Source organism: Crocodylus siamensis, chromosome 4 (genome assembly GCF_052110815.1).
Source record: "Crocodylus siamensis isolate JL-2025a chromosome 4, ASM5211081v1, whole genome shotgun sequence".
Lineage (NCBI taxonomy): Eukaryota > Metazoa > Chordata > Crocodylia > Crocodylidae > Crocodylus > Crocodylus siamensis.
In genome coordinates this window covers 127,929,330-128,217,687 of record NC_143398.1, presented here as the reverse complement: position 1 = coordinate 128,217,687, position 288,358 = coordinate 127,929,330, and the positions used below count along the sequence as shown (strand labels likewise).

General features: G+C 45.0%; 2 protein-coding genes across 8 annotated transcripts; both read right to left on the bottom strand.

Annotated features, from left to right (window-relative positions):
* Positions 1–113,573: 113,573 nt before the first annotated feature.
* Positions 113,574–156,003, bottom strand: PARVG (parvin gamma). Of its 4 annotated transcripts, XM_090043775.1 has the most exons (14): positions 155,440–155,929; positions 153,530–153,595; positions 145,747–145,842; positions 145,168–145,232; positions 140,787–140,889; positions 136,598–136,738; positions 136,127–136,242; positions 135,206–135,261; positions 134,230–134,252; positions 130,837–130,898; positions 130,671–130,739; positions 128,294–128,395; positions 121,522–121,594; positions 113,574–113,904 (listed from the first exon to the last, which is right to left on the bottom strand). In XM_090043775.1, the coding sequence occupies exons 3-14, from the start codon at positions 145,823–145,825 to the stop codon at positions 113,819–113,821; spliced, it is 975 nt and encodes a 324-aa protein (XP_089899901.1). In that variant the 5' UTR covers positions 145,826–145,842; positions 153,530–153,595; positions 155,440–155,929; the 3' UTR covers positions 113,574–113,818. The 4 variants fall into 4 exon arrangements, with proteins under 4 accessions (XP_089899901.1, XP_089899902.1, XP_089899900.1 ...); XM_090043776.1 differs by lacking the exons at positions 153,530–153,595; positions 155,440–155,929 and adding an exon at positions 155,972–156,003; XM_090043774.1 differs by lacking the exon at positions 153,530–153,595 and having other exon boundaries at positions 155,440–155,928.
* An 11,538-nt stretch (positions 156,004–167,541) lies between these two features.
* Positions 167,542–283,144, bottom strand: PARVB (parvin beta). Of its 4 annotated transcripts, none has more exons than XM_090043770.1 (14): positions 282,925–283,144; positions 244,566–244,655; positions 240,038–240,108; positions 218,352–218,454; positions 213,400–213,540; positions 212,485–212,600; positions 207,877–207,935; positions 204,824–204,843; positions 202,580–202,641; positions 200,447–200,515; positions 196,003–196,104; positions 190,332–190,418; positions 184,881–184,953; positions 167,542–172,879 (listed from the first exon to the last, which is right to left on the bottom strand). In XM_090043770.1, exons 1-14 carry the CDS (start codon positions 283,034–283,036, stop codon positions 172,803–172,805), a joined length of 1,182 nt encoding a protein of 393 aa, XP_089899896.1. In that variant the 5' UTR covers positions 283,037–283,144; the 3' UTR covers positions 167,542–172,802. The 4 variants fall into 4 exon arrangements, with proteins under 4 accessions (XP_089899896.1, XP_089899899.1, XP_089899897.1 ...); XM_090043773.1 differs by lacking the exon at positions 282,925–283,144 and adding an exon at positions 282,688–282,918; XM_090043771.1 differs by lacking the exon at positions 282,925–283,144 and adding an exon at positions 252,331–252,380.
* Between the last annotated feature and the right edge of the window lie 5,214 nt (positions 283,145–288,358).

Genomic DNA, 288,358 nt, shown 5'->3' with positions numbered 1-288,358 from the left:
TGCTCTACTTTAGAGCACCTTCATCTATTACCTCATTTGACCAGGGTTAATTTTTGGCATGATTGGCCCTTTAAAGGCAGTCTGCAGTCATGCATGTGTGCTACAGCACAGCCATAGAGCACTTTCAGGGGCCTAATTGCACAAAAAATGTTAATTCTGTAAGCCCCCTGAAAGCATACTTCAGAAATGATTAGTGATGGCTTCTTGTTTCTTATACCTCAAGGTATAGCCATCTCTAATCACCTCTGCCCTCTCAGTAACAGCAGATCTTTGTGTTTTGTATTTCAGGTTGCAGACTCACTAGGATAGGGATTGCTTTTTCTTATGAGTTATATTTAAAAAAAGAAAAAGCTGATAACCTAACTTCTTCCATTGATGCACATGTAGAGGTGACCAGATTCTCAGAGTGCCTAGCTTCTACTTAAGTACCTTGGGGACAAGGACAGCTCTGTCAGATACAGTTGCTGCTCCATTGTCTCTGTCTCTGTACTGGTTTTTCTCTGATAAGTAGGGTGACTTGGCCTTCTAGTCAAACTGGAAGAAATCCAAGGAAGGAGACATATTCTTCATTCATTCATTCTTCCCTTTCTGGTAGATGTAAGAATTGCATAAAATACAAATCTGTTGGTTTCTGTGGCTCAGTCCAAAGAGAGCAAACTGTGAAGTGAAAGAGGGCAGCTGCCTCCCAGCACTCCACCACCTTTGTGAAAAAAGCTAATCCATGTTGTACTTCCCACTCCTGCGTATGCTGCTTTCTAAATATTGTATCTTCATTTTAGCCTTCAACTTTTTCACTTGGAATCTCAGTAAAAATTCTTTTTTCCCCCTCTGAGAGTGTATTCTCTGCAAACCAAACCTCTCTGGTAATTGGTCAGAATTGGCCTTAGCTGAGCCTTGACTGGTTCCCTCTAATTTGATCTGAACACTTTATTTTGCTGCCTGCAGTTTGTACACCTCATCACTGCACCTGAAGTAGCCGGATGTTCACACAGCAGGTTCTCATATTTTCAAGGGGAGTTGTAGGGTTTTGAGTGCTTCCAAAAATCTAGCCAACACAATAGATCCACAATATTGCTTGTGGCTTCTGGGCACTGATGTAATACTGCTAATCAAATCAAAACACAAAATGCTACCACTCTTCTCCTAAGTTGATATGAGGCAGGCATTCTAGGCACAGGGGTGTCTTATGTAGGAAGCCTCATTTCCTGATATATTCATAAGAGAATAGAGTATACTAGAAACAGAAAAAAAACTTAACAGTTGGTAGAAATGTTCTTGAGGAGAGTTGGTGTAAAACCAGGTGAATGAAAAAAACCCAAAGTCACTTTTCCTGGAGGGCCAAAGGGAGGGAAAACATGTTAAAGAGAACAAATATTTCTTACTGCCTTACTATCAGTCAGTCAGCATTTTTGAGGTTTGTCTAAATGCTACGAGCTCTCATATTTTGTCACAAGTCTCATGACACTGGTGCATTCCCTAATGCATCAGCTCCTGGAGTCCTCTGAATGAACCTCAGCTTCCTTTTTCTTATAATGTTCTAGCACTCCAGACTGCAGAGAAAAATGTGACCCAATCAGGAACAGAAATTGAGATGGAATTCAGGAGTTCTGACTCCTGATCATCATGTTTAACAAGCTAAAACAAGTTAGTTTGCAAAAGTTCATTTACTTTTTGCATGTGTGAAAAAAGCAAAGCTATACCAACATAATGCTGCTATTTTCATTTGTGAAGATAACAGCAGATGGTTCATCATAAGCACACATAAATGAAACATAATTCATACAATATTTCAGTTAAGTCTATGGCTCTGACTGCACCACTTGTTAGCATCAGGCATAACATTGTCCAGGAAAATACTGAAAAATAACTTCAGTTATGGCCAAGATCATGAACTTGGCTTTGAATGAAAGTCTTAAAGACAGTGTCATTGTGGAGTGACAAATACATTTATGAGTGTGACTTTCTAATGAACTGGATGTGACAGAAGATCACTGGGTGAAATGACTTTGTACTCTTGGACCAAAAATAGAAAGCAGAAAAAAAAAGTAGTGCTATGGATGCTGTCAAGCAGAGGGATACAATTCTACAGAGAAAGTAACAGCTGTCACGAGTAAAGCAGTGCTGGCTACAACGGGAAGACAAATACTGCATGCAGTTATCTTGCCAAGGAGAGTACAGATGTCAGGAAAGAGATTGCACCTGGCTTATTTTTGGAATTATTATTTTGACCAATACACCTTAGAATCAAAAGGACACATTTTATGAACAGAGGTCAGACACCATCATTACAATTTAAACAGTGATATGAAGGTGTGCTACTGGTGTTATGCTGTGGGCTATACTCTCAGCTGGTGATTTATGGGGAACTTTCTAAGCCTGTTAGAGATAAATAATAATTCTTTGTGCTATTGGAAACTTGGTGGCTTCATTCTGCAGTTAGCCTTAAATATCAGACCTTAAAAGTGAACAACTAGCCCATAAGGCTTGGCAATGAACACTTTCCTCTTCAGGATATTAACCTGTGGGTGAGATGTGATTGACCTTAAGAAACTGATGACTGCATCCAGAAAAGCAGTAAACCTATGTTACAAAAAATATTCCTAAACTACTTCATACCACCTTTCTACCATGTAATATTGTTTGTTATGATCTTGTCACATTTCACTAGCCAAACAGGGTTGGACTTGAAAGGGAGACTGCCAATGAATCTCCAAATACTAGAAAAATATGAGTGGGGATGAATGAGTATATCTTTTGTTCCCTCTGTGTCAGCAATAAACCAATCTGCCAAGGAAAATAGGATTGGAATTTGAACTTGTCCAACTTGTATGACAGCCTATTATTCAGATCTGGATTAATGTCAAAATTAACACTTTTAGGATGAGAAACAGGTTTTTAGCTCTTGCAGGCTGAAAAATATTAGATTCTAAAAATGTTGCTCTGGTTACCATCATACTTTCCTCAACTCTTCTGCTGAATTGGATGTGATTATAGCAAATGCTAATTTAAGAATTCCTAAACAAAAAAAATAATGCTTTACACCCTGTGAAAGCAAATGTAAACTCAGTTTTCAAACTGTGAACAGGATTAATCTCCAACTCTAGCATCCCTGGCAATGCCAGATGCTAAAATCAGGTAGGTCGCGTACAAGTGACACAAAGCTGTTTATAGTTGACAGACCAGTACAAATGCTTTTTGTCAACTTTTCCAAGTACCGGTCTTGGATCAATGATTATAAAGACAAAAAAAATCCCTGTGGTCATAAAAGACACCATTGCTTGTGGTGCTGCTTTTGAAATGAAACAAAAAATCAAGATCCTGACTACTTGCTGTCATTAAAGATTCTATGGTAAATCTACATAAGAAGAGTTGTGCCCAGAATCCTGAGAAACTCCTAACTTGGATACAGCAGAACACTCTACTTTCAACAGTGAGATTTCTTGCTTCTCCTTGTGAAAATGAGAGCTTACAACTTAATTGGGGGTATGCAGAGCTGCAACAAAAAAGCTGAGTGGTCCATCATTATTTCAGCAACCGCCTGCAGACCATTTGGATTGCAAACCACCTGAATACAAATGGGTTCTACTGTCATTCCATTTTGTTCTGCCCAGCTAAAAGTATCTTGCATGCTTTTAATCACAGAAGATATTCTTCATCTCCTGCCCTAAATTTGATGTGGGATTCTTGTGAATTGCCACATCATGCCTATTTAATACTGGATGAAAAGACTGGTTTTTACAGTTTGCTCAAATGTTAAGAATTTGTGGAAGAAATTCAGTCTAAAGAAAGTCTAAGGTGGTTACAGAGTCAGTTAAACTCCAAGTTTTGATAAGTGAAGGGCAAGAGTTGAAGGACATATTCTTCAAAGATTGATTAAATCTGTACCTTAAAATTATGACAAGTATCATTATTTTTTTACAAATGAAATTGTTCACCAGCCCTCCACAAGACTTACATGCACACATTGTACAGGCAAACTTTACAAGCACAAATTTAGAGATTGTGTACTGCTCAGGTTATTTTAAAAGTGTGCCCCTACAACCCTGGATGTGCATTGTTTCTGTAGCACTATAAAGTACAGTGTCTTATAGAGCTACAAAACCAGAATGCTATATGGGGCATGCACAGGTGTTCTATATGAGTGTAGAAGAATGGGGGGACCTGAGAGGGGAAGTTCCTTACTTGCCTCCTGTTCCTCAGCCCCCCAAGAGCCAAGCTTTCTTGCTGACATCAGGACAAACAGCTGTGATGGCTGGAGTGGGGGTGAGCAAGAAGACCCCAACACCATACAGTGAAGACATCCTGGGATAAGGACATTTTTCTTACCTGTTGCCCCCAGGTTAGGGGACAAACAGCCCCAGGAGTGCAGGGATGGGCAGCAGAGATGCTCCAAATTATGTAGTGACTGGCACAACCATGGTCCAGCACCTTAAAGAATTCCACAGGCAAACAGGACTCTCTAGAGAAAGAGACCCTAATTGGGAACACCAGGGTTGGGGGATGGCAGCTTGAGTGACACAGATCCTGGGAAAAGGGAACACCTGACCCTTGTTCACCCCAGGTGATTTGTATTAACACAGAAAAGGCAAGCAGCAGCAAAGAAGCAGAAGCCATCACTGATAGGCTAGGAGCATCCGGCAGATACCCTAAAGAGATGCCGGAAGTAGTATAGAGAGGGAGTCAGTCACAGAGGGTGAGGGGCAGTATACCTGTCCATATTTCTTTGTCCTTGTGGGGAACGGATTTATAAGAATTGCTGGTAGCTGTCTGGGGAGATATGGTGCCTCACTTCTGGCTATGAAGCTCTAACAGTGGGAGTCAGAATACAGACTGGAAGGTACTGGGACTATCGCCCTAGCTGTAAAATCATAACAGCAGGATCCAATAACTGTGTCATTTTGGAGGCCTGGGGTTGAGGTATAGGGGACAGAGGAGCCTTTGTTATAGGTCTGACATCTTATCAGAGGCCATAGAGGACTATTTGTCCAAGAAAGAGGTGCCCTAACAAAGGACCCTTCCTCTTCCTATGGGATAGAATTCAACTGAGTGGTGACATTGCTATATTCACCTCTATAAGTCTGGGTGGGGGAGAGCTGGGAATGAGAGGTGTGGCTTCCCTGCTCCACCAAACAGCTGATTGAATACTGATCAGTTCTTTGGTCGAGTGGGGTAGCAGTGGCTCTGTAACAGTGGCACCAACTAACCCCTTGTGTGCTATCAGGGAGCTAGCAACTCTCCTTCCCTTCCCCTTGGAGAGGAGGAGGGACTACAAAGAATTTTGGGATGCTGAGAGTTTGAGAGAACCCCCTGTAGGGCTATATTCAAATGTCCACATGTTACATATAATGCTACAAATCATAGAGCTACAGAGAAGCTCCTGTTTGAAACTTTTTTGTAATGGATCTGCTATTTTTGCAGCAGATCCACCATCTCTCTACTACTATAAAAAGGCTGAATGAATAGTCTTTCTGGACTTTAGGAAGGCCTTTGACATTGTCTCTCACCCCATTCTCATTAAAAAATTAGGCGACTGTGGTGTCGATGCCTACACAGTCAGATGGATGACAAATTGGCTGGAGGGTCGCACCCAGAAAGTGGTGGTGGACAGGTCATTTTCGACCTGAAGGGATGTGGGCAGTGTGGTTCCCCAGGGCTTGGTCCTTGGGCCCGCACTGTTCAACATCTTCATCAGCGACGTGGACAAGGGGGTGGAAAGTACCTTGTTCAAATTCACAGATGACACTAAGATGTGGTGAGAATTGGGCGTGCTAGAGGAGAGGGACAGGTTGCAACTAGATCTGGACAGGTTACAGGGATGGGCAGATGAGAACAGGATGGGTTTCAACACTGACAAATGCAAGGTATTGCACCTGGGGAGGAAGAACCAGCAGCATACCTACAGGCTGGGGAACTCCCTTCTCATCAGCACAGAGGCAGAAAAGGATCTTGGAGTCATTATTGATTCCAGGATGAACATGGGCCGCCAATGTGAGCACATGGTCAGGAAAGCTAACCTCACCTTGTCATGCATCCACAGATGCATCACAAGCAGGTCCAAAGAGGTGATCCTCCCCCTCTATGCGACACTGGTAAGGCCACAATTGGAGTACCACACTTCAGGAGGGATCTGGCCAGCATCAAGATGGTCCAGAGGAAAGCCACTCACGTGATCAGGGGGCAGCAAGGCAGGCCCTACAAGGGGAGTCTACGGGACCTGAACCTGTTCAGCCTCCACAAGAGAAGGCTGAGAGAGGATCTGGTGGTCTGTAATAGCTGAGAGTAACGTCTGTGTGGTAAGGTGCTTGGTGAATCCTCTGTGATGTTTAGACCAGGTGTTTCCTTTTGTTTGTTTGTGGTTTGAAAAATGTATTATAGCTGAAGGGTTTAGTTTAAAGTTTAAAAAAACCGGTTAAAGCCAGCTTTGTCAGTGATGTGCAGATGAAATTAATCATATAAGGAAAACACGAAGGCTTGTACTGCTATTGGTTAGTCATATAAGGAAAGTTCATGGTGTAAGATTGTGAGTGGCTGTGAGCCAACAGCATAGCTCAGAAGTTATAAATTTGCCAGCACATCTGGGAATCAGCAGAAGGAACATGCAGCATGGTAAAGGAAGCTATCATTGTAAAGAGAAGCTGCTGACCTGGATTCGGTGAGCAAGTGGATCTCAAGGAGCCCAAGGACTGAATATCAGGGTCCTTCCCAGTACGCCTTCAACAGGACAGATTGGGGATGCCTGACTTCACTGATTTTTGAGATGCTTGTCATATACCAGGCATCAGAGGGGACTGCCGATAAGTTGCTGACTCAGAATTTTAGTGTCTGTCATTGTTGTCTTGTTATACTAGGTGTACTTGCATGTTTGTTAAGTCAATAAACCTTTCTTACCTTTTTACTCCTGACCGCTCTCTCAATCCTGAACCCTCCCGCTGGCAGCTGGGACATAAATTGGTATCATGAACAGGATTGAGAGATTTTGGTCCGGAGAAAAACGTCAGAATGGAGGGAGTTGGGTGGGCTCCGTTGGTGGCTTTGCTTAAGGAAGTAACAGGGACAGAGAATCCCGGGTGGGATAGGGATAGGTTGAGGCCTGCCTGGAGTGACCCGGGAACCATATCTGATCAGGGTTCACCGCTCCCACCCAAGGTAAACCCAAGAAGGGGTGCCTGTCGTGGCTGCTGGCCACATGCCTGCAGTTAGGGTCCAAAGAGAATGGCCAGCTCCGGGAAGAGGTCACCCAATTGAGTAAAGAGCTGGAGGATGTAAAGGATTCCAACAGTGTGGTGTGTGAGGCTGCACGAGCTGCCCAGAGTTGCTTGGAGACATTAGAACAAAGAGAAGGGAAGGTAACGATTGCATGTGTGGCTGCTTCCCTTCAGAGGAAGCTGCAGTTGGCACAGGCTGTGGAGCCCCCGCTTCAAGAAGGTGCGACAGTGCTTGTATGGTAAGAAACCAGAAGTAGAGCTCTGGGAAGATGACAGGGAGGTGACGGATGATGGGGAGGAGATTGATGATGGGCCTTGTGCTAAACTGCCTTCATATGTCCCCGCCTAGAGGGAGGAGTTTGGCCAAGCATTTCCAGTAATAGTGACTTGCTCAGGGCCGTAAGGGGGAAACCGCCGAACAGAGCTACGCTCCTTTAACCGTGTGGAGATTCAAGATATACAGGAGCAGCATAAGTCCAAGCCAGGGGAGCCAGTGATAGACTGGTTTGTTCAAATGGATAGTGAAGGGACCTCAGCAATATCAGTGAGCCATGCTGAGGTGGCCCAACTTGTCCTGCACCCCAAACTCCAGTTCAATCAATTTGCAGGAGCCGGTGAAAATGTTACTTTGTTTTCTGCTGTGCTACAGGTGACCGCCACCAGTTATGGTAATATGGAAGAAGAGCTTAACCCTGCCCCTCAGGTGTGGGACAATTTAGAGGAGGCTGTCTGCTGTTTGTATCAGTTAACACTGACTGACATAATTCGTGTAGGAGCTTAGACTCACACATTAGATGAAGAAGTTGTAACAGCACCAAAGTGGAGGAGGTTCTGCTGGCAAGCACCAAATGGAGTGTACCTCAGCCCTGTTGGCCTTGGAGCCAGAGGCAGTGAACAACCCAGTAAGAGATGCTATCCAGCGATTAATGTAGCTTCTGCCCATTTTGCAGAAGCCAGGGCTTTCCAAACCAATGAGAACCACCAAGGCCATGGTGGTGGCCTCAGGGAAGGACAAACCCCCTGATCCCCCCAAATTGTTGGAAAAAACTGGGGAAGGCTGGCCCAAGACTCCATGAATAAAGATGTGGAAAAACTTGTTGGCTGCCAGTTTCACTAAGGTACAAATCAATGGACTGACCACCGATGTCCTGCAAGGGCTGTGGGCTAAACACTGTAGTAAAGGGGCAAGCCCAAAAATGGAAACTTCTGTGCTGCCAGCAGTGTCATCAGGGGCTTTTCTGCCCTCAGGGTGGAACTGTCGACATTTTCCCAGGCATATGTGGGGACGCCACCACTTATCTCCTCTAATCACATGGCCTATGAAGTCTGGCTGGCCCAACTCCCAAGGGAAGACGCCACCATGGGGGTGGTAGTGGGCCAGGGATTGGCATCTGAAGTTAATATTGGGTTCTTAATTCAGATACCCATACAGATCCAATTAGGTAAGAGCAAGAAGTCAATCAATATGCTATTAGACATGGGTGCCCAGATTTACATTTTAGATTCTGTGGACTGGAAGGGGGAGAAAGGAACCCCTTATCAGGTAATTGGAGTCGGAGGCACTAGATGACCAGGGCATCTGGTTCAAGTGACCTTTGCGTTACCTAATGGCTCTAAGGTAATGGCGGCAGCAGTAATACTTAAAGGGGGACCAAGCTTACTGGGACTAGATGTACTACGAGGACAGTGGTCTGCCCTTGAGCAAGAGAATTGGCAGTTTGGGTGTGCAGTGCCTCACCAGGAACCAGAAGAAATGGCTATAATGACTGTAACTCGATGTAGCATGACCCCATTAATTCGGCCTCCCATGAAAGGAGTACAATGGCCCCAGTATTGAACTAAGCTTGAGGCCACACAATCTATCCAGTGTATTATAAGCCAGCAGTTGGAAGACGGAACTATTATCTGAACCCACTCTGCTTATAACAATCCAGTGTGGCCACTGCGTAAGCCAAACAGGGGGTAGTAGCTGACTATTGACTTTTGAGCTTTAAATGCTAATACCAACCCCCTGACAGCTGCCATCCCTTCTCTACCAGCCTTAACAGAAGACAGTGTTATGGGCCCACGTGGATGGGATCCGTTAATATTAAGGACATGTTTTTTGCTATCCCCATCCATGAAAGCCATTGGCCTGTATTTGCTTTCACGTGGATAGGGCAGCAGTATACCTACACCGTGTTGCCCCAAGGGTGGATACACAGCCCCACCCTGGTTCGTGGGGTTCTAGCTACAGTAGGTTCATGAGGTCCAAAAAGAGTACCCCAAAGTACTCATGTGGCAGTATACAGATGATATCATGGTGGGCAGTCAAGACCAAGAGGCTGCCATGAAGGCCTTTGAATCATTAAAGGAGAGGGTGTGTGCTTTCAGATTCATGTTGTCTGATCAGAAAGTCCAAGAGGTAGGACCCCAGTGTGAATATCCAGGGATAGAATGGCAGAATGGGGGGCCCACAATACCAACTGAAGGGCTGTGGAGTATAGTGGAGACCCCAGCTCCCACTAATGTGAAGGAACTGCAAGCCCAATTGGCAGCAGTCAACTTTTGACGTATGCACGTTCCTGAGTTTAGTGTATTAGCTCGTCCCTCGTACAACCTGTGTAAGAAGAAGAATGAAAGGGGATGGCCATTTTTCACTTGATTCATTATTTCTAGTGTAAAAACACAAGTAGGAAAATAAAAACAAGCTTTTAAATATTGTCATGAACACAAATAAATGAAAAACACAAATACAATTTGCTTTTCAATTCAACTTTAAAAAAATCCAGGAGCTCATGAAGAACTATATTATACATTGTTGTGATCTCACCCTACAGTTCTCAATCCCCCACTCTGTCCTTCATCCTATTTGTAATATGTAAGGGCTACTTGCTATGTAAATTGGTAATGCTTCGGTGTCTTTCACAGAAATTTGGTAATATATATCAGTAGAAAAGTTAGTCCTTACTAATGCCATCATTAATAAAAAAAAGAAAAAAGAAAAAAAAGTAAGGAAAATCCAACTTACCTACATATATGCACACATCCATACACAGATCCACATTTATTGACAAAAAGTCAGAACAGCATTTCAACAGTTTTCTATCAAGAAATATATATACACAAATATACATGCATATATATTTCCAATAAACATATACACATATACGTATTATATGTGTATGTATAATTCTTTAAGTCTAAATCCAAATATCTTATTTGTAGGACAAATACTAGTACAATAAAGAACTAGTAGTCTTCCTTGCCATCTTAGAGAACTCCCTGTCATCCTATGAAACAATCCCACAAAAGAGCTACCACTGGGATTAACATTTGTGAGCAAAATGACAAATATGATTAATTACTAATTAATTAATTATCAATTGATTGCAACCACTGAAATCACAAAACACTGATCTATTTATTTATGTGAATAAAGACCAGAGCTATCAAAAAGTACCGATGAAATAGACAGCACTTGTACCAATGAAGCAGACAGGCGCACGGTGAATTGCCAGTAAGTTGCAATTACCAAACTGAGGTCAGTTAAAGAAAAAAGCCTAAATTTACACAAGTATTGAAAATATCCGATTTTATATTCAGTAAATAGGAATAAAAATACTCTGTTCCTTCCCCAAAATAATCTCAGTACCTCATTAGGCCCCTACTAGTGCATACATACTCCTGTTCAATAGTGTACACTTTTACCTATGCTGGAACTTACGTTATGCTTCTGAGCTGAGGCTTAGAGTAGTTATATCTGGGTTAGAAAGAGTTAGACTGTTGACTTGTGGACAACATAAATGGACCATTGACTTGCAGTCACTAGTGAGGCACAGGGGCCTAGTATACAGGGTTCAAAAAGAGAGTAAGCATGGGAGCCATGGGCACATGATACACAAGGCAAGGTAACAGAAATCACTGGCACTAAGAGTTAGGCTTGGGGAAAGCAGGAAAATAAAAAAATACAGTGAAATCTTCTGAGCAGACCATCTCAATTCTGACTGTCTGGTTACAGGGAAAAAAATAATAAAAATGGATCTAATTGAATTAAATCAAATTCTGAGAGAGTTTTCTGCAACTGCTAGAATTAGCTTGACAGACTTTCACTACCCCGCTAACCTAATGGGAGTTAATCTATGCATCACTCCAGTTTCTAAATACTACTTCATACCATAAGTAATCAAAGTTTATTTTTTATTGGAGAATAATTTGGCTAATAAGTGTATTGAAAACAGTCTAGGGTTGAATAGAATACATGCGCACTTCCTATGACCAGCAGCCCTTTCTATGGGAGATATCCCTGCACAGAGGGTCCTATCCTATCCTTGCAAAGCCAGCGGACCAAGGCACTTAAGGGGACACTTAAGGGAGCTCACCCCTGCCCCAGCCCTGGCACAATCTGTGGGCAAGGCAAAAGCCCCCAAGGGCACACTTGCCTGCCTGTACACTAATGCCAGGAGCCTGGGCAACAAGCAAGACGAGCTCGTCCTCCTGCTCAGTGCAAAGAAATATGATGTCATTGGGATAACGGAGACCTGGTGGGACTCCACCCATCACTGGACCACGGGTATAGAGGGCTATACCCTATACAGGAAGGATCGTGTTGACAAAAGGGGCGGGGGTGTAGCTCTCTATGTGAAGGAAAGCTACATGTCCCTGCAAGTTGATGTTGGCGACCGGCATGGACAGCTAGAGACCCTCTGGGTAAAAATTCGTGGGGAATTCGGCACAGGGGACACAACGGTGGGAGTCTACTACAGACCTCCCACTCAAAGTCCCGAGCTTGACCAGGAGTTTGCCCGGGAACTGACTGAGGCCGCTTGCTCCAGGACCTTGGTTGTCATGGGTGACTTCAATTACCCAGACATCTCATGGGAAGATCACTCAGCTAAATCTGAGCGGGCGCAAAGCTTTCTCTCGTGCGTGGATGACCTCTACCTGACTCAAGAAGTCTATGGGACAACGAGAGGCAAAGCGCTGCTTGACCTGGTACTGGCTACGGGGGACGACCTAATCAGCGACCTAGTAATTGATGGGAAGTTGGGTGACAGCGACCACGAGCTGATCACCTTCACCATCTGCCATAAAGCTGGCAAGTCAGTCAGCAACACAGAAGTCCTTGACTTCAGAAAAGCCGACTTTGACAAGCTCAAGAGGCTAGTCGGTCAGGCCCACAGGGACCATGACCCCAGGGAGATGGGAGTTCAAGAAGAGTGGTTGCTTCTCAAGGAAGCGATCCTCAGTGCACAAGCTAAATCTATTCCAACACGGAGGAAAGGCAGCAAGAAGGCACAGCAGCCCTCCTGGCTCTCCAGAGACCTAGCGGACCTACTGTGGCTAAAAAGGAAAGCCTACAAAGGATGGAGGACGGGATTCACCTCCAAGGAGGATTACTCCGCGCTGGTCCGGTCCTGCAGGGAGCAAAACAGGAAAGCCAAGGCTGCAACTGAACTCCAACTAGCTTCAGGCATCAAGGACAACAAAAAGTCCTTTTTCAGATATGTGGGGAGCCGGAGGAAAAGCAAGGGCAATGTTGGACCCCTGCTAAACCAGATGGGGCAACTGACAACTGACGCCCAGGAAAAAGCCAACCTATTAAATAGGTACTTTGCGTCAGTCTTTCATCAGTCACACGGGATGCCCATGCCTGCTATGGGACAGGGAAATCTGGGTGAGGGGGATCCCCTACCCTCCATCAATGCTGACCTCGTGAAGGAACACCTTGAGAAGCTGGATACCTTCAAGTCAGCTGGCCCTGACAACCTGCACCCCAGGGTACTCAAGGAGCTGGCGAGCATCATAGCCCAGCCCCTGGCATGGATCTTTGAAAACTCCTGGCACTCTGGTGTAGTGCCCGAAGACTGGAAGAAGGCCAATGTGGTGCCGATCTTCAAGAAAGGGAGGAGAGTGGATCCGGCTAACTACAGGCCCATTAGCCTGACTTCTATCCTGGGGAAGATCTTAGAAAAGTTTATTAAGGAGGCCATCCTTGAGGGACTGGCCCAGGCTAACATTCTAAGGGACAGCCAGCATGGGTTTGTTGCGGGTAGGTCTTGTTTGACCAATCTCATTTCCTTCTATGACCAGGTGACCTATCACCTGGACAAGGGAGAAGACATTGATGTCATATATCTTGACTTCAAAAAAGCTTTTGATCTGGTATCCCATGATCACCTCTTGGCCAAACTGCCCAGTTGTGGCTTTGGCTCCACCACGATCCGCTGGCTGGGAAATTGGCTTTGTGGTCGGACCCAGAGGGTTGTGATTGTTGGCAGTCACTCATCATGGTGCCCAGTGACCAGTGGGGTCCCTCAAGGCTCTGTCCTGGGACCCATACTGTTCAACATATTCATTAACGATGTGGACATTGGAGTCAGGAGTGGACTGGCCAAGTTCGCCGATGACACCAAACTTTGGGGCAAAGCATCCACGCCAGAAGATAGGCGGGTGATCCAGGCTGACCTGGACAAGCTCAGCAAATGGGCAGACGAGAACCTCATGGTGTTTAACACCGAAAAATACAAGGTTCTCCACCTTGGGAGGAAAAACCTGCAGCACCCTTATAGGCTCGGCAGTGCTACGTTGGTTAGCACTACAGAAGAAAAAGACTTGGGGGTCATCATTGACCACAAGATGAACATGAGCCTGCAATGCGATGCTGCGGCTAGTAAAGCGACCAAAATGCTGGCGTGCATCCATAGATGCTTCTCGAGCAAATCCCGGGACGTCATTCTCCCCTTGTACTCGACCTTGGTGAGGCCGCAGCTGGAGTACTGCGTCCAGTTTTGGGCTCCACAATTCAAAAAGGATGTGGAGAAGCTTGAGAGAGTCCAGAGGAGAGCCACGCGCATGATCAGAGGTCACGAAAACAGATCTTACGATGACAGGCTGAGAGCCACGGGACTCTTTAGCCTGGAAAAGCGCAGGCTCAGGGGTGATCTGATGGCCACCTATAAGTTTATCAGGGGTGACCACCAGGATCTGGGGGAACTTTTGTTCACCAGAGCGCCCCAAGGGATGACGAGGTCAAACGGTCACAAACTCCTGCAAGACCGTTTCAGGCTGGACATAAGGAAAAATTTCTTTACTGTCCGAGCCCCCAAGGTCTGGAACAGTCTGCCAGCGGAGGTGGTTCAAGCACCTACATTGAACACCTTCAAGAGTAAATTGGATGCTTATCTTTCTGGGATCCTATGTCCCCAGCTGACTTCCTGCCCTTTGGGGGCAGGGGGCTGGACTCGATGATCTCCCGAGGTCCCTTCCAGCCCTAATGTCTATGAAATCTATGAAATCTATCCACAGGCAGATCTCTAAAGCCACTGGCACACATTATATTTGCTGCATATTATATTACAAATCGTAACATGCCAGACATTAAAACATGTTATTCCTGGATAAAAATCTCTGGAAGTTGCTCACTGAAACAGCAACTTTTTTGGCATGGAAGTATCTCACGATATATATAATCTATGGTCAGCTGGGATGTTACAATTTGCCACACAAGACTCATATGTAATGTGTAACAGATGTAATATATGCCAGGGGCCTTAGAATACAAATTGACCGATAACTCTGGAAGAGAATTTCTTCAACTCTGTAAGAACAGTTTCCTGCAATGCAACAAATTTAAACTTTTAGAAGAGCTCCAAGAATGGCTTTCCAACTTCAACAAGGTATACTAATGTCTCTGTAAATATAAGACTCTAAAGTGTTTGTAATCTAAAAGTCCAAGTTAGACTGTATTGTTAGAAAGAGTCATATCCATGCAACCCCTATGGCATTTTTTGAACTGCTACATTTTAGGTTATTCTACTCCTCCCACACAAAAATATGTAATTAGCCATGCTAGTCTGAAGTCAAATAAAAGGCAGGTAGCTTTGTAGACAAAGTGCAAATCTATTGTACCTTCCCATAAAAATACACAGTAAATATACAGAATCATATACAAAAAAATATTCTTCAGAGTTTCAAAGAAAATGTTCTTTACTAGGCACCAATGTTGTTATGAAGCACTCAGATCTTCACTCTTATATAAAAATATTGCTCTGTTTAATCTGCAGCTATTGTTTTGTGCAATATACTGTCACAATAACCATCATTTTGTTTTAATATTTACTATGCTAGGCAATAACATAAATCACAATCCAAATCAGAACAATAATTCTGAAATGAACCATTTCCATAATTTCTCTAAGAAAATTAAGAGAAAAATTGACGTAACCTTACAAAATATTAGGTTCTCATTAAATCAGCTACCTCAGTCAGAAACTTGATCTGTTAGAAACTTGTTACATGGCTCTGTTAAACAGCAGTATAAAAAGGTAACTGGATTTTCTGATGCCAGATTTTCAGGTGAGGTAAGTTTTCAGAGTTCTGCTGACTTCATGGAAGGGTTGTGGTCATTTCATCCTACACATATTTACTGGCAAAAATTAAAACAGCCTATTCACAGCTTTCTATCATAGCATACTGATTCAAAACTGAGAAAAATAAAATATTTCTGCCATCAAAATGAAGCAGATACTTACAGTAACTCAACAGAAGAGAAAAGGAAACTCCTACTAGATTAAAACTTAATCAAATTATGCAACTGCCATATATGCACACATTTATCAGAGAAGTTTTTGTTACTTGAAATTCATTCTAATTAATAAAAACACATACGGCTCCTAGAGACCGCATCTTCTATATGATGACATACTATCCAACCTCATCACTGTGCTCTCTATGCCAAGACTTATCAGGACTGGATTGCTTTAAAATGTGCTGAAGATTTCTTAGGGTGATATTCTTGGTCAGTTCTCTCTGATCAGAGGAAGCCAGGCACAACATAGTAAAAAACAGCAGCAGGGTGAAGAGGGTAAGAGAAATTGTTACTGGTAGCAGTCATCCTGGCTGCTTACAGACATAAAAAACCCAAAAAGGTGCTTTACTTAAAATTCTGCGCCAAACCCAATGCAAGCCCAAAAGAGGCAATGCGTTATTTAGACCCAGATCACCCAATGTTTGTATAGATCAGGTTCTTTAAAGCGGGGAAAGAGAGGTTTGGCACTTTTAACTAATAGCTGATTGAATCAGCTATTAGATAAACATGCCAAAAAGCCCTACTGAAGCACCCAATCTGTACAGTCACTGCTAAGCCAGGTTGAACTAATGTGCTGCTTCTTCCAGTAAAGTGTTTTTTGGTTTTTTGTGTTTTTTTACATTTCTGTAAGCAGCCACAATTAGTAAAAAAAAAAGAAGCTGATTACTGGGAGATCAAGGCTTACCAAAGGAGAGGATGGTCATTTTCATCTTTCTTGTGTAGAAAGAATTCAGGAGTTCAGTAAAATGTTATGTGCCATAAACCCTGTATCAATTTAATCCTTGGTTCACAGGCTAGGGACAGACATTCAAAAGCCTGAATTGATTCAATCTTTGCATGTTAGTCTAACCTGGCAAGGTTAAATCAGTTTTGTAACTGGACAGACATCCCAGAAATGCAAGCACATGAGATTCTTTCTTCTAATTCAAACCTTTAAACAGTCCCACAGCTAACATGAGGTATTAGAAGTATTTCAGCTGTAGCTCTTACCATTTTAGGAACATGCATTTTTAGGCATAGGTTTCATACAGAGAACTAATTGTCCACACAGAGAACTTTTATGTTTGCCTCTGCATGACTGCATTTGTAAAACTGCATTTTGCAGCATCTACTTCAAAAACACCTAGACTGCCAGCCAGAGAAATACAGGTAAAAGATAAAAAAATCACTTAAGAGCACTGCTCTTAGCTGTGTTACTGCCTTCTACATTTGTGAGCAATGTCTCTGTCTATGCCCCAATTTATCCCTTGTGTCCAATGAAGTAAAAATATTCAACCTTCCTTTAGGTTCCACCATGAAAAGTCTACATAAGAGCCTAGTTTAATCTCATGATTTAAATCAACACTGATGCAACAGTTCTGGCAGCTATGCTTTGGCAGCCTATTTCAGTGTACATTGTGTTGAAATGGCTGGTACATCCTGGCTGGTACATATCACTATTGTAAGAGTATTCACGCCTTGGAGATTTACAAACAGAAATGCTGTTCACAGAGGCACAGGTTTATGGGGGTGGTACATTTTATTGAACCAACTGTATAGCTGGAAAGGACATAGACAAGCTTTTGGGAACCACTGTTCCTTCCTCAGGTCTCTATTTTATACAGCTCTAAGGCCTGAGGAAAACTATAATGGTACCTGAAAGTTCGCCTTTGTCCCTCCCAGCTATACAGTTGGTCCAATAAAAGGCACCACCCACAAAAATCTTCACTGTCATATTTCCTGTACAATCACATCTACAACATCACCCCAACACTATACTAGTCAAATGTATTTGAAATGGCAAACATTTCAGCCCATGGATTAGTTCATAAACTAGTAATATATGCATGGAATGTTCTCTGTCTTTTGCAATTCATGCTATATAACTGCTCTTTTAAGTCACTGGCTATTACTTTGTGCCCAAACTCATAAAGAGCTTTCAAAAATGGCTGACTAAGCACTTCCCATGTGAATACTTTTGGCACTACTCATTTGCATAAATATTTCCGTATGAATATATTTGCATGCAAGCATGAGCCACGGTTACCTTTCTGCCAACTTTCTGGAAAACAAAATTCTACTTGCACAAATGAGTAGCAGAAGTTGTTACCCCACATGAGTAGCAGAAGTTATGAATGCTGCAGAAGCAAATTGATGCAAACGAGCCTCATGAATACATTTTGCAGGTTTTGTTCTCTCCTAGAGCCAATCTCTATGCTCTGCCCCTTATCAGGATACCATGCAAGACAAGTGGTGCACAGAAAGTGTAGTTAGTCCTAGGAGAGGGATGAGAAATGCCTCCAGCAAGCCTCCAGGAATCATGAAAGGCATGGACATTCTCAAATAGAGCAATGAGTTACTCTGCTGTCATCTGTGTCATTTGGGGAAAACAGGAAAATTTAGCTTTTGTGAAAGAAGTAGCAGATCAAGTTCCAAAGCCAATGGCTTATTCCACCTCTACACTTGGAATTATATTATGATCAAAAAATATTTTTTATTAACTCCACTTATAACAATGGCAACTTAAGCATTTTAGAAGTTAAAATAGAAGTTAGGGACAGTTGAAACTAAAATGGGAAAGGAATGCAGTGAGACAAATTCTTTACAAACAGTTTTCCTTCTGTGACCATTGTAGGGAGGACTTGTATGATGTGCTATTTTATACCTAAAGCTCTTTAAACAATACAGTAAGCTTTTCTCTCCTTTGCCTCACCTTCCCTTTCAGCTACAGCACCCGTCTACAAATTATTTCCCTGGTATTCTGAACATTCATTTAATCAAAGTGGATTCTGTCCTACCCTATGATGATAAAAAGAATTAAAGTACATTGAGCTTTATGAAGGCAGAAAAGCAGCTCATTAAAGATTAAACCCTGCTTGCTACCCATCACGCTGTTTTCAAGGGAATTTCGGTGATGTTAGACCTTGGGGATGTTCCTCCCAAAATGCACAGAATGTCACTTTTTAGTCTTTTGTCAACACCTGTTATCTCTTATCAATTTAGGGAGAGATGGAAAGATGCTCCCAGTATTTGGGATAGGACTCTGGAGAGCCATCTTCAAAATAACTGCTCTTTTAAGGTACCTTACAAATCTTCCCCTATAATGTCTCTTTCCTTCAGTTCTCCACCTGTAAAATAGGGTTCATGACACTGTCTTACTTCACAAGAATGTTGGGAAAAACTAACCCACAAGATTTGTGAAATGTTTGCAGTGAATCTGAGAATGTAGAATGGTTAGTCATGTCATTACATCAGAGAAGATAGGGATTAACATCACAGAAATCAGCACAATTTGCACCTTTGTTAGCCCACTCAGCACTGAAGTCAAAATGTAAATCAGGATGGAAACTGAACTGGCCTCTCACCCCTTCAAACAGAAAGAATCTACTAAAGAAATTTGCCTTGCCACTGCTCAAGCTATTGTTGCCATTGCATAAAAATGACTTCAATCTGCAGAATGCTTTTCATTACAATAGGACAGAGACCCCCAACCATGATCAGGTGTCCACTATGCTAGGGCATAGTTTCTGCCATAAACAACATGACATATACAAAGATAAAAAAGGTTGTAGAAGTGGATCTTACTATTGTCTATCTGAAAATGAGGCCCAAAGAGATCATTTGCTCACAGTCACCACGATAGTCTTTGGCAGAGAAAGGAAAAGAGACCAGGTCTCCCAAGTGCCTTTCTTCTCAGAAGCATCATTCATCATCACTAAATTCACAAAAGAACATTTAAAAAATTGGAGGGGAAATATACTGAAATGTACAGTATATACTACTCTTGTATGCAGTCACATGTAACTGCATGCGCTTGTTGTTTGTAGGAAAAACCTAGCCTGTCAGAACTGCCTCAGTTAACCCACATTTTTATCCCACTTGCTGGAAGCTAGCATAGTAAAAGTGAGGAAGAATGGCACATTTTTATACCATAACCATGGATTGGTTGATGCTTGATATAATTTCTTAATGTGTTTTTTTAAGAGAAAGCTTCTGAAAACTACTGTCAGCCATTAGTTGAAAAGTGGCACTTATACAATGTACTCAGTTCTTCACAGACATCTTCAGATACCATTAACTGACATCAGTACAACTCTTGTTTATATCCATTTGGGGCCTATGATTGTATAGTGTAAATGGCAGGTGAAAAAACTAGAAAGAGCATAAATAAAAGTAAGAAGAAAAGTGAAGGGTATGAATAGGTTGTCAAGGAGCTCTTAAATCCTACAAATAAAAGTGTTTTGGATCATCTAATCTATCTTCATGCCAGTACAGAACATTCTCAGTTGTATGTTTATTAGAACTCAGTCCAGATTCATTTTACAGGTGATGGTGCTTCTATCAATCATTCTCAATGGGTTTTCATACCCCCGAAAAAAAGGTCTCATATTAAGAACCTGTTCTCCTGATGTTATATTGAATACTATTTGATTTTTCTGTTTTTCAGAATCATTTAGACAATCGTTTATACCCCATTTATACCATGTCTTTATCTTTTGTGACACTCAGAAAGATCATACATCTTTTCAGCTCACTAAGGGCCTTTGTAGAGTGTCTGTAATCTGCAGATTTAGATCCTGCTGATTTTAATTTTCCCCACTGTTTTTCAAGTTAGCCAGATGGAACCATTTCCTGGTGGTAAGGCAGTTCACATACAGGCGAAAGCTTTCAGTTTCACTTACAATTATATATTACAAAATATTCTATCTATCATCTCAAGTTTTCAGAGAAGCCAAAAGTTCTTACTGAAAGGCAATGGGAAAGCACTGAAAGTGCTGCCTATATATGTGCTCAGGGATAGGGGAGGGTGGGAGAGCAGCATTTGAATTGGAGCAGTTCCCAGAGAGCCGCTCTAATTAAAACACTTCAGTATCATGTGTATTAAGCCTCCATGTATTTAAAAATGGCCACAGGATGCTTTAACTAATGCTCATTCAATAAGCTTTAGTTAAAGTGCCCCAATGGACATTTTTAAATCTGTAGGGGCTTATACGCATGATATTGTGGCAATGTTAGGACATTCTATTTAGAACACGGAGCAGACTCTATTAATTGGGTCTGCTCCAATTCATTCTTATTAGAACACATTGGAATATGTGTATAGGCAACCTGGTTGCCAAACCATTAAAAATCCAGGCATATTGCATGGAAAGCAGCTATTAATCTGGCTAATGCAGTTACTGAAAAGATATTCATATTTTATGCTTCTAAATTATACTAAAAATGGGGGGAAAGAGGGATATTGACGAAGAGAGATCTGACTAGAAGGCAGCTTCCTTACCCTGCATTTAAAGTAAGCAGTGTAAGGAGGCAACTCTATTCTTCTCTGCAACACAGCTGATATGTCTGGATTTGAAAGCAACTAAGAAGCAGTGTTCCTAGCCTAATTAGATTTGCAATGAATAGCTACTCAATACCAAAAGAGGCCTTTATTTGGAAAGACTTGGAATTTTTAATAAGGCACATTTTGCAAAGATGAAGAGTGTTCCAGAAAAGTTCTTATAAAAGATACAAGAAAATTAAAAGATTTCGAAGACGCGTAATAAGGTGTTGTATCTGCCATTTGCTGTTCCCCTGCTAACTGTGAGACAGCTAGAATTGGAAGTAGAACATTGCCAGTTTGGTAGAACAAGGAAATGTGAAAGTAATTGACAAAAAGAGAAAAAAAATCCCTAAGAGAGGAACAAAATGCAGGGGACTGGTAGGAGGTAGATGGGTGCTCTTTAAAGAAAAGCTCACATGAAAGCAATATAGCTAAAGCTGAAGCAAAGAATGGAATGAAGATTGCACTGCACACAAAGAAAGATAATAAGATGATATTTCCAGTACATAAGATGAAATGGCCAAATAAAAGAGTCAGAGGTAGCAGAGGCAAATCAATGAGAGCAGAGGCAGTGATAACAGAAAATGTAAAAGAATTCCTTGGCTCAGTGGTCACAAGAGAAAAGGGGAGACTGATGCCTAGGTATAGAAGTGTGTAATTCAAGAATGGATAGGTGGAACTAGGACAAAGTAGAACTAGTGACAAAGAAGTCAGAATTACTAAATGTACCAAGCTTTTTAAACTTCACCACAAATTCTGACAGAAACTGAGGTGCAGATATGTCCAGCTAGAAAATAACCTGAGAATACCTGTGAAAATTTATTTCACGCAGATTTAACTAAGATCTGGAAACTAGGGCTGTGTGAAACTTAGGCAGCCATTTCATTTGGGAGGTGTTTCAGTCTGTTTTGGCATTAAATCCAAAACACAGAATCCAAAACAAAATCTCCGAAACCAAATAAAACCATCCAAAATGTTTTGGAAAATTTTGGAGTTTCAGAGCGAGGCTTGCAGGGAAACAGAAACTAAGAGGGAGGGGAAGAAGGGGGGGAAGGACTGCTCTGATCTGTAGCTGACCAGTGTCTGCGATCTGTCCCTGAGGTCCCTTCCAATCCCAGTGCTCTGGAAGAGGGACGGCAGCCCTCTGTCATCCCGCGCACAGATCCGGGGGCCTGTGTCCCCTGGGAGGAGTCTGGCACAACCCCACAGGCCTCCTGGGGGGTGGGGCAGGCACCTGGATCTGCATGCGGGATAACAGCATGTTGCCACTGCCAGCTGGGTCCAGTAGCAGCACCCAAGTCTGCTCAGCACAGCCTGCACAAAATGCTGGAAAGAACCCAGTGCTGGTGCTGGCCCTGGCCCCAGCTGGCGGCAGCTGCCTGCTGTCATCCTGCACACAGATCCAAGGGCCTGTTCCCCCCTGAAGGAGTCTGACACAACCCTGCAGCCCTCCTGTGGGGCACATGCCCCCAGATCTGTGTGCAGGATGACAGCTTGCTGCTGCCAAGTGATATGAGTTTTTCTTTGAACAGTTTGAGGTGCAGTTTCACAGAAACCCCTGCACCTATCTTCTTAAAACTTGGCAAACTTCATGCCCTCAGAAGGGGCTACCATTCCTGCAATTTTCATCTGATTCAGGTATGAAATGGCAAAGTTATAGGCAGTGATTCCCCATTATAGCCTATGGCCGAATCTGCACTGAAACTCTGAAACCGATTCAGCCAAATCAAAGCAGAACAGTGATCTGAAATGAATTGCTGTCCCTCTGAAATGGCCAAATCCAAAACTGAATCAAAACATAACTGTTTCACACAGCCCTACTGGAAAATATTAAAGAACTCAAATCCTGGAAGGTTAACTCCAGCAACAACAAAAACATTAATTAGAAAAATAAATATACGTAACTAGAAAACTTCAGCTTGAATAAAGATATATTGAATAGATTTACCACAGAAGAAAAAAACATGTCACAATAAATCAAATAATGTTGCTGAGAACAAAACACAGTGATAACTACAGAGAACTTCTGAGGCCATGTAGTTTAATGATTAGGGCACTGGGATGGAAAATAGGGGACCTGGGAAATGTTCTGTTTGGCCACTGACCTGCTGTATGAACCTAGGCAGATAAGTCCACTTAACTGAGTTTCCATATGACTCCCACCTCCTTCCCCCAACCCCTTGCTCTTTGATTTGTGTAATTTAGTAACTCTAAGATCTCCAAGGAAAGGGCTTAGATGTTGAGAGCTTACTGCTGAATTGAACCAAAAAACCCACCAATAAAATGTAAAGGTTAGCAAAAATAAAATACATGATTTAGTAGGTAAAGAAATGTCCTGGAAATGTTGGTTGATGAGTGGTACCCAGAAGTGTGTTACAAAAAGTACACTGTGGAAAAATACTTCAGGGGAAAAAAACATCTGATAAGCCAACAAGGACTAGATGCTACCATAACATACACTGTGCAAACAATCAGTTCAGCATACAAGAAAATGGGAATCAAATTCATAATGGGCAAATTAGGAGGACTTGTAAATGTGAATGTTGTAATGTACAGGATAGTAAGTATGAATAGTCACTGTTCTAGACTGGATAGAATAGTCTAGGCCTTCTCTAGTGTGTGTGATAACAGATGCTAATAAAAAATATGAAGGAAGCAACTTGCCAAATGAATCTAAACCTCTCCTTGTTCCTGAATTGTCCACAGGGCATTATCTGCTTGTTTCTATTTATTTGTTCTTCAAAATTAATTCCTTAAATAATTCTTGTCCAGCAGAGGGTATATGAGCAATTAATAACAAGTATTTTAAATTAGGGGGTTATTGGGTCATTTTAATTGGATACAAATATGTTGTTGCATGTCTTCCCTAATTGGGTGAGAATGGCCCTTAGAATGAGGCTCTCACAGTCTGTAAATAGTCATCAATATGTAACCAGGGCGGTACACCAAGAGGTACCCCTTCTCCAGTTGAAGGGATCAAAGCAGGTGCACAAGCGTTGTGGGAGGTGTAGGGAATCTCCTCCCCTATAGAGCAGAGCCAGACCACCAACGGGGACTTAACCATATACCTTTTAATACTGGGAACATAACAGGCATAAATCAGAGGGTATAGTGGACACTACAACGCCCCAAGGAGGCAGGATTCAACAAACGTTAGATACTTACAATCATTGACAAAAACAGGGTTAACAGAATATAAAACACAAACAGCAGAACAAACAATACAGGTTGGTGAAATATACAAAGGGCACAAAATGCAAAAATGTCAAATGAGAAGGAAACATAGGGCCTTGGTACCTGGAGGGGGGAAAAAACACAATGGCCCCTTTCCACTACAAGAAGTTTTGTTTTTTGTTAGCTCACTCACCCCAAGTCACATGGTAGGTAGGAATGCTGCCACACAGCCACTGGTAACATAGCACTAGCCTGCTAGGAGTCTTGACTTTCCCAGAGCCCCAGCCTTGTGTTGAGCTGCCTGACTTCTGATTGGAGGAGCTGGAAGCAGAGCTGGGAACTTCTCAGGTCGCTGCTCAGATCCTTGCTGGAGCGGGGGAGCTTCTCCTGCTGGCTGCACCTCTCCTTGGGGATCCTGGAGCCCAGCGGGGAGCCTCTCCTACCAGCTGCACACCACGCTGCTGAGGGTCCCACTGCTGCCTGCAGGTCCTGCTCTTTCAGGCTCTTCTGGGGCACTGCTCCTGCCCCACTGGCCCAGCTCTGTGAAGCTCCTTCCTTGTTGTCCCACACTGGTCTCCCCTGAGTCAGCTGCACTGCCCCTTTTATCCCCCTCCAGGTGACCCAAGGGGCCAATCAGGACACAGAGGGGTGAGTCTCTGGGGCCTGATTGGTGAGGAAAAGGAATCCCGAGTCCTCCAATCATCTTTTACCTCTTCAAAACCCCTGGGCCAGCTAGCCCATCACAAATATTTGTTTAAAAATTGTTGTTTCTATTATCATTCCTGCCAGTAATCTATGGCCCAGATATGCATGGAAAATGAACACGAAATATTTTATAAACATGACAAAACAATATTTCCTTAAATAGGTTGAGTTTTAACTGAATATTGTATCCTGCTCGCTAAAAAATGAGAAAAAGGACAAACATTTTATATGTCTACACGGTGGACTGCAATTCTGTGTGGAGACATATAAGCTAGCTTTAAACAAGTTTGCTTGGAGCCCACAAGCAATATAGCCATAGCAGCACAAAGCTCAACACAGGTTAATATACCCTGCTAAGAAGCTGATGTGGAGCTCTGTACTGCTGTGGCTACACTGGTTTTGGTATATTTCAAGCTCAAAATGTCAGCATTTGAAAACATTTCCACCGGTGCTGGCTTGCAGTGTTTGTTCAGTATTAATATGAACTGAAGCAAAAGAATAAACATCTACTGTACAATTAGCAATCAGATCCTAAAATATAAATCAAGAGGCAGAACAAAGGATTAGCATAGATTCAAGAAAAGCAAAACGCAAACTCTTTTTGAAAGAGCGTTTAAGAGCAGAAAAGAAATACTGGAATGTAAAAAAAAAAAAAAAAAGGTTATTAAACACAATAAGTACACTTTTCTGACCCTGCAAAAAAAATAACTAAAATGCTGCAAGGTTTAAAGCACTTATGCAATAGAGGTGGACCAACTGCATTGCAAAGCGGTAACACAAGCACAGTGTGGTACTAACTGCTCTCTCTCAAACCTGAACAGCCTGACTGAAAATTTTCCATCTAAAATGATTGTCCACAGAAAACTAAATCTTTAACTCAACACTATTTTAAGAGGAAAAAAACCCAAAGAAATAGAATATACCAAAAAACATCCTATTTCAGCACAAATTTGATTTTTTTTTTTAATTCTGCTAGATTGTCTCATTGGAATTATGATTTGGCTAGAACTCCTATTCTTCTCTATGAGTGAAATTCCCTGCCTAGACTACTTACCCCAACACCAAGAAGGTACCGCCAAGTAGTACATTTTAAGGGGTATATATGTTGACCAAGGAGCCGAGCGCATAGAAGAGACACCACCCAAGCTACAAATAAGATATGAGATATCCATAAGATATTTTAGCAGCATTTCTAAATGAATCCATTTCAGGTTGTGGCTGAATTACTTTTTAAAAACAAAGTATTAAGGAAGCGGTGGAAAAGCAATCAGTGAGATTTAGTGACTCCAAATCTTAGCTGCACAAAATATACAGACAATCCTAGACCTGTCTCTTTCAGATTAACAAGGCTAACTACCTCTCTGGGTGCATCTACATGCATACTTTACTGCAAAGTTGATTACAGGCAGTCCTCTACTTACAACATTTTGAATTACAACATTTTGTACCTACAATGTTTATAAAATTGACACCATTTCAACTTTCTGACGTCAGTTTCAACTTTAAAATGCTTGATCTGATGCCACACCACCCCAGTGAACAAGTTCACTGCATCACATATCCCCCTGGAGAACATTTGTTCAAACTTCCTTGGACACTTTAAGAATGCAGATCAGACTCCAGAAAAACCTGCAGAAAAGACTCCTGAGAAGACTGTAGCCAAGAACCCTTCAAAAACCTTTCAACAAGTCCAGCAAAGTCACCTCAAAGAAGTCCTTCCAAATCAATATGATTGCTATTTACAATATAAATACATTAATGTAGCTATATTATTCATCTGTAATTGAATAAGTACAAAATTCTGGGTTATTTTTGGTGAAAATAGGGTATCAGGCCTTGGTTCAGGAACCAATTCCCCATTTATAACATTGTTTCCTATGGGAAAAGTCGGTTCCAAGTTACATTTTGACTTGAGATGCGGTTGCCAGGAACCAATTGTGTCTAAGTTTGAGGACTGCCTGTAATTAGCTCCACAGTAAAGCCCTATGACGAAATGTCCATATGTGTGCTGGTACTGGGGCACAGAAAATTAATTAAGAATTAATTTTGCTGAGAGCCAGAGCCCTGGCTCCTGCCGGCCCCTCTGCTACCCAAAACCACCACCAGAAGCCCAGAGCTAACCGCTAAGTTTGTGACACTACTTTCTGCTGCAGTGCAGGCTCCTGCTTGTGCGGTTTGCATCAGGACACATTGTCCTGCTGCTTCATGTGCTGCAGGGGGACTCGTTGGGACCAGCAGGCAGCCCCGACACTGAGGCACTCTGTGACCCAGCCAGCTGGGGAGTGGCATGTAGAGAGGGACCTGGAAGCCTAGGGCTGCCTGCTCTCCAGTCCAGTCTCTTCATCTGTCCTGACATATGGCACTGGTGTACTTTACACGGCTTTTTTTTCCAGGGATTTGCTTGGGGGTTTTTTGCTACTGGGAAATCATGCACAGTTTAATATCCAACTTGTGCAGTTTTCAGTGCCTCAGAGAGTTTTGTGGTTCCACAAACCACACGCGCCTGCACATCTGCATGTGGCCTGCATCCTTGAAGAAGATTAAGATATTATAACATGCTGAAGAGATAAGAGCTACATGACTTCATGGGCTTGTGTTGAATATAAGAAGCTGGAGACATGAACTAAAGAAAGTGTTAGGCCTTAAAAGATTTTAAGTAGGATATATTTTTGCAAAGAGGTAACATCTTCTGTAAGTAGGCTTTGGAAAGCCAATTCCTAGGGCAAAGGCAAAGAGGGCATGCAACTTCTGAACTAAGTACCTGAAGTAACTAAACCTTGCTAAAGTCAAAGCATATCACATCCACTGGTTTCCTTGCAGCCACAGAGCCAGTCATTTCATCATAGGGCATTTGTACCTGCCATGGGGGTTTAATTCAGTTTAATTCTCCTTAAATTGAACTGGGGGGGGGTCTTTAAAAACAGTTTCAATTTAGGGTGAAGTAAGCCCCCGTCGCGTGTACTCAAGGGTTAGGCCCGACCCTTACCTGCCACTCTAGTGGTGTGGAGGGTGAGCTGCCAGTGGGCCAAGTAATCCCTGAGCTGTGAGGGGAGGTGGGCTGGTGCTTTTCTCCATGGCAGCAGTGGCACCCCCCAGGTGGCACCCACCCACAAGCACCTGGCCTAAGCGGTCCCGGAGGGCACCACAGCTGTGGAGGGAAGCCTCAGGCCCCTGTGCAGCTCAGGCAGTCAGGCAGGATCCAGGGAGAAAAAAAAAATAAAATCAGGTTGAATGTCCCCCCCCCCCCCCCCCCCCCCCATCAATGAAGCCTGCCTGCACAGGCTACCACCAGGCTGCCTGCACAGCCCCTGAGAAGCACAGGGCCTGGTGTGTCCCTCTGCAGCAAACTAAAACACCTCAGAGAAATTTTATTCTGCTGCATCCCAAAGTCATTTAACATGAATTACGCCACCAACATATGCAAACAGCCCACCATCAAAGTGTATTATGCCATCAATGTGCAAACAATTGCACCATTAAAGTGATGCAAAAGGGCAATAAGCTGCTTTAAAGGCCAATTTTGTGGCATGTACAAATGACAATCATGATTTGCCCTTGGTGAATCCATGATGACTGTTCCTGAACATTTTCTTCTCCTCTAAGTGCTTACAGATGAATGCCTTGAGGACCTGCTCCATTATTTTTCAAGGTCCTGAGGTGAGACTGACTGATCTGTAGTTCCATGGATTCTCGTTCTTCCCTTTATTAAAGATGGGCAGTATATTTGCCCTTTTCCAGTTGTCTGGGACCTCCCCTGATTGCCATGCATTTTCAAGGTTAATGGCCAGCAGCTGTGTAATCACATTAGCCAATTCCCTCAGCACTCTTGTTGGCTACAAAGAACTAGCTCACAGGGTCATAATACATTCTAGTTTATTGGATGGGATGTGAAGTTACCAATAAAATCATAAATGCAAACTTTGAGTTATGGGTGTTACTGGTCACCTTAACTCATACACACACACACACACACACGCACTCACTCATTCAAACCCATGTCATTTAAACCCATGTAGTATAGTGTATAGTAGCTGCTGTAGGGATTGTGAGAGCACTGGTATTGGTATATCTATCTATCCAAGGCCCTGGAGTGTGCTGTTAATGGTCAGCTTCCTTCAAGATGACATCTTCTCCAGAAGGGGGTCACCTGATTGTCCTTCTGTCTCAGTAGGTCAGGTGCTGGATGAAAGGGTGCCACCGAGGGTCATGCTTCACTGCTTTTTATCCCTTTCTGGCAGACTTGTGTGATCCCCCAGCATCATCTTGGCTGCCCAATCTAGAGATCGCTGTCCCATGTGGGTTTTGAGTAGTACATGAAAGCTTTTAGTCACAAGGGTCTTTGCCTGCTGGAGTCCACCCTTGACTTATTGATTTAATGGCTGTATTGTCATGGGTTACAGGAATAGTCAATAGGGAGGGTGCTCAGTTCCAGGAATCAGTTCCTTGGCTTCATTAGCTTAAAAAGGCTTGCAGAGAGGAGTTTTATAATGGTAAATTCCTCTGGCTAGGCTATTGCCAATTAACAGCCAGAGGTACTTGGTTTGTCATTCATACTCGCATTCATTCAAGGGACTGCCCAATATAGAAAATTTTATCACTTTACAAGTATAATTTTAATGCAGTTTTTAACAGTCCAGTGTGTAACTTCATTCTACAGGGAGTACATTCCTTAAGGGTTTAGAAGTATAAAATATATTATACAAAATGCCATGGTAAAGACGAGACAGATGAAATATAAAAATGCACTGTGAGAAATATATAAAAAAGCAATGCGAGATAGTGAGGATCAAAGGTTACTGGGGACAGTAAGTGAGTTATTAGCACCAGGATATAATTACAGTCTTTGAAGTGGATATTTTAGTTCCTTTGTTTTCTTTGGTGAAACTAAGCTTAATTGATATGTACATGTACTTTCTAGGTGTCTCCTACAGAAAGCCACTTCAGCTTTCCAGCTTGCTCTGAGCCTTACCACACCCATGCAATGAGTGTGCTAGGTCTCTGCCAATACTTAGAAGGAAAAAGAAATGCATAAAATGGTGGTGGGGGGGGTGCAGACAAGAAGGGGCTTCTGTTATATCAATGTCCAGAAGGGTAATGCACAAAGGGGGCTTTCTGCTACACCGTCAGGTTCATTGCATCTGGCCCATGGACTTGGACACATCCAGTTTTTTTAAATAGTTTCTAACTTCTTTCACCACTGAGGGCAGCTTACCTTTTCCCCAAACTATGCTGCCCGCTGCAACAGTCTGTGATCTGACCTTGTCTGTGAAAGCCAAGGTAAAGAAGGCATTGAGTACTTCAGCCTTTTCCTCATCTTCTCTCACTGTGTTGCCTCCCCCATTCAGTAAGGAACCTACACTTTCCCTTACCCTCTTGTAGAAACCCTTCTTGTAACCCTTCACATCCCTTGCTAGCTACAACTCCAGTTGAGTTTGACCTTCCTGATTTCACCCCTGGAAGCCCAAACAATATTCTTATACTCCTCCCTAGTCATCTGTCAAAGCTTCCACTTCTTGTAAGCTTCCTTTTTTTATTATTAATCTCACTGAAGAGCTCTCGGCTAAGCCAAGCTGGTCACCTGCTGTATTTGCTAGTCTTCCAAAGCATTAGGATGGTTTGTTCCTGTGCCCTCACTATACATGCAGGAAGTAAAAGAAGTTTGCCCTTTAAGTACACAAAAATTATGGGAAAGGGTTATTATATTTTACACATGAAAAACATCAAGGATCTGAAAGATTCAGTGTCACATGCTCCAGCTGGTTTGAAATTTTATAAATTTTCAATACATTTTTTCATTGAAGATTTGATTTTAATTGAAAAAATATTTTGAAAAATCCAGCTCAAACTTCAGGGTTCTCCTGCCAGACATAGATCAATATCACAAAGGAAATTATTGGCAGAGCCAAGTAGTGGGTCTGTAGTTCCTGAAACCCAGTTTTAATCTCAAGATCATCTTCCCTCCATTCTTGCAAAACCCATTTATTTGAATTTTCAGATTACCTAATTAAAAATCTCAAGATTAGACCTTTACATTGTAAAAAAATGGCATGCTATGATAAATTATTGAAATAAAGAATACATTACTATTAATTAGATTTCTATAACAGCTAACCTGAATTTTTGTCCTTCATCTTAAACCATCATAGATTCCCTACAATTTGCTAATTTCACTCAGGTTCATAATCCAATCTTTTGGCCCTAATTCAGCAAAGTAATTACATTGTGTTTAAATGCATCCCTCTTCCAAAGGCAGACAATGTTCTTTGGGTGAATCCGATATCTTGTATTAGACCAACTTAAGTAGTTGGAAAAAAAAAATTTAAGCAAGTTTTCCGGTTCAAAAACCCTTCGTCAGGCTGAGGAAGTTACAGCAGTTGGTATGTGGTCTTCCTGGATGGAATGAAAAGTAAAGAAGCAACACAGCTACAACCTACATCCCTCTTCCAAAAGGATTTTAGTATATACCTAACTTCAGCCTTGAGCGTAAGTCTCACTGAAATCAATTTTACTTCAGAGTGTACATAGAATTATATGCATGCTTAAATTATTTGTTTGAATCAGGATCTTAGATTATAAATACATTCTTAGCTAAACTATTATTTACTTATATTGGTGGAACATGTGAACACACCTGCAGTTAAAGTTGTAGTTCCTTGTCTTTACTGAAAATACTTTCCAAGATATATCCTATGATCTTCTTTGCCTTTTTCATGGCTACGTTGTATCATGGCTTTTAGCCACCCTAGCATCAACTTTTACACCCAAAGTTTTCCCCTCTCCAGGTGTTTTCACCTGATGAGTTCCCAGCAGATATGTCTGTTATTAGGCCCCAAGTTCCTGACCTTCTATTTTGTACTGCCAATTTCCTCCCATTTCAGCTGGACTTGTTGGGGTCATGGAGTTTTCCCTGCATGATATTCTGATCTGTATGAGCAGCTTTACACATGCTCGAGGGTGGAGACGGGGGCACTTTAATTAGAGCGGCTCCAAGAGCCGCTCTAATTAAAGCATCCACAGTGTCACATGCAGCATTCCTTCTAAGTTGCACGGCAATGTAGTCACACTCATGCCACACTGCGAGACATGCCTGCATGGCTGCGCACACCGCATAGCTTGCAGGGTACGCCGGTCACATGTATTCAGTGTATTCAGTGTCCCCATGCTTCAAAATGATGGCAGATGCACTTTAACAAAAGCTTGCTTGACAACCATGTTGAAGCATTGCGACACTGAATGCACACATGCTGCTGTTGAAGCCAATTAGCAGACATCCAGCACATGTATGGGTGCCCTCTCTGTATTAATGGTGCCTCACAGCTTTGTACACACCTATTTTTGCATTAGCCTCACTAACAAAAACATTAATTATGATTAGTCCCAAGACCAACGCTTGGGAGATTCCATCAGCAACTTCTGGCCAATTCTTCCCCTTTCAAGACAACCTACTGTCATCTCACCATTAGTTCTGGCATTTCTTAGGTAAGGAACTTACCAAGACTGCCTGAGGAACCTGAATTTAGCCTGCTTGTGTGCAAGCTATGTACTGTGATGCAGTCCACATGCTGTTTTTTCCACAGGACCCTGCTGAACATTGCACAAGGGATTGGTTTCATTCCGTGATTTTCCTGACTCAGAGCCATGACTTCAACAGGCAATTCATCTTCAGCACAGTTAACTGCCTTTTATTGTAGCCCAACTCCTTTCTCTGTCTACGCTTTAATGCATGTTCAGGTTTCAGGCATTTAAATTATTCAGAGGCCCTTGCACACTTCACTGTTTATGTACCCATATCTCACCCAGGGATTTACTCATCATATTCCACCTGTATACCAAAGAATATCATCAACTGCTTATTCACCCATTGTGATAATCACAGGGGGAGATTATTTATATGAACCAGTCACCCACTCAGATGATTAACTCCAATTAACTAATTATCTGATTTCTTCATTCCTAAACCACCTGTTTCCAGGGAAGATGTTAATCCCTGTAGCATCCTTAGCTGAGAAACAACCATATGCTATATCCCAACTAGCTAATATTATCATACTTTATAAAGACATTGCTTTTGTCTCTCCAAATACATGAAGCCTATAGAGCTCACTTTTTAAAAAAAACAACGTTACAAGAAAAGTTAAGAGGGGCCACCTGTTTCCTCACAAGACAGGACTTCCACTAATGGTACAATGAGATGGTATGACCTGTTTTCTGGACACTACTGGAGCCCCTCCATGCTGGCTTCTCCATATAAGCTCCCAATTCAGCCCACAGGTATAAGGCATACTTGATATGCTGACTCTTGTGCCAAAGACAGAACAGGAAATCTCAAGTCTCATCACAACTAGAGGTCTTTTGAGATGGTAAGCTTAAGATGCATAAGTTTCTTTAGCCAATGGCATCCAACCAGTGATGCAATCAGCACCATATACAGCCACCTTTGATTCCCCAACCAGAATTACCTGAATTTTTGGCTGGATTGCATGTGGATGACCTTTAACACCAGTCTATAGGAAAACTCACACTCACAGCACTGGAGCCACAGCCAGATGCCTTAACCACTCTGTTACTGCATTCCCTTGAATATTGCACTAATACCCCAAATGTCTTGGGCACTGTACATCCATCCTGAACTGCACACTCTCTTACAAACTAAAGCCTGCTCTGTTACTAAAAGCAGAGCATTGTTCTCACTGAATCGCACTGATAGGATCAGGGCATAATAGTACATAGAGCAAGGCTGGCAAAAGGAATACAAATCATGAGTAAAGTGATCAAAGAGATGATAAATACATTGTGTTTGCTTTTTCCACTGTTTATACCATATACATACTCCCCAACTATTCTCAGAAGACATTTTTTTGTTGTTGTCAGTTTATCATCGTACCATGCAGAAACAAAAACTTCTGCTGGCTGAGATCTGATAAAGAAGGCTTCAGAGATCTTTTTCCTATCTTTCCAGCTAGATCAGACAGATGAACAAATGGAAAAGATCAACAATGTTAAGAGGTCAAGTTTTTAGGCAAGGTCTGAGTTGGGAAAAGCATATATTTCATCTGCCAGGTGTGGGCCACATTTAAACCTGATCTTTTTTAAAGAAAAGAAAACCACTATAGAGATCATTTAGTCATCATCAAAACCATCTTTTCCAAACTATGCATTTAAAAACAACATCTGTTTCAACCTTATTTTTTGTACTTTCCTTTCTTTTCACTGACTTTTCTCTTTCAGCAGAAACAGCTCATGCTTTCAGTAGATATGACTTCAAAAGTACAGTAGATCACTGAGAGAGGCAAATATATTAGAAGAGTATTTGAAGGTCAACAAGCACTGTGGTCTTTTTAAAACACTTATTTCAGAATGCTTCACTTAAAAGTAGTGTAGTTCTATGCTGTGTGTTACAATAAATTAGTGCCATCAGAATGGAGACAACTGCCCCATGTAATCCCTGTCTTTCTGCTAAGTATAGTAAAATAGATCAAGCATAGTTCTTTTGGGACATCCTTATAAACCATTTTTTTAAGTTATATTGAAAAATAGTAGATAATTCATGCTTCTGTATACAGAAAGAATCATTTTGTAGCCTGAGGCTGTCAAGAGGCCATATACTAACTCTAGGCTCCAGGGGATTCATTTTACTGGGTCATAGGGAAAGGATCAGGTTGTAAGGTATTTGTATTGTTTTTCAAAAAGGAAGCATGTTTGGGATTATCTTAATACACATTTGTCGCTTGTAAGTGTTATAAGGCTTTGGCCCCTTTGAGGTTGGTGCCTTGTCCCCAAGTGACGGCAGGGTGAGATCAGGTTTCGATGCCACCTAGATGGTTCAGGTGCTGCTCCTTCTTACCTGACACATCTTTGATGTTTGTTGTTGGGGAGGCAGTTCCCTGTAGGTGGCCTGAGGGGGTTTTGACCCTGGGCTTTATTTGTGGGGCTCCAACTTCCCCTTTACCCCATCCTTACCACATCCATGGCCTGGGCAGATGCTGCTCACCTCAGTTCTTTCCCTGGATAATCTTGCCTCATCCACACTGCCCGCCTCAAAGTGGTTGGATCTTCCTGGCCATCAGTCTTTCCGGGTCCGTCCCTCATCTCTGGGTTGGCCCCTGGGCAACTGAACCTGCCCCATCCGGAGCTAACTGTAACTGAGGAAAACTTAACTGAAAAATGGCCAGCGCCGGCCAATGGGCTCCAGAGATTCCATCTCCCTGGGTCTTTGGTCACTTGGGGGACTCATCTATCCCTTCTATCCTAGTAGGCGTGGGGACAGGCAGCCACCCTGTGCCCAGCCTCTGCCAGCTCACCCAGTGTGACCTCCCTGGGGCCCAGCTGACCTGTGGTTGAGCTGTCCTGGTCCCACCAGCCAGCATCATTTACTTCGCCCCTCCCGGGGCTCTGTGATCCCCTGCACTCTGCTCACTGCGGGGCTGTCCAGGAGTGCCTGCAGTCCTGTGGGGCCATCTCCTGCCACAGCATCTGAGCTCCCAGTTGCAGCCCCACTGTTTCCCTGCGGCATCCCATGAGGCTGGTGCTCCCCAGTGGGGCTCCCTCACCCCCATCAGTTCCCAGGGCTTATGCTGTCTGCCTTACCCATCTGGGACCTCTGGCAAGCACCCGGCCCTTCCTTCGGTGCTTGGGACTCAAGATTTCTAGCTCCTAGCTGGCATTCCTCTCCCTGCACCCCAGCAGTGACACAGCTGGATCTCTGGCTCCCTTTTCACCAGCCCACACTTCTCAGGAGCCAGGCCCCACTGTTCACCAATTCACAGGCTCAGGCAGCTTCAGAACTGCCGAACCTATGTTGGCATTTCCTCCCAGCTGCTGTTCATCTTGGCTCCTATGGTGAGTATCAGGGTATGTCGGGCGAGGGTTTGGGATGCGTTGAGGGAGCTTTTGCCTCCCTTCTCACAGCATACACAAAAATTAGCAAATGGTTAAACAATAATGCATACATCATTGTATAAATGGTTTTGTCCTCATCAAAAGTAAATACAATCTGTTATAGTTAAGAGAAGATAGGGTTAACAAAGTTTAACATCATAGATATACCCTCTGAAAATGCACATTAATTGGACTGAAATCTAATCTCACAGGTCTGGATGGTGAACCCCTCATAATGGCAAGCAGTTACTCAGACAAGTAGTTCCATTGACTTCAGTATTGATGTCATAGACAACACGTAGTGGAGGTCTTGTGGGGACATGTCCCCCCCTGAAGTTGGCCCTTGCCAGCCGGGGAGTGGGGAATACCAGCTGGTGCCCCCCCTGAGAAGTGCCAGCGGCACTGCTGGTTTGCTGCCAGCACTTCTGGGGTTGGTGATCAGCCACTGGGGGACTTTCCCTCCCCCCACTTGGCGATCAACCACTGGTGCCCCCCCAGAGCCAGGAGGCACCAGTCGCCCATGACTGATATCATTCAATCAATCACCCTAATGTTGAGACAAGAAGTCAACTGAATTGAATAGAATTTCCTGAAGAATCAGAGAATTTGACAGCCAAAACCTAAACAGTTTGCACTAAGAATGTGTGAACTGTCTTACAGCTTAGTAGCAGAGGTGCCTCCCTGGTATCAAGACATTCCTCCTGCTAAATGTTAAGTGCCTGATACAAAACATGAAGGTGCTATTAACTAAACTTCTACCAATGAGGTCAAGAACTTAACAAGACACAGACCCCAGACAAAAAAGGGAAGATTTGGGGTAACTTGCACTGTTACTGCCTGTATTGTCCCTGTTCTGTGAGGAAACAGAACATTTCCATTTCAATACCTATCAATAAAGCACATCTCCTCAAGAAGAAATTGTTTTTAAAGATAATTTTAAAGACATTTCCTTTAGACAGATTCCTTTGCTGAGCAGTTTTATTGCATTAATGCTGGTACATTCATTTTAACAGAGCAACACAAGTGAATTATTCATAAAAACAATATATAATCCTAAAACAGCACCCTCATTAGCCAAAAGCTCTACCCCTCTAACACACAGGTTTGCATACAAATATAAGAACTAAGGACTTATTCATGCCAGGTGCTCAGAGGCAGCAATTGACACTGAAGTCAAGGGGAGGTCAATGCAATTCACAAGACTGGGCCTTGTGCCTCAGATCCGTAAATATATTTAGGCACATAACACCTATTTATCCATTTGAATCTCACTGGGGGCATCTACATGAGTCACTTACTGCAAAGTTGCCTAATTTGCAATGCAGTGAAGTGCCACTGTCTATGTGTGCAGAGCTATTAGACTGGAGTAAACTAATTAACTCAGCAGTAGGTTAGAACTGCCTGACACAAGTACTATCCTACAGCAAAGTTATTTACTCCACCACAGTGCACATGTAGATAGTGACTGGCGATGGCTGTGGCCCAAGGGTGCTACAGTGCAGGGCTGCCTGCTAGCTAGCCCTGCACTGTAGCACCTTTGTGTCCCAGCCAGTCCCTCTGCAGCACAATGAGCCAGGTCAGACCTAAGTCCCCAGGGTTCCCTGCCAGCAGGGGGTGCACAGCCCCTGCTTAATGTGCTGTGGTCCTGGACAAACACATAAATGCTGCATCTGGGAGTAACCTGTGCTGTAGTTTATTTAGGCACATTAATTGCACATGTAGATGCACCCACTGAATTTAAAAGAGGGTAGTTGCCTAGATACCTTGTATATTCACAGCCTATTTTACTGACTGCATATTGGTTCTTTTATTCCTAGTCTTAATCTAAGATTTGGTAAAGTTCTGATTAGACAAACACTGTATAAAAGTGACTGCACTAACTGTCCTCTGTATCAAATTCTAATACTTTGAACAAAGTAGTTCTAACTGCTCTATAATTATTTTAAATTATATGTTATGTAATGTTATTTACTTTTTAAATAAATAATGCATATGCTTTATGGTTACTGATGTTTCCCTGCATCTAATAAATGCATGAAAGCATTTCTAAAACTTTTACCAGCAATTTTGAAAGATCACTTAAGAACCAAAGTGAACTTCAAATAGCAGTGATTTTTGCACAGGAAGAGCACAAAGTTTTAAAAGGGTCTAGCTAATGACCCAGAAAAAAACTCTGCACTCTAAGGAAAGTAAAATAACACAAGATTTCTCCCTTGATATCAAATATGAGACTAGGAACTTTTCCATAAAAGTATAGTAAGAAATAGTGTGCCTTCAAACTGCCACTTTCATTATTGAATGGCTCTAACGATGTAGGTTGGTTTAGGGCCACAGTTACAAGCAACACATACAAGTTTATGCATATGGAAACCTGAGTTGGGGCATCAGATTCATATAAGAAAGAAACGTCCTTGATTTTCTCTGAAATTTTTGTTGATACCTCCAGTTAGAAAGACAATGTGGTGGGGGGGTTTCCTTCCTTCTTGGGAAATAGACTATTTTCTTTCTGTAAGACAGTCAGTAGCTGGGGGGGGGGGGTTTACGAGGTTAAATCAAAGGAGGTTCACACATCTTTTTACTGTCAATCAAATCATCAAAAAAAGTCTCCCTACACTTTCCTCCTCTATCTCCTCTCACTCTCCAACACATACATTTTCCACCAGCAGTCTTGACTTCTGAATTAAGGGGCTTGCTCCTAAAGAATCAAAGCCACTTCAGAGAGCTCTAATCTCTAATCCAAAACTCCCTAAGTGGCCCTGTAGCCCAAATAATTACCCACCGCTGCACTAAACCAGGGGTGGGCAAAATGGCAGATCCATCTGGCAGCTGGATTCCATTTTCCAGCAGCCCCTGCCCAAGTCTCTATGGCATGTTTCCATGGAAACCCCAGGAGCAGCAGCAGTGACAGCACAGGTCCAGGTTTCCATGGAGATTGTCCCCAAAAGCACTGGCAGAGCATGCAACTGGGCAGAGAGTTGCTCCAGTGGCAGGATGGGATCTTGCAGTGGTGACAGCATGGTCTGGAACCAGGGCAGAACCGTGATCTGCTCTCTGCACATCCCTGCCTGAGGCGTGCGTGCAGCGGATTGCAGTTCTGCTCTAGCTCCAGACCACACTGTCACTACTACAGGATCCCAGCCCTAGAACAGCTCCCTGCTCCGCCACACACCCTGCCAGTGCTGCTGGGGCCGGTCCCCATGGAAACCCTGGCCCCATGCTGTCGGTGCCACTGCACCTGGGGTCTCCATGGAAACCAGCTGCAGCAATACAGGCAGGGGCTGCTGGGAAATGGAGTCTGCCAGGAGCCCAGTCTGTTCCCAGGGCCAGCCTTTGCCCACCACTACACTAAACTCACCTCACAAGGACAGGTCCATATTCATAGATCGTTCTGCCTCCCATGTTCTCCTTCCCTTGAGATGATTAGCAGATTATCAGTTGCCACAACAGTATATGGAAAATAGGCACACATTTAAGTAGGCTGGCCATACATTCAAGCTATTTTCACTTCTAATTGTGAATTGTAATGAAGGCCTTTGCAGTAGCATTGAACTATGGTTTAAAAGAATACAATTCCCATTGATTCATTCTGAGCTATTTTTTGGAAGAGATCATTCTGAGCATGTCTTCTCACCAACTAACTGACCTTACAGTTTGGTCTATAAAGTGCTCTAGGCATACTATTATTTCTGCTTGATGAACTCCAATACATACCTGTCTTAACTTATCTTGGTCAGCAAAGTCACAGTTGTAAGTACCAAATGGCAATATTATGTGTTTGAAACAGAAAGGTACCGCAAAACTCTGCAGCCTTGTCAACCTGCTAAAAGAGGTGGGGAGGAAGAGTAATGCAATGCTAATATTGTTTGTCAAGGAAAAGTTGATGGTCCTTTTTGGCAGCCAGGTGTTTCCCAGTTTGTATTTGTGTACTCAATTGTTCCAGCCTGAGTGCAGTCCTTTGTGCTCATCGTCATAGAACGTCATTTGATTTCAGGCCATTTATTCCACTCATTTTGAACCCTAATCCTGTCTTCCAAAATGTTTGATACCTCACCCAGCTTGGAGTATGCATTCAATTCCATCTTCAAGTAGTAATGAAGATGTTGAAGTCTAGGAGAATCCCACTTGACGTCTCCTTCTAGATAGATCTCAATTCAACCTGTTGAAGCATCCATCTTACAGTGGTTTAATTTAGGCTGCATTCCCTTAGCATGCTTAAGAGAATGTCATGGGACACAGCTAAAAGCCTTGCTGAAGTTAAGGTATATCATTTCCATTTGTCTCCCTGCAAGCCTATCACAGAGAACTCAAATTGGTTAAATATGACTTGTCCTTGGCAAATCTATTGGCTATTCCCTGTCAGATTATTATCCCTTAGTTGCTTAAATATAGATTTCTTGATAATATAGTCCAATACCTTTCCAGGTGTTCAGGTTAGATCGACAAGTTTATAATTCCTGTTCCCTTTTTTTAAAAGAGATGGGCAATATATTTGCCCTTTTCCAGTCTTCTTGGACCTCAGATAATCTCCATGAGTTCTCAAAGATAACAGCCAAGGGCTCTGCAATTACCACCACCACATTTCCAAGCTCCATGGGCCAGATGACATGGCCCTGCACAAGGGATCTCACCAGCATGGGGCTGAGGCTACAGTCTCTATATGTGCAGGAGCAAGACCCTATCCAAGATGCACCAGACTGAGCCTGAACCTCTTGTAAATAAGGTGGATCTGGCTCATGGATCTACTTCACACCTAGTCATCTGGTCCCTGGGGCCAAAAGGTTTGGCACTGCTGTTCTAGAATGAATCTCATCCAGGCTTTGTGATTTAAAACATCCAGCTTAAGTGATCATTAACCTGCTCTCTCCCTAGCCTGGGCTTTTCCATTATCCTTGCTGCCAACAGATGTGTTTGCTATTTGACCTATTTTTGTGAAGAGTGAAGCAAAAAAGTCATTAAACACTTCCACCTTCTGACTAGTAAAAATAATAATCCTTTTCTAAATTTTCCTTCTCACTCAATAAGGAACATACACTTTCTTTGTCTCCATCTTACTTCTAAAATATTTAGAGAATGTTTTTTATTGCCTCTCACATGCCTTGCCTACTGCATCTCAATGTATACCTCAGCCTTCCTAATTTTTTCTCTGCTTGACTGTGTGATTATTTTATATATGGAGATATTCACCCTTCAGAGGGCTGAAACCCAGCCACATGTGGTTAGTAGCTAATAGCTTACCTGGCTGGAAGGCTAAGAGCCAGCTGCAAACTATGAAAATAGTAAATAGGGGGTCAAGCTACAAACAGGGTTTAAAAGCTCCAGGAGGAAAGGGCAAGGAAGACAGCTGCTCTGTTAATAGTAATAGTAATACTAATAGTAATACAAAGCCTGTCTCAACTCTCTCAAGAGACCACAAGTAAGTTTGGGGTTTGTTAGTTTATTTGTTCACAGTTTACACATTTGCTTGATTTGTTGTTCTTCTTTTACTGTGGGTACAAGGCTGTCCCATGTAAAATAAACTGTCTTGAAACTCTGAACATGATGCTGACTAGGGATGTGCAAAGTGGGCACTATTTGATTCAAATTCAGAGTCGGCCCAAATCGGGGACGGTGATTTGATTCATTGATTCAGATCACTGTCCCTGATTCAATTGAGCTGAATCTGAATCTGTATGTCCTTGCTGGTAAATTCAGAAGTGGACCAGAAATACTTCTGGTCCACTTCCGGGTCCAGCAGGGAGCATTCTGGGCACCCCGCCCCCACACCCCACTCACTTGGCAATCAGCTGCGGGGAGACCCTGTATACCCCCCGTGGCCCTGGAGGCATCAGTCGCCAAGCTAAGTGAGGCATGGGTCGGGGGGGCCTGGTGCACTTCTGAGTAGACCCAGAAGTGGACCAGAAGTGGTTCTAGTCCACTTCCGGGTCTGCTGCCAAGTGCACTGTGTGGCCCCCCTATGCTTCTGTGGGACACTCCATGCGCCCCAGCATTGCAGCTTTCACGAGCCACCTGCTACCTAGAGGTATGTATAAAAAACATTTAAAGCTGTGTCTACATCCAAATCACAGAATCTTTCCAAATCTCTCTGAATCAATTTGGAGAGTTACAATTTGATTCAGAGAAATTAAAGTGTCCTCTGATTCAATTCAGATTCAGAGACTCGGCCACTGAATCAGACCAAATCTCTGCCAAATCAAATCAAGGACCAAAACTTTCTACAGCCCTAATGCTGACTAGCCTTAATAAAGAAGATGGGTGAGTGACCTACTTACAACCTACATAGTAATATGGACCAATCTTCCCCTTTCTGTGAGATTCTATTTTGAATTTTGAGTCATTGACAAGTTTATTCTTTCACTCGTGTTTTTCTCCAGTGTATTTTCCTATCATTCTTTTCCATCAGGAGTGCCTGCCCCTCTGACCATATTATTTCCTCTTTAAGGTGCAGCCAGCTATCATGGACTCTTTTTTCCACCATCAGTTTGACTCCCATGAGACCATACCCACCAGTTCCCTGAGCTTTTTAAACCTGCTTTTCTGCAATGTTATTCTGCTGCTTTCCTTTCTTCCTTTCCTTAGGATCAGTTTATGATCCTTCTCATTTCATCATGGTCATACACAGCCTCACAAAAATAATTAATAAAAATCAGATTACATCCATAAATGATCCTTTATGAATTATAAGAACATATCTAGTTCCCATACAAGATAACAGATATACCTCCATTGGTTTCACAGGGAACTGGTCTGGGGAGCATTATTCAGCAAAAGTTAATATACCATTTCAGCAAAGAAGTATCTCCAGTGTCCATCACCATTTTCTATTTGATTTCTCTAGTAGGCCACCTCGCTTTCCTGGTTTGTGCTCTATCCAGGTACAGAACCTCTGGAACCAGTATGCATTAACGGGCCTCTTGGAATATCGGCTATTTTCTATACAGGAATTTATAATTGCCTTTTAAAGGCTAGGGACAGAAGTTACACATAAACCAGTTTAAGTGATCAAAAATTGGTTTATCCCTGTAACAAAACAGAAGTTTCATAAACATGGCCACTGAGTGAGTGCTTCTCCCCCCCCAGCAGATCTGCAGGTCAAGGTAGAAGTTAAAAACCCACCCTGAACATACTCAGGCCTGGCTACATCCCCTCACTCAGCTTAGTTTCCCTCCAGCGAAGGGCTTGCTCTAGCACCCCCTGGCTTCTGGCTGAGCCACTGCAGGCACGTGCCTATATTTCTGGAGTCAAAAGTAAATGTCCGTCATTGCAAATTGGTTCAATCTACACAGGTTAAAGTACTCTGCAAATATTGGATCAATTCAGGCTCTGGCTTTTTGAACATCTGTCCCTAGCCAAGGACTAGCCATTTCTTCAGATGCTGAACATTGTCTCTTCCTTTTCATGAGATATCTAGCTTTGGCCAAGTAGTTTGGTTCTGCTCTATTAAGCACATTTTTGAAAGGTTATTTAAAGAGAGCTGCACAGTTGACTCCACCTATGCATTTTATCATCCAAATAAGTATACACACTCCCATCACCATCAAGGGCTGTTTGCTCTTTCTTCTTACCCAATAAATGTGATTTGCATGTTAATCATTTTGACTGAAGGTAACACTATGAAGCCCTCTCAATCGTCTTTTGAAGATGATCTAATTCTTAAAATTAATTCTACCCTATATCCAATATGAATTATGTATAGATTTAAACAAATGTGTCACTTGGCTCCCTCCTTAGCTGAGCTGGTTGCACACAGCTCTTGGGAGTAACTATTAGCAAAAACTTACTTTTTTTTATTAGTGCAAGCAGATATTACTCTGAAAACACAAAAGGAACAGATTAGTTGAGTGACACAATGTCAAATTTCCAATTCACTTTTTAGAGCTTTTTAAAACTATTACCCTGATGCCAGTTTAAACTTGAAGACACAGCAGAAACCAGATCATATAAGAACTGAAATATACTTCTCCTGGCTTGCAGCCAGTTGTTGCCTTTTTCAGATTAATAGGCAATATGTTAATGTTTAGCTGTCCAAATGCAAGGAAGGAGGGGAAACTGAAAAGGAAACAAATTAGCAATTTGTCCAGCAAACTGTGCTTCAAGGGATTAAGAAGAATTTTGCATGCTGTAAATTTAATTTGGGTTTTTGGGGGGGTTTTTTGCAGATAACTTCAAGACTTTGTACTCTTCATTCCACAATTCATAAGAACATAAAAGATGCTTACATCTTCAGTCCTCATCCCAACCCTATACGTCCTACTGTAAATGACAATTGTAGCAAGATCTGTCCCCACTTAGAAAATGGCTTAAGTGGGATCAGAAACTGAGTTTTAAAACACGCTGACTAAGGACCTTGTTTCATAGATTTCATAGACATTGGGGCTGGAAGGGACCTCACAAGATTTTCAACTCCAGCCCCCTACCCCAGAAGCAGGAAGTCATAGGATCCCAGCAAAATAAGCATCCAAATTTCTCTTGAAGGCGTTCAATGTAAGTGCTTGAACCACCTCTGGTGGCAGTCTATTCCAGACCTTGGGGGCTCAGACAGTAAAGAAATTCTTCCTTATGTCCAGCCTGAAATGGTAATGGAGGAATTTATCACCATTTGACTTTGGCATCCCTTGGGGTGCGCTGGTGAACAGGTGTTCCCCCAGATCCTGGTGATCACCCCTTATTAACCTCTAGGCAGCTACCAGATCACCCCTGACCCTACGATTTTCCAGCTGAAGAGTCTCATCCTAAGGCCTGTTTTCCTGACCTCTGATTATGCACATGGCTCTCCTCTGGACACTCTGAAGTTTCTCCATATCCTTTTTGAATTGTGGACCCCAAAACTGGATGCAGTACTTCAGCTACAGCCTCTCCAAGGTCAAGTACAATAGGAGAATGACGTCCTGGGATTTGCCTGATAAGCATCTATGGATGCAAACCATTGTTTTGCTCACTTTACTAGCCACAGAATCACATTGCAGGCTCATGTTCATCTTGTGGTCAATCATGACCCCCAAGTCCCTTTCGTCCATAGTACTAGCCACCGTAGCACTGCCAAGCCTACAAGGATGCTGCAGGTTTTTCTTCCCAAGGTGGAGAACCTTGCATTTTTCAGTGTTAAACACCATCAGGTTCTTGTGTACCCATTTCCTAAGCCTGTCAAGGTCAGCCTGGATCACCCTCCTGTCTTCAGGTGTGGATGCTTTACCCCAAAGTTTGGTGTCATCAGCAAACTTGGCCAGTCCGCTTCTGACACCAATGTGCACATCATTAATGAAGATGTTGAATAGTATAGGCCCAAGGACAGAGCCTTGAGGGACCCCACTAATCACAGCACACCACAACAATTGACTTCCCTTAACCACCACCTTCCAGGTCTGACCACAGAGCCAATTCCCTGGCCAGTGGATCGTGGTGAAGCCGAGGCCACAGACGGCCAGTTTTGCCAAGAGGTGATCATGGGCTACCAGATTGAAGGCTTTTTTAAAGTCAAGATATATGACATCAATCTCTTCCCCCTTGTTCAGGTGATAGGTCACCTGGTTGTAAAAAGAAATGAGATCGGTCAAGCATGACCTACCTGCAACACACCCATGCTGGTTGTCCCTTGTGGTGTTGCCATCGGTGAGTCTATTAAGAATGGCCTCTTTGATAATCTTTTATAAGACCTTTCCCCAGGATAGAGGTTAGGCTGATGGGCCTGTAGTTTGCAGGATCCACTTTCCTCCCTTTCTTGAAGATAGGCACCAGTCATCGGGCACTTCACCAGAGCACCAGGAGTTCTCAAAGATCTGTGCCAAGGGCTGGGCTATGACGCTAGCCAGCTCCTTGAGTACCTTGGGATGTAAAGTTTCATGGCCAGCTGACTTGAAGGTATCCAGCCTCTCTAGGTGTTCCTTCACAAGGTCAGCATTGATGGAGGGTAAGGAATCTCCCTCACCCAGGCCTTCCCAACCTGTAATGGTCAAGGACGTCCCTTGGGACTGGTGAGAGACCAACAAAAAGTACCCATTTAGCAAGTTGGCTTTTTCCTGGGTGTCAGTTGTCAGTTGTCCCATCTGGTACAGCAGGCATCCAATGTTACCCTTGCTTTTCCTCCGGCTACCCACATATCTAAAAAAGGACTTTTTATTGTCTTTGATATTTGTAGCTAGTTGGAGTTCAGTTACAGCCTTGGGTTTCCTGATTCACTCCCTGCAGGTCTGAACCAGTGCAGAATATTCCTCCTTGGAGGTGGATCCAGTCCTCCATCCTTTGTAGGTCTTTCTTTTTAGATGCAGGAGGTCTGCTAGTTCTCTGCAGAGCCAAGGGGGCTGCTGCGCCCTTTTGCTGCCTTTCTTTCAAGACAGGATAGCCTTTGCTTGTGCATCCAGGATCATGCCCTTGAGGAACAACCACTCATCCACAACTCCCCTCCCCTTCTGGTCGTGGTCCCTTAGGGCCTCACTGATAAGCCTCCTGAGCTTGTCAAAGTCAGCTTTCCTGAAGTAAAGGACTTCTGTATTGCTGACTGACTCGCCAGCTTTACAGGGGGTGGTGAAGGTGATCAGCGCATCACCCAGCTTCCCTTCAATTGTTAGGTTGCTGATTAGGTTGCCAGTATTAGGTCAAGCAGCGCTTTACCTCTCGTAGGCCTGTAGGCTTCTTGAGTCAGATAGAGCTCATATATACATGAGAAAGCTTTGTGACCATTTGGATTTGGCTGAGTGCTCTTCCCATGAGATGTCTGGGTAGTTGAAGTCTCCCATGACAATCATGCACCAGGACCATGTGGCCTCAGCCAATTCCCTGGTGAACTCCTGGTCAAGCTCTTGATTCTGGGTAGGAGATCTGTAGTAGACTCCCACCATTGTGTTCCCTGTGCCACATTCCCCATGGATTTTAACCCAGAGGGTCTCCAGTCGTCCACCCTGAGTGCCAATATCAGCTTGCATGGACGCGTAGCTTTCCTTGACATAGAGAGCTACACCCCCACCCCTTTTATCCACTTGATCCCTCCTGTACAGGGTATATCCATCTATAGCAGTGGCCCAGTCATGGGTGGAGGCCCACCAGGTCTCCGTTATCCCTATGACATCATAATTATTTGTGTTAAGCAGGAGGACAAGTTCCTCCTGTTTATTCCCCAAGCTCCTGGCATTTGTTTACAGGCATGCAAGTGTCCCGCCTTGCCTACAGATCATTCCAGGGCTGGAGCAGGGGTGGGCTCCCTTACGTGCCTTGGCCTGCTGGCTTTGCAAGCACTGCTCAGCAGGCCAGCAGTGGCACTTGTCTCCTCCCATCCCCCAACAGGCTTAGTTTAAAGCCCAGTGGAGCAGGTCAGCCAGTCTGGCTGAGAAGAGCCTCCTCCCCAGCAGAGAGAGGTGAAGGCCATCTCTTTCCAGCAGCTCACTGCCTCTCTCACCAAAGAGCGGACTGTGGTCATGGAAGCCAAAGCCTTCACAATGACACCAGTGCTACAGTCTTTGGTTTACTACCTTGATCCTCCTTTCCCTCCTCAGACCATAACCTAAAACTGGGAGGATTGAGGAAAACACCACCTGTGCCCCCAACACCTTAAGCCCCACTCCCAAATCCCTGTAGCATTTCATGACCTGGCTGGGATTGCTCCGAGCCATGTCATATGTGCCCACATGGATAAGGAGCATAGGATAGGGGTCAGTGGGCTGGAGGAGTTTAGGGATCCAATCTGCAATGTCTTGGATAAGGGCTGCCAGGAAGAAGCAGACTTCCCAGGCTAAGGGATCAGAGCGGCACATTGCCCCCTCAATCCCCCTCAGGATGGAGTCTCCCATGACAAACACTTTCAATTTTGTCTTCGGAAGAGTGGGGGTGGTAGCTACAGTTGAGCCTGTGTTGTCTACAGGAGCTGGAAGCTTAGCAGGCTCTGCTGGGGCTGCAAGAGGTTCATAACTGTTGCAAAGCTCCAGTGGGGCAGGGACCTTGGTGTGGCAGGCCTAGGGGTTCTTCACCATAGAATCATAGAAGTAGGGTGGGAAGGGACCTTGTAGATCTTCAAGTCCGACCCCCTGCCTGGGCAGGAGAAAAGACTGGACTCAAATGAGTCCAGCCAGGTAAGCATCAAGCCTCTTCTTAAAGATCCCCAGGGTAGGAGCCAGCACCACTTCCCTAGGAAGTTGGTTCCAGCTCCTAGCCACCCTAACTGTGAAGTAGTTCTTGTGGATGTCTAATCTAAATCTACTCTCTAATAATTTGTGTCCATTGTTCCTTGTCATGCCAGGGGGCGCTAGGGGAAACAGTGTCTCCCCTAAATCCTTCTGGTCCCCCCTAGTGAGTTTATAGACAGTCACCAGGTCCCCCCTCAGCCTTCTCTTGGGAAGGCTGAACAGGTTTAGATCCCGCAGTCTTTCAATGTAGGGTCTGCCCTGTAGTCCCCGGAGCATGCGGGTGGCCCTCCTCTGGACCCTTTCAATGTTGTCCACATCCCTCCTGAAATGGGGCACACAGAACTGGATGCAGTACTCCAGCTGTGGCCTGACCAGCATCGCATAGAGGGGGAGGATCACTTCCCTGGCCCTACTTGAGATGCGCCTGTGGATGCATGACAAGGTCCGGTTAGCCCTGCCAACCGTGACCTCGCATTGTCGGCCTATGTTCAACTTAGAGTCAATAATGACTCCAAGATCCCTTTCTGCCTCCGTGCTCTCAGAAAGGGAGTTTCCCATTCTATATGTGTGCTGGTTTCTACTGCCTAAGTGCAGCATCCTGCACTTGTCAGTATTGAAATGCATCCTGTTTATGTCAGCCCACTCCTGTAACCTATCCAGGTCTTGTTGCAGTCTTTCCCTTCCTACTAGTGTGCTCACCTCACCCCAAATTTTGGTATCATCAGTGGATTTTAAAAGGTTGCATTTCACCCCATCGTCCAAATCGCTGATGAAGAAATGGAACAGCGTAGGCCCCAGGACCGAGCCCTGGGGGACTCTGCTGCCCACTTCCCCCCAGGTCGAATATGACCTGTCCACCACCACCCTCTGAGTATGACCCTTCAGCCAATCTGCGATCCATCTGACTGTTTAGGCATCAATGCCACAGTCATCTAGTTTTTTAATGAGGTTGGGGTGGGAGACTGTGTCAAAGGCCTTACTAAAGTCTAGAAAGACTACGTCCATGGCGACACCTGCATCCATTGCCTTTGTGACCTGATCATAAAAGGCAGTCAGGTTGGTCTGACACGAACTGCCCCTAATGAAACCATGCTGGTTGTCCTTGAGCATCATCCCTGAAGCTGGCCCATCACAGATGTGCTCCTTGAGGATCTTCTCAAAGAGTTTCCCAAGGATAGAGGTAGGACTGACGGGCCTATAGTTGTCCGGGTCCTCTCTCTTCCCTTCTTTGAAGATGGGGACCATGTTAGCTATCTTCCAGTCATCTGGCACCTGGCCCGAGCACCACGAGCGCTCGTAAAGCCATGCCAAGGGCCCTGCAATAACCACAGCTAGCTCCCTCACCTTGGTCCAACCCCTTGGTTAGACAGATTAAGAGGTTCCCGAGTCCTCCATTGTCCTGGAAGGTGAACTTGGTCTACCCTCTGCCTCCAGGGGGTGAAGGGCCTGGCGGTAGGAGTCTATCTCCCACTCACCATCCCTGATGGCACACAGTCTCTGGACTGTGGCCTGGAGCTCCTCTAGCTGGCACGCCTTGTTATTCCTTACATGGGGAGCCACATAAATGTTTGTGGGTGTTAGTGCTAGCTTGAGTCTGGAGCAGTCACACATTCAGGCTGGCAGGGGCCAGAAGGACTGAAAGGAAAAAATCACCCCACCCATTCCAGGCTTTCCCCCTGCCCCCCACTTCCAAGGCTCCCCCCACACCCCTTAGGGTTTCCTCCCTGCCCTCCCCCATCCCCAGGGCTCCCCCATACTCCCTCCACCCCTGAGACTCCCACCTACATTCCCTCCACTTACTTATGGCTGCCTATGCTGTCTGTCCCACGGGAGCAGGCAGGGAAGAGTTAAACTGCATGCCTGATTTCTGCAGCCACCAAGCTGCTGCTCTTCTTTAGCCTGAGCCCACTCAGACAGCAGCAGTATCCGTGATGGTAGCAGGCAGATTAACCCTTTCCTGCCTGTTCCCCAGGACAGACAGTGCAGGCAGCCACAAGTGGGGAGTCTGGGGATGGGGGGGAGGGGGAGAGCAGTTTGCCTGTTCCAAGCCTGCAGGAGAGGGGAGTGGGTGGGGTGTTTACACTATGGTGTAGTCTAGAGTAGCCACTCTAGGCTCCACCTTAGATTAACATAAACTGGATGACACAGATCAGAGATAATCCTGCCCTGACATGGCATAATTTTGAGCCATATTAACAAGTGCTTAAAACTAGTTTCAGGTGTTAATTAGTGGGCAATCCTGAGGTTAAGAGCTCCAGGAGCTGCCCAGCATTACTGGGTAACAATGCCCTAACATTTTAACTAACAATTTAAACAGGGTTCTGATCAATCTGGCTACTACCTTTTCAAAGGCAGTTTGTCCTGTCTTGACTCCGTGCAAATTTCCATTTTAGATTGTGTTAATTGCAATTGCTCAGTAATGTTGTTTCAAATGCAAATCTATTTTTTGAGCGTAGGCACAAACCTAGAATACTTTTTTTTTAAACTACAAAATGGCTAAAATGCCATATGAGATCATGGGTATAAGGCATGGGTCTACTATAGCTTACTTTATTTTAAGTTCTAGAAGCAACACTTCCTGTGGTGACTGGCAGGCTTGCTTCATTCTTCATTAGGTCTTTAAAAACATTCTATTAAATAACTCTAACTGTCCCCAAAACATTAGTGTTAATATTGGACTAAATTCACCCATTTTACAACCCGTTGATTTCAATGGAGCTAAAAGCAGGGATTTATTTTGTCCAGGCAGGAATTGAAAAAAAAAATGCATGCTCTCTCACGGTCACAAAAATTGCATTTTTCCCAGGTAGACATTCCAAAAATCTAAGGTTTTGGGTTTTTTTTTAAATAATTGTGTTTCTAGCTTTTTCCATTGCAAAAGTAGCCTCCCAATGTATTTCGGCACACTGCTGTCTTTTAACTTAATGTTGGCAGAAAACCTGTCTCTAGACTACCAGATATAGCAGGAAATACCTCTTCCTCTTCTTTGTCTCAATGGAATGTTAACTTCACAATTAGGGCCATTTGAAAAATTTACATCAAAATCCCTCTAATGCTAAGTGAAGCACATTTTAAACTGTTGTTTTAATGATTCAGTTATGACATTCTCAATCACCATTCTCATATGACACAACATGTCTTGACATTGCTCATCTTTAACTGGTCAAAAATTATGAGTCAGGATTCCTAAAAATCACGGGGTTATTAAAAGCAATCATTTGGGGTTCTTTGGTAGGTCTTCTAGTGTTTGAACCTTTAGACTTTAGACCAAATACATAAGGACTAGAAATGTGCTACTACTTTTAAGTTAAAGCCAAGGTTCTCATGCAATCAATTGCCTGACTCTAGAGCTAGGGCTGGATATTAAGGGGAAACAGCAAATATTGCAAAACGAGTGATAAAATTGTGGGAGTTGGCAATATTTTTATAAGAAAGAACAAGAATAATACTGAGACTAAAAAACAAGTTGATTCTGATTGGAAAATATGGGTAAACATAAAAATAAAATGATATATTTAAGTTAGATCATGGAGCTCAGTATAGCAGTACACTTTGCTTTCAGTTTTGTAATTCTAGTCTATGCCAGGTCAAGCTAGGAGCATTACCTATTAAGGTTACTTGATTATTCAAAAATGCTACAGTGATGAAAGGAGGCATGTATCTACAGTATCACTTATTTCATATGTTTATATAAAACACTAATCCAAAGACAGCTAATCCAATTTATTTACAAAAACTAGCAGGGTAAAAAATCAAAATCTGCTATTAAATATGCAATTGAGTAATACCATACTCTTCCATATTCCCATTAAAACACATAATACAGTCCACAGAATAAGGGTGGTGTTACAGGTTACCTTTAAACCATTCTAAAGGTACTTAAAATGGGAGCATCCACACACTAAAGGATAGAAACTGTGCTAAGTATCGTAAAGCCACTTCAGACATCTTCGAGCTGTTCTAAGTGGCTCAAGCTAGGGGACTGTTAGGCTGCTCCATAGAGATGAAGCAATCAATCTATAGTCATCCAGCAAATCAGGATGCACAGCTCCCAACCCTTTTACCCCTGACAAACTTTCCACTCTCCCAAGCTGAACTGGCCAGGTGGTAGTAGTGGCCTCAAGTCAATTCCCCCACCTGCTCCCAGTGGGTAGTATCTGGGCAGCTCTTCCCTTGCCAGGAGAATTTATGGGGGTTTTGCTCCCTCTGTCTTGGATTCATGTGGGGGAGGAGTATGGGAGCATTGAGCATCACAAGAGTATGGAGCCTGGGTAGGCATGCTTCCCCTAGGATCCACACTGTCTCTGCAATTAACCCTTGGTGACTCCAAACTGAAATTGGAACCACTAGTGGTGAGAACATGGATCCAGGGAGGCATGTTTCCCCAGGCTCTATGCTCTCACTGAAGTTAACCCCTGCTGCTGTGCTCTCAGGGGAGAGACTGAGTCCTGGCTCCTGGCTATGCCCCTGTTCACCAAGCCATAGTTGTCAGATCAGCGACACCATTAAACCTTAACCTGTGGCTGCTCTGAAACTCTTCTTTCTCATCTATCCAGGAGAATTTTGGGGAAGGGACTGCCTAACATTCCACAAGTTTAGAATTATTAAAGGTAACCTGTAATAGCACCCTACTACCTACTACCTGAACATACCCACATTTCTGAATATAACAATGGGAAAAATCTGGACCTTAATTTTTTAGATACTGACTGTAGGCTTTGCATCTGCATTACAGCTAAAGAAGTGTCACAACAAAATCAGTGACAAACTGTGCAAAGAATATTGTCATGTAGTCACAGAAGGGAAAAAGGGAGAATACAGCCAGAACGCTAGGAGTACTTTCAGGTGTATTCCAAAGTAAACAAATTCTGGTAGCTAAATACTAGAAATGGACTTTATCCATTCTAATGGACAAAGAATTAAGTTGTATTTATTCATACCCCAAGCAAAATCCCCCGATAAAAATCCATTTAACCTAAGCAAGAATTAAAAACTAAAAATGATAATACGTAAAAAGGACAAAAAATATTGAAAGGGTAAAAGAAACTACAAACAAGATTAATTTTGTAACTCTAACTGAAAAGACAAACAACATAGATATGTGTTAATCCTTATGATTGAAATGAACATGTATATCGTGAATATTATCTGAGGGAAATTACTGAAGAAGTGGCAGCTGAGTTCACAGAAACAAAAACAAACATTCTCAGTATTAGATACAGGACATTCATTCTGGTATGTAAATCAATTGAGTCAATTTCTAATTTAATATTTAACACCCTGTTTGAACATTATAAATGTAAGTGCATGGTGGCACGAGGGGATGACAGTGGCAGATGAAAGTAAAAATTATTTCTAATAAACATTGCTAATTTGCCCATGATTAATCTTCAGGCCTCATAATTCAAATACACAAACCCATAATTCTCCTTTCATGTTCCAGCACAGATTAAATATCATAACAGTGTACTGGGGTTGCACTACAGTAATCCTTCTTTATGATAGGTAGAGTTAAAAGCACCACTTATTACCTGATGTTTCACATAATAAGACCATTTTCAGCTACTTACAATTTTATCATACTTTAACCATTTGGACTGAAATTTCCTATGCCAGATGCCTGCCATAGGTTGAAGGATTTTTTTTAATCATAGGCAAAATAATTTACCTGCTTCCAAGAAGAGAGGTATAAAAATGTTTCTTAATGTTAAAAAAAGCAATCTTTTCTTTGGAAAGCTATAGCAATCTTGTGCCTTGGAACAAGGACGTGAAATATGACTGAGTCTTTCTGTCGGGAATACACGTTTTGCTGTCATCTTGAAAATTATCTTATAATATGAAACACCAGGTAACCTAACTAATAGTTCAAATGACAATTTTTTTAAGCCTTTGAAAAAAATGTGCAATTTGCCCATGCTCAGGAGAGACTATACCAGGAAAATTTCCAATGAGTTCATTCTCCCAGAGCCCCTCAAAGTGATTAGTGCTGATCATTCACCACCTTGTCAAGTCAACATAGAACCACCCAGCTTTCATGTCTGACTGTTCACCATCTCCACTCAACTCAGGGCTACAGGGTTGAAGTTGGACTTGCCTTATTATGGTTTCTCCAGTGTTAGGTACAGCTGGACAAGAGAACTACCCATAAGACCCTATGCTCTCAATGGTGGTACATCCCACTGGCGTCCAAGCTCCATGAAAGATGGAAGCCCTCTGAGTCAGATACAGGTAGGATGCAAACAAAACTAAGCCACTGTGTGTAAGTACCAGGGGAACAGATTGGGACCAAGAGGCCTGTGGAAGAGATTGGGAATGGAAGCTGGTAGGGGACAGAGATAGGGATTGGCTGGGCAAAGAGACTATGCTGAGGAGTCAGGGAAAAGACATATGGCCAGTGGTGGGGAAAATGAGACTGGATGAGGAACATGGTAGGTACACAAACTGGAAGCGCAAGGAAATTTGGACAAAGAACCAATAGTGGGGGAAGACCATAGAGAGAGAGCGCACAAGTATGACAAGGAACCTGGCTGAAGAGAGAAGACAGAACCTAGCTAGCAAAAGTAATCTGCACAAAAAGCTGGGGGACACAGAGTTTGAAAGATAATTCTGGGAAGGAAGACTGAAAATGGGAGCCAACACAGACAGGGAATGAGGGGGGAGCAAATAGCTGAGTGGAGAACAGGACTAGGAGTAAGGAAAACAAGGAACTGGGCAGGAAGTCTAGAGGGAAAAACTAGAAGTCACTAGGATAAGAAGTGGAACTGGGATCAAAAGCCTGAGAAGTGGAAACTAGGACTGTTTGAGTGAGGAGAATGGAACAGGAATAAGAAGCCAACAGTGGCATAGAAACAGGTTGGAGGGGATACAATAGAAGGACTCAAGCTTTGGCGTGAATGGACAGAAGAGCCAGCATACACACTCAGGTATGTGTCTTCCAGATCCTGCAAAAGAATCCTAAAAACCTGAGTCTGTGAACCTCCCTGGGTAAATGCCTCCTCCCTATCTAGTTCTGGTTCACATGGAAAATTATACCCTACTAATGCTGTCATTTATTCTGTTAGCTAAAGGGACAAACAGCTTTATTGTTATCTACAGGCCTTCGGCTTTAATGATGACCAGGAATCCTGGTTTTCTGTTTAAAAATTACAAATTCTCTGATTAAAACCCCCAAGATCTGTGTTTTCCCATAATTAAAATGAAAATATATGTAGGTACCTGTTGGACACAATTTTTTTGGTAGATTTACAATTGTAAAGCAGTTTGGAAGCCTACCAGTGCCTCAATCGCTATAATAAAATAAATTATAACTACCTATTAATTTTGGGGGGTTGATTTAATTTTTCTCCTTAAAAAGAGAAAATTCAATATTTTTTTCCTGAACACGAGAAAATCTGTGTTTTTCCACAGTGAACAGAAAACCTGGATCCCAGCTGATGATCCATCTGGGTATCAGTTTAATGTCATGTGGTGGGAATTCTGTTTTTCAGTTTCCTTTAAAAAAAAGCCTAGGAAATTACACATGTACACTAACTGCATAAAAATACATTAAGGTTGCAATGTGAAACACTCAAAAATTAGGAGATATATTGATCAAGCTAGACTAGACATGTTCAACTTGTGGTTAAATCATAGGTCACAGAGCCAGAAATTCTACAACAGTGCAAGCAGTGGTGGTATTAAATCCCTAGCAGCCAGATCAGCTGTCTTGGCAGGGCCAGCTCACTGCAGCTGGCACCACTGCTGCTCACCTTGCCATAGCATTTCCTGACTGAGGACCAAGCAGGGGTGGGTGCTACCAGCACATGGAGGGTAACACTGCTGCTGTTCACCCCTCCACCAGAAGTGTGTTGTCTGGCCTGTCAGAAGTCCCATGGTCCAAATCTGGCCCACCAAATTAAATGAGTTGGACAGCCCTGAGCTAGACTGTGGAATCTGAATTCAACCCAGCTGTGTATGTGCATATGACGCTGCTTTAATATTACACTATCACTTAGTAGTCTTTTTCATAGAAACCCTTATTTCTTTCACTGTATAAAACATTTTGCACACCTAATGAATAATTATTCAATAGCTTGCTGTTCACTGTGTTCCCCCATGCCTTCCTTACTACACATTATTCACTCATCTAAAGACATTTTCTCCTAGTTTTTTTTGTGGTGATATTCATTACAGTACCACAAACACTGAAGTGTTTGTTTTCACAATAGCCCATGTGATACCTTGTAGATACAGCAATATGTTCAAAACTTAGCTTGCACCATGAGCGGATCTAGGATTTTGAAAAGGGTGGTGCAGACAGCATGGTGTATCATCATACAACATCATTTTTCTCCACGTAAAAAGACACTGGAAGCTTTACTAGGATGCTAGGGGTCTAGGCCTATATTATTCAATTTATGATAAAAGCAAAAGTAAGTACCACTTCATTGGAATACATATTAATTTGCGATATCATATATTATGTATCAAAAATCACAAAAAATAGGCAAAAGTAATCAAAAGATGTTGTTTCTTTTGTCCTGTTTTAATTAGAATTAAATGTATCTCTCTTTTAGATTCACAAAACAAAATCTAGCCTTAAGCATTGTGACAGTGTATCCAATGCTTCACTGAAAGTTATTTCCACACCTGAGTTTATGTTTTTAGCTAGAGTTAAAAACAATCTTCAGGGCTGTGAAATAGGAGCTGCATTAAGAGGAACAGCTAACAGAACTGCAAAAGAAAGGATAGTTTGATTAATAGGACATCAAGACCAGTGAAGAAGGGAAGAGGGTTATTAACACCTGTGGAATGAAGAGTTTAGAAGGAATCAGGTAGATTATAATAGTGGTAGTAAATTTAGTTGGGCTTCCAGCTCCTAACTTGACTAAGAAAACAGACAGAGACCAGAGGTGCTGATACTGCTTATTTTAGTTTAATGTTCTGAGATAAGGAATCCTGCATGCATTGTTTTGGCTTGATATATTACCCTGTGTACGGATGTTAAGTTTATTTTTCTGTCTGAGAAACCAGAAACTGATAACTATTTCTATAAGCATGTTTCACTCGTCTTTAAGTAAACAGCCTGTATGTCTGTGTGTGTGTAAGATCAGTGATTTACTGTACAAGGTCGTATTTTTTTTCTCTTTCTCTGTCTTAAGTATATAAATATGCTTGTAATCTTAGAGAATCTGAGAAATCCTTTGAAACAGACAAGTGGGTGATTCCCCTGGCTGTATGGAATTCTCCATACAGCATAGTGATCACAGCATAGCCCTAAATAAAGAAAAGCTGGTTCTGTCAGTTCTGATTCAACCACAACATGAAGTTTGATTTCTTCCACATAATGTACAATGAAGTCAAGTGACTGACCCCCTCGTTGCTGCGTGAATAGAAATGCTGCTGCCACTGCCAGGCAGCTGGTTTTAAATGGTGGGTAGACCAGGAATCAAAGGAGGATGTGACTGCACCACTGCACCTTCCCTGGATCCACCCCTGGTTTTCACTGACTTCAACACTTCTGCAAATCAAATCCCAGGGTGTAAAGGCAGGCATCAAGAAAATAAGGAATACACAGTTAGTAACCACTGATTTTTAAAAAAAAACTGATTTAAGCAACTCATGTAGCATCACTTAGTAACAGGGGTGAGTGATTAAGGAGACTTTTTTTTCTTATTTTGTAGCCAATCCAAAAAGAAAATCAAGAAAAAATAGTTTGGATCGAACTGATACTGATTTTTTTTTTTAAATCTGTACTGAAAGAAAAAGAAAGAAAAAATGTTTCTCATCAGCCTTAAACATTTCACCAAACAAACTGAAATGTTTAATTTCAATTTGGCTCATGTAAAAAGTCTTTTCCTTTTCACTTTCATGTTTTTAACTTAGTTAATTTTTAAACAAAACATGCCACTTCAAAATGAAAAGTTGAGAAGTTTCATTCTTAAAACATCAAAACACAACATTGCAGCACCTCTGAAGTGAAATATCTCATTTAAAAATATTGAAATGAACTGCTTTGACATTTTCTAAATTCTTCTCCCAGTTCTTTTCAGCTAAATTTGTTTGCTGAATTTGCCCTGATTCCATAAATCCATTAACCTTTCTGAAAATCCATTTCCAGCAAATTTAGTCTTCATTCCGGCCCCTCCCCCCTCCAAAAAAAATCACCCAGCTCCCAAACAGGGAATGCAAGACACATGTATGAATACAATCCAGTTCTCCAGAACAGAATTGAAGTATCTTTGTTCTAAGACTGATGTTTTGCTGAATCCCCTGCCTTATTCACTCCACCCTTTCTAACTTCTAACTAACAGGGGGTGTGTATAAAGCCTCTTTCAATACAGCACCACATCAGAGGAGAAAAAAATTATGAAAGATTGTATCATAATGCACATAAAGGAGGCAAATCAAAATTGCATATGCAGTCTTAATTGTGGTATTCCCTAACTTCAAGCAGAGAGGCAGAGTTAGCCATGTTAGTCTGAAATCATGAGGAAGGTAGGGTAGATTTTACACCTTATAAACTATCCAAAGGAAGGTGCAAGTTTACCCTGCCTTCTACTATCCCCTAACTTGGCAACCTTAAGAATGGTCTTTAAACAGGGGGTTGTTTGTTGGTGGGTGCATCTACACAAGTTGCTTACTGCGCATTAGCCTAATAACATGGCGCAGTAGCCTGTCATGGCAAAAACCATGCTAATAGCCTACTGCACAGTGTTATTAGGTTAACGCACAGTAAACATCACTAAATAACCATTTGCCAGTGCTACTGTGCAGTAACTCTAGGTACTGTGCATTTAGTTAGCACTTCATTATAGAAGTACTAAACTAAATGTGCAGTAGGAGTGTGCAAAGCAGGCCCTATTCAATTCAGGTTCAGCCCAAATCAGGAACAGTGATTAAATTTGGTGATTTAGATCACTGTCCCTGATTCCATTTGGCTGAATCCGAATCTGAAGATTCAACGCTGATTTGGAGAATCAGTGATTCAGACATAGACACAGCTTTAAAAGTTTTTTCTACATACCTTGAGGTAGCACACATGGCTCATGATCACTGCAATGCTGGGGCACATGGCGCATCCCATGGGAGTTGGGGGGGGCCCACATGCTCAGTGGTGAACCTGGATGTGGACTGGAAGTACTTCTGGTTCACTTCCGGGTCTGCCTGAGAGCATACAGAGGGGCCCCCCTGCCTCCCTGGCTCAGCAATTGGTCACAGGGGGATGCCGGGTACTCTCTCCAGACCCAGAAGACACCAAGTGCTGAGCTGGGAGGGTATGGGGAGCCTCTCCTGCACCCTCCCTGGTAGACCCAGAAGTGAACTGGAAGTGCTTCTGGTCCACTTCTGAGTCTGCTGCCAAGCACGCTGGGGAGCCCCCCATGCTTCTGTGGGACATTCCATGCGCCCAAGCATCACAGCAATTACAAGCCCCTGCTACCTAGAGGCATCTATAAAAAACATTTAAAACTGTCTCTATGTCTGAATCTCCAAATCTTTCCAAATCTTTCTGAATCAGTTCGGAGGGTTCTGATTTATTTCAGAGAGATTAAAGGGTCCTCGATTTGATTCAGAGATTCAGACACCAAATCAGGCTGAATCTCCACTGAATCAAATCAGGGACTGAAGCTTCACACAGCCCTAATGAACAGTATCTAAGGCACATTAATGAATGTGTGTGGAGGAAACTTAGCGGAGGTGGGAGAAAGCCAGCAGGACACCACTCTGGCAGCCGGCAACAGTGAAAGTGAAATGAAGATCAAAAGGAAAACCCACAGTGGAGCCAGGAGGAGCTGGGAACAGCTCCTGCATCTGTTTGGGCATACTTTGTAAAAGCGTGCAGGGATGATTGGCTGGATGGCCACCCAGCACCAGAATAAAAGGCCCAGCAGGAAGGAAGCCAGGGGGACCAGAAGTAGTGTCCCCAACTGACCCGGAGAGGCCAGAGAACACAGAGGATCCTGTGGAGGAGGAAACGTGGTGGCACCCCAGAGGGGCAAGCACGGAAGGCAAGTTGGGCCAGCAAGGGCCCAAAGAGTTGCTTACAAGGCTGGTGTGGGTGGATACCAACAACAGCAGTGACTGGGACACCAGTGGAGATGACGGAGCTGGAACCTGGACAACAGGTACTAAACCTGGGGAAAGAATGATGCAACAACAAGGGGTTCTGAGGCCCAGGCAGTGTCAGGCACCACGTGAACTAGGAGACACTGAAGGGTGGCAGTAGACGCTCTGTGCAAGTACCACCTGTAGCCCACAGCTGCAGCCCCTAAGTAACCAAGAGTCCGTGAGTGCCAGAACACCAGTCCCGATGGACATCACAGTTGGCATTAGGCAGGGTTTCATAGATTTCATAGATTTCATAGATAGATTTCATAGATTTCATAGACATTAGAGCTGGAAGAGACCTCGGGAGATCATTGAGTCCAGCCCCCTGCCCAAAGGGCAGGAAGTCAGCTGGGGTCATAGGATCCCAGCAAGATAAGCATCCAATTTACTCTTGAAGGTGTTCAATGTAGGTGCTTGAACCACCTCCGCTGGCAGACTGTTCCAGACCTTGGGGGCTCGGACAGTAAAGAAATTCTTCCTTATGTCCAGCCTGAAACGGTCTTGCAGGAGTTTGTCACCGTTCGACCTCATCATCCCTTGGGGCGCTCTGGTGAACAGATGTTCCCCCAGATCCTGGTGGTCACCCCTGATAAACTTATAGGTGGCCATCAGATCACCCCTGAGCCTGCGCTTTTCCAGGCTAAAGAGTCCCGTGGCTCTCAGCCTGTCATCGTAAGATCTGTTTTCGTGACCTCTGATCATGCGCGTGGCTCTCCTCTGGACTCTCTCAAGCTTCTCCACATCCTTTTTGAATTGTGGAGCCCAAAACTGGATGCAGTACTCCAGCTGTGGCCTCACCAAGGCCGAGTACAAGGGGAGAATGACGTCCCGGGATTTGCTCGAGAAGCATCTATGGATGCACGCCAGCATTTTGGTCGCTTTACTAGCTGCAGCATCGCACTGGAGGCTCATGTTCATCTTGTGGTCAATGATGACCCCCAAGTCTTTTTCTTCTGTAGTGCTAACCAAAGTAGCTCTGCCAAGCCTATAAGGGTGCTGCAGGTTTTTCCTCCCAAGGTGGAGAACCTTGCATTTTTCGGTGTTAAACTCCATGAGGTTCTCATCTGCCCATTTGCTGAGCTTGTCCAGGTCAGCCTGGATCACGCGCCTGTCCTCTGGCGTGGATGCTTTGCCCCAAAGTTTGGTGTCATCGGCGAACTTGGCCAGTCCACTCCCAACTCCAATGTCCACATCGTTAATGAAGATGTTGAACAGTATGGGTCCCAGGACAGAGCCTTGAGGGACCCCACTGGTCACAGGGCAGTGACTGCCATCAATCACAACCCTCTGGGTCCGACCACGAAGCCAATTTCCCAGCCAGTGGTTCATGGTGGAGCCAAGGCCACAACTGGGCAATTTGGCCAAGAGGTGATCATGGGATACCAGATCAAAAGCTTTTCTGAAGTCAAGATATATAACATCAATCTCTTCTCCCTTGTCCAGGTGATAGGTCACCTGGTCATAGAAGGAAATGAGATTGGTCAAACAAGACCTACCCGCAACAAACCCGTGCTGGCTGTCCCTTAGAATGTTAGTCTGGGCCAATCCCTCAAGGTTGGCCTCCTTAATAAACTTTTCTAAGATCTTCCCCAGGATAGAAGTCAGGCTAATGGGCCTGTAGTTAGCCGGATCCACTCTCCTCCCTTTCTTGAAGATCGGCACCACATTGGCCTTCTTCCAGTCTTCGGGCACTACACCAGAGCGCCAGGAGTTTTCAAAGATCCGTGCCAGGGGCTGGGCTATGACGTTCGCCAGCTCCTTGAGTACCCTGGGGTGCAGGTTGTCAGGGCCGGCTGACTTGAAGGTATCCAGCTTCTCAAGGTGTTCCTTCACGAGGTCAGCATTGATGGAGGGTAGGGGATTCCCCTCACCCAGATTTCCCTGTCCCATAGCAGGCATGGGCATCCCATGTGACTGATGAAAGACTGACGCAAAGTACCTATTTAATAGGTTGGCTTTTTCCTGGGCGTCAGTTGTCAGTTGCCCCATCTGGTTTAGCAGGGGTCCAACATTGCCCTTGCTTTTCCTCCGGCTCCCCACATATCTGAAAAAGGACTTTTTGTTGTCCTTGATGCTTGAAGCTAGTTGGAGTTCAGTTGCAGCCTTGGCTTTCCTGGTTTGCTCCCTGCAGGACCGGACCAGCGCGGAGTAATCCTCCTTGGAGGTGAATCCCGTCCTCCATCCTTTGTAGGCTTTCCTTTTTAGCTACAGTAGGTCTGCTCATCTCTGGAGAGCCAGGAGGGCTGCTGTGCCTTCTTGCTGCCTTTCCTCCATGTTGGAATAGATTTAGCTTGTGCACTGAGGATCGCTTCCTTGAGAAGCAACCACTCTTCTTGAACTCCCATCTCCCTGGGGTCATGGTCCCTGTGGGCCTGACCGACTAGCCTCTTGAGCTTATCAAAGTCGGCTTTTCTGAAGTCAAGGACTTCTGTGTTGCTAACTGACTTGCCAGCTTTACGGCGGATGGTGAAGGTGATCAGCTCATGGTCGCTGTCACCCAACTTCCCATCTACCACTAGGTCGCCGATTAGGTCGTCCCCCGTAGCCAGTACCAGGTCAAGCAGCGCTTTGCCTCTCGTTGGCCCATAGACTTCTTGAGTCAGGTAGAGGTCATCCACGCACGAGAGAAAGCTTTGCGCCCGCTCAGATTTAGCTGAGTGATCTTCCCACGAGATGTCCGGGTAATTGAAGTCACCCATGACAACCAAGGTCCTGGAGCAAGCGGCTTCAGTCAGTTCCCGGGCAAAGTCCTGGTCAAGCTCGGGACTTTGAGTGGGAGGTCTGTAGTAGACTCCCACCATTGTGTCCCCTTTGCCGAATTCCCCACGAATTTTTACCCAGAGGGTCTCTAGCTGTCCATGCCGGTCGCCAACATCAGCTTGCAGGGACTTGTAGCTTTCCTTCACATAGAGAGCTACACCCCCGCCCCTTTTGTCAACACAATCCCTCCTGTATAGGGTATAGCCCTCTATACCCGTGGTCCAGTGATGGGTGGAGTCCCACCAGGTCTCCGTTATCCCAATGACATCATATTTCTTTGCACTGAGCAGGAGGACGAGCTCGTCCTGCTTGTTGCCCAGGCTCCTGGCATTAGTGTACAGGCAGGCAAGTGTGCCCTTGGGGGCTCTTGCCTTGCCCACAGATTGTGCCAGGGCTGGGGCAGGGGTGAGCTCCCTTAAGTGCCCCCTTAAGTGGCTTCGTCCGCTGGCTTTGCAAGGGCCGTTCAGTGGGCAGCAGGGGCAATAGTCCCCCATCCCCCATCGGGCTTAGTTTAAAGCCCGGTGGAGCAGGTCAGCCAGCCTGGCTGAGAAGAGCCTCCTCCCCAGGGGAGAGAGGTGGAGGCCATCTCTTCCCAGCAGCTCGCTGCCTCTCTCTCTCCAAAGAGCGGGCTGTGGTCATGGAAGCCAAAGCCTTCCCGATAACACCAGCGCCGCAGTCTTTGGTTCACTGCGTGGATCCTCCTCTCCCTCCTCAGCCCATAGCCCGAGACTGGGAGGATCGACGAAAACACCACCTGAGCTCCCAGACTCCTAAGCCCCACTCCCAACTCCCTGTAGCGCCTCATGACCTGGCTGGGGGTGCTCCGAGCCGTGTCATTGGTGCCCACATGAATAAGGAGCATGGGGTAGTGGTCTGTGGGCCGGAGGAGCTGCGGGATCCTCTCCGCAATGTCTTGGATGCGGGCCCCCAGGAAGCAGAAGACTTCCCGGGCTAAGGGGTCGGGGCGGCAGATTGCCCCCTCAGTCCCACGCAGGATGGAGTCTCCCACAACAAACACCTTACGCTTTGTCTTGGGGAGAGCGGGGCCAGTAGCTGCGGTCGAGCCTGGGTTGCCTGCGGGAGCTGGCAACTGCGTGGGCTCTGCTGGGGCTGCAAGAGGTGCAAACCTGTTGCTAAGCTCCGGCGGGGCAGGGGCCTTGGTGCAGCGGGCCTTGGGGCCCTTGACCACCTTGGTCCATGCCCCTGACTGGGCAGAGCTGGAGGTCCCAGAGTCCTCCTTAGTCACGGAGGGAGACGGAGCTCTCCCCTGCGGCTCCTGGGGGAGAAGGGAGTGGCAGTAGGAGTCTATCTCCTGCTCACAGTCCCTGATGGCACGCAGTCTCTGGACTGTGGCCTGGAGCTCCTCCAGCTGGCACACCAGAGACCCCAGTAGGGAGCAGACCCCGCAAGGGGAGGTGGCCATGCTCCCAGGCCCCAGAGCCTGAAAAAGGGACAGGCAGCCCCCGAAGCCAAGAGCCAGGGGCTCCGTCTGTGTGGAGCCCGGAACCATGGGCTCCGTCTGGGCGTCCGTCTCTGAGGTGCCCAGTGGAGGGGCCTCAGAGCCCGAGGGGACCCTCCTAGTGTGGCGCGTGCCCATCCGTGTCATGCCTCTGATAGGCTGACTACGGCTGGGGCTGGCTATGGCTGGGGGGGGGTCGCAGGCAGGGTCTTGTGCCCTCCCGCGCCCTCTCATGCGCGAACTCTGCGCTAACTCAAGTGCCTGTTTATGCAGCCTGTTCGCGTGGCTCCGGTCGCCTGGCTCCCTGGGGGGCTGGTCCAAGTAGGGGCCTGGGCGGGGGCTTGACCCGGCCCGGCACCAGGCAGCAGCCTCCTCCCAGCAAGCAAGGAGTTAACCCCTTCCCAGCACGAGCCCGCTTACCTCCGGCTGTGCTGGGGGTCGGCAGGGGGCTCGGCGGCTGCTGAGGGGGTGTCTGGGGGGCTTCAGGGGAGTGGGGGCACAGCGGGCTTCACCCGCACGTCTCTCACCACTCCAGAGCCTACCTGAGTGTGTGGTTTGTTTTTTTTCCCCCCCTGTTTGGTGGGCCCTTTTAAACTATGCGCATGCACCGTGGGCCTTCCATCGGGGAACGCTGGCTTCTCAGGCCAGGGGGACCCTGCCCGGGATTTGGGGGGGCCCTGCCCTACAGGAGGGGGACTCGTGAGTATCCCCTCCTTCACTCCTCTTTCCCTGGGGGGCTGCGCCAAGTAGGGGCCTGGGCGGGGGCTTGACCCGGCCCGGCACCAGGCAGCGGCCTCCTCCCAGCAAGTGAGGAGTTAACCCCTTCCCACCACAAGCCCGCTTACCTCCAGCTGTGCTGGGGGTCGGCAGGGGGCTCGGTGGCTGCTGGGGGGGTGTCTGGGGGGCTTCAGGGGAGTGGGGGTGCAGCGGGCTTCACCCGCGCGTCTCTCACCGCTCCAGAGCCTACCTGAGTGTGTAGGGGTGTAGGGGTGTAGGGGAGGTGGAGCCCTGAGGAGTAATAGCCGTGAGGATAACCAAGGGGGAGTACCAGGAGAGAGGGGACCAGACATCATCCTCCCACTAGAAAACCAATCACCATCAAAGACATGGCAGACAAGACCTCTGACGAGCTGACCCAAGGCTGCTCCCAGTAGCCTGGCAGTGCAGCCCAGAAAGTGACAGCAAGGTTTGAAAGAAACCCAGATGCGTGACACTCAGGAAGAGAGGCACAGAAGGTTACAGCTTGGTGCATTGGCTAGGAATGATGGAGCCAGGGAAACCCTGGAGGCTAATATGATTATGGAGGTGAACTTAAACCCCCAGATCGAGTTGTTAGGCCAGACATTGCATGCAGTATCAAAACTGCTTGAGGTCCAGCAGCAACAAGCCATTCAACAACAGGAATGTATGCGCCAAAACTGAGCCGCTTTCTGAATGCATTTTATGATGTTAGAGGATGACATAGAGGCCTACGTTGAATCATTTGAGATGACAGCAATCCAGGCCAGGCTGGACTGGTTGCAATGAGCTAGCCAGCTCAGGTCCCTAGTAGTGGGCAAGGCACAAGCCACTTATAGGGCCTTGCCATGGGAAGAGGCTTACGACTACGAAAAACTCAAGGCGGCTATATTACAACAGTTGGAACTCACCCCAGACCACTAGCACAGGCTGTTCTGGGCCCAAAAGAGCAAGGAAGACCACAGGCCCCAAAACTTGATGCAGTTATTGAAAGATCTCTTAGATAAATGGATGCCACCAGGAAAGGTCAATCGAGCGGCCCTAGCTGACCCGATCCTACTGGAACAATTTGTGAAGGACCTGGATGAGGACACCCAGCTATGGGTGTGCCAGCACCTTCCTCAGATGGCCACTGAAGCCTTAAGGGTTGCAGAGACTTTTGCTGCCTCAGAAGGGGAACCACTGTGGGAAAAGAGTTACAGAAATATGGGGGCAACTCCTAAGAGGGAAGATGAGCCCAGACAGGGGCCTGTACACTATAGCAGGTGAGGAATTATAAGTTACCAGTGTGGTAAGATGGGGTACATATCTTGGGAATGTGCCTTAGGGGCCCCAGAGAAGTGGAGACCCACCAGAGAGGCGATGGGGTTGAAGGAGCACCATAAGACCCATGAACCTGTCAAGGAAATGGACTGTAGCTTCGGGCGTGGCCAAGAGGTAGAGGGATGAAACCACCCGATGGTGACAGCATGGGTGGCAGGCAAGCCACTATGGGCTATGCTGGACATGGGCTGTGGACGTGTGGCTCGCCAGTCACAAGGGCAGATTATGCATCTGTCTGGCCCCACAATTGGATGGGCAGATTATTGTGGGGCGGGAATGGCCACCCCTCTATGAAGTATCAGAAAAAGTGCATATGGAAGAACTAAGACAGGGAAGATGGCCCCGAAGGGAAGGTTGGATAGCGGAAGAGGATTCCGATTTATCCAACGAGGAAGAGTGGGTTAGCCTCAGGACAAGTGCCGAGGACATGCACTTACATACGGCCCAAGAGGACAGTGAACTACAGAGGATCCGGGAGACGGAGGTGGCCTAGGTGGAAGAAGAGACCACATGGCCTGGGAGGGACGTAAGTGACACTTGTTTTTGGATACAACAGGGTTTGTTATACCAGGTGACAAAATGCCCAGTCTGGGGGGAGTGGACTCAACAGCTAGTAGTCCCTAGGAGACTCCATGAGAAGGTATGGAGGTTGGCACATGCCAGCCTGATGGGTGGCCATCTCAGGGCAGACAAGACAGTTACCAGAGTGAGGCAGTGGTTTTTCTGGCCAGGGATGAGGGATAAGATTATGCAGCGCTGTAAGGCCTGCCTGGAGTGTCAGAACGTCCAGGAGAGACACCCCTCCGGTCACTGTTGCAACCGATGCCCCTCATTGAGGTACCCTTCAATCAGATAGCACTAGATGTGGTGGGGCCTTTAACCAAGAGTAGTGCCAGGCAACAATATATATTAGTCATCATTGACTATGCTACACACTACCTAGATGCTATACCACTGCGATCAGTGATAGGCCCCCGGATTGTGGAAGAATTATTAAAATGGGTGTCACAGGTGGGAGTTCCAAGAAAGATAATCATGGACCAGGGGACAAACTTTATGTCTTGGGTCATCTGGACCATGTGTCAGCTGTTGAAGATACGGCAACTCCATACCTCGGTCTACCACCCCACAGACCAATGGGCTGGTAGAACACCTAAATGGCACTATTAAACACCTATTTTGGTGATGTGCCCAGGATGAACCGAGGAGGTGGGATTTCATCCTAATACACCTCTTCTTCACACTGAGGGATGCCCCACAGGCATCCATGCAGCTGTCCCCATTGGAGTTGATATACAGCCACAAGCTCTGGGGGCTGTTGCAAGGGGTAAGAGAGGAATGAGAAAGCGTGGGATGGCCCAAAGTTGGGTTACATTGCTACCAACAGGAAATGCTAGAGCGGTTAATGAAAGTGAGGCAGCTGGCCCAGGAACATTTGGCCAAGGCCCAGCTGAAGCAGCAATGTGGGTACGACAAAGGGGCCCATGCATGAGACTTCTGTGTTGGGGATAAGGTCCTCATACTGCTTCCCACTACCACCAACAAGTTGCTGACGTGGTGGCAAGGCCCATTCAAAATTGTGCAGCAGGCTGGCCCAATAGACCATGAAGTCCATTGCCCCAGACATAGAAAAGAACAGCAAATTTACCATGTCAACTTATTGAGGGCATAGCAAAAGCCAGAAGGCTGGCTGCTGAACCCAGAAGACGCCCAGGAGGACCTAGGGCCCGAGGCAGAAGAGCTACCAGAAGGGCCAGAACCAGGCAGTCAACCAATGTACAGATCAGAACTCAATGCCCAACAGCGAGACCAGTTGGGAAGGATGGTGGCGAAGTTCCATGGAGTATTCGCTGAGAGGCCTAGCTGAGCCCAAGGGATACAACACAAGATACATACACTGAAGGAGGTCATCATACAAGAAAGGTGGAGGCCTATCCCCATCACTGGCAAGAGAAGGTCCGGAAGAAACTATGAAAGATGCTGACCCAAGGGGATCATCATGCCATTGTGTAGTTCCTGGTGCAGTTCAATGGTAATAGTGCCAAAGAGTGACGGTACGCTCCGACTATGCATTGATTTTCAGAAGGTTAATGAGGTTGCCAACTTCGATGCTTTCCCCATGCCACATGTAGAAGAATTCCTAGAGCGGATAGGGCAGGCTTGATACGTCTCCACTGTTGACATGGCAAAGGATTACTGGCAAATCCCTGTGGCAGGAAGAGACCAGACAAAGACAGCCTTCAGCACCCCTTGGGGGCTGTTTGAGTTCACATGGATGCCCCTTCAGCCTACACGGGGCTGCTGCAACCCTTCAATGGATGATGGACTTCATCCTAGCCTCACACATGATCTATGCAACTGCATACATTGATGAAATAGTAATTTATTTGCAGACATGGGAACAGTACTTATGCCATGTAGGAGCGATGCTGCAAGAAATACCCCAGGTAGGCCTGACAGTTAACCCAAAATAATGTGCCTTTGGGATACAAGAGACAAATTACTTGGGATTTAGAGTAGGGCAAGGTAAGATACACCCTCTTGCTAGTAAGATAGATACAATAAAAAGATACCCGCCTCCACAGACAAAGTGACAGATGCGGGCTTTCCTAGGACTAGCTAACTATTTTAGGCGATTCATTCCCCACTTTGTGGAGAAAACCATAGCACTAACAGAGGCTATAAGGGGCTATAAGGTACAGGGCCCTATAAAGTGGATACCTGAGATGGAGAAAGGGTTTGAAGATGTCAAAAAAGATTTGTGTAGTGAGGTAGTCATCATAACACCCAACTTCTCAAAAACTTTCATTCTACAGACTGACACCTCCAAGACAGCCATAGAGGCAGTGCTTTGCCAGGAAAAAGGGGGGGTAGATCACCTGATCGCCTATGCTAGCTAAAAGTTAAATGGTGCGGAAATAAGGTGTTCCACCATTGAAAGGGAGTACCTAGCCATAAAGTGGGCAGTGAACTATTTTAGATATTACTTAATGGGATGAGAGTTCAACCTGGTTACTGATCATGCACCCCTACAATGGCTGAGTAAGTTTAATCATGACAATGCCCGGATAACCCAATGGGCATTGTCACTACAGCCATTTAAGTTCAAAGTAAGATATCGACCAGGGTCAGCTAATCACGTTGCTAATTTTCTACTGAGGTGCATTGAAAGGAAAGGAATGGACGATGAAATGCCCCAAGGCAACTTAAATAGTGGGGTGTGTGGAGGAAACTTACCGGAGGCAGGAGAAAGGCAGCAGGATGCTGCTTCAGCAGCCAGCAACAGTGAAATTGAAATGAAGATCAAAAGGAAAACCTGCAGCGGAGCTGGGAGGAGCCAGAAATGGCTCCTGCGTCTGTTTGAGCATGCTTTGTAAAAGCGTGCTAGGAGTGATTGGTCAGGTGGCCACCCAGTGCCAGGATAAAAGGCCTGGCAGGAAGGAAGGGGGGGGACCGGAAGTAGTGTCCCCAGCCAACCCAGAGAGGCCAGAGAGTGCAGCGGATCCTGCAGAGGAGGAAATGTGGTGGTGCCCCAGAAGGGGAAGCACAGAAGGCAAATCAGGCCAGTGAGGGCCCAAGAAGCCGCTTACAAGCCCGGCATGGGCGGAGACCAGCAACAGCAGCGACAAACATGGATGCCAGACAACAGGTACCAAACCCAGGGAGAGAACGACGGAACGAGGGGTCCCAAGGCCCGAGCAGAGTCAGGCACCATGTGAACTGGGAGACGCCAAAGTGCAGCGGGAGACGCTCTGTGCAAGTACCACCTGTAGCCCACAGCTGCAGCCCCTAAGTAACCAAGAGTTAGTGAGGGCCAAAAACCGGCCCCAATGGACATCACAGCTGGCATTAGGCGGGGTGTAGGGGAGGTGAGCCCTGAGGAGTAATAGCCATGAGGACAACCAAGGGGGAGTACCAGGGGAGACGGGACCAGACACCATCCTCCCGCTAGAAAACCAATCACCATCAAAGACATGGCAGGAGAGACCCCTGGGGAGCTGACCCAAAGCCGCTCCCAGTAGCCTGGCCGTGCAACACAGAAGGCAACGGCGAGGTTTGAAAGAAATCCAGGCATGTGACACTTGTGGGGAGAGGCACAGAAGGTTACAATGTGTAGATGCCCCCTGTGAGTATGTCATTTCTTCTAGGGTTTTTTTTAATACTACTGTCATTGCCTTCTGATTGTGAATAATGTCTATCGTGTCTGCTTACCAGACATGACAGATTTTACAAAAAATCTGTTACAAAATATTTTACAAAAAATCTGGGCAGAATAGGATGCAGGACAAGGACAAGTGCAAGGTGCTGCACCGAGGGAGAAGGAATCACCAGCACGCTTGCAGACTGGGGGAAGACCTTCTCAGCCGCACAGCAGTGGAAAGGAATCTCAGAGTCATTGTTGACACCAAGATGAATGTGAGTCGTCAATGTGATGAAGCAATCAGTAAACCTAACTGCACTTTATCATGCATTAGCAGGTGCATGACATACAGGTCCGGGGAGGTGATACTTCCCCTCTATGACAAAAATATTACTTTGGTGAACTTTTTCACAGAAAAAAATACCAAGTACTAAATGACTAAATAACAGGGGTTATTGTGCAGTAGCACTGCTGCATGGCTTTAGATGATGCTGACTGCAGTAGCTCATTACTACTGTGCAGTAGCATCATATCACACTTCATGCTATGTGATGCTACTGCAAAATAGTAATGAGCTACTGTGCAGTCAGTGTCTCATGTAGACATGGCCAGTGAAAGCATCAAGTAAGCCCTCACAGTTCTAGTTGCTTTATACCTTATTGCCAATGAAGCTTTTCTTTCTTTTTTTTTAAAGAATGGATATAGTAATTGAAATTTTCATATTTTTGTTTTCTAAAACTAGAAGTGACCATTTTGGGGCCTGCTCCCCCCTTTTTTTTCAAAAAGGTCCCTTATGATTCAAACTTATATTTCCAGATACAGTCAATTTTAGCTTGTTAATTTACTATTGAATCGCAATATTTCCTAAGTGAGACATTTCTCCCATTTTTAACGCCTTTAGGATATTTGTGGTAACATTTCCCATGTAACTTTGAATAACTTTCTAGACATGTATTTTCCATCACTAAAACTTCTCAACTGGTTGACAAGTGATGGTAACACATGGGGGATACTTAATTTCTTTCCTGCTGTGTGAAATCTTTAGCACCCCCTCAGTGTACCACCAGCTGGTAAGCTCAGGGGTCATTTCTTCCCTATGTTATACAACCACACAACTCTCAGGAGCATCAGTAGGTGTTACATATGAATATTAATAGAATAACTTGCAGCTTCTTCAGATCTACAACAAGCTCCTGTTGACCTTCCCTATCAACTTATTTCATTTATTCCTGTTGGATAATGTAGATGTAATTTAGTATTTGCTGTTATTCTTCATTGTCAGGATATTCCTGAGCTATGAATTTGGTATTGTCTTCTTGTGCAGAAAGGTCACTGAACTAAGCAAGAACTAAGCAGGAAGGAGGCAACCAAAGGTTTAATAAGTCAAATGGAAGGAAATTCAGAGAAGGGCAGCAAAAATTATTGAAGTGCCTAGAGGAACTGATAGATGAGAAAAGATTAATAGAGTTAAATATATTAAGCTTATCTAAATGATAATTAACAGGGAGAAAGGTAACTGTACAAAGAGTATTTAAACACCACAGAAAGAGGAAATAATTATAGTAATTGTGCAAGGGGAATATATAGCTAGACGTAATGCAATAAAACTGAGCAAAAGAAAATTTGTGGGTTCTATGCAGTTGAATTTAATGGATGGAATAATTCTATAGGGGTAAGGTGTGAAAAGTCAGCCTGTCATGCCTCTAGTGGGCACTGTAAGTACAACACTGCCCCTTTGGTCAGGGTCCCCCGACTTTCCTGCCACAACTTGTTAGTATCTGAAGAGAAGGAGGGGTTCAATAGTGTTCTCTTCCCCTATTGACCCAAAGATGGGGTACTCACAAGTGTGCTGCAGTGTTCCTCAGGGCTCTGCCTTCCTTACACCCCATCCACTCGCCAACCTCTCGGGTATTCCACTCATTGCTCAATCTCCATAAGGGCCCTTACTATGGGGTCTGGCATCAGCTTTGATGACCCAGCCCATCGCCTGGATGTTGATACCTCTGAAGCCTCAGTCCCTGATCCCAAAGGGTTGAGTCCCAGGCGTCTGGCATCCTCCCTCCCAAGAGAGATGCCTCTGTAAATCTCCAAAAGTGAGGGGCTGGGGATTGTCTGTCCCCAGCCTAATACCTGACCCTGCTCCCCGTCTTTTGCCATGGGTCAGTGTCTTCCGGGCCACCACAACCAGCCTCTGGAGTCCCCGCCTGCCCAGCGTGCTCCCAGCTGGCTTCCTCCTCCCTTCTGCTGGCTTCCAACAGAGTTTTTAAATTTCCCATGGTGGTGGCATCAGCTGCCACAATCAACTGGCTGCCACCCCACCCATGAAACAGCCACTTGAAGAGCCGGCGCAACGCAGGCTCGTGTGGCTCCTGCTCCTCTCCCACCTGTCCCGGCGGTAAGTTTGCCAGGGTACAGGGTGCCTGCTTGCTCCCCCAAGGAATGCCCAAGTTTGCCCCTGACATCCTTGGTGCCTGTGGGGGCTTCTTACCACCACATTGCCTTTTTTGTTATCATCAGTGGTAAAGTTAAACATTTAAATATAGAATGTTCAGCTGTTACAAGCCATGAAGTAAGTTAAACAAGTAGACAATGGGTATAAGTGTTAGGTAACTCTACCCATGGGAAACAGAGGCCCTGAACACATGAACAAATTAACCTGTAAAACAGGGGGGTGCCCCAGGGGCATTCAGGCACAAGAGCCCCAAGCTGCACCCTGGGGGCACCATGGGATGGGAACCACACATAAAAACAAAAAACAAGAAAACTACTCACCTGCAACAGGACGCACAATGCCACAGGAATGAGGAGTAGAGCCTGCATGGGTTAGAAGCCATGCCTTTATCCAGCTGAAGCCAGCCAGTGATGTCATGGGCAATCACCAGCCTGCGGAAATAAGAAGGAATGCTGCAGGAGAAGCAGGGAGAGCAGGAGAGACAGTGGAAGCTCTCCACACCAGCGGTGGCTGGTGCCGGTACAGTCAGGAAAAATCCGGGCAGGAAGCAGCAGTGGAGATGGCAGGGTCTCCCTGCTTGAGCAATGGACAACTCAAGTCCTGAGGACTGAGGGACGCGGGGGGTGGGACACCTCAGGAAACACCAAGGGAGAGCAGCACCGCAAGCTGCACTCAGCAATTTGAAAGGAGCAATGGCCCAGAAGAAGGGGCCACAGTAGACCCAGGGAAAATGATGGGTCATCTCCCTGAATACTCCCAGGTACTGGGTACAGGAGATGGATTGGTGGTAGCAGAGGTGAAGAAACTCCCTAGGAGAGGCATCAAGGGGACCCCATCGAATCTTGACAGTGGGGCCATTGGAACAGTCCAACAGGCCACCCAGATCCTTAGTTTGTTTTGTTTGTTTTTCTTTTCCCCTTTTTGGGGTGGTGACAAGATATGCAGGCCTTATGAATTGAGCCTTTTAGTCTTGGAAGGTCTTTGCATAGGGAAGTGAGTGTAGCCGGGGAGAGCCAGCATTGCAGCTTCCTTCCTTTTTTTGTTTCCCCTTTTCCTTGGTTACCATAGTGTACTGCCCCACCACAGAAGGGGTAGAGACCCAATCAGTGTAACTAGTAGGCCCATGGGCCAAATCAGGCGTAAATGCTCAGGGTATAAAACCCGAGGGAGATATCGAGACCAAAGAAATATCTACACCAAAGGGACGGCTGGCTCAAGGCCTGGTGTCCCACCAGAGGTTAGCATAAGGCTGGGGTGTAGGGGAGGTGGAGCCCCACAAATGGCAATCAAGCAGAGTACCCACCCCTGAGGGACCTCCAGTGGCTCACCCCCCATCCAATGATAGTACATTCAAAGTGGTGGCAGGAGAGTTTGGGGGTGGCCACCTAGGCCACCTCAGGGGCCGCACAAAGCATTGGCACATCCGTCACTCGAGCCAAGGCAGCACGCGAATGGATGTTTGAGATCAAGCAGGCACAGGGGGTAAATCCCTTCCAGCCCTGTGGGCCAGAGGAGTAGCACAGGGCTGGTCCACAGGCTGGACTGGCCCACAGACACTTTTCCCCATCCCCCACCATAGTGGATCCTGCCCCTGCTCCAACCAGTCTGGGATCCATGCTGCTTGCACAGAGGATCCCAGAGAGGCCAGAGTTGGAGCCATATGTGTTGCGATTTTGGAGCTGCTGGCTGTGGCACCATGTGCAGCATGCAGCCCAGATCCAGGCCACATGTGCCTCTCTATGTGCAGTGCAGTCTAAGAGTGGCTAGAGTAGGTGTTATGTGTGGCATACATCCCAGGCCCTGTTCACAGGCGCTGTCTGATACATACTATGCCCTATGTGGGCCACCTAGGACCTGGGCGCAGCACTGGAGACTGGGTAGCTGGGCTCTGCAGGTTGGATCCAGCCCATAGGCTGTCTGTATCACAGCCCTGCTGTAAAACTTTAATCAAACAAACTTTTAGAGCAAATGCCGACATGACCCAACAGTGGCAAATTTATCCCCATGCTTTCTCATCCTCATGTCCGCTTTTTAACTGCACAGCCTGTTCATTTGTGCACAGCTTTCATGGTATAATTTTCTATAGGTTTACTTGTGAAAATATCTCACATAAGTCATTTATCTGCAAATTGCCTATTTTTATTGTGGACATGCTACTATTTTTCTCCCTTACAGGAGAAATGTAAAGATTATTAATCTCGTGAAGTTCTTTAGAACCCTTAGGTAAAATGTGTTTTGTCAATTACAATACCTGTGTTTGGGAATTACTAAACAAGCACAAATGATGAGACAGAATTTGGCAGTGATTAGCCATGCTAGAGAATGCTCAATATTCCAGTCTATCCTGCTCATGGTCTAAGCATAGAGAACAAGAATTGTAAAAAGGGGTAAATGAACATAGTTCTATATAAAGTTTAGAATAGATTGTGGTTCATGTAGGATGGTTTGGATGAGGAGGTTCCTGCCTCAGGCAGGAGGTTGAACTAAATGACCCCTGGAGGTCCCTTCCAGCCCTACTTCTGTATGACTCTATAACATGCATGAAATAGGAAAGGAAAATGTATATACAAATGAGTCATTAACACTGTGGTAGAATGGAATAGACCTGTGTCATGGGGCTCTGCAGCTGGCAACTGTCACAGTGTGGGCAAAAAGATAATATAAGTTAATATGTTAAGGCTAAATTATTTTTTCCCAGGGAACCCTACGTAGAATCCTGGATCCTCTCCAGGATCCAGGAAAAAGGAAGATGCTGCCACAAATCTCAGATGGATTACTCCGTCTACCTTGCCATCTCTATTCCAAACATGAATAAGGCTGTTGTACAGTTGCTTCTCAAGTGGATTCGCAGCATGACTCTCAGATCAAATTAATCTGAATCTGAATGTTCTGCTGTATCCTAATAAGCTAAACAAACATGAGGGAAACTCATGGAAACAGAAAGAGCAATCAGAAGTCAGCTTCTGCTTCCTAGGACAGCACTATTTTACTTAAAATATCATTTTTGTCTTGGTGCTTTCCGTCTTGACTGTCCTGCTAACCCTCCTATGTGCCATTACTGGGTTACCTCTGAAACACCAAAAGGATCAGCACAACTGCACTCAGTGCTTAGCAATTTTCTTTTAATAGTTTCCTAGGATTTTCTAATAGTTCATTTGTATCCTTTGTCAATTAAAACCAAAAAACAACAAGGAATGGTGCATCTTAAATTAAAGCAAGGTGTTCACAATCAGAAAAGTGTTCCAAGTAAGAATGAACACTCCCAGGATAAAATTATTTAACTTCCTAGACAGGATCTTTGACTAAGTGAGTAAGTTCCCTGGTTGGCCGATGAGCATATCCAGTGTATATCTGTACAATGCTGAGGCCTTAAATCTGCTCTGTGTAATACTTGGGCAAATCATCAGTGATATCTAAGGGATTCTACCCTTGTAAAACTACTGCGGCTCAGATCAGGAAGGGGTTCTAGGCTTCAGGATACAATAGTTTCTTATAGCTCAGTTCCATGTAATATTAAGATGGTAATAAAAGGCACAGGGGATGCCTCATTTTGCCCCCAGGTTCTTGCACTATTCAGTTGCCACTGGCACACTGACATGTTACATGCCCATAGTTCAACAAACATGCATTCCTTGACAACAAAGGAGGACACAGCACTGCCGGTGTTGTCCAGTTTCCCTATCTTTTATTTTCCTAGAAGCCTTCATTTCCTAATGCTGCATTTGCTTCCCATCACCACGCCATGAAAGTCCAAAACAAGCAAAGATTCCTCATGCAAGCCAGGTCCTTCAGTTCTTCTCCCTTCCCCAAGTATTATTCTATAGAGCAGGGACAAGCAGTTATTTGGGCTATATGGGCCACATAGGCAGTTCTGGGGAATTGGCACGAGCTGGTCACTACTACACCACCCCCACTCTGCAACAGCCCAGAGCCCATGTGCCACCACCAACAGCACACAGTCCCAGCCCTGACCCCGGTCCACCCACTCTGGACTCACCCCAGCCAGAGAGCACCAGCCAGAACCCATGTGCACAGCCCCAAAGTTGGCCTACCCTGTGCCTCCGCTCAACCACCCACCCACACTGAGCAGCAGCAGTGGCCAGGCAGAAGCTGCTGCTCAGTGCAAGGGAAAAGCAGCCTCTCCCCCTCACCACCCCAAGCCCATCTTGCTGCAGCTGTCTGAAGCCTGTGCCCAGGCTGTCTTGCAGCTGCTCTCTGCTGCCATCCCCACCACCTCTGAGCAGTGGAAGTGCAGAGGAGCCACAGGGCAGCCTGGTCACAGGCTCCGGGTGGTTGCAGCAAGATTGGCCCAGCAGCAACAAGGGGGAGGAGCCGCTTTTCCCCCACGCCAAGCAGCAACTTCTGCCCAGCTGCTGCTGCTTCTCAGTATGGGCAGGCAACTGAGTCCAGAGCAGGTGCAGGGTGGGCCAGGGCCAAGGATGTGCACATGGGTTCCAGATGGTGTGGAGCTGGTCCATTCCACTGGACCAAGTCTAGAGTGGGAGCAGGTTGAGCGAGGGTTGGGGCTGTGCACGTGGCAGTACCATGGGGCTGAGGCCAGCAGCAGCAGCAGCAGCTGAAAAGAGCTGCCACTGCCTGGGCTGCCTAAAAAGGTAGTTCAGCAGCAGCACCATTGCTTGCCAAGGGGTCATCAGGATGTGCTGCATAGTGTCTGGACCAGGCAGGACTGAGGGACCTGCCACAGGCTGGACAAAGTCCCTCTGTGGGATGGATCCAGCCCGTGGGCTGTATTATGCACACCCCTGTTATAGAGCAATAATGCACCAAAATAGACCACTCAGTTCACAAACAGCTCTTTCCCAGTGCCTCTGGAAAATCTACCCATCATCCTCTCCACAGTACAGCAGCATTAAATTCTCCTCTATTGTCAGAGAAGAAAAAAAAAGTTCTATGCAATTTCCTGTCACCCCAATTTTATACTACCAAATACACTTTTGTTTTGACCAAAAGTTTAGCAGTTTTTGTGAGCTTCAAAACCAAAATGAAGACTTGTTTTCTTTAAAATTAAAATATCTCTTCATGTTTCAAAAAAATAAAGTTTCAGTTCCTTTATTGGTTTCCAGATTTTGCGGGGGTTCTCTTTTCTTTATTTCTTTGTCTTCATTTTGTCCAGTGGGAATATAAAACACTTCTCACACTACTTCAGTGTGAAATGTGAAAAAACTGTAATCCAGGAAGAAAGTGTGGAAAAGTAGGTTTATTCCCAGACCTGTTTTAGGTAGCCAGAGCATTACTGTAATACCTGGCTTTACACATATTTATCCAGCTTTTATAGTGATTTCTTTTTTGCAATATACTAGCTTCATTTGTTATTTTCAAATATATTGGTTTGTGGCTTGGTTCTTTCAGTTTTTATAATTTGAGAATGAGTATTATGTACAATTTGAGGGCAAAAGGAGCCCAGTGGGTACATCTAAACAAGACACTTTACTGCACAGTAGCATACTTTACTGTACAGTAAGCATGTACGTCTACACGTGCACATGCTTACTGAGCAGTAAACTGCTAATCATGAGTAAATTTGCTACCTGGAAATGCAAGTAGCATATTTACTTGCAATTAGTTACTGCACAGTAGTGTTCATGTAGAGGCCTGATGGGAAGCAAATCTGTTCCTAGTCAGCCAGCCATCAGAGGGCAGGAGCCTACCCTCAGGAGCTGCCTGCTCCTGGGATAGGCTTCACCACCAGAGCTTAGGCAGGGACTATATCCCCCTGCTCCTGTAGCAAGGAGTTCAAAGCCCCCCACTCCAAGATTATGGTTGGGGAGCAGGGGCTGGAAGGTCCTCATCTCCCAGCCCCCAGTTTGCCATTACTATTGGGGAGTAGGGGCCCAGGAGATTCTTATCTCCCAGTGTCAGCTTCATGGTGATGGGGCTGATGCTGGGAAATCCTTATTGTTAGACCCCGACTCCATGCAGCGTCCAATGACTAGAGAGACAACGATCCAATTGCCCATGGATCCTGATACTCATTAGCCAGAGCAAGCATGGAGCAAACACCAGCACACATTGCTCACAACAGCTTTATTCAGAATGGAGACAGCTTTGGGCCAGGTCCCAAAAAACCAACAAACCAGGGAGCCACACTGAATAGTAGTTTTTTCCCACATTTATACACTTTGGTTTATGCTCATTACCATTCATTCTATCCTTGCCCCACCTTTGTTCCACCCATTTCTCCTCCTATCTCAAGCTCTGCCTTTGTTTACTGTTTGCTTCATTAGCATGGACTTGCCTGTGCATTTCATTCATTTACAAGCCTTTTTGCTATGAGCACGTGTCTAAGACCTTGACTTCTCTTCTTCGGTCAATGGGCAGACTTTGACCAAAACCTGGAAGCTTCTGGAGGCTTCTTCACCAATCACCATTTACCTTTTTGCAGATGTTCTTCTCAGATTCTGTTACCAATTACATGTTGTTTTTCACATTCCAGTCTGTTTTTCTGTCTCATGTTGTACCATCTTCCACATTCCTAAAAGGTCACCTCATTAACAGCACACAGATTCACTTGCTGCTTTTTCCTCAGAAAATGGTTGACACAGTTAAGATAGTTACTTAGCATAAACAAATGGCTGGCTAAGATATCATTCTGCCTTGTGGTTAGCAGCTCTATTAGGCCACAGGTTAAAGCCTTGTTCCAGCTGCAGATTCAATGCTCCCCAAAAATGCACATGGTGTTACCTAACACTTATCTCTCAGTGCCAGCTCCATGACAGTGGGAGATACGGATCTCCTAGCACTGGCCTCTCATTGATGGAGCTCCCTGCTGGTGGGGGCTGGGAGCATGTTCCCCACCCAGCTGTGTGATTATGGATCTGAACAGAGAACAGGCTCTCTAGCCCCTATCCTGTGATCATGAAGCATGGGCTGGGAACTGTTCTGGGCACAGAAAGGTCCCAACTCCATGGCCCAATTGGCAATTGGGACATGGGGCTTGGAAAAAGCTGCAGGAGTGGAGCAGGTCTCAGCCCTCTGCCCCATCTGGGAACAAAAATTTTGACAGTTCAAGTCTGGGTATAGGCAAGTGATCTGGGCAGGGGTCTGGAGCCTGCCCCTCACCTGCAGTTCTTTCCAAGTTCCTTGCCCTGATCATGGAGCTGGGACCAGGAGGTCCCTGTTGCCAGGGCAGGGGGACATTGTCCCCACTGTCTCCTGGCCCAGTACTCCCTGCCAGGCCCTGAGCTAGCAAATAGGGCAGGGGTGGACAAAATAGCAGATCCAGTTAGCAGCCAGACTCCATTTCCCAGCAGACCCTGCCCACTTCATGGAGACCCCAGCCACAGCCACTGCTGCAATCTTGCGGTGGGGAAAGCTTGGTCCAGGGCTAGGGCAGAGCCAGGCAGGGATGTGCAGGCAGTGGATTGCAGCTCTGGTCTGGCTCCTTGCAATGATGACAGCCTGGTCTGGGGCAGGGGCAAAGCTGCTTCCACTGCCTGCGCACCCCTGCCCAGAGTGTGCAGGCTGCAGATCGCAGCTCTGCCGTGGCAGCCAGGCTGCCCCTGCCACAAGTTCCCAGTGGCTCTGGAGCAGCCCCCAGCCATGCTCTTCTCCATGCCCTGCCAGCATCGCTGGGGCCAGTTGCCATGTCATCCCCAGCCTTGTGCTATTACAGTGCAGCTGCAGCTGGGGTCTCCATGGAGCCTGACCCCAGCCATGTGGGTAGGAGCTGCTGGGAAATGGAGTCTACTGCTGCTGGATCTGGCCCGCAGGCCGGACTTTGCTTGCCCCGACCTAGGGGAAGCCTAGAACACCCCTGGTGGCAGTAGGTGCCCACTGCAGGGCCCCACAAAGCAGAAGCAGTTTGATGCCATTAACAGCAAATCTGCTCCTGCTTCCCTACACTTGTAGATGCCTGCCCGGAAGCATTTACTCATGAGTAGTTTACTCACAAGTAAACTACTCCCAGATTTAATGCATGTGTAGACACACCCATGGTGATCCAAAAATAAGATGTGAAAACTGTATCCAATCCAAATTACCCGAAGACTATTCCCTTTTTCTCTAATGCAATGTGAAACCATTCTGCAATACCTTCTATTGACAATGAAAGATACATTTTATAACCAAGCCTCCCCTTCCTTCAAACTACTGTTAAAAACAGGCACTGTGATTTCTTTTTTCTCCTGACACATTCATTTATACACCAAACCTCTGGCAGAGCATTGCTTTTCTAATTCAGAAACCTCAGTTCAGTCCCAAGAGTGAGTTTTCTGCATAATTATGTGATCTTTTCATAAGGGAGATGCATATATATAAGTCATCTTTCAGATCTCTTGGCATCATTGGCAATGTGTACTGGGTGAACTCAGGTGCATGTGCACCCCCCAAGCATGGCAGTGCACCCCCTGTGAAAAGGCAGTGCTTGTTAGCAGCACCTGTAGGTTGTTGCCACTTGCCACATACCCCTGCCCACCCCCGACACCACTAGCAGCATCTGCAGGTGGTCCGCGATCACCACTGACCACCACCAAAGCTGCCAGCAGTGTTTGTGGGTGGTTGCCAACCACTGGTCAATGCTTGCTGCCCCCCCCACCAACTGCCAACAGCGCTGCTGCCACCTGCAGAGGCTCACTGTGCCCCCACAACCTCCAGGGGCATGCAGCATTCATGAGTGGCATTCTTACGTGTAAACAAGCAGGAATTACCTGGACATCTCATGGGAAGATCACTCAGCTAAATCTGAGGGGGCGCAAAGCTTTCTCTCGTGCATGGATGACCTCTTCCTGACTCAAGAAGTCTATGGGCCAAAGAGAGGCAAAGCGCTGCTTGACCTGGTACTGGCTACGGGGGACGACCTAATCGGCGACCTAGTGATTGATGGGAAGTTGGGTGACAGCGACCACGAGCTGATCACCTTCACCATCCGCCATAAAGCTGGCAAGTCAGTCAGCAACACAGAAGTCCTTGACTTCAGAAAAGCCGACTTTGATAAGCTCAAGAGGCTAGTCGGTCAGGCCCACAGGGACCATGACCCCAGGGAGATGGGAGTTCAAGAAAAGTGGTTGCTTCTCAAGGAAGCGATCCTCAGTGCACAAGCCAAATCTATTCCAACACGGAGGAAAGGCAGCAACGAAGGCACAGCAGCCCTCCTGGCTCTCCAGAGACCTAGCGGACCTACTGTGGCTAAAAAGGAAAGCCTACAAAGGATGGAGGACGGGATTCACCTCCAAGGAGGATTACTCCGCGCTGGTCCGGTCCTGCAGGGAGCAAAACAGGAAAGCCAAGGCTGCAACTGAACTCCAACTAGCTTCAGGCATCAAGGACAACAAAAAGTCCTTTTTCAGATATGTGGGGAGCCGGAGGAAAAGCAAGGGCAATGTTGGACCCCTGCTAAACCAGATGGGGCAACTGACAACTGACGCCCAGGAAAAAGCCAACCTATTAAATAGGTACTTTGCGTCAGTCTTTCATCAGTCACATGGGATGCCCATGCCTGCTATGGGACAGGGAAATCTGGGTGAGGGGGATCCCCTACCCTCCATCAATGCTGACCTCGTGAAGGAACACCTTGAGAAGCTGGATACCTTCAAATCAGCCGGCACTGACAATCTGCACCCCAGGGTACTCAAGGAGCTGGCAAACGTCATAGCCCAGTCCCTGGCACGGATCTTTGAAAACTCCTGGTGCTCTGGTGTAGTGCCTGAAGCCTGGAAGAAGGCCAATGTGGTGCCGATCTTCAAGAAAGGGAGGAGAGTGGATCCGGCTAACTACAGGCCTGTTAGCCTGACTTCTATCCTGGGGAAGATCTTAGAAAAGTTTATTAAGGAGGCCATCCTTGAGGGACTGGCCCAGGCTAAGGGTCAAAGGGAGCAGGAGGGCACATAAACCCCCATGGCTCACTAGGAGCATCCGGGAATGTCTCCTTGCTAAAAGGGAGGCATACACCCAATGGAGGGATGGGGTCATCACCAAGAAGGACTATGTTACAGTCGCCCGAGGATGTAGGGGGGCAGTCAGGAGGGCCAAGGCAGAGATGGAGATAGGACTAGCTTCCCGGATTAAGGACAATAAGAAGTCCTTCTTCAAATACATAGGGGGTAAAAAGAGGGTCCCGGGTAATGTGGGGCCCCTGCAGGACACGATGGGCAACTTAGTCGTCATGCCAGATGACAAAGCTAACATATTTAACGATTTCTTTGCCTCTGTCTTCCTAAATAGGGACCAGTTCAGCCACCTCCCTGCTGGGCCCCCCTCGGGCCCCGGGAGAGACACGCCTGGGCCAGGGGTTAGCGAGGAGTTAGTTAGGGTACTTCTGGAGAGGCTGGACATGTTCAAGTCCACTGGTCTGGACGATCTTCACCCTAGGGTTCTACAGGAACTGGCCGAGGTCATTGCGGGACCCCTGGCGCGGCTCTATGAGCACTCGTGGTGCTCTGGTGAGGTGCCGGAGGACTGGAAGAGGGCCAATGTGGTCCCTATCTTCAAAAAGGGAAAAAAAGAGGACCCGGGAAATTACAGGCCAGTTAGTCTTACCTCAATCCCGGGTAAGCTCTTTGAAAAAATTATCCTGGCACACATCCAGGAGGGCCTTGCGGGGGAATGCATGCTCAGGGGCAACCAACATGGGTTCATCAGTGGCAGGTCTTGTCAGACCAACCTGGTGGCCTTTTACGATCAGGTCACCAAATCATTAGACGCAGGGGTTGCTGTGGATGTAGTCTTTCTGGACTTCCGGAAGGCTTTCGACACTGTCTCTTACCCTGTCCTCATCAAAAAGCTGGGAGACTGTGGTGTCGATGCCCACACAGTCAAATGGGTCGCTAACTGGTTGGAGGGCCGCACCCAGAGGGTGGTAGTGGATGGGTTCTTCTCGACCTGGAAGGACGTGGGCAGTGGGGTTCCGCAGGGCTCGGTCCTCGGGCCCGCACTGTTCAACATCTTCATCAGTGACTTGGATGAGGGGGTAGAAAGCACCCTGTTCAAGTTTCCTGATGACACTAAGATGTGGGGGGATGTGGGTGCACTAGAAGGGTGCAATAGGCTACAAGCTGACCTTGACAGGTTGCAACGGTGGGTGGATGAGAATAGGATGGGGTTTAACACTGATAAGTGCAAGGTGTTGCACATGGGGAGGAAGAACCGGCACCACACTTACAGGTTGGGGAACTCCCCTCTTGCCAGCACGGAGACGGAAAAGGATCTTGGAGTCGTCATTGACTCCACGATGAACATGGGCCAGCAGTGTGGGGAGGCAGTCAAGAAGGCCAACCGTACCCTGTCATGCATCCACAGATGCATCTCGAGCAGGTCCAGGGAGGTGATCCTCCCCCTCTATGCGGCACTGGTCAGGCCGCAGCTGGAGTACTGCGTCCAGTTCTGGGTGCCACACTTCAAGAGGGACGTGGACAATATGGAAAGAGTCCAGAGGAGGGCCACTCGTATGATCAGGGGTCAGCAGGGCAGGCCTTATGAGGAGAGGCTACGGGACCTGAACCTGTTTAGCCTCCACAAGAGAAGGTTAAGTGGGGACCTTGTGGCCTGCTACAAACTGGTCAGGGGGGATCAGCAGGTATTGGGGGAGTCCCTGTTCCCCCGTGTGCTGCCAGGAGTGACCAGGAATAACGGTCACAAGCTGGCGGAGGGTAGGTTTAGATTAGATATTATTATACAGTCAGGGTGGCTAGGGCCTGGAACCGGCTTCCAGGGGAAGTGGTGCAGGCTCCTAGCCTGGGGATTTTTAAAAGGAAGTTAGATGAGCACCTTGCTGGGGTCATCTGACCCCGGTGCTCTTTTCTGCCAAGGCAGGGGGTCGGACTAGATGATCTACCTAGGTCCCTTCCGACTCTAGCTACTATGAAACTATGAAACTAACATTCTAAGGGATAGCCAGCACGGGTTTGTTGCAGGTAGGTCTTGTTTGACCAATCTCATTTCCTTCTATGACCAGGTGACCTATCACCTGGACAAGGGAGAAGACATTGATGTCATATATCTTGACTTCAAAAAAGCTTTTGATCTGGTATCCCATGATCACCTCTTGGCCAAACTGGCCGGTTGTGGCCTTGGCTCCACCACGATCCGCTGGCTGGGAAATTGGCTCCGTGGTCGGACCCAGAGGGTTGTGATTGATGGCAGTCACTCATCATGGTGCCCAGTGACCAGTGGGGTCCCTCAAGGCTCTGTCCTGGGACCCATACTGTTCAACATCTTCATTAATGATGTGGACATCGGAGTCAGGAGTGGACTCGCCAAGTTCGCCAATGACACCAAACTTTGGGGCAAAGCATCCACGCCAGAGGACAGGCGGGTGATCCAGGCTGACCTGGACAAGCTCAGCAAATGGGCAGACGAGAACCTCATGGTGTTTAACACCGAAAAATGCAAGGTCTCCACCTTGGGAGGAAAAACCTGCAGCATCCTTATAGGCTCGGCAGTGCTACGTTGGATAGCACTACAGAAGAAAAAGACTTGGGGGTCATCATTGACCACAAGATGAACATGAGCTTGCAATGTGATGCTGTGGCTAGTAAAGCGACCAAAATGCTGGCGTGCATCCATAGATGCTTCTTGAGCAAATCCCGGGACGTCATTCTCCCCTTGTACTCGGCCTTGGTGAGGCCGCAGTTGGAGTACTGCATCCAGTTTTGGGCTCCACAATTCAAAAAGGATGTGGAGAATCTTGAGAGAGTCCAGAGGAGAGCCACGCGCATGATCAGAGGTCAGGAAAACAGATCTTACGATGACAGGCTGAGAGCCATGGGACTCTTTAGCCTGGAAAAGCGTAGTCTCAGGGGTGATCTGATGGCCACCTATAAGTTTATCAGGGGGACCACCAGGATCTGGGGGAACGTCTGTTCACCAGAGCGCCCCAAGGGATGACGAGGTCAAACGGTCACAAACTCCTGCAAGACCGTTTCAGGCTGGACATATGGAAGAATTTCTTTACTGTCCGAGCCCCCAAGGTCTGGAACAGTCTGCCAGCGGAGGTGGTTCAAGCACCTACATTGAACACCTTCAAGAGTAAATTGGATGCTTATCTTGCTGGGATCCTATGACCCCAGCTGACTTCCTGCCCTTTGGGCAGGGGGCTGGACTCGCTGATCTCCCGAGGTCCCTTCCAGCCCTAATGTTTATGAAATCTATGAAATTAGAAATTCTTCTGATAAATTATTGCGAAGTCAGTCCACATCTAAAATCTATCACATAAACATCACTCTTAGCTATTTTAAAAAGAAGGCAAGGAAGGAAACTTGAAAAACAACCATTTTTGAATGGAGAGCTATACACAGTCAATACCTTTCTATATTTCTCTTGCTACTATTGAAGTTTCTCATATTAAAGTCTCTTTTTCTAAATGACTTCTCTAACATCATTTCCTCTTACATGATCAGACAGTGGAGCCACAAGACAGCTTTGATCCATTTATCTATCCATCTGTGGGCTTTTATTTTGCTTCACATGACAGCAATATGAGAGGACCTTCCACATAAAATCAATAGCAGGAAAAAATCATGGAGTTTTTGGTCAGGTTCTTTTTTTTTCCTCTTGAGGACAGGATTTTTTTCAATTTAATTAAAATACTTAGGGGATTTTATCCCACAAGCAGTTTTAGAATTGTACTGTTGTTGATTAGGATGCCTTTGCTTGGGAAGCCATGGGGAAAAGAGCTGTCAAGGTTATAAATGTCACTGCCATCAAATAAGGGCCTTGTTGAACCGTATATTACCTTGGGATCTGATTGTCAAGTTACAATGACTTACAGCAGGGGTGCTGGGCTTGTTCCTGCCCTACAATGCCCTGCATGCCACCAACAACATGTACCAGATAGGGCCCCTACTCCCCATGCAGCGTACAGTATAGTTCCAGCCTGTGTCACAGTGACACATAGGTTCAAATGAAGACCCAGAGGCAGCACCAAAGGCTAGATGATAGGGCTCTGCAGGCTGGATCCAGCCCACAGGCCATGTCTTTTACACTCCTGAATTACAGCATTATCACTGGCAAAAACTGAAGGCCACAGTTTGCCACTGGGTATTGGGGGATACCTTGTAATGTGAGGGAGGGGCCAAATAGATGTTCTCATGGACCTGCTTGGCCTGAAACTTCTACTGTAGCGTTGTTTGCAATCACAGTGGACTGGCCTTTGTCACGCAGGTGGACTCTTTCCGTGACTATATTTATATAAAGAGTTGCAGAAGGGCTGTAGTGTTGTTGTAGCTGGGATGATCCAGGGAATGTGTAAGAAGCAAGATTTGTTTGATGATGTATTTTACTGAACCAAGTTTACAATTTACTTTTGCTTTAGCTGTTCTGACTGGCATATACTTTAGTATGGATCTGCTTCTCTCTGGGTTCATCTGCACGTGCCTTTTATGGCCAAGTTGACTAATTAGCTCCATAGTAAAGCACCACCACCTACACATGTGGTGCTATTAGGCTGGAGTACACTAGCTAACTCCACCATAGGATAGTACTCCCCAACACAAGTACTTTCCTAAAGCAGGCAATGCATATCTAGACAGTGGCTAGGGCTGGCTGCGACACAAGGGTCCTACAGTGTGGGGGCTGCCTGCTGGCTAACCCCACACTGTAGCACCCTTGTGCCCCAGTCAGCCCCTCCACAGCACATTGAGCCAGGTTGAAGCAACCCCAGGCTGACACTCTGGTCCCTACCAAACAGAGCTGTGCTGCCTCGGCTCAATGTGCTGCCATCCCAGGTGGACATGTAAATACGGTGCCTGGGAACAATAAACTCCGGTGAACTGTGCTGGAGTTTATTTCTATATGTTAGTTGCTCATGGAGATGTGCCTTTTCAGACCAAGAAAGAGCATTTTGTGCCCAAAGGCTTATCCAGCATTTTGTCCAATACACCTCTCAAATATAAAAATAATCCAATAAAAATATTTCCAAACCAATCTTGCTTCCCCTATAAAATGTGACAGGCTTTGAAAAAATCATTCTAAGGGCCTCTTTTAATTCCTTTTGGCTTCAGGCAAACCTGGAGTAGGTCCTATGAGTCAGAGAATAATAATTTAGGCTAGACAGGACCTCAGAAGATTGTATAGTCCAATTTTTCTCAAGGCAGGATCATCCCAATCCAAAGAATCCAATTCCAGATGAATTGCTAAAGCCAAGTATTGAGGTGACCAGAGCACAAAAGAATATCCATTATAGATAACACACAACAAATGCGAAACTTTAAGGGAACAGTGCAAAGGAAGCCAAGGGGTATGGATGTCCACAAAGGAAGCCACAGATCTATATAAACTCAGGATTTGAGCTGGTACCCTCTGTCTAGCACAGATAACATTATCACAAGATCAGTCCCATTAAATTATTTTATGTAGGTCCAGCTGAGGAATGTCATTTGAAAATAGTAAAAAATCCCCTAAATAGGCTTTTCCTGCCTTCTGCAGTCACTTCTCATCCACATCCTACCATCAGCTAAACTCTCTGATGTCATAGATTACCGGCCACTTTGAATTACTACACTGAGATTTGGGAGTAAAGAAATCCCTTAGCCTCTGTCAGCTGAACTGAATATATCAAGCTGGGGTTTTAGCTCACAAAGAACACTTCTTAATATCCTTAATGTCTTTTATGATTTAAAGATTATTTTATTTTTGCTCATTCTAAAAGCCAGTGCTGTTTCACAGTCTTAAATCTTAACTTTGATAACCACACTAAGCCTTCTGTTCTTTGCTTATTAAGATGTTCTGAGAAAAATCACAGATTACCAACCCATCTTTTATTTCTTAATCCTTTTCTTAAATGATTAAAATATTCTGATTGAAGCAAATGTTCTTTATAACATCTCTGTTTCATCAAGTCATTTTCTCCAACTGAAGCACAAGCAAAAAAGGCAGGAAAAGAGAAAAGGAGGAAGAAATATCCATTCTATTTTAGGATCTCTTGACAGATATGTGACAAAAATCAAAAGCTTTAGATACACATCATGGATCAATTATAATGTCTTTGGAAAGTCAGAGTTTGTGAACTCTCTTACATGGTCTGTGTTACTATAGTAAGTGAATATTTCACAGCCTTTAACATAGTAATATTTTCCCCCATTTTAACATACAGATACTGAAACACAGAGGCTTTCTCAAGGCCAAGCAAGTTTATGGCTTATTTTAGACTGGTGACCCAACCACTGACTCATCCTTCTTCTCTGATCTTCCCTAGTCTTGAGTTCAAACTTGAGTGGCAAAGCAAGTTATAAAAGTCTCTGCTTTTTTGAGTAGGAGGGCTCCACTGAGACAATATTTGATGAGCAGACAAAGACTAGATTTCAGTAAAAGTACCTGAAATAGGTAAAATTCTAGACCATTATCTGTTGTTTAGTATGGCTGGTGCCATTAGACACGTAGGGCTCATCTACATGAGACACTACTGCACAGTCATTACTGTGCATTTCTTTAGTACTTCTATTAGCAAGTACTAAATAAATGTACAGTAACTGGAGTTACTGTGCAATAGCACCGCCAAACATCTTTTAGGTGATACTACTGCACAGTAAGTAGCCTAATAATACTGTGCAATAATATATTAGCACTATCCATACTGTGACACACTACTATTCAGTATTTTTCAGCTAATGTGGAATCAGCATCTCATGTACTCATGCCCATACATGCCATATTTCCCTACAAACTGCAGGTAACTTTTCCCCAAAAATTCAGCCCTCCAAAATCGGGGTGTATATCTTGAAGTAAATGGGGAAGCTGATTTCTATTCCAGAATTGAAGCATAGGTACACCATTATGGGTGCACATGAATGCTGTAACAGCTGCTGGAACTGTTCTTCTCTCCCAGCCCAGGGAGAGAGGAGTGGAATATAGTCTTGAGTTCCAAAAGCTGCTGCCAATTCACTAGCAGAGAGAAGGTTAAAACTGTAGTTTTTAGCTAAACATAAATGGTCAGGATCCCCTATGGTCAGGATTTAACCATGACTCTGGAAAAGTCTTTTTATTCATTCTCTCTTCCCAAAACAAAGTGTGTGTCTCATTTATGGGTGTGTGGTATGGTAATTTGGAGATTAGAAAAAAAAAAGCAAACAAAAAAAATGCCAAAATCATTTTCTGGATATAGATTTTTCTTTCAGCAACATATTACATTAGGTTTTGGGGTATGCTACTGTCATCATGTTTAAAGCTACTCAAATAAAGTAATAATGTTTGAAAAGTAATAATGTTTGAAAAATAATAAGTCTGGAAAACTTCTACTACAAAACAATCTGCCCATGCAGGGTTTTTTCCTAGACTCATATCTGAGATTTTATTTTTTTTTACTTGAGGCACTAAAATTATTGTTTTATACTTCATTACCACTTAAAGAGCTTCTTCTCTTTTTTCTAGAAATTCTACAATTCCAATGATATTCCATATTTTAAATGCAGGGAATCTCTCTTCAATCACTGGAACTTTTGAAAACAGACATAAGTAGAGAAGTGCAATAACCATGCTCTTAAAAAAATCATGTCTTAACACTATCAATCAGCTTATTTAGAATTCAAAATATTTCCATCTCATGTATTTCCTAAGGTTTAGAGTATTTATCTCAGCAAGATGTAGAGCTTTCAGTTTATGCTTCTATTGCTTGAAGTTGTGCTGTTCTAATTTCTTGTTTACAGGGCATCTAAGTTGTTTCTGTATGCAACTTGGCTCAATCCACAGGTGAGAGTGCTCATTACCAATAGTATAACCAATAGACATGGGCCCCAGCTACAAAGTTCAGGTCTTTATGCAAACTTCAGCAACATTCTATAAAATTCTTATCAAAGGAATTCGCATGAACTCTAGATGAGCAGTAGAAAAATACATCAACCTCCCCTGCTACCTATTTGAAAAATGTATAGTTATTTGAACAACAACCATGTAGGAAATTGGGAGACTGCCTAGTAAGACCAATGGTAAAAATCTGTGGAGAACTGGAAAAAAAGAACTTATCATTCAGTGTTACCTGAAAGGGAAGGCCTGCTAGATAATGTCTACTTCTCAAACTGGAAAGAAGATCCATGACTGATTACACAATGCATAGTTAGTCTGTGAGACTTGTTGCCATATCACTGATGCCAAGATTTGAGATCAGTTTAAAAAACAATAAACATAGTCAAGAATGGTTAGGAATTAGCTGATTTCAGACTCTCCCACTGTCAAATTAAAGTTAATTTTATTTTTTTATAGCTACTTATATTTATCTTATATCCCTTTTGTATTTCCATATTATTTAGTTTCTATGTAACCTAGCATAAGTGTAATGCTATTTTGTTTGAATGTGGTGTGTATGTGAAGGGAAACCTATCTTAACAGCCAAGGATCACCATGACCTCTTGCCTCCATGACTGCAGATTGCAAATGCAGCAAAGTCTGACCCTAGAAACAGAAACAAGAAACAAGAGTGAAGACTTAGCCTGTAATCCTTCAATGACAGAGGCCTATCTGCACTGGACACAGCCTGCTCCAGAAATAATGAAGGAATGTGGTAAACAAGCTTGTAAATCAGCAGCTGGGACTACAATAGACAAGCCTGGTCAGAATGGAAAACTACTACAAGCTGAACAAAGAATTGATGCCCCCTATAAAAAGGGGAGATTTAGGAGCAAGAAGTTGGGTCTGTTCTGCACAACAACAAAGTACACATCCAACAGAAGCCCAGCTCCTTCCTCCTGCCCAACTTTCCTGGCCACTAAGCTGACTCAAACAACAGAAGACTGGTAACATCTTAGCATCTGGAGAATTGTTTGTGTGCGTGTCTGTGTGAATGTGAATGTGATGTTCTAATGTTTTTGTATTCTCAATAAACATGGTATATTGTCTTGTCCCCTGACAAAGATCCTGCTCATTTTTAATATACTGTATGCCTAGTGCATACAACACCACGTGGCACTTATCATCTCAAACTGGGCTATTAAACTGTTGGTAAGCAGTAAAACAAGGGTGTAAATTTAAGGCACAGTGCCTACTTCACCTTGCCTCTTGCTTATGGATGTTGTTACTGAACTCCAAGAATGCCAGAAATGTCTAGCTAGCTAAAACACACCTAACCTCCACTGCCTCAGTATTTGAACACTCACAAAATATGTGGCTGAAACTAGAGAAACTAAGGCTGTTTTATGATAACCTCCTATTTATGTCGTGGCCACCAAACTTGGAGTAGCCAGAAAGAGAAAGCACATAAATATGTTTTAAATAAGTTGTTTTAGGGTTTGGTCTATACTTGAGAGTTAATTTAAATTTAAATAGCATATGAATTCAGGCTGAAGGTCATTCCTGAACTACTGTGTGTGTAGAACACTCATTTCAGAATGGAAATGCCTTGTTCTGCAATAAGACTACCCAAACATAGACTTATTTAGGAAAGTTAATCCTAGAAAGTAACTCCATGGACAGGCAAGCCCTAGTATTGCTTTACGTTCTTCTGTAGGTGTTGGCAAGTGTGGTAATAAATTTAACTCGGCTCCTAACTTGACTAAGGAAATAGACAGAGACCAGAGGTGCTGATACTGCTTATTTCAGTTAAATGTTCTGAGATAAGGAATCCTGCATGCATTGTTTTGGCTTGATATATTATCCTGTGTATGGATGTTAAGTTTATTTTTCTGTCTGAGAAACCAGAAACTGATAACTATTTCTATAAGCACAATGTTTCACTCTTCTTTAAGTAAACTGCCTGTATGTCTGTGTGTGTGTTAGATCAGTGATTTACTGTCCGAGGTCATATTTTTTCTCTCTCTCTCTCTGTCTTAAGTATAAATGTGCTTGTAATCTTAGAGAATCTGAGAAATCCTTTGAAACAGACAAGTGGGTGATTCCCCTTGCTGTATGGAATTCTCCCTGTGATCACAGTATAGCCCTAAATAAAGAAAAGCTGGCTCTGTCAGTTCTGATTCAACCACAATGCAAAGTTTGATTTCTTCTACCCAAGAAAGAGAGAGAGAAAGATTGGATAAGCTTTACATTCTTCATGTCTATTCCCTTTAATGTCCTTAAAATCAATCTTTAAAAATAGTTTTCAATTATGTTTTATTTTAGCACCAGGAAGCAGTTTAGATATTCCTCTGGTGTAGGAAGGTGTCACAACATGGTGGGCTGAGTGTGACATTTCTGTACAAGCAGACCAAACAGATTAATCACTCCCCTCCACCAACAACTTTCCTGCTTAGAAACAAATCTGTTTACATGGAGTAACCAATGACAGGAGTCGAAGTTGAGTCTCCAGTTCCTCAGGCCAATCATTACTTCATGGAGCTGAAGGAAAAGCCCTAATTGTTTGGGTAGCTAAGACTAACAGGAATCACAAAATTTAAGAGCCTTCTGGGTTTTTCTGATCTGTTGATTTTCAGCCTTTCTCTGCTGAGCCCTAACACATGCATGCACCATCCTGGAATATCTCTAGGGCAAGGAAAAAGCAAATATTTCCAGCTGAGCTGGAGCCATGTCCATTCTTCCCCTCAAACCATCCCAGTTCTCTGAGGACACACCACTCATCCAACCCAGGATTCCCATTCTAAGACATTTCTACCCAAACCCTTGTCACATGTTTGTCTCACATTATCTGGCCTCCCCAGACACAGCACCTATTCTACACAATCTGAGCCATACCAGACTACAGGTTATTGGTCCTATGCTGTCTGTACAAATCTACAAGATAGAATTCAAATTCTCTTCTCAAGTATTTGTACCATGGTACCCAGGGTTCCTCTCCCCCAAGAGACCTAGTCCCAGTGGCTGACTGAGGATATTCTGACTTCTAGGAAATTGGTCTCTATTAGGGTGGATATGACCCCAGAGCCAGTTTGATCCTTAGACCCTCTGGCCTGTTTCCTAGACCTAGGCCTCTGGTGTCCTTCAGCCCACCTGTGCTTGTTTTATTGCACCTCTATATTCGTTCTAGCTCTAGTCCCACACAGTAAAGTCCCATACAGGCTTACCTCTCTTGGTCTGGCCTACACAGTGTGTTCATTATGAACATAGCAGAGGGCGAAGGGCAGCAACTACATCCAGATGGATCATCATAACCTCCTCAATCAAACAGCAGAGGTGCTCCCTCCTGTGTTAGCCGGAGCTGCTAAGATGGGGAAGGATTGCCAGAGATAGGAATGGGCTGGATGAAAGGGTGGAAATAATATTTCTTTTTATAGAAAATGATATTACCTCTCACTGGAGAAATCCTTTCTTTTCTGCATTCACATTCTGTATTTTAGGGACTAGACTCTGCCCTGGAGATTAGTTCCCTTTAAGAACACCTTGGCTGTTCCATGACCTACAGCATGTCAGACTGTGGTGAACCAATGGGGCAGGGCAGGAGAGAGCCATGGCCCCCAGGTGCCAGACTGGGCAGGACATCAGCTGGGCCCTTCAGAGTTCTTACCACATGACATGACTAAGTATTGCTACAAGAAGGACTGGAGGTGGGGGGGGGGTGGAGAGAAGGACACAAATGTAAGCATTGGCCCCTAGGTGCCAGAGACCCACTGTACCTCACTGATGTCAGGCCCTGGGAACATGCCATTAAGGGCAAAGATTGAAGATCTATGTATAAGTAGGAATTCACAGTATGATCCTGCTAGCTGAGAGTCCAGGATCTGTGATCAGGGACTTACTAGAGTTAACACTTCCAACTGTACCATAGGTTCATGGCCCTGGCCCACAGCTCTCCCTCTCCTTGCAGTACCCATACAGCTATACACAGTTTTTCTGCTAAGGAGCCTAATTGAGAAAGTGGCACACACAACTCAAGTGCACCTCAAAGAAAAGTACAATTGGAAGGGACCCAACTAATTTTGACCTTAAGCCCCTAGATGGGCTGCAGAGTAATGAGAGAAGGATTTTCCACTGCAGTCCCCTAATTGGGACCCCAATATGTACACTTGGTCAAGGTAATCAATGCAATACAGTCTCTGGGACTTCTCTCCCTTGGAGGTAAAGGAAAGGAGCTGGGGAGTCATTTATTATGGAGCCCCAAGCCAGCTCAAAACCTAGTGTGCTCCCAGAGATGGTCTTCAGAGATAAGTCACCGGATCTGTCCTGTGGAGACTGTGGCAGGGCACTGTGTGTGCCTGCCACTTTAAGGCCCTGGAGCTGGCAACCACCAGGTGCCTAATGAAGGCAGCCATTTTAGGTTCAGGGCTGCCCATATAAACAAGGAAGCTTGGTAAGGAGGCTCCTGGTCCTGGGTATGATCTAAAACTGCACCCTGCTGGGAGTGGGTGGCCTGGTGGGGCTCCCAGTGGTGTGGGAGCCCCCAGGAAATGCCAGGCCAGTTACCACCCCGGTGAAAGGCGGGTTGGAGTGCCTTAACCCCTAGCCATCACCTTCAGGTGGGTTTTCATTCTATCGGAGGTAGTTGTGGGGGTGCAAGCCCTAAGGAGGAGAGTAGGGAGCCAGGGCCAGGTGCAGCCAAGGCCGCCTGAGCCCTGTGGGGGTTTGAGACCCTGAGAGGGAGAGTTGGAGGCCAGGTGTGACTGCAGCTGCCTGAGCCCTGTGGGTGTGAGACTCCAAAGGGGAGAGTTGGAGCCATGCATAGCTGCACCCACCTGAGGATGGAAGCCCCGAAACCCCAAGTAGAGGGGGCATTTTGAGCAATGAGAAGCCCTAGCAAGAGGGGGCCATGCTGAGAAGCCCCAACGAGAGGGTAATGTGGAGCCCAGTGAGGGAAGAATGGGGGTTCAGCCAGACAGTGAAAGAGCTGAGTCCTGACCCCAGTAAGTCCTCCATTATTGGGAGGCAGAGTGTGGGTCAAAAATAACACCGGTAGTAGCACCACAACCTGCTGCCCAGAGGAGGAGTGAGAGTCCCCTGTGAGACCCTGAGGCACCAGTTGTGGTGTGAGGCACCCCAGGTCCCTACATCCATGAAGGAGGATCCACAGAGGGGGACCCTGGGAAAAGAGTATGGGTCATACATCGAGGCCTGTCAGAGTTTCCCCTGACTGGCCCAGGTAGGGGCCAGGACCACGAGGGTCAGAAGGGCTAGGGGGCCCACCGAGAGGGTTGCCCAAGAGCCAAGGGTCCCGACTGGCCTGGGGGTGGGCTGGGGCTAGAGGAGCTGAAGGTCCCAGTGAGGGGACCACACCCAAAGGGGAACCAGTGGTAGGTAGATAAGTGGCCCAGTATGACGGCGGCAGAGTCCACCTGAAGAGAGGAACCCGGGTGGGGTCCTACAGTAGGATTCTGGGGCCCATCGTGTGGGATGGGTGCTTATGAGCACATCATGATGTCATCTGCGAGGTTTGGGCTGTGGTGTAGGGGAAGAATGGAGCTGCAGATAGCACCCCTTAGCAGCAGGGCAGAAAATGGGCAGACTGCCACTTAATTAACACCTCTACTAATTAATTAAGATCAAGGCATTGTGGGCGAGAAGGCAGGCATTTAGCCCAGGAACAGGTGGGCGGGCCACATGGAGATCAGCCCAGAGCAGGCCCCCTGTTACAGAGAGCCTGAGATACAGGAGGATCCCCAGGAAAAGATCCCTTCTTTCCTTGAGATTCGTGAATTCTTGGGAGGGGGATTGTTCACTCTGGCTCATAAAGATGGCTAATGCATATTTGCTCCAGAGGTCCATTCAGAGAGAAAAAGAGCACCTTTCCATCGTCACCTGTTCTCCTAACCCTTCCTTTAGGCAGCAGTCCCAGGTGAAGCCAGAGGAGCCAGGTGGGGCTAATACAGATGATCCACTCCTCCTTTATGGTGAGTGGCATTCCTAAAGGTCTAGCAGTTTGATGTGCAATTTCTCAATTCATTAGTGTTTTATCTGGGGCCAAGGTAACTCCATCACCTACTGGAATCAAATCCACCCTCCTGGCATGTGTTTATTTTAAGGGTGTCAGAGACAACATATTGCTGCTGCTGTTGCTAACTTCTCATTGTTGCAACACTTAGCAAAGTAGACAATCACACATTTTCCAGTCTGTTTAATTTTCCTCTTTGGTTTCACTTTAAAATAACTTTGTTTTGGCATCACACATTTCAAATCACAGAAATAAAGGGATTTCTTGAAGACTCTAGAAAGCTGAAGGCACCAAAATCCTGTGACGGTTATTTCATGAAGGTTAGTGACATTGTCTTCCATCCCTACACTGGGTTGAAGGACTAAAAAGTCAATCCAACCCCATTCCGCCTCCAGCTCTCAACCCCCAGTCTCTTCCTGTGATGCTCACGTCTCCTCCAGTTGCCTTTCATCTCCTCCAGTCCCCTGACCAATGAATTTCACACACAAAATGCATAACAAATGAGTGAAATGTGAAACATCCATATAGCGACTCACACTATCATTGTTTTTAAATAGAAAATCTGTTTTAAAAGAGACTGTTTCACTGCATGAATCACAGGCAAGTGTAACATATTAGACCAATCCACTATCATTTACGACTACAGTGTTCTGACCTGGTTATTGGGGTATTTGCTCTATCGTTAAATGACATTTGTTTAAACTAGGATGCTGGAAAAACAAGCAGGACAATAGTTTGGGATTGCCACCCATTCACCAATACTTTAAGGGACAGTGAAAAAGCAATTTCATTTGATTGGCTTTCTACCTCCAAGCCAAGGAAAGAAGATCCAAATCCAAGAAAATGAGCCAATAAAGTAATTACACCCAGATAAAAAGTAACTCTTTCTAGGCAGGGAGAGAGTTATTAGGTTCTCTTTGGAAAGAACATGACACAAACAGACGTACTGGAGGGGCTCGGGAAACAAGCCTTCTTAGGCTCACTTCACAAAGAATGGGTAGTCATGTAGGCCTTTTGTTTTCAAATCCCCTTTTTTCACTTTTATGATGCATTTTGTTCTTGTTATTATTCTTACACTTAGAAAGCGTCTCTGGTCACTCTAGTTTCCTCTCTAAAAGACAGGGGGATGTATTGGGTGAGATTGTTAGAGATTTGGGTTTTAAGTTTGAAGTAACTGCACAAGCTCTCTACTGATTTATCTAAAAAAAAAAAAAAGTGGTGGGGAAGACTTCAGCCATCCCTTTCCAACTGCATCTGGGGTAGGAATCACAATCTTAGTCAACAATTAAAGTAATATATTGCATGAAAATTTAAACCACAAATAGAAGAGTAAAAAATTTTAAAATACTCTTGGATTTTGAACTTGTTTCCTTTCCCCTTCCCACGTCCAAAGAATTACCTCCTGGCTACAGGACTATTTCACGAAAAGATCAGTCTGTCAGTCACTTTCTGTTTACACCATAGCAGTTTTGTCATCCAGTTTAGCAAGTTCAGCTTGTCACATGAATTTTCAGTCATAGCTAAATGGTTGTGAAGTGCTCTGTAGATGAATATTACCAATGTAAAACTGTTGTTGAAGTAACCAGAGCAAAAGATAGAATAATGTGGAGAAAGGATGAAGCCATGCAAACAAGGAGACAAACCAGTGAAATATTACCAGAACTGGCAATTTTTCAACTCCAGTCATTCTCTATATATATCAATTCTTTTTTTCATGAACTTGCCGTGAAAAAATTTAAAGGGTGCATATTCTTTCTTTTGGTGTTTGCCATTTTTGTGAGCTCTTCCACAATAAAGTTTAAAGCTCCTGTGAAATTAAACAATTCTGACTCAAAGTTGTAACCAACATCTCCCAAATAGCCAATCAATGGATCATCTCCAAATAAGTGGCACTTAAGACTACACAGCAGATACCTGGGATTCATAAGACCAATAAAACTTCTTGTGCCTACAGCACATGGCCTGTAGCTGTTATAGTCCTATACACAGAGTTACAAACATTTAACATGATTTTTAAACTGCCAGCACAAAAAGTAGTTCCATACTGAATTCAAGTTACCTAAAATTTCCTATAAAAAATGAAATATTACTACCGTGACAAAAGATTTAATGTACATTGGTGCCTATACATGTGCAGAAAGGCTGCCTCAATGCATTGTAATTACAATGGGTCAGAGCACACTCAATTAATCAAGTCTGCTGGAGCATGGTAGTATCACATATGCATCACTGGAAACAAAGCATGCCTTAAACTTGTCACATGTGGAGGGTAAGTTGTTTCATTCTACTTTTTAAGTCTGTAATGCAAATTTGTATCACAGACATTAAAACACCTTTTTGTATGTACACTCCCACAGCACTCTCCAAGGGGAGGACCAGTATATGCCACAGGTTTGAGCACACATCAACTTGTAACATCTATTTTTTAGTTTAAGGAGCGTTCAGGAAAGCTAATAACACAACTCTCACTTGTTGCCCATTTTTGCTCAAGCATGTAAAAAAATTACTGTGTGCTGAATTCAGCCATCTTCCAGACATGAATAAACCTTTCTATACAATCTGTTATTTTACTAACTTAAGTTGGTAGAGCCTGTTCCACCATGTGCTCAATGTAAAATGCACGGTACATATTTTACATGATTTGTAAATTAGGGATGGGCCAGAGTCAATATTTCTGCCATGGGGATCCCCTAAAGCAGTTAAAGGAGTTTTAATCAGCAATCCCTAATCTTCTAGCTTCATAGAAAAAACCAGTCGCCAATCCTCTTCTGTATCAACCCTATTCCTTTCTATACCTTCAGAAGAGCAGATGACTTGTTGCAACATACCCTGTTGATGATCTCATTGGAGATGCTAATGACTGAGAAAGCATTGCACCCTTCCAATTGGGGCTTCAAGTTACTGAGATATTGCTCTGGTGGGAGTTGTTCAAGTAAGCAAGCAGATTACACAGTTAGATTCCCCAAACCTTGTTTGAGGTACAGTAATCTGACATGCTGGAGATTGCGTTTAACTGTGCTGTAACTGCTTCAGTTGTAAATTTCAGATTAAAACAGTGACCACATTCATTACTACTGAAGTCCCATTAAGACTATCACATAAGTTGACAAATAGAGATAAATGTGCTTGAGAGCTAAAGTGTTAGCTACATTGAATCACAAGGTAAAACTGAAGTGGAGTGTGTTAGCTTGACTACGGGGGTGTATGTGTTAGCTATGTTGGTCTAAGGACACAGGCAAACAAGGTTCTTTGGTTAAATCCGATATCTTTTATTAGACCAACTGAAATAGTTGGAAAAATTCTTCTTAGCAAGCTTTCAGAAACAAACACCCTTCATCAGGCTGAGGAAGTATCTGCAAATGGGCTGTGCTCTTCCTGGATGGAAGGGTAAAGCAACCACTCCATCCAGAAAGAGCACAGACCATATGCAGATGTTTCCTCATCTTGCCTGAAAGCCTGCTAAGAAAAATTTTTCTAACAATTTGAGTTGGTTTAATAAAAGATAGCAGATTGAGCCAAAGAACCTGTTAGCTTGACTACATGATTTACAAGCATATCATCTGAATGACACAACTTATGTCTGCTGCATTCAGGTGGGTTGTAAAACATTTGCAAAGTTCTATAGCGTGGGCTAACACATAATGGATTATGGAATAATCAGTCCTGCAGAATGTTTAAAATCATGCATTGTACTGGGACATAAACACCTTGCAGTGCAGACATTTTGCAGCTTCAGCAGTAGGACGGGTTGAGAGATGTCATTCTTCTTTTTAAATGAAGTCGTGGGTTTTCTACTAACCCACAGTTCTCACAAAAGTTTCTACTTTCCCTGAAAGCTTCTGTTTATCATTAAAGAAACCTGACCACGCCAAAAATAATTTCCAAATGCCACTACAGTGCCTCTCAGAAATTTTAACTTACCTACCTCAGAATCTCAGTGTCTACTCTGGGCCAAGCTCCCCACCTACATTTCATCTTCCCTAACACTGTTATGTGATTACTCTTATGCATCTCGTCCCCTCAGCAAGAGGGGAGATGACTGTGGCATTATATGAGATGAAGTCTAATTAAGGATCCTGTGTTATAGAAGAGATGGCTAGCCCAAAACACCTGAGCTACTCTCCTAGAGACTCCATAGTAGCATTTCAAAATGAAACTCCCTTGCTTGTTAAGGTTGCATAAGACAAAGAAGTAATTTTCAACTCTACTTCACTCAACTGGTACCTTGGTTTATATAATTTTACAGGCAATAGATTCTTTCCATCTGCATAGGCGAGACTTGAAAGGCCAAAATTTGAGAACCACTAGAAATGGCAATGGATAAAATCCTGAAAATCTTTGTTTTGGTTTATCTATGGGAATTGGAGGATTCAGAACACACATCTTTTCAACAGGGTGGGGAGGAGGGGACAATATGAGAGCCTGCTGCCACTGAACCGTGAAAAAAAAAATCGGTGACCAAATAAGGTCTAATGTTTTTTAAGGCAAATGGTTAAAGAAATCAATGAGATTTTCTTCTACATTTCAGACTGGGTATCCTGCTGCCTGAAAAGACCTCATTAGGATTTACCCTTCAGCAAAGCTTCAAGTCCTGATTTTCGTTTCAAAACTAGACTCTCCCTCTTTGTTTCTCTGGAATTTTGCATGCCAAAAAACCCATCAGCCTTTGCATCAATAAAAAGGAAAATGCTGGTTGGCCTTTCTTCTACTCTCTGTCTTGTGCCCTCCATAATCATATCACAAAATATAATTCTAGAAAACAAATGTCTTGAAAAATAAAGTATGCAAAAATGTAGGATGGCTTTTGTCCTTAGCAATCTGAGAAACTTGAAAGAAGAAAAAATGGTGAAGGGGTTTTTGTTTTGTTTTGGTCTGGTTTGGGTTGTTGTTTATGCCTTATTTTTTCTCTTTTTTTTCTTTCTGAGTTCAGATTGAGGTAGAACTTAAATTTAACTGATTTCTAGGATATAAAACCTAACTGCTAAGAAGGGAAGTGGCAGGAAACAGTGGGGATGTCCCACTTCTTCAAGAATTAGAAGAATAAAAAGCATAATAGACACTAAGAATAGTGACCACATAGAAAGACTACCTGCAGCAATCAAATGCGTCATAGGTTTGTTGATGTTCTCTCTCCTAAATATAAATGGCCAGCTACGAGGAAAGCATTCTGGGAAAACTTTCTATTGAAGAGTGAGGAGTTCAGAAGTCATTTGGTAATCACATAGAGCTTCATTCCTAGAAGAGAAGGCTGAATTCCTCTTTCAAAGGATCAGGAATCCTGGTGTGTTTGGATTGCTTCTATTTTTTATCTTTTGATTCTATGAGAAAAATCTAGCTGCTTTCAGATACATGTGGCTTTTTGTGTAGCAATCACTACGTTGCTGAAGCAGTGCGCTCCCTGGGTACAGCAATGCAGTAGTGAAATTTAACCGTATGCCATGAGCAAAGCTCAGTAACCATGCATACTGCGCTCTCGTACTTCCAAAAGTACATTGCTACAGCATTCCCAGCATTGTAGCAATGGTATCATATGTCTATGTGTAGATGCTCCCAGCCTATAAAATAAGGACAATGATGTATGCAGATAAAATTGTGGATGGGTGAATTCCTAGCTTGTTTCATGACCATCCAGCAACTATGATGATTTGTTGGTTATTTAATAGAAGAGACTATTTTTTTTTTCTAAAAGTATCTGTCACTCAGAGTCATTGACTCCTTCAGAATACTCAACAGGCTTCATCCCATCACAATCCAATTTACATACCTAATGATACAAGGTAATGAAAAAATTAGACTAGAATTTAGATAGCACACCCAGTACCACCATTAGGAAAAGCTTAATTTCAAAGATTTAAAAATTATACAGGAGTTTAATTTATATGTCTAATTATATGGCAAAGCAAATTGAATATCCCAATATAGAGGTATCTTGGGTTACTTAAAATTTCATGATAGATTTGGCAGTAAATATAGAACACACAAGCTTGATTTTTATTACTAACATCAATAAGAATGAAAGAAAAGAAGTCTGTCACTGACTTTGCCAGGCACAAGGAGCAGCTTAGAATAACAATATATATATTTTCTCTCCCTGGTCCCATCCCAATGGAACATCCTCTTCAGTTCTGTCATTTGTAAATGCAACCTGTGCCAAATCTGTGACCATATCCTGTCCATAAATTTTGTACTTGTTTGTGGCTATATGATAGATAAATAATATTTTTCAGGTATGTTTGTGGACTAAGATATACACTTTTTATTATCAGACACATGCTTATCAAAATGTTCCAAGGTATTGAGTACATTCTAAATTGGCTCAGGGTGGACAGCACATTAAAGTATGTATTTTCAGTCTACCTAATAAAACTGCTAATTCAACTTCAGGATTTGCCATCCTTTTGAAAACATACAGCAAAAATAAAATATAATATAATAAAAAATCAGCAGCACTAAATGGCTTATGAAAGCTGGAGCTGGGAAGGAGAGCACAAAATAACTTTCACCTGAAAATCAAGGCCAGTCCCTCATCTACTGTAAATCAGTGTAGCCCCATTGTTTTCGAAAGCACCAGCTGAGAAGAAGGCCACAAGATTTCAGGTGTTCTGAACTGAAATATGAAAATTAGTCCAGGTTTCTCTCTCTCCTGAGCCATTAAATTATTTATTGGAACTTCCTCTTTTCTACTTAAGTGCAGGATATCCCCAAATCAGGATGATCCTGCAGAGTAACATTTTAGGGTAATGTAATTAAGGAGCTTTTTATACAATCACATGCAGAGGCACAGCAAAGCAGTTAGGTCCCCAAAGCAAAAGCAACTTCCAGCTGCCCTTGTGTAGCTGGTGCAACTGATATCGATCCACCCCTCCCTCACAAATCAATGCCCAGGGCAGCTACTCTGGTCACCCTGCCCTAGTTATGTTATTGATCACATGCAGGAATGTGGTCCTTAGCCTGGTGATGACAGGGTAGAGTTAATAGATGGATGTGTTTTGGAGTTAGGCAATGAGATAATTTGAGGGCATACTTTCTGGGAATTGTGAAGCAGCAGCCATAGAACATATTCTTGGTTCTTTACTGACTAGTTAAAGTCTCTGAATCTTAGTTTCACCATGTCTAAAATATGGATATCCAATAGTATTTTACTGTTGAAATTAGAAAAGGTCCTTTCTGTGACATGAACTACTTTCCGGCTAGTAACTGGACTGAGATCACCAATTCATTTTGCATAGGGTATCTCTACAGTGCATTCACTGTACTGTATTGTAAAGATGCTAACCTGGCTTTAAATAAGATAACTTAGTGACAAATAGCATTCTAGCTATAGTGTCCTGGTGTTCAAAGTAGGTTAATTTAACTTATTGGTATACCTGTAGAGTAGAGCCACCCATAGATTACTAATTAGGCATCTTGTGGTAATGCCTTCCGCTTATAAGCAACATGAGCTTGATATAAATTAATAACCTAGATGCAAAAAAGCTATGGGTCATTACCAATCCCTTTTGTCATCACATGCACCTCTGATGGGTGTTCTGTTCCAAATATGTACTAACCTGTTAATTTATTTTCATGGACTGTTACTGCAAAAAATAGCAGCAAAAAATTAATAAAGAACACAAACTGCTCAGATCCTGCCATCAATGCTCTGAAGCCCATTAAAAGAATAAAACAAGATATCCACAGGGACTCAGCCATAAAATAGTCATAAGCAAATACTTCAGCTTTAAATTGTTTGAAAGAGATGATTTAATTTACTTTTGCTAGAGAAGCAAGATGATTTTGTTGTAGCTCATTGGCATCAGGCATTGGACTTTCCTTTGTAAAATATATCTGGGTGATTATAAGGGCGAAGGGGATAATGTTTGCAGCAGTTTGAAGAATTCTCTATTTTCATAGGTTTGCATTATTGCAATTCCTCAAAGCCAGAACTTGTAGACATATCAATGTTGCCATCCAAGGACCCTTTTTTCAGGCTGCAAGATCAAGAGCTAGACACAACAAGCCCTCAACATTTAAATGTCAGCACTCTAACTTGAAGTGCCTTGGTTCTTCCTTGTTAAATACCCAGAGCGCCAGCCTGCTCAGATATCAAATGTCAGTCAGTGACTTTGGAAATTACATGGGTAAAAAAGACACCAAAATAAAATCAAAATAACTCATTTTCCCCTCATCTGAGAAATCATTATGTTATGCAAATACATGAGAAATAAAAATAGAAAATAACTTTAAGGTCAAATAAATTGATAAAGGTCTCAAAAGGGACTTGAGAGTTTGAACTGAAGTGATGTGAGACCTTAAGAACAGCAGTTGAAGGATTAGATTGTAGTTTTTCCTACAACTGTAGTAGGGTATAGGACTCATCTGAGAAGCCCCCTAACAACAGGGGCTGCAGGAATTCACTATGCTTGGGGCAGCTGTTGGATGTATTCAACCCATAGAGTCCCAAAGCAGGCAGGATATCCCCAGGGGCACCAAAAAAGCACATTCATGGCTGCTAGTAGTGTACTAAAAGGCTTCCCCATGAATTTTCAGTGCTCGCTTCTGAATTCTACCCCTTGTAGAATGAGCTTCACCACCAACCTCCCCTGCCAGGACTGGAAGATGGAGTCACGCCAGCCACCATTTTCTCAGGGACCACATTTTGACTGATTCTATGCAGATGCACAAAGGTTCAGGGAGAAAAGGCCTAAAACTAGACTTAAACTGGTGGTACAAAAGAGGGAAAAATAAGATTTTCTAGAAATGCAGATGACAGGAAAATCCAGGATACCATCAAGATTTGCATTTAAAAAAGAAAGCAATCAGATTTTATTTTAAAATTGTATGTTCTGCTAAATTCCAAACAGCTAGCCACTAGGGCTGTGTGAAATGGAAGCATTCCATTTCGACCAGTGTTTCAACAGTTTGAAAGAACAGCATTTTATTTCAACTTTTGTTTCGAGATGAAACAGCTGCTCCGTATCGTTCTGTCAAAACATTTTTGCGTTTTGACCCTCTTTCAACGTTTTGCCCATAGGATATAATGGGGAAGGTCAAAACAGGCTATAACTTTGTCATTTCTGGCCTGATTTTGATGAAGCTTGCAGGAATGGTAGCCCCTTCTGAGGGCAACAAAGCCTGCCAAGTTTCCAGGAGATAGGTGAAGGGGGTTTGGAGAAACTGCACCCCAAAGTCTTGAGAGCAAAACTGCTGTCACTTGTATGTGTGAAGCTACAGCGAGGTCAAAACTGCAGGCCTGCTACCCCTGCTGAGGCCATAAAGCCTGCTAGGTCTCAACGAGATAGGTGCAGCAGGACTCTGGCTTTTGGGGCCCTGCACCTCTGGCTGTTGACAGGCAAAACTTGTGACATGGGTGCCTGTGCAAATGCGTCTGTCTTGGGGCAGGGACTGGGGCTGGGGAACCATTGCAGGACTGGTTGCTGGGCCCTGCTGCTGCCACAAAGCCTTCAAGGTCTCAGTGAGATAGGTGCAATGGGACTCTGGGTTCTGGGGCCCTGCACCTCTGACTGTTGTTACCAGATCTGCCCACTACTTTGGGGTGTGCTCATTTATTAGGGATACATTTCCAGGGTCTTGGTAATTCTATTAATGTGCTGCTTGTGTTACTTGTGTTTCTATATGGAGCTCTCTCCCTTCTGCAAGCCCTCACCCCCCAGTGGAGCTATCTTGCAGGACTCAGTTCAGTGGGGGTGGGTTCCTCCAGTCCCCAAATCAGTCATACACACAAACACACACAGATTAATGTGATATGCCTGACCTGGCCAGATTTGTTAGAAATATTATCGAAAATGCATTATCAATAGTGTTGTTAGAACAGCACAGCTGCCAGCTCTCATCAATAGTGTTGTTAGAACAGCACAGCTGCCACCTCTCCCTGGTGGAAGGGGGAGGTTGGAGAAGCTACTAAGGGCTCTTTGTATTAAGGTATCACTCTCTCTTTGTTCTGCAAATTTACTATCTCTTTGTTACACTAAATCACACTTCCTTTCATGCCCCCTACATTTCTCAGGGTAGATAAGAATAATTGCCATCTTGTCCTTGGGTTTGAACTTCTTGTAACCTAAAGTACTTTCTGAGCAAGCGCAATTAGCTAATACATATAAGCCTATCCGCCCCGCATACTTAAGTAGTTAATTATAATACACATGCGATGTATGACGTGACGCCATTTCATATATGTTTGTATGAACCGGAAATGAGTTGTAAGAGTTCCTGCTTCTGTACATGTGCTCAGGAGAGAGGGGATAAAAGCCTGCTGAGAAGTGTTCCCCGCGGGCAGAGAGTTTGGTCTTTTGTCTTCTCTCTCTGACCCTATTTGCAAATATATACCTTTTGTATTACCAACGTGCGCCTAAAGGATCATTAATATTCATGAGCCTCCAAAGAAACGAACCGTGATTTTTACAGGTTGATCAGCATGGACAGGCTGACACCCTCATATGCCAAGAATCAGTTCATCAGAGCAACAATAACTACAGTCAGACACAAGCACACAGTTCAGTGTTCAGAAATCTAAGCTTAGGAAGAGAGAGCTGGAATCTCGCCAGTCCAACACACTCGGGTTGCAAAGCTGACAGGTTAAAGTTCTCAGCATGATCCTTGAAGGGAGACGATCCATCTCCTTCAGCCTCTGGAGAAGAAAGCGGGTGGTGTCAGCACACACACTGCTGCTTCTTTTACAGATTTTTATACCATCAGTTCAGCTTCTTTCAAGCATTCTCAATAGTGTAAATCAAATTGTCTTTTCTATTGACAAGGCGTTATCTGGTTGGAACATCTCAGGAAACTGATTGACACTCAGGAAACACATACTTAGGAGCCAGCTTGACATTCCTATGGATAGCAGATATACTGATGGACTATCTCCTGGTGTCTTCAGAAACAATAGATAGCTTGCAGCATCAGGGTTTTGGATTTTTACTTGTTGTGAACAAGCCTCAGCTTAGCATGACTTTTCCAGATCTTACTATAGTCTTTTACCAGACTTAAGGCACTTATTGGAGTGTTCATAACCTTTTGTGGAGAGGACTTCCACCAGTCATTCTGGGAAAAGTATTACAACACTTGTGCTCAAGGCTTCAGTGGGCTGGACACTGTGATGAACCCTTTACCATTGTGCAAATGTTGCCCATACCCCCCGACTCGGTGTCTTGCCTCAGCATTCCCTAACCCGGCAACCGAGTTTTAGCCAATTAAGTTTAAATAGGCCTCCCATAGTGGGACCGGGGAATGTATGGCCTGAGATGCCTATTAAACTTCACTTCCGCTTACAGATGCGTGTGTGGGGAGGAAAGTCCTTTGTAAATCCAGATTAGAACTGGTCTGATAAATGTTGAGCTGGGTGTGTGGGTTGATTAGCATTTGGAACACAGATTCCCCATCATGCAGTGCTCCCCTGCTTCTCTGATCCCAGAATTGGCTGCCATCTCTTCTTCAGGCTTTCTGTTCTCCATCTCTCATGTAAATGAATGGTCATCTGGTTCCATCTCGGATGCAAATGAGACCTAGGGCAGTTGTTTCACTCTTGTCACCCTTATCTGGAGGGTTTTAGGTGCGTCTCTCACTGCATCTTAATCAGTTTCTGTTTAGGTGAGGGGGAGGAATTCTTTGCGAGTCAGACAGTCTGCGTCCTGTGTCAGGGATCCCCAAAACATGGAGCTGCGAGGTAACACTGTTGACAGGTAAAACTCGTGACATGCGTGGGTGACACTCTGTGTGTTCAGGTGCACCCTTCCTGGTGCTGGGGCCTCTGCACAACATGGCAGTGTGCCCCAGTGAGGTCTCCTCCTCCCCTACAGCCTCATTTCAGTCCAGCACTGTAAATGACAGCAGGTGAAAATAACGTAGCTGGCTCAACAGCAATAGCACCAGCAGCATCTAAGGTAGCCAAACTGAACTGTCACAGAGCCTTTCTTGTTTTAAAGGAATTGACAGCAAGTAAAGATGGTGTATTTGATATATGTTACTCATGGTGTGTATGATGGCTTATCCTGTGTTTTTACATTTGTATGTTAATTATTAAAAAAACAAATCAGTTAGAGAAATCTCTTAGGAAACTTTCAGGTTGAAAAACCCTTTGTCAGGCTGAGGAAGTACCTGCAGTGGGTGTGTCTCCTAGTCCTGGATAGTAAAGAAGCCAGAGGCACGCACTGCATGGAAGAAAGCCAATCAATGAAAGTGGAAATGGAGGTGTCAAGGGGCTGAGGGAAAGGCTGGGGTGGTGAGGGGGAGAAAAGGAGGATGCAACAGCGCAGGTAGAACTGCAGCAGTGCCTGGGGTGTCAGAAGTCTGGCAGGTAGCAGTGTGCCAGAATTCCACTGTCTATATTGAGTCCATGATTTTCTGTACCTACTACCTAGGAGGCTGATGAAGCTCACAAGCCCAGCTCTGAAAAGTGGTTTGTACATTCAAACAAGCACCTAACCTCATCACCAACTTTCTACAGCTCAAAACGCAAAACCTGCCTACTAGCTCCAGTACCCTAACAAACTGCACACCAGAATCCATCAAACACAAGAATACTTACCTGTGGGGGCACATTCCTCACCAAAAAAAAACTATGCCTCCAGTCTCTCGGGTCTGATCCTGAGAGGGAACAAATTACGAACCACTTTTCACAGCTGGGCCTATGAACTTCACTTCATCTGTCTCTTAGGTACAGAAACTAGATACACGGACTCTATATAGATTAGATAGTGGAATTCTGACACGCTGCAACCTGCCAGACATCTGGCTCCCCAGGTACCTCTGCACTTCTATCTGCACTGCTACATCCCCCTTCTCCGCTCCGCAACCCCCACCCCAACCTGTCCATCACCCCCTGATGCCTCCATTTCCATTTTCACTGACTGGCTTTCTTGCTTGCATTGCATGCCAGGCCAGCCTCTGGCTTCTTTACTATTCCTTCCACCTAGGACCAGAAGACACAAACTGCAGGTACTTCCTCAGCTTGACAAAAGGTTTTTCAACCCAACAGCTAGCATCCCAGGCAGTTAAGTTGAGCACAACAGGAGACTCACAACTGCACTATAACCAGCAAGCATCAGGCCTGTCAAAGGCATGATAGGTCTGGGCTTTCCCCAGCCAAGACTGTATGCGTGCATGTATTAGTTGGAGGTTATGGCACCTCCTACCTGCCTTTCACCGAGAGATCATTGGTCCTGGCATTTACAGGGCTGCCATGCCACCAGCAGTCCCACCAGGCCTCCCTACCCAAGTAGGGTGCAGTTTTAGTGGTCATGGCCAGGACTTGGGGCCTCCTCCTTCCCCATAGCCCCATCCCATACCTCCAAGTTCATCCTGGCAGGGGAAGAAGTTCAGTAGGGACATGTTCTTCCTTTGATGGCTGGTGATGCAGTTAGTGCCCCCTCCTGCTGAGAGCAGGACATTACCTGGTTTTTTAAAAAAGTCAAAAAAGGAAATAGATATGTACAGAGTAAGGAGGGTGGCATTCAATCCATCTGCACCTGGCTCTTGGGGAACACTAGCAGCGGGAGGTTCACCTTCAGGAACACCAGCTGCTCCACCAAACCAGCATCCAAGCAGGTGTGGTGGGGTGTCACAACATCCCCAGCAATGCTGAACACCGTCTCACTTGGAACACTGGTCGGTGGACAGGACAGGTGTTCATGGGCAACTGCGGCCGGATCTGGCCACACAGGGCTGCGGCTTGCTCAGTAGGCCAAGGGGTCACACAGCAGTGGCGCCACATCCTCGGTGAGATAGGCACCCACCAATGCATAAGCTGGAGTCTGGTGGCTCTGGACCCCACCATAGAACCCATGCCCTTAGCCCATATTGGCAGCACCTGTGGTGGAGAACAAAACTGGCTTGTGGATGGCATGCTAGCATGAGACAGCGGATCCCCCTGTCCCATGTCCCACTGCCTCCGCCATTCTGCCTCCCTGACTTTCTTTACCAACACCTCTGTCCACTGATTCAGTATTTGGCTGTCACATACAGTGCCCTTCACCCTTGGGTCACACATGGTGGCCAGCACATGGACTGTACCAGACTGCAAGGGATCAAGCCGTTTCCTTATGCCCTCCTTCAGCCGTCTCACCAGTGCCTGCACATCTGGTGACAGTGGCCTGCCACAGCCAGGAACACTGATCCCCTGGAAGCTCTCCATTTGGCTCTGAAGTTCCCTCACTATGTGGATCAGGAGCATTGAGGCTCTCGGTGGCCTCAAGGAAGGGCTTGGGGACCACCAAGATATGGGAGATGGTGTACCACTCAGCTTTGTTCAGGGGGCTGCTGATCCCGAAGTCGCTGAGCAAGGCCATCTCATGGACGTTCTTCTGTTGCCCCACCAGCCTCTCAAGTATCAGGTATGTGGAGTTCCACTGAGTCTCCATATCCCGCATGATTTTGTGCTGTAGGATGTTCAGATCCTTTTGTTTATCTCACAGCATCTTGCTCCCCTTGACGGTCCGGTGGAAGTAGCCTGCCACCTTCCTGCATTTTTAAATTAGCTTGCTGGTAGCAGCAGCACTATCACTGGCAGCCCTTTCCCCCTTGAAAGTGTCCCTGACAAGGTGCAACTTACAGGAGATGCCAAACTTGGCATCACGTACCACCTTGACCATATTGGCCCCATTGTCAGTGACCATGAACCTGTGGGAGAGCTCGCCCTGCCCAGCAAGCCACCCCTGCACCAATCAGTTCATGGCCCCCATGATCTCTGTTGCTGTGTGGGAGTCATCCATCACCTCGGCTTGAAGGAGAGCCCACCAGGGCCTGCCTGGTCACACCCGTGCACGGTGAGGGAGAGGTAGGCATGATCTCCACCCCAGCTGCTCCAGATGTCTGAAGTGAAGTGTAAGGCCACCTGCAGACCTGCCTTTTGCAGCTCTTCCCTCAAGTACACCATGCATGCTTCACACAGGGATGGCACCACTGTCGTACTGAAGGTGGTGTGTGCAGGAAGTTGGTATGATGGGACCACAGAAGTGCCACGAGCTGCCTGCACCCTGGTGGCTCAATGAAGGAGAAGGGATGGCCACTGACAGCAAGCATCTCTCCAATACTCTGGATGAGCTTGCTTGCTTTTGCAACACCCCCCCACCTTCCTGTCTACCTTTCCCCCCACTGTTCCAGCATGGCCTGCCTCTGCTTTGCAGGGGTGGAGATGCATCAGCATCCCCATGGTGCTCATGTGTTTTGTTCCTTCCCTGGTTTTGGCTCAACAGTGCAGGCAGATAGCGTACATGGGATCATCTGCTAGCTCAAGCACAAACTCACCTGATTCCCCCTCCTTCCCCAGAATTTCCCTTGCTAGGGCACTGAGATCCAGAACCAGCAGCAGCTCTTCTTCCGGCACTGGAAAGCTCAGCATGGGAAGTGACATAAGGGTGGAGTAGACTGCTGTGCTGCTGGTTGTGATTGTCATCATGGTGGAGGTGGCAGCCACCTCTATGCTTTTGCAGTAAGCTTAGTAGAAAGACAGACAGAAAATTATGAAAATATCTCCCTGCTCCTTCTGACTCTAGAAGGGATGGCCATTGACAGCAAGCATCTCCCCAATACTCTGGATGAGCTTGCTTGCTTTTGCAACACCCCCACCACCACCTTCCTGTCCACCTTTCCCCCACTGTTCCAGCACGGCCTGCCTCTGCTTTGCAGGGACGGGGGCTTTATAGCAAGAGGGGGATTTCTTTGGGTACGCTCCTGCTGGCAGCAGGCTGAGGAGCAAGGCAAAGGAGGGGACTAGAATGAGCATTTGCTCAGAGCAGCTTCAGAGGCTATGATGGATCAAAGGATGGATTCTGTGGTAAAATTCACAGCCATAGTACTGCTGAATAAGATGGCCCCTGAATACACACAGACAAAATTATATTTAGATTTGGCAGGAATTGATTTTTATCAATAAATAGCAATAAATGGTGATTTCACCTCACTCTCACAGACCAATGAAAAAATACTTCCATTATTAATAATCAAAAACAGAGGGGAAGAACAGAAGGGAGTCACAGGCCAGAGTATAGCATGCCAGTGTCTTTAAAGAGGAAGAGGGGGCAGCCTAATGACTTGTCAATTAATCAATTAGCTGCTTGTTCACAAGGTGCTGGAGGGCAATGCCAAGCTACCTAAACCCCTACCCAAAGATCAGATGGGGGAGGGGGATGGGGGAAAGTGGATTCTAGCAGGAACAGAAACAGAAGCAGCAGCTGTGGAGGAAGCCACAGGAAGCAGCAACAGGGAGTTCCTGACACCCGAGTGGGACAACACAGCTGGAGTATTGTGTCCAGTTCTGGGCACCACACTTAAGAAAGGATGAAGGTAGGCTTGAGAGGGTACAAAGAAGGGCCACCCATATGATCAGGGGCCTAGAGGATAGGCCCGTTAAGGAGAGACTCTGGGAACTAGGCCCATTCAGTCTGAGTAAGAGAAGACTGAGAGGTGACTTGATAGCTGCCTACACATATGTAAGGGGTGAGCATCAAGATCTAGGGGAGCAACTCTTCAGGAAAGCACTTCAGGGGAGGATGAGGACCTGGGCACAAGCAAATAGAGGGAAAATTTAGGCTGGACATACCTCCCCCCCCCAAAAAAAAAACAAAACTTTTTTCCACATAAGGGTTACTGGAGCACAGCAGAGGTGGTGCAGTTGGCATCCTTGGAGGTGAGACTGCATAAGTACCTTGTTGAGCTATTTGAACCCAGTAACCCCATGACAGGGGACCAGACTTGATGATCTTACAGGTCCTTTCTGGTCCATCGATTCTATGATTCTAACTCAGCTGCCGAGAATGGAGGAGAGACTGTAAAAAGAAGCAAAGCAGCCTACTGGTGAAACTGGTATGTGAAGAGAAAGACTCCAATTTAAAAAGATACAGGTTTTGGTGTTGTCTTGGCTTTTTCATTGTTTTTTTTTTGTTTTGTTTTTAGAGTTCTTGGGTTTTTTGCCATCCCAGGGGCAGAAAATCTCTATATTGTTAATTTAACTTAAATTGATGAAAAAAAAAATCGATGGATAATATTAATGTTTATTTTAAAGCATTTATTTCAAAATTATTTTTTTAAAAATCAAAATCAAAATCTACCAAGCCTATTTCTATTGCTAGCAGCGCAAGTTACATAAGTGCAACTTTCCACTCATACATGTTTCATTAACAAGTTTGCAGGCAAATCAAGCACAGGTGGATATACATGCAAAGTGGCAAACACAACTGGAAACAAAAAAATTGATCCTGTAATGCACTAGGACAAAAATCTGTCTAGCTTTCAGTCTTCACTTTTTTTGGTCTTGTATTTGGAATATAAGCAATATAAAATCTTCAGTATAGTCTTCACATCTCTGTGCATGATATCTGTGGATACATAAGTAACAAACTAGATGGGAAACATTAAAAATCCTTGAAATAGATAGATGCCAACTGTCAAAGCAATGCGCACCATCTTCCACTGTTCTCAAATTATAAAGTAAATTTAGACAAAGCAATTGAGTGAGAAGCAAAAGAGGAACCATAGGATTTTTGGGTTTTCATGATTTCTGAACTCAATTAGAGAGACATCACTGGAGAAAGGACATACATTGTATAGTAAGAAATAACTACACTGGCAGAAAAGACACTAGAAATTTAATAGGACTTTACACCTATAGTTTTATTATGAGTGTACCATGGTATGAGTGATAGCAGGTATTACATTAACTCTTTATTCCCTGTTTTTCAAATGTTTGCACTTTATTTTTTTGGTTTTTGAACAATGCAATTCTCAGCTCCCACATTCTGGAAGGGTATAAGATACTGCTATCCAGTCATAATTTAAATTCAATTTAATAAAAGGTTTCCACCAGCTAAGGAAATTATCTTGCAACACAAACTGCTACTTTTCCAAATGTGGAGATACCTAGAGACCTTGATGCTCTTCTTACATTGAAGGTGGATCAGTATTCAGACTGACTGAACCTGGTAGAAACAGCCTGGCTTCATTAAATACCATTTGATTCCATTAAATTCTAAAGTTGGCTGATGATTTAGCCCATGCCATACATAAATGACATACAGATGCTGGAGTTAAATTTCCTCCAGTAATCATCAGAAGACATCGTGTCTGAAGTCATCCTACATGTTTAGAGAAATGGATGTCTATTGCTTTTGACCTACTCACAAAAATATGTACTGAAGATGAATGCTTTCACAATTTAACTAGAATGGTTCACAAAATTCCAGATTTCACATGATATAAAGCCACTGAACTTTTCTTTGCATGCATACAATTTTTGTTCATTGAAAAGAATGACCATGCCCTACCAGTAGAGCTGTTTGGAAAAAATACAAAAAAAATCTAAACCTAAAACAGTTGAACAAAATTTCTTGTATTTCTTTGTAACAGGTGTGGCGGGCCAGTAGGGGGCGCTCCTGCGTTGAGCCGCCCACCTCCCTGCGCCTGACCACCTTCCAGATTCCGAATGCCTCCCTAGGGGCACCTTATGCTTGGCCGACCCCTCTCCTGGAGCACACTCATTAGCCTGGGGTGCATTAACGTCGCCGCCACCACCCCAAGAAGGGACTGTCTCGGCCGTGTGTCCTCGGGGAAACACAGGCCTAATAGTCCGACAGGTACTCGACCCGGTACAGGCACTTGGGGCACTTCCCCAAGTCAAGGGGGCAAAAAGTAAAGTCTCCCTTAGTCTGCAGACCTAAGGGGTCTCTTAGGCATAATTTAGACCCACCCCTCAATAAGTCTCCCACACCGGTCAAAAAGGAGAACTTTATTGATTACAGGGGGTAGGGGAAACTAAGGTACAGGGTTGAGTAATATCTTAGAAATCCTAAAGAGCAAACAGTGTGGCTGAGGTGGCCTTTTGATTACGCATCTGTGTTACTGCCAGCTAAATATCTAATCCGACTAAGTAGCTTACTCACAAGCATCTTCCAAAGTTCACCAGTTTCCCCTCTGGAGTCTTGGGGTAAGAGAGAGCTAGGTCCCGATGGCAAGGCTTCTCTGTCTCCCCTGCTTTCCTGCTGCTTCACCTCATGGCCGAAGAGAGAAGAACGAGCCTCCTCCCCCTCCCAACCTATATAGCCCCTGTGACCTCATTCACCTGGTCCAGTGGAGGTCAGCCCCAGTTGGCTGTCAGCCAACCAATTCGAAATACATCACCTGTTACCAGGCAGATTCCAGCTCCCCAGGTAGAAACCCCCCACCCAGGTTCTGACACTTCCCCGCCCTCCTTTAAAAGCTTGGATCCATAGCTTCACAGAGGTATGGAGACAAGCGTACTAGTTTGCAGGGGTCACCTGTTTGACCCTACAGAGAAGTTACACCCCACATGATACTGAGCCTAACAATAAAACTTATAAAACATAACAGCACATTCAGGAACTTCCCTGGCCGAGCACTCTCAAGCAGGTCTGAGTCCATCCGACCCACTACCCCGAGTCCTTTCGTGACAGGGCGTCTGCGACCACGTTCTGGCTTCCCTTGATGTGCTCGACGGTGAAGTTGAACTCCTGAAGCTGCCAGGCCCATTGCTGCAGCTTGGCATTGGAGTTTTGCATCATCTGCAGCCACTGCAGTGGGGCAGGGTCCGTTAGGACAGTGAACTGCTGCCCCCATAGATAGGGCCTCAGCTTGTTCAGTGCCCAGACGATTGCCAGACACTCCTTCTCAATAGATGACAGGTTTCGCTTCCGAGGGATTAACTTCCGGCTGAGGTACACCACGGGGTGCCGTGTCCCTTGGTGCTCTTGTAGGAATATGGCTCCTAGTCCTGCGTCGGAGGCGTCCGTGGTGACGTAGAAGGGTTCATCAAAGAGCGGTGCCTTCAGGATCGGTTGTTTGACCAAGACGGCCTTTAGGGTGTCGAATGCTTCTTGGCACCCTGGCCTCCAGACCACTGGATCAGGGCTTCCCTTCTTGGTCAGCTCATGGAGGGGTGCCGCCGTCGCTCCGAATCCCGGGACAAACCATCTGTAATATCCGGCCAGGCCAAGGAAGGCTCTGACCTGCTTCTTGGTTTGTGGAGGTGGCCAGTTTTTAATGGCCTCAATCTTGTCCCACAAGGGAGCAGGGAGGGACTATAGGGGAGCCTTTCTCTTGTCCCCACTTTTGCCCCTCCGCTGGCATCTCTCACAAGATCTGCAGTAGTCCGTCACATTCTGGGCAATCCGGGGCCAATAAAAGTTTGCCTGCAGCTGCTGGCGTGTCCGTTCCCTGCCCATGTGACCAGCACACAGTAAATCGTGAGCCATGGAGAGTATTCGTTGTCTGTATTTGCGACGTACTATGATCTGGTGATGGGGTTCCCAGGTCTGGGTGCAGTTCTTCGGCACCCACAACCGGTAGAGAAGTCCCTTATCCCAGACCACCTGTTCCCTCTTCTCTGGGGTAAACTCACTCTCCTGCTCCTGAGCTATCTGCCGGAGGTCCTCCAAGCTGGGGTCCACCAGAACCTCCTGCTTGAACTCCTCTTGCCCAGCTAAGCTGTCTGCAGAGAGTTCGGGGGCTCCTGCAGGAAGTGTATCTTCACCCTCAGGGACTTCGCTGGACTCCTCCCTGAGAGTCTCTCCTTCCTCTGCCGCTGACGGAACAGACACTTCCCTGGGACTGTTACTTAACCCACCCTCGGGGTTGCTAGTTCCCTCAGGAACTGGTGGGCTTTTACTCTCCACTGGGGACTCTCCCAGTGCAGCCAATGGCATGGCTGTCTCTTGGGGAGTTTCTAACCCTCCCCGCCTAGCCTTTTTGCTCTGCAGATGTGTCACCGCGTTAATGCAGTAGGGCTCTAGCTCTAGGGCCTGGTCCATCTCTCTGTGCAGAAGTTCTCGATTAAGTATATCCCGTCCCACCAGGATGGGAGCTGGAGCCCCTTCCATCACACCCATTTCTACATGCATAGAGCAGCCTCTCCACTCAATGAGTGACCGGGTTACCGGTATCTCAAATGGTGGAGACCCCACCCCTTGAATGGTAAGGGTCTTCCCGGGGATTATATCTGCAGGTGAAACTAGGTTGGCATCGATTAATGTCATGCTGGACCCCGTGTCCAGTTCCCCAATAAGGGTTCTCCCATTGACCGTTATCTTAGTCCTGTGGGGGGCCATCACCTCCTCCGGGTTTGTGATCCTGTGGCAACAGGCACGCCCCTCAGAGAGGCTCGGGCCTTCCCCCTCACTGCGTACAGCTGTTGCATGTCTGACGGGCTTGGGTTTGTTGCTTAACTTTGCACAGTTGGGCTTGATGTGGCCCGGCTCCCCGCAGTTATAGCACCCCCTCTTTTCCGAATTGGGGTGTTTGGTCCAATCAGGGGCCTCCTTCCGCTCGGTCTGGGATGGCCCCTTTTGGAACGGGCCCTCCCCTTGCCCCTCTTTGGAACCCTTTATATTCCTTCCCAGAGTAGGGAGGTTTTTTGTCTGACCCTTCACGATTAAGCAACAGCTGATCCGCAATTTCAGCGGCCTCTTGGACTGTTTTGGGGCCCCTGTTCTTGACTAGGGTTTTAACCTCCCTTGGACAGCAATGATAGAATTGGTCCAATGCCATGAGTTGGTACGTTTTCTCGGCAGTGTCAACCTTGGCTCCCCCTACCCATTTAAGGAAAGCATCAAGGCCACCCACATCAAGGCCACATAATCAGCCATTGATTTCTCCGGTTGTGGGCGGAGATTCCGGAATTTTTTCCGGAAATAGTCCGGCCCTAACTTGAACCTTGCAGCCACGGCCTGTTTAAATGTATCATAGTCATCAGCTGTATCTGAGGGCAGGCTGTTCAGGACCGCCGCCAGGTCGCCATCTACCAGAGCTGCTACGTGCAGCATGTACTCCTCCTCAGGCACCTTCAACCGTCAGGCTTGCTTTTCAAAGATGCTGAGGAATACTTCGGGGTCATCTCCGGGGTCGGTAGCGAGCGAAGGCTGAGGAGTTCGCTTTGGGGCGTTCCCCGGGCGCTTGCGGAGGGCCCGCATCATCCCCGTTGGGCTGCAGATGGAGTACCTCAAGTTTGTGCTTGCGCTTGGCCTCTGCCTCTCGGGCCTCCGCCTCGCACTTGGCCTCTGCCTCTCGGGCCTCCGCCTCGCGCTGTGCGGTCTTCTCCGCCAGCTCCATCTCCCTCAGCTCCATCTCCATCTCCATCTTTGCCTTCTCATGCTCAGCCTCCTTCTCCATCTTTGTCTTCTCCAGCTCCATTTTTTTCAACTCCAGCTCCATCTTTTTCAGCTCCAGCTCATACTTGAGCTTGCCCTGTCGCTCCTCTGTAGGGGTTGATCTCCCTGCGAACTTGGCATGCGGCGCTGTGATTCTGGGGAGGACTCAGGAGTTGGCGAGTGTGAAGGTTGCTCTATGGCTGAGTCAGTCACACAGGAGTTTAATCAGTTCCTCCTTCTTTAGCCCTTTCTTCACATGAAGGCCTCTCTCTTTCGCCAGCTCTTTCAGTTCAGGCATGGTCTTTTCGGTGTACTGCTCCGCCATCCTGGCTATCTACACTATCCAGTTGACCCGATGCCAAATTAGAAATTGTTTGCTCAAGGGATTTCAGTGACTCTATTACTCTTCCCAAATTATGCCTGTAAAGCTGCAGGGTATTCAGATCCCACGTGTGGCGGGTGCAGGGATCCCACCTAGGTAAAACAGCTGGGTATTCGTATGCCACCGCTGCCACCACATGGTGGCGGCACGTTACCCCCAGACTAGCGAGTGTGCTCCGGGAGAGGGGTTGGCTAAGCATAAGGCGCCCCTAGGGAGGCATTCGGAGTCTTGAAGGTGGTCGGGCGCAGGGAGGTGGGCGGCTCAATGCAGGAGCGTCCCCTACTGGCCCGCCACACGTGGTGGGAGCGGTGGGATACGAATACCCAGCTGTTTTACCTAGGTGGGATCCCTGCACCCGCCACACAGGTTGCCCTCCCCAGCAGCATTCTAGTGACCTATGAGGGGCACCCTTGAAGTGGCTTAATACTTCACTTCTGTATTTTGTCTTGTAACCCATCTTTATTCATCCTCCACATCTTGATGTTAATATTGCTTAGATATTTTTACAAGCAGGAGACTGCCTGTTGTACTTCTATGTTAGGGTTCTCAGCCACCATGGACTTTCCCCCACCCCGTCTTTCTCTAGCTAGACCTGCCAACCTAAACCCACAAGGTAGGGTTCGACTCCGAGGCTCTAGCTCCTTAATACTCTCTGGGCCCATGGCCCTCCTTTTGTGCTCACTATGGCAACAGGCCTTCTGTCCCCCTTTCACACTGTGTCCCTGGGGGCCAAGCTGTTGGGTCTTCTGCCTCCTCAGGCTTGGCCCCTTTTTTTTATAGCTCAGGCTACTAGCCAAGATCCACCCACTGGGACCTGGTTTCAAAGTCCTGCAGCCAGCTCTGGGCCACGGGCCCTATATGGCTACACCCACTAGGGCACCAGGCCTTTTGGCCTTTTATGACTGTGCCCCAAGGCACTAACGAGGCCTCCTCCTCTCCTACAGCCTCGACCACAAACCACCCGGTTACTAGCCAAACACAAACAGTAAGTCCATGGGCAATAACCAAAAAAAAAATGAAATTAAGGAAGGCAGTATGCCAGCTCATGTTTTCCATGGCTTTGTGCTTCTGCTTCCCTATGCTCCTTCTTGTGGGGCTGCCACAGCTTCTCTGGGAGTCATCAGGAGTTCACCTTCTGCCACCTTAGCTCAGCCCAGGGTTTTGATAGTTCTGGCCTTCCACCTTCTGGTTACCTGACTAGCTGGTAAGGCTCAGGTTTTAACTCCTACTCTGCCAGCAGGCTGTGCCCAGAAAGTTCTGGCTCTAGAGGGCCCGGCCTACTTTCTGGTAACAGGGCTAGGGTTTCCTGTTACATTCTTCTACATCCATTTTTTACCAGGACTTCCCAACAAATGCATTTACAAATGGAAGACCCTCATGTGACAGATGTGTACATGCTTGTCTGTATTTTCATTTGGGCATGCATGCCCCCCCCACACACACACACACCCACACACATAATGACTATCTGTGAATGAACCATCCAACTAGAAAAATGTCATTTTTTTAAACTCTGGAACTGTGTACTGAGGGAAAACATGAAATACCAAAAACTTTACATCTTTAAATGAAGACCTGATGTCTTTCTAATAGGCATGCTCCAGTTCATCAACTAGTTATTGTACTTTATTCTGATATGATTAGCTAAAATTAGATGGTCCATATTATGCAAGATGTCAAGAAAGATTACCTTCATAGTCTCTCCTGGCTTTAAAAATCTATGAATACATTTATGTCATGATTCTGGAAACAGGGCCCCACAACAGATCCTCTTATTACCAAGTAAATGTGGTTGGAATTTTTACATGTTTTTTCATCAAAAAACATTGATTTTTTTCCAAACTGGACCCTTCAGGGAACAAATATACCAGTCAAAATGACAGGAAGAGAGACCAGTTGAGAATATCCAATACTGGAGATTAGAGCACCAGAGCCATGGGAAACTGATTGCAGTATCTCAGCTCTGAATCAAGCATGGTCCACAGCCCACATGACTGCACCACTCATTGACCTTTTGGCTGTTTCAGGGTGGGTCTCTCCCTGATTCTTCATGAAACCCCCAAGGCATTTAGAAGGTTATTAGCCCAACACAGAACATGCACACACAGACAGCAAATTCAAATATCAAATCTTTTTGAGACAGAAAAATTGTTTCCCACCTGGCTCTATTCCTAAATGTAATTTCAACAATGACTAATGTATTTTAGATCATTTCAGTCTGGTTTTAAAAACTGGCAGCTTACTAACCAGGAGGTATTACATCAGTAGAACTGTTGCTAGTGTAGACAGGAAGAAAGTTAAACTAAATGTGACATTCTTAATATCAACTGCAAGTGAGGCAATGTGCAGAAAAGGAAATATTGTATAGTGCATGGGCATCGTGTTGAAGAAGCTTTTGCAATTGATTTAATGAACTACCATTTCTCTTCCAGAACAAGATCTTTGTTATCACTCACCTTCAGGGTTGAGGGGAACATTTAGAACTCCTTCATCTGTCAGCAAGTCCACAACAAGGTTAACATTGTGAAGCTGTTGATAGGGAAAGGTGAGATCAATGGAACAGAAAAACAACTTTAACTACAGGTATACAGGGAGCACTTCAGTTCTTAAATCAGTATTTCTGAACCTTTTTGGACTTAAGGCACCCCTTACAAAATGCCCATTTTTAGTTTTCACTCATTTTTGACTGTAGAAATATAATAGAGCAATTCATTTGTTGCAAAGAACTCAGGAAGACCACAACAGGTCAGAAACTTTTCAGTGCTGTACAATGGATTCTTATTTGAAATATCTGAATTTACCTCGAGAATCAGGTCTGCACACCTAACTGTGCTAACATTTCATGGCACCCTGCAGCATCTTTAAAAAGATCTTAAGGCAACCTATGGTGCCATGCTACCCTGGTTGAGAATCACCGTCTTAAATAATTGAAATGATAGTTGGGATTGGTTCTCAAATATTTTTTCATGCTGTTTTTGGTTCTGATGGCGTGCCTGCTGTCTCTTTTACCAAATGAAAAAAGTAAAACCAAGTTTCCAGTAAGAAATGACCTTATTTACTCAAATATAAAAGATGACCCCGATTATAAGATTACCCCCAATAATGAGACTCTATATGGAAAAATTATAAATTTGATATAAATGTTCCAGGTATAGAATCTAATTATTGGAGGTTTGTCTGGAATTTTCCCCCTTCCCACTACTACAGCAGGAGAAATAAATCTGGGGGATTAGGTAGCCCCTTTACCCTCTGCTCCCCCCCTCCAACTTCTTTCCCTTGCAGCTGCTTCCTCCCACCTTTGTCAGACCCTGCTTTCCCTGAGCATAAGAAAATGAGGAGTAAATTAAAAAAAAAAAACAAACTTTGAAATAAACACAGCTGTAGTAATTTGCATAAAGTACCCATAGATTTAGTTAATCCAGAATTAACGTATTTCAGTGTTTTTGAAACTGTGCAGGTTTTAACACTCCATAAACATACTTTTAAGTAACACTTTGGCATCTACTTTTATATAATACAAATATGCATGATACTAGTCCAGCCAAAAGGGTTACGTTTTACCATATAGTTCATTGGGTTGGGCCATGGTGACGCACAGCTCAGCATGTGTGTTCCCCAGATATCCCCCTCCCCTACAAAAGGATCCATGTGCTAATTAACTCCCCACTCATGACTGGGTGTTCCTGTCACAAGTCCTGGGATCCTCTATAATTTTGTATGCAGATGAGGCACAAGACAACCTGGTCTGGCTTCACCTCAGAGGGCAGGGCCACACTAATTGTATACAACAGCTGGAGAGAGGAGGCAATAGAGGGATTCTCGGTGAATTCTTTGGGGGCTATTTGATATTGTTTGCCAGGCATTTAAAGCTAATGTAGAAACAGGAATCATTGGACATGGGAAAGAAAGACACAGATCAACTGTGGGAGCAAAGGGGGAAGTAAAAAATGTATTCATTGTAGTAGCTCACCTTGACTTGAAAAAAAGATTCAGCACTGAGGTGGACTGTGCTAATGGACACTACCATGTATCTTATTCAGATGGCTTGTACCAACCTATTCTTGTGGTAGGTTCCCGTCAGCACATGGGCCATGTGTTTTAAAGTCATGCTCAGCGTTGGCTACATTTAATCAAATTCATAGTCAGTTTCCATTACTGAGTACATGCTGCTTTTGACAGCAGTTTAATGATAAGCAATGCATTTAATTAGGTTTTCTTATGTGTATTTGTGAGATGAGGAGTGTGAAGGAGTGAGAAAAAGCAAACAAAAGCCCCGAGTTGCCTTATATGCTGGGCACGGGAGGTCAGGAGAAAAAAAAGCAGCCGGCAATAACAGACAGGAAAGTTGACAGTCACCCTGGTGGCTAAGTGCGGAATAATAGGCTGACAGGCAATATTATGATCTAGCAGCAGAGAACTACAAGTGTCATCTGGAGAGGCTAGGGTGGGGTAAAGGGGAGGTTTTGGAGCCCCACAGAAGGAAACAGGGATTGAGACTGGTAGGATCACCTCGGGCATTGCCTCCTAGCAATATAATAACATCAAAGTCATGGCAGGTGAGAAAACATACGATAGACTTCCTGGCAAACCAGGTAATCCAAAGCCAAGGTCCACCCTGTCACCGCCTGTAGGAAAGCGAGCTAAGGGCAGTGGCAGCAAGCCCTACAACACCTACAGTCATCACAAGGAGCTCCCTCCCTTGCTGATTAGAGAAAGAAGAAGAAGAAATGTTTTATTTAATAGGAATCTTTCATTTAGAAGCCTCTGAAAATATGCTAAATGTATGGCTAACAAAGTATTTTTTTCTAGTTGTGTCTTCCCCTGCCTGCCCCAATTTAATATATTGGTAACATATATGGGGTAATTCTAAGAAAATATAGTTTGCAGTAAAGTTTCTCATTTTCTGTGTAAAATCATAAAGGTTTGAAATTTTTGGCCTTAAAAGTGTCTAGACAGTATTAAGTATTATATTGTTGATGCTACCTCATGTTATCTGTAAGAGATTAAATGCATTACTGGGAATCAAGCATTTACAGTTCCCATGTACTCCCCTCTTGGCTAGCCATCTCTTTCCATCAGAACAACTATGTGGGAGCATGCATTTATCTATTGGCATTAAAAAAAAAAACCCAACAGAACAGTAGATTTTTGATTAGTTAGATCTAAAACCCAGATTCTACTCCCAACTTTGAATCATTGTAATGTAGGTTGGGTATTTACATTTTTACATTAAAAGATCCTATTCCTTTAAATAAAATGCTCTGGGAGGCAGGGGTGGGGGCACTTTAATTGGAGCGACTCCCAGAGTCTCTCTAATTGAAGCAACTGGAGCATCACATGTATCAGCATCCCTGTGCTAGAAAATGGCATTGGGCACTTTAATTAAAGTTCATCGAACAAGCTTTAGTTAACATACCTCCACCACCATTTTTCAGGGCAGAGACACTAATACAAGTGGTGCTGGAATCTGCTCTGACATGCTGCAATTACAGCGCATTGAAGCAGCTTTGATATCTGTGTATAGGAGGCCTATAGTACAAAAAGCAAAGGCCTCAAAAAATTATCCTTGGAAAACAGCAGAAGCCAGGAGTGACACCCACACCTTTTAACAACTCCTTGCTTCCTCATTCATTTCACTGGCTACTGATCAATCTGTCCTTCAGGAGGTACATTGTACAGCACTGACATAATGTTCCTTATTATCTCTCTATAATTCGTGCTGAAATGACACTCTATATAAGCCAAGCAAGAGTTGTATTTCATTCCAGACAGATGCAACACCTTTGGGTTGCCACCTGGTTTTGTGATTAGAAGCAGAAAAAACAGTCTAAACCTAGATTTGAAGTGTTCACCAATCAGATAGCAAACATTAAAGGATTAGAGAGCTAGAGAATTGTAAAGCTACAAACTGCTTAAACTAGAATGAATTAAAAAAAAAAAAAGATTACTTAGTGAAATCACCAAGTAAAGAGGAAGATGTTTTCTTCCCTTCTCACCCAGTTCCTGAGGACCCTGGCAACCATTACACTTAAGACAAGATTGACCAGTTAACTGTGTCTTAAGAAGTGACCTGGCCATATGTTCAGGCAATTAATGACATGACAAAATTGGGAAACAAGTCACCAAATTATTCCACAAAATATGTCAAATCATGCCTTAAACTGAACATGTGGCAGGCTCCCCGGCCTAATGCTGGCTTCATGAGGGATCTTAGTTGACAGACCCCTTCATGTCAACAGGCTGACAACCCTGTGGCGCAGCGCAGCCCTAGATGGAGCTGTCCCACACTGTTTTGAGTAGATCACTTAGCCTGAGATCAACATTATTGAAACGAAATTTCTTTAGACATATGGTATGGTAGTAGAATCAGTCTCACCCGCTAAAGAAATTTCATTTCAATAATGCTGATCTCGGGCTAAGTGATCTACTAGGCTTACTTTTGAATTGTTAGTCAAAGCATTATTTACTCTTTCATTTCTTGTACATGAAATGATATTAAAAATCACACAATGATAAAAAGAACTCTTACTACCCTAGTAAGCTACAATGGTCCGAGGCTAGAAATAAGAGGCAATATTTCTGGGTTCTAATCCTAACTCTGCCACTCAGTTACTATATGATTTATCACTGTAAAGTGGGGGAAGAAGCCTCTTACATAATATTTGTGTGATGTTATTAATTAAAAGGGACAATTTAAAAAAAATCTTTTAAAATATTTTGAATAAAAAAATATTCATTTGTTCAGTTGTTTTCATGAGGCACTCATTTTTTAATTAAATTATTTGAAATTAAAATGTTTAATTTCTGACTGAATAGAACTGGATGAACAATTTTCACAGGAGGAGGAGAATATTGAATTGGGGGGATTATCAATTTCATTCAAATAAAAAAAGCTGTGTTTGAACTAATTTGAAAGAAAATGGTTTGTTTTGAATATTTGTCAAAGCATCAGAAGATCTAACAAGTGGTACATTTCCCCCCCCAATTTCTCAAAAAGCTATTTTTCATTGAGAAAATTTGGACAAAAAAAAAATCAATAAATGCTAATTCATTTAGAGATGTTTGGGTCAAAAGGTTGTTCGTGAGTATTTCTTCTGTTATAATAATCTTTTGGACATTTTCATTATAAATATGCAATCCTGGGGGAAAGCAAAGAGTGGTTATATTTGCAGTGTGGAAATGGATCTTTTTTGGGAAAACCTTACTTTTAAGCTGTAGCCAAAAGAGGCTTCCTTTGCTGTATGCATAAAATTAATTGATGCTTATTTTTAGGTACCTGGCTTGAATATAGCCTGAGTCAGAAGTGACCCAATGTCAGAACTATTCAGAGGCTCATATGAAATAGTTTAACAACCTCAGTTTAGTTTACAGTGGGAAGACTTCCACATACAAAACTCACCAACCAACAAACTAATAGTAACGGGCAATTCAGCAGCATTGTACACCAGTGAACACTGCACTGGAATTAGTACCGTAGCAACTAAGTTTGACACTTGGGGCAAGCCTGCAGCAGCAGCCTGACCTCGCCCTGCACACAGGTCCCAGGGGTACACCCACCCCATGCTTGCCTCAGAGTGCACGCAGCAGCAGGAGTCACCTTCCCCCAGTCCCTGCAACCCCAAAATGAGCTGCTTGTGGGAGGGGAGGGAGGGGGGAAGGGGTGTGGGAGGGCAAATCAAGGCCCCTGTGGTGAGGGAGGAGTGGGACTTGTCCCAACAAGTGCTGCCCAGTCAGAGCAGGGCACGTGCAGGATGGAGCTGTGGCTGATATGCAGGGAGTGGGGGGTGGCTCCCAACACTGTGCACACCCTGGGAGGGCATGGTGGGGGGCATGCATCTGCACAGGTCTGCATGGGGCAAGGCAGGGGGGGGCTGCAGCTGTGGACTGGGGCCAGGGCTGTGCCAGGCTCTTCCTGGTGGGAGGCTGAGCCAGGCTGTGCTGCTCGGGGTAGGTGGTGGCAGCATTGGGAGAGGGATTGTGGGGGGGCTGCAACCACCCCAAAGTTTGCTGTAGCCCCCCCAACTCCTCTCCCAGCACTGCCGCCACCTGCCTTGAGTGCAGCCCCAACCCAACTACTCACCTGCTATGTGCTGGGAAGAGCCTGGCACAGCACTGAGTCCCAGTCCACAGTGAGCCCCAGCCCACTGCTGCAGCCCACCCTGCCCGTGCCCCACACTGATCCAGGGGCACATGTACCCATGCCCTCCTGAGGTGTACACAGCAACCTGAGCTTGCACCCCCAGATGAACCACAGCTCCATCCCATGCCCAACCTGCCTCAGCTGGGCAGTGCCTGCACCAGCCCCTACCCCAGCCCCACTCCCTCCCTCACCACCTTGATCTGCCTTCCACCCCTGTCCCTTTCCTTGCTGCCTACATGCTGCATTGCAGCTGCACACATGCATGGGGCATTTATCAGCCAAATTACTGGCCACCTCAGGCCAATTTCCAATACACTCTATTGTCTTCATATTGTTGCCAATCCAATATCAGACCAATGTATTGGTACACATCTAATAAAAAGCAGGTATTTCAGGAAAGATGCTCATGAGAGGAGCTATCACAGAAGGCAGGAGAGCATGTGCTGCATGCTTGTACAGATGGCACCTACACTGGGGTAACAAACCAGCACAATTTTACCCATTTTCTCCCACTGGACTTGAGTAAGTTACACTGGTATAGATGTTTATGCTATGTGTCCATTTTTGGTTTACACTCAATGTAAACACATCATCTATCCCAGACCAGGGTTCTCAGCTTGGCTAACCGGTTCACTTAGTGCAGATAGGGATATGATTTTAGCTCATATCTATAGCACAGCTCTGGAAGATGCAATAGGCTTTGTATAGGCTCAGCACTATTGTGTCAGTTCTGTGAGTAAGTGAGAGATTCAGTTTCTAGGGCTGTCAATCTAACATTGCTTTCATATTCACACTCACACAGGACACATCTTTGTATTTGCCCTGTTAATCTTACAATAGCTTGCATTTTGTGGTCATAGCTGGTTTCAGTACAGCCTTTAAGAAGGGTCTCTCTGTCAGCTTTCAAATCAATTTATATAGCATGAATCTCCTGTTTGTTGACAAGCCTGCTATCCAGAAAACATTTCTAAGCATGTATAACATTATATACACATCAGTAGAACCAGTATTTTCAATTATTCTCTTCACTAGCATAAAGAAGCAAGTGCATAAGGTGTTTGCAGGTTAAGTACATAAAAATAACCTACCATTTCTGTTTCAGAACTTGGGTTTAGGAAGAAATCCCTTAAATTCAAGAAAAAACCTTGAAGTTGTCCAATTAACAAGAGTAAGATGACACCATCTGCAAACTATAATAAATAATACATAAAGATGTATGTTATATTAAACTGGCCTTTAACAGTTCCTGAATTAAAAGATACTGTATATACCTGAGTCCAAGACAACTTCAAATTTAAGACAACCCCCAATAATGAGACTCTATACACAGAAAATTTATAAATGTTATAATTTTTCTATGAATACAATCTAATTATTGGAGGGTCATCTTAAATTTGTCCCCCCCCCACTAACACCACAGTGGGGCAACCAGCAGCAGTGGGGCAGGAAGTGAGGGAACAGGTGGTAGGGGCATCAGGTGACCTGAACCCTGCCACTCCATCACTTCCCCCCCATGTGGGTTCCCACCCCTGTGTCTGCATCCCCTATTGGCTACCCTGGCTGCCACCTACTCCACCTGCATCCCAATTGGCTACCCCAGCTGCCACCTGCCCCACCTCCCAGTTGGCCCAACCTGCTGTCTGTCTCCTGCATTGCCTGCTCCTCTGCCACTGCTCTGTTGGATTCAGAGCTAAAGCCAGAGCCGAGGCCAGGACTGGGGCAAGAGCCACTGCTGATGCAACTATTTCTACCTGGTTGGGTAGACAGCAGAGCCAGCATGTGCTCTGTGCCCTGTGCCAGAACAGACTGAAGCTAGAGCCAAGATGGATGGTATGTGGCAGTGAGGCAGAGACAGGAGTGGGTTGGTGGTGACAAGAGGTGGTGGGAGGAGCAGAAGCTACAGCGGGGGAAGCAGGGGCTATGGCTCGAACTCGGACTCTGAGCCTAGGGGTGGAGTTGGAGCTGCAGCTGCTGCTTGTCCTTCCCCTTCCCCTCCCCATGCTTGTACTCAGATCCAAGACAAAGGCCTTTTCCCCCCCGCCATACTGAGTGGAAGAAAAAAACCTTGCCTCGTATTTGATAAATACAGTAAATGCTATTCTATAGAAAAACACTAATATGGATTAGTAATTAAAAATATCATAATTTAGTTCTCAGAGCCCTTATTTATACAGCATTAGAGCCCTTATTTTTACTTGACAGTAATCCTTCCAGAACTTCCATTCCTATAACTCATCCCCATCAGGAAAAGTCAACAGAATTATAATGGCTTATGCTTCAGTCTTCAGCCATCAGCACAAATCACTGGAATTATCATCACATCAGTGTGTTTAATTAAATAAACAAAATGCTAGTTGTGGCCTACACTGCTCTAAAATCTTTGCATGTGCATACAGAGGAAGAAAAACAAACAACACAAGAAATCCCCCCAATTTAAGGGGATAAATTAATCCCCTTAATTTATCTCAGTGTATCAATTCTGTACTCCAGAGAGCACAAGCCTGTTCCTTCTATGTGCACGCAACATGGCTAGTCACACCAAAGGAAATGGGGTAAAGGAGGCACAGCTACAATTCCATCTCTTTTCACTGACACAAGCACACTGGACCTATCCACACTGATAGTGTAATGTAAACTTCTCACATATGAATTTCTAAAAACCGTGGCCTAGAATTGAATAAATGGCTAGTAGTTTTGGATAGGTTAAATTGTGGGGGCTCAACCTCAGCTACTTTAAAGAAGCCTGATTTTCAGATTACGGTTGATCAACCCTCTATAAGATATAAACCTCCTTACCACATCTCAAGTAGGGCACCCCTAAATCCCTAGTCACTATTGACAATAGGCTTATTGGGCACCTATACATGTGCCCAATGCCTGCTAATCAGAATTAGAATGCGTCAGAGTTAACGGAATCTTCTGAAGCCTGCTAATTAGGATGCTTCAGCAGCCTCAGTGTCACATGTATTCAGGAGCCCCAGGCTTCAAAATGGCAGCAAGGGTACTTTGACTAATGCTTTTTCACTGAGCTTTAGTTAAAGCACCTCCGCCACCATTTTGAAGCATGGGATGCTGAATACACAAGATGCTGCAGGCACTTTAATTAGAGTGGCTCCGAAGAGCTGCTGTAATTAAAGCACCCTCCTCCCCCAAGGAACACATAGAAAGATGCCTGTCATTTCCAAAGTAAGTCAATAGAAGCTGCAGGGGTTCAAACAACTTTGAAAAGCAGACCCTGTATCCCTGAAACAAGTGTACTGTATTCAATACCATACACTCGTTTTCAATTGCTTAGCATATGGGCTGTAAAAAATGCTACAAGACTGAAGTTTGATATGCTTTACCTCAGGCTAGGAATAATTTTATGTATTTTTTGGCAAGGTTAAAAATACAGGAATTTTGGAGGTGAAGGGAAATACTAACATAACTGACAGACAAGTTAACATACAGCAAAAAGTACGTTACCTGATTTTCAAAATCCTTCACATTTAATCCTAATTTTCCAACATGCTTGTTGACAAATTGCAAAAATACCTAAAGAAGGAAAGGGAAGAGAGAAAAAAAATGTCAGTGAAGTCATAAATTATATCTTACAGTGTAAATGCGAGCGTCCATTTAAAATACAAGTTACCTCCTTTACAGCTTCCAATTTGTCAGGAGCATGGGTGAATAATTCATCAAAAGCATCAGTATCTAGGCAAAATATTTCACAAACGTTATTAGAGATTATTTGGAATAGCTACCAGTTGAGTGGTTAAGGGAGGTTGAAGCAGTTGCTTCACGCTACTAAAAGGAAAAAGCACCTTGCCTCTGCATTCAGTAGAGAAGATGGATCTTCACTTCTCTGTACTTGGAATCTTATGTCAAAAAAGTAGTTTGTTTTAGTCATCTCCCCTAATTTTAAAATGCATAGGCTGTTGTGATTTGTCTGTCACCAGCCTGAGGCAGTAGGAAAGGTGAAGGAAATTCTGTGGTTTTTATGGTTCTTCTGAGCTTCATACCCATGAACAAGTGTGACAAAAAAAAAAATCAGCGAAGAAAACTCTACATCACTGGGCTCTTCCCTACCTCAAATTTTGATTGCCATCAATGAGACTTCCTACAAAAACTGAGGGGAGAGAATGGCCCCAACTTGAGTGTTAAAAATATCTGCCTGTAGATGAAGATTAATCAATTTTACAGTACAAAAAGACCAGCAGGTATGTCTATACTGTTTCTGTAAAACTCTTGAGAGCTTCACCAAGCAGTGTGGCCATGCCCATCCATGCCAAACCTAGAAATAAGGCCTTGAGAAGACCTCCTCACCATCAATGTCAAGGTCTCATTCTCCATTGTGCTTTAAAGCTGTAGTGAGAGGAGCCCCCAAGCTGACTTCGCTGCATCATTTCTGGGTTTGCAGCACAAATATTGCTTGGCTGAGCTGCAGCAGGAACACATAGAAGTAAGGGCAAGAGCTTATGGAGATGGCTAGGAGGCTCCTAGTCCTGGACATGACCTAAAACTGCATTCTGCCATGGATGGGTGGCCTGGTGGGGCTCCTGGTGGTGTGGGAGCCCCCAAGAAATGCTAGGCCAGTTTCCACCCCAGTGAAAAGGCAGGTTGGGGGACCTTAACCCCAGCCCCCACAATTCAGTGGGTACAAGGGCCAGGCACAGCTATGGCCACCTGAGCCCTAGGGGGTGGAAGACCCCAGAAGAGGAGTGGGGCCAGGCACGGCTGCAGCCACCTGAACCTGCAGGAGAGGAAGTTCCCAGAGGCCCCTCGTCAGGTCCATATAACTATCCCTGGAGAGAGAGGGCAATTGTGAAGGCCCTGAGAGGGCAGGGATGTAGGTGGCTCCACACAGAGTAGGGTTGAATGGGAGTAGACCTGAAGGGCCAAATTGGGAGTAAGCCTGAAGGGCAGCGCAAGGGCCAGCCCCGTGGGTAGTTGAGTGTGAGGATGATGAGAAGACCCCAGGGTGGGGGGGTGGTATAGAGGCCCTAGAGTGGGCATAGCAGGAACCCCCTGTGTGGGGAGTAGGCCAAGGTATGTTTTCAGATGCCTGAGACCATAGCTGGGGCTAAGGCCGAATAGGGGGCTCAGCCAGGAAGCTAGGGGTGAATCCTGATTCTGGTAAATCCTCAGCTGAGAGGAGGCTGAGTGTGGGTCCAAAATTACAGCAAGGGAGAGCACAATGACTTCCTGCTCCAGGGAGGGAGGGAGACTCCCTGTGAGACATAGGAGCACCGGTTGTAGTGTGAGGAAACATCATTTGTGTGCGTGTCATCTGTGAGGCTTGGTTGGAGCTGCATATATAGGTCCAGGAGAACAGAGCCAAAGGGCAGCCTCCCACCTAATTAAGACACCAATTATTAAACAACAAGGTGTGGCAGGAAAGAGATGTAGGCAGTTAGTCCAGAAACAGGTGGGCAGGCTAACTTCTGACCAGCCCTAGGTAGACTCCCTGTTACACAGGGGAAAATGGAAATGCTTTTAAATGCTAGTGAATTCTTACCCTCGTTTTCTGACCAGGTCTAATGGGAATCTTGTACGTCTTCCCTTCATGACCTTACAACAACATTAATTTGATCCAAGATGAACAAAGCCAAGGGCATTATGCCAGCATAACTACAAGGAATGTCTGGCTTCTGTGGTATGGGAAGCAAGTCCAGCTTTGTTTAGGAAAGAATACCAATTAGAATTACCAGCTCTGCTAGATCAAATGGCTCCAGTGTTGAATGAGCTCCATTGGGTTTCATTTTCCCTGTTGTTGGTGCAGTATTATTATGAAACCAATAAAAACTACAGCAAATCAATTGTATGGCTACATCTAAAGCCTGCAACATTCTTGCAAGCTAGAGTATACTCTTCTGAAGCAAACCTTTGCAATAATACAGTTCTTTCCTTATTTAAGCAAGATGCATTAAAAAACAAAGGCATTATCTTCCAGAGTGATTTCAAGGTTTATTCCTATGACAGATTAACCCATGGAAACAGATAATTTCTCACTTTTGGCTAATGCTTCTGTTTAGACTGAAGATCACTTAATGGAGTAAGTGATAAATAAATATAGATGCATCACGGGAACTGCTTCATCCAATATATAAGCATTAATAAGAGCTGAGCACAAAAGTGTTGAAACAACCTAATCTTTTCTTTGGGAAGGAAAAGTACCCATTTTACAGAGGACCAGGCCAGCACATCAAATGCGTCCTCAAAATAGAGCTAACAGGGTGCCTAGGCCTTTTTTTGCTCTCTGCAGATAGGTTAAATTAAAACTGAAGCGTTCTGCTGGTGCAATCTGTTTTGGATTGACTTGCTTTTTAAAAGGTAGGTTGTCAGGCACTAGCAAAATTTCAGATCGCTGCTTTGCAAACTATAGAAATGAGACCTGAATGCATCTGGCACCAAGTCAGAAGCTCAGTTCTGCAGCCCTGATGCAGACACATACGGCACTTTTACACATGCTCCAGGGGTAAGAGTTGGGGGGAGGGGAGCTTTAGAGTGGCTCTGAGAGCTGCTCTAAGTAGAGCATTGTAGTGTCTTGTGTATTAGTGTCCCCATGATTCAAAATGGCAATGGGGGTGCTTGAAATAAAGTTTGTTTAATGAGCTTTAGTTCAAGCACCCTGCTGCCATTTTGAAGTGTGGAGATGCTAATCCATGAGACATGGAAGCTGGCTGGACTGTGGTAATTACCACGCAGTAATTACCAGGTAATTATAGCACGTTGGAGCAGCCCAACAGTACGGCTACAGGCACCCATAGTTCAGAGTGATGAATGGTATTCATCTCCCTTTATCTCACCAATGCTTCGTCTCCTTTGTTGAAACTTCTAATAGCCAAAATGGATTAGGTTCTTCTGTGGCATAAATCAAGTTGAACCACATTGGGCCCAACTTTGGTCTCCTGCTAATATTAACATCGCGGTCATTAAAATCCACTGGGATTAGTATCACGATACATCAGGACAACAGCAATCAGAATCCAATGTCTATAGAATGTACTAGAGAACCACTAAATTTTGTCATAAGAAAACTTACTTGACTGATCTTCTAAAGTCTCCCTAAAGATAAAATAAAACGAGAGCATGAGGGGGGGGGGAAGATAAGACATGCAGCAAAGCTAATCCTATTCATAAGCAAAGCATATCTGTGCCACAAGGCATCCTGTGAAGTAGCAGATACAGTACAAAACCTCACCAGCTGTATGCCAGAGATAGCTTTCCAATAGGCATTTTTAAAGTACACCGTGTATGTGTGTTCTTGGAAGAATATAAGGTTTTATTTGGCACACAGAGCAATAAACATTTATTTTATAAGCACAAATCATAATACACTTCTCCGACAAGCTGGTCCTGATATTAGAATTTAAAGAAAGATGTACTGACATGAAAAATAATAATAGTTTGATGGAACTATAAGAGGGAAAACTGTTTCCAGTTCTTGGAAAATTCTCCACATTTTCTTAATATTAAAATTGTATCCCATTGTAAGCTTAGGTAATAAATCAAAGAATCTCACAAACTAGGCAAAACTTAAAAATTATTTTCTTTAATTCCACATGAAAAAATGCCTAATGTTGGTAATGTAATAATAATGCTAATAAATTCATAATAGAAGTAAACCAGGTTTGGTTTATGCTGTTGCAGTTTTAATCTTGGCTGTATAAACCTAAAAAGCTTGGCTTACAAATACGATGACATTTTTTAGATCTTTCTAAGATAAATTAAAACCTAGTAAGGACTCTACAAAATGAATAAGTGCTTTTGCTTCATGCAATAATTCTGTCAGAATAGAGTTTCCTAAGCCTAACAAATACTGATACAAATTATTTTACAGATTGTAACTGAACAGCAATCAGACAAGTACTACTGTTATTCTTTTGGATAACTTCAGTTTAATATTTAGGTTTTTTCTGATTGGTTAAGATGTTATGTTTTTAAATAACCTCCATGATGCTTTTGGCAATAAATGAAGAAATCATGTAAACCCTTCCTAATTGTACATCCCTGCTTACTTGCAATCTGTGATATATTCCACAGCATTTTCCATCTTTAGGCCTTTCGCTGTACGCTGTTAAACAAAAGCAAATACAGAAGAATTATATTTAACCACCGTGGTGAAGCAAGGAAACCTGACCTTGATGACTTCCATGAAAGGCTGATCGTCATCAGTGAAGTGTGTAAAATATTCACAAATGTCATCCTGACTTAGGAGCCTAAGCTCCATTTTCAAATATGACACTGGGTGCATCTACACATGCATAAATACACTTTTCCTAATGTGCATTAAATGGAGTACCTCCAATGTGAGGTACTAAAATGTGCATGAGGCTGCCCTAATGTGCAGTACCAAAAAATGCACATTTTTAAAATTATGCTTACTACACAGTAGCTTATTTTACTGTGCATTAGTGTAATTGCACAGTTCTTTACATGACATTTTAATGCACAGTAAAATAGGCTTCTGCACATAAAAGTGCACGTGTAGACACGTCAACTTACTTTCAAACAGATTTAGATGCTAAGTCACTCAAGAACATTTAACTGTTACCCCTAAAATTCCAAATCCTACACAGGTGAAGGGGATGGGTCTGTAAATTCAGAAATCACTCAGAGGCATCACTAAGAGCTGTCTTGCTTCATTCAGATTCTGGGTTCTAAACTGATCAGTAATGAATGGCACTTTTGTCATCCTCTTTGTTGAAGCTTTGGAATGCTTGCAACCTGTTAAGCTACTTGCAGTTTTTGCATCTTTTCCCAGTAGTGTAACTGAAGGAGGGGATGGGGGATGATGATGACGACAACAGTCCCAGCAGAATGCCTTTGTGAGGGAGGTGGAGATGGCTGCTCTACATGTAGTTATATTTTTTTAAATAAGCTTAATCTTGCAAGGGGTCTCTGTGGCCTACAGTAGCAAATATAAAAGACAAAGTTACCTCAATTGTTACTACTTCCACATGAATATTTGGAGGGATAGCCAGATCAGGCTGAAAGTGCTTTGCTATGGCAATCAGAAGATGTAATGTGCTCAGTAAGTCCTTCTTCAAAATTGCTATTCATATAAAGAGAAGATGATCTCATAAGTAAAATGCAAGCTCATTACCACCTCACAGCAATACTTTACATCCTTGTTGTGCCCACTGCCTGAGAACATACAAGTGTTCCAGATACTGAGCCTCCACATACTGTCACGAAGCAGGTGTATTAGTCCCATTTTATAGCTTGGGAAGTGAAAGATGAGTGACCTGCCCCGTGTCAAATCTGCACCTCAGCTAGGACCTGAACCCAATTCTCCTGACTCCAATTCCAGCATCTTTCCTTTAGCAGCACCTTCCTAGTTCACTAAGATCACAGAACACAGAATAATCTTGTGAGAGAATTTCCTTCCATTTTACATCCATACATACAATCAGTACTCCATTTCAGCTGGCTCTCCTCTAGTTGCAAACACTTGGTCACAGCTTCTAGAATCACAGTAAGTTTCTGTCTCTGCTTGCTTTCTGTCAGTGCAATCTTCTCAACGTCTAGGCTGAGAGATCCTAGCTTTTCTGTGTGAGATAGAGGAAAGAAGAGGAAGATTGTGTTTTAATAACAGCCTGAAAACAATGCAAATATCACAACAGATGTACCAAAAGAGCTTACAGCCTGGACATGCAAACATTCTTATGCTGATGTAGTAACCTATGTGTTTTCTACACCAATGGAATTACATCAGAATCCTCAGTGGGCAGGTGTGCAACTAACTTAGGGCAACTACAAGCAGTAAGTAGCTATTAGAAGACTTCACTGTTGGGTAGGTAGCAACAAAGGCATAACAGGGTGGCTCAAAGACCTTCACAGCAGCTGCCTACAGCTATGTTTGTGCCCCACACAAAGGCAGCATGTGGGCTACTGCCCTGGGTACCTCCCTTCAAATATACTGCTAGGTAGCAGGAGAACAGAGAAAAATCCAGTTTGAATAAGCAAACAGCTATTCTGGGATATCCTGCAGATAGATAACATTAGGGTGACCGTATGTTCCAGTTTGCCCAGGACAGTCCTGGATTTCAAAGGCTGGTCCCGGCTGGTTGGTAAAAATTAAAGACAGGAATCCCAGAATCCCTCATTTAGAGGGTGTTTGAACCATGCTCTCTTGCTTCCCAGTAAATGAATCTAAAAACCAGGCCACAAGCTAGGCATTACTCCAAAACTTTTCCAGACTACCTTTAGAAGCTGGCTTGGGGTAAGAGGGTACTTCTCCTCTGTCTTACTTTCAGCATGTATGAATGCGGGCAGTGCTATTTAACCACTGGGGGAATAAAATCCCAAACTGTATGTAAGTGCTGCAAGCTCCAGTTACACAGCTGCATGCATACCATGTAGGACTAGGTATAGACATTACACTTTTACCAGTATAAGTGATCGGAAACCAGTCTATACCCATAACAGAATATAAGTTTGGCATACATAGTCTTGTTTAAAAACATGTCGGAACCCGTTCTAAAATCTGCCTCCCCCGACCACCAAAGGGCAAATGTGCATTCTGTTCACTACCAATTGAAACTACGCCACTTACAGAAAACCACATAACTTGGATGGTTTCCACCTTGGGCTTTTTAAAGTACCTAGCCTAGGGGCTCAAAGCAGAATAGGATTTTGTCCCATGTGTCATTCATGTACACCACTGCAAATAGATCATGTGTCCAGGCATTTGATTTAAGCAATCAGCAAAACTAAACACACATAGCTATAGAATTGCTTGCTATAATTGTTTTTGCACAGATACAATCTTCACTCATGCACAGCCTCACTTAGGTCACTACACTTTGCCCAGGAGTCTGATTTCAAGAGTATAGCCACAGACTGCCACATGACTTACAGCAGCTCCACCTTCAGATTTGCCAAGAGTAGCTGGAGTATTCCAGGGAGCATTTTTTTCCTGCCAATTTCTTTGCTAAGCCTGTAGCTCCTTATATGCAGGGAGAAATGTTGGCCATGGATATAGTATCACCTTTCCAAATCGCAAAAGAAAACTCATTCTATTGAGACAGACCTTTTTAGGAGATGTTAGCAGTCAGCAGCTGCACAAGCCCCAGTGCAGACAAAAGAGAGTGAAAGACAAGGTAATGACAGCAGTAACATTATAGAGGGAGTGATAGGCCCCTAGGCCCAGAGTAGGCACTTTTTAGAGACCCTACATCCTCAGGTATAAGAAAGAAATGTCGGTTCATTGAAGTGAATAGTTACACTGATTTATACCAGCTGAGGTTACAGCTTGAGCAAGACTTTAAATGTTTTGTTTGGTGTTTTTTCCTTTTAAATAACACCACCATCACCCACAGATAAAAATGTGTAGTTGCAATCTTATTTCCATCTGAGGTTTTTGGTAATATTGTAGCAAAACCCCCAGTTTTTCTTTTCTCTCTCTCTCTCTTTTTTTTTTTTTTTAATGCATTCCCTCTCCTTCCCCAACCATTTCTGACTTTTTCTCTCCCTCTCTATTCCCTATAGGTAAGTACAAGTGAGCTAAGACATAGGATAAGCTTCAGCATTTTATTTTGGTAGCAAGTTGTATTTGTTTTGTTTTTTTCTCCTTCTTTATATTGTATCATTATTATGTTTATATTGATTTTTACTGTTCTATATTACTGTTTTACTGGTACTATATGATTTAGGCCTACATATGTAAGTTAGCATAAGTCATGTCAAGTTTCCATTTTGTTTGCCAAGTCTTCATCTTTTCCCTGTGCTCTGTTGTGTAACCTATGACTCAGACCGATCCTTCCTATGCAACTTGGCTCCCAGATGAATGGGGATGAATGCGGGTGCTTGAGAGACAGTGGCAATATGTCTAAAATAGCTCCTTCTGAGTGACCGAACCATCAACACCAATACCTGGACCAACTACCCAGCCATTGGAACCACCCTCAGCATTCAAGAAACAAAAGATGAGGCAATCCACCATTGTGCCAAGGCTGCATATGCCCAGTAAGAACACACGGAACCCTCTTGAACAGGGCTGACCTTGCCTGAACAGGCTTTCCCATAGAAGATCACAGGTAGTCTGCCCCATAAAAGAGGTAGTGAAGACTGACTCCTTGGGACACCCTCTCCATCTGCACCAGCACCATACTACACTACCTCTCCATTCAGAGGCCCTGCCAGCAACCCCCCCCCCCGGACAACACCTACTGGACAAAGACCTCTTTCCAGCCTGGATAAGTAGCTATCACCCTGTACCCCCTCTTCAACCAAGGACTTGGACTCTGTTTCTCCTCTCTACCTGGACTCCAACCCTTTCACTGAGTCTCTTTCTCCTTCTGCCATTGAGAAAGAGAGAGAGAGAGAAATGTGTGTGTGTGTGTGTACCAATAACTTCATGGGGCTGTGTAGCATGTTGTCCATTTAATAAAACTGTTATTTGAACCCTTAAGTTGGGTTTTGCTTTACTACGGTTCTTGCTGTGCTCCAATCCTGCTCCTCCTCCCTCTAACTTCCGTCTCATTTCTCCTTCTCCTGGCTGGCTGCCACCTCCAACACCTGTCCTGAGCTCCTCTCTGCCTGCAAACCCCCTGTTTCTTTGCCACCGTCTTAATCCCACTGCCTTTTCCCTGGATCTCTGCCACTGCTATTGCTTTGTCTCCGATGCCTTTTCCCCTGAGCTCCCAGGTTTCTGCCTCAGTTTCTTTCCTGGCTGTCTCCTCCTTGCCACTGGGCTTTTTCCCTTGCACTAGTGACCCTGAGTAACCCTGGGGCCACTTGATCTTATGTAAACCCAAACCTCAGTTCCTCCGCCAGCTTCTCTCTAGACCACCGGTTCTAATCCTGGTTCTGACAACTTTCACTCCCTACACTTTAACACTCTCTCTCTCTCACCTTAACCTTTCCCCAAGTATCCCAGGTACCCCAAGTACACACATACATACTGTACCATCCAAGCTAGGAATGCGTGTGTGTGTGTATACAAGTGTACACATATATACACAAATTGTGTGTATGATATACAAATTAGTAATCTGTGTATGCATAATGAGTATATGGGTATTGACAACTGATTTTTGTCCAACTTTTGGTGTGTATAATGTGTAGGTGCTTGAACTGGTGATAGGTATACAAGTGCCCGAGTTGGGGGGAAGGACGGGGTGCGTGCACCCCGCCCCCCATTGATTTATGTGTTTGTATGTGTGTAATTGTGTCACATCCTCCTGTCTAATAGCAGACTATTGAGATCCTGAGAGTTGGCCTGACCCCACAGGGCAACAATATTGCAAATCAGAATCAAGCTTCTGGTTTATGATGCCCTTGACTCCTTTCAGAGGTATTGTGACCTCACACTTCAAAGACAACCATTTTATTTTTTGAATTAAGGATGGAACAAAATGACTTTCCAAAATGAAAAATAAAAACAATCAAATATTTTCTCTAAATTGCAATTGTAACAAAATGTTCACAGTGTCGTGCTTTTCTTTGTTTGAATTAGAAAGAGGCATTAGCAGTCAGGATGGTGCCAGCAAACATAACAATTGTTACTACAGGTTGTGCACTTTTATCTGCAAGTTCCTGAATGGAAAAGCCTACAAGACTTTCTTGAGAACTAAGATCAAAGAGGCAGCTTACCCAAAAGATGATGAAGTATCAGGCCATCAAATAGATCTTCCTCCAGTCTTTTTATTATTATGTGTTCCTGTTTCAGGGTTGAATTAATCCAGTCAATCAGTAACTGTAGGGAAAATAAGAAAGTTGGCAGGTACTGATGCAAGAAAATGGACAGCCATGCTTTAGCAGCAACAGGGTGCATCTTCCTCCTAGTTTCTCCTGTCCTGCCTATTTTACCTGGTTCATATCCTGGTCTTCTCTCTTATAGTTCCCACACTATTTCCCTTTTCTATCCCGGGTCACTGTCCAGCTCCGTAATCTATCCCCCACCCATTCCTTCTGTGACATTTTGAGGTAACTTCACAATTTCTTATTTCTGCTTTCATGATTCTTCCTTCTTTTGCCAGAAGAAATGGATCAGGAATTCATGAGCTGACTGAAAAAAAGTAAGTATGTTTCTGTGCATATCACAGTTCCTTTTCAGTCAGTGCCTGATGTGTGGGGGTCTCTTGGGGTGAGAAACCAAATATTTCAAATTCATTTCACTCAGCAAATTTTTTTCATCCAGAGAGCCTGCTGCAAAGGACAACAAACTAGGATTAATTTTCCTGGACACTAAATCTAGGAGCTGAGCCTCAGTACCCAGAAGCATGTCCATGCCTGTCTTTTAGTCTTTGCTGACAATATGTAACACACAACAGCAGAGGGATAACATTGCCTACGGTGTTATCTAGGAATTAAACTCCAGTGCAACCTCTTAACTGTCTGCATAAATATTAGTCTCAAGCATGAATGATGCAGTGGGAAGACCAATCCAATGCTACTGGTAGACTGCTATTACAACATTTTGTTTGAAACACTCTACAGCTATAAGATCTTTAAGTAGGGAGTAATAATAAAGCTCTCTTGGAATCAGTTCCAAGACATTGGTGGCGTAAAGTGGTGCTAAAAGCCTCTAACCACAGCTAGCTGCAAATACCAAACTCCAGAAAATGATTATTTTTATTATAAAAAGGTAGATTGAGTGTGTTTTGTGGATAATATACTCTGCTATATAGTGGGTGCATCTATGTGTGCATATTAAATTCATGTGAATAAAACTCTGGAGCTTACTCCAGCCCAAATAAGTTGCCTACTCTACCTTAAATTATGCTCTGATCCTCCAGGGGATCCATCAACTGAGGCATACCCTTACAGAATCAAAGTCTGTGCTTGTAAGCATTGTATTTCCCTTGTTGGTTGCTGTATAAACTACCTTCATCATTAAACACCATTTGTACTTACACACAGTTGTTATTGAATTAACTAGCCAATTGCCCATCATGTATGACGGGGGGGGAGGCGGGGAGGATCTGGGATGGAGGGCTACTACCTAACGCTGCCGCTGTTCTGCCTCTTGCAGGGAGCGGGCTGGGAGACCCAAGGGCAGCGCTGCTGGCCTTGGCTCCCTTACCCTCTGTCCAGTCCTTGCTGCAGCTTCAGAATCATGGCTGTGCTCCCCCATGCTTGGAGCACTCTGACTGGCTGCTTCTGTCAGCCAGAGTGCAAATAAAGCATGGCAGGCAGGCAGGCAGGCAGGCTTAGGCTTTTATAGTATCAGAATATTTGTTTACATCAAAGGAGAAAGTAGCAGTTTCAAAACCTTCCCTATTAAGAGTTGTAGCATGCAAGCATCAACTGTACTCATTGCTTCTCAGCATTTTGGTGCTTTTTCTGATGATGCCAATCTATTTGGCAGATACACATTAAGATAATGCATCTCCTTTTGTGGGTGAAAATGACATCTTAAATGGTGGGTGTTCTCTCTCTGGTGGCTAGGATGCATTTCAGCATTTCATAATATTTAATGCTCAGATGATGGAATGCTATTCTGTCTATGTAGAAAGGCAAAAAATGTACATGGGGCACAGAACTAGGGCCCCACACTGACACATTTGCTAAAAGCAATAGCAATTACAGGCTGAGCTAAAGACCCAAGGCTCTGAACTGGAAAGGAACTCTCTTATCTCTGTGGATCAAGGAACCCTAGGTATGTATGTACGTATGTATGTATGTATGTATGTAACAGACCTCCTCCCCCTTGGTGCTCAACCTGCAGAAATATGAGATGTTACACTGATGAGCTTTGATTCTTTAGCTGGTTCTATGGTCCATACTCATACCCATCCTAATGAAAACCTATTCTGAGAAAATAGGTGGCATATTAGCCTTGTACTGGCTCTTTGCACAGAAATGAAAGCAATCTTGAATGAACTATTATTTTTATTTTATTAGACCCTTTTGCAAACTATTATATATCACTACTCTGAAGTTTAATTGCTCAAAGAACAGCATCAAAAAGAATAATCATAATAAAAAAAGCTCTGAGATGTTTGAAAACTTCAAAAGAAAGTAACAAACAAATGCTGTTCAGTACTGACAAACTCTGAAAAAGTGTACATAACATTAAAAATCAAGAGAACCAGAATTTTCCCAGACTAAACCTGTCGTCTTCAGCTAATACTTAAACTCTAAGATTTGATGATGCATCAAACTTCTGCAGTTCAGACTAAGAAGCCTAGAGCAGTGGCATAAACAGATGAACTGCATTGCTGAGACAAAAGTTATGAGCTCCCTTATTCACCTGCCTTAAAATATTCTTTTAACAGCCATCTCCCCAGCCTACAAACTCAGGTAACTCCACTTTACCTCCAGCTACTTCAGTCTTGCTGGGTGGCAGAACAAAAGAAGCATATCTGAAAATTTAGGCAGAAAGAACAGGCAGGGAAAAGGAAGAGGAATAAATAGATGCGTTATCCTCAAATTGTGTTTTACCTGTAGTTTAATATTCATGGCAAAAGTGACCCATTTTGATGCTTCAAAAGCCACCCTGATAACATCATCCAGTAGGATCAGGAAACTAAATAGTACCCCCAAATGTGTTTCTTTGCTTCTCTAAGGCAGGCAGAGACAATAACCCCATCTCTCTCTCTCTTTTTTTTAAATCTCTTCCTTAAAGGGTCAGAGCTATGACCTTTCTGAACAAGAACAATCCTTACTACTCCTTGATGTGCCAGATGGCAGCACCGATGAGCAATGCAAAACAATCCCTCTTCCTCAGACAGAAGGAAAACAGATAAATCAGTCACATCTGCAGTTTAAGCTTCTGTAAAAGAAAATAGTAGGGCTGTGCAACGCTTCGGTCCCTGATTTGATTCGGCAGAGATTTGGCCCAATTTGGTGGCCGAATCTCTGAATCTGAATTGAATCAAGAGACCCGTTAATCTCTCTGAATCGAATCAGAACCCTCCGAATCAATTCGGAGATAGACACAGCTTTAAATGTTTTTTCTACATACCTCAAGGTAGCAGGTGGCTCATGAATGCTGCGATGCTGGGTTGCACGGAGCATCCCATAGGAGTGTGGGGGACTCCCCAGCACACTCAGCAGCAGGCCCAGAAGCACTTCCAGTCCACTTCTGGGTCTGCCAGGGAGCACACTGGGAGTCCCCCTTCACCCCCCCGGCTTGGCAACTGGTGCTTTCTGGGTCTGGGGACCACCTGGGTTCCCCCTGTGGCCGATCACTAAGCTGGGGAGGGGAATGGGGGGACCCCCCCAGTGTGCTCCCTGGTGGACATGGGAGTGGATTGGAAGTACTTCTGGTCCACTTCCAAGCACATGAGGGGGCTCCCCGCAATCCTGTGGGTCACTTCATCTGCCCCAACATTGCAGCATTCACGAGCCATGCCTGGTACCTTGAGGTATATAGAAAAAAACATTTAAAGCTGTCTCTATGGCCAAATCACGGATTCTCCCAATCAGCATCAAATCTTCAGAGGTGGAGTCAGCTGAAATCGGATCAGGGACAGTGATCCAAATCAATGAATTTAATCACTGTCCCCGATTCGGGCCAAATCCAAATGCGATCAAATATAGCTTCCTTCACAAACCCCTAAAAATAGGTTAAACAGTAAAGCTTATAAAAATCTTCAAACACTGAAGAAATCCTTTATTTTGACAGTTTTGGCAAGGATGAGCTCAATGTCTCTTATAGGGTATATGAATCCTTCCTCTATACCAGTTATCTCCAAACTTTTTTGATTGCGCACCCCTATCAGTAAAAAATTTTGAGTATGCATCCCCAATGTATGTATATAAATATACATATAAACAGAAGTTCTAATATTTTCTTGCCACACCCCAATGGATCGTCTTGCGCACCCCCTGGGGTGCGCGCACACCACTTTGGAGACCACTGCTCTATACCACTTTCAAATATTGTAACAGAAATCTTCATGCAAAGAGTACTTTAAGCAAAATATAATATAGAAACAGGCACATGTATTCATAGATTTGTAAAACGCAAGTCTATAGAATGTAAAAACAGCAAGGATTTATAGGTAAGGAATAAAAGACATGGTACCACTTGTAGTCCTTCCAGTTTGGGGTCATTGCGTGAGGCTGGTTTTATGACTTTTTTCTTTTCTCCTATAAATAGAACAAAAATGTATTCATTATACTCATCTGCTGTGACTAATGCAGTTTTTCTATACCAAATACCATCAGTTTGATATTACCCCATTTCCCTGATTGCAACATGAAAAAGTGCAGTCATTTGTAATGTTAACAGATTCCCTCTGAGGAAGAAAATGGCATATCAGATCATTACAATTGCCATTATATATCACCTTTTCAGGGAATTCAAAAATCAATGAGACCTAAGTGATACTTTCTAAAAATAAAGAGAAAAGCCGCATTTGGCTTGATTGCTGTGCATAAAATATAAGCCTCAGTTAAAAGGATTTGCCAGAACTTGCATTGCTTCCTCATGACCTGCCTCAGGAGAGCTGGAGACCAAATTATATGCAAGAGGTTTACTTTCACTTGATTAAACCTGAGAATACTGCTGAAAAACACATGAAATTCAATTGTACAGAGGACTTCTGTCCGATTCCCTGGGTCCCACCTCTGTTTCTTTAGTCCTGGTTCATAAAACACATACCTTGAACAATGTCATTCTCAAATGGCAATTGATTAAATGCAGTAGGCTGTGCAAAAGCATTGAGAAAGTCTGGCTCCATTGTATTATTTTTCACTCCTAGAAAATTGAATGGAAAAAACATTATAAACCATGGTAGAACCAAAATGCATCCTGAAGAGGAAATCAGTATCCAGTGAAATGAGTTCTTTCAAGTTCCTTTGGAGTGTTTGTGCATGACCCACTTTTAAACACGCTGCAGAATAAATATATTGAAGCAACTTTTAAGAAAAATAAAAGTTAATCAGGTTTTTCTCCTCCTTTCTTTTTATCATCAAAACATAGAAGAAAACCACTACAGTATACAAGAATCTCTTAACTCCAGTCAGTTCTGCTTCATCTGAATTAGATTAGCAAAAGCCTATTTTAACTCAGAAAAAAAAAAATATCCTATGATCTGAGACATGAGCAGGTATAAATCATAAAAACAGTTAGAACTTAGATAGATGTTAGGGGTGGGAAAGGACCTTACAGATCATCAGGTCCCGCCCCCTGCACTTGAGCAGGAAAGACTGCTGGGATCAGATGACTTAACTGATTGAAATGAATAAATCATGAGCATATTAGGTAGCTTAGACTGCATGCATTTCAAAAAGAAATTTTTTAAAAAGGCAGACTTTAAAGTTATTTCCTTTCCAAACCACTGTTGCTTCCCCCATGACAATTCATCATAATAGCTTGACAACTGCAGATAGGATTTTCAAAATAGATGGGAACAGTGTAAGAGAGCAGCAGCAGCCACAATGAATTCGGAAGAGGTGCAGAGAGGATAGGGACAGTCTCCTGCACACTCTGGAACTGATCCCAGGACTACTCAAGTCTCTAAATTTCTCTGCTGCCAGCAAGTATTTGTGAACTCCTTCCACCAATTTGTCCCACTTCTGTTCTTCTCAGCTAGGGACAGACATTACACATAAACCAGTTTAATTGATCAGAAACTGGTTTAAACCTAAAACAGAACAGATGTTCAGTGCACATAAACCAGTTTAAAAATGGCTGAAACTGGTTTGAGATAAACCTGGTTGAATGTAGTATCATACTTAACTGATTTGGTTCAAACCAGTTTATGCAATGCATGTCCCAGACCCCATGCTCTCTGGGCTGGGTGGGGCTCTCTGCTCCACAGCAGGGCTGCCCCTCCCCTCTGATCTCTGGCTGGAGCTCCAGCAGAGACTTGCAGGCACAGCATGGTCTGCCTGGCTTCCCCCTGCCCTCCCCTCGCTGTTCTCTGTTCAAGCAGGAAACCCCCCCTTCCCCCATCTCCCACACCAGGGATCCCCGCCTAATGGACCATAGGCATGTGGTATGCTAGCTAACACAGATGTGCGTGTCTCCAATTTCACTGGGACAGGCAGACAGAACAGTGACCACTTAGGGCTGGTTGGAGCTAAGCAACAGATCAGTTGGTAAGCTGTTTAAGAGGAGTTTGAAGTAATGGAGAGAGACTACTGTTTTGCTGATCAGGTGATAAACACTGTTATCACCCCCCTGCTGGCTTGCTCACCTGTCAGTTCACTGCAGACAGTACAAAGAAGCAGGGAGAGATTGAAAAGCTCCATATCATCAACAGAGGCATGCACTACACCCTTCCCCCTTGACTCAGAGTGCTAGCAGGGGCCTGGGGTCTGGCAACACTCCTGCTCCTTGAGCAGTGAGTGGGGAAAAGCCTGGGATGGTGCAGGCAGACCTCCTTAATCAGGACATCCTGCTGGGGTCTGGTCACAACCTCCCCCCGCCCCACACATACACACTCAGCTCAGCTCAGCACTGTGCAAGGGAAGGAAGGGCTGCTCTAGCACCCCTCAGCTTCTAACCTGAGCCACTGCAGGTATGTGCCTGAATTTCCTCAGTTCAAAGAGAATGTCTGTCCAGTTAGAAACCAGTTCAGCCTAGCCAGGTTAAACTAACTTGCAAAGATTGAATCTATTCAGGCCTAGGCTTTTTCAGTGTCTGTCCCTAGCCCTAGTGACTGCACTATCAGTGCGGTTAAATTTGTATCATAATGCTATCACACAAAAGGGAAAAGGTCAAAACAGCCTTAAATTGGCAGATTTCCTAACTCTCAAGTGCTTGACATTAAAAAAAATTGCAACTTTTCTTGGAGGAAGGAGGAAAAGCAAAAGGAGTATGACAGTCAGGGAAAGCTGTTAGTTTAGCCTGTCAAGATTAAAAAGTTAAAAGATGCTTAACAGTATTTTAAAATTTTTGAGGGATAATTAAAAAGCAGCTCATCTTTCTTTATGCTGTTTTATAATGCATAAAGAAGGTATTACCTTATTAAAATAAAGATAGGATACATTTACATGTATTTTGGCAGGAAATCAGAGTTGCATGTGATAACTGAATTTATAAAAGAGATTAGATAACTGTGTAATTAGCTAAAATATGGGCAATATAATCTTGTGCTTCAGCATACAAGCTAGTCATCTGCAGGGGTCAGAAAGGAATTACAATTATCTTTGCTGCCAGCCATACATAATCATTATTGTTTATTTTTTGTATTGCAGTACCATAGCTGCATCATGCAAGGCTCAATACAAACACATACTCTGAGATATCTGCTTCAGCAACTGTACACTGCAAACAGAAAAGGGCTAGGAATGGAAACAGCACTGAAGGACTAAACAAGGTACAACGTAGAGGTAAGGGCTTCCTCTGAGTTGTCATCTCTTGACCCCCAGTGAGGTGGAGCAGAATACCAGATGTGATGGAAAAATAGTCTAACGCAGGTACTACAAATGATTCTCTGCTACAGAAGGGAAACACATTTCCTTCTTATTAAAAAGTATCTTTTAAGTTTCAGACCAAGAAGGGGAACAGTATATTTAAAAGAAAGCAGAGCTCCCCTTTTTAAATGCTCACCTGTGAGCACAGGGTATAGAATAATTCATAGGCAACAGCACTGCAGCAAATACTACTACACACAGTACATGGAAGACCTCTGATGTCACATTCCTGCTTTGATGCCCTAAGTATCTTTGTATCACAGAGCTGTTCCCAGCATCTCTCCCTTGAGTTCTAGTAAACATACAGTGCATTAAGAACGCGTGTACAGCCTTTGATAGTTTATTTTTAAAATATGCTTAGAGAGAAAGAGAACACTATAGGGAAATTCTGATTAGATATTTTCCACACATGGACCTTGCAAAAGAAAAACCACAAACTTCACAACAAAATGCCACAACAATTAAAAAAAACCAAACTACTGCTTGCTGAAGAAATGGGGCAGGAAAAAAAATAAATTAGAAGATGGAGCCATTCATTTTTTCCTCTAATATAGACAATTATGTACTTGACTGAGGAAATGAACTGAAAGAAAAAAAATGCACGTAATATAAAAGGACACTTTCAAATGCCTCTGTGTCAGGTACCTAACTCCAGCTGATATTAAGGTAGGTGGTATGGTAGGCCAGTAGGGGATGCTTCTGCACTAAGCCACCCACCTCACTGCACCCGATCACCTTCCAGGCTCCGAGTGCCTCCCTGGGGGCACCTCATGTTTAGCCAGACTCCTTCCTGGAGCACACCCGCAAGCCTGGGGGGTGACACTGCCACCACCCAGGGTCTGGATTGTTTCTAGGCCCTATGCCCCCTAGGGTACACAGGCCTGGTAGTCCTAGAGGGACTCAACCCACTGCAAGAACCTGGGGTGCTTCCCTTAGTCTGAAGCACAAATGGTGGTCTCCTTTAGTAAGCCAGACCAAGAGGACCCTAAGGCATAATCTAGACCTTTTCCCAATAAGTCTCCCACACTAGGTACAAAGGAGAAAGTTATTGATTACAAGTAGTAGGTTTGGAATACGGTACAGGGTAGAGCAATATCAAAGAATAACCCTCAGAGCAAACAGTGGCATGGTAGCTTTTGATCATGCATCTGAGTAACTACAAGCTATATATCTAGTTAGAGCTCACTCACAGGTATCATCCAGAGACTGACAGAGCTTTCCTCTGGAGGCAGGCAGTTTGTAGTGTGTCCATTCATTTCAAGAGACAGAGACAGCTGCTCTCAGAGTCTTCATCATGGCTGCCACCTCTTCTCCTGGGCAGTCTTTAACTTATGAACTTATAAACTCATTTACCTGATCCAATGAAGGCCAGAAGTTGTTGGCTGCCAGCCAACCAATTTGAAATGCATCACTGGTTGCCAGGTAGACTGGCAGGATCTCTACCCCCTCCATTCATGATGTCATTACTTAGAACAATAGGGAGTTTAAGCCCCCACCCATGTGTGTGAAGCCAGGCACACAGGTCACTTCACTTACTTCAGTATGCTGCTTAGCCACTAGAAGAACAGAAAGGTGAAAAATCAAGTTTGAAAGAGAGAGAAAGGGGAAAAAAGCTGGCACGAGGGGAAAAGGAAGGAGGTTGCGATTGAAATCCTTAACAGGAGATAGGGCTGTGTGAAGCTTCGGTAGCCAATTCGATTTGGAGGAGATTCAGCGGCCAAATCTCTGAATCTGAATCAAATTGGGAGACCTATTAAAAGGTCCAAATCAAATTGGAAGCCTCTGAATTGATTCAGAGAGATTTGGTACTGATTTGGAGATTCAGCTGTAGACCAAACAGGCAGCAGTCCTCAACCATGCTAGACACAGCTGCCTCCAGCTGGTAAGCCTGTTGTGGTAGGCAGAGGGGGGAGGGAAGAGACGTTGTGGGGGGCAAATCAATGCCTCCACAGTGAGGGAGGGATTGGGGCTGGGACAAGTTGCCCAGCCAGGGTGGGAGGGTGTGGGACTCAGGGAGGGGGGCTCCCACTACTGCATGCCGCTGGTCCAGGAGGGCATGGGAGCAGGTTTGTGCCTCTGGATCTGCATGGGGCGGGCTGGGCCGGGCTGCGCTTTGGGAGACTAGCCCCAGAATCTCACTGCTGAGCTGTGTTCCGTGGGGCAGGCGGAGACAGGGCTGTGCTCTGAACGGCTAGCCCCAGCTGCAGCCCAGAGTGCAGCCCTGGCTCCACCCGCCCCGCAGATCAGTGGAGTGGGGGCTATGGAGGGGCTGCAGTCACTCTAAAATTTCCCACAGCCCCTGCTGCCAGCCTCACCCCAATCCAGGTGCACATGCCCACTCCCATTCCCTGCCACTACTCACACAGCTGGGATGAAGCTGCAGCTTGTCTGGGAGGCATGGAGTTCCTGGAACAGCTTCCACCACTGCATGCAGCTTGTCCAAGGCAATGCACTAGCACAGTCCCATGCCTCACTTCCCCAGCTGGGCAAGTGGCAGGAGGACATAACCCCTGCTCCCTGTGCCTTCTGCCCAGAGCAAACCGTGCTTGATTCACACCCCCTCCTCCCCCCACTGGGCAAGCACAGCAGGGCACAGCCCCTGCTCCTAGAGCTGCCGCACCTGTATTCCCCACCTCCCCACCCCAGTTGCACAAGTGGTGACAGGGCAGAGCCCCCACTCCCAATGATGCCGTACCCATATTGCATACCCCTCTGGCCTGGCTGGACAAGCAGTGGCAGCGCAGAGTCCCCACTCCCAGCGCTGCCATACCTGCATCCTGCACTCCCGCACCCCAGCTGGACAAGCACCGGGAGAACAGAGCCCCCACTCCCAGACCTGCTGCTCCCGCATCCTTTGCCCCCCCCCCGCTGGACAAGCAGCAGCAGGGTATATCCCCCACTCCCAGCTCTGCTGTGCTTGCATCTCATGCCCCCCCCGCCTAGCCAGACAAGCAGTGGCAGGGCAGACCCTCCACTCCCAGCACCTTCCACCACCCATCCAAAGCACAGCCCAGCCCAGCCCACCCTGCACAGATCTGGGGGCACATGCCTGCTCTCATGCCCTCCCAGACCAGTGGCACATGGTGGAGTGCACTGATGGGAGCCCCCCTCCCCGAATCCTGCACCTCCCCACCCTAGCTGGGCAGCTTGTCCAAGCCCCAGCCCCAATACCTCCCTCACTGTGGTGGTGTTGATCTGCTCCTGCCACAGCCCTTCTCTCCCCTCTCCACCCACCACAACAGACTTACTAGCTGGAGGCAGCCATGTCCAGCATGGTCAAGGAATGCTGCCTGTTTACTCTATGGCTGAATCTCTGAATTAGCGTTGAATCTTTGGATCCCAAAATCAGCCAAATCGAATTGGAACAGTGATTCAAATCACTGAATCAAATTACTGTCCCTCTGAATTGGCCAAATCTGAATTGAATACTTGTCGCTTCACACAGGCCTAGTAGCCACTTGTGGCTTTGAAAATCTCCCTCATCTCTTCTAAAACACACACACTTATTAGAACTCAAAAGTTAGATTCTTTCAATTTTGCTTACTTTTTATATCCCACATTTCCTTTTAATACTTACATTAAAGTAACTTATCCTATTCAACACCACTGCTTACATTTAATACAACAATGGTAACTAAAATATAAAAACATAAATTCCAGTGGGCCAGACCACAGGTCCATCTAGCCCAGTATTCTGGATCTCATAGCGGCACCAAGCAGATACTAAAAAGGAACGACTATTTATGTAGGGCCTATCCAAACTGATCTGTCTCCTTCACCTCTTCCCTTACAGCTTCCACCATTCACAGGCCTAGGAAGTGTTAATTTGGGGGTGTCATTCTTTGCAGGTTGTGTCTGGTTGAAACACCCCCCCCCAAAAAATAAAAATAAAAAAATCAGAGCCACCTTTGAATATTTGAGCCTTTGGCATCTCATTTTCTCCATCTGCAAAGTAAACAGAGTACACTACTGCACAGGGAATCTGAAATAATTCATTTGTTAGAAGACTAGACTGAAGTTTCTCCTGTGTAGCAATGGGCAGCATGTAGCTGTGCTAGCCCATGCTCCGACTACAGACTGAATTGTGGCTCAGTAGCAGCTACAGTCACCGGTATGGGTTGCAAATCTCCCCACACCTTCGGGTATGTGAAATAGCCTGAGGAAATCATCTTCCCTCCTTGCCCCTTTCTTACACACACACACACCCCATCAAAGCCCTTCCCTGCAGTAGTAGCTCTGTAGAGATTTCTATCCCAGATGTGCCCTGATCTCCGATACAAACCATCTACAAAAGGCATGGTTACACATGCCATTAACTGGCAGCAATAAACTGTGGAGCTTATTGATTATAAGGAATTGCTTATAAGGTTTATAAAGCAATTGCTTATAGCAGGGGTCAGCAACCCCTGGGACGCGTGCCAAACATGGCACGCGAGGCCATTTTGCTTGGCACACTGTGGCTCTGGGTAGCTGTTGCCAGTGACGGAGTCTGGGCTGCTTCCAGCAGGGCTTGCAGCATCTCCCAGCTGACAACGGCTCCCCAGAGCTGGGGCCAGCTGCAGCCGGGAGGCTCCAAACAGCTGTGCTGGGCTCTGGCATCAGCTCCGCACCCGCGCATGCAGGCACGCCTCAAAGTGGGCGGTGCTGGAGGTTCCTGCACTAAACCACCCTCATGCCCCAGCCAGCCAACTCAGAATCTACACATGATAATGTGTCCAAAAAAACTCCACAGCAGGGTAATTTATTAGCTTTGTGTCCTCTAATAGGGGCACATATGCAGACACTGATATGTTTACTGGGAAGTTAATTAGGCAATGGAGCAGTAAACATCTCATGTAGACATGCCCAAAGAGGAATAAGGAGGTGCCCTACAGGCCTTTAAACTCCTGCATAGGCCTTTGTCCTAATTGTCCTTGAAGTATGAAATACATAAAGGGAAAGTGGGCATTAAATTACAGTATGTCATTAAATGTACAGCTATGAACACTATTAAAAATAAATGCATTCTTGGTAACCCTTACTTTTAAGGTAAAAGTGAGCTGCTAGGTGATCTCTGTGAAGTGACCAGGCCCTGCAGATCTGGCCTTCTGGAAGATAATAAGATTAAATTATGTGCCAATCATTTCCCATCCTCCAAGTTTCTACACCTCATCTTTAATCCATGCCTATCCCTTTTACTCATGTTCTGTCCTTCAGTCTTTCCCCTTGAAATTTCTTTCCATTTGGCTATTTCCTTCCTCATGCCTCCCCCTGGCTTCCAAAAACTGGTAATGGGAGTAGAAATTATCATAGGGCTGCCATCACATTTGTGGCCATCACACTGTTTACTCAGCTTCTGTGTTCTACTTGTACCCCAACATCATGGGTATTTTGTCCATTTAGACCAGGGGTGGGCAAAATCTGGTCCATGGGCTAGATTGGGCCCATGAAGGACTCAATTTCTCAGCAGCCCCAGCCTGCATCACAGCAGCTGGTTTCCACAGAGACCCCAGAAGCAGTGGGGCTGTGGCAGAGTGGGGCCATGGAGACTGGTCCCAGGAGTGCTGGAAGGGCATGTAGCTGGGTGGGGAGCTGTATCCTGCCCAGCTCTACTCCACCCTGGGAAGAGACATGCAGACAGTGGATCAGTTCTGCCCCAGCTCCAGACCACACTGTCACCACTTCAAGATCCCAGCCCTGACCCTGGAGCAACTCCCTGCCTTGCCAGTGCTGCTGGGGCTGGTCTCCATAGAAAACCTGGCCCCATGCTGTCACAGCACCACCACTACTGGGGTCTCCATGGAAATTGGCTGCAGCAATGCAAGCAGAGGCTGCTAGGAAATGGAGTCTGGCCACCAGCCAGACCCGCCATTTTGTCCCCTGATTTAGACTCAAGCTCTTCAGGCAAAACTATTTTCTACTCTATTTATGAAACAGACTCCAATTTTTGTTGGGTCCTTATTCACCCTTACAATAAATATCTATGCTATTATTCCTGGTCTCAGTTCCCAAGCTAGCCAAGGTTCAGAATGCTGTGGGCTATAGCTATAAAAGGAACTTTGTCCTGCTCAGCATCTTGAGAACTCAGGGGTCCTGGTATTTCATAGGAACATTATTTAGTAATAACTTATATTTTGAATTGGGCCCTACTGCATTAAAAAATTGATACATTACATTTCACCTCCAAGGAACAACTCACAACACTCGTGTACATCACAGACAGCTGCCTTCTAAATAGTTATGCATTGCACTAAGAAAATAATGCAGTAGGAAAGTGTTTCAACTTTTCCTATTTCTGTCCTATTTCTATTTCCTATAAGGAATGGGAAAAGGGTTAAAATTTAGGTCTCATACAAGCAGGACTGTGCATTTACTCCTACAAATTTCTGCAACACATCCTTTTATTTTTTTCTTCATTGCTTTTTATTAATATACTGTTTGATTTAGCCACACATTCATGTAAGTAATATTTATTAGTACATGGAAACAAGTTTCACACTGAGACAATTATGTGACTATTGTTCATAACTGGATTTGCTGTTGGAGTGTTTAAATAATTTTGGGCCTATTATCGACTCTTCTAGCAAAATTATATAGTTTTGTCTACTGGTCTCTGTTACTGAGACAGTATCAGAAATTTAGATCCTGATCAAAACAGCAGCCTTTTTACTTATCTCTTTCTGATGGGATAGCCATTGAATCAGGCTTTGCTGGGTCAAGAGTTGGTGAAACGTTGTGTGCTGTAATGCAAGACTGCCTTTATTGATGGAAAGAGCCAAGACATTGTTCTGCTAGCAAAACAAATATTTCTGTGAGAAAGTCAAATTACTTCAACCTTCCTCTACAATGTCTTTACTATCTTATTCCCCCAAATCATTTATATATAACATTATGCTAGTAACGGTACCACCTTATATATAAATCTAGTAGAGAATATATACAAAACACTTACTTTTGCAGGCAATATCACTGTGAAGTTTAAACTTCGTAATTTCCGGTTTGAAAAAGACAAAAGTGCTGCTGGTAAGCTCAAAAGATTAATAAAGAAATAGTCATCAAAATATTTTGAAAGAGAAAGCTGAGACATAGGGAATACACCTAATTTTATAGTGCTGGTGCTGGAACGCACCAGTTAGAAAACAAAACGAGAATGAAAAAAGACTAGGTATTTTGCACTCAGTTTAAAACAACCTTTTACTTCCTCATTGTGTACTATGGTTTTCAGTGATGACGTTGTCCTGTCGTTTTAGCAGGCACAAGGAGTTTGTGCATGAACACTGTTTTATGTAAAATCACTTGCAAAAAAGTCTTCTTTAACAGTTCTTTTAGTGTTCCCCTATGGTCTTTTCAAGGCACAATTTATGAGAAAGGAGCATGCAGCCTATTAGGAAAGCTTTCCACAGATTTGCAATTGAAATTGTTGCCTTCCATTGAAAGCAGGTTGAATATTATACATAAAGGAGGTTACACATAGGACTACTTACATTTGGAAAATGAAAGCACAGTCCCAGGACCGAGAACCCTAGAGATGGTATGTCTCAGCACTTGTAGACCCCAAAATAAAATTTAACAGCACCAAAGGCTTATCCAAAAATCTAGGTTTTACACTGCCCCTGTATCTCATTCTCATACTATGTCAACCCACTTCAAAAATATCCAGTAAATATGAAGAAATTGTTGACATTCTCTTGTGATGATAGACTGCAATGGGGGCAAACCTTTTCAGCTGGCATGCCACAGATTAATCCTGCACTCTCCCCAAGTGCCACGCCAATCCTCTTCCTCTGCCCAGTCTGCTGATCTAATTTCTGCTCCCTATTCTGTATTCCTGCCAAAGTTCCTGCTCCATCTTCTGCTTCCTTTCCTATTGGCAGCTGTGCTTTCTGTCCCCTCCTAGATCTGCTGCATGCCATGCAAAGGCTGCGTGTGCCATTTTTGGCATTCATGCTACAGGTTGGCCTCCCCTTGTGCACACCATGATACCTTCAATTCCAACTTAGTCACCACATCTACATAAGAGTAACCAATGTTACTGCACAGTAATGTCCTGCACTGTTTTTTTTCTGATGCTGCTGCATAGTAGCTCATTATTAACGTATAGTAGTGTCGTGCCATGGTTAGTGCCCCCCAACACTACTGCACAGTAGTTCATTGCTACTGCACAGTAGCATTTTGTGTAGACACAGTGCGTGTAAGTTTTCCATGCTGAACAACAACAACAACAATACAATGATTGTTATTGTTATTATTACTACTATGATGGACTACCACTACTACCACCATCACCTAACTCATTATTATTATTACATTTTCATTAATACTCCTCAAAGCATCTCCTAAAGAAAATCAGCATCATCATATCCATATAATATACAGATTGGGAAACTGAGGCACACAGATTATATTATTTGTCTAAGATTACCAAGGTAACCCAGCGTCCATACCAGGACAAAATCCCAGGTCTCTCAAGTCCTAGGTTAGTGCTCTATCCACAAGGTAATTTTTTAACTAACAGCAGGGAGGTGGCATTATTTGGACTACTCATTTTTTCTGAGCACTTCTTTCAAGTAGCAAAGTATATATTTTCATTAATTTCCACTACAGTAACGCACTTACACACCTCTTGGAATCCCCATAATGGTAACAGCCAGTAGCTGCCATGCTCATTCACTAATCAACTTGGTCTGTTTCAATAACGTGAAAGAACTGACCCTTCCACCTGGATGTTTAGTTCCATATCTTAGCAAATAAGTGACTGACCCTCATGGGCAGATCTAGAATTTTGAGAAGTGGGGTGCAGATGGGGAGGTGCATAATCATATATAAAACAACGCTTATTTTCCTCCAGTTAAAAATAAAGTAGAACCTTTACTAATATGCTCAGAGCCTAGGATTGTCTCATTTAGTTTAAATTGAAGCAAAAATTATATATATAATTTCATTGCAATGAGTTAAAAACAGTCTGTAGGGCTGTGAAATAGGAGTTTCATTACCAGGAACAGCTAACAGACAGCAGAACTGTAGAACAAATGATAACTTGAACAGTTGAACATCAAGATCATTAAAGAGAGAGGGTCATTAACACCTCTGGGATGAAAAGTTTAGAAGGGGCCAGGTAGGTTATAATCAGCCATGAAGTCAATTGACTCCCTCAGCACTGCTGCACTAGAAATGCTGCTGCTACTGCTATGCAGTTGGTTCTAAACTTGGGGTGGAGCAGGAATCAAAGGGAGTGCAAGTGCACCAGTGCATCCTTCCTGGACCCACCCCTGCTGACCCTCAACTTTATCTAAGCTCCTACCGCTTACTGAAATCCACGGGAGTTGTGGTGCTAATGTCAGTTCCAAACAGGCATTTAAGGGCATGACTAGATGCACATGCCTCTTGCAGCATCTCAAAGCCCTTTCAAATGCTGCAAGAGGCATGTGTGGGAACAACAACAAAAAAATGTTCCCCGCACTGCAAATATGTAGCACAGGGGCAAAATTAGACACCTGGATATCCAGGGGTCAAAAAAAATACCCATGGGGAAAAAAGCGGGACAACTGGAGGCTCAGGTCCTCCACAGAGACACTCTGGTAATGAGCCAGAGCATCTCTATGGTAGGCCATTACCCAAGTGCTGAAGCACACTGCCTGCCACGGAAAGCTGGATCTGGGGTCCGTGCTGGTAAGTAGCGGGGGTGGGCAGGGACTGGGGACTGGCAGAGGGGACCATGGGGGCCCCAGCCGGCCCCAGATGCCTCTACTGGCTGTACAGTCCCCATCTGGGTCTGGTTGTGACCTGTTGTGCACCTGCCAAGCAGCAGCCCCGACTGCAATGGGTAGAGGATGCAGGCAAGTCAGGTCTGTTTCAGCAGTCCAGCTGGCATGAGGGGTAGGTACCAATTGGACAGGCCCCAAAAGTTCCTGTTTGTTTGTTCATTCAAAATTGCTGTGGGCTTCAAGGCCCACCTGGTAAACTAGTAGCCATTATATGGGGGCGAATGCATAAATGGAACAACTGATTTCATGGGACAACTAAAGAAAAAAACAGGATAGGAGGGACATGGGGGTCAAAGGGTCAAAACATGAAAGTAAGTGCTCTGTAGGACATAGAGCAGAGCTCCATGGGCACTAGGCCAACCCCAAACACTCAAGCTAGCCCCGGCATGGCCTGGGCCCAGACTAGGTAGCGATTGCTGAAAGGGATCGGCTGGATGCCAGAAGAGTGGGCCTGGGCAAAGTGCAGCAAACAGATATAAATCCAGTCCAACCGGGAGTGGCATGCCTGCTCCTCCCCCACCCTCACATAGGTGAAGGCAGGGGGGCCAGCAGGGTGACAGGCACACCATACATCCAACACAAACCCCCTCTCCATCTCCTTTTGTGCAGCAGCCTCTGAGGCAAGGAAAAAAGATCCTTTTGCCATGTAAGTGGGAGGCTGCCATGATTTTGGGTGCCCCTCACTACCCAAGCCAGGGCCTGCACCAATGTCTCAAAGTGCAGTTTCTCCCACTTGGGCAATTGGCACTCACCTCATGCCTGCAGATGAGTGCCAGAAAGGGAGCCCCACCACCTGAGCTAGTGGAGGGTCCAGGCCCCCTGGCTTCAGGTCACCCCGCAGCTACCTGTACATAGCTGTGGTTCTCCTGCTGGGGGGCCGCAGCTAGGGCCAGAGACAGGCCAAGTGGGTGTACTCACTGGTGTAGCACACCTGGTCCTCTCAGGCAGCTGCTAGGCTTGGGGACAGGGCCCCTGCCCTTCCCACCCCCAGCTGTGGAGGATGCTGAAGAGGAGCCCTTCCCACCACCTTTGCCCTTGGTTCCTGATGGCAGGAGAGGGGGCTTGGGAACCGCTCTGGTGGGAGGGTGGGGCTGGCCAGGGGAGACTCCCTGGCCCTGTTGGCTCCCTGCCAGAGTCCCACCTGCCCCTGCAGCAGAGGCTGCAGGCTTCTCTACCTCCAGAGGAGGTTTGTTAGACTCCACCTCTGGGATGAGGGCTATAGGGGTATGCATCCCCTTGGGGGCTTGGCTGGGATCTGCCCCTATAGTGCAGGAAGTTCTGTGGGGGCATATTCCACCCCACAGAATGTTTCTGCCCTGCCATAGTTTTACATAAAGGAGCAGAAGACAATAAAGAAAATAAAGATATGTAGTGGGGCTGGTAAATCTACTGGGGGCAGGCTGGGGACTGAAGCTGAGCTACAGCCCCACAGGAAAAAAAAGCTGGGAGGGCTATGCTAGGGGAATGTTGGGGAGGGAGCAAAACACACAGACACACACATGGAGCAAGGAGACTCAAGCAGGCTTACCCAGCCACACAATAAACACAAGGACAGGGAGTGGACCACAGGACTTACCACACAAAGGGAGGCTGCTGAAGCAGATGTAAAAAGATGGCTGGACCAGTGGAGGGACTTTACTTGTTGAAGATCAGTCCAGGAGCCCCTCAGGCCTCTAGCCAGGCTCTCAGCAGCAGAGGAATAGGTAGGAAAAACAAAGCAAGATAAGATGCAGTAAGGCAGTCGTGGAGGAGGGCAAGAACAATTAGTCAATTAGGGAGTAATCCAGTGCAGGTGTGGTGTCAGGTGGTGCAGCAGGGAATCTCCCTCTCTCCTGAGATGGGGCAGCAGTAATAGTGATGGTAGTAGCTATGCAGTTCAGCCACTTCAGGTGTGCTTCAGGTAAAAGTGGAGATCAAGGCAGGAGCTGGCCTGCTAATACAGGAAAGGCACCTTTAGGTTTTGGCAGTGATGGTGGGGGAGGGGCCCACAGGCAGCACAGGCTCCCTCCCAAGGCTGTCCCCCAACCACAGCTTGGTGGTAGGATGGGCAGCAGGACAGAACAGGGGTGTGGTGCAGTCCGGTGGGCCCCTCCCTGAGGGGGCAACAGCATGCAGCAGAGGACCCCCTTATGGGGGAAGCAGCAACAGCAGCCCAAGGCAGAAAGGGCTGCTGCCAACTTACACCCAAAAGCTCTGAGACCAAGCCAGCAATAGCCAGAGGCAGCAAGGGATCTGGCCATCTTCTCCCCAGAAGCTCCTATTTGTCCATCCGATTACCACGGGCAAGGCCCACCTGGCTAACTAGTAGCCCCTTTTTATGGGGGCTAATGGACAAATGGAACAACAAAATACTTGGGACAACTAATGGAAGAAAAAAAAAAAAGGATAGGAGTGACATGGGAGTTATAGGTTAAAAATGAGAAAAGAAGTTTGCCAGAGAGAGACACTAAGCAGAGCCCCCCGACCCGCATCCACTGGTCCTCAAAGGCACCCAAGAAGCCAGTGGACGCACCCCTCTCCTGAATGGGATGGGTTCCATCAGGATCCAGTTGAGCTTGACCAAACGTTCTGCAGAGGTGTACAGCACCTGGAGAGGCCACATGAAGTGGGGCCCAAAGCCAAAGGCAAGCAGCATGCCTGTGAGGTACCCATGATCCACTCTGTCAAATGCCTTCTCTTGGTCCAGGGACAGGAGGGCAAAAGATAGGCCCTCCTGGCATGCTAGCTCCAGGAGTTCCGAAACCAGGTACAGGTTGTCAGAGATGTACATGCTGCCTGGACGTTCCATCTGGTCGGGATGGATCACGTCTGTCAGCATGGACTGCAGGCACACCAAGATGGCCTTCGCTACCACCTTGTAGTCCATGCAGAAGAGGGACACAAGATGCCAGGTCTTCAGGTCATGGGGAGCCCCCTTCTTTGGCAGGAGGTTCAGCACAGCCCCCCAGTACAACAGGGGGAGTTCTCCACTTCCCTCAGATTCAGCCCAGACTGTGGCAAGGTCTGGCCTGAGGAAGTCCCAGAAGGCCTGGTAGAACTCCGCAGTCAGCCTGTTGAAGCCCAGCGCCTTGTTGCCAGGCATCAGGCAGGGTGGCTCAAAACTCACCAAGAGTGAGAGGAGCTTCCAGTTGGTCCCGGTCATCCACACTGGCCTGTGGGAGTCCCTCCCACAAGGTCCAACAGGCTTCAGCGTCGGTAGGATCCAGGGAGAAGAGCTCTTCATAGAAGGCCCGTGCGCGCTAGCACATCTTGCCTGGATCCGTGAGGGGGTACTGTCATTGGCCAGAAGGCAGGTGATGTACTTCTTGGCCCCCCGCCTCCTCTCCAGGGAAAAGAGGAAGCGGGAGCCATGGTCCATCTCCCAAAGGAGCTGGACATGAGAGCGGACAACCGCAGCACGGGCACTGTGGTTGTCCAGAGCCTGAAGCTCTTCCTACCTCTCCCAACACTCTCCACAGAGGGATGGGTTGGTTGAGTTGGTGGCCAGGCACCTCTCCAGCTCTAGCACTTTCCACTTGAACTGCTTCCAGACTGCTCCCTCTGTCAGGTGTGTCCCCCCCACCCCCCAAGTATAGCCGCAGCAAAAAAGCCAGATGTGCACCTTCCCCACATCCCACCATCGCCGAGCTGAGGGGAAAGTCACCCGTTGCTCCCTCCAGGCCAGCCAGAACTCCCAAAAAGCCTCCCTGAAACCCACATCCTCCAGCAGGCTGGCATTGAAATGCCAGTAGGCTGACCCTGGAAGCCCAGGCCCTAGAGTGGCCCGGGCCCAGACAAGGTGGTGATCACTGACAACAGTTGGCCGGATGCCAGAGTGGACCCAGGCAAAGTGCAACAAAGAGATATAAACCCGGTCTAACCAGGAGTGGCATGCCTGCTCCTCCCCCACACTGACGTAAGTGTAGGTAGGGGGTTCAGTGAGGTAACAGGCATGCCATACATCCACCAGGGAGTAGTCCATCAGGATCTCCCCACGGACACCCACAGAAGCCTCGTTCCACTCCTTGCCTGACTGGTGTCGCGCATCTAGGGTGACGTTAAAGTTCCCGCCAAGGACCAGGCACTCACGAGGGTTGAGGGTGCTGATATAGGTGACCGCCTGGTGTAAGAAATCCACCTCCTTTGGGTCCTTCACAAGGGCATACACTTTCAGAAGGTTCAGGAGCAGCCCCCACACCTGGACCTGGAAATGCAGCGGGTAGCTCAGCACCACCTCAATGTCTTGGAGAACCTGCAGCTGCAGGCCTGGGGTGACTACCCTGTTCTCCCAACATTAGGTGGCTGAGAGGTAACTAAAAAAGACCCTGCCTCCCCACTCCAGCCACCAATTTGGTTCATTGGCCGGAGTCACTAGGATCTCCTGCGAGAATACCATGGGGTACCCTTCCTCCTGAAGGAAGGAGAGCACCCGGGACCTCCAGAGACCCTTCCTGCAGCCGTGGACATTGAGGGTTGCCATCTTAAACAACCTCATGGCTCAGGAGGTGGAGTAGACAGTTCAGCAGGGGGCCACCTATAGATCCGGGTGTTGCAGCTTTTGGGCCCCTTGTCTTCCCCTGGCAGTGCCCTTGCAGTGGTGAAGATGCTGTCAAAATCTCCCCAGCAGTTCAAGGCTAGCTGTACCTTTCTGGTGAACCAGCGGGTGTAATCATGGTCAAGAAGTGCAAGTAGCTCATCCCTGGGAACCAATGGGACAAAGAGGAACCTCCATGGAACCTGTTGGTTCTTGGGCATCCTTCTCCTGGTCCTGGAGCCCAGAGGGCTCCTTCAGCATAGTCTGAACCTCCCAGTCCGCTAGGTTGCCAAACTCTGGTAGGAATTGGGAGAGCTCTGCAGCTCCCTGGGACAGGGGTGCAGGTGGGCTCCTTCACAAAATGGTGGGGTAAAGCTGGAGCCCTGGGGGGGTCTGTGCAGGGTCCCCGATGAGATCAGCCCAAAGATTAGGGGACCCCACTGTGACCTCCTCTGGTGCAGGATTATGGGGCAGGCTGGAGGTGGTTTTCCTGGGAGGGGGAGGGAAGAGACCCGCCAGGCACCAAAATGGTTCTGGCATCTGCCTTGGGGTCCTGAGAGGGAAAAGGTCCCCTTTCAGGACTCACTGCGGTGAGCCCCAGGGCCTCTGTAGCCCCTAGATCAGAGGGAGGAGGCTCTGTTGCCAGGTCTTCCTTTGGGTAGGCCTCAGCCTTGGCACTTGTGGTTTCAGGGGGTAGGCCTTTGTCAGCAGAATGAAGGGCTTCCCCCATGGGCTTGTTTGGGACTATCCAGAAGCCCCAAAACCTCCTCCATGGGGATCACCTGTTTGCTCTTTCCCAGGGTTGGGTGTCAGGCAGACCTGGGGAAGCCCCTGGAGGCAGGACCACTCCCCCCTCCCCCATGTGGTTGTCTTGGGAGGGGGAGGATTCCTCCATATCAGAGGGCTCCAGCTGTGCCAGGGCCTTCCTCTTGCTTTTATGCCCAGAGTGGACCTGCACCCACTCAGCCAGGGGGTGGTCGTCAGGTGGACAGGCTCCAGCAAGAGAATGTAAGGGTTGGGGGGGGTGGAGAAGCCACAATGGGTGCATGACTAGGGGCAGGGGTGCCCATCTCCCTCTCTCCCCCTGGTTGCTGGTGCTCTCCCTAGGACTTCACTAGACTTGTGTGGGTGGGTGGGGTCCCTTGAGCTTATGGGTGGGCTTGTAGTTGTGGCTGGGGTGTCAGGGGAGCCTGGGGGGGGCACCAGTGGTAGGGGCACCCCTTTCCAGTGGGACCCATAGATGCCCTCCCCACCTGGCCCACGGGGCCCCAAGGCACAGCACCAGAAGCACTGAAGGTCCCCCAGTGTATAGAGAGTCCTCACCAAGGCCCCTGATAAGGAATTACCAGGCACCCCTCAGCCTCCAGCCACACTCCCGCCGCCAGCTTGATCATGACTTGGAGACAGCGTGCATGTGGCGGAGGCCAGGGTCTTGGCACCCAAGTGAGAGGGCCACCACCACGGAGATAACTCTCCCTAGGGTTTGGAGCTAGGACAGCAGGGCCCAATTGGGAATATAGGGAAGGATGGAGCCAAGAACAACCCTGGTCCCCAGCTCTTCTAGAGGCTCGAGGGGGATGTATTCACCCTTCACCACGAGATCCCTCTCCACCATCTTTTGTGCAGCGGCCTCCAAGGTAAGGACAAAGGCCCCCTTGCCATGAAAGCAGGAGGCTGCCACGATCTTGGGAGCCCCCACTACCTGAGCCAGGGCCTGCACCCAGGTCTCAAAGTGCAGGTTGCTGCCGGGGCAGGTTCTCCCACTTGGGCAGTTGGCATTTTATCCCATGCCTGCGGGTAAGTGCCAGAAAGGGGGCCCCGCTGCCCAAGCTGGAAGGGCCAGTGGTGGAGGTTCCAGGCCCCCTGGCTCCAGATCTATCCGCAGCTGCCTGTGCATAGTTGCCATTTCCCCCTGAGGAGCCATGTTGGTGGGGCCGGAGCTAGGGCCAGGGACAGGCTGAGTGAATGTGCTAGCTGGTGTAGTGCACCTGGTCCCCTCAAGCACTGATGACCTAGACTTGGGGGTAGGGCCCTTGCCCTTCCCACCCCCTGCTGTGGAGGAGACTGAAGATGAGCCCTTCCCACTGCCCTTCCCCTTTGTCCCCAGTGATGGGAGACGGGGCTTGGGAACCCCTCCGTGGGGTGGGGAGCCTGGCCAGGGGCAACCCCCTGGCCCTGTTGGCTCCCTACTGGAGTCCCACGTGCCCCTGTACTGGAGGTTGCAGGTTTCTCTACCCCAGAAGGAGGTTGGTTGAACTTTGCCTCTGGGGTGGAGGCTGCAGAGGCATGCATCCCCTTAGGGCCTTGGGTGGGATCCACCCCCATAGTGGGGGCTACAGGAAGCTCTGTGGTGATCTCCCCCCCCCCCAAAGGTTCCTACCCTGCTGTCGTTTCATGAGGGCAAGGAAGACAATCAAGAAAAACAAAATATCCCAGAAGGCGGTGAATCTAGTAGGGGTGGGCTAGGGTTGTGGGGAAGAAGGGAGATAGGGAGGAAGGAGGCTGAAGCCCCACAGGGGAAAAAAAAAAAAAGAAATGGGAGGCCTATGCTTTGAGAATGGGGCGGGGGGGAAACACACACACACGCACGCATGCACACACACACAGGCCGGGGAAACTCAAGCTGGCTTACTCAGCCCCACAACAAACACAAGGTCGGGGGAGTGGACCACAGGACTTACCACAAATGCAAAAAACACACAGGGAAGGCTGCTGAGCCAGGTGTAAAAAGATGGCTGGAGCAGTGGAGGGACTTTGTTTGTGGAAGTTTTTCCAGAAGCCCCTCAGGCCTCCAGCCTGTCACTCAGCAGCAGAACAGTAGGCAGGAAGACAAATCAGGATCAGATGCAGTGAAGTAGCTGTGGGGGTGGGGGGTAGCAGTCAGTCAATTAAGAAGTGATCTAATGCAGGTATGGTGTCAGGTGGTGCAGCAGGGAATCTCCCTTTCTCCTGAGGGGAGCAGCAACAGCAGCAGTGATAATAGGAGCCATCCCATTCAGCCACTCAGGGTGTGCTTCTGGTGAAAGTGGAGGTGTAGGCAAGGTTCCTTTAGGTTCCAGCAGTGATGGTGGGGAAGGGGACCACAGGCAGCACAGACTCCCTCCCCAGGCTGTCCCCAACTGCAGCTTGGTAGCAAGCTGGGCAGCAGGCAGGAACAGGGGTGCAAAAGCTGGGATGCAGTGCAGTGGGCCCCTCCCCGAGGAGGGGGAGGCAGCAACAGCCCAAGGCAGGAAGGGGTTGAACTTACTCCAAAAGCTCTGAGACCAAGCCAGCAGCTAATAGTAGCCAGAGGCAGAAAAGGGCCTGGCCATCTTCTCCCCAGAAGCTCCTAAGACCAAGCTTGCAACAACCAGCCACATAAGCAGCCTGGGACAGGAAGGCACATGGCCAACTTCCTCCCAGAGGCTCCTCCCTCAAAAGCTCTTAAGAGCAAGTAGCCCTAAGCTGTTTGCTAGGGCAGCTTTTTATACTGCTGGGGCCAGGCTCTAGCTCCCCCGGCTACAGATCTGGGAGGAGCCAGGCAGGGTTATTTTGCCCCAACGAGCACAACTTGCACAAAGTACGTCTAGGCACATGCACTGAGACAAAAAGCCCCAGCTCAAATTTGCACTACTATTTTTGCTGCTGTAAGTGCACATGCCTGCATCTGTGGATGTGCCCTAAGTGTCTATTCTACAGAGAATTTTAGTGACCTAAATGGTATAGCATTACCAAGTCAGAAAATCAAGATTGCTAGCCAGTGCATTATTATATATTGGCAATTCAACATAAGATCCTTGATCTTTGCATCAAAGGATAAAACCAGGCTTGTTCCCCTTGCAAACTGCGTAGAAGAAGAAATGTCAAATCAAAAACTGAAAACAAGGGTGTACATTTTGCCCTCCTGGAAGTGCATGCTGTGAACTATGCACTCAGTCAGCTGGAGGTATAAAGAAGAAAATGTTGAGAGGTTACATGGATAGCAAAGGGAGGAAAAGACTGGGATATTAGGAGATTCTGTTTGGGTCCTTCATCTGAATGGACTCATATCAGTGGGTGCAGGGTGAGAGATAGGGAGTGTTAGAAGAGGAAAATGTGTCTGCAATCACTCACAAAACAGGTCAGAGAAGAAACAGTAACTTTTTCCCTGAAGATCCTGTCGACCTTACAGCCAAACACAGATATACAATAACTTTAAACACAAAAGCCCAACATGGGCTGGGATTCTTCTTTACAGCCATGTTGTGGGTAGTGTCCCCATATTTTATAGAACAGTGATGCTCAACCTTTTGGCCCCACGGGCCAGATGAATGGTGTGGGGAAGTTTGTGGGCCAGATCAAGTCCCATAGAATCATAGAAAATTAGGGTTGGAAGGGACCTCAGGAGGTCATCTAGTCCAACCGCCTGCTCAAAGCAGGACCCTCCCCAACTAGATCATCCCAGCCAATGCTTTGTCCCTCTACTTCACTAGCTTTTTTCCCTTCAGATAATTGTAGGTGATCACTGTTCAGCCTTTGATCAAATTGACTATTTTGACTGTTAAATCTTTTATCAATTTCTGCATTCATAACTTAAAAAAAAAAGTTCAAAAAGTTTCCTACTAATTTTTCTAATAACAAGATGTCCAGGGTCTCAGTGTGCTCCCTGGTAGCCAGAGAGAGATTTCACTTTGTTCATAAGGTCTAAGCAGGCTTCTATCTCATTGGCATGCTGGTATAGAAGAAGCCTGGATCCTTCCCTTCAAATATTCTTCATCCCAATGTCAATCCATTTAAGGGGAAAAAAATAGAAATCAACTTGATTATCATGTGTTTATCAGAATAAATAGTACAGTCATAAATCATGCATTATTTTCCACAACACTCCTGCTGTGGCTTTAGGAACCACAGGATTGCATTGTAATTTGCTTACAGTACACAAAGAGTAACCACTTTTACACTCAATAAGCCAGACATGTCTCAGATATGACAAGTAGGCCTGTGCGAGCAGGCAGCTCTTCGATCCGGCTTCAGATCCAGCTGTTTCAGATGCCAGGGATCTGATCCAGAGCTCTGGATTGGGTTCCCACTTTGATCTGCTGAAGCGGCTCCAAAGCTTTGGAGCCACCTTGGAAATCCGGCCATAGGGTATAATGGGGAATCTTTGTTTTTTGTCTAATTTTGATGAAACTTGCCGGGGTGGTAGCCTCTGCTGAAAGCAGGAAGTCTGCCACGTTTCAAGAAGATCGGTGCAGGGGTTTGGGGTGAACTGTACCCCAAATTCTTGAAAGAGGCTACCATCCCTGCAAGTTTCATCCAAATCAGACAAAAAACAAAGTTATAGATATTTAATTGATTCCCCATTATACCCTATGGCCAGATCTTTAATGTGGCTCCGAAGCGCTTCAGAAGCTCTGAACCACTTCAGAAAGCCTAAAGTGAGTGCTTTGGTCCAGACATGCTGCTTGGGACACATAAGCATCCAAAGCTTCTCCAGATCCGAAGCACAGTCCAAAGCCTCACGCAGCCCTAATGACAAGTCCAGTATTTTACCTGCAAAGATCTGTTCTGTTTTAGTAACTAGAAATCCAGAACAAACATTGTGAAAAAACAGTAGAGTAAGATCCTTACAATACAATAATATGCAAAGCAGTAGGTTTCTATTAGGGTGAAAAGAGCTCTATAAGGCTTTACACTGATAAATTCTGCCTTTGGGTTGTCTATAGACAGACTTATTTATGTTCCAAGTATAATGCACTGGAGCTGACTCAATTAATCAAGTCTCCTCCACTTTCTAATTAGAATGCTCCAGTGTTGCCTCACTGTCACCTGTGTTAAGCCCCCATACATTTCAAAACGGCCATCAGGGCACTTTATCTAACCCTTGTCAAATGAGCTTTAGGTAAAGTGTCCCACAGCTGTTTTGAAACATGCAGGGGCTTAATACATGTGATGGTGAGCCATTTAATTAGAGGAGCTGTCCAAGAACTGCTCTAATTAAAATACCTACCCTGCGCCCTGAGTATATGTATAGGCAGCCATGCTGTTGTGTGCTGACACAGCTCTGAGTAGTCAAACACCTTCTTAACTACCAAGCCAGCTGTAACACAACCAGTGTACTAAGTTTTTCTGGTTAGAATTTTAGGGCATTTATACACATACTTTTTCATTTGGGGGACGTGCCAGAAATCCGCCACTTCTAAGCAGACTTAATTAATCAAATCTGCTCTGCACACAAGCTGACGCACACCGGACTGTGCAGTGTGCAGTTGTATAAGCGGCACAATGCGCATCAGTGCACAAAAAATGCTGGCGGTGCATTTTTGAACCAAAGCACCTCCAAGATGTTTTAGTTCAAAAGCGTACTACCACCATTTTCTCAGCGCTGACATGCATTTCACTGCTTATACAGCTGCAAGCGTTGCAGCACCAGGTGCTTTTCAAAGTACCTGGCGGTGCAGCACTTGCATATGTAAAATGCCCTTAGAGGCACATTATACGCACTGTAAAAGTGGGCATTTCATTGAGCATGTAAGAGTGTGGAAGTTTGAATGTTGTGTGCGTGTCAGTCTGGAATGCTGCAACATACATTGCCTTTCCTACCCAACTTTACTCTAACAGAATTACAGAAATCCAATAGCACAAATTAAATACTATCCATAATATTCTTTAACACACAATTGAGAGGGAAGAAGGTGTCAGTATCTTTAAGCTTTCACACCAAAACATATTTGCTCATTATAACTCATATGTTATATATGTGATAGATAAGCATGAAATAACTACTAGTTGGGGGGAGTATTATATATACCTGTTCTAAAGTGGAGTTAGATCCTGTTTTAAAATGGCTTGCTTTGGGGGGAGCTCTACTTAGGCTAAAAGCATTCCATCTACAATGCTGGCTAGCAACAGTATCTGCAAGAAGATTCTCAGCTGGTTAGAAAGCCAGAGGGTAAAAAGGTATAGGAAGCCAGCACAGAATTTTTCCCCAAGTAACGTTCATTTGTGTAAAAATTTAAAAATTCCACAGGATGTGCCATCTGCCTCAACCAAACATGGCATACAAGCTAAGTGTCCTATTCTGGACTCACAGAGGTATTGATAAAAGGACTGCATGCCCTCATGCTCGTAGCAAGCAGTCAGCATTGCAAGTTATTGGCCAAAGTTTGCTGCCCCTCTTTTAAAGCTGACCTATACTAATTGGATATTGTGCCCCACATTCCTTCTTTATGAGGAAGGTCATTCCCTTTCTTTATAATGAAGTCAGTCCATCCTTACTCTTATTCATTCCTGGTCTCCCCCTCCTCCCAAGGACCTCAATCACGCCCATTGCTTGTTGTATTAACATGTTTTAGAAAGGACTTCTTGAACATCTCAGAAAACATACAACTTTGGCGCTCTCACTCACCTGAAAAGGACAGAGGGTATGATTGATCTTGAAAAAGAGGATATGATTAATCTTTCACCAACTGCCTATTTCCCAAGGATTTACTAGGCACTGGAGTTAGCTATAGAATACCAAACAAAAAGCTGAAGGACTCTAACAATCACCTCCCCTCAGATGATCAGCTTTTACTCTGTCATATCATAGGGATCAGCTTTTTAAAAGCAGAGATGCTCAACTTCTAGTCTTGTGGGGCCCACCTTATTGCTAGCCCTTTTAAAATCCCCTTTGAAGTTACTAAGACTCATCCTATGAGAGCATATAAAGATCCCAATTAAAACTGGGGCCTTACTGCCCTAGGCACTGCATAAAAATCTATTAAAGGATTATATGTCCCCTAAAGCAAATAGAAATGATAGTTTTTCAGTCACCTAGAACTTTCCAGGGCAGACATGACTTGAATTTCTTAGAGAAATAAATGACCATTTTTAATCCATCACCAAGCAGCAAAAAAATAGGCCACAAGCTTATTTTGCCTTCCCTTCTCACAGTATAAAGCTGTGGCCAGCAGTGGACCAATTTTATCTGAACCACAGAGTTAGGGGCCATTTGTGATGTTTTGGTGAAAGTTTGACCCACATAGTGGCCAGGGGGTAGGACAAGCAGTGATGGCACCAGTGGTATCTGTAGTAGTACAGGACTTGTTGGAAGCAACCCACAGCTGGAGATAAGTGGTGTTGAAGCAACCCACAGCTGGAGATAAGTGGTGTTAAAGAGATTCCCAGCTCCAACACATTACTGACCCCTACTTTAAAGAACTCAGCTGAGATACCAAAAAAAAAAAAGCACAAAAACCCCTAAAAACATGTAGAAGACCATCTCTATAGTACCATTACACCATAGTTCAAATAGCATAGTAAGGGACACACTTGGGCTTGAACTCTGAAGGCTAAATTTAGCACTGGTGAAAGCACAGATTTTGGTTTCCATCTGTGAGAGGTGAGCCTCTTGACAGCTGTACAGAATTGGGCCCCCAGAGTCCCACAACACTTTCTTTTTCCTTTACAGGCTATTCTGTTAAATATTTTACAGAAAACGTAGCAGCCCATAAAGCATGACTAATGGGATAAATATAAAGCAATGTTTCGTTGATGGCTCAAATGGTAGTTCATCATTCTTCTAGGTACTGTGAGGAAAGAATGTTATAAAATAGGTAACCCACAGGTAACCTACTTTGGTTCAATAACCCAATTTCCTTTTAATTGCCCTTCCCAAACACCACTCACACAAATCATATAGCATAACCTTTGTTAAGCTACATCTTACACACTGTTAGAAACAGATTTATGGGTGTATAATCAGGGAAGATCCACCTAATACAAGGTATCCTGGGAAAGGACAGAGATATTCTTTAGGATCAAATCTAGCAGTCATTACCCAAGCCAAACTCCTGTTGATGTCAATGCAACTTTTGATCAAGGACTGGGCCCAGAGCTTGTAACAGCAGCAGACTGTCTTCAGGGGTAGGACTGCATAACTGAATGAACCCATCCAATCACACCAGGACTGAAAGGAAACATATGTCATGTTCAGTCCAATGATCTCATCTCTAAACTGTTTCAAATTCAGTGAAAGGCTGCATTTAAATACTAATGTACACTCTTTCAAGTAGTCTGGTATAACTCAGGAAGGAAAAAGGAAGGCCTTATTGAAAAGTGACCTTGATCCATTTTATTTTTAAGATTAGTACTGTAGATCTGTTCAAAGCCTTTGGGCCCTGTAATTTTATAGTTGCCATGGACTCCAATGGGAGCAGGATGAGGCCCTTAAAACTTTTCCACATGTAAATAAGTGTCAGCCTTGAAGTTCTCAAGCTGTTATTCCTCCTATATATTCTAGAAAAAGATTTATAATAAAAGTATATCAAGATGCATTCATCCAATCTAGCCAAACTTGACCAGCTCTCCCTGCATTCATCCAGAAAGCATGTAAGCAAACAAACAGCTCCTCTATACAAAAAGAGGAGAGGGAAAAAGGCACCAAAGCAAACAGTCATCCCATTTCTAGGCTCACTGTGTGTAAACATCAAGTGAAAAATAATACTGCGTAGTATGAGGTTAACACACAAAGGGTAGAGAAATGCCAGATTCTTCTGCACCCTTCCAAACATGTCCTTGAAAACAAATACATGCTATAGCATACACAAAATCTTATTTAAGGAAAAATGCAATTTCTACACAAATTAGAATGCAAGGGCCTGCTTTTGTATTTCTAACACTCAAGCCTAGTCAGCCTGTTGACACCAGTGCAATAACCAAGCAGGTTTCATAAGAAGGTACACTATGGCACTGACCCATCAAAAGAGTTTCAAGTATTCCCTGCCTATCAAAGTAGCCAGTACTTTATCAAAACAAGAACAGGAGTTGATCATAGCAAACAATAGAGCCAACAGCATCTCAGAGCAAGGATGTAAAAATTCTGATATTTCATAAGCAAACCACCTAAAAAAACCACAAACAATATTATCAGTATGCTTGTCATGCAAGGAGTTACATGGAGAGACTGATAACAAAAGAAGGAGCTTCCATCAAGCAGCATGAAACATAGTGTAAGGCACAGAGGGGCGTGGGAGGTGTCCTTATTCTTTTTTTCTCCTAAGGAAGTTAGGAGGGTTAGCATCTTGGCAGCTTCTAGACTCACTCCACATTCTTGTATTTTGTGAACAGGTTGTATAAAACCCTTAGGGTAGATTTCAGATCCAGATTGACAACATCTGTGGAAGAAAGGGAGAAATGCTTAGATTGCCTTCACACTGCCTTCTTATTTTCTCTGAACAAAACAAAGCTTCTTCTGGTCTGTAAACTTGCAATAATAATAAATGCAAACAGGCTGAATTTCCGCAGCTGGATAAAATAATATCATTCACTTCAAGAAATCTTAGCATTACTTTAATCACAGCTATTTTTGAACTTCTCTCTGGGAAGGAAAAAAAAAAGGTGCCGCAACCCTTTCCTGACCTAAAATTTGTTACAGAAAAAGCCTGCTTGAGACCTGATGACATCTCATGGAAAGTTTTTTAAATTGATTATTTTTCTAAAAAATGTCACTAATTTGACAATTTCTAGTGAATTTCCACTAGTGATGTTCCTAGCAAGGCATTAAAATACATTTTTTATATTTCATATATGGTCCTGAACCCTACCAAGTAGTGATTAGCTATGCAACAAAAAATGCTTAAATTCTTTCCTTTACAATCACAAATCATCATTCAAGCTTCATAGGCTGTAAGGTTAATGCTCCTGGGCTCAGTCTTTTCCCACCTCCCACTCACAGCAGCAAGCTTCTCTGTTAGAACTTCCTGCCCTTCTGCTGCGGTAAAATACAGGAAGTGTTGACAGAGAATCACGCGCCAACAGCTACAAGGTTAAGGCACAGGAAGACAGAGAGAGCAAAGGCCCTCACAGAACAAACCCAAGCATATGAAACTACAGATGAAAACTGGAGGCAGAGAGCAGTAGCAAGATCGAAGAACATGTGAAGAAGAATACTAACAAGGAAAGATGATGGAAAACAGCTATAGGAGCCAGTGAAATCAATATGAGTTCCAATAAAAACTCCTACAGCCTATCTGGAAGAAATATTTTCATGATATTCTCCTTTCCACCTGATTCTTTTTTAGTATATGGTAGGTCAGAAGCCCCTGCACTTTACATAATTCTTTCAGTTGCCTCTCATGTGTCCATTCTTCTTGTTCCTATTATCCTGGACATTTGCCTAAAAATGAGGTTCCTTATCACTCCATCTTTCTTTTTTAGTACATAGATTTAGGACTATTTGAAAAGTGTAAAAATCTTGGATAAAGAACACCAAGACTGCTCCTCTCCCCGCTCTCTCTGAAGACCATAATTAGCTTGTTAAGCCCTAAAAAGAATACGGTTCAGGTTTCCTTGATTAAAATCATGTCTGGCCTAAAAATGTCCCTCCTTAGAGTGGAAGGGAATTTTATTCTCTGTAAATATACCCTTACTCAGCCTCAAGGATGAGAGGGCTGACAGGCTTTCAATTAGCACCGCTTGAGGGGAGAGATGGAATGTGCAAACAGGTTTGCTAAAATTTAACCATTTCACACAAGTCTCTAGATCAGGGGTGGGCAAACTGTGGCCCAGGGACTGGATGAGGTCCATTAGGCTATTCTACCTGGCCCCGCAGGGCCCCTAAAAATTTTAGAAAATTAATATTAGTCTGCCCTGGGCTGCTTGGCACGCAGCCCTCAATGGCTTGCCGAAACTCAGTAAGTGGCCCTCTGCCCAAAATAATTGCCCCCCCTGCTCTAGGTAGCCACAAATACTATTCAAGTGACTTGCAGTCACTACTAGCCTCAGCTAGATTTAAACAGGCAACTTAGAAGTGAAAAGCTGAGCCAGAGGAAGCATGAACGACTGGTGCCTCCCATGACTGGGGGGGGTACCATGGTGGCGAGCAGTGACCAGCTGCTGCCACCACCCATGGTGTTGCCCGTGGCGGGGAAGAGTGGCAAGCAGCAGGCACGGACCACCTGCAGCCATCGGTGGCTGCGTCGACAGCAGGGGAAGGGGAGCTGGCAACCACCTGCAGAAGCAGGCAGCTTCAGAGGTGGCCAATCTCGGGGTGGGGGGCACCCCCAGTCCCCCTCCCTATGCATTGCACATGTGCCTGAAAGCTTGCAGAAAAAGATATTTTTTTTTTTAAATTTATTAGTTGGTCTAATAAAAGGTATCATCTCTGAACTGAGAGTTCTTGAGTTTTGCATTTTCTCTTTGGGTCTCCAACAACAAATTCTCTCAATCATGGAATACCTTTCATTTTATCCTCTCCATGACCTGCCTAATGCACAATTAAAAAAAACAAAGAAGCAGATGAACCCCTAAAAACAAATATCCTGTTTGCAGCAAAATAACTAGACTCCATCCCTAGTAGCGCAACAGTCCCAAAAGTCTTGTGAATGTATTAGTACATTAGGTGCAATGCATCTAGTTGCCTCTAGAGACACATTTAAATGTGGAGTTCACCTTGGAGAGCAATGCTTTTGCTCAGCCACCTCCACAATTGGCAAGTCAAGGCAAATGTTTAGTGTGGGCCAGGGACTTCTACAGGCAGATTTAACCTGCTGGTGCTGGCAGCCATTCTTTTAGATGCTAAAACCAACTATTATGCTAGCAGGGTAAAATAGCTTTAAAACTGGCCTAGTGCTCAGCTAAGGATATCCTGGCACGAGGAAGTCCCCAAGCTGGCATTGGCATAGCCAATTCTGCATCACTCAAATGGAATGCTCCAAAGGAGGAAAGAGCACACAGTTCCCTGGTCATCTCAGCAACCACCTTTATGTTGATTAGAGTCAGCTGTAAAGTTGGAAACACACTGTGATTGCTCTGCCCTCCAACAAAAGACAGAATAGCTTCCAGCATCCCTCACTGGGAGAGCACCACTGAGCTAAGCCCTATCTCTAGGGTGCACAACACTTAAATAAATTGTTCCAGTTCTTTATCGGGTCCAGTCTGCGAGATCAATGAACACTACAGTTTATCTGCCATTACTTCACAGATGAAGCAACAAAGGCAAAGATTATTTATTGAAGACAACAGCTGGTATCCTGCCTTTAGGGATTCTGAGAATGTCAATGCCATCTCCCTTTTTTCACTGGTTTATGCCACAAGCTCCTGCACCCTAAAAACTGCTTATGAAGACTTGATCCATCTCCTTTCTGAGCCACTATTAACCCAACTGCTGGGAGAGGTTGAGGGAAGCAGGTCAAAACATGTTGCTCACTCCTCTGGCTGGTGCCGTGATTTAGATTTAAAGGTGCACCGATAGAGATTCTGGGGGCCAATACAGATAGCCAATTTTTAAGGAGGCATATTAGCCAGTCTAATTTCCGATAAAGCTTGGAGAGCTGCATGCAGCTGGTAAGTCTGTTGTGGTGGAAGAGGCGCAGGGGGAAGGAAGGGGTGCGGGGTGGGGGGGGGCAAATCAAAGCCCACATGGTGAAGGAGGGAGTGGGGCTGCACAGCCAGGACAGGGCAGGAGTAGGTGTGTGTGGGGGGAGCTCTCACCACTGCATGTACCCTGGAAGGGCATGGGGGGTAGGGGGATGGTGTCCCTGGATCTGCACAGGGCAGGGCAGGGCGGGCTGCAGCTGTGGGGTGGGACCAGGCTCTTCCCAATGGAAGCTGGGCTAGGCTGCACTGGCTCTGGCAGCAGGGCTACCAGGGGCCTGCAGCCACCCCAAAATTTGCCATAGTCCCCCCCTGTACCCCTTCCTCCCAGCACTACCTCCACCCACCCAACCCAGCCCCCTTACCCACACGCCAGGAAAAGCCTGGCACAGCCCCAACCTGTCCCACCCCACCCAAATCCGGGGCACATGCCCCCCCCATGTTCTCCCGGGGTGCGTGCAGTGGCAGGACCTCCCACGCCCCCTCTTTGACCCCCAGATGAACCACAGTTCTGTCCCGCACCTGCACCACCCCAGAGGGGCAGTGCCTGCTCCAGCCCCACCCCCTCCCTCATCACAGGGGCCTTGATCTGCTCCCCCACCCCTTCCCTTCCCTTCCCCCTCCACCACAACAGACTTACCAGCTCCACACAGCTCTCCAAGCTGTGGGGCTGTGCTCCTTGCTGCCACATGCTGTGCTGTGGCTACTCACATGCACGGGCCATTTGTCAGCTACATCAGGCCAATTCCTGATACACTAGATTTTCTTTATATTGGTGTGAATCCAGTATCAGACCGATGTATTAGTGCACCTCTAGTGGAAAGGACTATTATGATTTATACTTGGACCTCATGTGCTACAGAATGTTACCTTGCCATTCCTGGATCGTGCCTAATGTACATCTGAAATGTATACCTTTAAGAAAGATATCTAAGTTGTAGTTGTATTGGTCTAGAGGCAAAAGGAATCAGAACTCACGGTAGAGGCAACAACTTTCATTAGATAAAGTAGATTTTTGCAAATTTTCTTTTTCAAAAATCTAATTGGTCTAATAAAAGCTATTACCTCTATCTTTAAGAAAAGCACTCTATTTTTATTTAACTGTCAGGCATATAATAACGCACCTTATTTATAGTTTCATTTTTTTCATTTTCAACTAACCCCTTGGTGTCCGATTTGATTAAAACTTTATTTTCTAGATTAAAGAATACTTCAGTCAAAGATGCATCACCCCTGTGTAGGTAACTAGAGACTGTGCTCAAAAACTGAGAAGCATTAAAAGAGAGGGACCCCAGTCACACAGAAGGAAGAAAGCATGTCCCAAATGTTTTCTTTTGTCTTTTAAGAGGAAGATTTTGTGGTCAAAACCCAGCCAATGCTATCTGATAAAATGCCAACAAAAGTGGCAATAAATCATAACCACAATCTTAAAATAAAAATACCTTTAAAACATTTCATTAAATTTTTACAAGTTATCAGAATCCCTTTGGAAGCTAAAACACCACTAAAGCCCACTTTGCTAACTTAGAATCAAATTCTGCCTTTAGTGGCATCTATTGTGTTTACTGGATTGAGAAGAGGACAGGAGCAGGCTTCTAATTTGTGCAGTGTTCTATATTCCCATCTGTAGCAGGGCACTTGGGTGCCTGCTACTGAATAGCAGTAAATGAGCTCAGCTGCCACTCACCACAGCAGCAGGTGGGAGTTGCTATGGCAACTGATTGGGTCAGCTGACTGCCAGGGGGCAGGGCCTGGCCTTTATAAAGAGAAGGCTAAGGTCAGAGTCAGTTCCCCTGCTGGCAGCCTAAGAGAGAGCTCTGTTGAAGACAGCAGACCAGAGCAGAGCAGCCTGATGGCTGGAGAGTGTCTGCTTGACAGTACTGGGTGGAGGAAACCCTGATAACAAGGAGATATGTGAGAGGGAGCCAGGTTGGCTTGGAAGTTTACGTTGTAACCCAGGAGGGGGAGTTTCTGTTTTAGTTATTGTTATGACCGGAGGACCGGAAGAGGCTGTAGGGGTGGAGGAGGCCACATCAGGAGCTCCCCAGTAAGGTGGGGGTGTTCCTAGCGCCGCAGGCGGCGCTGGGTTTTGGGGTGTCCTGACCCTGGCCCCAGTGTGGGTGATTATTGGGACAGGCCCCGGTGGGGCATAGGCCCAAGAAGGTGGGTCTGGGGGCCAGGTAAGGCTAAGGCTGCCTGAGCCCCAATTCAGGGAAGCCCCAGTGCGGGCGGGCGGGGGCGGGGAGTAGGACAGAGTCCTGGTACAGCAAGGTAGGCACCATGCCAAGGAAGGCAGCCTCCCATTAATAATCCAGCAAGATGTGGCGGGCGAGCTAGAGGGTGCATTCAAGACCCAATTTGACACGGTAGGTAGGGGCACTAGGGGAGGTCACAGCACCCCTAGGTCATCCTGCCACATCATACCAAATTGTTTTTATATCTTTTTCGGAGAAAGGGATATTATAATAGCAAACTGTATATTAGACCTATCTCTTCAGAAGGTATTCACACTAGAAAGCAACGTTACAGTGCCCCATGTTTGATGTGAAAATCTTAACTCAAATAAGGGGGATTTCAAGGGCGAGACTCTTCAGAGGGGGGGGGAAAAGGCAGCAGCATAGTATGGCATACATAGAAACTCCCATACACAAACTCTGTGGAGCAGGAGAAACTGCAAATTTCTACTCAAAGCACAATTATAGTGAGGGTCTGTCTCTCAGGTTTGCACAGAAAGGTAAAATGAAAAAACTGCAGCAAGCATAGTCTAAGATGTTTCTATTCCCTCCACAAAGCAGCTCTTCAAGAGTAACAGTGTTTCCTCTACTAGAAATGCCAGCTTCGTATGTTATATAAGTACATAATAAATGTGAACTTCTGCCAGAATAAAAGAACGAGTACAAGTCCCACCTGACATTCCTAAGGGGTAGACAACCATGTTAGCTAACCTGTATAAAATTATCATGCCATCCTACTTTTATCCATAAACTGAATTTAAAAAGATAATGATAGGCTTGAAGATGCACAAACCCTTGAATAAGTCTTAGTCATCAAGGAAAAAAAAAATCTAATGTGCACTGAGTCAGAAGCCAAACCTCAGAGTCTGTTTTGGGCCTGGATACTGAAGCAGCCACATGTGTGCTCCAGCACATAGGTGCTCTTAGCTCCCCCTGGCCACATCAGAGCGAAGCGGAGTGACCTAACCGACAGATGCCGAAGCTCCCAGACCAAGCAGCTCTGGGCAGCCGCAGCGATGGGCTGCACCCAGCATGGGGCCCACTGCCTCCTGCGCCCAGGGACGCTCCGCCATCCCATCCCCGCCCAGCCCTGGCCCTGTGTCTGGCGAGGAAGCCGGGCTGCCAGGGACAAGCTCCTCTTCTACGCTGCACCCAGCACCCCGCTCTGCCCCCGAGCCGATGGCAGCATCGACTGGCCCCAGGGGCCTGTGTGGGCCCTCTGGCCAAGGCCGTGCCCCACACGGCTCAGCCCGGCCAGGCCCCCAGGCAGGAGCCACGGGAGAGCGGGCACCGAGCCGGCCTGGGGCTGGGAACATGGCTCGGCCAGAAACTGCAGGGCCCCAGTGCCCACTTGTCTCCGGCTGCTTGGGTGGCACCCCCACCCCCGCCTGCGGTTGGCTCTTCCTCTGGCTCCCACAGGCCTGCCCGGGCAGTGGCACTGCCCTGTGTCACGGTGGCTTGGGGGGGGCCGGGGCCGGTGCCAGGGGCGGGGGCGAGCCTGGAGCAGGGTTTACTGCCTGCCTGGTGCCAGGATCCAAGACATCACTGTGAGGATTCCCAACCTCACCAGGCCCTCTGATTACTGTCCAATGGTCCTCATCCATGTGGGCATGAATGATGCAGCCAGGAGTAGTCCAGACCACATCATGAGTGACTACAAGGCTCTGGGGGCCAGGCTTAGGAAGTGGGATGCACAGGTGGTCTTCTCATCAATCCTCCCAGTCAGCGGTTGCCGTCAACACCAAGACACCTGCATTACAGAAGTCAACCTGTGACTCCGGAGCTGGTGCCATCCTGTGGATTTTGGCTTCTACAACCACAATCCGCACTTCCATGAGAGAGGTATCCTGGAACAAGATGGTCGTCATCTTTCTTCTAAAGATAAGAGTCTGTTCTCTTACAGGTTCTCTGATCTCCTTTGAAGGGCTTTAAACTAGGTTGGTTGGGGAATGGGGATGCAGTGGATAACAAGAACCTATGTTCAGAGAACCACAAGCCATGCAATGGATCAGCCAAGGTAAGCACTAAGGGGCCTGATAGACATCAGGACAAGGGTGTACAAAGGGCACCCACTGGGGGGCTTAAATGTCTCTACCGCTAATGCTAGGAGCATGGGGAACAAACAGGAGGAACTTGCACTCCTGCTTGCAAAAAACAACTTTGACCCAGCTGGGTTAACTGAAATCTGGTGGGACTCTACTCACAATGGGGCAGTGGGCATTGAAGGTTATTGGTTGCACAGGCAGGATAGAGTGGGGGGAAAAGGGTGGGGGGGTGTTGCTCTCTATGTTAAGGAGCAATATACGTCTTCTGTAATCAAGATGGGATCAGAGGAGGACCAAACTGAGGTACTGCGGGTTAACATACAAGGGGGTTGAAGGGAAAGGGATTTGGTAGGTTGGGGTCTACTATAGACGACCACACCCAGAGACTGAACTAGACCTGGAATTCTCCAGGCAGCTCTTAGAGGCCATATGGTCAAGAGATATCGTTATTATGGATTACCTAAACTATCCCGACATCTGCTGGGAGGATCAGTCAGCCAGAACTAATAGCTCATGTAAGTTCTTAACCTGCATACAGGACTTCCACCTGATGCAGGAGGTATACGATCCCACTAGGGGTAACACCTTGCTGAACTTGGTGCTAGCTATGGGGAAAGACTTGGTGGGGGATAAGGTACAAGGCAACATAGGGGATAGTGACCATCAATTAATTGACTGAATTCACTGTTTGGCAAAGGGTGGGAAAAATAACCAGCAGGGCAGCAGTGCTAGGCTTCAGAAAAGCTAACTTCAGGGTGTTTAGGCGATTAGTTAGTGGTGCATTAAAGCTCAAGAGCATTGACAAAATGGAGGTCCAGGAAAGGTGGATTTTTTCAAGGAAGCAATCCCACTGTGTAAAAAAGGGGACAAAGGGGCTAAGAAATCCTCCTGGCTCAGCAGGCAAATCCAGGAAAAAAGGGGTGTACAGGCTGTGGAGGCAGGAAGTAGCTACCAAGGAGGAGTATACCTCCTTGGCTCGCAATGTCAGGGAATCAGGAAGGCCAAAGCAGCCTTAGAACTCAGGCTAGCAAGAAAAATTAAGGACAACAAGTCCTTCTTCAGGAATATAGAGAGCAAAAAGAAGGCGTAAGGCAGCATAGGACCCCTACAGGATAAACAAGGGCAGCTGGTGACAGATAGAAGGGACAAAGCAGAGCTCTTCAATGAGGTTTTTAGAGCCACCTCTGTATTCTTGAACTCTGATCTAGAGGATCCAGGTAACTATAGACCAGTTAGTCTCACCTCTATCCTTGGGAAAACCCTTGAAAAAATTATCAAGGCTCACATCTGTAGGAGTCCAATGATAATACAATGCTGAAGGGCAACCAGCACGGGGTTCATAGCAGGTAGATCCTGCCTGACTAACACTATTTCTTTCTATGACCTGGTCACTAAAAGCTTAGATGCAGGTGTCAAGCTAGATGTCATCTACTTGGACTTTAAAAAAGCCTTTGACAGAGTATCCCATCCTATTCTTATAAACAAACTGAACAGTTATGCCACAGATGATTACACAATAATGTGGGTGGCAAACTGGCTTAAGGGTCATACTTAGAGAGTGGTGGATGGGTTGGTAATGACCTGGAAAGATGTGGGTAGTGGGGTCCTCCCAAGGCTCGGTCCTTAGGTTGGTGCTGTTCAATATCTTCATCAGTAACCAGGGTGAGGGCATGAAAAACACTTTGTTCAAGTGCAGAGATGACAACAAACTTTGGGGTAAAGCATCCACATCTGAGGACTGGAGGGTGATCCAGGCTGACCTTGACAGGCTCAGGAAATGGGCAGACGAGAACCTGATGGTGTTTAACACCAAAAAATGGAAGGTTCTCCACCTTGGAAAGGAAAACCTGCAGCATCCTTATAGGCTCAGCAGCACTACGCTGGCTAGCACTGCGGATGAAAGGGACTTTGAGGGTCATGATTGACAAGATGAACATGAGCCTTCAATGTGATGCTGTGGCTAGTAAAGCGAGCAAAACGCTGGCTTACATCCATAGATGCTTCTCAAACAAATCCCAGGACATCATTCTCCCATTGTACTCAGCCTTGATGAGACTGCAGCTGGAGTACTGCGTCCAGTTTTGGGCTCCACAATTCTAAAAGGATGTGGAGAAGCTTGAGAGAGTCCAGAGGAGAGCCACGCACATGATCAGAGGTCAGGAAAACAGACCTTATGATGAGAGACTGAGAGCTATGGGACTCTTCAGCCTGGAAAAGCGCAGGCTCAGCGATGATCTGATGGCCACCTATAAGTTTATCAGGAGTGTTCAACAGGATCTGGGGGAACATTTCTTCACCAGAGCGCCCCAAGGGATGATGAGGTCAAATGGTTATAAACTCCTGTAAGACCATTTCAGGCTGGACATAAGGAAGAACTTCTTTACTGTCCGAGCCCCCAAGGTCTGGAATGGCCTGCCACCAGAGGTGGTTCAAGCACCTACTTTGAATGCCTTCAAGAGAAACCTGGATGTTTTTGTTGCAGAGATCCTATGACCCCAGCTGACTTCCTGTCCCTGGGACAGGGAACTGGACTCGATCTTCCGAGATCCCTTCCAGCCCTAATGTCTATGAAATCTATGAATCCAAGTGGGCCTGGACAGGTTAGAGAAGAGGGCAGAGAACAACAGGATGCAGTTCAGCAAGGACAAGTGCAAGGTGCTTCACCTAGGGAGAGGGAATCACCAGCATACCTATAAGGTGGGGGATGACCTTCTCAGCAGCACAGTGGCAGAAAGAGATCTTGGAGTCATTGTCAACTCCACAATGAATAGGAGTCATCAACGTGACGAAGCAATTAGCAGAGCTAACCACACTTTGTCATGCATTAGCAGGTACATCACAAACAGGTCCAGAGAGGTGATGCTTCCCATCTATGCGGCACTCGTTAGGATACAGCTAGAGTACTGCATCTAATTCTGGGTACCGCAATTCAAGAAGCATGTGGACAACCTTGACAGGGTCCAGAGGAGGGCCACTAGTATGGTTAGAGGCCTGCGGGGCAGGCCTTATGAGGAAAGGCTGAGGAACCTGGACCTTTTCAGCCTGTGCAAGAGAAGGCTGAGGGGGGATCTTGTGGCAGTATATAAATTAACTGCGGGGACAGCAGGGAATAGGTGATGCTCTGTTTACCAGAGCACCCTTTGGAATAACCCAAAACAACGGCCACAAGCTGATGGAGAGTAGGTTTAGGTGGAACATCAGAAAGAACTTCTTCACAGTTAGGGTTGCCAGAATCTGGAACAGACTTCCAAGGGATGTGGTGCTCTCCCTACCTTGGGGGTCTTCAAGAGGAGACTGGACAAGCACCTAGCTGGGATCACATGATCCCAGCACTTTTTTCTGCCACTGGCAGGGGGTTGGACTCGATGATCCTTTGAGGTCCCTTCCAACTCTAGCATCTACGATGGACATAGTGACATAGTAAAATTTTTAACAGTTTTCCTCCATTAGCAATTAGGCTGACCTGGTCTATTCTTAGAACACGTTTACCCCCTTTCCATTTCATCTCTGATGCTACTGCTGCTGTTGTTCCTACTTAACCCACAATCTTCTCCAGTTTTCATATTGTAATACATATATTAACCATCTCCAGTGCATGAAATGTCTTTCCAATTTTAGCCTTCCAAGATAGAATCTTCATCTTCATTCAGATCTTTACTTAAGATGTGTTTTTATCATAATGTCCACAGGCAACAAATCAATCAATCATCTATTATCATCATAAAAACACAACTGAGCCATCTCAATGGCTCAGACTCAGTGTACCAATGAGATGCTATTCTCTTTTGTCCTTCCTGGATCATTTCTTCTCTATTATTTCTTACGCTCATTACAGCTCATTTAAAAGTTAGCCTGTAAGCTACCTAGAGTTTCTTTGTCTTTCTATTTGCTCTGTGTAAGCATCTAATAAGTTTTTGGCACAGCAATAGTAAGGTATATTTACTCTTTTTTTTTAGGCCTTGAGGATGCCATGCAAACTACTGCATGTTGCTCCATTAACTGGTTTCACCATTCAGAGGTTCAACTGCTAAATGTCAGAGGTTAATTCAGACTTCACTGTCGTTCAGAGCTTAGCCTAGGACCTGCAGAAGTCACTGGGAGGTTCTGTCACTGACTTCCATGAGAGCAATTTTTTTCCCCAGCTTATTAACCCTCTGATCAGATTGTTAACAAATGGAACAATTAGTACTAATTATAATGACAGTTTACATGGATATAGAACATTTTCAGCTAGAAACGGAACTAAGACCAGCAACAGATCTAACGTACGCTGCTGAACAACTCGCAGATTATGCTATCCCCTTACCAAAAACATGGGTTGGGCATGAAACTGCAAACCCATTCCCTGTGCCATTCATATTAGGAAATGTCCAGATATGGGCAAGGACCCTTTGGGTAAGATATACGCCCATAACTATACTACTACTTGATGTAACTCTATGAACTTAAAAAGAGCCACACTCAAGATCTCACTGCCAATATAGCTGTATGTTCAAAAGCATACTCTGTGGAGTGTATATTACCTTCAGGACGAGCCTTTGGTTTCTTGAGTCCTCCATCTTGCATCAGCTCAAAAGCAAAGGAAACGTTATGGACCTGAAAAAGAAATATTCATTTAGATTCCCACATGGCACCAAATCAATAAAACAAACAAGTTATTTTCTTTTCCCTTCTCTTGAGATGCAAAACACAACTCTGGTATGTATTTTGTTTTAAAAATCAGTAAGCTCTATTTATGTGTGTGTCAGAAAGTACCTGTTACAGGGATTCTAAACCAAATTACTTACAAATGAAAGATGACATCACTGTAGGTTAGGTGCTCAATGCAGGAGGAAAGGAAATCATTGAAGATTTCCAAATTTTTAGGTAAAGGGTCAAAAATGAGATATGGATACTGACTGAGGGAAAAGCCTGTAAAAGCTTAGCAAAATAATGAAGTCTTCTTGACACTGGTGTGCCTTGAGATGTTGCAGCCTCTAAGAGAGAAGTTGAATATCTGCATTTCTGACAAGTTCTTCCTGCCTGTATGCTTAAGATAAGTAATAGTATTCCATAATAGTGTTTCAATCTTCGAAGAAATGGATCACTTCCCCTCCTAGCAGTTAGGAACTGAACAGGAGTTAGCAGAAAACTAATGACAGAATGAGGTGTTTTTATGTTAGGAAGGGTGTGGAGGAGTGAGCGTGGGCACAACGGGAAAAAACAGGTAACAGCTCTGGAAGCAGTGTTCTTTTATTAGGATAGAAGCTCCAAGAGGGGAGCAGAGTGGCAGGACACGAGGTCAAAAAGCGGAGAAGGAAGAGGAGAGGGGGGAATGAAGGAGGATCCCCCAGAGAATCTACAGAGCAGGGGTCAGCAACCCCTGGCATGTGTGCCAAGCATGGCATGTGAGGCAATTTTGCTCGGCACGCCATGGCCAGCCCCGGCTCTGGGCAGCTGCTGCCAGCGATGGAGCCCAAGCTGCTCCCAGCAGGGCTGGCAGCATCCCAGCTACCTGCTGGGAGCAGCCTGGGCTCTTGGCTAGCAGCAGCTCCCCAGAGCTGGCCAAGAAGCTCCAAATATCTGTGCAGGGCTCTGGGGTCTGGCATCAGCTCTGCACCAGCGCATGCAGGCGCATGTGGGAGCGGGCAGCAGGACAGGGGCCTGACGCAGCGCAGCCCCGGTCTCTCCTCTGCTTCCAACACAGCAGTGATGGCAGGCTTCTGGAGCCCGGAGCAGCTGTTTGCAGCCACCCCCGGGCTCTGGGCAGCTGCAGCAAGCAGCAGGCAGGATGCAAACAGCTGTGCTGGGCTCCACAGCTCCGGCAACAGCTCCATGCTGGCAGGGGATTGTGTGTGCACCCTGGGGCAGGCTGCACTACCCTGCTGCTCACCCCTGAGGTGCACGTGCAGTAATAATGGAACTGTCCAGCATGGATTGGGAACTAGGGCTCACAGGTTCTGTGTCTGCCTTGCTGTGATGCAAGGCAAATCGCTTAATTTCTCTTTGAGCCCCAGATTCCTCATCTTTAAACTTAGGATAAAATATGAAGTGAAGATTCCATAGGCACTAGATACATGAGGGCTTGCTTATAACTGGACAGCGCACTGGAATTGCAAAGCAGACCACATATTTCATAGATATTAGGGCTGGAAGGGACCTCGGAAGATCATCGAGTGCAGCGCCCTGCCCGAGGCGCAGGAAGTCAGCAGGGGTCATAGGATCCCAGCAAGATAAGCATCCAAATTTCTCTTGAAGGCATTCAAAGTAGGTGCTTGAACCACTTCCAGTGGCAGTCTATTCCAGACCTTGGGGGCTCAGACAGTAAAGTGGTTTTTCCTTATGTCCAGCCTGAAACGATCATGCAGGAGTTTGTGACCATTTGACCTTGTCATCTCCTGGGGCACTCTGAACACATGTTCCCCCTGATTCTGGTGAGCACCCCTAATAAATGTATAGGTGGCCACCAGATCACCCCTGAGCCTACGCTTTTCCAGACTGGAGTCTCATAGCTCTCAGCCTGCTGTCATAACGTCTGTTTTCCTGACCTCTGATCATGCGCGTGGCTCTCCTTTGGACTCTCTCAAGCTTCTCCACATCCTTTTTGAATTGTGGAGCCCAAAACTGGCCAAGTACAATGGGAGAATGATGTCCTGGGATTTGTTTGAGAAGCATCTATGGATGCAAGCCAGTATTTTGCTCACTTTACTAGCCACAGCATCAAATTGAAGGCTCATGTTCATCTTGTGGTCAATCATGACCCCCAAGTCCCTTTCAGCCGTAGCGCTAGCCAGCGTAGTGCTGCTGAGCCTATAAGGATGTTGCAGGTTTTTCCTTCCAAGGTGGAGAACCTTCCATTTTTTGGTGTTAAACACCATCAGGATCTCGTCCACCCATTTTCTGAGCCTGTCAAAGTCAGCCTGTCCTCAGGTGTGGATGCTTTACCCCGAAGTTTATCATCGACAAACTTGGCCAGTCTGCTTCTTACTCCAGTGTCCACATCGTTAATGAAGATGTTGAACAATACAGGTCCAAGGACAGAGCATTGAGGGACCCCACTGGTCACAGGGCACCATGACGATTGACTTCCATCAACTTCCACCTTCTGGGTCTGACCATGGAGCGAATTCCCCAACCAGCAAATCATGGTGGACCCAAGGCCACAGTTCGCCAGTTTTGCCAAGAGGTGATCATGGGATACCAGATCAAAGGCTTTTTTGAAGTCAAGATATACGATATCAATCTCCTCTCCCTTGTCCAGGTGATAGGTCACCTGGTCATAGAAGGAAATGAGATTGGTCAAGCAAGACCTACCCGCAACAAACCCATGCTGGCTATCCCTCAGGTGTTGCTTTCGGCCAACCTGTTAAGAATGGCCTCTTTGATCATCTTTTCTAAAACTTTCCCCAGAACAGATGTCAGGCTGATGGGCCTGTAGTCTGCCAGATCCACCTTCCTCCCTTTCCTGAACATAGGCACCACATTGGCTTTCTTCCAATCTTCAGGCATTTCACCAGAGCGCCAAGACTTCTCTAAGTTCCGTACACATAAAAAGAGACAGACATGTTAGCAGAAAAGCTACAACCACTATTTATTAACATGAAGGGAGAGTATAAAACAGGAAACACTCAGGAAAGGTAAAAAAAACTGTAAAAGGACAACCAATTAAAAGAGAAAGCTGGTGAGGAAGGCTTGAAAAGATTTAATATGAGAAAATCTTCATCTGCATGCCTACTGAAGTTTAAGAAAGAAATTTGGATAAAGAATTCTCTGTATCTGTTGTCACGATAAGTGACTGACTTTGGATATATTATGTGGCAGGATGGGAGACATTTAATTAAAACAGCTCATTCCACAAGTTGGGGAATTGCACATGCAAAACTTCTTTGCATCAAGAGGACAAAAGCCCCCCTTCATTTGGGTTACTCCTCAAAGTTTTAATCTCTTTCCTCCTGTTCCAGCTGCCCTTCTTTGTTTAGACAAAAAAACTATTTCAGAAGGTAGAAAGAAATGGAAAGAAACCAAAACAAAATGGAAAGAAAAGGAAATAAAACAAAAGAACAAAAAAGATGCTAATCCTTCCCCATGCTCATGCTTCCTTCTGATTACTGAAAACAACATTATGGCTAGGGACAGACATTCAAGAAGCCTGAGCCTGAATTGATTCAACCTTTGCAGGTTAGTCTAACCTGCCTAGGTTGAACTAGTTTGCAACTGCACAGACGTTCTCTCTGGACTGAGCAAATGCAGGCACATGCCAGCAGCAACTCAGAGTAGAAGTCAGGGAGCATGAGAGCAGCCCTCCCTTCCCTTCTATCGTGCTGAGAGGGGCATGACCAGGCCCCAGCAGGAGGCTCTGATTAAGGAGGGGTGTAAACCCCCACCCCACCTGCACTGTCCCAGGCTTTTCCCTGCTTGTTGCTCAAGGGGTGGGAGTATTGCCAGACCCCAGCACCAGGCTAGCACTCTGAGGCAAAGAGGGGGGGTGTGCAGTGCATGCATCTGTTGATGATATTGAGCTTTTCAATCTCCCTCTCCCTGCTTCTTCATACTGTCTGCAAACCTGAAAGGTGAGAGAGCCAGCAGGGAGCTGATAAACACTGTGTTAATCAGCCCATCAACAAAACAGAAGTTTCTCTTATTAGTTTAAGGTCTTCTTAAACAGTTTCTTCCAAGGAAGGAACAGATGGACATTACCAGCTGACCTGCTGATTAGCTCCAAAAAGCCCTAAGTGGACATTGTCCTGTCTGCTTTTGTCCTGTCCCAGCAAAACTGGAGACTCACACACACACACACCTCTCAGCATTACCTAGCATACCACATGCCTAGGGTCCATGGGGCTGGGATCCATGCTGTGGGAGATGGGAGGGAGGGAGAGAGGGATGGGGAGATCCCTGCTTCAGCAGCAAGCAGCGAGGGGTGATGGGGTAGAGGGAAGCCAAGCAGACCCTGCTATGCATGCAATCTCTGCCAGAGGTCAGGCTAGGAAGCAGAGGGGTGGAACTATCCCTGTTCTCTGGAGTAGACGGCACAGCCCAGCGCTGCAAAGCATCTGGGATGCTGGGGTACACTGGTTTATCTTGAACCAGGAAGGGGTCTGGGACAGACTTTACATAAACCAGTTTGATCCAAATCAGTTACGTCTGATGCTACATTCAACCAGGTATATTCTAAACCAGTTTCAGCCATTGTGAAACTAGTTTATGCACACTGAACTTATGTTCTGATGTTCTGTTACAGGTTTAAATCAGTTTCTGATCTCTTAAACTGGTTTATGTGTAATAAACCCTAGCCTATGACTCCATCATTAGAGGCATCTTCTGCAGCTGTGAAATGCTAGGTATGGTAACATAGGCAGGCATCCTATAGCTTTATTTAGGAAGATTTAAGCCACAAGAAGGAAAAAACATGGGACGATAAACCATACTATGAAGGGCTGCTATGAAGCAGTAAAACACACCTCTTCTCCCAACTGCTGTACATATGAAACAACAGGATAAAGAGTCCAATATCTAGCATTTCTCAGCTGCGTTAATAAAGTAACAGATTTTCTCTAATCTTATCCCTATTCTTGGTGCCTCACTGGGGTTCCTGTTAGATTGTTCTGGCCACATCCTGATCCTCTCTCTTCAGGGAGCCACTCCAACCTCCCACACATCTACATACAGCAACTACCCATAGTCACTTACCCAAGTGAGTCAGCAAAACCCACATAACTGTTCACGGCAGGATCAACACTGACTACACAAGCCAGGGTGGTTTAGACAAACACAATCAGAGCCTGCTGTTACATACTCTTCCCCTTGTTAAGTTAATATCATCAAATCTAGTGAAATTGAACAATATCTATCAAAGACAAGTCACAAAGCTATAGCCCATCCTTTAAAGAGCTGTATTCCTCCTGGTGGGTGCTGAGCAGCATTAAAACCCAATTAAGTCAGCAGGAAGTAAACGTATTCAGTATCACGTCTTTAAAAGTACCCAGTTCCTGTACCTTTACTAATGTGTCATTCCATGCTGCAGCAAGCTCCTGCTCCAATTCAATATGCCAGCATGCACTATGTTCCCATATGAAAGCTCCCTGAGGGGGGAAAGGGAGTTTTTATTATTTACAGTTGATCTTCCAAATGCAGCATGACTAGGATGGAACCCAAGGTGCTAGGCACAGAACACTCAGAGATGAGACAGAGTGTAAATACAGTACAACCTCTTTATAGCAAACTGCCAAGGGATCACAAGTAAAGTTAACTGAAAGAGGATGTTTGCTATAATAGGGTTAGTCAATTTTCTGCATCATAGTAATGGTCATCCTGTACCATGTGCATCTTCTTTTGCTGCAAGCATCTTATGTCATCACCAACTCTGGAAGATGCCAAAGTACACAGGAATGCATGCGGGCCTAGCACTGAGCCAGGAAGTGCAAGCCACCCCTTATATCTGGAATAGGCTCCTCAGAGCTGGATGGCAAATATCACCCTATCCTTACATCTCAGCTCATCTGGGATTTTCATGTATAACAAGGTGGTTCAACTTCTAAGCAACTAGGAACCACATGCTACACAGGCTCCCCCTTCTCTGGTATCTAGCCTACAATAATATCAGCTACCTGGTCATAGGTTCCTATAACATTTGTAGCATTTAGTTAAACTTTTTTTATATAGTATAGTTAAATCTAGCATGAATGTATGATTTAATCATGTAGCATGATTTAATTTCTGTCTTTTAAAAAGTAGCTGCTTGACTCTATTCTATAATGCTTCCAGCTTGACACAAGTGAATGAACTTTGTATGTCCTGGGCATGAGAGAGATATGGGCAAGGGGTGAGTGAAGAGTGAATGGGAGTTTACATGAGAAAAGAAGATGTAATTGTTTATGTAAGCAACAAGGCCCCAGAGGTGTAAACTACCAGCCAGTAACTAACTAATAAACAACTGAAGAATCCCTTTGAAGCTTGAGGGCACAAAGGAGACAGCAGAAGAAATGCTGCCATGTGAGCAACAAGAAAACTTCAAGGCTGAGACCCATCTTTACAACTAAAGTGACCTCAATGTAAGATAAGAAGACGGATGTGAAGCAGCTGCTAAGAACACAGATTAAGCATGGAAAAACCACAAGAAGTGAAAACAGAGACTAAAAATCATATATAAAGAGAACACAAATTATGCCAATTTAGGCGAGAAATCTTCTGTCTTCCTTCCAGAGCACAGACGTGTCTGCATCTCACCTCACTCCGGCTATCTCTTCACCATTGTCATCAGTTTCAACTCCTCAGCTACTCAGTGATCATGGGGTTGGCCACCCCGTGTTAACATTGAGCAACTATTGATGGTAACTATATCTGGTGTCTGTTTGCATGCATGGAATGATTGTTTTGTGTGTATGTATGCCTGTGTGTGATGATGTGCATGATGATTTGTGTGCGTTTGTATGGATGGTGTGCCAGAACCTCTATGTCTAACTCATGTAATCAATAAACGTGGCATTCTGCCTTTTCCCCCTTTATAAAGTCTCGCTTGTGATTTAAGCAATTGGCAGTTTGTATAACACTCCCTCACTGCACCATGACCTACACTGTGCTGCCCCCTGGGAGTGGGACCCAGAGACCCCAGCTGCTGTGGAAGACAGGGCAGTGGTGGGAGTAGTGGTTGAGTGGAGGTCTGGGAACCACAAAATTAACCCCGTGCATGCAGTCTGTGGCATACCAGTTGAGCAGCCCTGATATATAACAACTTACCCTAATTTTCACCTTCCCAAACAAAAATGTCTGAAAATGCCAGGTTAGACCCTTCCCCTGGGTCTCCCAGAGCACTGTCTTTCCACTTCAATCAATCACCACTCTTCAGGACATGACTGTCATGATTCTGCTCAGCCATAGTCCCTTGCAGGTCTCTGGGCCATCTTACTTCAAACAGGGCTTTGTCCTCTACACTGCCCACATGGAGCTTGATGCAGGATGGGGCCTACATTTTATGGGCACTTGTTCACGCTACACCTCTCCTGTTAACATGTTATACTTTTCCTGTATCCACCTGACAAAAATCAACATTAAGCTAGCTCAATTGAGTCTATGTATCTACATTATCAGCTGATTTTATCATCCGAGGGGGGTAATCTAAAATACCTCTGACATGTTTTATTTTTAGCTCCTGAATTTCTTTCATGAGGTTTTTTATCATTTTAAAATTTCAACATGGATCTGACTTAAGACTGAAAATGGAATTTGCCCTGCTTTGCAACACTTTCACCACCAGGGCCCACTTGAGTTCACTCGGTAAGCCATGGAAATCCACTGACTTTTTATTGCAATGCTGCAACAAGACTCCAGGGGTTAATCTTGCAAATTTTTACTGGTGATTTAGTTCAAGGTTTAGATCAATGAAAAATACAACTTTTTTGGATTCCTGAAAAATTGTTCCCCGTGTTCACATGCACTTTGTGGAAAAGATGAAATTGTTATGGGTCAGGCAGTTCAAGACTCAGGTTAATTAAAATTACTTTTTGTTGGACTGGGTTTTTGGTTGTAGCAGTATTGGTCTAAGGACATAGGCAGTTCCCTGGGTTTTTAAACTTGGTGCGGTTTTTGTTCCCCTGTGGTTCAGGAGCTGTGGGTCAGGAGTGAGGGCCACCAGCTGGACTGAAGGGTGGGGGGCAGTTCAGGAGGGAAACTGGCAGGGCTGGGTGGGAAGGGGACTGTGGGTTGCAAGTGAGAGGCACCACATGAGCCAGTGGGGCAGGTCAGGAGAGAGGGGGACTGGCAGGGCTCGGAGGGTAGATGTAACCCAGGTGGTAAATGTAATCTAGGTGGTAAATGTAACCCAGGTGGTACTCAGATGAGGTACTCCCCTCTCCAGTTGAAGGGATTTAGCAGGTGTTAGTGTGCTATTGGAGGGGTAGCCACTTATGGGGGAGCAGCTCTCCTCCTATCCCCAATAAAGTAAAGCCAAGACCAATTGGAACTTAACCATATACGGGTTTAATAGGGAAAGAACAGGGTGAAATATAACATATATGCGGGAGGCAAGGGGGCCCTGGGAGGTAATGGAACCATGGTCCATGCACCTGGGGGTGGTGGGGAGGACCAGGGGAGCAGAGGGGAGTCAAAGGGATTTTAGGTGAACATACACATATAACAAAGACAAATCAATAGACTTGAAGTGCAGGGTTCACAAAATGTAAGATGCAGAGTTTCCCAAAATATGAGGCACAGATCCCACAAAATTTGAGGTGCAGGCACCCCAGTGGGGCAGGGTAAACAAGGTGAGGGGAACCCCCCTCCCCAGTGGGGATTCCCTTTTACAGGCAACTCAATCCTCTGGTGCCCTAGCTGGGAATCAAACCCAGGTCTCCTATGTGGCAGGCAAAAGCTGTACCACGGAACTATCAATACCTGGGCTGCTACCTACAGTTCCAGGCTCTAGTGACTCTGGGATCCTCCATGTGCTGTCAGCACACCAAATTGCCTGGCTTCGTGCCACAGGGAGGTCATAAAGAACCTGAGCTGCCACCCGTAATTCTGGCCTTTGGTCCCTCTGGGACCCACCTCATGCTACTCCTAGGAGGGTAAGGGGCTGCAGATCAGGAGTGAAGGGCCTGTACTGTGCTAAACTGTTATATGGGGCCGTTGCACCCAGCTCTGGGGTGTATCTCAGCCCTCCCCATACATGCTTATATGTAGCTGTTACATCTCACAGCTGGGTGCATATCTGCCATTCCCATGCACTGTTATATGTGGCTATTACAGCAGAGAGCTAGGGCTACCCCATGCCATGCCTCTGTGGCACTGAGGGACTCTCTTGGACACCCCTGACCATATGGGCTTGAGCAGGGAGAATTTCCAGCTGTAATCCCAGCCCAAAAAACAGCCCAATTTCAGGAAAACCAGAAAAACCAGAGGCATGGCATGGGGTAGTCCAAGAAGGATTTCCATCTCTAATACTAGCCCAAAAGAAATTGCTTATTTGAGCCCATATACTTACTACAGTGGGCATGGGGGGACTGTCAGTTGGCAGCCTGGCAAGCACAAACTGCGGTTTCAGCTGGGCAAGACTCTGGCCAGAGGTGTCCAGGAGAGTCCTCCAGTGCCACAGAGGTATGCCATGGGGTGGCCCAAGAATGATTTCTAGCCATACTGCCAGTCCTAAATCCAGTTCCTTATTTGGGTCCATATACCTAGCACCGTGGCTGTGGTGCTGTCAGTTGACAGCCTGGCATGGCCAAGCTGTGTTTTGGGCCAAGCAAGACTCTGGTCAGGAGCGTCCAGGAGAGTCCCCCAGTGGCACACAGGCATGGTGTCAGATGACCCAAAAAGGATTTCAATCTGTATTCTAAACCCAAAAGCCAGTTCCTTATTCAAGCCCATATACTTAGTACAGCAGGCATAGAGGGGCTGTCAGTTGGCAGCCTCGCATGAACACACTGGACTTTGGGCCAGGCAATTCTCTGGTCAGAGTTGTCCAGGAGAGTCCTCCAATGCCACAGAGGCTTTGTGCAAGATGGCCCAGCTCTGGAGTGTAATGGCCATGTATAACAGTGTATGGTGAGGGCTGTAATGAAATGTTACATGTAGCCGTTGCACCCAGCTCTGGGGTGTATCTCAGCTCTTCCCATACACTGTTATATGTAGTCATTACACCCCAGAGCTGGGTGCATCTCTGCCCTCCCCATGCACTAATATATATGGCTCTTACAATCCATAGCTAGGGCCACACTATGCCATACCTCTGGCACTGGGGACTCACCTGGACACCCCTGACCATGTGGGCTGGCCCAGGAAGGATTTCTAGTTGTCATCCCAGCCCAAAAACCAGTTCCTTATTCAAGCCCATATACTTAGTATAGTGTGCATGGGGAGCTGTGAATTGGCAGCCTGGGATGAACAAACAGCACTTTGGGCCAGGCAAGATTCTAGTCAGAGATGTCTGGGAGAGGCCCCAGTGGCAAAGAGTCATGGTGTGGAGGGGGGAAGGGGAGCTAAGAAAGGTTTCCATCTCTAATTCCAGCTGAAAAGAATTCCTTATTCAAGTCCATATACTTATTACAGTGTGCATGGGGGGATGTCAATCAGGCCACGCTTTGAACTGCACAAGACTCTGGTCAGAGGAGAGTCCCCTGGTGGTACACAGACAGGCATGGTGGATGCAGGATATTAATTTACATATTATTTGGTAAATATTCATAGCCAATGAAATTCTCTCAATAGAATGTGTAATTCATTAATAAGAAGCTTTGAAAAAGGAACCAGGAACCAGAAATAAGGACCTGGGAATTAAAGGACCTGGGTATTTTTTGTATAAAAATACAAAGGTTTATTATTCAATACTCTTTGGGATATTCCATTGTTAGACATCATCTTACTGCAGTTGTACTGAGCATCACCAGTTCTATTTTTATCTTCTAAAATAAGTATTTAGGTGATAGTCTGCTGAATCTCAATCTTAGCTACACTACTGGGGTCATTCAGTTACCAGGCTTTACACCCCATTTTTGCAGACAACCTTGAAAGTGCAGCTTTTAGTAACCATCAAATGTTATACCAAAGATGCACTCATTATAGCTTTTGAAAGAAGGATACTGCTGAGGTCTGGCTTAATTGGGCATGAAAAGATAAGAGCCAATGGATGAAACACAGGATGTGGAAAGAGCACAAATTAGAATTTCTACTCACCTTCTGATCAAAACTTTCAGGCGTTAAATAGAAGTTGTGGAGTGGAACAAAATAGTCTTCCAGGAGGCCCATAAGCAATACCAAATAAACACCATCTGCAAACTAAAACAGAAATTCTGTTGATATTTTCAAATGGAGGCATCTGGTTTTGAACAAGGATTTGCAAGCAAGGAGGGAAACCAAAACAAAGAATAAGGGTGTTGCTGCACCTTACACTGTGAGCCACACAGATGTTGATGGGTATTAGTGCTAGCTCAAGCTTGGAGCAGTCACACATTCAGCCCAGCAGGGGCCTTGAGAACTTAAAGTTAAGAATACTCTCCCTCCCATTCTGGTCTCACCCCTGTCCCTCCTAGTTCCCCCACCCCCCACCCAAGCACTCCCCCTTATTGCCCCCACTGTCTGTCCCAGGGGAGCAGCCAAGGAAAAATGAACCTGCCTGCCCCACTCCCACTGCTGCTCTTCTCTGGACTGAGCCCAGCCCAGACAGCAGCAATGGCAGCAACAGTTTCACCCCTCCTTGCCTGCTCACTCAGGACAGACAGCAGACACAGCCACAAGTAAACTGGGGGATCGAGAGGGAGGGGCAGTAAGCAGGGATTTAGGGTGCTAGGGAAGGCCATGAACCCTCTCTGGGCCAGTGCGGAAGATGGGGGGCAGATGGTGTGTTTACACTAAGGTGTAGCCTAGAGTAGCAATACCATAGCGTAACATGAGCTGGATAACACGATCAGACATAATCTTACCCTGGAATGGCATAATTTTGAGCTGCCTAAGAAGTGCTTCAAGCTAGTTTCAAGTGTTAATGTGTGGAAAATCCAGGGGTTAAGAGCTCCAGGAGCCACCCACAAGAATCATGTAACAAGGCCTTAACTAACCCCAAGCAGTTTACTGCTACTAGCACCACTACACAGATTAGTTTAGAGACATCTGACCATCTGCTTTTTACCCCTTTCAGAAGAGTGGAGGGATTTACTGCATATGCCTCAGAAACCTTTAGATCCCTCACCATTTTCCTTTTTCTTCTTGTTCAACCATCATGCTTATATTTCATGGCTGTTGTCATTTCCACTGAGGACAACTAAGTGCTTGTTCTTTGGATCCAGTTAGTTATTTTATTTAAAAATCATGCAAGTGGTGATCTTGGACCTGGGAGAAGTCCCTTTGTCCCTCCACAGAGACCTTTTGAGCCACCTAAAGACTTAAACTATCTGCTACATTCATAATAGGAAATGCAATTGTAAAATGCAATTTAAAAAGGAAATTATACCCCCCAAAAATCCAAAACTCTTTGTACTCTTAGCATTTTCCTTGTTTTACATCCTACTATATGTTCTTGTGCATAGGGATATACAGAGAATGACATATAGAGAATGACATTCAAGTACCTGCTCCAATTAATACTATACTTCATTTATATAAGGTAGACTGGGTCTAACAGGAAAAATTCATTCTGATTCACCTGAGAAGCCAATACCCAGTTGATCAGGGATGTAAGAAATCAAGGTTTATGTTCCTGGTCTGAATCAGAATCTGATTCAATGAATATTAAAGTATTTTAAAAAGTGTCCACTGAGCCAGTGAGTCTAAAACTGCACCCCAGTGGTTGCACCACTCAGGTACATGGGAGCGCCAGCCTTGCATTATTTCTGCGAAGTGGCACAGCTTCAACAAGAGAAGCTAAGACAGACTGAATAGCCAACACCCTGCTGCTGAAGACATACATCTGTCTGAGTCTTGAGTCCCTATTCTGGAGCAGGCAGAGCCTTGAACTGGAAATTGTTCTCCCATACAGTGTGTGAGCATGCTACTCGCTGGGCAACCTGGGGCTATCCCACAGTGGGGCAAGGCAAGGCCTGTCTCTAAGTTTTCTCAGTGGATTCATCCCAATATGAAACAAGCGTGGTTGGGGGGACCCTCACAATCCAGAGGACAAAAAAGTAATTTGTCACCATCTCTGATCATAAATGGAAATTCCAGCAAATACTATTCACTTAGGATGTGCAAGGCTGAGGCTCAAGGCAATAATTTGAGTGGGTTACTGGCTATTTGGTGGTGGAGGTCTTTCCTGCTCTCTTTCTCATAGAAAAATCTCTAAAAGGCCTTGAGTTTGTTCCAGTGAAAAAGAACAATTTCCAGTGTCTTGAAAAATGTCACAGAACAGCAAAACTATTCCTGCTTGTCTTTGTTTAGTCTACTGTATATTTCAAAATACACTGTACTGGACATTCCCATTCTCAAAATAAACAACCTCTGGGACCTATCCCAAACTTTTGATCAGAAATAATATGGCCTGGCAAAGCAATGTAGTAATTCACTACAGAACCCCTGACTATCACCAGCACCAAAAAACGTGGTATGCTATGGGATGGGACTCTACTACTAGAGCAGAAAGAGAACCTCCTAATAGTTGTCCCAGGTTTATGGCACATATGCCAGCAAGGTGTCAAACTTCCCAGAGTGAGGGGCAGGGGATGAAAATCAACAAACTTCTCATTACCATTTGTTCCTTTATATTTTGAACAAGACTAGTTCCCCCAGGTAAGGGGCAGTAGAATCACAGAATTGAAAATGACCTCAAAGGTAATCTAGTCCATCCTCTGACATAAATATAGTGTAGATATACAGTAGTATAGATATATACCAGGTTACCACAGAATCTAAACACATTTCACTCATATAGGCCTTTTTAGAAAGGCATCCCATAGATCACAGTGAACAGTAGTTCAAAGGGATCAAAATTCTGTGTGATTTAGTAAACTTTTCATACATAATAGTGTCATACCTATCTTCCAAAGTATAAAAATCCTACTGAACCCTGACCACCTTGTACAGCAGATGCCTTTGAAGCAACTGACTTAACTAAATACAATGGTAAGAGTTCCAAGACTCGAGATTAATTCCTAAAATAGCAGGGTGTTCCAGATGATCAATACTTCCACATATTCTAACCTTTTCTGGCCTACTTTCTAGTATAGTTTATATTTCTCTGTACCTTTCAGAACTGGATATAATATCCCCTGGAGATCAAAGAGCTATATTTATAAATATGATCTTGCATACAAAGCAATCAGGAAAACTTCCCTGTCTCTTTGTGGGAAAAGGGTTGTTTGAGTATTCATCACCTCATTAATCACTGGTGCATGCAGATACCCAACTAATTCACTTCACAAAGGCCACAGAATATTAATTAATCAGCAAATGATCAATATTAACATAAGCCCAGATGAAACATTCCATGCCCCATAATCAGTTCCCTAGGCCAGTGTTTTCCAAGCTTTATGGGTTTACACCCCACTGTAGCAGGATCTACAACTTTTGCACCCTCTCTTTCCCCCTATTTCAGCCTCCATTTCCCACTGGCAAGGGGAACTGGCAGCAGTTAATGGCAGGGAGGAAAATTGGCAGTGGTCAGCAGCTGCAATTTGCATGCTGACATCCTAGGAACCTAGACCATGCAGCACCACCCTTCTGTCAAACATTTATGAAAGAAAGTAAGTTTACTCCCTTGCCTTGCTTCAAGGCTTTCAAAAAGTCAGCAAACACAGTTTTGTACAGAATCTTTTTCTATCACTAGAAAGCTGCAGTTAGAATTATGCAAGGTGAGTGAACAAAGCATATTCCCATGCTCATAAAACTCATGCTTGCCTGGGCTAGATAACAGTGTTTCCAAGGAACCCCGTGTCTTATGTGGGTTAAACACATAGGGCTCTACAATGCAAAAAGAGACACTATGAGTACCTGGGCTAGCTCATGTACTGACAGAAATCTAGCCATTGGCTAATTTATCCTACTGAAAGGCACATATGCAGACAAAACTGCAACCAACATTAGCCTACAGAGTGCTGTTCTGCTGTAGCTAGATTTCTTCCAGTACCTGAGTTAGCCTAAGTACTATACACTGCACTACAGTCTACAGTGCACACCAACCTAGAGATGGCCATATGTCACAGCTACTGACTCAACTGGAATCTTATTCTGGTCCAGAGCAACACCCTTAATTCACACACACTCACAAGAGACAACACAGACACCAGCCATAATTTCATGTACATGAAATGATGTTCTAGAGATGTTTTTCATGATCGTTCAGAAAAAAACTGGTCAGAAGTCTAACCACATTACTAGCACAAATGCATTTAATATTGAAGACCACCTCTTCTCAAATTGGGTTATAAAGTACCAGAAGTATTTGTTACAAGTCTTGCGTGTAACTATGGGTAAAGGGAGCAAATACTGCTGCAAATTAAAATTACCTATAAGATAAGGCCCTGATGCTCCAAACAACCCATTTCACACATGCAGGACTTTGTGCATGCAGGTAGTTCATTTGAAAGTACACTCATATGCATAGTTAAGCACACGCATAAGAGTTTGCTGAATCAGGGCTCAAGTTTGTCATTTTTATCATGCAATGTATTTCCTGGTACAAAGCTCCTCCTACCTGTGTTTCTAATTCTGTCACTTCCAAATTCAGCTTATTTAGGTGTTTGTTCACAAAGGTGATCAGAGACTGTGAAGGAAGAGAACACAAAGATCAATCAGGTTAGAAATTAGAGCTGATGATTTTGTGGTAGTGACAAGCTTGCCAAGCTATCAAAAATACAGCATTTTAACCTTTTTCAGTCTAACTCTTACAATATATAATTTACTCATGTGCAACAATAAAATATGTATAAATTAAAAGGTATGTAACAGCGTAATTTACCACCACCATTCCAAGATGCTATTATGGCACTAATCTACATTGTATAAGTTACTCCTTTTCGTTTTGGAAGAAGTGCTGTTATCATGAATTTTTTTTTTGCACAATTCTCTGGGGAAGCTGTGAAAAGTAGTAGCAAAATTTGCCTTCTGTGTTAATCTCTTTAATTAGAGTCAGCTCCTGAAATGCTACATGGAAAAGAACACTGTTTGTTTTTTTTTAATTCCTATGCATAAGAAGAGATTCTCTGTGGGCTGTTTGCATCCATCTCAATTCCACAAAGGGTATATCCAAGTAAATAAGCACATTACAATACTCAGACTTGGATTTCTATTGTGAGAGGCACTGACCAGTAAGATCTTGAACTTCTGTCCACTGGCAGATGAATATTAATACTGTAAATATGTATTAACCATCTAATGATTTCCTTAAAATATTTCTACATGGAACAAGCAATTTAAAAAAATGCTTTCAAAGTAGTTTTAAACTAGTAAAAAAGGCCATCTCTTTTGTTGCTTGCTTTAAAAATATTATTCTGTGCTGGAACACACATACTCTGTTTTATAAGTAAACATAAGTAAAGCAGCAAATTTCAGTTGTGATCTCTATCTATTTTGCTAAAATAGGTTAACAGTGGTATAGAAATAATTAAAAGTATTTTCTTTGCCAGTTCTCTTCTGGAAGGGAATACTAACAAAGGCTGGCCTAGATTAGTGGTTTCCTTACCTCTTTCCTGAGCCTGTCACAAAAGAACATGTGAAGGGCTGGACAAAAAGGTCAATGGACAGTGCTATATTGTGATCTGAAGACAGAGACTGGACTCAAGAGATTACGGCAATTGACTTTAATCAGAACAGCACTGTTGATAGTCTGATGAAAGCAAACTAAGGCAAAGATATCAGAAACTTTTTTTTAATTCTGTTTAACTGCGCATGCATGTACACACTGCTTGCTGACACAGTTAGTGAATATCAGCATGCATATCTACTTCTGACAGCCACAGCAAACATGGAGAACATTTCTCCAACAATGAAAGAGCCTCACTGCTTTGAAGCTAAGATCAGACACTTGATACTTATCCAGGGGACTACCACCATTTATGCTTACCTAGTAGCACCACATGGAAAAGTGAACGTTGAAACAAGGGTATGATCCAAGCTCATGTGAAGCTAGAGGGAGTCAATTTGATTTCAGTGAACAACTGATTAAGTCAAAGGTTGGCACTTAGGCTAAGTATAGGCATTAAAAAAGCCCAAGGCTGAATCAATTCAATCTTCACAGGTTAGTTTAAGCTGCATAGATTGAACTGATAAGCAAGCAAACAGACATTCACTTTTGATTCCGAAAGTGCAGCCACATGCCTGCAGTGGCTCAGGCCAGAAGCTAGGGGGTTCTAGAGCATGCTTGCAGGGTCACCTGGAGCAGACACCTTGGGCCAAAGCTAGCCTGCTCACCCAGGGGGAGATGCAAAGCATCCTGGGATGCTGGGGAACTGAGAGTTAACTTGAATCCAAAAAGGATCTGGGACAGCTCAATAAACCTATAACAGTTAAGTCTGATACTACATCCATCCAGGTTTATTTTATACCAGTTTCAGTCATTTTGAAAGCAGTTTATATGCATTGAAGTTCTGTTGTGTTCAAGATTTGAACCAGTTTCTGATCACTTATACCAGGTTATGTATAATTTCTGTCCCTAGCCTTAGGGTATGATTTTGAAGGGAAAGGTTTGGAGGGCATGTTTCTCTGATGCAGTCTACAATTATTTTCTAGTTTTGAAGACTTTTGCTGGAAAAGTTCTGCTTACAAACCAGAGTAGATAATGTCACCATAGAAACGTCACAATAGAAAACTGAAGTAGAAAATCTTTTACCTTTTTCACTACATTGAGTTTGTCCGGAGCATGATCAAACAAAGTGTCAAAGGCATCTCGCTCTAGTTTTAAAAGAAATGAAAGCAGCGTTAGCAAAATCACTTCTGCTGAGAGTCAGAGAGCAAAGAATGCTATGATGGTGATTCTCATTAACACCAGCCTTAGGCCCTGAACAAGCTTTACATTTGTAGCAGTACTGATACCTTCATAGTGCTATGAAAGCTAGCATACAGATATGCACACTGTCTGTAGCACAACAGAAGTGACAGATCTACCACTAAAACATTCCTCTTTTGGAAAGAAACTTTTTTGTACTGGAGTTTTGTAGTGCCACATGTAATGAATGTCTATTTACATGTATTGTTACAAACCTCCCCAGCATCCAACAGTTCTCCACTCTACCTCTCCCCTCCTCCAAACGGGAGGGATAGTGAATGGCTACCTGACAGCCCATCAAGACAAGCTATCAAAAAGCCCAGATCACCTGTTGCTTTTGCTCCAGAGGTGGCAATCCTGGTGAGAACAGCTACTACTACCATCACTCCTAAGAGTGCGTCAGCTGCTGCCAGTGGTCTGGTGGCAGAGCCAGAGGGAACAGGTGCCACTGCTGTGAAAGTATTAGCTATTGTTAGTGTTCTGATGGTGGTGTCAGAGGGAAGAGGTGGTCATTTGCTTTCATCTGCCACAGCCTCTACAGGAACAGCTGGAAGATTTTATGTTCCTGTGGTAGCAGCAGTAAGCAGAGTTGCTACTGCCAGTGCAGGAACACTGGAAAGAGCCACTCTTCCCACAGGGGCCAGGGCAGCTCTTCCACCTGCCACGGGCCCCAGCAGAGACACCAGGAAGAACCCCTGTTCCTGTGGTGGTGATGGCACAAGAAGAGCTGGCATTACCAGAACAGGAATGCCAGGAAGAGCTGCTGGTCATGGACAGCCTGTTGGAGACAGCAAGCTATCAGTGATGAGGCTCAGTGACAGGCTCCCCCAGGGGGATGAGAGGAGAAAAAGAGCAGCCTGCTACTGCCCTTTTGCAGAGTAGCTATTGCTACTTTTGCAGCTCATCAACCAGAGACATTGAACATCTCTATGCCCCACAGTACTCTATTTTTGTAGTGCTACAATGTGTTGAAGCATTTGTACTGCTGTGAATGAATATCCACCCATATCCATAAAAAAACTGCACAACAGACTTCAAAGAAATTGGTCACTCACGGTCAGTACCCATCTAAAGGCTACAGCGTGGATCTCAAACTTTTTGACTCAAGGCACCCCATAGAAAATATCAACTTTTAATTTTCACTCAATTTTTTACTACAGAAAAATACTAGAGCAATTCTTCTGTTGCAGAAAACTCAGAAAGCCCACAATGGGTAGGAATGATTTTAACACTGAACCAATGAAATCTCTGGTTTAATATTGTGAATCATGTTTGCACACCTAATAGTGCTAACAACGTGTGACACCCTGCAACACCCCTGAAAGGATCTCATGGCACCCTGGTTGAGAATCACTGGGTTAGTCAGGCACACTGGGAATCTTGAGAGTAACTGAAAGTGGTCACATAGGTCAGCAAGAGTTTTCACTGATGCAATTTATGCTTAATACCAAAAACTTGTCTGTGAAAAAGAATATTTGAACAGAAAGAAAAGCAAAGGTGTACTTCCACCAAGTTTCAGGTCTAACAAATGGCCACTAAATATCAGCAGATGTTTGTGCTTCTCACACATATGCTCAGGCCCATTGCACACCTCAAATGTTTACCATTAAGCTCACTTGTAATTCCGCATTGACTTCAATGCAGTATTAGGTCCAGGAGTAAGAAGTTTACTGAATCAGGGCCTAAAGGAAGATCTGATTTCTCCCCACCCTCCACCCTATTACTTAATACTGCTGATAAGGACTTAACACTTTACATTTTCAAAGTCCTAAACACATATTATTTAGGGCAATTTACATTGTTCTAAATTAATTAAAGATGGTGACATTATGTAGCTGGGGTGTTAATTCTAAACCTGACGCATTTGCTAAAAGCCTCAGGAGTCCTTCAGTGAAAAATTCTTGCTCTTTTTGTAATTTTTGCCATTATGTACAAGTATCTAATGCAGAGAAAATAATGGAGGGTGCCACAGTGTTCAGTGGGCAGAGCAGAAGATTTGTTAGGCATGACAAATGTGCAAAAATTACAGACTAGGGCTTCCTCTTTGTATTTGATAAGGCAGTTCTCTAGTGTTAAAATATTACTTACCAAATCTTCCCATCATCATCCTGCAAGTTAGAACACAAGAAAATATTTAGCTAGTTCATAAATATTCCCTTCCAAATCAGGCCCATAGACCTGATCCCATTAGGTGCTAAGGAACCCCACTGAGTTATGAGGCTCAGCATCTCATACGATCAGGCTAAAATAAAAGCCAATGGGCCAAACTTATTCCCAGAGTATGACAACCAGTGTTAATGAGTTATACCAGAAAGCAGTGTAGCTCAAAGAACTGGACATGTGGAAAGTAAAAACCTATGCTGACATTGTATTTGTACTTGGTATTGTTGCCATAGTAGGCACTACTACCCTTTTCTATTATTATATATGAAATTCCTGCATAAATGTATAGCATAGCTTATAGCACCCAGTTCAAAATAAGCACTGCCACTGTCAATTATCTGATATGGCTTTATAGAATCATAGAATCAATGAGTCAGAAGGGACCTAGACAGATCATCGAGTCCAACCCCCTGCCATGGGCAGCACTGGGGGTGGCAAGGGTCATAAGAACCCAGCCAAGTGCCTATCCAGTCTCCTCTTGAAGACATCCAGGGAAGGTGAGAGCACCACCTCTCTGGGAAGCCTATTCCAGGCTCTGGCCACCCTTACAGTGAAGTAGTTCTTCCTAATATCTAACCTAAACCTATCCTCCCTCAGCTTGTGGCCATTGTCCCTGGTGACTCCAAGGAGGGCCCTGGTGAACAGACTTTCCCCAAGTCACTGCTGCTGGCCCCTGATAAAGTTGTAGGTAGCCACAAGATCCCCCCTCACTCTCCTCTTGAGGAGACTGAAGAGATTCAGGTCCCTCAGCCTCTCCTCATAGGGTTGGCCATGGAGGCCCACCAACCATACGAGTGGCCCTCCTCTGGACCCTCTCCAGCTTCTCCACACCCCTCTTGAAGTGCGGCACCCAGAACTGGACACAGTACTCCAGCTGCGGCCTGACCAGCACCGCATAGAGGGGGAGCAAAACCTCTCTGGACCTGTTAGTGATGCCCCTGTTGATGCATGACAGGGTGCGGTTGGCTCTGCCTATTGCTTCATCGCATTGGCGACTCATATTCATCCTGGAGTCAATCATGACTCCAAGATCTCTCTCTGCCTCTGTGCTGCCGAGAGGGGCAGCCCCTAACCTATAACCATAATGCTGGTCCCCTCTCCCCAGGTGCAGCACTCTGCACTTGTCCTTGTTGAACCGCATCCTGTTCAGATCCACCCACTTCTCTAACCTATCCAGGTCTGCCTGGATGCAGTCCCTGCCTGCCGGTGTATTCACTTTACCCCACAGCTTGGTGTCATCAGCAAACTTGAACAGGGTGCTCTCCACACCCTCGTCCAGGTCACTAATGAAGATATTGAACAGCACCAGTCCAAGGACCGAGCCCTTGGGGTAATCCGCTGCCCACACCCTCCCAGGTCGACATCGTGGTCCACCACCACCCAGAGGGTGGTCCACCACCACCCTCTGGGTGCGCCCCTGGAGCCAGTTTGCCACCCATGTGACTGTGCATTTGCTAATGCCGCAGTCCCTCAGCTTGCCCACCAGAATTGGGTGGGACACTGTGTCGAAGGCCTTCTGGAAGTCCAAGAAGATGACATCGACTTCCTCCTTCACATCTAAGCTTTTTGTTACCTGGTCATAGAAAGAGACCAGGTTAGTCAGGCAGGATCGGCCTGGCACGAACCCATGTTGGTTACCCCTCAACATCACTTCCCCTGCAGGGCTCTCACAAATGTGGCCTTTGATAATTTTTTCAAAGACCTTCCCCAGGATAGAAGTGAGGCTGACTGGCCTGTAGTTGCCAGGCTCTTCCTTCCTCCCCTTCCTGAAAATAGGGACCACACTGGCCCTTTTCCAGCTCTTAGGGACTTGCCCTGAGCACCAGGAGTCCTCAAACAGCCGTGCCAATGGCTGCAAAATGACACCAGCCAATTCCCTCAGCACCCGCGGATGAAGGTCATCCGGGCCCACCGACTTGGATACATCTAAGCCCTCCAGGTAATCCTTAACTAGGTCTGAACTAACAGCTGAGGAAGTCACAGGAGATATGCAGATTTATACCGGCTGCATAAAGGAGTTTGGAGAAAATTCTGACTAGGGCTTAATTTTGTTGTCTGTGAGCAATTTTTGTACTTATATCTCACATCCAGCCACTTATGTTTTAAACAGATAGCGTTTAACATTGCCCCCCCGAAAAAAACTTATTGAAATATACAAAAAAACTACATACACACAGACACATTCACACCTTTGGCTCTAAAAAAAAAAAAAATCTCGAAAGCATTCAACAATGTACAATGCCTCAGAAACCCAACCACCTCTAAGGAAGAGGACAAGGTTTAAAGGGTGAGATTAATTTTGGGGAAGGATATCAGGGCAACTGTGCTCCTATGTGAAGCTCAGTAAGTTCTTTAATGTCACCATGGCAGCTATAATCTGATTTTTGAAGGTTTCAACTGAAGGACAGGCCCCGCCCGCACAGAGTAAACCACATGGCACTCCATTTAGCTTTAAAGGGATAAAAGGCTGAACCAACTCTACAGGGAGCCTAGATGAGATGGAAGAAGCTTGTGTTAGCCCCTTGTTAACAAAATTTCCTTCATCTGTAGCCAGCATACATTTTGAGCCCTTTTTCTTGTGAAAAGCCAGTAAAACAAAGCAATGTAAGCCACTGCGAGGAGTAAAAGAAATATTCTTTTGGGCTCTCAGTGTGAAATATAAGGTTGGAGAAACCCATTCCACAAGTTTCATGATAGCATTATTCTCTCTGATTCCCAAAGCATCAACCTGTTGACCCTCTCTCAAACACCTACACTGGCCCCTTAGCTTGGAAGTGCAACATTTCTCCTTCATAACTGATTTCCAATGATAAACCAGTTTCCATATGAAAGAGACTACATATCAAGGTTTTCACAGTTGTTTAATCCAATCAAGGACATCTGTAGCCGTCTTCAACGTAGAAAAATCAAACCTTTCTCCTCCTCTCTGTCACTCACAAATACATGCCCCCCCCCACAACATACACACACATGCTTACTCTGTTGTGGTTGTCAGCTCCTCTGTAACATGAGCTGTCTGGAGAAGGCCTTCCCGTTTCTGGAAACCAAGATATAAATCAGAAACTAGAACTGTAATGAAAGGCAAGCTCATTAAGTGATCTGCAGCAGCCATCTCTTTTCCGAGTCCCAAAGGACACATGCATTTTATGTAGCTTGTAAAATAAGGTTTTTGTAGGAGTAGGGAGCAAGTTATCTGACAGAGAAGTTAACCCTAAGAAGAGTGCTACCTATCAGACTGACAGCCAAATAAATATTTAGGAGGCATATATATAATTACATTCAACACACTAGCAGTTGCCCTCAGGAGACCAGAAGCTCATTTTTGCCTGAAACACAAGGGAGAGAGTGAGTTTGCCAGTTCCATCCTAAGTCCCCTATGGGTATTTGTTCACAACACAAAAATCAACCAACAATTTCACACAATTGGCAGCTTCAGTCTCCAGGGAGGTCTGAGTCTTGATGATTAACTCAGGTCAGAGTTCAGCTATCAGTATGAGTGGGAAGTTTGCACAATATAAGACTCTAACTGAGCCTATGAGTCAGTATCTTAATGTCATGACAACAAAATCTACCAAGAAACCATAAGGGAAAAAGGGCTGACTGTTTTATAATGGAAGCTATTCTCCTTTACTGGATTCCTCAGGAGGATTTCCTCAATTTACAGAGAGTCAGCGTGGGGTGAGATGTAGGTACAAAATGGTTTTAAGACAGACTTAACTGAAATACGGCCTTATGATGCAGACTCTATCACACTATCACAGCAGGTCCTGGAAAAATCCAAATTAGCTGTGAACATAGTTTGTTGCTACTATTGAATCTACTGGTCTGGTATTTTCCTGACCAAGTACTGCTTTCACATACTAAAACACTTCCTAGCATGTCCTTCCACTGAGTATGTGGGTACCCTGCAAAACTAAAGGACTCCCTATTTCATTCAAAATGGAATGTTTCTTTTTTCTTCACTCAAAGCTTTGAGCTGCCTAGAAGAATTCAGTTCCCAAAAGCGGACAACACAGGAAGGTTTGTCAAATGACTCATGACTAAGTTAATTAAGGCTGCTACTAGCTTTAGTTTTCAAGACAAAGCATCACAAGGCTAAAACCCTTCCTAAATATTCCTTGGCCTCTGAATGAGTTTTGCTAAGTGAACTCCAAATACTGGGCAACAAATAGTTGTTAAAATGATCTCCAAAAGGACTTCAATACCAGCTTCTGACTAGAGCTGTGCAAAATTTTGCCAGCTGCTTCATTTCGAAGCTGTTTTGACTCGTTTCAAGCTCGAAATAGCGAAATCTAAAGAAAACTAAATGAAAGGCTTCAAAACAGCCTTGAAACAAAACAAGGGCAGTTAAAACATTTCAAAAGTTTTGAAACATTTCGAGTTTCGAAGCTGGGCTTGCCAGTAACTAAAGAGAAACTAAGGAGAGGGAGGAGAAGAGGGGTGAAGGACTGCTCTGATATTGACTATGTAGCTAGCCAGTGACTGTGATCCTTCCCTGAGGTCCCTTCCAATCCCAGTGCTCTGGGGGATGGATGGAAAAACATCATAAAAAGCACAGCTTGAACTGAGCTTTCTCTGTGCCTTCACACTTACAAGTGACACAAGTTTTTCTCTGAAGAGTTTGAGGTGCAGTTTCCCAGAAACCCAGGCACCCATCTCATAGAAACATGACCTCAGAAGGGACTACCACCCCTGCAAGTTTAATCTGAATCAGGCAAGAAATAACAAAGTTATAGGCAGCTTCGTCCTTCCCCATTATAGCCTATGGGCAAAACGTCAAAACAGTTTTGATGAAACAAAACACTGTCCTGCCAAAACGGTGAAACAGAAGTCGAAAAGAAATGGTGCCGTTTCACACAGCCCTATCTCTGACCTGTAAGTCCACCTACTGGAGAACTGCTAAAATAGAGAGGGGCAAAAAGGGCCCTGTTCAGGTAAGCCTGGAAGATGACAATGCTTGAGCCACACAAAAAATAACCAACAAGAGCAGGACTTAAGAACTACCTTTATGTTGACTTCCTAATAAGTCCCTTTCTATTTTCCTGCTTTAAACTTCTTCATGATAAAAACCTGATGGATGGGAATTCATGTTCTAAGTGACAATGAAAATCCAGGAGCTGGAAGTTAGCAGGGAGGGAAAGCTCAGGATGCCCTGTTCCCTATCACAGGCAGGTACCTCAGAGTTCCCTTGCCTTTTGTAGAGAGCGTTTAGTGACGCAAACATTAAAGAAACTCTGAAAGTGCCCCTATAGCCTTGCTAAACCAGCACCTGAGGCAGCTACTTAAAGGTTCATAACAACCAACAGACTAATATGAACACTTGTTGCTCTGGGGGACTATGAACATGGCTTTGGAGGTCAGATTGCTGGCTTATTTCACAATCAAAGCAAAGTAATAGTGAAGACCAAGAAACAATCATCCTGACAGTCAATATGAAGCAGTGCTTAATCCTTATTGTGTTAAATCTCCCAGCCCTGGAACTTAGGCTCAGCATCATCTGGTGGTACCAATCATAAAATAGCGATTAAGCAAAAACCAGGTTTCCTCAGGGCTATTCTCTTCCATTTTCTGTGGAATATATTATATTTCACAGAATATATGTGTACAGCAGAGATGAAAGCTCTCTATGCTAAGACAAGTAAAGCAGAGAAAGACCCCTCTAAAACCTAAGCTTGCAAGACTCTGCAGTGCACACACAAAAGAGGGATGATGAACCCAGATGAAATTACACAGGTCTCAGCTATCAAACACAATCCAGATTTCAAAGGCACAGGACAGTTTGTATTACTTCTCTCAAGAGCTCGATACATTTCTTGCTCTAACCTACAGCAAGTTGTTATCATTACATTTAAATTTTACTCAGTAGAATCATAGAAAGTAGAAAATGAAATGACCATCTGGATCACTAAATGACTACTCAAGGTGTTATTTGCTAAGCATAAAAAGCACTAACATCTCTCTCATTGGAGACCACAATGGCTTATCTTACTCCCATTTAACAGTTGGGGAAGTTGAGTGATTACTTGTCCTCAGTCAGAATTATGGACATTTGGCATCACTGACAAGAAATCGAAGTCACACATCAAAAAAGCAACTGAACCAGATTTTCTGACTATTGCTCCCATACTTTATTCACTTGGCAGTGCTTCATCCTTACAGAATCCATAACAGGTGGATGACTTTCAGACAGGAACATGAAGACCCCAAATTATAACCTACCTCCTGCCTCCCCCTCCCTCCACAAATTTTAGCTTTAAAATGATGATATTGCTAGTGCAAAACATTTTTAGTGTCATTAACCTCAGGGTTAGCTAGTTGGTTTGTGCAACTTTAAAAGTTTATATCTCCAATTTAACTTAAAACAATTCAACTATGATAAAAACCCACAATATGTGTTAGGGTGACAATATTTGGATCTTGGGAGCACTGGATTTGCAGCTGAATAAAGGCTTTACCTGTGGCCTAGCAAAACTGCTGACCACAAGGCAGAATGATAGCTAAGCCAGCCATTGCTTATGCTAAGTAACCATCTTAATTGTGTTAGCCATTTTTCTGAAAAAAGCAGCAAATAAGTCTGTGTGCTATGAACCAGCTACAGTGAGGAATGAGATAAGATACAGCAGCCCAAAAAAGGTGGAAGATGGTACAACCTGAGACTAAAAAACAGATTGGAATGTGAAAAACAACACTTAATTGGTAACAAAATCCAAGTTGAAAAAATGCAAAAAGGTGAATGGTGATGGGTGAAGAAGCCTCCAGGTTTTGGTCAAAGTCTGCCCATTCACCGAATAGCAGGAGCCAAGGTCTTAGATATGTGCTTATAGCAAAGACATGTAAATGAATAAAATGCATAGGCAATTCCATGCTAATGAAGCAAACAGTAAAACAGAAGTGGAGCTTGAGATGGGAGCAAAAATGGGTGGAACAGAAGGAGGGACATGGTGGAATGAATGTTAATGAGTATAAACCAAAGTGTACAAATGTGGGGAAAAAACCATTGTTCAGTGCAGCTCCCTGGTTTTCTGTTTTTTTGCAAGTTAGTCCGAAGCTGTCTCCATTATGAATAAAGCTGTTGCAAGCAATGTGTGCTGGTGTTTGCTTCCTGCTTGCTCTGGCTAATGGGCAATTGGATTGTCGTCTCCCTGGCTGTTGGGTGCCGCGTGGAGTCAGGGTCTAATAATATGGACATATCAATTAATAATAATAGTATCCATAATATAGACATATCAATTAATTCATGGGTTGAACCAGTTTAAATGAATCCACAGTAGAGATTTGGAGCAAGTTAACTGAATCAATTCCTCTTCAGTGAACTGGAGGTTAAAATTGTATACAGAAGACCCAAAGCCCATAAATTTCATTGCAGACTTTTTTTTTTTTTTTTTACTACTACAGTCACTGGAAGTGCTGATCACCTGTTCCAGCTGCCAGGTTAAAAAAAAAAAAAAAATCATATGAGAGCTTCAGGACATAGATTAGGTAAATAATCAAGACAGACAGAGTTGGGGTGAGGGAAGATAGTGTTGCAGCATATACACAGTAATCAGAGAGGGTTAGCAAAGACCATGTTCATAATTCCCACTTACCCTTACAACCACCACTTGCACAGAAACATGCTCAGGGAGTCGAATGGGTGCCCGGAAGTGCATGGCCAATGCTACCAGTAGGTGGAGGATGGAAATGAGATTCTTCCCATGGATCGCTAAATTGAAGAGAGTTGAAATCAGCATTACGGGCAGAGGACTGGAAAGGGCCTCCTGGGTCTGAGACCTGTCCCATGAACCCTGTTACACTAACACTTTCCAAACAGTAACCAAAAGCAACTAGAATTAGAGGTGAGAGCGAGGGTGGAGGGGGAGAAGGAAAAATTGAAAAACCTTAACTGGTTAGCACAACAATACCCGTTCAGGGCCTTTCCAATAATGGTCACACAAGAATTTTACAAATATTAAGGAACTCTAATACACTGGACATACAGATAAATATTACCTAAATTTAAAAACATGGAAATAGAGACAAAGGAAGGGGGAGCAGCAGTCCATAACACAATTCAGAGGCAGAGCCAAGAGCTTACTCCAGACCTGCCAATTCCCCATTCACTAGCCCCTTTGCAACACAATCATAAATTTCCTCAGGAAAAAGGTAAGGGGTCTTAGGAGAACATAAGATATGCACCAATGTGACTAAGTTTTGCTTCATGAACACACATATATACACACAAGCATATCAACAAAACACAGGAAAGTGATTTAGATAGCACTTGCATGAAAGGCATGTTCATAGAAATGTAAAATTAAACTGGTCATATAAATGAATCAGCACATCTCCTCAAACTGGCTCAGGTGCATTCAAATGTGCAAAGTCAGATCAAGTTACTGTTTATCAGGATAGATGATGCATTTCTGAAATATGCAGCCCAAACCAAGGGGCAATCATTTGCATTTGCATCCGTAAACCTGAAGTAATCACACTGAAGCAGATGCTTCCCAGAGGGAGCTTACAGTCGACATTCCACTTGATCGTCCAGCCATGGGGTCGGAGTAGATCATGGACAGCCTCCAGAACCGTCTGAAGCTTCTGTTTTTGGCCAATTTCTGACTGTGTCACCTCTGCCACATTCAACTTGCGGTCAGCTAGCTTTTCTATATTTAAGGAAACAGACAGAAAAGAAGGACATATCAGACAAGACGAAGGAAAAAAGCAATTCAGGCTTAGAACTGGTCTGAAATTTTCTGACAGGATGGTATCCCTCAGAAAATGACTGTCAAAAAACAAACACACATTTCAGGTTATGTTTTGAAACAATGCTGTTATGGAGCCCACTAGACAGGTTTTGGATCTTTCACTGGAAACCTGACTGATTTCCTGACACCTCCATGCCCACTTGAAGGAATGCCTCATAGTCAGGCATGAGTTTCCAGATTCTCAGGCCAAGCAGCCCTGAGGTAGTACTATAAGTACTGGAGGGTGGGGAGTCAGTTGGATGACTTGGCAGCTGCTAATCAGCAATGGACAGCAATAAAATCAGTTAAATTGACCAGAATCATGACCATTTCAGCCAGTTGTTGTTTGGGATCCTAGAAGGAACCACCAACTCAGGCTGCTCCTCTAAGATCCAGGTAAAGAGCTGGTACCTTCCCTCCTCTTTCCCAAGCCAAGGAAAGGATGGTCAATTCACTGTGCTATTGAGATAGGAAGCATTTTTTTCCATTAGTATTTTTCATCAGAAAATACCACTTCATCAAAATAGACTTTTTGGTGGGGAAGTAGCTTTACACACTCACAACTCACTGCTTCCGAGATACCAAATACACACGTTCAGGAGTAGATATACTGCTAGTCCAGCAAAGACTCTGCTTCTCTTTCATGCTGATACCATGGAGCTGGTGGAATCTCAGCTCCTCCCAGTGGTACTACTCATTCTCTTGATAAAATTTTGCAAATGGTACTCATCTGTTCACTCAATCTGTCAGTCACCTGCTAATCTGTTACTCTGAGCAGTTTCAAAATTAGCCAGATAACAAATTTCACCTGTCACATTTCTTTTAAAAACCTTTAATGGTGTTATGAAACCTCCTTGGAAAATGTCTCACATCCATGGAACAATTACAATCAAAGTGAATGAGGGTGAATGTACTGATTTCTCTTGCACACAGAAGGGAACAAGGCTACAGTGCCCACACAGATTAAATAAATAGCCAACTTTACTCAAATACTGTGCAACCCAAGTAAAGGTGACATCCCAGCACAATGCACTTCATTGCATCTTGTGTTAAATTATACAGCAAGAAGCCAGATTACTTCAGCCATGGTTGTATTGTTGAAGCTATCTGGAAACCACTGAGTGATGGGATTGGGACCCACGGTCAATGACTATGATCCCTTGAGAAGCATTTGCAATAAAATCACAGTTCTATCATGGCAAAGAAAGCTGGGGGAAGGGGAGGGGCAGAGGGAGGGGAATGCGAAGGCAGCTTAGCTCTGATTCTGCAAATGCTTACAGACCTGCCTAATTATACTTACATGAGAAATTCCATTGACTTCAGCAGGGATATACATGTATATGAAGTTAAATGCATATTTTAAGTGTTCATAAGGTCAGTTCCTAAGTGCTTTACCACCCCCTCAACAGAAAGTAACTGACCTGTTATAACAGCTGCCCCCCTTGTGGAATACCCAGCCCAGGCACTGCACATCTTCCCCTTACCTATCTTTTGCTCTTAATCTGCAGTCATACTCCATGCATTCCTCCCTAAGCAGAGATGTCCCAGGTTCTCAGCATTTACCTGTGCCACTTCCCTGCCACATCAGACTTGACTTGTAGAGCACTGGCAGCACAAAGTACTCATTCTGAAGGGCTCACGAAGCAGCCACTGAAGATAAAGCACCTGGATACAAGGATAGTTTCCTAGTGTCTCCTACACAGAAAACACCTAGCCAAAAGCTTCTGACTGATACTAACAGAGAGAGGAAATTCATGCCAGATATGGATGGAACTGTGGGACCACAACCAGAAGGGAATGCCAGACAGGCAATCCAATCAATGAATCCATAGATTCACAGCCAAAACTTTGTTCATACAGACAGTCTCAAAGAAGATGTCTCTTCTCTGCTTCTTGCACGCTTTGTTACCTGTCAGCTCTGTGTTCCTGAGGGAGCCCTGGCACCCAGCTTGCTGGACTAAGAACTTTTCTATTCCCCACCCACACACACACCTCATCTACCCAAAACTAAGCAGAAGAAAAGTTTAGTAGGCATCTTGGGCCATACATTCCCCAGTCCCAGTATGGGAGGCCTATTTAAACTTGATTGACTAAAATTTGGTTGTTGGGTTAGGGAATGCTGAGGCAAAAGACAAAGTCAGAAGGGGTATGGGCAACATTTGAACAATGGTTAAAGGTTCATCACAGTGTCTAGCCTTGACCACAAATGCTGTCATACTTTTCCCAGGATGACTGGTGGAAGTCCTCCCCATAAAGTTTATGAATACTCCAAGTAATCCCCTTAAGCCTACTAAAAGACTACAGTAAAATCTGAAAGTCATGCTAAGCTGAGGCTAATTTACAACAGGTAAAATACAAAACACTGATGGTGACTTCACAGTACAAGCCATCTGAGAAGAAACAATGTGGTATCCCTTCCAGTATATCTTCTATATTCATAATAATTTCAAGCTGGCTCCTAGGTGTCTAGTTACTCCTTAAAACTTAATGTTTTTCCTGGTTGTTAATCAGTTTTTTGAGATGTTCCAAGCCAGATAAACCCTTGTCACTGAAAAAGGTAATTCATTTAAATTTAAACTGTTTATATAACAGGATTTTCCCTGTCAATTATAGCTTGGGACCCTCTTGATTTACACAATTAAAAGAATGCTTTGAAGAGGCTAGACTAAGGGTATAAGCAAGCTTTAAAACAGCAAACAGTGTGCTCTGAGACCATCCGCTGTTGTTCTAGAGAAGCTGGAAAAAACAGATTTTCTCCCTTCCACGATTGTGTTAGAAACTCTGCTTGTCAACAAATCACCCGAGTGCCTTCCAACGGTGAAATGGCAGTTCTCGCTCTCTCTCTCTTTGTTTTTCTCCCTCTTCCTCTCTCTCTTTTTCTTTTTCTCTCTAGGCATAGCTTTCTGAACCTAAATTGTATTAGTTAAGCTTGAGCTAGGTTTCCCCAAATACTCAATTAAACCAGGGTACTATTGTAATTGTTTTGTTTGTTTTTCCTTGCATGTCTATTATTACTAGTACCATTATACATTTCATATACTGAGCAATAAATAACTTTTATAGTCAAACTGGTGGTAACCGGGCATATTTTTCCTTCTCGGCTTCTCCTTCTCCACTTACTCTGCAGCAATGTTTCTTTTACCTAAGCCAAAGATCCCTGTGAAGCCCAAAAATACTGTGGGGTCTGTTCATCAAGAGGTTACCACTACTAAGACAGTTAGGGCAAAAGATTGGGACATGCTGAGTTTGAGACACATAAGGGGATCAGCTTGTATAGGCTGATTGACCAAGTTTGGCTCAGACGTGCCCTAATGAACTGAATGCTGGCCCATGAGGGTGTCAAGTGGACACCCGGCCAGATTCAGAGGTATTCTGTTCACCTCTGTACTCGTGTCTGACTGCATTTTATTGTTACCTTAATGAACTGATTCCTGGCATATGAGGGTGTCAGCCTGTACAAGCTGATCAACCCGGCCAGGTCAGGTGTGTCACGTTAGAGTGTGTGTGTACGTGTGTGTGTGCGCGCGTGCATGCACACATGCATGCGTGCATTTGACTGATTTGACTAAAACTGAGTCCTGCAAAATAGCTCCATTAGGGGTGAGGACTTGCAGAAGGGAGAGATACAGCTCCATATAGAAACACAAGTAACACAAGCAGCACATTGATAGAATTACAAAGACCCTAGAAACATATCCCTAATAAATGAGCACACTGCAAAGTGATGGGCAAATCTGGTAACACCTTCCTCGTTACAGTCAAAACAACCCCTGTTAAAGCTTTCCCATTTTATTAAGCTCCCTCAGGCTGTGTTCTGAGGAGTTTTAATTGCACAATAAAGCCATTATTGTTAATCAATGCTTAAAAGCTTGCAAATGCTCATTAGAATACTGGAGGGGGCACTTTCTAAGTGGCATGTGAGGGTACACAGCAAGCAGCATCCATTAAGGCTAATGAAACTGGCATGACTGAACTCCTTGACTCTATCTAGCTTGCTCCGAGAACAACCCATGGGGAGCTGTTTTCAATTCGCAGGTCCCAAGGACTAAGGAAACAGGCCTGCAACTCCCATTCACATCTCTAATGTTCTTCTGTAGTAGATTTGCCTAATCATTTGCCAGTTCAAGGTCTTTTCATGGCTTCAGAGATGCATCCCATGAACCACTGCACCATTTCCTGTAGTTCATCCTTTGAAGAACTCTGGAAGGATTCATGGGTGAAGTTATTGGTTGCCAATGGGAAAATGAAGGTAGAAGGGAGTTGCTGCAAATTACTCTACTAATTGCCACAAATAACTGAAGGCATCCCTCTTCCTACCCTCTCTCTCAGCCCAAGGCACGTAACAAAGCCATCCTACTCAATGTCACACATTTTCCAAAAAACATTTTTAAAATAACAATACCAAACTGAAAAGACAAGCCATTTAGAATTTACAAAATGGCCCAAAAACTTTCAAGAACTGGGCACAACCAACCTAAAGTAAGGCTCCCTACCTAGCTTGCTTTAATTTACAAGTGTGATGCCATGTCTCCTTTGTTTGTGTGTCTGAGCTGTCCTTAGAAGCTGGTTAGGTATCAGCAGAAAGTAGGCATTAAAAATATTTTTTAGAAACTACATGCTCACATGATCAGAAAAACCAAACAAGAAACCAGCCCTTTGGGCAAGATGACTCTCAGCTTTCAGCTTAATTCTGAACATTAGCAAAGCCCCTTGCTGTAGCATCAACTCACCCAAGAGCTTCTGCAGCACCTGTCCATCATAGAGGTCCTCTTCAAGTTGTTTGACAATGATTCGCTCTTCCACCAAGGCATCATTAATCCAGTCAATTAGAACCTGGGAGAAGAGAGGCAGAACGCAAAAATCAAAATACTGAAAACAGTCACTTTCATCACAGATAGTGGCTAGAGGAAAGATGACAAACAGAGTCAATGGCATGAATAATCATATTTTACTTTGTTCTAAACAGTGGAGAGATCAAAAGGTGAAGAAATGACTCACCCAGATCTAACACCAGCCAAGGGACTTGATGCCCCACTAAAATGCCTTATCTTTGAAACTCTAAAAGCTAGGTAGGCTCTACAGTGACATGATTCGTTGACATCTATTATTCCATTTTGGGACTTGTGCTCCTCAAAACATGAACGCTCTTATTTTAAATCTCTGCAACCTGTTATAACAGATCATTAGGCCAGACAGCAGAGGGCAACAGTCACAAAGATCTGAGCATAGCTGCCACCACATTCAACAGAGAAGAGTAGTACACATGCCAAGTAGTACAGTATTTACTTGTTTGCTCATTGGCCAGAAAGGGATGAGTGTTTCTTAATGACAATAGGCACTCAATTCTACTAGAGGTTAAGTGGACTGCAGCTGCTGGCACAGGATAGTCAGAGAAATGTGAAACTAAAGTTCCGTCAGAGCCAGCTTGGCTGACCAGGCAATTGACAATGTGTGCAATAGTTCCCACATTAAATTACCAGAATTATACATTCTTAAGGCCAAAGCAGTGCTGGCTTTTTTTAACTGGTAACAGTACAGGGAAACCATATATCATCACTTGTTCCATTCCAGTTCAGTATTCAGAACATAATGTATAAATGTGCTTTTGCATGAATGCTCTGCTGCTGCAACCCTGCTGGGTGCTAAGGGCAGCAGGACTAAGCTCACAAGTGTTCACAAAATGAATTACATCACCACAAAGGAGACCATAACTTAAAACCTTATTATTTGTATCTGTTGCAGAAGATTTGTTGTACTTTCTTCCTTCAATTCTGAGGACTAGAAATTTGTTTGTCCTTTATATGAGAGCTAAAATCCTTTTATAATCCCATGACTCCAGGAGCTAAAGTCTTCAAAAAAGAAAATGAGACTACTGCTAAAATTCATAAGATTTAACATAAGTGGGGAAATTAGGCATTTTGGCAGTTCTGATTTTACAGAGTACTGTACTTGACTAATCCATCCACATTAGGGAGTTTCAGTTCCTGACCCAAGCCCCCAGGGAACTGAGAGAGTTTGTACAGTTTGTGTAAGGTCAATGAGGGAGGAGACAATTTACTACATGCCATCTGCTCTGCAGTAAGTGTCTACATGCATACTTTTATCCTGCAGTTCACCAAAAGAGAAAGCCTATTTTTCACTGCACGGTAAACTTGCAGATCTCATTTACCACTGGGTAACAGTAGGGCTGTGAGACAGTTTTAAATGTTTTTTCTACATACCTCTAGGTAGCAGGGGCTTGTGAATGCTGCAGTGCTGGGGCACATGGAGCACCCCACAGAAGCATGGAGGACTCCCCATTATACTCGGCAGCAGGCCCAGAACATAATGTAACTTAATAAAGCACTTCTGGTCCACTTCTGGGTCTGCTGGGCAGCACGCTGAGGGGTCCCCCTCCTCCCGCGTCTCCCCTCCCCGGCTAAAGTCAAATGCAAGTCTATAGAATTTAGGCTCCTGCATCGCTTAGCATTCTTTGGGGGAAAAGAAAGAAAGAAAAAAGTTGTTTTAGTGTATCCACTTGTTAGAAATATTATTAAAAATGCATTATCAATAGCTGTTAGCTCCCATCAATAGTGTTGTCCTCTGAATAAGCACGGCTGCCAGCCCTCCTTGTCTCCTTAATGAGAGAGGGAAGGGGCGGGGGTTGGAAACTGAAGGAAAAACTCCAAGAGCTCTCTTTGTTCTGCAAATTTACTATCTCTTTGTTACACTAAATCACACTTTCTTTCATGGCTCCCACGGTTCTTAGGCTAAGATAAGAGTAATTGCCATTTTAGCCTTCAGGTTGAACCTTGAGTAACCTTGAGTCCCTTTTGAGCACGCGTAATAACCTAATACATATTAAGCCTATCCGCCCCGCATACTTAAGTAGTTAATTATAATACACATGGGATGCATGATCTGACGTATTCTCATGCATGTTTGTATGAACCGGAAATGAGTTGTAAGAGTTCCTGTTTCTGTACACGTGCCAGAAGAGAGGGGATAAAAGCCTGCTAATGATTGTGCTGGGGGGCAGAGGGTTTTGATCTTTTGTCTTCTCCCTCTGACCCTATTTGCAAATATATACCTTTTGTCTCACCAACAATGTGTGCCTAAGGATTTGTTATTCAATGAGCCTCCAAAGAAAACGAACCGAGAGAGAGTTTTTTTTTTACCTCACACTCTTTAAACTTTTTAGTAGAATTTAACACTGTGGCAAGACCTCATAAAGAAAAATGAAACGGTGACAGTGGCAGCCTTTTTTTTTTTTTCCCCCCTGAAACCTGGCATCTGAAAAGGAAAAGAATAGCAAAGAATTATACAATTTATTTAATATGCAACCCATAACTTCTCTCCTGCTAAAGGAAGTGAATATATAATTTATATTTTAAAAGTCCTCAAAGAATGAGAAGAGCTGCAGTTTTTGTTTGGTTTTTTTTTGGGGGGGGGGAGAAAACATGAACAGCACCATCTCTTGATTTCCAGATTGCAAATGCTGATGCCTCGGTGAGGACGCTTGGAAAACTGCTGTGTTGGATGCTTTTAACCCTTGCACAAGATGCAAAACAAGTAATTTGGTTTTAATTTAAATGTACAACAAATACAGAAATGTATGCCAATTATTCTCCATATGGACTCCCTACTTCTATGTCTTTCATTTCTCCAGCAGCAAGAGCAAGGCTTCCCAATTACTTCAGCTTTAGTTATAAATATTTAAACAACCTCTTAGGTTGTTAGCAGGGAGGATGGGGTATAAGTGGTTATTTTAACAACCTATTTAAACAACCTGTTAGGTCCATGGCAGAGAGGATGGTGTGTAAGTGATTATAAAACTATGATCAGCAGAATTATTTATGTGCTCAAAATTACACGTATGCTTAAATTGCCTTCCTGCATCAGTGTCTTCTCAGAGGGTAACTATTCTCTTCAGTCTTTTACAGCACAGGGGTCAAACTCATTCCGTGCCCTTGGCTGGATATTGACCCTTTGGCCCCTTGCGGGTCAGATCCAGCTTAGGAAGCTGTGGCATGGGCAGTGACCTGGAGCAGATGGTAGCAAAGTCTCCAGCTCAGACCTGGGCTTGCTACATGTTCTGTGCCAGAGCCTGAGTTGCTGTTGCCACATGCCCCATGCCAGCTCCAGCCCCACCCCCACTATATACCCCATGCTGGTGGCCAAGAAGCTGGGTCTATGGCAGGGAGGATAGGCAAAATGGCCAGAGAGATACAGAGGCTACATTAGACCTTGCTCACCCTCCTCCTGCCTATTACCATATCCACTAGGGCCTGAGAGCCCTAGATTCTACAGCAAGCCATTTACCCTGCCCATACTGGCAGTCCAGCTGGCTGGATAGAGCAGGTCTGTAGGCCAGATCCAGCTTGTGTAGTGATAAGGGTTAGACTTTGGAGACAGTCCCTTACAAGGGAATGTCTTATCAGGTGAGAAATTTGAACATGATCCCTGGGGAATAAGAGGAAATCAAGATGGAGGCAGCCACATGGTCTGTGCTGGAGGAACCCTGTGCTGTGTTATCATTAAAGGTCTCTTCTCTTCCTTATTTATAGTTGTCATGATCACTGCAGGACCTAAATCATTACATGGTATCAGCAGTGGTGAATGGGGAAGATTGGATGAATCTGCAACATTATCAGTGTCAGAAAGCTGGTAATCCAGGGCCTGGAAGCTGCACTCAGCAAGGAACAAAGGCCTCTATGAGTACAGTATCCTCTCTGCAAGGCAGAATTGCAAGCTCCCTCAGAGACACAGTTAAACATGGATGCATTACAAGCCCCTTCTTGCCTTTCATTGTCAGACAATATAGCTGAGAATTGTAGAAAATTTAGACAAAGGTTTGAGTTGTATTTAGCTGCTATAGGAGCAGAAGAGAAAATGGATAAACCTAAATCATCCATTTTCCTGCATGTTGTAGGGGAAGAAGCACTTGAGGTGTACAACAACTTCACATTTGCTCCAGTCCAAAACATGCTGTTAAATGAGATATTGAATAAATTTGAAGAATATTGTGTGCCAAAACGCAACGAGATTTTTGAAAGACATCATTTTTTTTATGTGCATGCAAAAACCAGATGAAAGCATAGAGCACTGTATCACAGAGCTAAAAAGGCTCCACAACACCTGTGTTTTTGGGGAAGTAACAGATTCTCTAATCAGGGATAGAATCATTTTTGGCATTATAGACAATGTATTAAGACAGAAGCTGCTACGGGAAGGAGACCTATCCCTAGAAAAAACTACACAGATTTGTAGAGCTCCTGAAACTGTGAAGGCTCAGGCCAAATAGATGAATGTAGCTGAGGGCGTTATCCATGCAATACATAGTAAAGACAGACAGAAAAGGCCATTTCTAATGGAAGTTGCCCCACCTACCACAACTACTACTATGGGGCAGATGGAGTGCAGGCAAGCATGCAGCCTGTGTGGAATGCAGCATGGCTCCAAACAATGTGCTGCATTAGGAAAGCTCTGTTTTAATTGTGGTAAGAATAATCATTTTGCCAAATGTTGCAGAGTGCAAGCCCATAAAGTCTAGGTGTACATAGTGGAAGATACTCCAGAGAGAGAGTATTATATACATACAGTAGAATCAAGCAGAGCTACTGAGAAGGACTGGATCCTGCCACTGGAAGTGCATGGGATAATGATTCCATTCAAACTGGATACAGAGGCTCAAGTGAACATTTTACTGGAGCAAGATTATAAAAGGCTGAAAAGTAAACCAAAACTGAGGCCTACCAAAGTAACCATAACTGCCTATTCAGGAGTCAAGGGAAAGTGCCTAACCTGCACCAAACATAAAAATGTGGTGTACAATTCCGCATTCGTTGTAATACCTAAGGAAGGGACACCTATTTTGGGCCTAGCAGCTTGTGAAAAGCTCAATTTGGTTAAACGGGTGCTTGCATTACACTCTGGCACAGGTTTCAAGGACCTTATTTTGGAATACCAAGATTTGTCTCCAGGCCTTGGTTGCTTACCAGGGGAATGTACAATTCAGATAAATAAGCAGGTCCCCCCAGTTATACACCCTTGCAGAAAGGTGCCTTTTGCCCTCCGTGGTAAACTAAACTCAGAGCTAAAAAAGATGAAGGAAGCCCAGGTAATACAGAAAATTGAGGAGCCAACGGAGTGGGTAACTTCTTGTTACTGTGGAGAAGAATAATGGACAGCTGCAGATATGCTTGGATCCAAGAGATCTCAACAAGGCCATAAAGAGAAAACATTTTAAGTTGCCCACCAGAGAAGAGATTATGGCTCAGTTTGTGAATGCACAGTTCTTCAGTAAATCAGATGCTTCTTCAGGACCCTGGCAGCTGAAGTTAACAGAGGAAAGTTCTAAATTAGGCACATTAGGCACATTCAATACTCCATTTGGAAGGTAACGGTTTCTGTGTTTACCTTATGGTATAGCTTCAGCTCCAGAAGTGTATCACAAAACTATACATATAATTTATGAGCATATTTCACATGTAGACACCTCTATGGATGATATCTGTAGCTCCACCAAGGAAAAGCATGATTATAGGCTCCAAGAGGTGTTGGAGGCAACTAGGGCTGCAAATTTGAAACTCAATAGACAGAAAGGTGTTTTTGGAGCTACAGAATTGGCATTTGTGGGAGACCTTATTTCTAGAGAAGGGGTGAAACTGGACAAGAAAAAAAAATTTAGGCTATTGAAATGATTCCACACCCCCAGTCAAAAGAAGCCTTGCAATGCCTTTTGGGAATGGTAAATTATCTTGGAAGGTTCATACCAAACCTGTCTACAACAGCAGCACTTCTAACGATGCTTCTTGAGAGTAAAAATGAATGGTGCTGGAATCCAGAACAGGAGGAAGCATGGAAGGTGGTGAAATAACAATTCATACAAGAACCTGTATTAAAATTATATACCCTGGGAAACCAATAAAGATATCAACAGATGTTTCGCAGTTGATATTAGGTGCTGTGCTACTTCAGAATTTTGACAACTGATGGCAACCTGTTGCGTATGCATCTAAATCACTAAATGAGGCAGAAAGCAGGTATGCATAGATTGAGAAAGAGTTGTTAAGAATTTTGTTTGCATGCCAGAAATTCAATCAATATATTTATGGGCAGAAAGTGAATGCAGAAACAGACCACAAGCCCTTGATAGCACTGTTTTGCAAGCCTTTGAATGACTGCACCTTAAGGATTCAAAGAATGATGATTAAGCGGCAGAAGTAGGATTTAGTTGTGAAACCCAGCAAGTTTCTGTTTGCAACGGATGTGCTGTCCAGGGCAATAGCCTTTACTGGACAAGCAGAAAAGATCTCTGAGACAGAGATGCAAGTGTATGTCGATTTAATTGTTAGTTCACTTTCGATTGCAGACAGGAGGCTACAACAAATAAAGGAGGAAAGTGAGAAGGACCACTTATTAGGAATGCTGAAAGAAATGATAATTTTGGGTTGGTCAAGGACAGGAGTTACTTGCGCATGCAGGATTACTGGAATTGCCGACATGAACTTTCAGCCATTGAAGGAGTTATTTTCAAGGGCAGTAAAGTCGTAATACCACAGACCCTCCAAAGAGGAATGCTAAAAAAAATCTTTGAGGGACACTTAGGTATTGAGATATGCAAGAAGCAAGCAAGAGAGGTGATGTATTGGCCAAGGATCAATCAGGACATTGCTAGTACAGTTGAAAACTGTTCCACCTGCTTGAAAGTCAAACCCTGCCAGCAGGCAGAACCACTAAAGCCTCACCCTGTTCCACACAGAGCCTATGAGAAGGTAGGCACCAATCTCTTTACATGGAATTCCAGGGTGTATTTAATAGTTACTGATTATTACTTTTTGTATCTGGAAATCTGTACACTGCAGTGTACCAGCAGTCACTCAGTGATAGCTTGCTTGAAGGCCATATTTGCAAGGCATGGAATTTCAGATGAAGTATTCAGTGATAATGGGCCACAGTTCTCCAGTGCAGTTTAGGCAATTTGCCATGGACTGGGATTTTAGTCACACCACGTCAAGTCCCAATTATCCCCAATCGAATGGCCTTGCAGAGCTATCCCTTCAGATGGTGAAAAACCTAATGAAAAAAAGCATTGGACAGTGGAGGGGATTTATATAAAGCACTACTGGCTTATCATAGCATGCCTGTGAACAATGGCTGGTCTCCAGCACAGTTGTTAATGGGCCGGCAGATATGGTCAAATCTGCCCATTACACCTTACTGGAAAGTCCTAATACGGTAGCCATAAGGAGAATGAAAGATGATCAGAAGATGAAACAGAAATACTACTTTGATACAAGAACTCATGAGCTTTCACTACTAAAGCTAGGTGATAGAGTCTGTCTAGGGAATTACTTGTTGAGAACATGGGACCAGCAGGGTATGGTGAAACAAGTAGTGCACCCACGGTCCTATCTAGTTCAGACAGACCAAGGGGGCATGGTTCGACGTAATCACGAGACCTACTTATGCTTTCACTTAGCTCTCGGACATTGGCAGGAGATACGGACTTGGATCAACCTCAGTTAACAGTTCCTAGTTCCTCCTCCTCCTCAAAATGTGAAGACACTAATGATGCAACAGAGAGTCCCCAAGCCTCCAATGAGGAGCCGATTCTCCAGAGATCCTGGTATATATAGACAGGTGAAACGGCCTGTGCATGTTCATCTGGCAAAAGGCCTGACTTGTGTCAGACTCACGGACATGCACAACGATACCAAATTGCACAAAACTTTCCAGTGGCACTTTAACTCTTGGCACATTCATTTATTAAACTGTTTTAAGGGAAACACGTATGTCTGATTAAATGAGCCATGTTTGTATTCCCAGCTGTAGGGTGAAAAAATGAAATCTGCCACCATGTAAACAACTGAAATAATATGGTGCAAGTAGCCTAGTAAGAAAAAATTAGTTCACATGGCTGATTTGAATTTTTTTCAGGCAGGATTTTCTCCCCACCCCCATTATACTTTACCAGCCCCTGCACATGTTTCGTCATAGTCTTCCTGCTCTAACAACACTGAAGCATGTTCAGAGCAAATTTGCAAAGATCAATTACAAAGATCCAGAGAAAACTGCTGCAAACAAAGAACAACACTTAAAAAAAGTTCAGAACTTGACAAATCCAAATAATTCTTTTTCAAGCCACTATGACAAAGTAAAAAAAGACAAGCTATACATTTAATCTTGAAAGGGTGATAACAAATTAAAGATGTTTGCTAAAATGAGCATTTGATCACAACAATTGATCTGTCTCAAGTTTAAGACTAGGTTCGAGAGCTATAACATCTTGCAACATCAGCTGATTTCACAAAGGGCACAGACAGAAATTACGTTTGTCATGCAATCATCCCCTTGAAAATGTTCTATACCCGTGCCCTAACAGAAGAACATGATTGCTAAGCGCTCCAATCACATAACAAATTAACCCTCATTATATGTAAGGGTTCAAATGAAGGCACTCAAAGTGGAGTGATTTCATTAACTTCTGTCTGCTCTGGTGGCTGGGCTGATGCAGCTCAGGTCTGGCTCCAGTGCTGTCTGCACAATGTGAGGAGGGGAGGGAGCTCAGGCTGGGGTTTGCCCAGCCTATGCTATAGGAGAATGAGTGGCTGCAATCCACCCACGCCGACTCTAGCGTGGGCTGGGGAAAAAACGCAGCTAAAGCTCCCTCCCTCCCTCCCTTCTCCTCTGCTCGCATTGTACAGACAGCACCAGAGCAGGTGGGGAGAGGGTGGTTTAGGAGAGAGAAGATGCATGCTTCAGCTCCTTGGGTGGATCAGCTCCAAATCAGAGCTCAATCCTCCACCCTCCTGATCCAACACCGAACGTCTGTTGGGTCAGGAGGGCCAGTCTAACTCATGGCACTGTGGTGAACTTACTGATGAAGCCTGGCCTGCCTGGGCTTGGAGAATCCCCATTGTGATTGGTGGAGCACATCCACCAATCAGGTAGTTGCTGGGAGGAGCTTATCCTGCCCGGGGTGGGGGGCGGGGAGGTGGAGGATAGCAAAGAGCCCCAGACCTAACTGAAGCCTGCACTTTGCAGGTCTGGCAGCAAATAAAAGGAGCAGCGTGCCCAGCACGCGGCAGATGCGTTGAGGGATGGAGAAGAGAATGGGGCAAGAAGACCTGGTGTGAGCAGGCCAGCGGGGTGATTCCAGTTGCCCAGAAGAGCCCCTCGAAGATGCATCTCACTGGACCCAGAGAGGTGGACTGCATCAGTCCAAGGTGGTGCATAGAGCGGTGCATGGGGTGAGACCCTGGGAGCTGCGTGAGGCGCCGTGAGTTACTGGGGAAAGGGTTCCCACAGGGGAGACAGCCCTTGGAGGGGACTAACAGACTGAAAGAAGAGATCCAGGCAGGCCCAAGAGGGGCTGGGAGCATTGAGGACTCCTTCCCCTCCTCCCCGTTTTGTCAGCGGTATCAAGGCTCCCAAGGTGACACCAGGGAGTTCTTACTCTCAGGGATAGTGACACTGTATAGTGTGTGCGTGCCTCGTATTTTGTATTTTAATGCGATTTGTTATTTAACCCTTGTATATGGTATATATAGATTTCATAGATATTCCGGCTGGAAGGGACTTTGGAAGATCGAGTCCAGCCCCCTGTCCAAAGGGCAGGAAGTCAGCTGAGGTCATAGGATCACGCAAGATAAGCATCCAATTTACTCTTGAAGGCGTTCAATGTAGGTGCTTGAACCACCTCCGATCGCAGGCTGTTCCAGACTTTGGGGGCTCGGACAGTAAAGAAATTCTTCCTTATGTTCAGCCTGAAACAGTCTTGCACTAGTTTATGACCGTGCGACCTTGTCATCCCTTGGGGCACTCTGGTGAACAAACTTTCCCCCAGATACTGGTGGTCACCCCTGATAAACTTATAGGTGGCATCAGATCACCCCTGAGCCTGCGCTTTTCCAGGCTAAAGAGCCCTATGGCTCTCAGCCTGTCATCATAAGGTCTGTTTTCCTGACCTCTGATCATGCGCGTGGCTCTTCTCTGGACTCTCTCAAGCTTCTCCACATCCTTTTCAAATTGTGGAGCCCAAAACTGGATGCAGTGCTCCAGCTGGCTAAGTACAAGGGGAGAATGATGTCCCAGGATTTGCTTGAGAAGCATCTATGGATGCAAGCCAGTGATTCGGTCACTTTACTAGCTGCAGCATCACACTGCAGGCTCATATTCATCTTCTGGTCAATGATGACCCCCAAGTCTCTTTCTTCTGTAGTGCTAGCCAGCGTAGCACTGCCAAGTCTATAAGGATGCTGCAGGTTTTTCTTCCCAAGGTGGAGAACCTTCCATTTTTCAGTGTTGAACACCATCAGTTTCTCGTCCACCCATTTGCTGAGCCTGTCCAGGTCAGCCTGGATCACCCGCCTATCTTCTGGTGTGGATGCTTTGCCCCAAAGTTTGGTGTCATCGATGAACTTGGCCAGTCTGCTTCTGACTCCAATGGCCACATCATTAATGAAGATGTTGAACAATATAGGTCCAAGGACCATGACGATTGACTTCCATCAGTTACCACGCTCTGGATCCAACCACAGAACCAATTTCCCAGCCAGCAGATCGTGGTGGAGCCAAGGCCACAATTGGCCAGTTTTGCCAAGTGGTGATCATGGGATACCAGATCAAAGGCTTTTCTGAAGTCAAAATATATGACATCAATCTCTTTTCCCTTGTCCAGGTGATAGGCCACCTGGTCATAGAAGGAAATGAGATTGGTCAAGCAAGACCTACCCGCAACCAAGCCCGTGCTGGCTATCCCTTAGGATGTTAGCATCGGCCAGTCCATTAAGGATGGCCTCTTTAATAAACTTTTCAAAGATCTTCCCTGGGATAGAAGTCAGGCTGATGGGCCTATAGTTAGCCAGATCCACTTTCCTCCCTTTCTTGAAGGTAGGCACCACACTGGCCTTCTTCCAGTCTTCAGGCACTACACCAGAGCACCAGGAGTTTTCAAAGATCCGTGCCAGAGGCTGGGCTATAATGCTAGCCAGCTCCCCAAGTACCCTGGGGTGTAGATTGTCAGGGCCGGCTGACTTGAAGGTATCTAGCTTCTCAAGGTATTCCTTCACAAGGTCAACATTAATGGAGAGGAGGGGATCTCCCTCACCCAGACTGCCCTGTCCTGTGGTGGGCATGGACGTCCCATGGGACTGATGAAAGACCAAAGCAAAGTACCCATTTAATATATTGGCTTTTTCCTGGGCATCAGTTGCCCCATGTGGTTCAGCAGGGGATAGTGTTGCCCTTGCTTTTCCTCCGGCTCCCCACATATCTGAAAAAGGACTTTTTATTGTCCTTGATGCTCGAAGCTAGTTGGAGTTCAGTTGCAGTCTTAGCTTTCCTGGTTTGCTCCCTGCAGGACTGGACCAGTGCAGAATATTCCTCCTTGGAAGTGAATCCCATCCTCCATCCTTTGTAGGCCTTTCTTTTTAGCCTCAGGAGGTTTGCTAGATCCCTGGAGAGCCGGGGGGCTGCTGTGCCCTCTTGCTGCTTTTCCTCCAAGATGGAATAGAATTAGCTTGTGCATTGAGGATCGCTCCCTTGAGGAGCAGCCACTCTTCTTGAACTCCCCTCTCCCGGGGGTTGTCGTTCATTAAGGGCCTCACTGACAAGCCTCCTGAGCTTGTCAAAGTCGGATTTCCTGAAGTCAAGGACTTCAGTGTTGCTGACCAACTTGCCAGCTTTATGGTCAATCGTAAAGGTGATCAGCTCGTGGTTGCTGTCACGCAGCTTCCCTTTGATCACTAGGTCACTGATTAGGTCATCCCCAGTAACTGGTACCAGGTCGAACAGCGCTTTACCTCTCATTGGCCCATAGACTTCTTGAGTTAGGTAGATGTCATCCACGCATGATAGGAAGCTTTGTGACTGCTCGGATTTTGCTGAGCGATCCTCCCACGAGATGTCTGGGTAATTGAAGTCACCCATGACAACCACGGTCCTGGAGCATGCAGCCTCAGCCAGTTCCCGGGTGAACTCCTGGTCAACCTCTTGACTTCCCACTGTTGTGTCCTCTGTGCTGTGTTCCCCACGGATTTTAACCCAGAGGGTCTCCAGTTATCCACCCTGGTCGCCAACATCAGCTTGCAGGGATGCGTAGCTTTCCTTAACATAGACAGCTACACCCCTGCCCCTTTTATCTACTCGATCCCTCCTGTACAGGGTATAGCCATCTATACCCATGGTCCAGTCATGGATGGAGTCCCACCAGGTCTCCGTTATCCCTATGACATCATAATTATTTGCATTAAGCAAAAGAATGAGCTTCTCTTGCTTATTCCCCAAGCTCCTGGCATTTGTGTACAGGCAGGCAAGTGTCCCCTTGGGGGCTCTTGCCTTGCCCACAGATTGTACCAGGGCAGGGGCAGGGGTGGGCTCCCTTAAGTGCCTTGGCCTGCTGACTTTGCAAGGGTTGCTCAGCAGGCTAGCAGTAGCAGTAGTCCCCCGTTCCCCAGCGGGCTTAGTTTAAAGCCTGGTGAAGCAGGTCAGCCAGTCTGGCTGAGAAGAGCCTCCTCCCCAGTGGAGAGCGGTGGAAGCCATCTCTACCCAGCAGCTTGCTGCCTATCTCACCAAAGAGCGTGCCTGTTCTGTTGAATTCCCTGTTAACACTCTTCTTGTGGTTTGATAAGATTCATTGCCAGTTGCCTATATTTTAACTGTTATGGACTTACCTGTGCTTACCTGTTTTAGACCAGTTACTTACCTGTGCTGAGCCCTGGGTTGGTGATATAATCTCCTGGACACTAATCATAGGATATAATCTCCTATGTAGAGCATATATTGTATATATTCAATAACAATATTTTGTTTGGATTTTGTATATATATTTATCATTGTATATTAAATAAATCTGTATATAGTTAAGCCATTTTTTGTCCTGGCCTGACTCTATAGAGCAGGGGCAGGCAATTATTTTGAGCGGAGGGCTGCTTACCGAGTTCTGGCAAGCTGTCGAAGACTGCATGGGTAGCCCCTTCCTTTGACAGGTGCCCTGCCCTCTGGTCGCCATCTTGGGACTGGGAGTCCCACCCCTACCCTCTGACCTTTGCCACCAGAAATCCCTCCCCTTGCTCCTAAAAGTACTCTTTTGCAGAAGAGGGTTTGCCATCTTAGGGGGGAAAAAACAAATTACATACTAAAAATCAAACACCCATAATAATATATTTTAATTTAATTTAAAAAATATTTTTGTCCTGATTTGTGTGCGTTTGTGGTGTATATGCAAAAGTGATTGCATACGGGGGGGTTGTGGGGATGTGTGTGAGAAGGTATGGATGTGGATATGGGAGCCATGTAGTGCAGAGTGGCTGGTGGGCAGGCAGGGAAGTGCAGAAAGCGGTGGGGGAAGCAAGCAGAGTGTGGGGCCTGCACCAATGTCCCAGGGGCAGCACCAGTGGGGCCTAGAGCAGGCTGGTAGGCACGCAAGGGGTGGGCTGGCAGGGGTCTATGGAGCCAGGCTCGGCTGCAGCGACAGGGAGAGCAGGGATTCGGCCCAACTCCATACAGCCCCTGCTGGCTGGGACCTTGAGATCCTGCTGCCCTGCTCTGGGCCCCGCCGACACTGGCTCCAGGGCACCGGTGTGGGCCTCATGCTCCCACCCACCTGTCGCTGGCTCCCACTCCCCTGCTTACTCCCAATGCTCCCACCCCAGACCCGTGCAGCCCCCACCCCTGCCCACCTGCTCGTTCGCGTGGAATGACTTGGTGCTCAGCACAGGAGAAAAGCAGCCCCCTGCAGTGACCATGTGGATCAGCTGCTGAGCAGCACAGAGGCACCGGTGAAGCAGGCACACCGCAGCGTAGCATGGCACGAGCTCCAGCTGGGAAACCACAGCGAACACTGCCTGGTGGTGGTGAGTGGGGGGACTGCTTTCCTCCATGCCGAGAAGCAGCTTCTGCCCAACTGCTGCTGCCGCAGCAAAACCTGTACAGGCAAGCCCGGAGCCAGCACAGGAACTAGGCTAGCTGCGGTGAAGGGAACAAATTGGTGCTCAGTGTGGGGAAAAAAGTGGCCGCTCCCTCCTCCCCATGGCCAATGCCCTGTGCTGCAGACCCTCAGAGCCTGCGCGGGGCTGCCTCTGCCTGTTCTCCATTGCCACCACTGCCCTGTGGGGCATCAGTGACAGGGCGGAGAGGCAGGACAGCCCCGCACGAGCTGCAAGTGGGTGCAGCAAGGGGCACCGGCCACAGGGATGGGGGCGGTGCTTTTCCCCCGCACAGAGCACCAGCTCATTCCTCGTGGGTGAACACGGGGCACGTAGGGTCAGGGCTACACAGGGCTGGGGCAGAGGCACTGGGAATGAGCATGTGTGTGGGAGCCAGCGGCAGCCGGGCAGGAACGTGGGGCCCACACCAGTGCCCTGAAGCCAGCATCAGTAGCGGCCAGAGCAGGGCAGCAGCAGCACGGGGTCCCGGCCACCAGGGGCTCTATGGAGCCAGGCCATCTCCCCTCTCCCTGCTGGCGCAGCCCAACCCGGCTGCACAGACCCCTGCCAGTCCATGCCCCACTCCAGGGCCCCGCCGACGCTGGCCCCAGGACATAGGTATAGGCCCCACACTCCCCCTGCCGCTGCTTTCCTGCCCACCTGTTCCTGGCTGCGTGGCCAGACCATGGGGCTCAAAAGGAGCTGACCCAGCACCGAGGACTGGGGCAATCCCTGTGGTCCTCCTCTGCCTCCCCCCCATGTGACAAGGGTCCATCCCCAGGCCTGTCTAACACTGGCCCAACCCTGTTTCTGGGCATCCCACACACCTTTCTCATCTGCCGTGCCTTGATAAAACAATAATTATGATGTTACTCAGGCAGCAGGTTACCCATTTACTACCCCAACACTACAGTTGCTATCCACCACTCCAAACCTCCCTTACATGGTGGTCCACGCCTCGCAGATGCTATATAGATGATGACCTGTGCCCTGTGGCACTGGGGTCTGTTCACCCCCTGTCATGGCGCCCCCTATAGCTGGGGTCTGTGCAACCCATCACAGCACCTTCTGGCGCTGGGATTGTTTACCCTCTGGTGCTTGGGCTCTGCACAATAGTGTGCCCCAATGAGGCCTCCTCCTCCCCAATAGCTTCAGGCCGGTCCGCTGGATGAAACAACAACATAAACATGAGCCCCTGGGCTATAACATAATATGAGTCCTGCAAGCCTCACTTTGGCTCTTTAAAACCTCAAACTGCTCCTTGAGTATTGAGTACATCCCAGCGCTGGGTACCTTGTAGACTCCTGAAGCCTCATTAGCCATATCACCAGTCTGGCCAGCAGCCACAGCATTCCTGGGTAATTCTGCCCTGCAGGAGCTCCCTTCCCTTGTGAGCTTGCCAGAGACCTCCCCTGCCACCTTCACCCCTGGGGTTTATATATGGCCAGAGCTCTATCTCCTTCCCATCAGCTGACCAGCCTGGGCAGTTGGGGTTTCAGCCATTACCCTCCCAGTACTTAAGTGTTCCTATAGACTCTGGTCTTAAAGGGGCAGCCCTGCCTCCTAGTAACACGGCTAGGGTTCCCAGTTACACACCCAGTTCTTACCTGAATTTCCTGGGCCAGCGCAACCACAAACAGCCCAACAGTCCCAGGCCAGAAGCCCCTGCTAAGCAGGGGCTTCTGGCTGAGGTGGTGGGGTGGGGCGAGGCGGGGCAGGGTGGGGCCTACTGTTACAGGAACTTGCCGGGGCTTTCCCTGGTTCCTACTGCCCCTGGTTCCTGTCATCTTTGACAAGAGCCAGGGGCAAATAAATATTAATTTTCAAAATGTTTAGGGGCACCGCGGGCCAGATTGAATGGCCTGGTGGGCCGGATCCAGCCTGCTGGCCATATTTTGCCCACCCCTGTTGTAGAGAATAGAGGAATCTGGGCAATATCACAAATCCCTCTCAGAGCATTCATGCCTGGCCACCCATCCTTTCTAACTGGAGAAGGGAGCCCAGACTTGGGTAACCCAAACCCAGGTTACACTGCTTTCTGTAAAGTACCAAGAGTTATACTGGGGAGCTACACATCTGTCAGTGCCCAAAGGTTCCTTCCATTAGGGGAAAAAAAAGAAATTTTTCAAAAATACCTTGCAATATTTTTAGTCATCAAATCTGAATCTGATATTTGACAGCAATAAAACATGTTGAAAGGTTGAAACAGTGGCTGATTTTACAAGCTTTCCATCAACCTGAGTGGAGGAACATCTTGGAGCCTTTTACATGAGATTTAAGGGGAAATTTTCATAACACCTAAATGACTTAGGAGGGGAGATGCTGCAGACATTCAGTGAGGTTTAGGCTCTCAAATGCCAAGAAACTTGTATTTAAACTAGAACCCAAAAAGGCCTACTTCGTTGTTTGGATCCAACCCACAAGTAAAAGCAAAATCAGGAGGATTCAAAGCTATACTGGTCTCAACCTCACAATATTAGAAACCATTCCACAGAGCTGAGAGACCTCCCAAATTATTGAAACGGATGTCTTTCAACTGTCTTTCAGACTGGAAAACCAATTCTAATCAGGAAATAACAACGTATGAGTCACGAACATGCAATAAAATAGTAACTCAGGTTTGAATTTCAAATGTCCAGGTTATATTTTGTGTGAATAAACCACTGGCTGATAATTATTCAGCAAATAATTTTGACCAAATTAGTTTGATAAGGGCTCACATATTCAGACAGCAAAAAAGGTGGAATTGAGTAAGCTACTATTCACAAGAATGACTGGCTCAGCTCTGGTGTTCTGATTTAAGCTTCCAGCTTTGATCCATCTAGTAAATTTCAAGAGCCCCAATTAGAACTATTTATTGTACCATGACCTGAACTGTAATTAGCTCCATACAGTTCCAAATCAAATGGAAAATGAGGGCTGATGGCCATTGATGGAACTAATTTGAACTGTTGTTCTTTGCAGTTTGATGTACTGCTGATCCTTTGTGCCAAACCATTTTTAAAATATGTAATAAACAAAATTTTTAAAGAGCCCTTTCACACATACAAGAGCACAGCATCTATCCTAGTATTCTTAGAGAAGACATTTGGTATGAAAAATTCCCTATGTTTATTTTAGGCAGGGGAAAGAAAAGTTATTTTTCCCTTTCTTTCTTTTTACATCACAATAGCATTTTACCATCCGTTTCCCCCAGAGCTATGACAGTTATGTTTTAATCACTTCCAAATACAAACAAGAGCCTGCAGTGCCTAATCCAGTCTCGTTCCGAAACTTAGGGAAACAGGCAAAGAGAGATTAAAGCAATCATTTTTGTGGAGACAAAGAAAACATATCAAGCATCTTTTCTGAGGTGCTTTCCTACCCCCAAACTCTGTTTTTACACTACTAACATGAGGCAAAAGGCAAGTACACAGCTAACTACCTCTCTCAACTAACAAAAGTGGGAGACCACACAAGTGTGACAAGAGAGGGAACGAGTAGGGAGACTGAAAGTATCCTAGACATATCTACTTTTCTGGCAGACAAGAAAAACAGAGAAAGAAGTAACATATTATACTAACATATATACGTATATCAAGATGGATAGATGGATAATAAGGTAAATTTAAAAAAAAATCCACACACTGAACTATAAATCTCACCTTGACTGTAAGCTATTCACTGGTGATTTTTTATTCTAAGAACTGTGGGGCAAACACCAACTTCCTGTTCTGTGTTTGTACAGCACTTAGCACAATTGGGTTCTGGGTCCATGACTGGGGGGTCCTGGGCAACTTAATAGCAAACAGTAATAAAAAGCTCAGTTAACCATCAAAATACAGAACAAAAAGACAACTGCCTCATAGTTACATTTGGTTACTGAAGTACCTTCCCATGTAAGGTAATTAATTCCTTAGCAGCCTCTCAGTTTCACACCAAAGTAGTGCTCAAAATCTTGTCCTGCTATGCTGCTGTACAAATGCCCACCTTCAGTTACATTTGTGTGTAACTAATGAATGTTTAAACATAAAGATGGTTTTCATCTCTCTCTCTTTCTGATAGGACAGCCCATGGTTCCTATACTTTTTGGCTAGGGACAGACTTTACACATAAACTAGTTTAAGTGATCAGAAAGTGGCTTAAATTTGTAAAAGAACAGAAGTTCAGTGCACAGAAACCAGTCTGAAAGTGGCTAAAACCAGTCTGAGATAAACCTGGTTGAATGTAGTATCAGACATAACTGATTTGGCTCAAACCGGTTTATGCAAAATCTGTCCCAGACCCCTTCCTGGTTTAACTTAAACCAGAGTCCCCCAGAATCCCAGATGCTTTGCAGCCCTGGGCGGGGCTCCGAGCTCCGGCCAGGAGAGCTGGCCCCATCCCTCTGCTCCCTGACTGGAGCTCTGGCAGAGACGGCAGGCACAACAGTGTTTACTTGGTTTCCTTCTGACTCCCCCCTTCTCCCCCCCCAAATCCACCCCACTACTCCATGCTCAAGCAAGGATTCCCTTCTCGCATCTCACCCAGCTTGGACATAGCCAGCATGTGGTATGCAAGCTAATGCTGAGAGGTGTCTGTGTAAGGCAGACAGGACAAAGGCAGACAGGACAGTGTCCACTTAGGGCTTTATGGAGCTAATTAACAGGTCAGCTGGTAATGGCCCTCCATTCCTTCCTTGGAAAAGGTTGTTTAAGAAGAACTTGAACTAATAAGAGAGGCGTTTGTTTTCTGATGGGCTGATAAATGCTGTGTTATCAACTCCCTCCTGGGCTGGTAAGGAGCAGCAGGGGGGTGGGGGCGGGGCTTCCTAATCAGAGCATCCTACACCACCTCAGCTCAGGACTGTAGAAAGGAAGGGAAGGCTGCTCTAGTGCTCCCTGCCTTCTAGCCTGAGCCACTGCAGCCATGTGCCTGCATTTCATCAGTTTGTCAGTTTTAGTTGCAAACTGTTTCAGCTTAGCCAGGTTAGACTAACATGCAAAGATTAAACCAATTCAGGCTCAGGCTTTTTGAATGTTTGTCCCTACCCTTTGGGCCCAAATTTTCCATTGCCTGAGACTGAATATAAGCCTACTCTTATCCAATAGCATTTTATGCCTACATTGTGCAAGTGTAATAAACTATTAAGCTGGACACATGAAGGGAAACAGGTATAATAAGGTCCTGATTCTGCAATTAAAACTAAGCATTTGGATTCCACGTGCCTATGAGGCACCGTGGTTCAAGTTTTCACCCTCTCTCTATTTTGGTCATAGGATTTTATTTTAAACTGAAAATAGAACATAGCTAATGGACTAAGACTCAAAAGAGCCACTGTAGACTAGACTGTTAATGTTCCATCTGGCATTAAATTCAACAGCCAAGTTCCTATTGCCTTCAACTCACCTGATTTTACCTTGGACTGCATGCATCAGAGACTGTGCATCATTCATTTCTTATGACTACTCTGCTTTACCCAAGTTTTTGCAAGGCTTACTGAGCTTGGCTATTTACCATCATGAAAATACAAAGTTTAAATCCAAAACTTGTTCAAGAAGAGATGTTAAAAAGATGCTTGCACATAGATTTAAGAGAGAATTTGGAAGTCCTCCACCTATGTGATGTTCCTACTGCACAGGTATATCAAGAGCTTTGCTTCTTCTTCTCCTATGAATACAAGCACAAGAAAGGGGAGGAGTGGGTATGCAGGGTGGAGGATTCAAAACTGACACAAGGAAATGCTTTTCATGCTATGTACAATTACACTGTGGAACCCATTTGAACTCCTTGGCACAGGAAGTGCTTGATGCCAAGAGCTTAGCAAGAACCACAAAGGGGTAGGAGGTTTATGATAAAAGAATTTCATGGATGGGAAATAACAAGACTTGTGTTCAGAGTATAAGCCACCTCTAAATGTAAAAGCCTAGATGAAATCCTATGAGAACATATGGGAAAGAAAATTAGTTCACATCTGTCTACTACTCATTTCTTGTTCCCTTCTGTGAAGCTTCAGGTACTGTCTGTCGCATGGCACTTACAACAAAATCACAGAAAAGTAGGGATGGAAGGAACCTCAAGAGGTCTAGTCCAGTGGTTCTCAACTTTTAGATTCAAGGCACCCCTCCATAACCTTTGTGAACTAAGTGGTATCCCATTTCAAAAACTCCATTTATTCATTACACTGCTTACCTTTTTGCAGAGGGGTCAGGCAGTGGGGGCAAGGAAGCAGCCAGGCAGGGAAAGCAAGCATCTGCCCTTATCTGCTTATCTCTTCACATTTCCTGCAGCACTCTTCAAAGGATCTTGCAGCACCCAAAGGTGCCCTGCCATCCTGATTGAGAATCACTGATCTAGTCCAACTTCATGCTCAAGGAAGCATCATCCCTATTCAAGATACCCTGTGCAAGTGTTTGTTTAACCCAGGGTTGTCCAGTATATGAGTGACCATCAGTGAAACTTTCTCGGTCAGACACATTGCCCCATACCACCCCTAGAGGCCGGCAGGAAGTGAAAGATGGAAGAGGCAGGTATAGCCCAGGGCCTGTAGGGGCAGGTGGTGGCAACAGCTACAAAAGCAGGAAATGGAAGGAGGCTGAAAGTATCAGCATCCAAACCCATGAGGGAAAGCAAGAATGCATGGGTGACTTGTAGCCTATGAGCTACAAGTTAAACACTTATGGGCTACCAGCTGAACAGTCCTAAACTGGTCTAAAAAATTACACAAACAGCCCTGTCATACAATTACCAGGCACAATGCCCCAAAACACCAAGAACAACCTAATCAGGTACAGCAGGGCAATGGGGGCACTGCCAATCCCCATGTTGCTGCAAAGACAGAAAGTGGCCATTAAAAATACACTCAAGAGATCCAAGGAAAAGGACCAAGCCCCTTGCTAAAGGAAAGCAACCCTCCTCCTCCTGAACAGTCCATGCCATTCCACACGGTTCCTATATTACTATGTTTTCCATGATCAGATCTGGCCTGAACCCCACTTTCCCCACATGGAAGTTCAAAAGCAGTCCTCCTCTGCCTTACAGAAATGGGGGGACACTGCTGGGATTCCATAATGAAAGTCTGTGCAGAGCCCTTTAGCAATGGCAGAATTTCAAACTGAAAAATACTATTTCTCACCTACTTTGTCTCTGATCTTTCATCTCTTCAGTCTCTTTTCCCAAAACCTGATAAACTTCCCAAAATTGTTTTCCCCAGTACCATAGTTACTGGGAGCTTGATCTTTTATGTTGAGGGGAAGAGCATTAACATCGCTGGTAGATTCAAGCTAAACATTCCCCTACACTTCAGTATTAAGAAGGATAAGATTGCTACCTTCATCTTCTCCCCTTTTCTACCTTAGGTGCTTTTCTCATCTCTAGTGCTATTGGCCTCATTTCCACCAACCCTGTCCTTTTAAGTGACTTCACTATCCAGGACATCCTTTTCAGTCATACCTCTAACAAATCCCTAGTTTTGCAAAAGATTACATAGAGCAAGTTAAAGATAATTACATAAAAATAAAAACAGAAGGTAAGTGTCTGCATCCTACCTTGATCAGCTCCTTGAACTTGGGGTCTTCTTTGGAGTTGGGGTCGATCATAGTGCGTTCCTCATTTTCCTCTGCCCATTTAGAAGGAGAAGCATTAGTTAGAGCCATGTCATGTGTATACTGCCAAGAACACCACAGGACTGTTATTTATAAGCCAGTCTCAAAGCTGATTAAGAAATGGCATAGTCTAGTCATTGCCCTACTGAGGGGACTATCCAGTGATCAAAGTATGAGGCATTCTTTAGCGATACACTGACTGTTTCATTGCCCTAACTTCCCTAAACAAAAGTTGCCTAAACTGACTTTTCACAGGTCACACTGCTTAGTGTCAGACTGTAATGGGCACATCATGTGGGGTCTTTGAGGGCAGTAACCATGTCTCCCTCCCTACAGGGCTGAAGATGTTAGTGGTGCTCAGCCCGTCATAATACCCACCTCTTTTCTTCAGTCATCAATAAGAATCAATATGCCCAGATTAAACTAGTCTGAAGAGCCCTGCAAACTCAGTGCACTGCCTTCTATCAATAGGGGGAATGTGGTATTAGAATCATTCTCCATTCTCCTGCCAACTGCATTTTTCATATTCTGGTACCAAAATTTCTACCGGTAAGAACTGTGCTTGTGCTGCCTCTACTGCCCATAAAACTTAGTCAACAGCTCCAGCAGAATCACTAAGGAAATGGACTAGGAATTAAATCAAATTAATCTGAATCAGGCAAATGCCCTGGGCATTCTCAGAGGTGTCCCTTCTGTTGCCAAGAGGCTGAAAGGTAGACAATACTGAAAAATGCTATTTTTCTTTTTGCCTCCAAAGACCAATAGGACAGGTGCTGCTTAGGGCAAATGAAAGAAAATAAACAAAGAGGAAGGAGAAAACAGAACAGGAAGTGGCATGGTACATGCTGAAGAGAACAAGGGAGACATAAAATGGGAAGTCAAATGTGGCAAAACACAGAAGGCAGAACTTGGGGCAGACCTAGTAAGGCAATGTATCAGAACTGGGAACCAGCTTTAGTTCCCTCTGAGCAGCGTTAGCACCACAGCCTCTTGGCAAGGGAGTATGTACAGTGTGTGCATCTCTGCAGAATTTCCAGGGTCAATAGAAAGTAAACTCTCAGCAGACTGTGGGGGCAGATCTACCTTGTGCTTTTCAACAACACCTGAAGAACAGAAAGTGGCAGCAGAAAGAGATGAAAGAAGGAAAGGGAAAATCAAAAAAAAGAGGAGGAAGAAAAAAGGCAAATAAAAAATGAAGCAAAGAAAAGTAAGAGCAGAGAGAGAATTAAGAATGAACAAGTTAATTTTAGATGGGATACCTGTATTTGAGATTTCAGCTGCCAAACCAACACTTTGTCAGATCAGCAACCAAAAGAACTCAAACAAAGCTTGTTGCTATCTTTTAATCTGCTCCAAATGGACATATACATGTCCACATTGGACATGCTCATGCACACAATTCTACTGACACAGAGATGGGGAAATACAAGGGGTTTGGTGGTCCAACTCTGGCACTGAGTTTTAAATCCTAATGCTCAAGTTCCCACAACAAAGGCCTCAGCTTCTCCCCTTTTCTCACATTAACCTCTTTTGTTGCTCAAGTGACAGATATGATCTAGTTCAGAAGTTTCCATAACTTTCATCCAGGACACAGGATTTAATCTGTCAATTTAAGCAGCCAAGCCTGTTTGGGGTGCCTTGATGTGCAAATGAAAGAGGACCGAGTAACCCCCAGCACTTAGTAGGCTTTTAGAGCTGGCCACTTGAATGGCAGTATCATGATCACAAAAAGAAATGCTGATGGGCTGCCCCCAGCTGGTGTAGATATGAAACTCTGTGCAATCAATTCAGGGTTAAACCTATCTAAACTTCTGGCTAAGGGCTTTAAAGGATCTATCAGCCACCCAAACCGCCTGAAATTGGAAAATTCTTGCAATTTTTTTCCACAAACCTAGAGAGGCAGCTTCTAATTCTTTAGTTTTTCAGTTCCTTTTAGCACTCTACTTCCTCATGGGATGAGTCAAGCACTAAATTACACCCAGTCCACACTCAGAAGCTGAAATCTGGTAGAGAGGTCTGCTCCATGCAAGTGCACCACCCCTTTTTCAGAGAACCCTGACCTAGATCAGCTAGTGATCATGTTTTTCCCATGAGGGTCACAATGAAGTGGCTCCTCAAGCCTCTGATCAAAAGTACAGAGAAGGACTCTGTTTTGGCTCTACATACAAAGTCTAATGGGATACTTGGTTTGCTTGAGTATCTATTTTCAGGGGGGAATGCATGGGATAGGATCAAAACTTTAGATATCAAGGCATGAGAGCAACCAGACAGAATCAGACCAATCTTCTAGCTACTCTATAGGGGTGCACTGATATATCAATCCATATTGGAGCTGCACCAATAAAATGAAAATTGATATTGTCAGCAATCAGCTATTTTTGGCAAGTGTAAACGATAACGTAACTGATAAATGCCGTGTACATGCATACAGCTGCAGCACTCCCACGGGTGGCATGGGGGACATATGCCCCCCAGTTTTGTGCATGGGGTGAGGGTGGACTGCCTGCTTCAGGCTCAGGGCCGGGGCTGTGCTGGCCTCTTTCTGGCAGGGGGGCTGGGCTGGGGGCTGCTCTTGGGGTGGGGCCGGCAGGGGCAGGCCAGGCAGTGGCAGTGCTGGGAGGGAAGGGGCTACAGGGTGGGATATAGCCCCCCACCCCCCAGCACTGCTGCTGCCTGTCCCACCTCAAGCCTATCCCCAGCCCAACCCACCCACCGGGAAGAGAGCACAGTCCCTGGCTCCGAGTCTGCAGCAGGCAGACTGCCTACACACAAATCCGGGGAGGGGCACATGCCCCCATGCCTCCCCCAGGCTGTACACAGCAGAGGGGAGCTGCCCTACCTACAACCCCTCCACGCTCTGTGGACAAGCTGCCCACAGCTGTGTCCCACTCTGCCCCAGTTGGGCAATGCCTTCCCCTGCCCCACCCCACTCCTTCCCTCACCATGGGGGGCCTCAACCTGCCCCCCAACTGCCTTTCCCTTCCCCATGCCCCTGCGCCCCGCAGTCTAACTATACAGATAATGTTCTCCAAACTGCTGGGCTGCAGGTCAGCTATCGGATCAGTATAAGCCAATATGGCTGGTTAATAATCAGCCATCAGTATCAGCCAAAAAAATCTTTATTGTTGGTGCACCCCTACTAATCTAGTATCCAGCCTCTCAAAACAGTTAGTATTAGAATCATCTGAGGAAGGAGTTACATTTCCAAAATGGCCAATGATTGGACAGCTTATCTACAAGCTAAGTTTCTTCTTCAGTCAGCCCAGCCAATGCCTCATTCTTTTGCCCAGTAGAGTTAAAATGTTTAGCTCTGTTTTCTTTCCCTGTAGATTCTCAGCCTCCATATAATCAACTCATCAACTGAGCAAATATTATTTACTTCAGCAGTGTTCTTCTACTGCATTCCACCGGTTAAATTATAGATTGTTAAGAGGGCTGAATACAATTTACTTTTATAAGTTTTAAAATGTGTGGCCCGCCTCATTGTCTTCATGTTCTAAGATAAACAGAATATTTCAGTTTTACCTCTTCTATGGTGTCTGTGATTTGTATATCTCTACTCTAGTCTTTTCTTTTTATTTTATTTTAGGATAAAGAAATGCAATAAAAACTGTGAAACTTTCAGAAGTTAAAGTTATATGGGTCAGATCATTCTAAAAGGCAGGCACTCTTTTCTCATTCTTTACACATCCCTGTTTATTGACCACAGCTGCACAAATGAGCAAGTAATGTTCTTCTCTCCCTAGCAATCCAGTGGAAAAGTCAACTCTCTTGTAAGCTTCTAAAATCCTTGTGTGGTAGTTCATTGCTGTTTAAATTTCCTGTCATCACTTCTAATTTCTCTCTTACATCTATGTGCAACAGTTCATACTCACTTATACTGAGTTCAATTGACTGGATTTCTTTTCACCACTTATACACGTACTGGGCAAGCCCAGACCAGCACGGCCATGCAGTACGTAGAGCTGCAAACACGTCTGCAGCGCCACATAACACACAGCCAGGCATTCTCCGCACTGCAAAGGTGTGCTGCCCATGCGTGTGCTGCACCAGGGTGGGTTTTGACCCCTGAATAGCCACGGGTCAAAAAAACTCACAGAAGAAAAAATGGATCAGTGTACACACAAGCAGCATGTGCTGCTGAAAAGCGGAGCCAGGCCACCTAGAGCCGCACTGTGGATGCCAGCCAGGCTCCACCCAGAAAGATCACCAGTGCTGCAGCCCCAGGAGGCCACCAGGACCCCAGATAAGGCTGCTGGGGCCTCCCCAGTGCTGCCCTCAGCCTCCCCTACCACTCCTAGGGTAACTTGCCACACACCTAAGCACACATAGCACAGGCATTTCCTAGGAACAAGTAGCTGTGGCACAAGGTGCCAGGGAACCAAACATCTGTGCTCATCTGGTTGCACCCACTGGGGTCATACTGACCCCTATTTTCAAACACTAGCCTCCAGCAGTTGCAATACTGTACCTAATAGAGTATCTTCAGGATGAATGTCAATGGTGCTAGGAGACATTGGGGCATTGATGGCATTTTTCCCCTCTTCCTGCAGGTCGCTCACTGAAGAGAACAAAACAGACAGACTTTAGTGAAAACAGTTTGTATATTTATACAATTTTTACCTACAATAATAGGAGAAAATCTCTACAAGACCCATTTCTAAAGGAGTTCATAGTTTATGGAAACAGGAATTGCAGATGCAGAAAACAAACAAACAAAAACATCAATAAAACAAAATCAGTCAGTATGCTTTCATGGAATACCAGGGCTGAAAGGGACCGCAACGGATGTCACAAGTGACATGAGTAGTCTCATCTATGGCATGTGACAGACTGGGGAGGGGACTGGCAGCACAATGACAGATAGGGCAGGAAAAAAAGCATCAAAATTGGGCAGGAAGCACAGTAAGAAAGCAGAAAACAGATCAGTAGGTGCTGCAGAGAAATGGGATCAGAGTGGCATTTGGGGAAGGGTGAGGGGCTAATTTGTGGTATGCCTGCCAGAATGGTTGGCCCCCACTGCTCTAGTGAGTCCAAGTCTCCTGCATGGAGGCAGCCTGAGCTATTCCAATATTATCCCTTTCAAATGTTTAGTCACAATCCAACCCCTTTATCACTGACTTCATTGTTTACCTCTGGATCTCCAGTTTCACTACACTTTATTTAAAATGCAGGCCCAGAACTGTGCACCGTACTCCAGCTGAAGCATGAAGTCATCTGCCAATTTGATCAGGAAACCTAATTCTGGCATCCAATTCACTAATAAAACATCACTGAACCCAGCATAGACTCCTATGAACCCTATATGAAACCTATTATTGTGACAGGAATCATTTTTCATAGTTTCTAGGGTCGGAAGGGACCTGAGTAGATCATCTAGTCTGACCTCCTGCCATGGCAGGAAAGAGTACTGGGGTCAAAAGACCCCAGCAAGGTGTTCATCTAGCCTCCTCCTAAAAACCCCCAGGGTAGAAGCCTTCACTACTTCTCTTGGAAGTTGGTTCCAGATCCTAGCCAGCCTGACCGTGAAGTAGCGCCTCCTGATATCCAGCCTAAATCTACCCTTGTGACCGTTATTCCTGGTCACTCCTGGCAGTGCTCGGGGGAACAGGGACTTCCCCAGTGCCTGCTGGTCCCCCCTGACTAGTTTGTAACAGGCCACTAGATCACCCCTCAGCCTTCTCTTTTGGACACTGAACAGGTTCAGGTTCCGTAGCCTCTTCTCATAGGGCCTGCCCTGTTGTCCCCTGATCATATGAGTGGCCCTCCTCTGGACCCTCTCCATGCTGTCCACATCCCTCCTGAAGTATGGTGCCCAGAACTGGACGCAGTACTCCAACTGCAGCCTGACCAGTGCCGCATAGAGGCGAAGAATCACCTCTTTGGACCTGCTCAAGATGTATCTGTGGATGCATGACAAGGTACGGTTGGCCTTCCTGACTGCATCCCCACACTGCCGGCCCATGTTCATCTTGGAGTCAATGATGACTCCAAGATCCTTTTCCGCCTCTGTGCTGACAAGAGGGGAGTCCCCCAACCTGTAGGTATGGTGCCAGTTGTTCCTCCCCAGGTGCATCACTTTGCACTTGTCGGTGTTGAATCCCATCCTATTCTTGTCCGCCCACCCTTGTAACCTGTCTAGGTCCGATTGTAGTCTGTTGCTTTCTTCTAGCATGCCCACATCCCCCCACATCTTAGTGTCATCAGCAAATTTGAACAGGGTGCTTTTTACCCCCTCATCCAAATCACTGATGAAGATGTTGAACAGTGCGGGCCCGAGGACCGAGCCCTGCGGAAACCCACTGCCCACATCCTTCCCGGTTGAGAAGGACCCATCCACTACCACCCTCTGGGTGCGGCCCTCCAGCCAGTTGGCGACCCATTTGACTGTGTGGGTGTCAACACCGCAGTCCCCCATTTTCTTGATGAGAACAGGGTGAGAGACAGTGTCGAAGTCCAGGAAGACTATGTCCACTGCTACCCCTGCATCTAATGATTTGGTGATCTGATCGTAAAAGGCCACTAGGCTGGTCTGACAGGACCTGCCACTGATGAACCCGTGTTGGTTGCCCCTAAGCATGCAGTCCCCAGCTGGCCCCTTGTGCATGTGTGCCAGAATAATTTTCTCAAACAGCTTGCCTAGAATTGAGGTAAGACTAACTGGCCTATAATTTCCCGGGTCCTCCTTCTTCCCCTTTTTGAAGATGGGAACCACGCTGGCCCTCTTCCAGTCCTCCGGCACCACACCAGAGGACGAGTGCTCGTAAAGTTGTGCCAGGGGTCCTGCAATGACCTCGGCCAGTTCCTTTAGAACTCTAGGGCGGCGATCATCCAGACTGGCTGACTTGAATACATCCAGTCCCTCCAGAAGTTCCCTAACTAGTTCCTCACTAACCCTTGGCCCAGGTGTGCCTCCCCTGGGGCCCGAGGGGGGCCCAGCAGGGAGGTGACTGTTCTGGTCTCTACTTAGGAAGACAGAGGCAAAGAAATTGTTAAACATGTTAGCTTTGTCGTCTGGTGTGACGACCAAATTTCCCAACGTGTCCTGCAGGGGCCCCACATTACCCGGAACCTTCTTTTTACCCCCTATGTATTTGAAAAAGGACTTCTGATTGTCCTTAATCTGGAAAGCTAGCCCTAATTTCATCTCAGCCTTGGCCTTCCTGACTGCCCCCCTACATCCCTGAGCGACTGCAGTATAGTCGTCCCTGGTGATGTCCCCTTCTTTCCATTGGGTGTACGCCACCCTTTTAGCAAGGAGACATTCCCGGATGCTCTTGGTGAGCCATGGAGGCTTGTGTGCCCTCCTGCTCCCTTTGATCCTCGTTGGGATTACCTTCCTATGGGCTTGGAGGATCATCTCCTTAAGGAGCAACCACTCTCCTTGGACACCTTTTTAGTTCCTTATTCTGCAAAATCATAACGCTAACTATCTGCATAAGTTATTTTGCAGTACATTAAAGTCTAAAAATAACCTCCAAATTCCCATTGACCAGGCCAGAAAGTACAGGCCCTCTCTCTGTTGCTGAGGTCTATTCTTTATATGAATCTCCTTAGTCATATAGCTGTGCATGGAGTAGATGGGCAAAAAACCAGTGATGTCCTTTTGTGGCAACTATAACTGTCTTTTCAACTATACAGCCCCAAAGATTATCAAGTGTAACTATAAAATCAAAATCTCAAAAGAGCACAAAAAAAACTCATGAAATAAACAAGAAGATTTTCTACTGATGTTATAAAGAGAGACACAGTATCATCAACTTGATGCAAATCTGGAAGTTACAAACAGAAGCTCAAATCCCAAGCCCCACCTGTATTATGATCTTGGCCGAGTTGTTCAATGACTCATAATTTTAGCCAAAATTATGGAACTGATGTCAGAATACTGAGCTCCCTCTCCCCAATACTAGTTGGAAAAATCCTTTAGCGTCTGTACACATCCTCTCCTTTAACTGAAGTTGTTGATCTTACCATCCCTGTGAACTTCAGAGTGCTTATAAGTCCATGACAGTACCATTTACAGACCTTTGCTTTTTATTTTTTTTAGGAGTTATGTTTGAAGAAAAGGGAAGCTGTACCAGGGAAAGGAGAAACTGTCATTTCGGTAACCTATGCCTACTCAACATGGTGTTTTGTCCACTTACAGCAGTGGTCAGAACATACAGAAGTTGAGAAGACTGCTACAGCCTTGGCTAATGCTTAGATCTTCTAACTCAAGCAATAGAACTGATGGTTTCAAGATTCAGAGATGCAAGTTTCAATTCCTGACTCACTCCCACAACAACTTACCCTGAAGCACAATTACCCTGCCCTGACTGAACTGGTGAACTGGTCCAAAACCCAAGCTGTATCTTTACACACCTTGAATTTTGGTCAGCCTCCCTTGCTACTGTCATTTTCAGTTTTCAGGTCCCTCTGCACATTCTGATCATGGCAGAGTGCAAAAATTCAAATTTGAAAATATAAGGGGGGGGGGGAATTGGCCCTTGGGGTATTTCAGGCTCATATGGAAGAAGGGACAGAGAGCCAAAATCATCATGGAGCAAAACAAGGAGCTCCACACAAACTGGGAAATGACCCAAGCTAGTCCTTTTCTGAGAAAAAAGCTAATCTCCCCAGCATTGGATCACTCTTCCCCTTCCACAGAGTCAAATCAACCCATGCTCCATCTATTTCTATGCATACTGCACAGACTCAAGAGTACTCTCAGCACTCTTCACATCCCCTTCTCTACATATAACGAAAAGTAAAAGAAAGGAGCCTAATGCCCTAAACAAAAACACAATATACCTCTGCTCAACAACTTACAGGCATCCAAAATGTGTTTAGAATGGTTAACACGTTTCTTCCTGATACTTCCAAGACATGAGCTCATTCTGGTTTATAGCTGGATATCAAGCATGTATAATATCCCTCAGCGTAAAATATTCATCTTATATTTCTGTCTCACATTTTGAGGCCCTATGGCATACGAACCACATTAAAAAGGTGGACAGACAATTTCACCAAAGCTAAAGATATTGATACAAGCTGTTAAAACTGTTATAACTGTAAGATTCTTTAATGATCCCAACGTAACAACATTGCTTCAAATTTAACCTTTCAATGAGTGTCAGCTCTTGGGTGATTTAGCTAACTTGTAATCTGTTCTGCCTGCATAATCCTGTAGCCATACAACAGCTGATGTGCTCCTAAACAGTGGCTCTCCTTCCTTTTTAAAGTGGTTAAAAGGTACAGTTGTTCAAACCCAAGCTGGCTTTCCAGATTTAACTTGCTAATACAGGGGTCAACAAAGCCACTGGATCTGACCTGCAGACCTTAGGCTTTGGCAGCAGAGGGATGCAAGGTGCAAGTGCTCTCCTCATGCCACCAGTGGGACAAGCACTGTCTATGGACTGCGGAGACAGATGGCAGTGGTGGCTGGATCCTACCACCTGCCTGTCTGCCCCCTCTGATCTGCAGTGGGCCATTCTAGCCTACAGCCAGAAAGGGTACCCTAACCCTTTGCTAGAAGCACATCACCTGCCACTAAGGTCAATCTTGCTTGCAGAAAGCATGCAGTGTAGAAAGGGGGCAGCAGAAGACTTGCAGCTTTTCTTGAGTATGGAATTTAATGTGTGCATTTTAGGTTTTAACCTTATATAAATTTAAGGAAAATATATTGAGGATTATTTGATTTATAGGTATATTCATACATAAACAACAATGTGCATTAATTCTTCATAGATTTCATAGACATTAGGGCTAGAAGGGACCTCGGGAGATCATCGAGTCCAGCCCCCTGCCCAAAGGGCAGGAAGTCAGCTGGGGTCATAGGATCCCAGCAAGATAAGCATCCAATTTACTCTTGAAGGTGTTCAATGTAGGTGCTTGAACCACCTCCGCTGGCAGACTGTTCCAGACCTTGGGGGTTTGGACAGTAAAGAAATTCTTCCTTATGTCCAGCCTGAAACGGTCTTGCAGGAGTTTGTGACCGTTCGACCTCGTCATCCCTTGGGGCGCTCTGGTGAACAAACGTTCCCCCCAGATCCTGGTGGTCACCCTTGATAAATTTATAGGTGGCCATCAGGTCACCCCTGAGCCTGTGCTTTTCCAGGCTAAAGAGTCCCATGGCTCTCAGCCTCTCATCGTAAGATCTGTTTTCCTGACCTCTGATCATGCGTGTGGCTCTCCTCTGGACTCTCTCAAGCTTCTCCACATCCTTTTTGAATTGTGGAGCCCAAAACTGGATGCAGTACTCCAGCTGCGGCCTCACCAAGGCCGAGTACAAGGGGAGAATGACGTCCCAGGATTTGCTTGAGAAGTATCTATGGATGCAAGCCAGCGATTTGGTCGCTTTACTAGCTGCAGCATCACACTGCAGGCTCATATTCATCTTCTGGTCAATGATGACCGCCAAGTCTCTTTCTTCTGTAGTGCTAACCAATGTAGCACTGCCGAGCCTATAAGGGTGCTGCAGGTTTTTCCTCCCAAGGTGGAGAACCTTGCATTTTTCGGTGTTAAACACCATGAGGTTCTCGTCTGCCCATTTGCTGAGCTTGTCCAGGTCAGCCTGGATCACCCGCCTGTCCTCTGGCGTGGATGCTTTGCCCCAAAGTTTGGTGTCATTGGCGAACTTGGCGAGTCCACTCCTGACTCCGATGTCCACATCATTAATGAAGATGTTGAACAGTATGGGTCCCAGGACAGAGCCTTGAGGGACCCCACTGGTCACTGGGCACCATGATGAGTGACTGCCATCAATCACAACCCTCTGGGTCCGACCACGGAGCCAATTTCCCAGCCAGCGGATTGTGGTGGAGCCAAGGCCACAACCGGCCAGTTTGGCCAAGAGGTGATCATGGGATACCAGATCAAAAGCTTTTTTGAAGTCAAGATATATGACATCAATCTCTTCTCCCTTGTCCAGGTGATAGGTCACCTGGTCATAGAAGGAAATGAGATTGGTCAAACAAGACCTACCCGCAACAAACCCATGCTGGCTCTTAGAATGTTAGCCTGGGCCAGTCCCTCAAGGATGGCCTCCTTAATAAACTTTTCTAGGATCTTCCCCAGGATAGAAGTCAGGCTAATGGGCCTGTAGTTAGCCGGATCCACTCTCCTCCCTTTTTTGAAGATCGGCACCACATTGGCCTTCTTCCAGTCTTCAGGCACTACACCAGAGTGCCAGGAGTTTTCAAAGATCCATGCCAGGGATATATATATTTAGAAAACCCTCTAAACATAATCAGGGAATAGAAACATCATTAGTTATACTGAACTTGTTTTCATAGCATGGCATCACCCTTCCTTCATCTGAACTCTGCCAATCTAGGCCTCAGGCCTCTTAATCCTTCCTTACTCTAATATTCCCACTTCCTTCTTAATGTAAGAACTATGCATGCAATAAGGGAATACTTTCAAGTAATGTTTTGAGGCATTCTGACAATAAAAGCAAAGACTCTGAAAGCTGCCTACCTGATTCCCATTCAAATCATATCTCTTTTAAAAACCCAAGCCAAATTTACTAGCTGTTTGTGTCTGAAATTTCACCTTCCTTATTAGCATTTACATCACCATGGTAAGTGATGCTCAAAAGTCCCCTGCCAGGAGCAGGGCCTGTGGAACCACAGAAAAGTGGTCCCCTCCCAGGAGCAGGGTCTGTGCAACCACAGAAAAGTATCAGCCCCGAGAGCTTAATGGGAACTTCCCTGGGAGCTCTGTTAATAAGTACTAATCACCAATGTGCATTTTAAAACGAGATAAATTTTAAATGTGGCTTAGTCCCAAGAGTTCAATTTTAAAAGGCAACACCGATCGAGTAGATAAGGAAGTGGTCATTAAATCAAACAAAAAAAAACTAAACAAAAACCCCCAAGAAGAATTTTTAATGGATAGATCTCCCTGTTTATCCATGAACTGCTTAACTCAAAAAAGTTAAGGTGGAATTAAAAAAAAAAAAAAAAAAAAAAAAAAAGACTATTCTCCCCACAAACACACATGCACAAATTCCTTATTGCACATAGGGCTGAAAACACACATTTGCTCTTAAAATCCAGTTTCTTAAGCCAAGTCCACAAAAGCAAAAGATTCCACCCTATATCTAAAGGAAACAAGCAAGAGTCTAATCAGAGGGAAGTAACGCTCCTTTCAGTAAAGCAGGCTTTAAAAGCCCATGACGGAGTGCCTTGGTTACAGAAACCCAGAGGCTTACAGCCAGACCTAGAAACACATTTTGCACTTGAATTCTTTCCTACCTCTTTTTTTACGTTTTTGACAAAGCAGCCCTGCCATTCTGGATCCCTCCAGCACACAGTAGTCTGTAGCATAATCCTGCAGCCCAAACGTTAAAGACAGGCAGCCTGGACAAGGAACTGGTGTGCCTAGCTATCAAACCCAGGTTAATTTGGTCTTGATGACGGGGAGAGGCAGTAAAAACAGCAGGGACTGTGTATGTGGATGTGCTGGGAGAGGGGGGAAAAAAACAGGAGGGGGAGGAAAACAAGGTCTCTGTCTGGTAGCCTGAAATCTGAGAAGGATGATTTCCTATAAGCAGATTCAAATCATTTTCTGCCTTAAACTGTGAGCTGGGAAGCTAGAAGCCTGGTCACACTGACTGCTGAGAGGGCAACAGGATGCACAGGCCTTTCCAAAGGCAGCATTTTGGAACGTGCTATCAAGACATCTTCACCCCACCAGCCAAAACACAATCAAGCGAGAATTTTGCCTTGTTAAATGGAAAACTCAAGTGAAGAAGGAATGAGGCCTATTCAAAAGGCACTTGATCAGGTCTGCAGGCAAAGGCTTATTATTAGCAAGACTTTCTAGTTCCTTGTGCTGCTATGATTGCTTTGAGGTTTAAGCTCCAGTTATATTGTAACATTCTGCATACCACAGCTTCTGAAAATAGGAAGCTGTCCCTTGACCGCAGACAAAAATGAAGCTACAAAGTTCAGAGCAGGACCATTCACAGTTCTAGTGCAAATCCTCAAGCATTTGCCTGGATATTCTCAGTGCTGCGTGAACACAGAATAAGTGCTCACAGCTTTTGTTCTAATGAGTATGTAAGTTTTTTCTTCTCCTGTACTCACTCAGCTCTGTTAATGAAATATAGAAACAGAAGCAAGAGAGGAAAAAATAACTTATAACACTCAGGAAAATAAGCTGAACTAATAAATGTGCAAATGGAGACAGTGATGAAAACAAATTATGGTATAAAAACATACATAATTCTGGAAAGAACCTTTTTTAAAAAAGGCCCACAAAAAATGACTTACCTGAAACAGTCTGGCAAGCCCCCCTGCAGCTCCAAGAGTTTACCAAGATAATTATCCTGTAAACTCTTCAACTCCTCCCTGTACCAGTGGAGATGCAGTTTATATTAGCAAAAGATGACTTTTGCTATTGTGACTTGTACCAGTTCCTCAAACAGAATAAGCTATAGGGTAGGGAGAGACATTGCACATAAACTGGTTTAAGTGATCAGAAAGTGGTTTAAACCTGTAACAGAACATACGTTTAGTGCACAGAAACCAGTCTGAAAATGGCTGAAACCGGTTTGAGATAAACATGGTTGAATGTAGTATCAGACTTCATTGATTTGGCTCAAACAGGTTGACAACCGAAAGACAATGTCCCAGACCTCTTCCTGATTTAACTTAAACCAGAGTCATCCCAGCATCCCAAATGCATTGCAACCCTGAGCTGTCTGCTCAAGAGCAGGGCTGGCTCCTCCCTCTGCCTAGCTTCCCCCTGCCCTTCCTCCCCCCCAGCACAAACAGCATCCAGCACATGGTATGCTAGCTAATGCTGAGAGGTGTCTGTGTAAGGCAGACAGGACAGTGTCTGCTTAGGGCTTTTTGGAGCTAATCAACAGACCAGCTGGTAATGTCCCTCCATTCCTTCCTTGAAAAAGGTTGTTTAAGAACAGTTTGAACTAGTGAGACAGGCTTTTGTTTTCTTAATGGGCTCCTAAATGCTCTGTTACCAACTCCCTGCCGTCCTGGCTCCCTCCCTGGTCAGAAGCAGTGCAGGGTGGGTCACCCCCCCAGCTCAGGATTGTGGAAGGAAAGGGAGGGTTGTTTTAGCACGCCGCAGCTTCTAGCCTGAGCCACCGTAGACATGTGCCTGAATTTCCTCAGTCCAGAGGGGATGTCTGTACGATAGGAAACTGGTTCAGCTTAGCCAGGTTAGACTAGCCTGTAAAGACTGAAACAATTCAGACTCAGGCTTTTTGAGTGTCTGCCCCTAGCCATAATAGCAAAAGGACTTTTTTGCCAGTATAACTGAGTCTACACCATGGTCCTGCTGCAGAGCTGCGGTACTTCTGTATGCCTAAACTACAGAACTATTTCAGCTAAACTTTAAGGCTAAGAGCAGACATTCGAGGGTATTAGGAGGAGGTTAAATCAATTCAAAATGACTACATGATATTAGGTAAGTCAAGATTTGGGGGCTAGCAGGGGGGTTGGGGGTCCACTGGGGGGAGGTAAGGGAGGCATGACCCATGGGAAGGGGGAGTAGGCATGACTCGTGGGTGAGGTGGGTGCAGCAGGTATGACCTGGGGTGGGAGGCCATGACCCAGGGTGGGGTGGTGAGGCAGACATGACAGACAGGTGGGGTGGATTTCTACCCCCCGCAGAGAACCTATATCCCCATCCCTCCTGCCCCTCCCCCCACCAGAACTTACTTTCTCAGCTCCAGTGAACACTGATAAAAGCAGGTGCACCCAGAGTAGAACCCAGGCTTGTGGGATGGAGGTTAAGAGGGCTGGCTGGTCAAGGGGCAGCAAAGGGCTAGGGGCAAAAATAGCCCCATGCAGAAAGGAGCAGAACGGGTAAAAAGAGCAGGCCCAGGGCTGGGGCCGGCGGGGAAAGTGGACAGAAGTTCCATGCACCAGTTTGACCTAAACTGAATAAGTCAGATACTACATAGATCCAGGTCTATCTTAAACTGGGTTCTCCAATTATAGACTGGTTTGTGTACATGAAACTTCTGTACAGTTACAGGCTGACTGCCAGTCCCTGAGACTGGGTCTGCAAGTGTAAGGTCAGCACCAGGACAAGATAAGTTTAAGTCAGGCGGCCATTTGAACTTAATTTAACCTCCCCAAATGTCTGTACTTACCCTAAGAGTGAATCAAACCCCAGGTTGAAGGCAGGCATCCATTTCTAGCACTGAAAATCTTCTCAGAAATGTCTACCACTAGAAATCCTTCCCACAGAAAGAGTACAGGTGTTAGGCTTGCTGCCATCCCCTCTCCCCTGCTCTTTGTACCTTTCCCAGAGCAGGATCATCCTGGTCTGGGGAAAGCATGGGATCAGTAGCTGCTCTGTTCCTCCCAGTCTGGGAGTGGGGGGGCAGGGGATATTGGAGTGGTGGAGAGATCCTGGCAGCCTCCTCCACTCCACTCCTGGTCTCTAGTGAAGGAGAAGATTTGCATTGCATCAGCTGGTCCATAGTAACCACCTATGTATCTGCTCTTATCCCATGCTAATAAGTGAAAAGTGGAATAAGCTACTCTGTTCCCTTTCATTTACTTTGTGGTAAAAGCAGTTGTATTCCTCTCAATAACCTGTTAGTGTACTCATAGGCAAAATAAGGCCGTGGGCCGGACCTATCCTGCCAGTTGACTCTATCCAGCCCACAGATGACCTGTGGTGCTTAATATGAGGTCAGGCCCTCCCCACTTTCACCTGGGGCAGCCCATGCTGTGCTCCCACCCACAACTGCCAGCCCTGGCCCCAGCCAGCATGCACAGCTTCTCAGTGGGGCAGGTCCTGGTGCAGCTTCAGCCACCCTGGTACTGCTCCACTCTCCCTGCCTCCAGCACCTCCTTCTCTTCCTGACCTTGCTGTGACAGGAGGGAAGCTGCAGCCAGTTGGCCCCTGCCCAGCATGCAAGGCTCCAGTTCAAGCTGCCTTCCTCCCACTCAGTTGCCTAGGGCCAAGTGGGTGAAAGGTGGCCAGGAGCTGGAGTCCAGCATGCTGGGGCAGAAGCCTCCCAGCTGTAGCTTCCCCCTGCCCAGAGTGGTGCAGCAGAGTCAGGGGAAGGAGGAGGAGGAGGAGCTGCTGGAGGCAGGTGGAACCAAGCAGTATCCAGGTGGCTGCAGCCCCACTGGGAGCAGCCCTACTGGGAAGCTGTATGTGCTGGCTGGAGCTGATGGGTTCAAGTGAGAGCAAGATACAGGCGGCCCCAGGTGGGAGCAGGCAAGGCTCAGCACTGCGCAAGCACCAAGAGAGCACCCACAGTGCAGATACAGGTGAGGGTCCATACCTGCACTACCTGGGCATGCTCTCCTGCACACATCCCTTGGGTATACCTTGAGTCCCATGGGAATTCAAAGACTGCCTAAATCACTTTTGAAAATGGGACAAAAGCACCTTAAAAATTTACTCCCAATCCACAAATTACAGGGATCCACCTGTACAGATCCAATTCCAAAACTAGGCCTTATGCCTTTTTTTTTTTTTTTTTTTTAGAGCCTAGCCATGAGTTGACCAAATCAAACAAAAAACCCTTGCACTTTCTTTTGAGGGGAAAATTATCAATTTCGTCAACCCCAAACATATAAAAACTGAGAGTCAGGCGCTCCAAAATAATGAGCACTTCTCCTTTCAGAGTCTTCTCAGTATATTATAATTATATTTTCGGGCATTTCTCAGCAACAGTAAAGGCTATCAACATTTTTTAACATGGTTAATTGAATATCTATGCCGGGGTGACCAAAGTTACTCACCCTGGGAGCCACATCTTATCCTCTGCAGAAGCTGGAGAGTTGGGGGGGGGGGGACGGGGGACGGTGCTGAGCGACCCAGAGCCAATTCAGCTTCCTCAGAGAAAGCGGCGCAGCTGCAGCCTGGCACCTGAGCTAGCAATCCCAGGAGAAGTGGGCAGGTCTTCAGCCAAGTTACAGCAAGCCACACATGCCAGCAAGCCGCACGCTTGGCCACCTCTGAGCTATGCTAACACTTGATTCCATCAGAAGGGATAAAAGATCTCCAAACAGCTTGAGACTTGCAATAAAATCATGTGGTAACAACACTTAAGATCACCAACTGTTTAGCCCATTGTATCCTTTTCTAGTCTGGTGCTTACTAATACAACATATTGGAGCTTAACAACCTAACAAAAGGAAAATCAAAGGTAGCATTAAAAAGCAGCAACGAGAAGTCCTCAAACCCCTGGAAATACTTTGGAAACTCCCTTAAACCACTGAACCACAAGACATTCTCAAGCCTGTAAAATTCCTTAAGACACCTTTCTGTCAACCACCAGTGAAGGACTCGTGGCAATGGCATCTAGAAGACATGCTCAAATCCTATCCACCACAATGTCCAAGGAGCACTGGCAGTCAGCATGGTCACCATGGCAGCAGTGAACTGGCCTGGCCTTGCAAACTAATATAGTATACACACTGTTTACATGTCATACTACATAGGTTCTATGCAATGTTGCTGTGTTGCTGGAAGCATCTTAAGTGCAAGTAGGTGACTGCTTCAAGCTCACAGGAATGCCTACAAGGGCACAGAATGAAAATATTCAGTAGGATGGAAATGAAACCAGCAATGAGGTTTTCAGGCATTTCTCAAGTACCATGAAAGAGAACTTGAAAAGTGGTGCAAACCTGGTAAAAACGAAGGGGGTTTAAGTTTTGCAAATCCTCGCGTCTCCATAAGGAAGAACAAGTTCAGTTCATCCACAGGTACTCATCAACCTTCTTCCTGAGCAACTTCAGCATTATTAAAAAATGAGCAACACTATTAGGATACCATGCCATCCATCTCTAAGCCAACACTATTCAGGTTATAAAGGGCAATCCCAACTCTTCCATCTCTTAAAAGGACAGAGTAGTGACCACTATTTAATTTTAACTGCTATTTAATTTCAGTTACAGTTATTTCTGACTCAAGGACTGTGCTGAACCTTCCAGCTAAGCAACAGCTGTCATGATGCTAATCATGGAACTTTGCCTTCCACTTAATTTGAATAGTTAATTTGATTCTCTGTTCCCCTGCACTAAAAGCTGCCAAAATTATACTTATTAAAAGTTTAGGGGGAAAAGTCTGTCTTCCAGTCAAGGGCCAGATCTGGAAGTCAGAGGACTGAGGTATATTCTTGGCATCACAACAGACAAATCCTTTTAAGACAATCATGTCACCTCTCCATATTTCAAATATGACCTGCATCAGAGAGGATGGAGGGTGATGCTTCTGTAATTACAGCTGAATAGGAAACAGTTTACTCCTGTCCCACACTGGAATTAAAAACAAAATACTTTCAGGGCATTTTCAAGAGAGGGCTGCACCCATGCTAAAACAGCCAGCAGGCCAGTGATCAGGACATATACTAGAGATTTTAAAACCTGAACTCCCATCTCTAGCATCCCAAAATGACTGCTCAAAACACCTGGCTATTAGCTAGCCACAGATAAGTCTCCAACACTTTCTCCTACTGCAGGTGTTCTAATTTGCATAAATTAAACATGTTGGAGCAAGTTCTTAAACTCATCCCAGGTAATGCCCTAATAATCAGGCTACTGGCAATCCTGCAAGGGTAGAGCTCTTTCCTGAAGCTTGTAACACTATTGCAATAAAAAGTTTGTCGCCATCACATAAAAAGTTTCTGTCACTATCTTTACCAAGTCAATACTTTTTACAAAAACTGCTTTCTTAGAAAATCATTCTTATTTAAATGTGTATAAACTTAAACGCTAACTTACTGTCTCCGCCTAGTGGTCTGACTACACATAGAAGTTGACAAGCACACTACATCATTACCTTTCTGTTAACATTTCTAAATATGCTTTGAGATCTTGAGTGCAGTAGTGGTGGGGTGCTTTATATAAAGCTCATTCGACGAGCTTTAGTTCAAGTGCCCCCACTGCCATTTTTCAGCACAGGGATGCTGATACACATAGCACTCTGGGCACCTTAATTAGCACCCACCCTCTATCTCCCAGAGCACATCCATAAATGCCTAGTGAAGGTAAATAGGCAGAAGTATACAGACCAGAATAGCCAGAAGAGAGGACAGACTCATTGTGTCCCTTAAACAGATGAGAAGGTACAAATGCAAATGATTGCTTTGGGGAGAGAGAGGTTTGATAAAGTTTTGCAAAGAATGCATCCCACATGTTGTACAGGCTTGTATTATTCAACTACCAGTGGTGAACAAAAACTGGCAAAAGGAACAAAACATCTTCAGTGGAAAATATAATGGTTTTTAAAGAAAGAGATGTTGATTAATTGTGCTAGTCATGTTTTCTGTCAAAATTAATTTTTTTAATGGAAACTGTTCAACATTTTCCATAAGAACTCCCCCCGCCCCTTCAGTGGAAAATTTCAAGAAAATGTTTTGGTTTTTGACGAGTTTTTGGCAGCTAAAGCCTAAAGTGTAGATGGACCCCCAATGTGCATTTAGCAGCTGCATCTTTCCCAGCTCACCAAGGACAGGACTGCATCTGCAGTATGGTATTCACTAAAGGAAGGAGAATAAGGTGGCAGAATGGAACAGGAAGTGCAAAGAGGGCTGAGAAGAAAAGAAGAGGTAGTGGAACAGCAGCATACCTTAGACCAGTGGTTTTCAAGTGGGGTGCGTGCACCCCAAGGGGTGCGCAAGATGATTCATTGGGGTGTGGGAAGAAAATATTAGAACGTCTATTTATATTTATTTTTTATCTAAAAAAAATGAGAAAAAAATTAAGCTTTACTAATATTTAATATACAGATTGACACTGGGGCCCTCACTTGGTCTGTATGTCAGACTGTCATGTGTCATGGATGGTATGCGAGATATCCTGAGGGAAGATGAGAGTTCCACAATGCAGAGGGGTTGACAATGGCACCCTCACTCGTTCATTCGCTTTCAGCGTATTGCAGTTTACATGTGCCCAGTTAAGTGGATTTACAGATTATATTATCTAGTTAACTAAACTAAGCCTCACAAAATGGACAAGTGGCTTAAAAAGATTCCTGCAAAGAAACCGCGGATTGAAGATAATACTAATAATGCAAGCACAAGTGAACAACAAGAAAATGGCAGAGCTGACACTTCTCCTACTCCTAGTATGAGCTCGTCAGCCACATTACAAGGTAAAAACAATGACAATTTAATTTCTATTTTGTGTATGTTTTATAATGTACATTTTATTATTTCTATTTTTTATTTTATTTAATTTATTTTTAATAATTTATTTTTATTTTTTAAATTTATTTTAATAATTTAATTTTTTAATTTATGTTATTAATTTTTATTTTTGTGCATGTTTTATAATGTACATAATATATTAGCACAATACATATATTGGGGGTGCGTGCTCAAAAATTTTTTACTGATAGGGGTACGTGATCAAAAAAGTTTGGAGACCACTACCTTAGACCACTGAGCTGTTTGCAACTTCACTATAATGGTACACTGGCAGTAAACAATTAATGACAGAGAAACAATGTAAATAAAAGGTTAAGTCCTTTGGCACTCAGAAGCAGATAGATTATCTTGGTTTGACAGCTACAGCTGAAGCAATAACCACAACACTGTAGTTGGCCAAATGTTATACTTGAAGACTATCCCTTGCATAATAACTGTTGAAATAATTTAAGATTCCCTAAGGATAAATCTGGCCTGTTACAATAGCAGACAAAGTAAGATCTTATCTCCAACTGTGTGGGCATAAAAGACAGTGATTTGAGCGACTGTATTTAAATAAATCATGCATCTTGTTCCTCTGTTACAGATTCAGATTCCCCTTAAGCCTCCCAGCTACCAAAAGACCAAGCCAGCATTCACTTCAGCAGCAATTATCCATGGATTCTGGTCTTACTCTGTTTGGTTCAGGAATTATTAAAATAATTCATAAGAGCTGGATACAAAAAGGAAAAAAGTATTCTACAAGGGGGAAAAGTTGGACTTTTTAAAAAATCTTGGGGGTGTGAAGCAATTAATTTATGATCTACAAATAAAATCAGATTTGCAGCACATTTATTTCCCCCTCATCTATACTTTTGGCCAACACTTTGTGCTCAGATTTTTAGGTATAGAAAGCAAACAACCACTGAAATACATAGCATAGTAAAAACCATGTGCATACATCAATTTATGAATGGTTTCTCCATCAGAACAGTCTGCCTCTTCTCCAAAACAAAGGAGAGAGAGAAATGAGATCTTTCTTCATTGAAAAGGCACCAGTCACCACGCCCCCATCTACCTGGCTTGGCACATATTTAATTCTCGTATGCTGTGGCACTTTGCTAGGGATGTTGATCACTGCTACAAGTAAATCCTCTGCAGAACAGCTAATCTTTTTTGTGTATATCTGGGCCCTCCAATAGAAATGTATTAAACTACAGCTTGGCAAAGAACAAGAGAATATAGGTCAAAAACGTTCTCCCAATATCCTGTATTAATTGCTTCCAGGATATGGAACTTCAGTTTTAGATTTCCTGCTTCTTGCCAGCACCTCTTGGCGGGTCTTGAATTCTTACCATTTCTAAGAGTTAGATACCGTCTAAGGAAATTTGCAACTTGCTTACTCACTCTTTGCTACTAAATAAGAATATTTCCCAAGTAAAAGGAAAGTTCTTTAGTCCATTTCTAGAATTTAAACATCAAAAAAGATAAAAGAAAACAAAAGTGAATCAGTAGTGCGTGTAGATTGGGTTCCTAGGTGCTAACATAATACAATTAACAGTAAAGCTTCTTTCCTTCAAGACACTAAATCAACTTACTCATTGAATTACCATCTTTCTGAGCTAGCAAGCAGATTGCCTTATGAATGAATGTTTTTGTTAGATCATCCTTCCAAATACTTGCTTGGGGCAATACCCATACCCCTTCCTCAGAAAAGCATGTAATCTCCAACATGCTGTATATCTGAGAAGCATAAGCATTACTTTAAATACAGTTCAGCAAACCCTGTAGTGACCTGCAGTGTGTCTTATAAAGACCATAACAGCATTTGGGACTGTTCTATATTCCTACCATAAAGGAATGTTCCAAGAGATAGACCATCATGAATTAACATTTATTAAAGATTAGCAGCTGTAAAAGATTAACTCTGTTTTAAGGAAAATAGATGGAGAGGGACTGAAGGCAAATTTGGGGCACCTAAATAAGGCAATGAAATAAGCAGCTTGATTTTCATGTGTTGCGTACCCAGAACTCTCACTGGGTTTTAAGTGCTCAGCACCTCCAGAAGAAATCAGGCCATCTTTTGTGATGTCAAACATTGACCACTGAAGTCTGAAAATATTTAAGTCACCAAAGTCACTTGTCCAATAAGAATCAGCCAGTTACCAACATTTTGCAACAAGTTAGCAACAGCTAGAACCAAGGTCTCAGAGTTTTGACTCAGTCCATACAATTCAAAGCTCTTTCACCGTGCATTAATTTAAAAATATAAATTGGCAATTAAATCTGCTAGCCCGTGTAGACTTTAAAAGCTGGCCTCTAACAAAGATCCAGTCCTGAAAAGATTACCAGCCTTGGAGCTTGTTACAATAAGTAGTTCCTATTAAAGTCAGTACAAGCACTCAAACAGTAAACCCTATAATAAGTGATGTCTGCTCTACCCAGCTTGGAGGATAACTATTTCTTCATGTGATTCAACAGGTACACAGATGAAACATTCTGTCTGTAGTTGCGTCTGCTTTGACCTGATTAACTGTGTTCTTCCTTTTATCTTAAAAAAGGTTTCAATAACAACATTCTATACTATGAGTAAAGGTCAAAATTATTTACATTCAATGTCTAATACTTTTATATTTTTCTGAATGCACTGAGAAAAAAATACAAGAAATAGAACTCACTGATGAAAAGAGAAATGGCAGATAAACCCAGATAGCAGCAGGAAAACAGAACTCTCCGCTCCAGCTGATGAATTGGGAGTTAATAAATGTGCTATGTTCTATATACGTTTTCACATATATAGTAGGAAGGCTACAGCTATGACTTGTAATTCAAGGAAAGCAGCTTTTTTGGTGCACCAAAATGACTCTGCAGGAAGGCCAAGTTGAAGATAACAGATGCTGGAAACACAAAAGGAAGTGCCCACTGGACTGTCACTGACTCTTGCAGATGCCCAAACATCAACTGGAAATGCCAGGAAATCCTTTGGGTTTTCTCTCAAAGGCCTCCAATGCTTGCAGTGCAAATGCCATATTTAATGCATTTAGTAGAGTTTTTAAATAAATGAGTAGGCATAACCTCAGTGAAGTACAAATGTGATCCAGAATAGGGAGAGGCAAATTATTTCAGATGACTGGAAACTTCACCTGAACACTCAACCAAAGGTTTTAAGTTGTATTAGACAGTTACTGTGTTTCTGCTTCAGTTACAGCTTTCCTATTTCAAGCTTACACCAAAAGCATGGTCTAAGGACACAGGCAGGCAAGGTTCTTTGGGTAAATGTGATATCTTTTATTAGACCAACTAAATAGTTGGAAAAAAGTTCTTTGCAAGCTTTCTGGCACAAACACACTTTGTCAGGCATAGGGGGACTCTGCTGGTATGATATGGTATCCAAAGTAGAAAAGAAGCTAATTTACAACATGCAGGTCTGTGAAAATGCAAATGAGCTCATCTACAAAAGGTGTGTTATAAGTTCCCTAGAATAAGACCCAGTTATTAAAGAGATCTTTTCAGAACCCCCCAGCCTAGCCTTTAAACAAGCACCAAACCTCACCATGCTGATCAGAGTGGTACAATCACCCACCACTCTGATCACAGCTATTTTTGCAACTCTCTACAAGGTAGTGCCTGGGGCTGCTTCTCCAGTTGATCACCCCTTAGTTATCCTACTGAATAAAATACTGCCTATATAATATGTATGCATACATCTGTCAAACAGACCAAGTGAGAAGATACGTTTTATGGATCCATGATAAAATGTGTGGATCACACATTGTTTTTATTTAAAATGGTAAGAAACAGACAACATGCACAATAATTGTTCTCCTCCTCAACCAGCTCCCACATTTCAGACATCAGTTTATTTCTCCACCTTGAGTAACTGGTATACGCTACCTTCTTAGCTAATTAAAAGTTTACAATGCTAACACATGGCAACTTCAATGGAAAAATGTAGTTTCCTCTCTGCATATTTGTATTATGATCCATCCATTTAAAATAAGCAGCATTTAATGAGAAACTGGAATTCATTAAAGCCAAAAGAGCTTGATGGTTTGTAACCATTTTAAAATAGGATTTATTGTGTGTCAAAAAGTGTTTTTTTGATAGTAATACCTCTTACATAGACCTCAAACTGCTTTACAAAAGGTAGCTCTTTTTAAAGATGGAGAAAGTCATCAAAAGGTAAAAATGGTTTAGCTTAAGGTCACTTTACCAGCCAGTGGTAGAACCAAAAATGTTCAGTGCCCTGCCTGCTAGGTCACAAGATGCTACTAAACTTCTACTCCCTTTCTCCACTACTATTACATCTTATCCCAATTCTTTAAAAACAAAAAACCCCCCACAAACCTGCACTTGTGACCCTGATTCTTAGAGCAAGAGCCAGAACTGGGAACAAATTAGGAATGTCTGTGACCACTCCCATATGACTGATGCAATAGGCTATGTTCTAGTCAGCTGTCACTGTCAATTCTGTAGATACCTTATTCTGTACAGACCTCTAAAAAAAAGGCTGCTCAACCCCCAGCCCACAGAGCCATGTCTTTCAGCCCACAGGGCTCCCTAAGGGTCCAAAAATTTGGCAGTGGTGGAGCATGGCAATTTTAATTGCTGTTTCCCAGCTGCCAAATTTCTGGACCCTTGGAGTGCCCCACAGACCAAACAACATGGTCCTGCAGGCTAGATCAGCAGCACTGAACCTAGAATCTGGCTGTGTTAGCTGGCCCCATATCACTCATCTGAGTCATGAGGCCAAAAGGCTGAGCACCACTGCTCTAAAAGAATTCTGATGCACTATGTTCTCAGCAGTATCTGATCACTTTGTATATTCATTATCCATTTTTCATTGTTTTGTGAGGCTTGCATGACTTAGTAATATGATCTGGATATAAAGAAAAACTTCTTTACAGTTTGTGTGACCAGACTGTAGAATAGATTTCCGACAGTGGTGGTGTGGGCACCTACCTTGGAGATCTTCAAAAGGAGACTGGATGCACACCTTGCTGGACCTATTTGACCCCAGCAGTCTGTCCAGCACACAGCAAGGGGCCTGGACCCAATGATTTCATGGGGTCCCTCCCAACCCTAAACTTCTGTGAATATGTGAAATTTTGGGACTTTCTTGTGTCCACACACACTGTTTTTCAGCTAAGATATTTAGATTCCAGAAGTTTCAACCTTTGGTTGTACATCTGAGCAGGCTGGATAGCAAAGGCCAATAACAAATACATCCATGTTACTGAACAGGTAGAAAGTAAACAACAACAAGCATATGCTGAGAGGAAACTTTAGCACAAACTTTCATATTTTGCAAAGCATAGCATACAATTCAGATTATTTGATCACTTGATATTCTATTGCCTTTAAGGGAATCACTAAGCTTTACTAGTACTACTTAATGTATTTAACTCACTTCAAAGACAAAATCCATCCAGAGAAACAATGCTGCCTCCCAGCAGGGGTCCTTGTCTGCTGAAAGACTGTGATGGGACAGATGGATAGAGCTTTCTTAACACAAGAGCCCAAAAGATCGTATTACTGAGCGGTGCAGGCCTCAAGGCAATGAAGACTGGTTAAAGGATATATGAAATGATCAGAAGGTGCTGAGAACATAGGGCATATTAGTTCTTTGAGGGGTCTGTGGAGAATAAAGTATCTGTAAAATTGATACAATGACAGCTAACTAGAACTGTTACATCAATCGCATCCAACAGACATGGATTTGGGTTAACTAAACAGGGCAGGTTATTATACTTTAAGAGAGAACAAAAATGCTTAAGTCATGATTGCTTTGATGAGCTGAGGTCAGCACAAAGGAAATCCTGGGGATAACCAGCTTTTGTCCTCCCTGCTTCCTGCTGGCTCTGAGGCATACCAAGATAACTGCAATGGGTCTGAGGGATGTCTCTGCTGCTGTGCATATGAGCATGACCCACTAAAATACAAATGTGGAAATGCTGGTTATGTGGAACAGTAGGACAAGACTACAAAGTGAGCAAGGGAAACAAAAAAGCTCCGGTTACATGCTCCAGCAACTGCAAAAATGATCAAGAACCCCTTGAGAAAGATACAACATTCATGTTTATATGTGCCAGCATCATAATTTTTCACTTGCCTGATGTCCCTAACAAGTAATCATTAAGTGTTCTCAATGGCTTTTGCCCCTTCACATGATAGTTAACACATTCAAATACACACATACACACACAAGCCTAGATTTTAAAAGGTATTTAAGCATCCAATTCCCCTTTAAAGGACATGGACATACAAATACCCCTAAGAAGCTTGGAAAAATCTGTTGCATACTATTAGCTCCATAAATACCTGCCTGTTCATATGCACAGCCAGTACTTCCTCCACCATGGAATCACTCTGCATTATGGAAGAGTTATGTATGTAGGTCAAGCAGCAAGCTATGGCTGTTACCAGCAGAATCTTCCTCAGCCTGATCTTGCCTCAAGTTGCTTGGCATGTGATCCCTCACATCTTATCTATGAAAGGAGTTCAGCAGCTGGGCCTCCAGGTCTCAAAACACAGGGAATGTCTATACTCTGTCAAGTCAACCTTGATAGCACCTTCAACCAAAGAAAGCCAAACAAGGAGCTTTTGCCCATCTACATAATACCAGTAAGATGCATCAGGAAGCTGAAAAATGGCAAAGGAGGAAGGAAAGCACACAACATTCTGGACCTGTCGTATCTGTGGAAAAACTTGCAGAGCACATATTAGACTCTTCAGCTATCTTAAGATACCCCCCACCAACCCCGGTAAACATTATCGTCATATTGAGGGATAGCCATAAACCCCCTCCCCCTGCCCCCCCAAAAAACAACAACAATAAACCACCACATTCTGCTGCATCACATAAAGCAGACCTCTTCTAGGATTTGGCTTGTGGACAGCTTGTTTCTCTGTCCTGCCTTCTCTCTACGTATGGGCTTTCAAGAGAGGAAGTGGGGTGCAAAAGGGCCAAAAGACAAAACAGGGAATTGTGGGATTGCCAGTAGTGGACTTCCTAAACTCCTAGTCTACAACATGCAGACAGGTTGCAGTCACATTGCAGAGATAAGCACCGTTAAGGCAAAAGCTAACTGTAAAAGCAAGCAAAACCTAGCTAAGTAAGGCAGTGCAAAAATCCAGCACAGCTTCTAGGGCCAAGGCAGACTGCAGCCAAGGGTCAAACTGTAAACCCCTTTGTTTAGATGGCCAGCAGATATAGCCTTCTAGACAATCTTATGTCTGTTTAGATCCACTTATAGGGTTGACTGTAAAAGACATCTAAAGCCCAGTGACTCCAACTAGCTTCTAATCAAGTTCTAGAAGCACAAACTCAGGATAACATAGAAACTTCTCTGGGCTGAAGAATAATGAAAGCAGCTGTAGACTGCTGCAGAGAATGAAAAGATTAGCAAGATAAATATCAATCACATACCAACGTTTGGCCTAGGTGGCTGCATTTAATTCTACAATACTCCCCCTCACGGGACATAAAATTCAGAGCTGTACTGAAAGAAGCCATTGGTACTCCCACATACCTGATTGGTGAATCATCTGAATAAAATTATATTAATAAAGAGCCTTGAAACATTATAATCCATAAAAAGAGCACATAAATAGGTATGATTTCTCACTGAAAAAAATAGCTCAGCCTGAATCACCATGTATCAATTGCCACACAGCCTGTTAGCAGTCCATAAAAGCAACATGCCCACACTTTTTTTTTCCTAAAACCAAGAAAATTGTAGTTCATATTATATGCAAGGAAAAGGAATCCCCATAGCTCTGAAAATTTGGGGGGTAGGAGAGGGTGCGGCAAGAGCAGCATCTTATAGATTCATAGATGTTAGGGTCGGAAGGGACCTAATAGATCATCAAGTCCAACCCCTTGCACAGGCAGAAAAGAGTGCTTGGTTCATAGGACCCCAGCCAGGTGCCTATCTAATCTCTCGAAGACCCTTAGGGTAGGGAAGAACACCACCTCCCTTGGGAGCCCATTCCAGATTTTGGCCACTCTAATTGTGAAGTTCTTCCTAATGTCCAGTCTAAATCTGCTCTCTGCTAGCTTATGGCCATTATTTCTTGTGACCCCCAGAGGCGCCTTGGTGAGCAGAGCCTCACCGATTCCCTTCTGCGCCCCCATGATGAATTTATAGGCAGCCACAAGGTCGCCTCTCAACCTTCTCTTGCAGAGGCTGAAGAGGTCCAGGTGACCTAGTCTCTCCTCGTAGGGCTTGGCCTGCAAGCCCTTAACCATATGAGTGGCCCTTCTCTGGACATTCTCCAGAGTATCCACATCCCTCTTGAAGTGTGGCGCCCAAAACTGCATGCAGTATTCCAACTGTGGTCTAACCAGTGCCTGGTAGAGGGGAAGTATCACCTCCTTGGTTCTGTTTGTCTTGCATCTGCTGATGCATGACAAAGTGCAGTTACCTTTGCCGATGACTTCATCACACTGACAACTCATGTTCAACTCAGAGTCCACTAGAACTCCGAGAACTCTTTCCGCTTCCATGCTACTGAGCAAGTCATTTCCTAGGCAGTAGGTGTGCCGGACATTTTTCCTCCCTAGGTGAGCACTTTGCATTTCTCCTTGTTAAATTGCATTCTATTGTTTTCTGCCCACTTGTCCAACCTGTCCAGATCTGCCTGTAGTTGTTTCCTGCTCTCCGGTGTGTCCACTTCTTCCCACAGTTTTGTATCATCCGCAGACTTGGACAGAGTACACTTCACTCCCTCATCCAAGTCACTGATGAAGACGTTGAAGAGTATCGGTCCAAGGACTGAGTCCTACGGGACCTCACTGCTCACGTCCTTCCAGGTCGATACCAACCCATCCACCACCACTCTCTGGGTATGACCCTCTAGCCAATTTGCCACCCACCGGACTGTGTAATCATCCAAGCCTCTTAATTTGTTCACCAGCATGGGGTGAGATACCATACTGAAGGCCTTCCTGAAGTCCAAGTAAATGATATTTACACCCGATATCTACCTTCCCCCTTCCCACCCACCCAGATTTCCAGACCCATGGGGAGCCCCATTCCCCAAATGCACCACATCAGGACTGCACACAGGGATGGTCTGCAGCCCCAGCCCCACTGCGCCAGAGCAGACCAGACCCTGCCACACAGCCCACAGGCCTCAGCCCTGGTGCACAGCCCCCACACCTGGAGACCTCAACCTCTGGTACTTACCTGAACTCCATGGTAAGATGTTTTTTCCTTCTTATGGCCTTCTAAAAAGAGGATGCGTGTGAACAAATATGGTATAAATACCTTATGCACCCCCAAATTGAGCAATTTGCCTCCATTCTTTCTTCTACTAAACATAAAGTAGCAGTGATAACAGACACAGATTAAAACAGATGACGTGCAAAAGAGTACATTTCATCTTTATTTTTATGTATATATATACACACACACACACACACACGCACGCACACATCACCCTTTACATGCAGTTCAAGTGCAGTTCTCTTCAACTCCAACACTAAGTGCCATCTACATCTCTTGCAGGGCCCTGAAATATCTGCCTGTGCATACATCAATAATATACAATCCTTGCCTCTTCAACCATAGTTCTCAAGCAAGTTTCCAATGTGCACTGAGCATTACACCTTTTAGCTGTCAAATAAGGAAAATGCTGCACACATGGAAGATTAGGGAAAGGACCAGGACTTTCCATTTTCCAGCCCAATGCACTATTCACAGGAACCCACTGCCACCCCACTGTTATTCTCAACTAAATCATGGACCTGGACACATCCCAATCAGATGAGCTGTCATCTAATATATACATATGGTCAGGAAAGCATGGCATTTAATGCCTAGAATATTCTCTACTTTACACATGCTGCAGTCCCATTGGTTGAAAAAACATTAAGACTTATTCCAGTGTGTTCTTATGCTTGAAGTTTCATTTCACAGGGCAATGGCATTTCAATGGTATTTCAGCTGTGAAATAGGATCCCCAACCATGGGAAGGAGCTTTATAATCATTTGTCAGAATCGTCATTGCAGATCCTTGTGGCAAGATTTTTGACTGAGAAGAAAGGTTCAGAAAAAAGGAGAGACACAAATATCCTGGCAAGAAAGCAAGGAATAAAAGGAACACAAGAGCACCTTGCTAATAAGATAAGGATGATATGAGAAGAGCTACCTTCCAAGTTGTTTCCTGCTACAAGCCTGGTTCTGCAGAACAGGAGCAGGGCGGGGGTCCAGAATCATCAGTTCACACATATTTGACAAAGAAGTCAGTTCACACATCACTGAAGGACAGACTTAGGCCTTGCTTACAGAATCTACAAGGAAACTTCTGCATGCAAGCATGCTCACAGCCCCTCTATGGCAGTAAGACCCTCCTTCCTGGTGGCAGGATCATACCACCTTTGGAGAGGCAAGGGTGCTTCATGCTCTGGCCAGAATTCAAAATATGGGGGGGAATGGGGCTTAAGGGGCATGAGCCCCCCAAAAGGACAAGAGCCCCACCATAGGAGATCAGAGCCCCCACCCCACTCCTTTCTAAGCAGCTCAAGCAGCAGCAGCGGTGGCTACTTCCAGCTCCCACTGCTGCAGACCCCCCAAAAGAGTCGTAGTGCAATTTCAACCCTGGATCTGGCAGTGCACCTGCCGTAAAGGAGCGAGGCAGAACCACTAGACATGGAGAGTGGAGTATAGGCTCAGGCAGATTTCGTTAGCAGCCACTGCTGGTACTTGTTTGAACTTCCATACCAGGTAAGCAAAAACAGCCCCGTCTTCAGGCTCCTAACCAGCTATGGGCTCAGTCCTGCAGGCCTATAGCCCTTCCCCAGCCAAGCAGATTCCAATGGGGTTAATTTCAACCATGAGACTTGCAGAATAAGACTCTTTCTTACTGACACTGTTCTGCATTAACGTACAGTAATAGACACATCACACAAAGTAATGCATCAGAACATCACGAGATGTGTTCAGTCAAACCATATAGATCTCAGAGATGCAGTTTGAGGTAAGAGACAGATTCGCTCATGAGGTTTCCTGTCAGGCAAGAAATGCCACAAGACACCAGCCCACTGCAGTTATCTGTCCCTCTGCTTCCAACCATAAATACAGGCATACATCTGGAAAATAGGGCTCTGTACACTACTCCAGCAACACGCTCCAACCCCCAAGTCACTTGAGTTGAGATATCAGTTTGGTCCTAATTTTGGACTTGTCCACATTGGGGAGATGCAGCCACCAGTATGCCTGCATCAACTCTATCTGAGAGAAAAAGCTACCATGAGGACTACAAGAATCTGGAACTTGATTCCTTCTGCTTTCCCAGTGCAAAATAGCTTGAGTTGGTTGACTTTACAAACTAAAGATACCTCTTAGACAGGGGTTCGAAAAGGGTTCCTGTAACAAAAAAAAAGGCAGAAAAAAGGTGGCTGGCTGAGTGCATCTCGAAAAGATTAATACAGCTGGGAGTTCCCTGTAATATTAGTAATGTATTCAGATGCCAAGAACTTGGGATAAACATCTAGGGTTATCTGAAACTAAGAACTAGGGTTAATTTTTGGCTGAAGGGTCGCACTCAGAGGGTGGTGGTGGACGGGTCATATTCGACCTGGGGGGAAGTGGGCAGCGGAGTCCCCCAGGGCTCGGTCCTTGGGCCCACGCTGTTCAATCTCTTTATCAGCGATTTGGACGACGAGGTGAAAAGCAACCTGTTTAAATTTGCTGATGACACAAAATTTGGGGTGAGGTGAGCACGCTAGTAGGGAGGGAAAGACTGCAGCAAGACTTGGATAGGTTACAGGGGTGGGCTTGCAAAAACAGGATGCGCTTCAACACTGACAAGTGCAGGGCGCTGCACTTGGGCAGTAGTAACCAGCAGCACACTTAGAAGATGGGAAACTCCCTTCTTGAGAGCACAGAGGCAGAAAGGGATCTTGGAGTCATTACTGACTCCAAGATGAACATGGGCTGACAATGCGAGGTCATGGTTGGAAGGGCTAACCACACCTCGTTGTGCATCCACAGGTGCATCTCTAGCAGGGACAAGGAGGTGATCCTCCCCCTCTGTGCAACGCTGGTCAGGCCACAGCTGGAGTACTGTGTCCAGTTCTGTGCGCCCCACTTCAGGAGGGATGTGGACAACATTGAGGGGGTCCAGAGGAGGGCCACCCGCATGATCCGGGGACTACAGGGCAGACCCTACAATGAGAGACTGCGGGACATGGATCTGTTCAGCCTTCACAAGAGAAGGCTAAGGGGGAACCTGGTGACAGTCTATAAACTCACTAGGGACCAGAAGAGTTTGGGAGAGACCTTGTTTTCCCTAGTGCCCCCTGGCATAACAAGGAATAACAGCCACAAATTGTTGGAGAGTAGGTTTAGATTAGACATCCGTAAGAACTACTTCACAGTTAGGGCAGCTAGGATCTGGAACCAACTTCCAAGGGAAGTGGTGCTGGCTCCTATCCTGGGGGTCTTTAAGAAGAGGCTTGATGCCTACCTAGCTGGGATCATTTGAGCCCAGTTCTTTCTCCTGCCCTGGCAGGGGCTCGGACTTGAAGATCTGTAAGGTCCCTTCCGACCCTACTTTTATGATTCTATGATAATTTAGTCTGGAAAACAGAAACTGAGGGGGGATTTGAAAATGGTCTAGACGGTACCAGATAATTACTCTCCATGACTTTAAAGGCCAGGACTAGAACACATGGCCTCAAACTGCAGCAGAGGAAATTTAGGTTGGAAATTAGGAAGAATTTTGTGGCCTGTGATCCTTCCAGCCCTCTAAATGCTAACCAACTGCAGGCAATAGCAGTAACAAAGCCTTCACACATGAACACACTGGGAGGTAGAGTCCAGTATTTTGCTGTATGCATAAGGAGCAACAGCATGTTGGAGTCCATGTGATACAGAGCATAAAAACAAGAAACCTTTTATAGAGCACCTTCCACAGTATAGCCCAGGGGTGGCCAACCTGTGGCACAGGTGCCACAAATGGCATAGGCAGCCTACATGTGTGTGGCATGCGGTAGATTAGGGAGGGGACAGGTAACATGGAGGCAGATAGGGCAGGGTGCAAAAAGCAAGGCACCAGATCAAGCAGGGAGCACAGAGAAGGAAAAAGAACAGCATCTTAGGCAGGGAGCATGAAGCCCTGCTTTGGGTATGGAAAAAGGATCAGAGTGGCACTTGGCTGTCAGAGTGCAGGGCTAATTTCTGGCACAACTGCCAAAATGGTCAATCTCCACTAATCTATCCAACTAAAGGCAGACCATTTTCCAAGAGGGCTCTTTGATTGCAGTAGCACTACTTAAAGCAAGGGCCAGCAATTATTTTGGGCAGAGGGCCGCTTACTGAGTTTTGGCAAGCCGTTGAGGACCATATGACAGGCAGCCAGGGGCAGATAAATATTCATTTTCTAAATTTTTTAAGGGCTCTGCAGGCCAGATAGTATGGCTTGGAGGGCCACATCTGGCCCGCAGGCTACATTTTGCCCACCCCTGACTTAAAGGGAAAGTCAGGCCCAGCATATGCACATGTGGTGAAAGGTGGCATAACAGACCTAATACTGAACCTTGTCACTCCCTCTGGAGAGTGGTGACCTATCCAATTTCAAAAGGATTAATAAACTGTCACCTTAGCTTTCACTTTGCATTTCGCTGATCTATGCCACTGGCAATGTTCTCCAGGAATCAGAGTAAAATGGGAGTCTTAATCCAGATGAGTCCAAGAGTTTCAGATTAGGAATGGGCTAAGATTTAGGTCTTAGAACTAAGCCATCCAGAGGTATAAAGTACAGTAAGCTACCCAGAGAAGTAAGAATGATGTTCTGATGATGATGGACCATAAATTATGCAAGAGGAAAGGATTTTTTGGGTGATACCTTTCATTTGACCAACTCTATAGTTGGACTAAATTTAGACAAGCTTTCAAAAGCATTCTTCTTTAGGTGACCAGAAATTTTAACCCTGAAAAATGCTTTGCATAGACAAGCTTGGCTAACTATCCCAGCTATAGAGCTGGTCCAATAAAAGTTATCATAAAAAAATATCGTTGCCCCTCAGAGAAATAAAGCACTCATGCAGTAATATAGCCAGAGATGACTGGACTGGGACTCAGGAGACCCCAGATCTAACCACAGCTCTGCACAAGGTGTATTGTGAATTCTTTCCACTTTCCTGTCCCTCATTTGCCGTATCTGTAAAATGGAAATAAGATACTAACCTCCTTTGTAAAGCCCTTTGAACTAAAATGATGACATACTATTATTAGGACCACTATTGCTGCTGCTGTTGATGGTTAAATAGTGATGATTTGCCTGTCAGCATACACAACACAGGGAATCGATGCTAATTTCTATGAAAGCTGGGAGAAAAAATGCTACTGACTCAGATTATACCATTTCCTTCATCAGTCTTTCATCCTCAACTTCCCTTGGATTAGTGTGCATGCTGTCCTACCTAGGTAAGTATCAAAACCTAACATTAGTCAGGTAGAGTTCCATTAATCAAATATTTTGCATCATATTAATATTGATTACATTATACATAATAAATTGCTCTTTTCTGCAACAGTTCCCTCACCCCTAATCAAGCTTTCAATTACAGGAAGTAGCACTTAGGGATTAAGACTGGTATATTTCTATCACGTACTCCCCCACACAGGCCTTATATATAGCAATAGTAATAGGTTTACTTAGTCAGACACCTGCTGCTCAAGTGTTTCCAACAATCTGTTCTGAAAGGTGAAAAAAAAACTTTGCAAGAACAAAAGAAGAGAGGTTTGCAGTACATTTCAGTAAAGAAACGTTACCCATTTGACAGACAAGTGATGGCGGGAGAAGTGAAGGTGGGTTAAAACTCTGTTACAGACGATGATGAAAGACAGCTATAACCTAAACAGCATCCTGTATGTTACCTGAGAACAGCTAAGGGTTCTGATCCTCTGAATACTCTACCATGCACAGGGCTCTGGATATGGTACAATAGTTTTCTGACATGTTTAAAACAGGTTTGAACCTTTAAATGAAGATGGGCCCAAAATGAGCTTCTGAGTCACATTACATGTACATGATTGACCTTTGAAGTGCCACAGGAACAGGGTTCACTCCAAAATACACCAAAAGAACCATGTCATGGGTCTACCATGCAGCTTTTGATTACATACAGGTTTTTTCATATAGCACTTGCTGCCATTTATATAGGATGCAAATATAAGCAAAGGAGAAAAAAAAAATTTCCTCTCAGGTGGAGAGATGCAGAAAGGCTGCACTGCAGGGGTATACATTTCTTTTGAAGTTGAGGTTGTCTGATGGACCAACGGAACCATAAAAAGTAGCACTAATCTTCAATTAAGAAAAACAATTTTGCTTTTAAATACACCAATCCAAATCAAAAGACTTCAGGAGAATTCAACCCAAGGGAATTCAACAAGGAGCAGAATTTGGCCCTAGAAAATTAACACTGCATCAGAAATATCCACAACCACTTACATAGCCATTAGGCCCTATTCTTAACAAACAACAGGAACAGTGTTATCAACAATTGTGTTTTAATATAATGGTAGGTACCTTTGTTCTATTATGCTATAAGCTACGTGGATGGGAATTATATTTACTGAAGTAGAGCAAGGGTGGGCAATTATTTGGGCTGGAGGGCATTCAGGGAATTTTCGTAAGATGTTGCAGGCTGGAAGCCAAAGGGGCGCTGACTTGGCCTGGAGCGACAGGTCCGGGGAGCAACCGATCCTATCCCACCCAGGCCCATCTGACCCGTACCTATTGCTAGGAGCGCCAAACAAAGCAAGTGGGTAGGGTCTCCTGGAAGAGCAGCCAGGATCCTCAGAGGCAGGGTGTGTTCAGATGGGTGAATGGGATCAGGCAGGGAATGGCATTCAGAAGCAGAATGGGTGGGTGGGGCCGGGGCCAGAGCTGGGATCAAGGGTCAGGTTACATAGTGGGGCCAGGGCCCACAGCAAAGCAGCAACCTGCTCCCCGCGTGGATCACAGCTCTGCCTTGGGCCCTGGCCCTGCCTACCCATCTCACTCCCAGATGCTACTTCCCGCTCAGCTGAGGCCCCATCCCATTCATGTAGCTCAGCATGTCCTGCCCACAGGGGTCCTGACTGGTCTCCATGGAGACCCAGCCCACCTGCCTGTTCTGTCTGGTGCCCCTGGTTTTCATAAATTTCATAGACATTAGGGCTGGAAGGGAGCTTGGAAGATCATCAAGTCTGGCCCCCCATTCAAAGGGCAGGAAGTCAGCTGGGGTCATAGGATCCCAGCAAGATAAGCATCCAATTTACTCTTGAAGGTGTTCAATGTAGGTGCTTGAACCACCTCCGCTGGCAGACTGTTCCAGACCTTGGGGGCTTGGACAGTAAAGAAATTTTTCCTTACATCCAGCCTGAAACGGTCATACAGTAGTTTATGACCGTTCGAACTTGTCATCCCTTGGGGCGCTCTGGCAAACAAACGTTCCCCCAGATACTGCTGGTCACCCCGATAAACTTATAGGTGGCCAACAGATCACCCCGAGCCTGCACTCTTCCAGGCTAAAGAGCCCCATGGCTCTCAGCCTGTCATCATAAGGTCTGTTTTCCTGACCTCTGATCATGCATGTGGCTCTTCTCTGGACCTAAAAGAGTAAGTCTCTTTAACGTGAGCAACAGAACACAGCTTCCTAGCTGAGAGCTGTTGGTCACAAACAGTGAAGATACACTGTCCGATGGGTACACATGCCATGGTGCTATGCATAGCATGGACCAAGCTGTAGTAAGAAATTTCCGTAGCAGGCTTCTATTTATTTTTCATTCGTTTTAATTAAAATGAAGCAGGTGCAGATACTCTAGCTCCAGGTGGGCCAACACTAGTTACAAAAGGAACAGACGGCTATGGAATGAGAGACTACATAAGTAATTAACAATATCACTCTCTTACAATTTGTGTTAAGTGCCCAACTCATTTGAGAGATAATTGACTATGGCTGTTTCCTTGATGTATTCCTGACATACCAGAGCAGTCCAGTCTTCAGGACCTGTGACAATGTGGAAAGGGCAATTAATATGGGATATTTGGCTTTCTGGCTCTCTAGAGTTTTTTTTAAAAAGTATCTGGCTAGCAATATTTAGTTTTAGAAAGAGAGAGGACCACTGTGCCCTCTGCTGGCTTTCTCAAAGAAAACATCTAGTGTTCTACAGATTTTCCCTTGCCTCACTGGTCAAGTTCCTGAACATAAAGACAAAGAGGCATATTTCCCTAAAATATGCCTAATTTCAAGAGTTGGCCTTCCTTTTAGCCTTCAACATTCCTCTCTTCCACTCAGATGTATCCTGTCCTCACTTTACTATTGAAACTTTTTCCACAAGCAGGTTAGACAGACATTTGATTGGGATGGTTTAGTCAGGGATGATCCTGCCTTCAACAGAGGGCTGGACTAGATGACCTCCTGAGGTCTGTTTCAGCCCTATTTTCCCACAGTCCTAACTAAGTCAAATCTCCCAATTTTGGTGTGGTAAATTCCTTGGTAAATTCTGCAGATGATAATCTCAACTTCCTTTTAATAAAAGGTCCATGTTTAGCCTTTGGGGTGTTGTTTGTAGCCGTGTTGGTCTATGTTTAGCTTAGGCATTTGAAGAGGAAACCATGGAGGTGGGGAGGGGAGTGACCCATATATACTGTACTGCAAATAATGAAAAAGGAAGAAGATGTTAGAGCAGAGGACCTCAACCAGGATGCTGGAGCACTCTGTCTGGGGTACCATGAGATCCTTTGAAGGGTGTTGCAGCAAGTGTGAAGAGATAACGGAGGTGTGAGGAGATAAGCAGATGAGGGCAGAGCAGGTTAGGCTCTACATGCCTGGCAGCTCCCTCATCTCCGCTGCCAGACCCCTCTGCAAGGATGACTATAGAAAATTAGTTTTTGAAATGAGGTGCTGCTCAATTATTAAAAGTAGTGGAGGAGTGCCTCAAGTCCAGCAAGGGGTGTCTAGGGTCTAAAAAAATCTTGAGACCCACTGTGTTAGAGCAATGGAAGCCATTTACATCAAAGGTGAATTGTTGGATCTCCTTGCACATATATAGCTAATGACCAAATACTTGGTAACTAAACAGTTTTGCAAAATTATCTGTTTCATTCCCACTTACCAGATCGAAAGAAACACTTAAGATTTAAAATAAAATCTGGAAGAGTCACAAATTTAATTTCCTTCTTACAGTATAAAGTATAAGCCTGCCTGCGAATGCAACCCAAGCAGTTTCCAGCTAAATAACCAAAGACAGTAATTAAAATGACAACCCTACAGACAAAGAGCTGTGGCCACAAGAGTTGGCAAAATAAGCAGCAAGCTCAACAAAGCATGTGTTTGGCCCCATCTAAAATGGACTGCAACAGCAAAGACACTGAAAACTGTAGTCTGACTGTTTATCAGGGATGCTGTCAAGTTAAGTTGAAGAAGTTTATAATGCACCATGTATTGGAAGGCTTGGAGGTCTCATCTTTCTTAAGGATCAACTCCTCCAGTCCTCTCTTTTAACACTGGGTTCTATCAGGAGAGGTAACTTCTGCAGAAGTCAAAAAGTCTGAGAAACTGGATTAACAACAGATAATAATCAAAGGAAATACTGGGAGGCCACGCTAGGCTGAAACTGGTGCAGGGGTGGGGGTCAGGAAGGGAAGCCATTTCCTTTGATCCAAATTCAGAAGCCAAATATGTGCGTTCTCAAAAAAACAATACCTTCTAGATAGTTAATAGCAGTTAACAGAATAAATATTACTTGGGGTTTGATTAAATGCAACTAAAACATAGTTTGAATAAGACAATGCAAAAAGAGGTTCAAATTAAATTACTTTTCCTCCAAATTTAATCTAAATCAAATCCAAGAATACCTCCGGTAAGCAAAGCAGTCAAAAGTAGATTCAAGCTAAGAGAAGACAGAGGTGGCAATCTGTGCTAGTCTGAAATAATCAGAAGGTAGGGCAGGGCAGTATCTTCAAATGGCATCAGGTGAAGTAGACTGTTGCCTACAAAAGTTCATGCCTTTGAACCAGTTAGTCTCTAAGAGGCCACCCTGCCTTTTGTCTGAATGGCAAAGAGAGGCAAATTACACACATAATTCCAGCTAGCAGATGGCAGTTTTTTGCTAGGAATAATAAAGAAGAAAGCATATTAATGCATATAACATGAGCACATTTTCCCCAAAAAATTAACCTTCCAAAATTGGGGAGCATGTCTTTGAAGAGGCAGACCTGATTTTCTGCCCAGAATAACAGCACTGGCATTTCTATTGAGGCAGTGACTGAAGGAGTCAATTAACCTTATAGATCATGAGAATCTACTTGATTCCTGCTAAATGTTCTTCATTCAACAGGTATTAACAAACCATTTTAATGGTCTTGATGTTCCATTAATCAAACTCACCTTTCTTCCATAACTTTGGCCAGGGATTTGCAATTTAGCTTGACCTGGTCTCTCTTCCCCTATTTGATAGCTTTGCAGACTATTTTCAGCTCTATTCAAAATTCAAAGCTTCAGCAGCTACAGTTTCAGCTTTTGGCAGAACAGCCAAGAGCTGCAGACAACTAAGGTGTGAAAGGGTTAAAATTGTAGCTTTTGCCTGACCAGGAAAGGGAAGATGAGCAAGCTGAAGATTAGACTCTGTCTGTATTGTATGTAGCTGTAACTCTGGAAAAAACATTTTTTCTTCATTGTAGCTTTCCAAAAATAAGGTGCAACTCTTATCTGGGAGTATGAGGTATTTGATAAAATACAATACTTCCTATATAGGACCTGGTATCAATTCAGAGGACAATAAAGAAACAGTACTTAAGGGCCAAAAGCTTCCCAACTCAAAAGTTGGTCCAATAAAAAAAAATCCAAAACAACCCTTGCCTTTCAAGGGCAATAGAGTAAATTATCCTTGAGGGACTTTACCAAATCCTTTAAGGGGGGAAAAGTAGTTTAGTTTATAAAGAATTAAAATGAACTTCCATAAAACCTAATAGCAATTAGAAATCCCCTTGTCCACACAGAGTTGTACCACTCCAATTCCCCCACAACATGGGCACAACTGCACCCCTGGGAAAGTGCTTCAAGCCAGTAAAACTATCCCTACATAAAAACAAGAGTAACTGCACTAATGTAATGCCATGCCTACATTAAGACTGCTTTGCCAGCACAACATATCATCTTATAATTGACAAAGCATTCCTAGTGTGCACAGCTCATGCCCACACAACTGTACTACTGCTGGCAAAGTTTATTCCAGTTTCCCAGCACAGTGGCATATGTCAGCAGGGTTTTCCCAATATAATGCCATCTACTCTACAGATTTTTGTTGGCATGGCTCTTTTGGTCAGGAAGCACACCAATTCACACCCCTTACTAGCAGAGCTTTGCCAACAAGTTTAAAGCCCCAAATAAATAAGCTGCCTTTACAGCACCATAGAAGCATCCAAAACAAGGTGTACATGTATGTGTAACAAAAATCATGATGTTCACACATCCTTATCTAAAGGAGTAATGCTAGTACAACAATGGTGTATAAACCATGCCTGAAAAAAAATGGCCTGGATTTAACCATTACCTTGCAGTGCTTGCAACCCACAGAGCAGACTCAAACTTTTCCATATTAGGAGCTACTTGTGCAATAACAAAAAAAAGCTTCTCAGTTCCCTTCTCACCTAGATCTGAGGAAAGGGACTGATGACAACTCCCAGACTGAGATCTACAGGCTACAAGACAGGAAGTGAAAAGTTAAACTGGACAGGGTGTGAAAGAAAAACCCAGAACTGACTTGTCCCAGACGAATGACCTAGCAAAGAGCACAAACGTGAGATGTTTGAAGGTCTCAACAAAACACCACTTGTCATTTTCACTGGGTAGGCTTGCACCTCCGAGACTAACTTTTCTGTGTCTCTTGGAAAAAATTAGCCCTTCAGGTACCATACTACACTAGCAACCACCAGCCATAAACACAGGATGCTTCAAGGACTCAGCAAGGCACAAGGCTCCACACAAAAGCTTGTGGTATGTGTATGTACAGTATGTATGTGTGTGTATGTACAGTATGTATGTGTGCACATACACACATGCAGATTTTGCATGTGCATGTAGACGTACATTTTGCACATGCATATACACATGCAGATTTTACATTCGCATGTACATGTGCAATAAATTCTGTACGTGTGTGTATAGATCTATATAACCACACGCACATATAGTAGATTGTGTGTGTATATGCACACATGTATCAATTTTCTGCCTGTGTGTGTATGTATATACACACAGATATATAGTATATTTTGTGTATGTAGGTATCCAGGTTGTAACTGTATTGGTCTAGTTGATCTAATAAAAGATATCACCCCTACCATGAGCCCTGATTCAGTATGTGTGTGTGTAGATCTATATCTATACAGCTATACAGAGATCTATATCTATAGATTATATAGAGATCTATATCTATATATACACTAGCCAATTATCCGTCAAGAATGATGGGGGGGAGGGGAGCGAGTGGGGATGGAACCCTGTGCCCCCACCCCATACAAGCCTGGTCTCCCCTTTCCTCCTGCCGCTTGGGGTCCAGTCCTGTTCCCCCCCTCCCCACCACAGCAGCACGGGGAGGGGTGGAGCAGGCCCGAGCCAATGTGGGAGAGGACCAGGCCCAAGGGTGGGGAGAAGCTGGGCTGCCACAGTGGGGGGTGGGGGGGGAGCAGTGGGCCCAAGCCAACCTGGCGGTGGCGGGGGACAGGGGGACCAGGAGTGCCCAGGCCCAGCATGGGGGAGAAGGCCTTCTCCTCCCTTCCCCCAGCTGCTGCTGTGTTGGGCCATGTCAGGCCAGGCCCACGGCTCCCCCCCACCTCCACTCCACTTCAGGACCGCTCCCCACCAGGACAGTGACAGTGGGGGGAAAGGAAGGAGTTGGCCGGGGCCTGATGCAGGGGAGGACTGGACCCAAGGCTGAAGAGAAACTGGGCTGCCACAGCGGGGGAGCAGCAAGCCTGGACTTACCTAGCGGCAGGGGGGACAGAACGGGCTCCCAATGCAGGGATGGGGGGAAGAAGTGGGATGGGGCCTGAGGAGGGGAAGAGGCCCACTCCTCCCCTCCCCCAGCTGCTGCTGCCATGTCAGGCTGGACCCATTGCTCCCCCCACCACCACAGTGGGCCAGCTTCTCCCCACTTGGGCCCGGTCCCACCCCCACGTGGGCTCTAAGCCTACTCCTCCCATCCCCCCACCATGTTCCAATGCTTATTTGGACTCCAATTGGCTGTTTGTCAGTCAATCAGAGCACAAATAAAGCATTAGGGACAGACAGACAAACAGACTTAGGCTTCTATGTAAGAATACGTATAACTACATACACACACAGTAGAAGTTGTGTGTATATATATGTGCATAGACAGAGATACAAAGACATAAAATCACGCGTGTGTACTAGATTTTGTTATGTGTGTCTGCAATCCAACCCTGTTAACTTCAGCAAGGCAGACAGGGGTGAGGCTCTGCTTACCTGGAGCTGCGTGTACACGCACATACACGTGTACCCCCCCCCCGGCTCGCGTGGAGGTGAAGCCCGCCTGGCACCTTGCAAGCCGGCAGCGGCTCCCTCCCGCGCAGCCAGCGAGCGCGGCGGGCGGCGCTGCCCCGCTGTACGCAGGCTCCGCCGAGCCCCTCGCGGCCAGGCCCCCCGAGCCGCGCCCCCGCGGGGACAGGCTAGCGGGAGGCGGCGCCCCGGGCTCGTGCTCACCCTCCTTGGCTTTCTTCTTCCTGGCCAGCGTGCCGCCCAGCTTGCCCAGGAAGGACTCGTCCTTCTTCATCCTGTGCGGCCGCAGCGTCGGGGAGCGCCCGGGAGCCGACATCTCGGGCGGCGTCACTAGGGCTCGTCTCAGCCGGCGGCAGGAGGATATTCCCAGCGCCGCGGCCACAGCGCCCTGCCCCGGCGTGGAAGTCCGAGGGGCTCCGCGCTGGCTCGGCTCGGCTCCGCCCCGCCTCCCCTCCCCTCCCACCTCCGGATGCCGTCCCGGGGCATGGAGCTGCTCGCCCGCCCGCTGCCTGTCAGCCGGAGGGGCAGGCAGCACAACTCCGGGGGAGGGCAGAGAGCCCTAGATCAGTGCCCTAGCTGACTGCAGCTTCTTGGGTCCCTGTGATACTCCTGCCACCACCCTAGTCCTTGTTCGTTGCGTGGAGAGGCCCCAAGCTAAATTCTAGGCTAAAAACAGGCCAAAATCTCACATGCAGGCCAGCTTGAATCCCCAGGCAGGAGGAGCCCAGAGAAACTACAGCACCAAGTTGCCAGTAGAGCTAGAATGAGGGGAACAGGTAGATGGATGCCCCTTCGCCCATATCAGCTGCTCCAATGCTACTAAAGTCGGCAAGGCAATGACATTTAGCACCTGGTTTCTTGACAGCTGCTTGCCAAGCCCCTGACCTCCAGTCCAGGGCCCCTCTGACTGCTGCTTCTCGATACGTGCCTTGACTCCTCTCCCACTTTTTGTGCGCCATTTGTCTTCTTCGGGGGTATAGGTTGTAGCTGTGTTGGTCCAACTGCAGATGCTTCCTCAAACTGACAAAGGGTATTTATACGCAAAAGCTTACAAAGAAGAATTTTTCCAACTACTTGAGTTGGTCTAATAAAAGATATCAGATTTACCCAAGGAACTTGACTTCTTCAGCAGTCACTGCTTTGAGTACCAGAAGGGTAGCCCCCTACATGAGTCTGAAAGTCCTTCAGGGTCACCTGGGCTCCACTTGGCAAAGATATGAAAACTTCTTTGCAGGGCAGAGGCTGTAGTCCGCAAGCAGCAACTGCACCTCCCCAAGTATTTGCACAGCCCCTGGCCAATCCTCATCATCTCAAAGCATCCACACTTGCAATGCATGTGCTTCATTGATCACACATGACAAACAGATCCAAATAAGTTTACAGTTGCAGGCTCTGGCTCTTCAAAGTCTGGGATACATGTTTAAGCCCCCAAAGTTCAGATGCTTATAGCTGAACTTGTGCCTTAGTCTCTGATCCAACAATTGGCCCACGGAAGCAGACCCTCACCCCCAAGTGCCTTGCTGAAGTTACCAGGGCTTGACACAGACTTGCATCTGCATACCCACAAAAGCCTGCAGGATTGGGATCCTAACAACCCACAAGACAGAGAAGAGAGATCACAACACATGGAGATATGTGGAGGAAGAGGAACACCCAGTTTACATGGTGACTCATTTCAGGCAGACAACTTTTGGCCTTTCAAATACAATGTTTTCAATTGTTTTAGATGATACTTCAAGAGAGAGTTTTGGGAGGATAGAGCAGGACTGCAAGGGGAAATGTGGAAGAAACCATGGAGGCAGATGTAAAAACAGGAGGTAAAAAGTGTATGAAGACCAAGCAGAGGTAAAGGAAAAGCACATAAAGGCCAGGTCAGAGGCATGTGCAGGGGTTGTTCAGACAAGTCTGAATGTTTTCCATGCAAAGAAATAGAAGGCAGGGTAGTTTATTTCTGTTGGTTAAAAACCATTCAGAAATAGGGGGACTTAGTGAAGGATTGTGTGAATGGGGAGCAATCTGGTTCAGTGTTTTTTGCATTTCCAGTACAACTTTCACTGAACAAACATCACTGGTTTATACTTTAAAAAGGGACAATGTTTATGTAAATCTTCTATTGGAAAATTTCTTTTTTTGCAACTAATATCAGACAATATTGAAAGATAAGGGGAAATAAAAGTATCTCATGTTTCCAAATATTTCTATTTCTCATTTGATACTTTTCTTTTGTATAACATCATCACTATTGTTCTGATGGGATCAGTTTCCCCTATTCTTTATGCAGCTCTTTCAGGGAGAGAACAAAAAGCTCCTAAAAATAGGTTGGTAACAGTGCTATGCTGACAGGTAATCAGTTTCAGGTGCAGTGCCTGAAGTTACTTTTAATGTTTTTTATCTAGTTGCCTAACTTTCCAGTTTCCAGAGCTTCTTAAGTCTCCTGGTGCCCCACAGAGGCAACATTTTCAGTATAGTTTTCATCATCCCAGTGAGTAGATGCTGATTCACTGAGCAAATATTTCTCTGTGCTGTGTCCTCTGACTATATGCTGCTTGTGGCTCTCAGACTGGCCCCTTTCACTGCATGTGGTGCATGGAGTTTGTCTGGCATGTGCTGCACTCAGTGCAGGGGCTAAAGCTGGCATGTACGCTGCAGTCTAGGATGTTTGCCGGACAAAGACAGCCAGTCCAAGATGCATGCTGCATGTGGAGCCTGTGCTAGACCAGCCCTGTATCTAGATCAGACCCACAGACCAGTGGCACATGCCAGATCCAGGGCTGCTCTGGCATGGGTACCACATGCAGTGAACACTCATAACTGGCCCCATGCACTATCTGCCACATAGGACTGGGGTTGGTGTGTGCTGCACATGGCACATGGGTCCTGTCTGGTGCAGGCTGCACACATAGGAGTTACCCACACCAAAGCAGCTTTGCATTTTGGATCCAAGCTGGTCTGGCCACGTGTGCCAGATCCACAGACTAGCTGTGTGTACCAGATCCAGCAGTCAGGGCAAGGCTGATCCAGCATGGATACCACAGGAATTGCACCCTGTTCACTGAATGCAGCATGTGCCCCAGACCAGCCCCACATACTACATACTTCACACAGGCCAAAGGCCAGAGCTGGCATGTGCTGCATGTGGTGTGCAGGACTAGAGCCAGTGTGTGCACTGTAAGGAGTATGCAGGGCCAGCCCTGGGTATACACTCCATTCAGTGCTCATCAGACAGGCCTTGCATGCTGGATCCAGCATTTGACTGGTCCTGTGCCGAGGCTGGATGAGTTTGACACCCCTAGCTTATGCTACATATACACCTGATTTAGTTTGACTATAAAAGGTACAAATCTACCCTTCCTTCCTGACAAATATTATCATCCATCCTGCCTGCTGCTTCAGGCACAGAAATACTCTGTAAAAAACTTATAACTGTGAGACCACCTTCACATTTCTAGAGCTCCTTTTAACTGCAGAAACAGTTCATAACAGTTAGCTGATCCTCTGTGACCTCCTGGTCAGTAGCATCCCTGTTTTACTGATGAGGAAATTGTGACACAGAGGCAGTAAATGACTCAGCCAGGGAGGCCTGGTGAATCACTGACTACTGGAAATGCAAGATTCCCACTTCCATGTTCTCAAGTACCCAGCTCTCTTGTAACCAACTCATCCTACTTAAAGCATCATTGCTGTACTATGATACTCAAGGTACTTAATTAAAAATGTTGCTTTTTAGAACACACACACACATTATAATTTGAAATCTGCAAAACTTTTTAACACTCCTCATGCCCACTGTATTCCTTTTCAGAATGTTACTGTAATCCTAAAAATAAAAGAAAGATCTGGCAGACACCCCATTGTCCCCTTTTTACTCAGAAATCCCTCTCTCAGACCAAGGAGAAGTTTGATATTTGAACCTCATGGCAGATTGATTTCTGTAGTATGCTGGTGCATGAAGATTTTTTGCATAACAAATTAGTATATCTGTCTCCTAAAACAACAATGTGTAGTTCAATGCAGCAGCCTGAGTGAGATGCTATGGAGACAAATACAGTGGTAGAGAGAGGTCCAGAAAAGCCAAGGCAAAAACTGAACTCATGCTACCTATGGGAAGCAAGGACAACAAAAAGTCCTTCTTCATATATGTGGGAAGTTGAAAAAAGAACAAAGATAACATTGGGCTCCTGCGAGATATAACATGGCAACTGACATCTGACACCCAAGGGCCAATATCCTAAATGATTTTTTCACATCAGTTTTTCACCCTCCCAAGGAGATCACACTGTCAAAGAACATTAACCAGCCTGGGAGCAGGTGGCAAACCCAATTGATATGGATCAGGTGAAGGAACACCTTGAGAATCTGGACATTCACAAGTCCACGGGCCCAGATGGAATGCATCTGAGAGTCTCAAAGGAGCTGGCAGACATCATTGCATCCCCCTTGGGAAAGAGTTTGAAAACTCGTGGCACTTGGGCAAGGTCCTAGAAGACTGGAAAAGAGCCAACGTGGTCCCCATCTTCAAGAAAGGGAGGAAGGATGACCTGGGGAATTATAGACCAATCAGTCTGATGCCCATCCCTGGAAAAATCCTGGAAAATTGTCAAGGGATCCATCAACACCAGACTAACGGAAGGCAAGCATCTGAATGCCAGCCAACATGGCTTTGCGACTGGCAGATCTTGCCTGACCAACCTTATCTCCTTCAATGACCAGGTAACACATGCCCTGGACAAGGGAGATGATGTCAATGTCACATATCTAGATTTCAAGAAAGTCTTTGACCCAGTTCCCCATGATATCCTCATGGTTAAGCTGGGGAACTATGGCCTTGATCATCTTACAGTCCGACGATTAGGTAACTGGCTACAGGGTTGGACCCAAAGAGTATTAGTTGATAGGAGCAAATCAACATGGCACAGGGTGACCAGTGGAATCCTTCAGGGCTTGGTACTCTTTAACATCTTCATTAACAATCTGGATTCGGGAGTCAGATGCAAACTGGCAAAGTTTGTGGATGACACCAAATTATAGGGGGAGGGCAGTTGCACCACAGGACAGGCTGGGGATCCAGGCCGACTTGGACACATGCTCAAGGTGGGCTGACCAAAACCTGATGGCCTTCGAAGTAGAGAAGTGTAAGGTGCTGCACCTTGGTAGGAAGAACCTTCAACTTAGCACTGCTGAGCCTGTAACTACGCTCGCTAGCACCACAACTGAAAGAGACTTGGGAGCCTTGATTGACCACAAGATGAATGAGCCATCAATGTGATGTTGTGGCTGGCAAAGCAGATAAAAACTCTGGCAAGCATCTAACGATGCATCAAGCAAAACCAGGGATGTGTAGGAGTAATTTAGTTGAGCTTTTGACCTATTTGACCAGAAAAACAGAGAGACCTGAAGTGTTGATACTGCTTATTTCAGTTAAATGTTCTGGGATAAGGAATTCTGCATGCCTTGTTTTTGTCTATGATCTATGACCCTGTGTACGGATGTTAAGTTTATTTTTCTGAGAAACCAGAAACTGATAACTATTTCTATAAACACAATGTTTCACTCTCCTTTAAGTAAACAGCCTGTATGTCTGTGTGTGTGTTAACGATCAGTGATTTACTGTTCAAGGTCGTATTTTTTTCCTCTTTCT

Bases quoted from the DNA above. Each gene is read 5' to 3' on its own strand.
- PARVG (XM_090043776.1), bottom strand. From the start codon at position 145,825: ATGGAGCCAGACTTTCTCAATGCTTTTGCACAGCCTACTGCATTTAAT. The intron at 136,243-136,597 runs GTATGTATGGAT...TTATATGAATAG, and splicing joins GCTGAAATGGAGTACTGATT to CAATTTTGAAGAAGGACTTA. The intron at 130,899-134,229 runs GTAAGTTTTCTT...TATTTTGCCTAG, and splicing joins GACTTTAGAAGATCAGTCAA to ATACTGATGCTTTTGATGAA.
- PARVB (XM_090043770.1), bottom strand. From the start codon at position 283,036: ATGTCGGCTCCCGGGCGCTCCCCGACGCTGCGGCCGCACAGGATGAAG. The intron at 204,844-207,876 runs GTAAGCATGTGT...TCTAACTTGCAG, and splicing joins GAGCTGACAACCACAACAGA to GATGATGATGGGAAGATTTG. The intron at 172,880-184,880 runs GTAATATACACT...TTTCTTCCACAG, and splicing joins ACCAAAGGCTCGTCCTGAAG to ATGTTGTCAATCTGGATCTG.